Consider the following 244407-nt stretch of genomic DNA (forward strand, 5'->3'; position numbering starts at 1 on the left):
GAAGTGTATTGCAACTTTAACTGTATTATTATTATTGACACTTTCCCTATATTGAAGTATTTTAACTGCATTATTATTCTTACTTTTTCTATAGCAATGAGATCTAAATTAACAATAATAGACTCAAATATACTACCAACATATTCTTGGCTTTATTTATATATAAAGTGTTTTTCCTCTTTGCCCATAAATGAGATTTTGAGTACAACAGAAGATATGCTTGCAGGCTTCCTCAAACCCAACTCCCAGCATGGGGGCAAAAGACACCCTGTAACATCACTCAGACTCGTTCCAAGTGTGTTATTGTGCTGCTTGCTGCAAGTTGCATTAGCAGGAAGTTTCACTGTTAGGTTTTATGTCTTTATTTTCACATCCCTGTGAGGGCACAGAGCTGAGGTCTGTTCCAGCAGTGAGGCTGCTTTGCTGCTTCACCTTGTTGCGTATTCCCCTTGGAATGGGATGGTAGAGGGTAGTTTTTAGCTGGGAAGCTAGGCAAGTGATGCCTCTCTCCATGTTCCTCCTTTCTTTACCAGACTTGCTGCAGGGTTGTAGTCTTTGTGTGTATCACTCCCTTCACAGCTGATCCATGTTTAGCACATAAGAAAGAATGATTTTAAATAGAGGTGAGAACATGTACTGGTTATGCTCAGCAGATTAATCACTGGTTATCCAGATCTTCTCAAAAAGATCCTCCTATTCAGCTGATATGGAAGTACTCCACAGGTGTGATGTGCTCTCTCCTTCACACCAGCAAGCCTTGCTCTCTTTCTGTCTTCCCTCTAAAAAATCTGTATTAACCTCGTCTTCATGCACACAAGCTTTTCTTACATAACCCAGGTGCTGGCTGTGTGGGAGCACCACTAGAGCAGGTGGCCACTGCTTCAGGAGACCATTCGTGACCCTACCTTGCACAGTGCAGTAGATACTTACATGTCTTGTGTGGGAGGAAACCGAGAGGCTCACATTGAGTGGAGACACCATCCTGAGGGCACATGTTGGAGAACACACCTGGCATGGGAATGCAGAGAGGTAGGCACACCAACCTGCAGAAATGGCAGTAGGATCCCCAATGCTTTTCTAGTTCCATAGGCCAAGTAATAATGTGTTATGGACCCTCCTTAGTCTCAAGACCTTCTCCACTAGTCAAGTCTTAATTTCACTCCTTAGCAAAGCTCCATCTGATTATAGAAATGTGGCATCTGACACGTGCAGTCAGGGCTGATGCAATAGGGAAGAAGTGCCCAATAACCCTGCTTCTTAAACTTACTCACTTAGGCCCCAACCATTTTGACTAGCTGAAGATCTCACTCCTTGTCTCTGCATCTCCATTAGGAGCACTAATATTGATCAAGACCCTGCTCCTATATAAACCACCAGCAAGAACTAGAAAGCAGTCCTTTACACAGTTTTAAGTCTAGGATGCTGGCACATGCCAGCATATAAGTATCTTTAAAACAGATTTTCTGCCTGAAGATGTTCTTTTTAAAAACAAAGCAACCAAATTGTCTCAAATCAATCTATCCTGCTGAAAAATGTATTTCATCCGTATGAACAAGCAACCAGACTACAAACACTGCTGTGTCTCTGATATACTGTTCCTGCATTTCAGGACAGATAACAATTACAAGAATTTTTTAACATTATCTACCCAGAAATTGCATAATCTGGCATGTTCATTATCTACAGGAAGAAGTCACTATCTCCTGATGGACAAAACCTCACAAGTCTTTGTACAGTCATATGATCCGGATGTTACCCAGGATGACTTTTTTGATGATGCCAACCAAAAAATAAAATTAAGTTAAAAAAAATCCACCAATAAAACACAACCCCCACAGTTACAACAAAAATTGAATGTTTCTCAGAATACTACAGAAATAATGCAAATTCTATACTAATTAGCATACTACTGCAAATATCGTGTACACTCAAGTAAAAGTGCATTTGGCTCACCACTGGCTGCCTCTGCCAAGAAGAGGGGATGCAGTGCTATGCTGCAATCCATGCTGTGTTACTCCCTGCAGCTTTCTTGAGCTCACAGGGCTCTGCTGAGCAGCATTGTCATTGTGTGGTCCAGCTCATCCTCCGACAGAGTTTGGTGTTGCTCCCTCCCTGACCTGACGCAGGTGGGAGCAGAGTCCTGAGGCTACTTCTGCTGCTTCCAGCAATGTTTTAACACGAATGTCAAGTAAACATTCTTATCTGCACTATCACCTCAGTGCTTTCAGTGCTTGTCTGCCTATAAAGAACCAAACAGATAAAAGAAAAAGATGGGGCCCTGGACCCTTGGAAAATTTGGAGCTCCCAGCTTTTGTGGGAGGATTTGTGACTGCATGGCACTAATCAATGTCTGTTTCTTAGTTACGGACAAAAAGGGTAAATTGCACAAGGGCTTACCCCTGCCAGGGGATCATTGTGAGAGGTTTGGTTCCTGACATCCAGCTGTTCTGTCATTGTCAGAGCTTGGATCCAAATCAGAATAAACAGTGAACTCCTTGCCTCACTGCTGTGCAAAAGCAAGTGCTACTCATTCCTCAGTCTGACTTATTTTTGAAGGAAAGGTAAATTTAGGCTCTGGAGAGTCTAAAGAAAAAGGAAATGAAGACGAGTTACAGGCAGTATGTTAAAACTGTCCTCCCTTAAAAAAAAAAAAAAATTGCAAATATCATATGGATGAAAATAGAGTAGACATTCCCTACCAAGGTAAAAAGTACTCTGGTTGCCAGGACTACACTAATGAATATTTAAAATAGGATTAGCCAGCCACAGAGACAGGTTTGCAGAGGACAGGTACACATTCCCAGCGATTTCTGTGTCCAGATCCTTAAGCAGCTTGAATTATCTGCAAAGCCCACCAGCTTTCCTCATGGTCCCAAATAGTGTCTTCAATACTAGGCTTTAAATAACAGTAAATCTGCAAAAGCCAGTCAGTGGAAGTTCTCTTTCTCTTCCCCATGCAAATACCATTCTTTACCACATTATTCCCAGGCAAAGCTAATGCTGCATGATAAAAGGGGATTTAGATAAACAGCTGCTTAGAATTAAGTCCTGCAGCCACTCATTTCAAGCTTAGGGATTTCCCCAGTGGACCTTGTTCTTGGAATAATATACAAAACATTTCCAGGCATGACACTGAGGAGAGTCAGTGTAGTTCTCAATTCATGACCAATGCTTCAGTGTAGAACTAAGACCCAAAATCAGTAATGTGGAAACAAAAGGAAGCACAAAATGCAATTCCTCTCTTATTTAGGTGGTGTGACACTTTCTCTCCTTGAAGTTTTGGCTTTTTGTTGGAAGATTCCTGGTCATCAGTGTCAGAAATCTTCTGTGGCTGGTGTGGGTAAGGCATCAGTCACCCACCTTAATGATCAACTGAGAAGTCAGTACACTGGGGAAACTCGTGGAGGATATGAGGCTTCCTTTGCAAAGTTTACAACACTTAAATTCATCAATTTTAAAGCCTTGCCTGGGGACTTTTCCAGTATGGAAATTTCCTGGAAAGAGACGCTGTGTTGAGTCAGGGGTTCCTGACATTTGGCTGTTCTCTGGCTGTTGAGAGTTGGATCCAAACTAAAACAAACACAAAACCCTTTCTTCCCAATGCTAAGAGCTCAATCCAGTCCCTCGCTATTGCGAGGTAAAGGAGAGCAGAAATCCTCTTGATGAATTCTGCTCCATCATCACCAAAGCCTGAGTCAGCCTGAGACCTGGGAACAGGCTCTCCAGTTGCTGAGGAAGATGAAAGGATTGTTACACTGAGTTCAGGGATCTGACGAGTTTAGAGCTATGATAAACAAGCTTCTCATTAAGTGCTTTGGCAGCTGTAGATAGATTGATAAATACTTAAATAGATTTTACCTACCAGCATAATCTGTTCTCTAGAACTTTTGAAGACTGCCAGTGATTTCAGGGGAGGCAGAACTTTGCCTACCTTGAATGATGAGGCTATTTCAGGCACTGCGATGCTTATCTTATCTCTGGTCTCTTAAAAAGCAACACATGATTTCCTGTCAACACTGAGCAAAGCTGTAAGCAGTCCAGAAGAGTTTGCAGTGGTGCAGGATGGAAGTACCAGCTTTTAAGTGGGCCAGTCAAACAGATCACTGACAAGGAGGCTACTGAAACAGGGTACATTCTCCTTCTACTTAAGGATATGCTGAAAGTAAGCCAGTCTTACAAGTATGAATTTCAGTGATAATAAACACAAATTATTTTTAATCCAGAAGAATTAGTGATTTTTTTAATGTTATAATAGTTTATGATATTTTTTCCATAGCATTCATTGAGAAGTTATCCACATTTGCTAACTTCCAAAACATTAAAATTTATAGAATTCATAATTGATATATTTCATAAAGAAGTAGCAATTAAAATGCTTATGAACAGCACCCAGCTAAACAGTCTTGCTTTTCCTCCCACTCAAACAGATGTTCAATCTTTCCCAGTTTTATGGATTGACTGGCACACCAATATCATACTCAAAGATCTCAACTTCTTGAAAGAGAAAATTGGTGTTACACAGCTCATGCTTTTAATCCTTCCTGCCCTTCTATAGAAAAACGAAGCCTTGGCTCCATAGCAGAATTCCCTACTGCTAGCAGGTCACAAGCTGGAATGTCCTATGTCCCACTATTTCACTGTCACTTTGCTGTGGGCTTCTGGAGCCATGTAAAGTTTTCTACCTTTCTGATCACTGGCAGCAGAAAGCCACGAACAGACCAAATCCGAAAAGATCAACAAATAAGAAAAAGTAAAATCCAATGAAAATCTGACTTTCTACACAGACTTCTCTAAAAAGACTTTAACGATTCTCTAGATCCAACTAGGGTGACTGTCCTTCTTAATAGTGTGGCAAAAGTCAAAGTGGCAGCTACTCGAGATTCGGGGGATTCTCAATTTCAGAGTAATAGAGATATGAAAAAATATCCCAAGAGTGTAAGCATCCAAGGAAATGACAACTGCTTGAATGTGTTGGTAGTTTTAGAACTCAAGAATCATTTCACTGACTGCCATGGCTCATTATTCTCTGAAACTGCTGAAAGACTGCAGCAAAAATGAACAGCCTGTTTTTGTTGGTTTTGGTTTTAATTGTAACATTGGGCCACTTACTCTCAGCCTTATTGCTGCACATACTGTTCTGGAAGCATCATATCTTTGCCTATCTACCCCAAAGTATCTGGAAGTGTCACTTGTCCTTACAGCTGATGAGCTCAAATTGCCACATGTTGAAATTTACAGCTTGCATCCCTCAGTATGATCACAGGATCACAGAATAGTGGAGGTTGGAAGGGACCTCTGGAGGTCACCGAGTTCAATGCTCTTACAGACGTGTACAGACAGCTGGAACAGGTTGTGCAGGATTGGCATGCTAAGGAACACCACATCTAGACTATATAGCTAATCTAAAGGTTGGTTTAATATTACCCCTTTGTTCAAATACATTGATGTCTTCAGACAATCTCTGTAGCAGTTCCCAAAGAAATACCCATGTCAGATGTGGACTGATACTACTAGTGATGAAGGACCTGTTCATTTTGATGAGAGCTGAATCAAGCTCATCGGGATCAGCAGTAAATGTTGTTCCTGATAAACTGTGCAGGGGTAAACTCTTAACATCAGACCATGAGCTATGCTTAGAGTAGATGCCTGAGGTAACAGAATGAAAATCTTCAGTGCATTACTGAGCCCGGTATGGGCCTTCACAGCTGCTCTGCAGTCACAGAACTAAGTATCCTAAAACCTCTAGGGCCAGCTGTCAGCATGTTGCTATCAGACATCATATTGAGCATTTTAGGTGAGGCTGTGAGCAGCAAAAGGCGTAAGCTTAGCCCAGGACTAGGTAGAGCTCACACTTTCCTCTTTGCCATCCTTTGACTCTCCCACGCCTCGCTGTGCCTCTCAACCCGCTTCCTCTGTCACATCTCTCTGCCCATGGTTCGCCTCACCTCGTTCCTTTCCACGTGCTGTCTGACACAACAGCTGCCTGCTCAGAGGGGGGTCATGCTGTGGCACACTGGCTGCCCCATCTGCTAGCCTCCTGCAGTAGACTTACTGGTTATCTGTGAAACCTGGGCTTGAAAGCTGCTGCTTGCTGAAACTTGGAGGAGCAATACTCTGCTTTTCTATCTTCTTCCTGATTCCTATAGATTAAAAAAAAAAAAAAACAAAAAAAAACAAACAAACAAACAAAAAAAAAAAAACAAAAAAAAAAACACAATACTCCAAAATTAAAAGCTTCATGTTTTTACCAGAGTACCAGTGATTATGGAAGGAATGTCTCTAAATGACATGAGAATATGCAGGTATCCATGAAGGATTTTTAGGCATTACACCTCAGTTTTGCTTTAGTGTAGTCTGACTAAGCTACTTAAGCACACACCTCTAACCAGAATAGCTGTTTCTGTGGAAGGAACCCAAGAGCTTTTCTCATTGTTTGAGCCTAACTTGCATTCATACAACTGCTCCAGTGTCTGACCTCTGGGTTTGAGCTGAATTTTTCTCTGCAGGTCAGGTCACATTTTCTGAGAAAAGAAAAAAAATGTGTCTCCTTTTAGAGTCTGGCCCTGACCAACTCAATAAAGCTCTCAGAAAAAAACCCTGATGGCAACTGTGTCTATTGAACCAAAGCATGAGAAGACGATGCAAAAGATAAGACGTTTATGAAGAGGAAGGGATAAGATCTTGATCACAGTATGTGGAGCAGACTGGGACAAACAAGTACCAGGCTGCGGTAGGCACACCACGGCACTTTGCAGACAGGGGAAGGGAGAAGGGCAGAGTGAGGTTAATTCGCAACCCAGACAATTCACAGCCAAACGCTGTATCAAAAGACTTAACATTTGCTAAGAATGTGAGATAGTGGCATTAGCAACCACTGAGAACTACAAAACAGAATCAATATAGCACTCTAAGCAAGTAAAAATCTGGCAATGAATAACAAAGTTAATATTCCATGCAGAGTGAATGCCCCCCTTTGAACTACAGGGTTAAGCTCACAATAGCTACCTTATGACAGCAAGTTTGGAGGAAGTGTGTGGCAGATTAACTATGCTAAGAGCAACTCAATTCAACATCCAAACTGTCTGTGGAAAATGGAAAAAAGCATATACAGACCATCATTCTACCACTCTTGTCTTGTCTCCTGTCAACAGAGGAATGACATCCCCTTGAATGTGATAAATGAGATGACTCCATTTGGTCCACTGAGCTTTGTCAGTGACCTTTCATAACATCTACATGTGTCATTCATTTACAACATTATCCTGAGTGCACAAATACATAAAATGATAAACAAAAAGATCTAGAAGAGACATTTGGTAGCACAGTAACAAGGAGGGAGAATGGGTGACATTCTAGAAATGGTGTGACAGGAGGAGTCCCTCCAAACAGTTCTGGGTCATTCCTACTGCAGCAATGGCAGACACTGCTCTTGAGAGGACAAAATGTTTCCCACAACTTACTTTAAACAACAGTTCCAGACCAAATATGATACAAATCAAAGGCAGCAGTCACACCAATCTCAGTTGTTGCCAAATGATCTGATGTGCTAATACAATGAATTATTACTTGCTCCAGGGTATGACTTTTCAATTTACTACATCCAGAAGATAATCCTGTACCTCTCAAGGGAAATAATGCTTCATTCAGCAGAATGAAAAAGGAAGCCTAAAAATATGTACAGCCACTGCATCTGTAAAGACAATAAAACTTTTTAATAATTGCATTATTAAAGAAAACCTCTCTACTCATCTTTGTCCCTTTTTTTTTTTTTTTTTGGGGGGGGGGGGGTAAAACCAATAAACAAACAAGTAGTAAAAGAAAAGAGTTAACTCTTTCTTCACATTCACTTGTTTTTCTTCTCAGTATCAGCTGAAAGAATTCTGTTCCAGCTGGATGGAGGAAAAGGAAGTAGGGATGTAGGAGCCGTACCCTCTGCCCCACCTCTTGCCCCCCAAAAGTACAAGGGGTCCAGTCAGCCCCAGAAACACAGAGGCTCCTTACAGGATCCCTTCAGGCACTGTGGGAAGCTTACAGCTTAGCCTCCCTGTGTTCACAGAAGCCTGGGCAACCTGTCAGGAATGGGACTGGACCTAAAGTGCCATGTCTCAGCCGTGGGCTCTGACAATGGTATGTCCAGCTACGCAGGCTTTTTTCCTCTTAAGTCTTCCATTCTTTTCCCATTTAAATCTGCTTTAAAGAAGATACAAAAAAAGTGACAAAACCATGATTGTCTTCTAAAGTAAACTTAATTTCTAGCTGGAAGGAAGGAACAGGCTGAAATTCTCTGAGAGATCACTTATCAGAAAACATTACAGAGAAGTCTGAATATCTAAAATACACCAGGGAAAAACGTATTGCAGAAATGATTTATTTCATGCCAACTTAACTCTTTGACATACAATTCAAAAATATATCCAGTACATCAATAATTTAATACACAAAAAAAATTATAACTCAGTGAATTCCAAAACAAGGTTTTATCCACACATACTTGCATCATAAGGCAAAAGCTAGTCTATCCATAAGCAGCACTCCTACAGCCTATTCTCGAAATACATTGGAGAATAAATGTCTTCTACTACTATAGCTATACTTAAAAATAATTTCCCTTGTCTTCCAGATACTTCCATAGAAACATAAGATATTTCTACAGAAAATAATTTCTACAGCGATAGCTAAGCTATCAAACTATTGTAATTCATAGAAATGTCAAATATAACATTATCCTGAAGAAATAACTGAATTTGCATATTATTATTGCCTGCCAATTACAACTAAAACACACACACACAAAATTAAACATGCTGAGGAATACATTCCAGTGCACTTTAATAGAAACAAAGAACGAACCTGATGGTGGTTACCATATGACTGAAACAGAAGATACCAAATTTAATGCAACAATCAATGACAGCAATCAATATACTAGAAAGGGATCCAGTTCAAGGTGCTATTCTGCTAGGAATGCTGGGTTTCTATTAACATAAATGGTGTAGGAGTGTCTCAGCTTCAGTCTAGACTACTTAATTAGAGGCACAGATAGTATTAATAGAACTGCCATGAAGCAGCACATATTCCTGCAGAGCCCGTTAGGGAAAAGGAATGTAAAAATTTCAAAAGGTTTACAAGATTCACCAGTAAGTTGCTCTGTAAAAATCAATCATTTTCTGATTTTTAAACAAAAGTTAAAAGCTAGGAGAGAATATATTGTTTCAGATTCAAACACTGCTCTGTTATGAATAGGCCAGATTTGCTTAAGCCTCATAAAAAGTCTTCCTTCATAAAGTGATCTGTTTGGTACCATAAATGCCCTTCAGATTGCAAGTAATTAACAACAATAATGAAATTTGTAACAAAATAATGTATTTTTCATATAACACAGTATTCCAAGATAAATTTAATAAAATTATAACTACAGAAAATCAGAGTAACCATTATTAATACTTCATATCTAAAACTCATCGTGCTTGTGATTTAAAATAACAATAGTATTGAAAAGTTAGCAGCTTTCTACTACTCCCATTAATACTGTTAAAGACAATTTATTTTACAGGTGCTTGATTGCAAAACAAAGACATATTATATATACTGTGATTTTTCCAGTAGTGTAAGTTACAGTAGTATAGTTTGTTATCGTACCTAAGTGATAAAATATATCATAGTTTGCCCTATGCCCTTTACATAGTTCGCTAAATGTCTCCTTTATGTTCCCTCATAGTGATGTGAAGTAAGAAATCTTTCTAAGAGCTGCACCTTACTTCAAGTGCAGAGGACTCACTTCTTAATGTAGTTATGAGAATGTGTGTATTTCTAGATGTTTGAAAACAGAAATACAGATCTAGCAGGAACAGGAAGTTTGACTAGAGCTTTTTGCTCTCCATACTTTTAAAGAAATCCAGAAATCCAGCACTGACAGAGTATTAAAGTGGCTACTGTCTTCATTCCCACATCTCAACGTTCATGTCAATTTATGTGAATTCTTTTCACTGGTTTACATATCTGACTTGAAAATATTCAAACATCTGTATTTAGCTTGAGTGTTTTTGTTTTTTGATGTGTTTGTTGTTCTGTTGTTTTTTTTTGTTTTTTGTGTGTGTGGTGGTGGTGGTGTCCATAGCTTGAGGAAAGTGTGATAATGACAATAAAATCAAAGTATACCCTGGCTGCTCAGTAATTAAAAAAGCAAGACTGTAAAGAAAGATATAATTGAAATAAATGACTGTATACTGACAAAATTAATAAGCTAACATTCAGTTTCCAAAAAGCACATTTTGCAAGGCAGTTTTATTTTAAATCATCTAATCCAGAGCATCAAATGTACTGCAAAAAGAACCATTAGCATATATTACAATCACTGCTTAGACATACCAAAGTTGATTTTAATTTATTTTATATAAATATTTTAGGGTACTAATAGGAGTAGAATTCAAGGAACTCGGCAAGAGTTTGGTTGGGGAGGGAGGAGAGGGGTGTTTAAAACCTCAGGCACTTATCTTCCAAGCAAAACTTTTGCATTGTTTTTATTAGCAGTAACCAAATTAGTCTAAAATTAGCTCAGGTATGCAGCAAGTGTCATGCAGGCATACAGCTTATAACACTTTTTTTATAATTGTACCCTGTATTTTTTGTTGAAAGTTTTCCAGATTTAGTCATATGCTCTAACAATTACTTTTTGAAACACTTTAATCAGCCTATCAATTGCACTTAGAGCAAGAGTAACTGTTGGTCAGTAATGAACACATGGATAAAATAACGCCTTCACTTGTCAACTCAAATCTAAGCTCCCAACATCCAGGGGCTACATGATGTGACACTGGGGATGTCCAAGCACAAACCAGGGAAGAACCCTTGAGATATTTGATGAGCTCTGATTTCTGGGCTTTCAAAAAGCAGCTGCTGGTTACTCCGTTACTGCACTTCAACATCCAAAAACAGGTCAGTGGATTCCCACCTCAATGAGCTCAGAATTTCTGTATTAGCAACTGAAACCCCACTGCCATGAATTTATAAAGGCAGATCCTCAAATCACTATATCCCCATAAAAACTGCTCAGAGGGCTTAAACCAGGGACAAGTTAGCTTTTGTATATTAAATCCTGACCATGCTTCAATAGGAAATTCTGCTAGCAACTGTTCCACTGATTTCTGAGAGGGGAAAAAAAATCGAGCCCTGAGAAGGCTTAAACCATTGCTCTGAAGTAAACTGCATCTAGATAAGAATAATTCACAAATGTTCAGATAAGCAAATGTCCCTTCTGTGACTTTTCCACTAGCACTGAATTAGATCCCTTTGTAGTAACATTTCAAGAGTTAAATTAAGATCTTGCACCTTTATTTCATTCACAGATTTTCACAAAAACTGTTGGGCAATTAAATGAAATACATGTTATAAAAATAGAAATATAAAGTCTTGGAACATTCATGTTGATGGATGTCCAAAACATACATCCCCTTTCAGATAAGGCTGAATACAAGATAGTGTTTCTAAATGTAGCTACTATAAATTAAATAGGTGCTATTATAAAGTTCCTATTATAAAGTTCCTAAAGAACAGCCTGAATTAAAAAAGTGTCTCTTTCTCAACTTACAGTTCCTGATACAGCCATAAGATTTTGATCAAGCTTTTACAATACACAAAATGCACAAACTAAAAAAGTGCCCTCTTACAGGTAAAGTGGAAATTGCATGAGTTTGGACACATGCGGGCATAGCCGTCATTCAGCGTATTCACCTAAGAACAAAACTGACAGTTATTTTATGCCTGCCCATTTATTTACATAATTATTTCTACACAAGTAGAGTATTTCTCCTCCTTCATAATAACAATACAGTGTTTTAAAACAGGCAGATTGATATATTACAAATACCACTACTGTTAGAACATATAATGTACTAAATCACAGGAGGTAGTTAGATTTCCATTAACGGTTACTTCAGAAAACAAAGACTACTTTTAAGAATTAGTAGAACACCTCATTCATGAAAATTTACTTTTCATAATAACTCAGTCCCAGATGCTTTAAGGGTTGCCTGTCTTTTTAAGCATGGTGATAATTTATGATAGAAGCATGTTCTCTTTCAGTATTCAACATCGTTTTGCAATAAGCACTTAAGAAAACTCTAAGTGGTAAAGATATAAGACAAATTCCAATAAAGCAACATTTTAAGTTAATCAAATTTCACAAGATGTCATGAGTATGACCATATCTTCAACCTTATATTTCAAACTTCATTCAACTAACTACAATTCAAAAATATATGTACACCAATGAAATTAATGAGAAGCATTTTTTACACTGTTATTAACATTAATTGGCATTTTTGAATGGCATTTAAATGAGTAAGCATTTATTCTTTTTGCAACAACTTACTGCAAAATACAGGCACCTTAAAAACAGATACATAATGCAACCAGGGCATTTGGGACATAAAGTGATTATTATTATCTAGTCATGCTACGTATTTCCCTTCTTCTAAAGAAATACCCTAAATTTGTAAGTTGTGCCTGAATCATATGCAAATTATAATGTTTCAGAATTTAACTCAGCTTTCTTATTAGATTTCTTTTACACTTAAAAAGCCATCAGTATGCCAAGATTTTCAACAGTTACAGCTATAAAAATCTTACACAGACATATCTTTATGAATGTATTCTTGCTATTGCACATGTTCATACGATGGTGAAACCCTCATCCATATTCAACTATTTACACATGCTACTTATCTTTATATAGCATTAGAAAAGGAAAAAAAAAAAACAGTTACCTTTCTTGATCAATATATACTTCTCCAAAATTTATGCCAGTGAGATTTATGAGCACAACCTGCCATTAAATTTTCTGCCTATGCAGGGTCTGATTCAAAGACCACTGAAACCAAAAGAAGCCTTAATTTAAAATCAGCAGATTTTGGACTAGGCATAAAAATTCAAAAAGGAAAAAAAGTTAGAAAATGCTTATTTTAATAACTGATATAGCTGCACTTTGGATGCATCAAGATACTTTCATAGCATCTGCTCAAATACAGAAAAATAAATCCTTCTAAAAACGCTCTTTTTAAAACTTAAATGTTACTGTTCAAGTTGAGCCCTAGATATAGATATATTTAGGAAGTTTATTCTCTATTAACTTAATTATTAGTTTTCTCCTTTTGGTCATTACACAAAATCCCACACGGACATACAATTACATCTACAATAGAAGAATCACAGAACTGAAGGGGTTGGAAGGGACCTCAAAAGATCATCGGGTCCAACCCCCCTGCCAAAGCAGGCTGCTCAGGTAGGCGTCCATACGGGCCTTGAATATCTCCAGAGAAGGAGACTGCACAACCTCCCTGGGCAGCCTGTTCCAGTGCTCCGTCACCTTCACTGTGAAGAAGTTCTTTCGCATGTTGGTGTGGAACCGCCTGTGCTCAATCTTGTGGCCAATACTTCTTGTCCTATCCCCACAAACCACTGAAAAGAGGTTGGCCAAATCCCTCTGTCCCCCACACCTCAGGTATTTATACACATGGATGAGATCCCCTCTCAGTCTTCTCTTCTCCAGGCTGAACAGACTCAGCTCTCTCAGCCTTTCCTCATAAGGAAGATGCTCCAGGCCCTGTATCATCTTTGTGGCCCTCTGCTGGACTCTTTTGAGGAGATCCCTGTCTTTCTTGTACCGGGGAGCCCAGAACTGGACACAGTACTCCAGGTGAGGCCTGACCAGGGCAGAGTAGAGGGGGAGGATCACCTCCCTTGACCTGCTAGCCACACTCCTCTTAATGCAGCCAGCATTAATGTTCCCATTGGCCTTCTTGGCCAACAGGGCACAGTGCTGGCTCATGGTCAACCTGTCATCCACCAGGTCCTTCTCCTCACAGCTGCTCTCCAGCAGGTCATCCCCCAGCCTGTACTGATGCATGTGGTTGTTCCTTCCCAGGTGCAGGACTCCACACTTGCTCTTCTTAAGAAGTTTATTCTTGTCGTAGGTGGTAAAGTTCTAATACATGTGCATTTCCAAAATATAGTTGTTCCTTCATTATTATTTTAAAAACAAAAATGGTCTTCTCTATTTCTGTGATATATCATAAATACAGTATTTTCCAAGCAACGATTAGGAAATACATGTCCACTGAATTTTCCTTAGCTTTGAGTTTAGACATCATCAAATATTACGCTTCGAGACATTGACAGGTATCTTCCACCAGGCTGGTACCTGCAGAATGAATTTTAAGTATGAAAAAGTATCACAGGAAAAAGAAGAATAAAGACCCAAGAATATATATAACCCTCACTGCACACTTTGCTTCTTTAGTCTCAATGATTGTTAGAAGACCTGAAGTTCTACTGGACTACTTTTTCCATGAGAATGTTTTATGCAGTCATTAAATTAAATCTCATGTGATCAAAAAAGCATATGGTTTGCAATATGAATATAGAGAGTCTTAAAGAACTTTGCTTCCTGTTACAAAGGAAAGAAGTTGAATGCTTTTGTTAAATAGTACAAACTTTTTAAAAAACAGCATCAAAAGTTTCTTGTTTGGGCGTTTAACAGAACATATTGCATTCCTAGGAAGCATATAAAGATTAATTAAAACAAACAGCTGCATACTTACCAGGAAAAAGAGGAATCTTCACAAATTATTGGTCATATATATTTCAAAAGGATTTAGAAGGCACAAGTAAAATCTGATACAAGCATGATGTACTTCCTGTCTGCAGTACTTAGCAAAACCCAGACACAAAACCAGAACTTAGCCTCCCTAGTGCTGTTACAATGTCCTAAAACATTTATAACTATTGCAGAAGCTATCATTTAAAAATAAATAAATAAATCAATGTCATACAAACTATCTTTAAGTGAATTGAAATTTTAAATGGAATTACTCTTGATTTATCGATTCTATGAAATGAAGGTTATAGAAGAAGGCTCAATTAAACTCTCTGGTTCCAGGTTTCCTTCTTAAAGCAAAAGATCAGAGTGCTCTGCAAAATCGCGTAACTGCCAGAAGACTTCAGATATATACTTGAAAAGTATTTGCCTCAAAATAATTATAAAAAAGCCTATGTACATTTTTGTAGGTTATTACCCCTTCCACGCACTGTTTAGAAAGTCAACAATGCTTAGAACTGCAAGGTAGTTTCTCTTTAAACTCTCGTACTTGAACAAAGCCAACAACCCCAAGCTTCTGAAATGTTGTGACACTAGATAATACAAGTTAGTCGCTGTTATAATCTAACACTGCTGAATCAATCCACAGAATCTGGTAGGGTACTTTAACAGCATTCTTTACATACGTTTGAACTGGCATTTATTTGCTGACATTACAGATGTAACTCAACAGAAACCACTTTGGAATTTTTATTGGATTTGATATGCTAATTTAAGCTGAAAAATAACACAAAGTGTAACGCCCTTATAAGAAATTTAAAATGATTTATCATTAAAAGGTTCTAAATCATAATAGGCTAGGTAAAAAAAAGCATCCATTACATGTGTTACTTCTTTCCTCAATATGAAGCAGAGCCTAGCAGCTAGTAAGATACCCGTTTCTAAGAACATTTGGTGTTGCAAAGACATTCAGAGAATCACAGAATACTCTATTATACACAGAGCTACACCATACAGTCCAAGAGTTTTTGTTCAATAGGTTCAGATTTTCATTTACTTCACTAGTCTCCAGATCCAATCCCCAGCTGCATTCCTGTAACTACTGGCCTGCAATACTCTGTTTTGTTTCCTGCCTTTCCATCCTTTATGATGTTTGCATATAGGGAAATCAAGTTAAGCTTTCTGAAGTACTGTAAGACTGAGGTCCTGTAGGAAAACCTTATATAGGACATATGTAGGTCTTTCTTCTGGTCTTTCACTTCTGTATTTATAAGCAGTGTTTTTCACATTACACCAGCATACAAATTTAATGTTCAACTCAAACATTTCTAATAATAATAATAAAAATGAAAAAGCCTTCATATTTTGACTGGTTTTAAAACATTTTTCATATCTTTGTGGAGAAGGAAGAAAAAGAAAGGAGCTAATGAGAGTCAAATAGTTTTAAAAAGCTATTATTACAAAATCATCCAATATAACTGTTACAGATCAGGAGATATGAGCCAATACCTTTTAATTTTTAATTCTAAATAAAACAGAGATTCCTCACCTTCCAGAGTCTGATTCAAGAGGGTCATCATTAATTGAGTCTGCATTAAAATCCAAAGGTTCTGCATCCTGGAGAAGTTCTATTCTATCTCTCTCAGTCCTACCATTTGATCGGGTGTACTTTGACAGTGCTGAATATGTAAAAGAAAGGAAAGATACTTGTTTGGTCTATGTACACCTTAGAGTGTGTGGAAACATCAAACTTAAAAAAACACAATAGAAAACAGTGTAATAATTTGCTAGTATCTCAGATAAAGCATAAGAGTGATTACCTAGAGTAAGTTCAATATTAAGCCAAATCTGGCTATGTTCTCAAATCTGTAGGTAATTTGGATTTTATTTTTAATTTCCAGAGCTATGTGACTACAACTTTTCATTTTCGTCTCAACCAGGATGAGATCTAGTTTTTCATTTTCTTTTCACTCTTTGCAAAAGTTATAAACAAATATTACTTAGAAGTAAATAACTAAAGCATCCATTCTTCTTCCTACTTTCCATTTTTAATTAAACTAGCTGTGAAAGAGATATGTATAAAATTTACCTGGAGGTTTTTCTCTTCTTTTTCTGTGGATTTATCCACTTCAAAACAAATTAGTGAAATAACCAGTTGTTTTGCAATTCACTGCCTCCTTCACTAGGCCAGTGCCTACAGCTGTTGTTGTGTAGGCACAGTGCCTACAGAATGCTCCACAATCATATGGTTAATATTAAAATATAATTTCAAATAATTTCAGTTTGCCTACCACTGAAAATTTGGGTTTCCAACTGTTGTAATGTGTGGGGGGAAAAAAATCTGCCAGCTGTCTCTGAATTATGTTCAAAGCTTCCCCACCTCCCACTTTTTCTTACCTTTTTTTTTTTTTTGAATGTTTTCCCATTTATTGAGTAAACTTTTATCAGCTTTGCTTAATTTAACCTGTCATACTTAGTTGTTCAGTTACATTTCTCACCTGTTGTTAGCTTACAAGAGCACATAAAATATATTTAAAAACATTAATACAAATAATGACACAAGGACAAGTCAACCTTTGGAAAGTTAAAGCAGACAATGAAAGTTTGTTTGTTTTCAAAGCTTTTTGTCTCAACATTATTATTCTTCAACAAGAAAAATAATACTGCACATATAAGAATCTAAGCCATCAATATTTTAATATGTGTTATTAAATGAACATGCATGTGCTCATATATGTTGTTGCCTTTACATTTGTTGGTCATTTATCTGGTTATTCCAGTTTGAATTAATTCATTTGCAACTAGAAAAGGTAAATTTAAAGACTTAAATCTTCCAATTTCAAAACATGTCCTAAATAAAGTATTTTTGTTACAAACTGCAATGCTGACTGCAATCAATGTATGTCTCATAAGAAAACCATGTAACTGAGACCAGCCAGAATCTCCAACTACAGCTGGTCAAAAGACAGGAAGAAACACAGCACTCTTTTCAGGTGTCTTTAACGGACAAGGCAGCACTATGCCACGGAAGGAAATGTATCAGCACATCATCTAAGACAAAAGGAAGCTATTTAGTCTTTCTTATACAGCCAGCAATTGTGCAGACAAGATATTAAAAACCTAAAAACAAACAAACAAAAATGCACACACTCAAAACAACAACAGAAAAAAAAACACACAAAACTTACGTCTATTGGTATTGGTCTCTGAGAAACTGGATTCTTTCTGTTCTGTGTGGACAACCCTGTTTCTAGTAGAATCCTCTCTATTTCCATACCGCTCTTTCCATTCCTAGAAAAAGACAAAAAAGAAAAACATTAGCTGTGAGTAAAGAGCAATGCAACTACAGCATACCTAGCATCAAGAGATATTCCACAATTCAAAGCTAACTGGTCAATTACAACATACTATGAAAGTAATACTTCAAAAAGAGTTACTCTTTGATATCTTTATACAGCAAAAACTCTTGTTTTGTTTTAAACTCAAAGTAAGTCCTTCACAAAACCAGTTTCAATAAATGTTCTCTAGAAGAGAACATCTCAGAGGAAACAAGCTACATATTAAATCTACAAAGTTCTTCAAATGCTCTAAGTTATGGTGAGAAGATAAACATTCTTGTTTTCTGGTTTCTCCTTCCATCTAGTGGTAGAATTGTAAAATACCCAGACAACAAAAAAAAATCTGAAAGGCTATTTTTACTAAGCTTATTCTTTTTGTTCCATTCCATCATCTAACTTTGTAGCATTTAATCTTTCTAATATGGAAAAGTATGAAGTACTAGAAAAAAAAAATATCACCCACTCTTTTTAGGAGAGAACTTCATGTATCAATAGAAATTTTTCCAATTGTTCCACTAACTCCGATGTATTTCAGATTCATATATGGATCCCTGCTATATTCAAAAGTTGCTGTACTGTTTTACACCATCAAATCTTATAGTTCAAAGCTGTAGATCAAACATTTAATCGTAATCCAGTAAGAAGTAATACTCTCAAAAGCCCCAAAAGGTTCAAAAATGGATGTGCTACAGTAGTTAGTACAAACTCAAAAAACAGGTAATATCTCAAATTGGGCTTGTAGTTGAAACTAAAATTGTTGCTTTATACCAGATCATTTCAGTGTATACTAAATACATCATGCATTTACTACTACATCACTTTGTATAGAGGGCAAGTCCTAAAATTATGGGATGTAGGGAGCTGAGGGGACCATCAGAAGAAAGGTCTTTGCAGTACTGGCCGCTATCAAAAATTGAAGGCATGTTTCCCTGAGCCTGAAGAACCCAGAGGTTTTAGTCCCAGAATTATCTTGCCTTTCTGTAAACAGTATTTCCCCCCTTAGTCATTTCACTTTTCACATGTATCCTCTGGATTCCTCTCTTTGATTGTGACGGTCTCTATGAAATTCCAAATGCTGCAAGTCAATTACTAAAGCTGCAGTTAACTGAAGGTGCTTAAATGAAGCTGCCTGAATTATACTCTGGTTACAACAGACATGAGGAAGGCTGAGGTACTCAACAACTTCTTCGCCTCAGCCTTCACTGGCAGTCAGACTTCCCATGTCTCTCAAGCCCCTGAACGCCTAGGCAAGGGCTTGGAGAGCAAAGTCCCCCCTACTGCAAGTGAAAAGCAGCCTCATTGAAAAGTCAAAGGGGCCTGATGGCATGGATCCCAGGGTCCTGGGAACTGGCTGATGGAGTTGCCAAACCTCTCTCCACCATAGCTGAAAATTCATGACAGTCAGGTGAAGTCCCTGGTGACTGGAAAAAGGGAAACATCTCTTCCATTTTTAAAAAGGGTAGACAGGAGGACCTGGAGAACTACAGGCTGCTGAGCCTCACCTCTATGACTGGTAAGATCCTCCTGGAAGTAATGTCAAGGCACATGCAGGACAAGGAGGTGATCCAAGACAGCCAGCATGGCTTCACAAAGAGTAAATTATGCCTGATCAATCTGTTTGCTTTTTGTGATGGAGTAACTGCATCAGTCAACAAGAGAGACTGACCAATATCATCTACCTGAACTTCTGTAAGGCCTTTGACATGGTCCCATACGACATCCTGAGCTCCAAATTGGAGAGAGATGGATTTGAAGGGTGGACCCTCCAGCCGGTAAGGAATTGATTTGATGGCCACACTCAAGAGAGCGGTGGTCAATGGCTCTGTGTTCAGGTGAAGACCAGTGACAAGTGGTGTCCCTGAGGGGTCTGTCTTGGGACTGGGGCCGTTTAATGTCTTTATCAATGACACAGACAGTGGAATCGAGTGCACACTCAGCAAATTTGCAGATGACACCAAGCTGAGTGGTGCAGTTGATGCATCAGAAGGAAAGGATGCCATACAGAGGGACCTGAACAAGCTTGAGAAGTGGGTCCATGTGAACTTAATGATGTTCAATAAGATTAAGTGTAAGGTGCTGCACCTGGGTTGGGGCAATCCCAGACATGAGCACAGACTGGGAGAAGAACCCCCTGGGCGCAGTCCTGCCGAGAAAGCCTTGGGGGTTGGACAAGAAGCTTGACATAAACCAGTAGTGTATGCCTGCAGCCCAGAAGGCCAACAGGGCTGCACGAAAAGAGGTATGGCCAGCAGGTTGAGGGAGATGATTGTTGCCTTCTACTCTGCCCTTGTGAAGCCCCACTTGCATCCAGGTCTGGGGACCCCGGACAAGAATGATGTGGGTCTGTTAGAGCAGGTCCAGAGGAGGACTACAAAGATGACCAGATGGCTGGAGCACCTCTTCTAGGAAGGAAGTCTGGGAGCAGGAGATGTTCAGCCTGAAGAAGAAATCACCTGGGGAGACCTTACTGTAGCCTTTCTGTACTTACATGTAATGCAGGGCTTATAAAAAAGATGGAGAGAAACTATTTACTCAGGCAGATAATGGTAGTAACAAGAGGGAATGGTTTTAAACTGAAAGAAGGGAGATTTAGATTAGATGTTAGGATAAAATTATTTCCTCAAAGGGTGGTAAGGCACTGAACAGATTGCCCAGAGAAGCTGTGCATGCCCCATCCCTGCAGGTGTTCAAAGCCAGGTTGGATGGGGCCCTAGGCAACTGTATCTTCTAGTGGGTAGCATCTGTCCCTGTAGCACAGGGATTGGAACTAGATAATCTTTAAAGATCCCTTCTAACCCAAGCCATTATATGGTTTTACAATCTTTCAACTCAATAAGCATTGGAAAAGATTTGAATCAAGTATTTTGTTTGCTACCCAGTGGCAACAGCACTTATTCTGTCTTAATATAATTCCCTCCTCTGAAAAAAAACTAACCCGTGCCAATTACCAACAAGCAAACAAAACAACAGGTAAGTTTAGGAGAGCACACAGTACCCATTTCAAGCGAATATTCCAACACTGCCTTTCCACAGTTATTTCATTATTTCAAGCAGAACAGTATCAACAGAAGGGTTTGAGAGCAAGCCATTCAAGATCATTTTGAAACCAACAGATTGGGATCCCGCTTAACAGGAACTACATTTGTTACACCAATAGGCATAGGTCTTTCTAACCGCACACTGAGTAACAAGAGCGTCCAAGTAGTATGACCACAATCACCCTCTTATCTTTTAAAATGATCATGTACATTATCTTTTTCCCCCAGTCATGACTATTCTGCAAGATTAAACTGATTCCATCAGTTATTGGAGGATATACATTTTTTGTCAAATAGTTCAAGATGAATTAAATAGCAATAGCAAATCCTACCAAATATTGTACTACACTATAATTATGATTAGAGAAAACATGCTCATACCCTTCTTCTGTTTTCACCTTCTTCCTGTCTTTGTCGTTTTCTTTTCTCTAAGAATAAAAAAAAAGTCCAGCTATGTAACAGAAAAATAGTTATTCACAGACTTTTCTCAAACAAAGGGAATGAAAACCCAGTGTTAACTACCAGGGTTCTCATTGAATAGATGACTCATACAATTAAATAAAGCCAAAGACAAAGCTGCTTCTCTATCATTATGGAGTTTCCCATTAAAATCAATTCATCATGTTGATATCTTCTGTCAAGACATAACAATTGGATACCAGTTGGCAAAGCAAGAATAAACTTGAAGAAACGACCGGAAAAAGTACAACATTAAGAAGAAACTTGGGTGTTATTAAGTAAAAACCTTTTTGAAGTTCTGGGAAGCCTAAAGCATGACCAATATAGTTTGTGTCATTATCTGCTATTCAGTTGGAAGTGTAACATTACAATGCCAAAGAAATAGTAATCTGTTGTTGAGTGGAGTGACACCCTTCCTGCTAAAAAAACAAAGCCAAAACAAAACAACCTCTAAATTAATCTAGCTGGTTTTGTTTCTAATAAGGTATGAAAGGAGAAGTAAAAGTATTGCATAATATAACATTTTATCTACAGATTTTAGTTTCTGAATCTTTACTTAGGACTACAAACAGCTTTAAACAAGAACTCTTTCAATAAAAAAAATAAAAAAATAACAAAAATAAAAAACAAAAAAAAAAAACCAAACCAAAACAAAACAAAAAAAAAAAAACAAAGAGCTCTCCAAAACAGCTATTAACTACAGCTCTACAGAATATGCTTACTGTGATAAAACACAATAGTTAACAGAAATGGCAAAAATATCCTAAAGGGAACGATGGAATTTAGACAGGTCAGTGAACGCACACACAAAGACTAAAATGATAAAGACAATTTAAGTGGTAACTATGCTTTATGACAGATTAAACAGGATCTCTGCACCTGCTCAGGTATTATTATATCACTAATGACTTCAAAGGAACACCACCTAACTGAATTGTAAAAATTACAGACACTGTACAAGTAAAGCTGGTATTTTACTTCAAATGTCAATGAAGTCCAACAGTGTTTACACAGGAACCTGTATTGTGAATCTGTTGCATTGTGTGCAGTAAGTAGACTGCCTCAGTACCATTCATAACACTGAAAAGCTATATGTTCTTTTTCTCCCAACATTTCAGACATGGAAACATGTAATATACTTTCTATGAAGAATAGGATAGAGAATCTAACGTACCTCTTCTGATTAGCTCCTTTCCTTCATCAATCAAATCAGAGGTCATTTCACTGTCCCCCATGAATTGCTGAAATCCCAAAAGATTCAAACAACGAGTTCCTAAACTGGTAAAAGCGAAAAAATAAGAAATTCCCTTTGTTAATTCACGGTAGAAATTTCCTTCCTTTCCACAGTAGAAATTTCCTCACAGTAGTTTGGATACCTCAAAATGTAAAACATTATTCAGAAACATTCTGGACAATTCAAAGAAAAAAACACCACTGAATTAAAAAAAAGATTACCTCAGAGATAAGAAAATTCAAAATAGTGACAGGTTCCTAAAGGTAGTTGAAAGTAATGGAATATTCCTATGCAAGTAGTGAGATAAAAATGCTTATGGTCTGAGAGTAGTGCAAATGATTTAAGACAATTAAGTGAAAACTTCTCAGATATAATAGAATTCATGCTTACCATATCCAATTCGCTCTCCTCAGCCAGAGGAAAATTACCATCAATGTTACACACATTATGATTTCTGTGTTGTTTTTTGTTTGTTTATTTGTTTTTAAACAGCAATAACATGAGATCTGCTTTCACTGCAGTTGTTATTTAGAAGAAATGCCTGGCATTCTTTTCAGCTGTAGGCCATCATTTTGGATGCCCATCAGGTGGCAGTCAGAGTAAGCTTGGTCCATCTTTTGTCTAGTTCCGGAACTGTATCCAGAAACTTTTTCAACTTCTCACCAGAGCATCCATGTTTTTTTTGTTAACTTCTGTACAAACTGTAACATCAACATCATGTTCAAAAATCGCTTCATTGTATACTCATTAGAAGATTTTTCCTGTACTATCTCAGCCTTAAAATAGTTAGATTAAATAAAAGAGACAGCCTTACTTGATGTATTTTAATTAAACATTCAGTTCCACATATATGTGAATTCCTTAGAAACCATTGGAGTTCATGCAAATCAAATTCTTCTACTTTCTTTTATTCTATTACACTGTATCAGCAAAGACCCAGGATCATCATGGACAGGTCACACAAAGCATTTTCTTGTCCTTTTTCATTTCTTTTGGGGATTCTTTCACCCCAACCTAACTTGAAGATAGGCTGGGAAAAGCTAGGACTGGATTCTTGTTGCCTTATTTCATGTGAATGTACATAGGCTACTAAAGAACATTCAAGGCAAACTATATTCCAGATGACTCTTAACACATACATAGCTTCTGACTGAAAAACACTGCAAGACTGAAGGAGTGAACATAAACACAGGCAAGCTGGGTCAGATGAAAAAGTGTTTCATCTCTTACAGTGGTCAGAAGCAGACATTCCGAAGCCAATTTAAGGACCAAGCAAGCATATGACTTTCTGTAATTACCCTTCCAGACTCCTGCAATTTGTGGCTTAGGGAGGCAAGATTTAATGATTTATAACACTGTGTTTTCAAGCTAGTCTGGTAACTGAGAAAAAATTTGTTATTAGTCTGTTAGAAAGTTCATTAGATTAGTAGAAACTCTTATGATTCTTTGTTTATTGGAAAATCTTGCTGAAAGCATAGGTTCCTCACCATAATTTTAATTTCAAATAGCATAATCTAATTTTTTGTGGGCTCTGAAGGTTGAACAGAATAGACCCCACAATCCGATTAATGAATGTTTAATGGGAAATTAAATTAATTTAAATGTAAAAACAAATGGTTTAAAAAAAGGATATTCTTAAAACGTATACATTTCACATAAAACAACCGATCCCTATTTATTTATCTTTTGCATTTTTATTAATATGTCACAGATCCATTAATATGTTCCAGGTTTACTGCTGGAAAAGAAGTAAATTGCTGAAGAAGTGAAATTGCTTCAATTACTGAAATTGAAGTTACCAATATTAAAAGAAGTGGAGGATCAGTCTTGCAAACTGCTTACCTAAAGTAGGTTGCAATACAGAGAATGACAACCAGCATTGGATAATATATATAGAATCCATCTGCAATGAAGGACAGCACTCTCATTGATCCCATTATCTGGAAAACAAATTCACAAGAGCAAGCTCTAATGATGTATTTGCACATACAAGTAGATGGCACAACCTTTCTGGGTGTTTTCAGTCTATAATACATGGTACGTATTATCACAGATCCGATTCAGACAATTGACTGACAGTGTCCAGAAAAAAAAAAAAGAAAAAACACTTAAAAACGTTTAAGATGCTAGTTCTTTTTATCTCACCTAATCCAGAATCAGTTAAAAAATAGTGGATATTTTCATCTGCTATAAAAGGACTACATTAGGACACTACTTGCAAACAAAGGTAGATGCAACTTGCTGTCAGAAATCAATTGCTCAGTAAAATCAAACTCAGTACTTTTCAGTGGCCAGTTAGGTTTGGTATTAATCCATAAAGATGGAAAAATTATGCTAAAGCCAGTGGAACCTACTAAAGCTGTCAGGAAGGAAAAAACAACTTGCGCTCTCCAGCATAATGCTGTACTTTCTTAGGACAGAGACCAAAACAAAAAAAGTGGAGTTTTCAACAACTCCTGTCTAACTAGCAGTCATTACCAAACTCTTGTTATGTTACTGTCTCATATTAGTGAGAAAATAAATGAATAGTTGAATCTCACTACAAAAAATATTACAAAGTATTTTTCCTATTCTCTGAACCATACATAGCCTCAATACTATATTTTCTGTACTTACCGATGTGTAAGCAGTTGGCTGAGCATCTCTGTGAGAGATTGTTGCATCCATATGGGTCAAGCCCAAGAAGTTCAAGCATAATGGTGGAGTAAGACGGCAAAATAACCTGCACAAGTGTAAGAGACAATAGCATCTAAATCAATCTCTTGCATTAAAAATATTAAGAAATCATAACAAGATGTATGGCCTTCAAGGCCAGGTTGGATGGGGCTTTGGGCAACCTGGTCTAGTGGAAGGCACCCCTGCCCACGGGAATGGGCTTGGAACTAGATGATTTTAAGGTCCCTCTCAATCTAAACTGTTCTGTGATTCTATTATCACAGAATAATGATGAACAGCTCAGGAGGTTTTAGACCCATATGATTATAAATGAAAGAATATAAGTGAGAGTTTAACTGATACTCTGATTAACTGATACAATTCTGATTAACTGATACAATTGACTACTCAGCAGAAAATCTGCAAACTATGTGCCACATACTCACATGCCACTGAAAAGGAGACTGTATGCATCTGTCTGATGATGTGAAGCTAAATAGTAATAGTTAAATACACGGATCCTGAAGACAGTGGAATAAACACAAATACTTAGGAAGAAGATGGTAAGAAAACAGGCCATCTGGAAAGGAAAAAAGTGAGATTTTAATGTAGAACCATCCTGGTTTCAGATGGAATAAAATTCATTTTCTTCCTAGTAGCTGGTATGATTCTGTGCTTTGGATTTCAGATGAGAACAGTATCAATAACACACCAGTGTTCTAGTTGTTGCAGAGCAGTGTTTACACTAAGTCAAGGACTTTTCAGGTTCTCGTGCAGTACTGCCAGCAAGAAGGCTGGGGGTGCACAAGAAGCTGAGGGGGGATACAACCAGCACAGCTGTCCCAAACTGGCCAAAGGGATATCCCAAACCATATAGCATCATGCTTAGCAATAAAAATGGGGGAGTTGGTTGGGAGAGCTGACACTGCTTGGGGACTGGCTGGAGAACAGCCAGCAGGTGGCAAGCAACCAACATTGTGCATCACTTGCTTCACTTCTTTTTTCTGTTTGTCATGTTTTGTTGTTGTTTGTTTGTTTATAATTAAATGGTTCTAATCTCAACCCGCAAGTTCTTGAACCTTCCATTTCAATTTTCTCCTCCACCCCACTGCAGGCCAGGAATGAGACAACAGCTGTGTGGTGTTCAGCTGCTGTCCAGGTTAAAACCACAAGAACTCTACCAATGTGTTAGCACATAGTCTGAGTATGCAACAGGTTGACTGCAGTGTTATTTTTCATTTTGAGATAGGACAGTAACAGCAACTCTGACATGAGTTTCAGGTGGTTTTTTTTCCTAGTTTAAATTTTGAATGAAACTTGAGATGTTCCATGCTTCATATAAGCATAACACAACTGATGTTGGAAACATTTGTTCCACTACTTTTTATTATGTAACTGGCCTTAATACAAGTGATTTATAATTACTATGACTGATTTCGCATTTTCTTCCCATAAACAGTATTAAAAACAGGTATTTTAAGTTCAACCTATTTTATTAGTATATTGAAATATTTCATCTCATCTCCTTTCCTGATACATTTGTGCACTCATATGCTAGCCACACCTCCCAGAACTGGATTTGTGGTTGGCAGCACATTCCAATTTAGCAGGAGGGCCACACACAGTCAATCAGACGCAAAGTCAAATATTTAAGTTCCAAGCTAATGTTGCACATATTATTCTACACCTGGTATTCATGACAATGGGGTTACTACTTCACCCTGTAATAGACAAATATAACAAGTGGCAAGAGGCAGACCTCCTTCACAAAAACAAAATTTCATATTTTGTGTTTTACAGAGCTTCTAAAAGCTGACATTATTTACAGAGACTTATTTTTAAGTTAGTTTGGTCTACTGTTATTGTAATAACACTCTAGCTCTAAAGGTTTTTATTGAGTGATCAAACTTACCTCTATGTATATATAATTATACGTCTTTTCTGCCAGTTGTATGAAAACTGCAAATAGCGATAAAACCGGATTTGTGCTGAAAAATGTGCACTCTGACCACACGACAATTACAGAGAATGTGGCCAAAACGACTGCAAGAACCCTGTAAAACCATGGTCGTAGAAGACATTCCCAGTACCACTCTGAAAAACAAATACACATGCATCCCTAATGGGTTAACACAACCAGAAAAAGAACTCTCTCAAAACACTGTTATAAACTTCATGCATGCGCACCCTTCAAATCAAGGCTTGAATATGTGACTCCACAAATTCCAATTCAGAACTTTTCTGATGCCTAGGGATTTGGCTCAGCCCTAAGGAATTGTATGCACAGTTGTGGAAAACAAGAGTGGGATTTGGGGGTTAAATTTTGCAAAAAATGATTAAGGGCAGCAAAACAAGACTCCTTACTTTCAGCCCAAATACTATGGGTGACCCACTTTTTATTTGTTTGTACATCCGTTACTCTATCATAAACAAAGCTTAGGCTTAAATTATCCTACCCCACCAATAACTCACTGCTAATACACAACAAATTAGAAGTTAATATATGATGAGAAGACACTTTCTAAGAAGATACACCAAAAACCATATCTCCTAACGTTCAATTCATGACAGATGAAGAGTCCTTTTCCCTTCAATTTACAATGGCTTACACCCCAAAAATATCCTACAAATATAGAAGGTAGTCATGATTTATTAATTTGAAGTTTCTATTTTTCTTTCTTCTAAAGATTCAAAAGCTTTCAATGACTATTGCAACAGGCTACAGCTATTAGCTTGTAAAAAGTTCAAATTTATGGCCAAGTGAAAAAAATTAATACGTGATGGCTATTCCATTAAATAAATGCATCAAAATACACATTTGCTTCCTTCTACTGTAACTGAACATTTTCATATGAAACAATCTGTTCTTCTCACAAAACATTACCAATTAATCCAGTAAATTTAACTGTAAATATAAAACTGTAATTGGTTTACAAATCTGCCTAACAGCACTTACCAACAGTTGGTGTGTAGAAATATTGAACAATTTTATTCTCTGGTTCCTGGGACTGAAACGTATGAACAAATTGTCGAGTTGCACTAGTTTCATTTTTTGCCACATCTTCTAAGTAAAAGGCTTGTTCTAAAAGAATTTGCCACTGGACCTGTGTACGACGATGCCTCTGTACTGAATAAATTACCTATCATAAATTCCAAGAAATTATGGTTACAACATATTCATTTCAAAAAATGAGAGAAAAGCCTTGCAAAAATCTGTTAAAAATTCTACATTACAGAAGTGCAAAGATTAATTCTGTATGCTCACAAAAGCAGACAGTTAATCTTAGTAGAAAAGTCCTAAGAGAACTACACAACTTCAGGGTTTTGCAGTTCTTTTATCACAATTGATCTGTAGCTTTAACAGCCTCCTTTTTCCAAAATACTACTTTATTTTTGAGTCTCTGTGAATGCCACTCTTTCACTAGTTACTTTTTAAGAATTCACTGCCAACCAGTCATTACAAGGCCATCAAATCATCAAATCATCACAGCCAATTAAAATACTTTCAAGTTGTCTAGTGACAACAGTTTTCACATATCTAGAAAACAGATCTGGATCATTTGTGATATTAAACTTTATATTTTCTTTTGCTGAGAAAAGTTAAGCAGCATTCACCCGAAAATAAAGAAAGCTATTCAGGTAAAATCTGAAAATTTTAGCTCGATTTGCATTTATTCTCATTACATTAGCATAAATTGGGCACTGTGATTTATTAGTGAGAGAATATGTAATTATATATACATATTATATATTATTACCTGCTTGTGAAGTTTGACCAAACTTTTTTCACTTGGATAACTGTTCTGTCGTTCTTCAAAATCTTCATAATCATCCATGTTCCTACCCATTCTTTCCTGGTACTCAGTAGGACACTGGTAAGAAAAAGAAATTTGACTGAAAGATGCAGGAAAACCAAGTGGCTTCTGTTAATTATTTTTAAGATGTTTTAAGCATTTCATATAACAGAAAAGCTCAGTCTAAATATAGATGCCAGTATCAAAAGGAAAAAAAAAATGTCTTCTACAAGTTGAAGAAATGTCCGTATTTTCCTGTTCAAGAAAGATCAGCATGACATTCTTAAATAATTCAAAGGGCCATATCTGTTTATCAAAAACGCACTTCATGTTCTGAATGAATTCAGAATAAGGCACAGAGCAAAAAACAGATTGCATTTTCTACATACCTCAGACTTCAGTAATCAACTGCTACTACTTCTAATATACTATGCATCTCAGAAGACATCAGAAAATGACATTCATCTTAAGAAATCCTTCTATAAAGAATTTCAACTCCAAGTCTGGTCAGAAAGCCACAAGATGCCAATTAGAGACTTTATGTTAAACGGAAAAGAAAACAACATACAAGCAGTAGGTGCAGGATATGCTCCCACCTCCTTGAACAGTTACTGCAAAAGATGTGCAATTCTTTATTTATTTATTTAACTATTCTTATTGTTACTTGCCTTTTTCAGTATTGTATCAACACACTTTCTCAAGGGGTGATTATACTTGATACTCTCGCTTACTTTACGGACTTCCTGTTGAAGGAAAAAAAAAAAAGTTGTTTCAATATGTTAACTAGATACAACTTTACAGGGTCAGATAAGAGCCCCATCCCTGCCAATGGGAACAGTAACTACCAGAGTCTCTAACTAGGAAAGCTTGCCCATGGCAGGGGGTTTGGAATTAGATGGTCTTTAACATACCTTCCAACCCAACCCATTCTATGATTATTAGACATCTTAGAAAAAAGACAACTGAAGGCTTATTTATAAAGAAGTTGTGTATTTAAAAAATGTACCACATAGTCAGTGTCCAACTATTACTCTGCAATTGTCTAGAGGATTGGTTTCTATGCATGAATGTTAAAACGGAGCATATCTTACTGTTTTAGTTGTACGTAATGGGAAGGAGTCTCCATCTTGCCTTGTTTAGTTTCACTTTGTTACTTCAAGTAGCTAAATGAATATCTTTTTACACTATCTACCTTGCTCACATTTATCTCTACATAGCTGACTTCTAAGACTATTTGACATTCATGAGAAATAAAACAGCTACATTATTTGTTAGAAACAATTCTAGCAGTTTATCAGGCTTAGTGAGAACTAGGTTTTATTTTTCATCCTATCAGCAATGCAGAGACAATCTTTTGATGGTGTTTTTATTGTTACAAACTGTACTTTAAAAAAAAAAAATACAAGTTGTAGAGTCTAGACAACAGAAGTAATTGTGAAAGTTTAGAAATCACATCCAACACGATGGTTAAGCAGACAGAAGAACTTCATTTGTTTAGTGTGACAAGGAAGGCTAAGCAGATACAGACAGTTCTGTATCTAGTTACAGTGATGTTTAAAAGGCTGTTCTAACAGGCGGATTTCAGTAATTCAGAATTCCCTCTGAATCTATTGAGCTAAAAATTTTCATTATATAGTACGTACAATAGTATGATATGGAAAGCCAAACAAAACCCTGAGAGAATGTCTGTAAAGGTCAATCCTAACATTCAGCACTGTCAAATGCAGCACCAGAATAATAATAAAAAAATAAAACCAAACAATTTTGTCAAGTGTCCTTTAGTACTATGATTACTAGAGTTTTAGTAATGTCTTCCTCTGATAAATCAGAAGCATAAGCTTAAGAGGGTGAGAGCTAAAATTTGGTGATTTATTTGCCACAGCAGCAATGTATAACTTACAATCAAGTTCTCAGAGTCAGCACTGAATTCTTAAGAATTTTTGCTTATCATCAAGTATTTCACTGTTCTTATGAAGGTTAGAAAGCAGAGAAAATATACTGGCCAAGAATTCTAAAAGGAATAGCGCAATTGTTTATAGATTGAAAGAAAGAGTATAGTACCAGATCTTAATTCTTGAAACAAGATTTTATGCATTATGTTGTTAATGCATATTAATATGTTGGGTAAGACAATATCAAAACCTGTCATTCTACTAAAGAACAGTCCAGTACAAAACAGCAAGTGCTACTAGCATGGTAAGCAAAGTTTTTGATGCTCTTTTTCGAGTAAATTTTGTAATAAGCTTTATCTTTGAAATACCCTTATTGAAGGAGTGAAGATTCTACTATTATTTTCTTTGGTGACAGGTCAAAACAAGTTACCACCCTACCCTACAAATCTTCTGAAATATTACTTCTAAGCCATGGTATTACAGCGGTACAGCAAGCAAGAGCAATTCAATGGGTTGGATTTCCATTCTGGTTTTGACCTACATAAAAGACAATTGCTTATGCACACAAGCAATAATAATAGTGTCTCTTTCAAGAGAAACTCTTTGAAAAACCAGTGATCTATCTATTCTGTTCGCAAAAGGCACACACTGTAGTCTTGCAAATTCAACTTAAAAATTCTCCAAGATTGCAGAAACACACTGGAAGCAGAACACACAAGCAAGACATACATGTTTTGCTAGTGTTCCTGCAAATTATTTGTATATTAGATTTTCAAGCATCACTCTGGAATGTTATTAGTCACCAATATTACTCCAGAAGGGACAGTAAAAGAAAAAAAAAACAAATTATGACCATCAAGTTGCCATGAGATACAGGTTCTTCTATTTCTCTTTTGATTTTTATCAAAGTGTCATCTAGTTTCATCAAGTGGCACACTATGATGATTTTCTTAATTTACAGATACTTCAAACTTCATGCTACTTGTGCTTCTTGCCAAGAAGTACATAACACCAGGAAATTCAGAGATGAACAACAGCAGCCTTCACTTATTTCACAGCAAAATCTGGTTACTTACCTCCATAACATCCTCTAAATTTTCCTCTGCATCTGCTTTTTCAGTCATCAGTTTGGCAGCTTTGAAATAGGTCTTCATAAGAAGGTAACCCCTCTTAGCCCCATTCCAGTGAGAACGAGGAATTTCCACCAAACCATAGCCCAAAAGCAGCACGAGAAGAAAGAGACCCCATGTGTTTGCAGCAGCTATCCCAATAGTCTGAAGTTGGTTCCTTCAAAACAAATGGCAAACGAAAAACAAATTACAACCTGCTTCCCACCTGCAATAAAGTAACTTTAAGGTATCTGTGCTCCACCAGGACTTTCAAATTTACAGGAACAAACTCAGTTTCATCTGTAATTCTTGTCTAGGCCCAGTCTGCTGTTTTGGTGCATTTAAAGCTCCCATGATTTTTCTTTTAAGTGTACCCTCTCTGGAGGGAGACATAAGCATTTGTTCTCAAAATACGTTCCTTTAGGAAAGGAAATGAACTTGGCAAATGTAATTAAAATGAGATCAAAACACCATAATTGGAATCTCTCTAAGAAACAGCCTCAGAACCCAGGATTAGTATTTCAGAAACAGAAGTTGAAAGCAACTAGGCAGTTCAAAACAGCATAACAGAATTTACTACTCTATCTATCATGGAAGAATATCAGCAGTGTTATAACTATCAATTATTTTAAAATTATCTTATGAGCTTTAAGTAGAATCTACAGTAGACACAAGTATTACCCAGGAAACACTGTCAAAGATGTTTTGAAAGCACTAAGAAAAAGTTTCAGCACTAAAGACACAAATGCATTTTCAGTGAGGGAAAAAAATATCACTGCAAACAGAAAAACAATCCCCTGCCTTACCAAAAAAAAAAAAAAAAACAGAAAGCTACAAGACAAAATTCCTACAAAGTCAAATTATCTCTTTCCATTCAAAAAAAATAACAAAATTCTGCCTAGCAAAAATCAGATCAACTGTTTGTTTTAAAGACATATTTTATCCTCAGAACATGCTTACACTGGACTTTTTTTCTTTTACATTTTTTATTATATATATATTTTTTAAGAATTCATGCAAGTACTTACAACATTACTCTTACCATTGCAAATTGAACTTTGGGTTTACAGCGACATATATTAAAAATGCTCCAAAAATCAGCAAGTAAGTGCCATAGTAGATTGCATTCTCAATCAATGCAGTTTTAATCTTTCCAGTAATGGAGAACCCTCCTGACCTAGCATAGGACTGCATGAAAGGTAGCAGAATCCTAGGAAGAAAGCAAACAATACCAAAAAGTAGCTTATCGGTGGCAAGATACTGAGACAGAAGTGTTTAAGTTAAAGGCTCTCATGCTTCTAACAAAATGAGCTAACTATGTTTTTATCCTAGGTGTACCAGTCTGAGGGTAAACCTTAAAAAAAAAAGTTATAGATAAAAGCAAATACGGTTAGCTTTACTATTAAAAAAAAAAAAACAAAAAACTCTTAATCAAGAGCTCACTACCAATCTTCTTGACTGAGCTACAAAAATAATACAAGGATGGGCTGATCACAGACCATACATCAATCTAAACCAAAAGCACAATCTGTTTGCTGTAACTGTATCTATAGCTTTATATAGTATGATCCAAAAAAACCAAATACTTTACAATATTATTCAGAAATTACGCAAATTATTCATAGCATTATTTTGATGTCCTGTAGTCTAGAATACAATCTTTTCCACACAATCTCCCCATGAAAATGTTTGCGTAAACTGCTCAACTTCAATTACAGAAGTGAACTAAGGGTAAATAATTGTGACCTGAAGAGGAGCACCAAAAAAAAAAAAAAAAAACCACCAAAAAAAAAGAAACACCAAAAGAAAAAACCACCAGAAACTCTACACTATGTTCAATTAAATAATTGTTAGATAAATTTCATCTCTAACAAATTATATAATATATTATATATATATTATATACATATATATATATATATAACATATACTGCTCAGATGTTAGACATAATTTATACTTTTATCAGTCCAACTGTTGTTCCTTTGTCTTACTTACCATGTTAAAAACTGTGATGTCCAGTACACAACACGCCAGAAAATTGGCATAATTCCATCAGGAATATAACTCCATGGTTTGAAACATTTTTGCTTGCTGTAAAAACATAAGAAAACTTATTATTAGTTGTAAGGTCAATAGTGTAGATTTTTTTTATAGATTTTTTTAATATATTTTTTTTCTATAAATTCCCCTACCAAGGATGGACTTTGAAAAAAGCAAAAAAGTAATACACTACTATTTAAGTAGGTAATCATCAACCACTTCAGCAAAGAATAAACTGTATTTCCATGTAAAAAGTATTTAGCATTCTCCCCATTAAAATTAAGGTATCTGGACAGGATGGCTTTTAAAAAAAAATATATAGAGAGGAGTGACTGTTTTTAGGACTAATAAATAAATGTTGTTTAAAAGTCAGCTTGAAGACTAAAGAGAATGGAACAATTTTAATAAGCAATTTACTGGTTCAATTTTTCTTTCTGTGCAGGGAGTACTTAATGCAAAGAAAAAAATCTTTCTGTAGACAGAAGACCATTCAGCTTTAGCTAGTGCAGGAGATTATTCAGGAGTATCTAGGGAGTCCATCACCTAGACATACTACCTATGCCACTTAGAGGTAACAAAGTATATTAGTTGTTCTGTTACCCAGTTGGCTTTAGTCAGACTTTCATGAACTAATATGTTGAGACAATATTTTTCTGACAGGTAGCACTTACTTCAGGAAACCTAAAAAAGTCCTCAGAGCCTTTTAGAAAGAAGAGAGCAAGTGACAAAGTGGCCACCTACACTAAAACTTTTTTTTTTTTTTTTTTACCCCCTCCACCTATCTGGGTAATGAAATATTGGTGAGTCAAGGGGTAATATCACCAATTTAATAGGAGTATCTATTGAGAAATAATTGATGTTTTCCAGAGTCAAACTAGTTAAGCCTGTGTTGTGAGTTTTTATGTGCATAGCCTAAATATTTTCAGAACTATCAAATTACCATCGTATGACAGGCTGCGTGACTAAACATTTCAAAGTTTTAAGAGCTGATTTGCACTAACAGTATCTATGCAATTAGGTTAATATCCCTATTTGATAAGTCATATACTATAGTACAACACCCATCAGCATACTCTGGAATTACAGGTAAATTAAAAGGCTATTAAGTCTTCAAATCATGTATTTACCTATGTTTAATTAACACACACTGAGTAGTCTTAAATAGAAGGTTAAAAGTTGTATCACTCAATCTGGCATTTTACAGTTCTACCACTGACATACGCCTTTCAGGTAGTCTCCACTTTGGTGTAACAAACCTGGTAATACATGACACATAACCAAAACTTTGCATGTTCTAAACATCTTACAGGTCCTACACTGCATGTATCTACATAGTGTAGAAATAGCTAACGGAGATGGAAGAGCCACATGCAAAAGGAGCCGACATTCACCTACATTCCCCACGCTTTAGGGATGATCTCCTTCCTGCCTGAGAAGAGCAAGCAGGCCATTGTTACTTTGGTAGTATACAATCAATTTAGTTAACTGCGAAATTTCTAGCCAGGGAGGTTCAGACTGGACATTAGGAAAATGTTATTTACCTTGAGGGTGGCCAAACACTGAAAGAGGCTTTTTAGGGAGGTGGCTGACGCCCCATGCTTGACAGTGCTCAAGAGGCAATTGGATAATGCCCTCAGTAACATGCTTTATTTCTGGTTAGCCCCAAGGTGGTCTGTAGTTGGACTCAATCTCTGAAGATCATCTGAACTATTCCAGGATACAATATCCAAATGAACTATTCTATTCTAACTCCAATTATTATATGTGCCATTATAATAATAAGTAGATATGTTGCTTGCATATAAGTCTACTAATCTCCACATTCATGACATGTAAAATTATCTTTCCTTCATAATCTTAAAGGCTTCTGATCTGAAAATATAAGCTTTCACCAAGGCATCTCCTGACAGATGAGCAAAGTTAGAAGGAAGCTCTTTGAACAATCTTATATCACTTTAACAATAGAATAAATGATGATGACAGGAAAAAAAAAAAAGCAATTAGAACTACTGTTATTACAAATAAATGCCTATCAACAGATGCGCTTTTCTTCACCTTCTCTTCCCTCACCCCCTTACTATTCTTACTTTCTTCAGACATCACATCACACAAATAACATTTATTTATTAGTCCTAAAAACACAGTACACTCCTATAATTTTAAAAAAGAAAACCATAAAATACTTATTTAAGAACACTCTAACAAAGAAAACATACAACTCATACCTTGGAGCAAGAGTAACATAAGAGCCATTACTTTCCGCCGGGCTGGAGTTAACAGCAAGTTTGCATCGATTATAAATTGTCTAAAAAGACAAAAAAAAAAAATTTTAATCAGTGATGAGCAAAAAATACATTGTTAATCTAAAAATAACAAGTCCCATTTTTAATGATAATTCCTGTCCTCTGAATTTACATTTGGGAGCAATTTATCTAATGCTGAAAACAACACTTAATCGGCAGGACAATTAAGTAAACAATTAAAAGTGTTTTTGTGCTGTTCAAACAGATTAAAAAAATGCTGTAAAAATTCTGAAACATTTCAAAGATTCATTTACTGATTAAATTAACAAAATTAACAAAATTAACTGTAAACAGAGAAATAGTCATGCAAAAGTGATATGTTTAGTTTAAAAAGATACTATTTGAAAACATTATTTGCTTTTTAAGATATTATCTTCTGTAATTAAGAGTTTAAAAAAAAAATACACATTTTACACAACAGAATGGAAAACCTTATCATTTCTTACCGTACTAACATCCAGAGGCAGTATAAACACAATAAGAAAGCAGAGATACCAAGCCAGTAATGTTGCTATGATCACCAGTCTATGCTGTTTCTTGAAGTCTCCATACCGATGAAGGAGGAATAAGGCCAGAAAAAAGACAAATACTATCTCAAGTCCCAAAGCTGCACCACTCATTATTGAAGGTTCACTCCAGCCACGCAGTGCAGCTCACTGAAAGTGGATCAGAACTGTAACACAAGAAAACATTTCATTACATTAAGATATCTATATGTATGCAGAAAAGAGCTGTTTGTCAGTCATTTTTAAACATACTAATAGACTTCACACAAGATTTCACACAAGGACACTGATCAGATGAACTAGATTTTCAGCAAGGTGCTTTGAAGTCCTTTGCAGAAATCAAAATATGATGACATTCCAATTTGTCATTTCTAGCAACACAGCAGAACAACTCTAATTTGTGGTCCAGAAGATCCAGAAGTCAATTCTTCTGTCTGTTAATAAGACTATAGTCCTAATTTTTAGTATTAGTATGAATTCCAAAAGAAAAGTTATTCCTTTGTTTTTGTTCCCTTCTGGATGCTATCAACTGTTTTGGACAAAATAAAGGTTAAAAAGTGAATGTTTCCAGAAAGCTACCAAGCAGCTTTTTTAAGATGAACCGTTTCTCAACCATGCATTTAAAATTTTCTACTCGGAGTTAACAGAGCATAAAAATGCAGTGACATATACATTAGTGTACTTGTGATATGGCTCCTTTTAGATTTGAAATTTCATGTAACAGCTAATTAATTCACCTTCCTACTTCTCTTCTGCTCTTCTTCAGAAGAGCACAGGTCTCAGTTCTTTCACATTAGACCTGCTATATTTTTCTTTCCTCTGCATCTATTCACTCTGTTACAGTCAGGACTGCTGTAAATACTTAGCCCATATTCATACAGGCATATCATTAAGTAAAGGGCCAGTGAGCAGCACAAATCTGTTAAGAGAAAATTTTATCAACTTGTTACATGGTTAAATTGCTTATGGATTGATTTTTTTTTTTACATGTACCATTTTAATCACAGATACTTCATATATTAAAAAATAATAACAATTGTTTATTTCTCTGGTCAGACTCCGGCCTTTCCATCAAGGTTACCATTTTAGCTGGTTTCATTCAACTGAAATACTTTTTTAGCGTGGCTTCCTCACTGTTGTATTTTTAATTGCTTTCACTTTTCACTGAATTTCAAAGATTTAAAAGAATGGATACGACTAAAATTCCCTCAATTTACTTTTCAATTCCTTCAGAACTTGTTAAAATAAACCACTTATTTATTAAGCTCTCAGTATACTGCTTAAGCAGATATGTATGAAAGCACAACTGAAAGTTGTATTATTTCCAGTAAAGAAAATGGTTATTCTGTGTTTTTTTCCCCTAAGGATTTGTTTCCCTCATTTGCTTCTTTTGCATTTCATTTCCAAACAGTGAAAGTAGTCTTTTAAATCCATTAGCTGTTGTCCACTGAGCATCCCACATGCTGAAAACAGACTGAGTTACGTTCTTGTATCTTATAAGAAATGCATACCTGCACCTTTTATCTTTTATTTATCTTTGTATGTTTATTGTATAATTAGTATTTCTAATTATTTAATTATTCTGATAATTTTAATTAGAATCATTCTAGTTATTAATTATTTCTAATGTGAGGTCAAAGCATCCCCTTACTATCTGCCTGTACTACATTTTGGACAGACAATTTGTAAACCGTGAATCCAGGATACCTAACTAATTTCCCCATAACTTATTCTGAGGAAGTCCTTGTGCTTTCTATAGTGTTATTCTTGTTTCCTCAGAAAACAGAATTATCTTTCCCAATTCTAGTATAATAGTGAATTCCACCAAAAACCATTTCTTCTCCATTCATATTGACTTCATTAAGACAGTGCTATCTGACATACATAGCTTTGGGTGCCTATTATAGCCACACCTTGTGCTATGTAAATAAAATTATACAGCATATGCTCCGTGAGTCACAGCTATACAATGTTTTACTAGTCATACCTAAAGAGCTGCAACCAAGACAGAAGGTAAATTTTTTTGTGCAAGATGCTGCACTCAGTTTCTACCATGATAGGATCCAAAAAAGATTATAAACATGCACCAAATATACTAAAATAAAGAGAGAATTGAGTTGTACCATAATTTCAACCATTTTCAAAGACAAAAGCAACTTCGTTAGTTATCAAACTAAACAACATCTTTTCTGTTCTTCACCTGGCTCCTATTTTAATCTCAAAACACAAAATGAAAGGCATTGTTTTTAAAGGCATACCCTCAGTAAGTTTGCAGATGACACCAAGTTAGGTGTGAGTGTTTATCTCCATGAGAGCAGGAGAGCTCTGAAGAGGGATCTGTGTGGGCTGGACCCATGGGCAGAGGCTAACTGTAAGAGGTTCAACAAGGCTCAGGGCCAGGTCCTGCACCTGGGGCACAACCCCCAATGCAAGGCTGGGGAAAGAGTGGCTGAAAAGTTCCCTTGGAAAGAGACCTGGGGGTATTGGTTGTGAGTTGGCTGAACATGAGCCATCAGCATGCTCAGGTGGCCAACAGCATCCTGGCTTGGATCAGGAATAGCGTGGCCAGTGATTGTCTGGGGAAGTGATTGTCTCCCTGTACTTGGCCCTGGTGATGCCGCACCTCGAGTACTGTGTTCAGTTTTGTGTCCCTCATTACAAGAAGGACATTGAGGTGCTGGAGTGTGTCCAGAGAAGGGCAACGAAACTGGTGAAGTGCCTAGAGAATGAGAATGATTCTTATAAGAAGCAGCTGAGAGAGATGGACTTCAATAGCCTGCAGAAGAGGCTCAGGGAAGGCCTCATTGTACTTTACAATTACCTTAAAGGAGGCTGTAGTGAGGTGGGGATTTGGCTCTTCTGAGCACCAAGTGGCAAGACGAGGGGAAATGGCCTCAAGTTGCATCAAGGAAGGTTTAGGTTGGATGTTAGGAGAAATTTCTTTATCAAAAAAGTTGTACAGCAGTTGTGGAGAGGAATAGGCTGCTCAGGGAAGTGGCTGAGTCACTGTGCCTGGAGGTCTTCAAGAAACGTGTAGAGGTAGAACTTAATAGCATGGTTTAGGGGTGGACTAGGTTAAAGGTTGGACTAGATGATCTTAGAGGTCTTTTCCAACCTGAATGACTATGATTTTACCAGACTACAACTAATGAAAAATTGTTTTGAAACAATGTATACACATTTTCAAAATTTCAGTTTAAAAATTTTTACAGAAAAAGATTAGAACTAGTTCCTAACACTAACTGCCTAATGCAAGGTAAGAAACACAATGCTAGGGAGGAGCTCTTATTGCAAACAAAATTCTGCCCAATAGGACAGCCGTATTGCCATTATCATAGCACTAGAATTACTTGTATCAGGACTTAAAATGTATTACTTCAGGGCATGCCTCTCTGTGGCAAGCAGCATTCGCCTCTGAACCTGGTCATTACCTCAAAGGTAAACTGCTTTCCCATAACCCCATTTCTTTGTTTTGACAGGCTTCTCACTATTAGCACACGACTCCACGTTACCAGCTGGCTGAAATTCCTCATCCTGTAAAGAATTTTCTCCTGAAATCAATGCTCCTGTTTATGCTTAGGATTTTCTTGTTTTGTTTCAGACACAGGCAAAAATAGTACATTTTTAATCTAATGAATGGAAGAGTTTGGTTACCCCCACACAGGACACAAGTTTCAAAATTCGGACATGAAATTTTGTGCGGTCTAAACCCAGCTAAAAACTCTTCGCAAGCACCATCAAGAGTTCGGTTCACACTTAAATTATCTTGGAAACTGCCTACCATCAAGTCTTAAATTACCTTGCCAACCTCAAGACTAACCAAGCTCATGACCATCTACATTACAAATGAACTAACTACTCAGCCTGGTGCAGAAATACTCAGGTTACTACATGAAACAGCAGAAACAAAAACTACAATTTCTTTGAGGTTTTATATAACATTGTACTTAGTAACAGAGATACACTGACATTATATCATTAAAGAAGGCTTGAAAAGAGCAATGCATATTTGTGAAGAAAGGCCATTGGTCTCACTAAAGTGGACTCCCAATTCCTCTTTAATCAGAAATTCCAGATTAGACTACACTATAGGTTTATTATTTTCAAAATTTGTAGGTTATTTTACTAGCAGATTGTTCATTTTGCAGACTAATGTAATTGCTGCTTTTGCCCATCCCAGGGGCAAAAAGCCTGTTTTTGTTGCTTTTCTTGAAATACTATGGGGTAAAGATCATCAAACCAAATTAAAAAAAATACATTTTAAGAAATCTTGGATATTTCAGTTAAAACACCTGAAGAAGAAGCAAGTAGATAGAGATTTCCTTGCCTTATTCTGTATTTTAAACTTTAATGCCAAAATTACATCAGAAAAAAAAAAAAAACTGTCATCAAAGAAGCTACCAAACTATGAAAGAGCTACCAAAGACAGTAATGGACAATACTGACCGAGAGCCACAGCATACCGAAAAAAGCATCCGTGCAACAGCATCTCCTAACTCGAAATGAATTCACAACTTTGGGGCAAGTATAAACCCAAAGCTGCCATCTCCAGCAAATACCAGTGGCCAGTTCCACAGTCACCTCTGGAGCAATGATCTCCAAGTTTCCACTGAATATCTTCCAGCACATTTACCTTTGCAAAAGACAAGTACGATCTGCCACATCACCTGTGACATGCTTCTGAAGCCTGCCCTACTCTGCAAAACTATGCTGTTAAGAATCCATAAGTAAGACTTTACAGACATGCTTAAATTTTTTGGACTGACAGAATTGCCCAACACTAAGATTTTGACGTTACCATCTTTAAAGAATAAAATGGGCTAACCTCGTATTTTAGAAATCATAAAAAGGGAAGAACAAGAGGTCAAGCCACATTTAAAAATAATTCCTTCAGACATCTTCACGCTCAAGTTTGCTTAGCATGTTGCTTTTTGTTTTTTTTTGTGTTGTTTTCCTCCAACTTCCATATTCTACAGTAACCTTTGCAGCATAGGGAATTTATAAGCAGTCAGAGAGATGAAGAAAGTACTTCTAAATCTTAGCACAAAGAGAAAACTCTAAAAATTTAGATGAAAATCTAAAGAAAAATTTTAGAAAAGAAAGAAAATTTTAGATGAAAATCTAAAGAAATAAACTATCCATGAGCTGCCAAAGAGAACTGACCAGATGTCGTGGTTTAACCTGGCTGGCAGCTAAACACCACACAACCGTTCGCTCACCCTCCTCCCTCCCTCTCTGGGACTGGGGAGAGAAACGGGAAAGTGAAGCCTGTAAGTTAAGATAAAGACAGCTTATTAAGACAGGAAAATACTAATAACAACAACAATAATAACAACAATGATGATAATAGTACTACTAATAATAATGTGTACGAAACAAGCGATGCACAATGCAATTGCTCACCACCCGCTGACCGATGCCCTGCCTAACCCTGAGCAGCCAGCCCCACTCCCCCGGCTAGCCACCCCTATATACTGTTCAGCATGACCCCAGATGGTATGGAATACCCCTTGGGCTAGTTTGGGTCACCTGTCCTGGGTCTGTCCCCTCCCAGCTCCTGCTGCACCCCCAGACAGCCCGTTGGCAGGACAGAGCAAGAAGCTGAGACGTCCTTGGTGTAAGCACTGCTCTGCAACAATTAAAACATCGGGGTGTTATCAGCACTCTTCTCAGCCTAAGCCAAAGCATAGCATTCTACCAGCTACTAGGAATAAAACTAACTCTGTCCTAACTGAAACCAGGACAGCAGAGCAGTTATTTGCTTGCACGATTTGAGAGAAACAACATCTGAGGTGAATCAAGAAAAGATATTCTGCATAGCTTTGTTCTTCTAAGAAACTCTAGTCAGACTATGTACTGACTGGTATTTAATTAGTATTACCATAGTAATAATATACCACTAGTATATTGAAATGTAAAAAATAAATGAAAATGATTAAACATTTAATTGTTGCTTTTAAACACTGTGGGGGAAAAAAAGTTTTGTAACAGCTAATGACAATAAAATATAATACTGCACTGAGTCCGTTCAAAGTGGCAGTATTCTCTGATTTGTTGGGAAACCAGGTGGTATACGAAAAATGCTCTATTAGGGAAGATAAAGATTTTTGTAGTCAATAGCAAGCAAGGACCAGGAACACAAATACAGGGGAAGTTTATTCACTTACTTGGCACTGTCTCACACTAATAAAAAATATTAAGTACCACAAGGGCTGATACTTTCATAGAGTTGAGGGGAACACTCTGGAAAAAAAGATATTGAAGAAGACAACCTGCATGGAGGAACTAAAATTGAAGAAGAAATGGAAGCTGTACAGTTGCAATATGAATACAAAAAAGGAAAGAAAAACAGAAATTGCTACCCGGAGTGCCAGACGACTGCTCTCACACAAAACAGGTGTCCATCAGCAGGAGGTCAGTCACATGATTACAACCCTAATGTTGCCGTAAGACAAACACACTATTTGGAAATCCAGAACTTTAAAAAAATAATAATTGAACTTTACCCCTTTCAGCAAATTCCTCTTCTTTCAATTTCCCGTGAAATTAAAAGGACTGACAAATGGCAGAGATGCTGCTGAACAGAGGATTAAATACAACCAGCTTCTTTTTTTTTTTTTTTTAAACTGAAAAAACCCACTCTCCTTCATTTGATTACCTACTTGAGCAAGCAGTAAATCACCGTTCCGTAGCTTTAGTTAAAAACAGCACTGGTTGCCACTCGTTCTGTTCAAAGACTACGTGACTGCCCATTTGAGTCGCCCCACTGACGACACCGACCGAGCAGCTGTGCACGATTTGCCACGCGTTTCACTCCCACCCCTGCCTTTGCAGGCACCTCTCCCCGCCACCACCGACTGCACAACGGGTGGCTGACTTGACAAGCGGGCTGCTGACTCAGCGCCCAGAATTTGGGCCTCCGTCCCCCAAAATTTCAGAATATGCTGTTTGTTCATAAATCCTAAGGACAGCGTCAGGAATGGCCTTGCTACAGGAAGGGCAGCCTGCCGGGAGCGTGCGCTCACTGACCTGCAGGGCACGGCCCTGAGACGCTTCGCAAACACTCCGATGCGTGCTCATAACACAGGTGCTCGGGGGCCCTGAAAAAAGGGGAGAAAAGGAGAATAATTGGTAAAAATGGAGATGCTGATTGCAGTGCCTGTTCCCTTCCCCTCCCCTCCCTTCCAATGCCTCTTCCCTTCCCCTCGCCTCCCTCTTCCCCTTCCTTTCCTCTTTCCTCTTCCCTCTCCCTTCCTCTTCTTTTCCTCTTCCCTTCTCCTCTCCCTTCTTTTCCCTTCCCCTCTCTTCCCCTCTCCCCATCCCCTCACCGCCTCAGCCGCCGCCCTCCTCACAGGAGACGCCTCAGGGCCGCTGTGGGCAGCGAGCCGGCCGACATTCCCCCCTCACCAACCCCCCGGCCCTGCTGCTGCTGCTGCTGCTGCCGCCACCATCCCTCCTCTTCCTCCTCCTCCTCCTGGTCGCTGTCGTCGTTTCGGCCTTGTCGTCATCGGCCCCCGCCCCGCGGGGAGGGAGGCGGGCGCAAGAGAGGCGCCGCCGGACTACAACTCCCGAGAGGCTTTGCGGCGGGGCGCCGCGCGCGCCTGTGGCGGGAGCAACATTGTCCTGCCGCGGCTCCCGCCGCCGCCGCTGCTGCTCCCGCTGCTGCTGCTGCTGCTGGTGCCGCTCCCGCTCCCGCCGCTCCCGCCGCCGCCATGCACAGGTGCGGGCGGGCGCCGCGTGCTCGCGGGGCGCGGGCGGCGCGCGCGGGGCTGAGGGAGGCGGCGGGAACCGCGCTGAGGCGGACACCCGCGGCGGGCTGGCGGTGCGGCTCCCTTTCTTTTTTTTGTTCTTTATTTTCTCTTTTTATTTTTTTATTTTTTTATTTTTTTTTTCTCTCCCCTCAGGAAACATCTTCAGGAGATCCCCAGCTCCGGCAGCAACGTCTCGTCCGGCTTCGCCTGGGACTGGGAGTCGGGCAGGACGGCGGAGCTGCTGTCCGGCATGGGGGTGTCGGTGCTGAGGAAGGAGCGGCTGGGCAGCGAGAACACCCCGCAGGAGCTGCTGGTGGCCGCCTGCTCCCCGCACAAGAAGCAGAAGGTGAAGGAGAAGGAGAAGGAGAAGGACTTCGTCATCGTGCGCAGGCCTCGGCTGCTGCGAGAGGCAGAGCCAGGTAACCCGCACGGCTGGCACCGCCGCCTACAAAGCCCGTGCTACCACCTCTGCTCTGATCCTGAAGCCAGGGGCTCGATATTTTCGCATAAACATCTCAGAAACGAGAGGCTGAGCCCTGGAGAGTGAAGGATGTGGGTTTGTACATCTGCACCCGTGAAGGGAGGCGGAGGGGCAGCAGCTGTACCTGTCCTGTTGGAGCTGAGCCATGGGCGCTGCTTGGGACCCTGCCAGAGGGCTGCAGGCACGGGGTGTGAGGCTCCTGGGCCTCCCTCTGGTATCAAAATGGGTTTTCATCCTGTCACCACTACCTAATGCAAGCTAGAGAGCTCCCTGCAGACACAAGGCTGCTGTGTGAATGGCGGGAGTGTCCTCAGGTGGCCCCTTTTTGAAGTGAGGGCGAGTGGTGGGTCACAGGAAGCTGTTCGTGAGCTCCACCATCCAGAAAGCTTTCCGAGGTGAACAGCAGCACCTTCTGGAGCTCTGCATCAGCTCCTTACAAGTCAGAATTGCACCACAGCCTTGCATACAGTTCATGGGGGGTGGCAGTCCGTGTGGGTGTTTCAAAGAGCACTTTGTGCTGCCTGCCCGCTTTGTGTACCGTGCAAATGTACACCTCACCTTGGGCCCCCTTCTGGGAGCCTGGTGTGTGTAGTGAGGGTGGGTGTTTCAGTAGGGGAAATAAAGGAGACGAGTTCAGTTCTTTATTTCTGAGGTGACCTTGTAGACTTGTCGTACCTCTCCTGCAGTTGAGAAAGCGTATAGGCCTTAGAATACAAAGGAAGTGGTCGAGATGCTCTTGTTTCCTAAAGGATCCTTCTTCAATGAAGAGCTGAAAGGGTTATGAGTAGTGATGTATGTACAGCCCAGAGACAGACAGACAGCAGTGCTGCATCTGACAACCAAGCCAAAGGAGGCATCTGATTAGCAGGCAAAAATAAGCCAGCCTTAATTAGAATGTGTTCACTCTTTCCCTAAAGGTGTTTCTTGGGATGCACTTCCAGATGAACTGCTATTGGCAATCTTTGCATATTTGCCTCTAAACGACCTGCTGAAAGTTTCCATGATTTGCAAGAGATGGCATTGTCTCTCGTAAGTATTACTTATCATCATGCAGCGCTAAGAACTTTGTTTGCTTCCACGTATTGATAAATTATTTGGTTTTAATCTTGCTTATTCAGATGTAATTCAATTTATTCTGTATGTGGATTAGAAGTATATGTAATCAAAACCAACTCAAATAGTTTAGTCGTATTAAATTTTATCAAATGACTTTCCCTCCTCTCAGTCTTTCGTGGCAGTGAAGACTTTGTATGGTTCTACTCACAGTTCTGACCCTTCCTTGCTAACTAATGAGTAAAACTCTGCTCCTTAGGTTTGATGAATTTCTCTGGCAGACCCTTGATCTGACTTGTAGAAATCTGCTGCCAGGAGTAATTGGACAGTTGCTACCTGCAGGTGTTACTGTTTTCCGCTGCCCAAGATCATCTATTGGGAATCCGCAGTTTAAAACCATGAAGTAAGGCTTTTCTTTGTGTACCGGATCCTGAAACTGTCTCATATATTCATATTTTCTCTGTGTATACTTAGTTAAAACATCTCCACCAGTAGTAGCATTTGTCATGTATCTGAAGAGTGACAGAGCTGATCAGTGGGTGGGAATGGGTTGAAATAAGGTTTGCATTCATCAGTCAGTTATTTAAAACCAAGCTAGTCTGATTTTTGAAGGTATATTTCAAGTACAGGCATACACTTGCAAGTTATTTCTTGTCAAACCAAAAATTGTCAGTCTTTTCAGCATTTTTGTGTGTGAGCCCAAAAAAAAACTTTAAATCCAACAGGATAGACTTGCAGTGGTTGCAGTGAATCCTGTAAATACCTCAAAGATAAAATCATAGAATGTCCTACGTTGGAAGGGACCCACAAGTTGGAGCATCAAGTCCAAATCCTGGCTCCCTGAAGGACCACCCAAAAATCAAACTGTTGAGAGATTTGTCGAAAGGCTTTTTTAACTCCAGCAGCTGGGTGCTGTGACCACATCCCTGGGGAGCCTGTCCCAGTGCTCGACCACCCTCTGGGTGCAGAACCTTTCCCTAACCCCCAGCCTGACCCTCCCCTGTCCCAGCTCCATGCCATTCCCTCGGGTCCTGTCGCTGTGCCCAGAGAGCAGAGCTCAGCGCCTGCCCCTCCGCTCCCCTCGTGAGGGAGCTGCAGGCCGCCATGAGGCCTCCCCTCAGCCTGCTCAGCTCTGGGCTGAACAAACCAAGGGACCTCAGCTGCTCCTCATACATCTTGCAGTGTGATAAAGTTTCAGTAGTTCTGGCTGGTAGCTTAGCAGTAGGGCCAGTAAGCTTAGTAATATGAGCAGTCTGTAGCTAAAGTACAGAAGCATAGTAATTTTCTACATGCTTTTAGAATATTGGGTATTTTATGATAAGTGGGATTTGTGGAGCTGGATTTTAATGCAATTTTAGTAACCCGCCTTTCTCCTCTTCCAGACCTCTTCGAGTTCAACACATGGATTTGTCGAACTGCACAGTGTCTGTTCCAGATCTCCAGAGTATTCTTTGTCGGTGCGAAAGACTGGAGAATCTCAGCTTGGAGGGACTAGTGCTTTCTGATGACATCCTCAGGTGAGTAATACGTTTGGCAATACTTAGTAAATAACTTCTGTTTGGTGACACTATTTTGTGCAGGCAAGTGAGAGAATGCAGTTAGAGTTGCCCTGTGTGGGGCATGTCTTTTGAAATGACCAATTGTAGGCACCAGAGTTACCTGATGGGTTAGGTAAGCATCATCTTTCCTGTCTATCCAAGAGATCAGGTCGGGAGGAAACCCCGCTCCAAAAGAGTGAGTGAATTTATGGTGTGTTTTTTTTTTTCTGTTCTGCAGGATAGGGGGAACCTAGAGAAACTTCTTATCTCTGTAGGTCTTGTGTGTCTTTTCGCTATTGCTGCAGTGAGGCTGCACAGCAGAGCTACTTTTATTTTCTAGTTTTTGTGCTCACAAGATAGCTTGGTGTTTAGTGTACATATTCTTTCATATTTTAAGGGGTTCCAGCAAGTCTCCTACCAGATTCTTTGTATGCTTTTGCACCATTTTTCACTACTTTGTTGACCCTGACAATGAGTATCTCAAAAACTGCAGACTCTTCAAGGCAGATGAGCTGTTTTTTAGTTAAATGGGAAAGGCACTGCGGGTGTGCAGTCAGCCTCCTGTTCAGTCTCTTCAGGTGATTGCAGAGGTGCCAGGGCCCATCTCAGATGGCTGAGGCTCTGGGTGTCCCGCTTTCTGCTTTTGAGCTTTCTGGTACTTTACTCGCACCCAGAAAAATACCAGAATGCAAATAAACCAGTATTGCTTGGTTTGTGATGCTGGATAAAAAGCATCTGAAAATCATGTACTAATTAGGCACTGATTACTGAAGTTTATTGTCTTGTGTGCAAATACAGGTACAGGGGTGTAAGGTTTTTTCGTGGTGTCACCAACTGCATGTCTGCCATAGTCTTGCAAACAAGTGCATTCATGAGGACTGTTTGGAAACGTGTTGTTTTTGTTTTGTTTGTTTTTGTTTGTTTTCTGGAATAACCTCTATTCTGCAGAGAGGTAACTTCCGAAATGAGTTTATTGTTTCATCTTTTTTAGAGGTGCAATCATCTCAAATAAGCTGTGGTGTTTGTTTAATGAGATACCACAGGAAATGGTGGAAAATAATTGTTTCTTTTTCAACATTGTTTATAAATATATACATGTGTCCTTCTCCAAGCTGTGCTGTGATGCAGCAGGTACGGCGTTGAGATCCCTAGTGATTCTTAAATAGGTCAGTTTACAAAAAATGCAGTGCTGTGTGTTTACCAAATAATTATGTGCCTGGAGTCTTCGCTCTTAAACGTTACCACGTATCCTAACAATGTTCCAACGTTTGAGTTTTATCAAGACTTTTTTTTTTTCTTCTACAGAAGCATTGCTAAGAATACCAATTTGATACGACTAAACCTCTGTGGGTGCTCAGGGTTTTCTGCAGAAGCCCTGGAGTTGATGTTGAGCAGCTGTTCTATGTAAGACAAATATAGCTTTTGGTATTCCTGCTTACTGTTAGTCCTGAGAAAAATTACCCTTTTTTATCTTCCCATCATCATTCCAACTGTACTTATCTCTTACTACCTTTTTTATGAGCCTGTTTATATTCTCAAATGCCTAACAGTTGATGATTTGCTGAATAGATAGATCGTTTCCTTCCATCCAGTTATTTTCTTCTTTAATAGCAAAGATGTACATCAGTAGTTATGTATGTTTCCTTAATCATTCTTATAGGATGTCTTGTTGGATGTCTTAAATGAAGTCTTGTTGGTTTTGAAAACCCACTTACATCCATTTGATTATCAAGTAAATTTGATTTTCTCTGTGAAAGCAATACGTCATCCTCACAAAATGTGAAAGTGTGTGTTTTCAGAAAAGCGTAGTCTGAGAGCTGCCTTTGCAATCAGAGTACAGCATAAATGGCAGAAAACATTGTGCCCTTCCATCCGTGGTAGAATAATCCTTCAGTTTATGAAGTTGCAGAGACTAAACCATCTGCTCGCAGGAAGTTGCTGAATTGTGCTCCCGTAGGCCTGGGTTTTACGCCCTGATCTTCACTGACTTCCTGTGAGATGTTGGACAATCTACTTCATTTTTGCTTCTGCAAAACCATGGTTTTAATCAAATTGCAGCAAGATAGTGGACAGACAAAACCTTAATCATTCTCTGCCTCTCATGGGTAGACAATGCTTCTGTTGCTTGGTCTGATTGCATGGATCACGAACTCCTTAGATAAAGGCAGTCTCTGTACAGTGCACAGCAGATGGCAAACCTGATCAGGGCTAGGAACGCTGGGACAACCTAGGATCATTTCTTTTATGACAGTACCGCGTTTGTTGGCTTTGTCACTGTGTGTTCTCCAGTGATATTTTGGGGGAGGGAAGGCTTTTAATTTCTTTTAACATTTTTTTTTTTCATTACATAACAGTTAACAGGCTCTGGCTGTGCATTTGTCATTGGGTTACATCCACAGCAGCTAAACACAAAACAAATACTTTGTCGCTGAGTGGTGATGGGCTATAGGTAATCAAGCATGTAGTCGAGTTAAGGTCAGAACCTGGCCCGTGCTAATATAAAATTATAAAGTATTTTATGCTAATTAAAAGTAATTGGTCACCTGACCAATGCTAATAGTGAATAGCAAAAGGCTTTTTCTCCTCTCAATGTGAACATCTGTTCAGTGGGAATAGATTCAGGTCAGCAACCAAAAGCAAGATGAAAAGAGTGTCTCACTTCCTACAATATTAGAGAATCATTCTGTCTGGAAGTGGGCTTGGGAGATCACTTCAGCTCTTTGCCCAGAGCAGGGTCTAAATTCATCAGTGGCCCTGCTGATGAGGAATTTCTCTAGCTGGGTCTCGAAAACCTCCAAACACAGAATTCAGAGCCTCTTTGGGCAACCTACTCCAGTGTTTAATTATTGCCATGGTGAAATTTGTATTCATTAATATAGTAGCTTTGGGTGTAGGTGTATTACAGTTTGAGTTTTGGTATTTATACATAAGTATATAATGTCTTACAAGTATCCAGGTAATACTTGTAAGACAAAAAAACTTGTATTTCAGTTGTTCCAAACAGCTCTTTATTCATTTTTTGTATAGGTTGGAGGAGCTAAACTTGTCCTGGTGTGACTTTACAGCCACCCATGTCAAAGCAGCAGTCAATCACGTTACTTCAAAAGTAACCCAACTAAATTTAAGTGGATACAGACAGAATCTACAAATATCAGGTAAATAGCAGCATGACAAACCTTTATCCCACTAAGGGATAAAGCAGCAGACTTAATATCTTCTTCTGATTGGCTTCTATCGTAGGTACTGGAAATATTCACCAAGACTGATTTTTTGCTCTGTGTAGCTTGATGTTCTCATTGTCAGAGACTCTTACTCGTGTCACTGGCTTAACCATGAGGAGCGAGATAATTTGTCTTCTGAATTTAAAAATGGTTAAATGGAAGCTCAACTGAAAGGTGTAGCTTGAAATCTGAAGTCCTATAGGCAGGAGACAGTGGATCTGATGTTCTCCTGTGAATCAGCCTTTCAGATATTGTGGGAGGAAACTTAATTTTTGGAGTCTTCTTAAATTAAGGCTTCTGCTGTTGTGGCTGCTGAAGGCGTCATCCAGAAAAGTACAGATATAATTACTTAAGTTTCACCATGACATAATGTCCTACAAATCAATATCAATTGATTTAGAAGGCAAATAATCTCAACAATCAACATTAACTATTTACTTGCTAATAGCTGCATAAATGGAAATGTGTATGCTTTATAAAGCATGTGTGTCTTATTACTGAAACATGAGCTGACTGTGTGACCTCTTTTCAGATGTTAAAACGTTGGTGGAAAGATGTCCTTCTCTTGTCCATTTAGATCTAAGGTAAGAAGTCCCGTGCAGCTAGTCCTTATGTCTGTAGGGTTCGGGGGATTGCTAATGGTATTGCTGTGCAGTAACTGTATAGCAATAATGCGTAGTTGAGTAGGGTTGCACATACAAAAATGCTTTCTAGGCTAAACCTACAAAAGATCTACTACCTGCTTAAACTGGAGCAGGTAACTAACTTAAATATTTTGTTCCCTTAGTGTAAAAGTTACATATTTAAAGGATTTGTTAGCTAACAAGTGAAGCAGTCAATAGGTAGAACAGAAGGAAGCATTTAGGCATACAAAGCTTATGAGCTTGGTACCCTAGTGAGTATTTCATTCAGCTCTGACATGGCCAAAGAACCGTTTAATAAAAGTTATATTTTGACCTAGTCAGTTACAATCTTTGAAATCTTGATGTGTAAAGTGCCTTTTCATGGTGTGACTTCTGCTGCAGAACGTGTACCTGCAGAGCAGCTGCTGCTTCACTTGCACTTCAGTGAAGGGCAGAATCCAACACACACTTTAGAAATAAGCTACTTTGTTTTAAGGAAAAAATATCTCAGTGGTAGAAAAACAACTTGATATTCATTAAATTTCTCAGCCTGAATTCTAGAGATAGCAAATTTACTGCTGCTTTATACTTAAAGGACAATTTCTAATTCATGTGTTCTCATGTACAGTGACAGCGTGATGTTGAAGCCTGAGTGCTTCCAGTATTTTCATCAACTCATATTTCTACAACATCTGTGTCTTAGCCGATGCTACCAAATATCACCTGCTGCCTTAGTGTAAGTAATCTCTTAATGGCTTTGGTTTGCTCTTCAGAGAGGATAAATTAATTTAAACTTGCTTTTTTTTCAGCCTAGGAATTGCAAGTATTGTTTGAAAAGCTTGCTGGTAGGATTAATTAAATTCGAAATAAGGAACTGAAAAAAAAAAAAAAAAGAACCTGACTACTAGATCATGTACATTTGAGAATACAGACTGGAACCAAAGGTATCTGAGATAATCTTTCCATGGTGTCAGACTGTACTACTGGAACTTGCTGCTCAGCACGTGCATCGTGTCTCCCCTTATACTGCTGGAACTTCTTGTGAGGTTCCAGTCCTGACAATGACCAGTGTTAGTGTCAATATTAGGCTTTATGCAGCTGTGCATAACTTTCCTTTACAAGACTTAACACAGTGCAGAGTACTTGCTGACCAGTGTCAGAATCTGTGTATTCCTTTGCTTTTGCGTGCACCTACCAGTTATTGGTTGCCACTGAAACACAGCTTGGAGTTGTGTCCTTGTGTCTTTTTTTTTTTTCTTTTTTCCTGCGTTTTGTTATTATATCTATCCATCTTTATCCTGTTTTGGGTCTTAAGGAATACACCCTCAAGTACAAGACTATCTTTTCACCTAAGAGTCTTGTAGGATGCAGTTTTCTCACTCTTAGACTGGGCAATAATCCACAGCCTCTTATTGCCCAGCTTTTCTTGGTGCACAAGCCTGTGGTTCTTTCCTTTTGGGATTTTGTGACAAACAGGGCACTTCAGAACCAGGCTCAGTCCTTAATAATAATGGATGTGTAGGAACACAGCATTTTACTGCTTTAAAATGGTTTGCACTGCTTCTCCTCACTCCCTTCTCTAACTGTCTTGTGAAGAATACCCTGTGCTTGAGCAGAAGAAAGAGGTTGTGAGGGAAACAAGACTCAGAATCTGAAGAACTTTTTCTGTCCTGCTGGTAGCTGTCATAGAATCATAGAATATCTGAGTTAGAAAGGACCCACGAGAATCATAGAGTTCAACTCTAGAGTCCCCAAAAGACAACCCAAACATCAGGCCATATGTCTGAGAGCGTTGTCCAAATGCTTCCTGAACTCCAGCAGCTCGGTGCTGTGCCCACTGCCTTCAGGAGCCTGTCCCTGTGCCTGACCACCCTTTGGGTGCAGAACCTTTCCCTAACCCCCAGCCTGACCCTCCCCTGTCCCAGCTCCATGCCATTCCCTCGGGTCCTGTCGCTGTCCCCAGAGAGCAGAGCTCAGCGCCTGCCCCTCCGCTCCCCTCGTGAGGGAGCTGCAGGCTGCCATGAGGCCTCCCCTCAGCCTGCTCTGCTCTGGGCTGAACAAACCAAGGGACCTCAGCTTTTCCCATACTCTGGACCCTTCACCATCCCTGTAGCCCTCCTTTGGACACTCTCTAACAGTTTTATGTCATTCTTATACTGTGACACCCAAACCACATGCAATACTGGAGGTGAGGCCACACCAGTGCTTTTAATAATCAATTTCTTACTGCTCTCTTTCTAGAGAACTTGGTGAAATTCCAACATTAAAGACTCTTCAGGTATTTGGAATAGTGACTGATAGCTCCCTACAGCTCCTCAGAGAAACGCTTCCTGACATGAAGATCAATTGTTCACATTTTACAACTATTGCAAGGCCAACTGTTGGCACTAAAAAGAACCATGAGATTTGGGGCATCAAATGCAGATTGACACTGAGAACCCCTAGTAGCTTATGATCGTGCATGGTGGACGTGATGGACACACTGCGTGTAGTGAAGATCATGAGAAGCAGAGTGATGGAGCACCTCTAATCATAGGACTGTTTTTATAAAATGTTCTAACTTGGTCTTATGCCTTAATGTAGTTTTATAAGTATTTTTATACTTATTACACAAGTAATAAGTGGTATAAAGGAGCTATTGTGAAGTTTTTTACATGCCACGAAGGTTACTTCTGTTTTTTGCATTGATCTAGGAAAATATGAAAAATAGGAAAATATGAAAAATAGCAAAGTATGGGCTGGAAAGTCCATTCAGAATAATCATCTGTAAAAGTGGCTAACAGTTGGTCCATGTTGTGTTGCCAGGTTTTCCTTAGCGTGTTAGAGAACTTTTGTGTACTTTTCCTTGCTTTTATGAACTTTAAGTAGGAATGTAATATCAAAACTTCTTATGAAAGTTCTGTTCTTTCAAAGAATAATGTCGTTTGGCTGCACTTAGTACAGTCGCAGAAATCTTGCAGGAAGAAGAATCACAGAATCATCGACTATCCCGTGTTGGAAGGGACCCATGAGGATCATCAAGTCCAACTCCTAGCACCGCACAGGTCTACACAGAAGTTTAGACCATGTGACTAAGTGCACAGTCCCATCACTTCTTAAATTCAGACAGGCTCGGTGCAGTGACTGCTTCCCTGGGGAGTCTGTTCCAGTGTGCAACCACCCTCTTGGTGAAGAAACCCTTCCCAGTGTCCAGCCTAAACTTCCCCTGTCTCAGCTTGACGCCATTCCCGTGGGTCCTATCGCTGGTGTTTACAGAGAATAGGTCACCTGCCTCCCCACTCTCCCTCACGAGGAAGTTGTAGACTGCAATGAGGTACCCCCTCAGCCTCCTCTTCTCTAGGCTGAACAGGCCCAGTGACCTCAGCCGCTCCTCATACATCTTTCCCTCTAGGCCCTTCACCATCTTCGTCACCCCCCTCTGGACACTCTCCGACAGTTTAATGTCCTTCTTTACTGTGGTGCCCAGCACTGCATGCAGTACTCGAGGTGAGGCCGCACCAGCAGAGTAGAGCGGGATGATCACCTCCCTCAAGCGACTAGCAAGGCCGTGCTTGACGCACCCCAGGATACGGTTGGCCCTCCTGGCTGCCAGGGCACACTGCTGGCTCATATTCAATTTGCTGTCTACCACAACCCCCAGATCCCTCTGCGGGGCTGCTCTCCAGCGTCTCATTCCCCCAGTCTCTACATATAGCCAGGGCTGCCCCGTCCCAGGTGCAGGCCCCGGCACTTGCTCTTGTTAAACTACACGCAGTTGGTGATTGCCCAGCTCTCCAATCTGTCCAGAAGGACTTAAAGGGTTCTAGCGCTCAGACCAGCAGGAGAACTGCACTGTAGTAATTATGAAAGGAAGAACTTCACTGGGTGCTATTAAGAGATATCCGTTTCTCTTTCATATTAGCTTGTTTTCAGTATCATTTAACTTCCAGCATCTTCAACACTATCTGCTGGTCTTACTAATTTTTTGTGACAGGAAAAGCTGAATAACTGGTGAAAAAAATAAATAGGAAAAAGCAATTACTTTACATAAAACTTTGATCTCTATTATCAGTGTCCTCCTGCATGAGCCTGGAATGTTCTAGGCATAAGGCTAAGCATTATTTGAAGTACTAGAGCAAAAATTTGCACCCTGTGAGCAAAAGTAGGGCATGAATATGCCATTGCTGTTCCCATGAACACAATAAGGAAGTGGTAAAGTTATTCATAGATGCTTGAAGTTAGTAATAAGTTAGTGCTGAAGTAACATCACTGTGGGGCTGTTGCATAGGTATAGTATCTTCCCATCTGAATCCAAAGATAAAAAGTTCAGGTGTGTCTATGTACTAGTGCAGACCAGATTGTGTGGAAGATTGTACTTTTTCGGTTTGCAGTTTAAGATTTGTGTCTTAAACTACTTCAAGAGAAAAATTAAATCTATTGTAATGCTTCTCTCTATATACAATGTAAACCTATACAACTTGTCATGCATTTAATAAGGAGCTAAAGAATTGTGATACTGTACAAAATGACTAATGATTTGCCACCAAATCACATGGTATGAATAAAAAAAGCAGAACATTGGATATTCATTGGATAAATGTAGTTTGAAGGACATTGTATCACCACCTATACACATAGAATTTAATAGAGTACAGTGCTTTAAAAACCCTGAACAGAACAAGGACAGTAGTATGGCTTTAACTAGGAGGAATAGTCCAGAACGTGTTTTCTGAAGTACTAGCTAGGTTCAGTGGTAGAAGACAAGTGTCTCTACTGCAGGTTTATTGGTTGTGATGGCAGCTGCAGCAGACACAATTCATGTCCTCTGGGTAAGGTGCAGCACTGACCTTTACCTGACTGAAAAAGTTGTTTGTTAACCCCAAGAAATCAATACCAACAATTCCCACATAGATAATCCTCTCTATTTTATCTATTGAAATAAAGCATGAGGACATAGGAACCAGTATAAAAAAAAAGAAACAACCCTGCTCTTAGTAAATGAAAGAAAGCTGAGCACATTAAACATTTCAAAAAAAAAATGGGACAGCTTCAAGCATCTATTAAATTTTTAATTTTATTACATAATGTATAAACAAAAGGCAAAGAATGACAGGTTTAGTTTAGCAGAACACAGAATTGTGGACTGGCACTAAATGAAACCACCGTGGATTTGATTCAGTGGGTAGGAGGTGCAGAGTTCAGTGCCAGTCCAGGCAGATTAAGTCAGTGTTACACCAATACTCGGTCCTGTCACAGAACACTGTCTACCAGGTAAGTTGTCTGTACTGCATTCCTTCATAATAAAGGATTTTACAGTTCTTTAATTAAAAAAGGTAGCTGCTTACTGATTATCTATTATAGATCTCTGACCCTTCCCAGTTATTTAAATCAAGCATTCACCAGTAAATGCTTCAACAGATACACAATTAATTACAGACAAAACCAGTAGAGGCCACTCATGAGTAGGTCAGGTTTCCATTTTGCTAAGTAACGGTTAGGAACTTAACTGTGAAATTTAAGCTCTGAACCAGGTTGTACTTCGGGTCTGCAGGACTTGAACACATTGCCTTTTTAGTATTAGCATTCAGAAAACGGAATGGCAGTTATCTTTATGAGCATCGTAACCAACTCAGGCTAATAAGTCTCCTTTAAAACATTACAGAACAAATGTCTGAATAAGTAGGGGCAGGATCTCTGCTGTAAATTTTTCTGTACAGGTATTCAGGGACTCTCTGAATACCTAAATTCTTAACACCAAATAAATCTCGGACCTAACAGTTATTGGTAAAGTCCAAGGAAGTCATAAATTAACATTACTGGCATTATTTTTTGAGTCTTAACAGCAAATTGACTAGCATACTAGACCAGATACACGTACGCCATCCTCAACTAGCTATAGAGGGATCAGGAATAACTACAACACCTTAGTCTCTGTGCAGCCAACATTATAAAGAATATTTTGCATCTTCACATTTGGGCAAATTTTGCAGACTATTTCAGACATTTTGAGTTTTACTCTGATAGTTCCTGAACTTGACAAGTTTTCAAAGAATATTTGGTTACTTTACTTTTCCCCTTCTGGTCTGCAGTCCTGATAACGCACATAGATATTACAAATAAATCAATCTATGGCACACTTAAACGGTGAAATGTGCACAAAACAGTGATAGCTTATTTTTTAAAAGTTTCAGCAGAATCAGATTTCTCCTAGAACTGAATGGAATGGTCAAACCCATTTCTTCTAAGTTCTGCTTCTGAGTGAATACAAAAAATTAAGTAGCGTAAGGGAAAAATCCTTTATCCACTTTTTACATTCATAGAGCTAAGTTTACTTGTTGTGAGTGGCAATAAATACACTGATTGGCCACATCCCCATTGAACCTGAGAACATCTGTTACAGAAGTCTCCGCATTCAGAAGTAGTTTGAAGAAAACTCACTTTTGGAAATAGTTTTTTCCTAGTAGACAGGAAGAAAAACATCTGTTTCAAGTCATGTACCAGAAGAGGTACTACATCCCCACTGTAGGAATCTTCATTTTGTCAAATTCTGCCCTCATCTACGCGTTAATCAGCACAGACTTCCAAGGGCAAAGTTCACAGTTTCTCTAAAACAGTATCTAAAAAAGTCACTTCCTCTTCTACAATCAGTTGCTTATATAACAAACATAATCAGAGGCATATAAAATCAAGTTGCCAATTAAGTATCAGTAAAATTCAGCATAGGATTGGAAAATTAAACTTTCTGGGGAAGTTAATGAGGAACCACATAGGTATTAATTTGTGCTCCAGCTACTAGCACCCAGCACATCTCATTTTTCTGTAGTTACAAAGGAACTCGGAAGCTAAAATTCCAAATCATTTAACTTTAAGCCCTCATCTTTCTTCGTGATAGCTACCTACATAACACTGCTGAGACTGAACACCTGCCAGCCAGCTTGTCCATTCAGGGAAGGAGTATGTCTTAACTTCAACACATTTTCTGTGTTTTTTTATATTTATTAAAGGGCTAAAGAAAAGCCTTCAGTTTCAAGTCCCTCTCTACCCAAAAGTTAAGAGCAAAGGTAAGAGCTACCTCACTGAATTTGTGAAAAGAGCTTCTAGAAATTAAACCGGACTTTTACCTTTGATGTAAATCTACAAAGTAGAAAAAAATACTGGAAGAGCCAAAAAATTTGTCATGAGTTGTATGAAACTACAAAGTTGTAAAATTTTTGAAAAGCATACAAAAGGTTTGCATTTCCATTTCTAATGCCAACATCAGGAATTACCAAAATCTATATATCCTTGCATCAAATCACTACATTTTGACAGTCAGCTTTTCTACAAAAGTAGATGTGTGAAGGTGTTTAGTTTTTTAATCTCCCACACTTATTAAAAAAACTGTACATCTGAATATTTAATGCTACCGACAATATTTGAACCCATCCTACCTATATTTAAAAAGATGTTCTCTCATGTTTGTCTTACAGGTTAAAAAATGTCAATTTTCACTGAAGTTAGAGGTAAGACCTCAGATACATTTCTTTTATACCAGATGCAAAAAGAGCTTAAATGTCAGGCTTTTAAGATTTCCCCAACCCAAGGAATGAAAAGCATCCCAAGCTTCCTCCAAATGCTCTTGCATCCAAAAAAAGCCAACTTCCAACTTAATGCAGCATTATGATGTGCTGTCTATCTCCAGGGGTTCTCTCTGGATCCAGAGTTGCTTCAGCAGAAGACACTAGGGTCCTTCATTCTTCCAGCAGAACAGTACACAGTGCGTCCTCCGTATCGATCAATATGGAAGCTATCGCCCCATCATTGAACTCAAACGATGTTCCTCCATCTACAACCATACATGCATCCCAACAACGGGAACGAACGCAGACTCTGCCAAAATAATCACAAAATAGCCTGTAAGCAAGGTGTGTCACACAATAACTTAGCTGAACAAAGAGACTGGTTCTTGAATGCTTCTTTGCATGGATCAGTAAATGCTTAATCACATAGAAGCATACTTAAGAATTTAGCGTTTAGAATTTAGTACTAGGATCCCTGAACCTGACAGTGCTTTGTATAGACAGAGCAGAGCCCAGAGAGGACCAAAGGAACTGTTCAAATGCAGCCTGTTACTACAGGAGTCAGAGGACAGCTTATATGCATAGTAATGAAAACTGAAATTTAGCTACATTTTTAAACACAGCTCCCGGTGATACCGCTTAGTGATTTGCTTGGAAACAGTTTTACATTAATCTAGCATGATTCTAATGCATGGCCTTCGTGTTAAGAAGAACATGCAGTTTCAACCAGCAAGCTGAAATTCAAGTAATTTGGATATTACTGTGTACTATTTTGCTGTATGAATCATTCAGAGAAGAGAAAGTAATTTCAAACACAAAGCTGATGGCCAGAATGCTTGCTGCACAACATTGTAATTAGGTAGGGCAGCAATTTCCTGTCAATATTAGAGTGTAATTAGTGTGTGTTTAGCCTAATGGAAAAATCCTGCATATAATTTTAAGGCAGCTATTCTATGACTGGTCAAGACAGAATAAAGCTACTAGCGATCTTCCTCTTCACTCATTAAAAGTGAAATTAACTCAACTGTCAGAACTTATCCTTTCAAATACGTAGGAAGTGAGAACAGTAGTAAATATGGAGTTCTCCAAACAATTTATTTATTTATTTATTTATTTAACTTTGCTAGATGGGAACTCACAGATTTCAGAAAAGCTGCGGACTGCAATCTCACGTGAATGTGCTTGACTGTTCAGGACTTAGGCCTTGGTCTAGATAATCTCCTGATCTCTAAGATATAATCATCAATTACTCCAGTGACTTAAATTTTCATTAAGACACATTTTTCACAAAGATTAAAAACTTGGAAGCATGGCCACAGCGTCAGAGCTTAATGGGTCTGTGCATCAGTACAACACAGCCAAGTCTGAACAATGCAGAAGAACCTGGAGGCACATTTTACTCCTCCATTTCACTGTGCAACTAAAGAAAGAACAAAAAAGGCAAGATCTCTAGCACCAAGAGCTAAAGGCCAGCTGTGACCAAAAGCAAAAACTACTTCAAGAAGAAAAAACGGGCAGATACCCCTCTTTGGTACACAGACATTTGTTGCTCCAATACAGTTTTTATAGTATATCCTATGCTGATGACTATTTTAAATAAAGACGGGGCTTAAACTGTAGCATCCCCAGATGATAATCCAGTTCTTTGTTCCTATTCTAACCTCTCTTCTTACAGTCTCTTAAGATTTACTCAACCTGGAGATCTCCCAGATCAAAATGACTAAGAAGCAGTAAACACTTAAAGACATGACTTGCACAGAGTGAGCCTCAAATATAGTAATAATTAGTCCCAGTAGACAGATTTCTTTTATTACTGGGTCATAAAGTGTTGCAACACTGATGTGGCTCAAATAGGAGGCGTCTCCAAGTCAAGGCTCCTTTAAACATTTGTTTTGACATAAAAGGTTGAATTAGCATTTTGTTAATACTGAGACACTGTATTGTTCTCAACACAGTTGATCTGAACATACAGTTAACAGTTGCATGTGTTTGTATTTACTTAATTGTGGTGAGCTCCACAAAAAGAGTCCCAAATTAAAATGACTGAATTAGAGAACAGTTTAGTTTGGAAGTACATCTAATCCTTCAACTCAAAGCAGGCCTTACTTCAAAGGCAGATTAGGTTGTGTAGGGCCTTGCCCAGTCAGGTTTTGACCATCTCCAAGGACAGCAACCTATTCTACTGCCTGACCTCTGATTCTCACCGAAAAATATTTGCTGATGTTCTATGGGACTGTTATATCCTACTGATCATGGCTGTTGCCACCTTCTCTTTTGCTCTGAAGAGAGTCTGTCTCCTCTGTAACCTGAAGACAACAGCTGGATCTCCCATGCTTAGTCTTGTCTTTTCCAGGCTAAACAAAAATACATTTTGACTCTCTCCCTCATATACCATGTGTTTCAGCCCCCCAGAAATCTCAGGGGCCTCTTCCTGAATTCACTCCAGTTTGTCAATGTCTGTCTCATAGTAGGGGAAATGGCATACACCCAAAGCTGGGCACAGTGTGATTCTTTTACTCTCTAAGTTTGTGCATGGATCAAATGTTGCAAAAGTATAACCCAGCTTGGAAACATTTTCTTCCTGTTCTTACAAGAATACTCAAGCCCCTCAAAACACAAACTGGTAGTTGAAACATTTCAAGTGAAACTCCTGTGTTACTTCAACAAATTATACAATGAAAAAAATCTTCTGACTCCTACAGCCACCACTTACTTTGAAGAGAAGCCACGCTGCCGACTGCTTGAGAAAACTCTGTTTACAATAGGTTCTCGAATACTGAAAAACATCTTTGGTTCTTCTGGACTATACAGCAGGGAGTCATTGTAATCATTTGTTACTGTAAATAGAAATCAGACATTAAGGGTTTTTTTTTAGAGAAAGTTCGTTATTTTCAGAAACACATTTCTCCAGGAAAGGGCAGCTTTCCTACCTAGAGATAGTATTTAGTCTTGCCAAATGCTTAATAGCCTTCATCTCTGAGATGATACAATTTTACCAAAGGTTGCTTTCAGCTCTATTGCATGACTAACATTCACCAACTCTCTTCGGGTGACTAAATGCTAACTGTTTAAAATCTTAGGAGAATTGAAATTCTCTTGAAGATCTACACATGGAAGTCTAAATTAGTGCTTTAATATCAAAGGTGAGAAGCGTTTCAACAAATGTTCCTAAATAATGTTTGTAAGACTAATATTGCAAGAGCACTAAAATAGTGGACACATTATTGAGTAGTAGAGTACAATCAAAAATGAACTAGTCAGAGTTAGGATACCTTAAAGAAGTATAGAGTTTTTCACTAACCTTTCTGTATTAGTTCTGTGTTCAGTGGTGTATTCAAGCTTCCATGCTTTTTAGCTGTTGAGCCAAGAGAAAGAAAGAGCCCCCATTAGATAGGAGTATCTTTCTGTAAACTTAGCCAGTAATGACACGTGTTCACTCACCGATATTAAGGATCTCTTCAACAGCTTGATTTGCTACCTTGTTAATATTATAGGACCTAGACAGAGAAGTAGAAGTCTTGTTTGCTAAGCAATACAATTGAGGGGGGGGGAACAAAAAACCTACCTTGCATACAGATAAAGGACTAAGTTCCAGACATAAAGAAAAAAAAAAAAAAGAACGCTGTTAAGTCTGAGTAGACAGCAGTCTCCCTCCTGGGCCCAGGTTCAGAAGGGATTTGGGTTCTAACTGCAGCCCCTGTGCAGTAGTACTGTGAATGTCTCGGTTGCACAGTTCTCAGTGGAGCTTACAATCCTCAGTCAGCACTTCTGTTGTGGTAGTAGAACACCTCAGACTGCAACAGACATCCACTATACACATAACAGACTATAGAAGTGCCAAGGATGTTTGTCCAGGGCTATTCCCCTTACACTTACTGCCTACTTGCAAACCTGAATAAAGAAAGGCACAGGAGAAACTGAGATGCAGTCTGAAGTTATTCTCTCCCCTAACTAGTTAACAACCTTTTGTGCAAGTTTTGGCAGCTGAAGAAGGACTTGGACATTTAAATGCCTCTCAGGGTGAGGAGGACTGAAATCCCAGCAGGGCCCCTAAACCACAGACTAAAGATCACCCAGCAATCTTGGCGTTTAGAGAGGTTCAGGAGCAGACACCAATTGCAGCAATAAAAATAGGCAATCCTGGAATTTGGTCTCTGGTTCTGAGACTGCTCAGTATAGAACATACAATAAGATAATGAAATTCCTAAGAACAGCTTTGAACCAAGGCTGTACATTTCCAAGGTACTGAACACTAAGAAAGTTCTCCTAGCAATCTGACAGTTTCATCCTTGGCAGCCTCCAAGACCAAGTTATGCCCACTGAATACAAGATTCTGAATTACAATGAAAAGTAAAGTCCAGTAACCATGGCTACAGCATGAATATTCACTTTTGAATTTCATTAAAAGCTTCAGTTTTAGTCCATCTTAGCCTGCCACATAAATCCAGGACCTGTTATACAACTTTTAAATGATAAGGATAGCCAGATTTCCAAATGGAAGAGGCTCCCACTTCCCACACATCTGAGAAAACTAAGTTGATTAGACTTGTCCGTAGTATTGAAGCTTGTTTAAACTGCAGTTAAGAAAATCTACCCCTTTGATTAAGCTAGTACAGCTCTGGTTAGATATACTCTTCTGCACTTAAGGGCAATATTTTGGCAAAGAGACTCCCTTTTCATTTAAGTTTGAAAGAGAAGCTTGGAAGAAGAATGGAAAATAGATGTGCCAGAGAACACTTAATACTATTTCCAAGTATGTTTTCCAATTTTCATTAAAACTTAGATTTTTATAATGGCTTTTTGAGCTGTTTCATCTAAACATTTTAACCAACAAGACTAGTTCAGAGAACCCCTGGACATGCCCTGCCAACCAGTCAGAGCAGGTCTTTCCATCACCACTCACTCCCAAGCCCTCATCTCACATGCACACATGAGGTGTGCAAGCTCTTTCACCAAAGTTACAGTTAAGGTGAAAGAGAAACTCAGTTTGGACAAAATGTTTCAGCAAAATAGGTGCATCTAGCTTATCTAAAACAGCATTTTGTATCAAAGCAGCATCATGTACTTACCATGCTTTTGATCCTGTTCCAGTGCACACATTGAGCCCTGAACTCTTCTGTTTTTCCCAAGGACCATCATCAACTGATATTTCATAATAGGAGGCCCTATGAAGCGAGAATTTAAAACTGGGTTTGCAGGACTTAAAGTTCTCCCTGAATAAGACAGAACACACAGCCTTATCAGGCACATGAAAATTTAGAGGGGGGTAGTTTCAAATCTGGATGGCAATTTCACAGGCATTGTACAGTGTTTCTGATTTGGCAGCCACTTTTGATACGCTGTTTTACAGTGGTTTTTATAATGGACAAAAAAAAGTGATTTGTAGCATGAAGTTTTAGGCATTTTTTTTCAGCTACTTTTCATATTAAGTTCTGTGTGAAGAACTCTGTGGTTCATCTGGGAATAACTTTGCATACAAGCAGGGTTTGCTGGACTTACAAATGAAACTACAAAATACATTACCTTCCTTGCATAATTGTTGAACTACTGCATAAACTGTGCTTATGCTGTGACTGGGTCTCAAAATTACATCAGGGAACACTAAGATGTAAGAAATTCCAGCATCAGTAAGTAATAGCATGGCTTCAAGCTGAATTCTTGATCACTTCAATAATTAAAAATCCACTGTGATTCTTCAGGAACAGTTTTAGTTTTACAACAGTCAGCAGGCTTACGTTTCCTTCCAAGGTAAATCCTTCCTAAAACTCAGATGTAGTAAGTCTTGGGGCACAATCATCATTGTGCATGGTATTATTTATCAGGGGATTGCTAATCTTAGGCTTGTTGCAACCAGAACGCCTCTCTCCCATAAGCTTCAGAACATCCAGACATATAAACTACAGTTGTTGATGTTTATAGTGCCTAATACAAACAGTATATAGTCCTCAGATAAATGGATACCCTCTTAGAAACACATGTTCACTGTGTTCAGCATGACTGAATTTCACCCTTCTTAATAAAAGGAGCTTAGTGAATTCTCCTTTGGTGATGAACATTTTTGGTCTGGACAGACTAAGAATACAATAGTGTTAAACAGTGATTTAATACTCTTGGTGATAAAGAGCATTGTGTGCACCCTTGAGAAGATGGGAAGATGAGAGAACTGAAAGCAAATTAAGGACACAGATGCACACCTTGATTCAATTTAAGACGTTCTTTTTAAACAAGCTAGGTGGTGTTTTTTGTTCCCTTTGCTTTCCCTGATTTCTTAACTGGCATGAAGAATAAGCCCTTGGAAGATGCACCTAGAGTTATTTTGTTTCTTTATACAGTATACGTGTATTTGAGCCTTAAAAACATGATCCATCTGCGTGACACCATTATTGAAGTCTTCAAGTTCTATTACCACAAAATGTGTTACTAGAGATTTGTTCCTACTCACATTGTGTTCCACATAGCTTCTAAAATATACAGGAACTAAAGAGCGCAATGTATTTGTGGCATTCAGAAGCAGAGGACTACTGTAAAGTGTTGGAAAGGAGCTTTGTGTTCCTCTATCACTGCATGTTAAATAAATCTTTTAGAATCGTAAAAAACTATATTTGAGTTAGAAGAGAGCAAAATTTGTATCTGTTTGAGACTAATTCCTTCTGCCAGTCTGAGGCTGCAGTCCAGATGGAAGATAAAGCACTCATGGAACATTTATACTGTTTCCAGCAGCAATCACAGTGTCCCAGGCACTGTACAAACACAAGAAGATGTTACACACTAAAGTTTAAAAAAAAAGACAGACAGTGTAAAGGGAAAGGGAATATAAAATACAAGTAAAAGTTTGGCCAAATCCTGATCAAAAATCATGTCTTAATTCCTTTCCCACAGCCCCAGTCACATTTCCCACATTCTTCTTGCTATCGTTTGGCTAACAGAAATGCATTCATCTTCAGGACAGAAAGGACAGTCATAAAGGTATCTTGCATAATGCAGTACCATTATATGATACAAACTGTTTTCTTTAAATAAGGAAGTGTCAGACATTTTCCTGAAACAACACAGTTTCAGACAAAAGTAGGCTTATACCTTTGCCTCTAATGACAGAGAGGCAGGGAAAGGAGAAGTTGTTAGTATTTCAGTTTGGTCATGCTAGACTTACAGAGAGAAGAGATGCAGAATTTTGAAGATTTTGAAATCTTCAGTCCATGGTAAAGATAGTAATTGAAGGTATTTGATGAGATAAGAACTAGTCAGGTAAGGAGTAAAACAACAGAGAAAATAACAGCCAGGAATAATGAAGGATGAAATGGCCAGACCGGAAAACAGAGTAACAAAAATAAACATTACTGCACTTAATCTCTGAACACATACTTTGTAACCAGCAACAATCCCATCAGTCTTATTCATGGTCTAGAACAGCAAAGACGTCTCAACAGTTATTGCCCATTGCAGTGCCGTAAAAAGAAATGAAGTTAATTGTGTCCTGCTGCAACAAAAAATAATTACACATACCTGGATGAAAGAGATTCCCCAATGAAGACTTCATTGAGTGCTCTCACAGGTAAAAGATGTGGACCAGAAATGTCAGATCCTACAGATATTGAATAGAGCAGTGTTAAATCAAAGCTCAAAAACGCAAATTTTCAAAACCAACTCATCACTCACTGGGGGACACACTTTGCTGCCTCGTTTTGCAATCTAGATGTTGGTTCTCAGTGTTCAGTTTTCTTCAGTGACCCACGTTTTCAACTGAAAAGTCTGTATCCAGTTACAGTTCTTTACTGGAGACTACAAGTATTTGAACCAAAGTCATTTTCAGATATTGCTTTCCCTGAAAACTCATGGGCAACTAGACGGATGTCTCTTCTAGAACTCACTCACAGTGACTTAACAGATGTTCTGAATCAAGTTCAAAGAGCTAGACTTTATATTGCAGGTAATTAAAGGGGGCCAACAAATTGTTCATGTTGATCAGGACCTCTCAGTGAGGAAATGCAGGGCCAGACAAGTTAGGCACAGACTCTTGCATCTTCAGTACACCATAAAGAAAACAACTGAAAGTGTTTAATGACTTAGGAATTACCCACTGACAGATTCTTATTTCTCTTTTCTCATTTGCTTGCAGGCAGAGTGACAGTTTTTCAATTGTGAGCTAATCTACCTCAAATTCACCAGATACTAAGAATCCTCATATGCAACCTCCCCCCCACACATGCATTTATTGTGGACCAGTTGGATACACGGTAAATTGTTCCTGTGGTAACCCCAAGTGTCTAAGGTAACCCCAAGAGACCATTTAATAACAAGCTCAGGTATTCTGCCAACAGGTAATATTGTTTCAAGATAGTTATATAAGTTGTTTATATTGAAAACTAGTTCTAAATTTATAGTCCAGAATAAACGTATAGAAACAGACAATATTTCCTTCTGAAAAAAAAAAATCTACCTCCTATTCAAAGTTATCATAGCAAAGTGATTATATTCTTGTGATGGACTTGAACCTACTTTGATCCTGGAATCTTTCATTTATGTGAGCTCTGCTGTGTTGCTCTTGGCTTAGCTGCTGTTCATGTAGATCTACAGGCACAGGGTTAATACCAGTTCCTTCAAGATACAGTCGGATTCTTTGTCGCCACTGCCACCTAAGAGAGGAGAAAAGTTTGTGTCAGTATTCAAAATATTTACTATAGAATTAGCTAGGATCAGATTGTCTTGAAGACATAAGAGTTTCACTGGTTCATTTTCAAAGCAGAGCATCTTAAGATTAAAGGTTAAATATATTCAAGGACATATTTCAAGTTTTATAGCTTCCACTATCACTTCTATATTTATAAAGTTAATCATCCCCAAAAATAAATACACTTATTTGTTAGCTGATGTTTTTTGTGTGTAAAATAAGATGACATTGACCAAAAGATGTCTGCAACTGTTACATTATACATAATAACATTTATTTTTTTAGAAATGTGATTCTGTCTTATGAATTCATGACTGATACAATGCATTTGAGAGCAACAAGCTCACAGGAATTTATATTCATATAAATACCTTATAATGAATATATTTGTATTAATACTTGCTCTACTTTCTCTAACACTTTGCTTATATTCATAGATGTCCAGAAAAGCAGCTCTATCCATCCCTTTATTCATAAGCCCCATAATCACCCTCTAATTTTAATGATCTCTCCTGGCTTGGGAGCTTTAGGGTGCTTAAGAGTACTTAAGATGGAGAAAGGATATAAAAGGCATGCTGTTACATCACATCATTCAGATTTTTATATTTTTTTCCTAGAAATCAATTCCTTTTTCCTCTTATAATTTAAATATTACATAAAACAAGATAGAAATAGTAGTTTTGATTCAGAAAGCAAATCACAAGGAAGCAAATCACATCTTTTCCAGTTCATGCTGTTGGTATTTGAATGACAGTAGCCCGCTTACATGTTTCCTGAAAATTACACCAAGGAAGACTCAGACTTTATAAAAATATACTAGTTTTTCCTCATTGTCATTAAGACAACATCGCAACTTTGCAGTAACTTTAGCCTTCAAACCTATACAATAAGTTCCTTCAACCTTTTCTGAATTAACACAACTCTTTTTCATGCACCTACAAGTGCAAAATTTTCTAGAAATTCTGGGGTCATTTTCCCATCAGCTTTAAGTTGTTCTTCCCCTTCTGAAATAACAATAATGAAATCTACATATAGTGCACCATCTGAAGCATTACCACTGTTGGATAAAGAGGAAAAACTATTCTGTACATCTTTCTTATGACTTGTGTCTATACAATCTTGCATAACATTTGATTTTTCTGCAACATTGACATTAATTTGTATTCAGTTTGCAATCAGTACAATATGAGATGTTTTCCTGAGAAACAGTGGCCTGTCACTGTCCATCCTATGTTCATGCACCTGATTTGCTAATCAGTAACTGCAATACTCTGTGCTTGGCTTCAGTGTGTCTGCACTGAACAGCAAACCATTTATTACAATATGTGTCAAAATTTGTTTGGATTCTAATCCTCTCTTCCAGTGTTTTTACAGTTCATGCCAATCTGACCTTTAATATATGTATATATATTAAAGTCTCTTTACTTTCTTCATCCCAAGAAGGGATGAAAGGATGACCTCAAACCCAGAGGTCATCATTCTAGAGCCTCGCCAAACACATCCTTAGAAAAATTATCTATCTACCCTTAACTTTTAAGTATGGTTTTAGGTAGTCAGGCAAACAGCTTGCAGTGGGTATCATTACTTCCTCAGAATATTCATGCTAGAACAAGCCAGAAATCCTATAAAATTATAAAAAGGTAGCCTACTATTGCATCTCTATTCTGAGATCCTGTTACACTGCTTACCATCATAAAAAGAAACAAGGGCCGTTTGACATTGCATGTTCTTCATAAATCAGTGAGGTTAGTTGTTACATGGAACAACAAGGTAAGTGCTTACACAGATTCTTCCACTAAAGTGACTTCCACAAAGGTCATGGATAAGGACAAGGAAAGAAGAAAAATGCTCATTTCCCGTCTTGAGCACCTCACCATCCTAATGGTACTCTGAGCCAACAGAAATTCTTTCAGACAAGTCGATCCAGTTATCCTCCTATTAAAAAGATTCCTTAGGCCCAAATAAATCTGAGAACTGCGAAGTCAAACACCTACTCAGGTCTTTGCTTAAGAACATCAGTTTCAAGTCACACTTATTCTGAAAAAATAACCGGAAAGATCCTTTCTGTTTCACTCTGGTGAGGCTTAAGCTCCCTAACAGCAGTAAGAGGAGCATCAGCAACAAAAATTTAACATGGCATCCAACAAAATATTACAAGTGGTTAGAGTATCAAGAGAGTTTACCTGTGTTAGCACTACTAGCTTTAACCAAACTACTTAGCAAGATTGCAAGTTAAACCTGCTGTTTTCTAAGCCCGGGAATATTTGATTTCAAACTACCTTCTCATTTAGTAAAGCTACCGAAACCCACTGAGTTAGTTATAATCGATCCTGCTGACTGTATTCACCTCGTTCTATAATTATTTTATGTGGCACAAATACAACAACAAACTACAAATCAAATATGCTGTACGTATGAACAATAACAACAACAAAATAAACAACTGCAATGTATTTTAATGTGAATAACTTACTTCTGTTGATTGTTTGCCATCACAGAAGTATCCTAGAGTGTTAATACAACACAGAACAATGGTTTGTTTTTAAATAGGAGTTTATGAAAAACTGTACTCTAGGTTGTCCTTTAAAATTCAGGCTTGCTTCCTCCTTAGTTTAAGTAAGATCATTATTTTGAGAGTATCTAGTATTGAAAGCATCAAGCTACCTTTATCATAAAGAAAAGCTTTCCCTAACACTACTCTGGTAATAAAATTTAAGCCATTCTGGCTTAATCACTACAACCATCTGCATCAAACTGACCACTTCCTAATAGTACAGACTTCATTAGCTTCTATTGGTATGGCCCATCACTGTACTACAAACAGTTAAGAGTGTTAAAATCTGTAAACCAATACATCCTTTACAAGACTACAGTTCCTCATTTATGCATATGCTAATTCATAAAATAAATCAATTATTGAAGGTCACACCAAAAGCAGTTTTTCCAGGAACTTGTTATCAGCTTTATCCTTTGTGGTCCCAGCCCCTCTCTCAACCACAAATGCATTTCTCAACATAGTAAACATCTAAAGACAATTACTCGAGGCAATAAGATTTTACTAAGCATCATCTGCTTCTTATGGATTACACATTATTATGCATTTTCCAATCAACATGTTTTGTAAAACCAAAGATCACTAAATCGTACCTGAACTCACCACGATAAAGCTTCTGTAGTGCTTCAGGAAATGAGTGTGTGTATCTTACAGGCAAACACAGGTGACCCTCCGATCTGGAAGCAAACAGGAGTAATGATGATGAAAAAGTACAGTTTTTTGGTCCCCCCCCAAAAAACAACATAAAAAACAAGCAAGCTCTTTCAGTTACCCAAAGCAAAGCTAGGCTTTTGACCTTTATGATCCCATACTATTTCTACATGGTAGAAACATATACATGTTTATACATGGTACATTAGCAGCAATACCCATCTTTCAGCTCCTGTGATGTACATGTGAGACATCAGGATCTTTCTTCCACTTTTCCCCTAAGAAATAGTTGTTCAGCAGGTAAACCCACAAGAATACACAGGTACTAATATAGCACCTGTCACCATAGTTCTAGGCAAGGAATTCAAGCTTAATAAACCTTGCAAGTTAGAAAGAGTATTTTCCATTTACATATAAGTTGGTGATACCGAGACAGGTAGGTGACATGCCTAAGATCAAAAGAATCTCATGTCAAAGCCAGAAGACTAAACACTGCTCCCCTTTCATGAGTGATATTTGATAACTTGAAGGCACTTGTTATTTGAACCCTGTTATTCAGGCTTGATACTGTTGAATATCTATTCACAGCATTTGAAAAGTTTTGGAAGAGGAACATGGCATGCAAAGAAAAACTTTTTGGCCACTGCTTTCTTATCTGCTAAGATTTGATTAACTGGAAATATCAGATGCAAAAATCTAAATCTGGAAATCTCGTCAGACAGAGCCTTGGTGAATTTTGAGTTTTTACTTGCCATCCATTTGAAGGTTATACCAACCAGGCAGTACTAATACACTGTATCCACCTGCCCAAATCAATCTTATCACTAGGTGAATGGGAGTTTATAAGAGGACAACTAAATGCCATTAAGTGGCTGAGGATACGGCGTCCTCTGAGTTCTGGAACGGTTTACCCAACAAAACCAGAACAAATTTAATTTGTTCATACCCTAACAGATTTCCAGTAGGGTTCATCTTCATAAAGAAATTAAGTTTCTGAATGTTCAGATAGCACATTTAGTTGCTTATGTTAAGAAAGTCCCTTTTCCAGTCACTAGTCTGTACTACCATCTCCAGCCACAAGCTACTGCTCAGTAATAAACCTAGCTCCAAGTACAGCTGCATTAATGTGAAAACAGCTGTGGCAGTTGAACACATCAGTGCTTATCCAATGCTTCCTAATGTCCTCACAGATGAGGGGGGACAACTCGTGGAAACTTTTGTAATAAAACAACAGGTTCACTTGGTATCTACAATCTACTAAGACAGGCATTTGTGACCAGATGCCACAGGCATGCCACATGCATCATGAAAACAGATTCATATTATGCCTGACATTAAACATAGTATCTCTTTCCCAAACAGTTTTTACCTTTCAGGATCAGTATTTACTCCAATAACTGGTTTAAATTTATCAAAGACCTTACTGGCTGCCAACAACATTGTGCCATCACCTACACAAAAAGCAAAACAAAGAATATTAGTTTCTCTTCTCATTCTAATATTCCAAACAAAATAGTTTCACATATATTTCAGTACAACCGTTAACACGCTTTTGTGTCAACAACTGAACAGGTAAGTGGCACAAAAATAAAATGGGACCAGAAAACTGCTGACACCTTTTAAAGCAGAGTAATGACAACTGAATTCAAGATAATAAATGTGCCTGGAAAAAGTATTACTTATTTGACATCTATACTTGCCCTGGCAACTGAATTTGGCAGAAGCAAGTTTGGAAAGACATTTATGGAGCTTTCTGTTATGTTTATCAGCTGGTAAGAGAAATTATACATTCACACCTCACTTTAGTCTCTAACCTTGAGGATTTCATTGAAATCTGTAACAGTATTATTGGATGCCTCAGGCATGAACACATCCCCTTTGACCTGTTCTGAGTAGTACCCAATAGCTGAGGGAAAAGTGGACCAGTAGGGAGAAGACAATGGCAGTGCAGCATTCAAGTCTACTGCCACAAATGACTGAACATTAAGTGAGAACACAGCAACGCACTGTAGTATTTGCAGCAAGTCACAAAAATAAAACTGAATGAAGTGCTGCAATCTGATGTTAAAAGGAATCAATCAGGTTAGCTGCTCTGTTGGTTTGTCTAATAAGCTCTAAGGAGTGGCACAGGATGCGAAGAAGTTGCATATTTCTACCTGTGCCACCAATTCCAGATATACTGCAATGAAAGCGAGCAAAAAAGTTTGGGAAGGGGGACGAAAAGGAAGTATGTTAGTCTCCAACTCATGTTCCTAACAGAGTAGGGTTTAGGCCTACTCATAATCATATAAAAGCAAATATTTTATCCTATTTAGGTGAAAATTACAGTAAATTCCACAATTTCCACCATTTTGCACAAGATAATAGCAAACTTTTCCTAAGTGGCCATACATTGCCATTCACTTCCTAGTGCTACAAATTTCAGATATGAGAGGAAGAAAGGATGGCCACAACCACTGAATTTTGTCATGTTTTCTGACAATTATATCAGCCATTTACTTTCAAGATGTGCACATCTCCAGATGCTTTACAGCCTGCAAAATTTATTTGAAAAACATATCTATGAAAACATACTGAAATGTATACCTCCTTTCCATAAAGTCATACCTCCTGCTGATATAACAGCATCTGCCCACCGAACTGTCTCTTCATTATATTCTCGACGTTTAACAAGACGGACTTCTATCCTCTCGTTCCTATAAAGTGCAGGAAAAAGCCTGAAAGTGTCCTATATTGTTCCTTGTCACATCCTTCTGAAAAACTAACATGTAATTAAGGACTAAGTACAATTGTATTTGGTTTCTAAGCATTTGATGCTCACACAAACCCTTTAAACCTTTTCCATTTGTTTTCAAGACAGCAATGAAATGTGTTAGCTGAACTGTGCAAGTTCACATTTGTTTCAGGAATAACTGTCCATCTGCATCACCCTGTTTTAAGTATTCCATTTTATTAGGGCTTGTAACACAAAGCTTTCTTCCATTATTTTATACAATCCATGGATATTTGCACTGTTTCTGAAATCTTAACATCTGTATATTCTTACCGTAAACTGTCTACAACATGCTCCACATTTTTTGTATGAATGCGGTGCCGCTCCAATAGACCAGCGTAATTAGATCCCTTCAAGGCAAGCTGTAAGACAGAAAGCGAAATAGTTAATCATTACATTAAGTACTCTTGGTTGATACATACAGACGCTATTTAAAAAACTATGTATTTTATCTCAACATAAAGATGTCTGGTTTTATAAGCATCCCATTAGTTACATCTCTGTATACATACTAGTCAGCTTACATTCACTTGTTGGAGTAGTTACACAGCCACAGCATCAACCTCTTGAGGGCTCTACACAAACATACAAACAAATATACCACACTGACTTCTATGCCACAGCAGACACTTTGCTTTCCCTGAATTCACTAAGTAAATTTAAACTCTAAGTAAATCTACATCAAACAGCTTAACTAACTACATTCCTCCACCACGTGATGAAAATACTCAAATAGTTTGCTAGTTACCTGAAGAGTTCTAAACTTTGTGCTATAGAGAAAGAGAACAGAAAAAGCAACATGAATGATGATTAAAACATGCATCTTTGAATACTTAGAGCATTAACCTTCAAATTGTATTTGAGCTTAAGTGGAAGCTTGCCAAGTGGTGACAAAGGTAACAGTCCCCTTGCATCAAAATGAAACAAAACAAAAAAGACCCCCAAAACTTAAGGTCAAGTGACGTACTGCCTGCAGTATCACTCCCTGGATGATAGACCACATTTTTCAGATCTGTACCAATAATTTAGCAGTTGCATTCTGGCACCATTTTTCTTGTTCTTCTTGGAAACAAAATAATTTAAATACAGGACACTCTTTAGACACCTGTCAGTTCGTATGGGTAAGGCTTAAAGGAGCAGGCAGGTAGGTAAGATTTCCACCTGATTATTAGACTTTTTGCAACAGGCTTCTGTCCAAGTCTCAGTCACCAACTTTATATATCCATTCTTCTCCTCACTTATTTAGTCTGTTCATGTGGTGCTGGTACTGCCAAATACATGTCAGTGTGCAGATTAACCCCAATTTGGAAGCAGAAGAAAGAACAAAAAAGGATGATATTAAGTGCAAGGAGTTGATAAATACATTCCTAATGAAGGAGATCCTGTTTGGAGCAGTAGGCTAGGCTAGATCACCTCCTGAGACTCCTTGTAACCTGAATTATTCTAAGATTATACTGTCATTGGTTCTTTTTCCCATTCAGTTAAAAACCAATCTACCAGTGTAGAAACAAAAGTTCTCCTAGAGTAAAGAAATTTGTCAGTGCCAGAAGCTTTGAATGGGCACTTCCAGCAATGTATTCATGTGCCTTTATGCAAGGCTGCACATCCTTACAGGACTAAGTGGTGCCAGACAGCCGCATCTAATCCTATTTCCATACAGATTCCCACACCACAGAACCCTGCAGTGAAGGGGAGAGGACTGGCACGACACGACAACACCAGTTAACTGCAATCCAATACCCAACAAATGCTGTCTTTCTTCATCTGACACCTATCAATGTCAAGAAATCCAACCACAAGCTAAGCACAAATATCAGTGCAGAAAAAATTATAGAGAAGAATGGAATTGGCTGTTCTGGAACTGCATCTCCACTGGTCTCACAGCTGGGATCAAGAAACCTCCAACAGAAAGAGCTCCCAGACTTTGCCTGGACACCATCAACAGCACTACAGGCAGGCAGCAGGAGTAGCTGCCAGTTGTGCTTGGTCACAAGCAAAGATAAAGCCTGTGGGTAACCAGTAAACATCTCCACTGAGCTCTCAAGTCATCCCAGCGAAGCTCATTAGCAATGGTTTGCTGGGATGCAGGGTGTTCTGTCCTGCTGATTGTCTCACACATTGACCTCTCCTTTCTACTCCCCAGCTGCAATACTGGCACGCTCCCGCATACCTCTTTCAACGGCTCGGTGCTGCACTGGGAAGCCGAATGGTGCCACGGTGGGGAGGGAAAGAGTACGTAAGGCTACGGCCAGTCGCAGCGCTGCCCACTGCTGGGCTGGTTCTCAACCTCATGCTAACCAGTGAGTCTGGAAAGAAGGCAGGAAGTAAGAGTATTTGCCACCCACAGACAACACCTGCCCCTGAGCACCACAGGTCTCGTTTGCTAGAACTGGGACTTTCAGTTGCCTTCCTGGAGAACAAATTGACCTTGCTTTACTACCAGAAAGGATGAGAAATCCACAGCAAATAACCACTGCCCTCAAAAAACCAACAGGGTTACTAAATCAGGGCTCTCGTTCATGCCTCCTCTGGAAATATCTGCTGTGAATAAAACACTGCCACCAACAAGCACCTGACGTGCAGACTGTTGCTGCAGCACTCGTTTTTTCAGGCTGCTATTTCCACGAGCTATTACTTCCCCACACAAAGCACAGCCTCCATCTTGCAATTTTATTTACCCCATTTAGTTGCCAAATTTGTCTGCAAGCTACTTTTCAGCTTAGTCCAAGAGAGCTTTTATCTCAGAACAATGACAAAGCAGCAAATCTTTGCATGACCATTTGTAGGCATTTTTTCTCCCAACATCAGTGCCGAGTCATCAGATCGCACTTCTCTGTTATTACTAACAAGGAGAGAGTTGAGTAATTTCATTGCTGAGGAACAAAGTCTCTTCTCTAATTTACATTTGTCTTAGATGTAATAAATTATTATTTCATCAACAGCTTCAGGATGCAGAAGGAATGCTCATCAAGTAAGATACTGGTATCCTGATGACTGGCTGAAAATTTCCAGGATAAAGAACAGATATCAGATGTGTGAAGGTCTCCTCTTTGAATCCAACTCGAACAAGTAAGCAAGTATCACTAAGCTACAAGACAAATGGAAAGTTAAAGCCTTTAAATGGCTAAGCTACATCTGTGGGGCTGATGAATCCTCCTAATTTGCAAAAGACCCTAGAGATTACAGGTCTGCCTGTCTAGCTTCATCCCTCTAGCTCAGAGATCAGTAACTCAGAAGTTCATTCACCTGAGATGTCACAGTCACAGCCTGCCTGAGCCTAACCACAGTGAAGTACATCAAACATGTGTTAGAAATCATCTGCTTTTCAGGTAATGACTCCAAATAAGCCCTGTGGTCTGAGGTCAGAGAATCACAGAACAGCCGAGGCTGGACAGGACCTCTGGAGGCCATCTGGTGCTGCCTCCCTGCTCAAGCAGGGCCACCTGCAGCCAGTGCCTAGATGCCCTTAGCACATCTCCACCCACCTCTGGTGCAACTGCGCCCAGGCTCAGTCGCACCTCCAGGGAAGGAGCGTTCTTCAGCATTCAGACAGAGCCTCCTGTGCCCATCCACACCCACAGCCTCTTGCTCTAACTCACACCAGGATCCCAGTGCCACACTAAGCGATCACCAATGTACGTTACTTCTTAGAAGATCTCTGTGATGCTGAGGAAGCTCTGATTTACAGCTGCCACAGCACTCCTTCCACAAGAAAGGACTCTGGCAGATCACTCAGCTTTCAAAATCCAGCAGCAAGTGTCACGGCCTCCCTACTTACATGGAAGTAACCAGACATGGGTGAAGGGAATTCACTGTCTCCCTCAAAGCCTCCTCTGTGATAGCTAACCCTGCAACTACAGCCCAAAAGAGCAAATCTTCAAATTGCTGTCACTAGGAAAAACAATTTGAAAGCATTTGAGCATTATCTGCCTCCACAACCACCTTGCAAGCAAGGCAAAAAGGTGGCTGCAGTGATTGAGAACAGTGCACAAACACTCACCTGACTTTTAAGGGGAAAAAGCATGTATTAATCTTTACTATTTACATTGTTAAATGTTCAGATAGCTGAGTACATAGAAGACAAGGCAATGACAACTGCAGCTGTAATTTTAGGATCTGAGGGCACAGAATGTCTAACAGATAGCTTTATACTAAATATTGACATTCTTGGCTAAAACATGAGAAAACATAAAACTATTATCACAGCCCAGTGTTGAGTGTGTTAGGTATTGCAAGCTGTGTGGAAGAGCAATCTGATAAAAGCATCAAGTCTAAGCGAAGAAAAATTGAGCTATACCAAACGCCTAATAACACCTACAAAAGCGACTTTGTAAAAGGATGTTTCTTCAGGTTTATTTAAAAAATCCTCATTAATACTCAAATGAAGAGAAACAACAGAGCTCTGACATTTTACAGAAAAATGTTCTCATCCAAAGTAATCGTTGTATCTCATTTTACCACTACCTTCTTTGCACGGAATAAGTTGGTTTGATTCATGAAACTGAAGAAAATTAAACAAAAAAACTAAGTATCACAAAGTCATAGTATATACTCCTGCAAAAAAAAAAAAAAAAAAGGCAAAATAAAAAACATTACGAAGAACGTTAAGACATACCTACCAGTATAAGAAGTATGTCACAAAACATTTAAATTTCCAGATACAAACTTCCAGTGATACACTTTCAGAAACTGCCAAACTGAAGACTGACTTTCCGGATTTCTGGACAGGCTGGAAAATAAAATGCTAGTCCTACAGAGCTCAGGATCTTCATGCTGGGACGGGCTTGGAATTTATGTTGAAAATGTAAAAACCTGCATGAGGGGGTCACACACAGGCCTGCAGTCCTGTGCAGCAGGTTAAATAATTTTGCCAGTAATGGCAAAAGAAACTGAAAGTACCAATGAAAAGAAGTTATGGACAATAACACAGGAAATGCAATGCTCACCTAGTCTTACTTGCTAAGGCTACCAAACAGGAACAAGATGTTCCTTATTCCTGTGAGGAGAGCAAGGGCAAAACACACAAGAAACATGGCTTAGAGCATAAGGATATTCAGCTAAGGGCGGTATCATCAGAAGTACAAAAAAAAACGTAAGTATTCATGGAGTGAGACGAAGAAAGTACAACTATACACCTGTTAATCTGACTTCTACAGCATGCAAAATTGAAAAATAAAATGCTAGAATAAAAACATGAGAGCTAGTCTAAATGAAAGCGCACTAGCTTATGAAAACAGGGACAAAATAGCCAAAAATACCTTCAGGCCTAATGTTAGTAGTGTTCTTAAACACCACAGCAGAGATGCAGTGCAGAGCACGCTTCCAAAAGACCTTGCATTGGAGAACACACTATGATGAGCAGAATGTGGTTTGATGGAGCTCTGCTCCCTCAGGAGCCATAAGTAAGAAAGGCCTGCACTGAGTGTCTCGAGAAAGCTTTTACCACAGCCATGGTTTTGCCTGGGATAAGGTTATTTTCCTCACAGAGGCTGGTATAACGCTGTGGTTTGGATTTTTGATGAAAGCACACTGATGGGTTGGTTGCTGTTGAGCAGTGCTCACACAGAGCCCAGGACATTTCAGCTTCTTGATGAGGGGCTGGGGCTGCACCAGGAGCTGGAGGGGACAGGGACAGGACAACAGGCCCAGGCTGGCCCAGGGGGCGTCCCACACCGTGTGCTGCTGTGCTGAATGATAAAACTGGAGTAAAAACAGAGGAAGGGGAGGGGAACAGCTCCCTCAAGTTATCTCAGCCTGCGAGTTCTCATATTTTTACCTTTCTGCTTCTCTCCCCCATCCCACTAGGGGAGAGCAGGCGAGCCAGAGGCCATGTGGTGCTGAGCTGCCTGCCAGGGCTAAGCCACCAGCCCTCTCTGGTGCCCAGCATGGGGCTCCAAGGGTTCAAAGCAATGACAGATGTGATTGGAGCATGCTAGACCGAATTTAGACTTCTGCTTAGCTGCCAATTGGCAGGCTCCCATGCTTGCCACGGGGCTTGCTTGCCTTACTGTATATTATAGTCCAGTGCTTGCCAGTGACTGCTTTTGCTTCAGCTGTTGGCCATACTCCTTGTCATCTTTCCTTGCTGTGCCTGGGAACGTCCTGATAACAGCCACAGCCACACTCTAGGGCTGGCCCATGGCCAGGGCATCAATGCTGTCCCCGTGCTGCTCTACTGGACAGGCTGGAGCTCCAGAGTGAACTCACATCAGAGGGACCACGACCTGTGGACGAGCCCACGCAGGAGCATGTACACCCCTGAGTGTCTGTGGCCACAGAGAAGTCCAAGATGCAGCAGGAACACCCTGCAGTGGCTGTGGATAAGGCCATGCTGTAACACCTTGAAGTGTCTGTGGCCATGAGGAGGACTACAACACAGGAAAAGGGCACAGCAGAGCAGGGACACCTCACAGCGACTGTGGATAAGTCCACATTATAGTAGGCAGACCTCTAAAGGGACTGTGACTCCTGTATAAGGCCATACAGGAGCAGGTACACCTCTAAGGGACAAGCCCAGGCTGGAGCAGGGGTGAGGGGAGGAGTTCATTGCAATGTTACACCTTAAGGCCTGGCCCAAAAGGACAAGAGGTGAAGATTGTAATGGATACACCTTTAAACTGTTGTTAACCCATCCCATGATTTGAGTAGCATGTTATACGAGGGAACCCATAGGAGAAACTACAGCAGGAATCCCTGCCACTAGCGAGGCCAGGAGCAAGGGCCAGAGTTCATGGCAATGTCAAACTCTGCAGCCTGGTCCAAAGGGACCAGGGTGGAGATTGTAACGCATATACCTTTGGGTTGGTGTAACCCATGATCCGAGTTGCATGTTATAGTAAGTTCCATCACAGGAACTACTCAAACCAAGAGAGGATGAGCCTCACAAGAAGCAGTGCAAGTGCAGCAAGTGACCAGACCCGAGGTGGCTTTGGCATCCAGTAACTCCACACAACACACCGCACCTCCTGTCCTGGGAGAGCACACAGAGAGTAACCTGGTCACATACAGAGACCTCAGTGCACGTTGTACAGACATTTGGGGGACCACAGGGTGGTCCCCAAAATAAGGGGATGATATCTGTGTATTAATCAAAGGGTGGTGATCAACAAACACGTACCAGAAAGTGTGGGACCTGTGCATAATGTCAATGGTATGGAATAACAGGAGGATTCAACCTGGTTTCAGCTGTGATAGAGTTAATTTTCTTCAGAGAGCCTCATCTGATGCTGTTTCAGATCTTTGATGAAAACAGAGCTGATAACACACTGATTGATAGCTTAGCTGTTGCAGAGCAGTGCTTGCCAGTGCAGTACAAAGCCAAGGATTTCCTTTCTTCTTGTGCTGCCCTTCTACATGAAGATAACTGGCAAGCTGCACCCTTTGGAGGAAGCTCTGATTTACAATTGTCGCAATACTCCTTCCAAAAGAAGGCAGTTTGAGAGGCCACTCAGCTTTCAAATCGTTTCTTCTTTTTCCAGAACTAGAAACAGCTTTGAATATAGCATGCAATTCAAGCAATACACTCAGTTTCCCTGACAAATAAGAAACACTGATTCAACATTTGCTTAAAGGACCAGGGCCTAAGACTGGCAATCTATAATTACATGCAAGTAGTTTTCCTATGCTCTGGTGTTATCTCCTACATATATTAAATCTTCATTTCTCATGTTAAAAACAAGCACAGTTTTCCTCACAAGTCAAGCAAACGTTGAGCTTTCTCATTTCTCCTCACCTGTATTTAAAAGTTCAATCACACATTAAGCTTCCCTATTTCATACCACAAAAACAACCTGCATACTAATGTGTTGGGATTAAAGCATGGCTCAGTTTCTGGATTTTAGAGAATGATGTACAAAGGCAAAGGCAAAATACACCGAGCAGTTGGTCACAGTAGAACCTGCCCAGTGGAAACCTGCACCTTGGAGGCATGTTTCAAGCACGCCAGAGAGAAGGGCCTGCAAGAGGCACAACCACAACCCTGGATTTTCAGGAAGTTTTCCAGCATCAGCTGGAACTGATAGGAGATTCAAACTTCTAGGTTCATAGAACAGATAACCTCATTTGGGAACCGTACCAGCCTTCATGGTAAGTGTAGGACAGCATGCCCACCTCAACTTCTTGTAAATACATTCGAATTATCCAGACAACAAACACCGACCATTTGCAAGCCTCAGTTGCTGTATTTATACTAATTTATGGCCTTCATGGGAGTCACCCAAACTTCTTAAACTTCTCAAAAGTGTACTATGTTCTCCTACATGCTTTTGCACTACAAATACTAAATGCAACAAGTCTGATCTTCCATGGTTGGTAGAGGTGAAAAAACAAAAAACAAAAAACCACGGACTCTGTGATCATCAAATTTGGAAAATAAATTCATCAAATTTAAGCCTTTACTGAAAGACTCAGGCGCAGTGAATTGATGCTTTGTTTGATAAGCCCATGGCTGAAACTTTTGCTAACAAAAATACAGGCTTCAGCACAATCATGTCTGCAGTGCAAGTGGGTTAACCCATTCTGGGATACTCAGATCTTCCAGGGACATTCAGTCCAGGTAACCTCAAATAGCAGGAATGCTCTGAAGCCCTCTCTGAAGCAAACCTAAGAAACAGTTTCACTGAGAAGAGGCAGGTCCTGAGTAAACTTAGGATGCATTGATTTCAGACGATTTAATAGCTAAAAAGCACAATTCACAAACTCAACATCTTGTTTACAGGACAGATTTAATAATGATCAATTGCCTTAGCTAAGGTAGCAAAGAAAGACACAACTTTCCAAAACAAAGTCCTATTGAGGACAACCTAGGCTCAACGTTCAATTTCTCTGCAAAGCTTTCAACGTGATTTGAGTCTTCGATTTCAAAGTACTGCTGAGTTGCAGCCTGTAGGCATTAAGCCCAGTTCCTCTCTTCCTTCCCAGTCTGGGTCATGAGTTACTATACAAACTGTTCCCAGCAGTCTGGCCTTCCTGTACACTGTTTCTAACAGTGCTGTATGTCACCTCTCCTTCTGTAGTATACCAGTGAGCTGCTTTAGCTAGGAAACATTTTGCTTACACTTCTCTTGCGTTTTTTTCTTCCCAACAACTTAGACCTCACTCTTTCATTATACAGTGACAACCTTTCAAATGCTGCCTCATTCCCACTACAGAGTAATGCTTATGAGGTGTTTTGTGTATCGTAGCATTTTGTAATCCATTACTTCTGTAGTAGCTGACTTTCACGATCTCTGCACTTGGTAAGTGAAGCTGGCAACACTATTTCCCTGGTGCTTTTAAAGATGCTGCCTTGGGGTAAGTGTTTTATCTACAGGTGAACAAAAGTAATAATGCCATGGTCTGTTTAAGAGTTCTTCATCTACTAAATTGAAGCATTGCCCTTTTAACCACAACTGAAGAATCCACATAATGGTTTGTAATTTGAAGGCTAATACAGAACATGTTGTGTTAGTTATAAACACATCAGTAGCTACTTTCTGCATTAACGGCTTTCTAGCAGTCCAGGCAATTTAATCTTTCAGTATGATACTAACATAACTAGTTGTGATTTATGACATTAATTATTTGAAAACAATATCAAAGACTTTAAAAAAAAAAAAAAGCCTTTTTGCCTTTTTGGCTGTATAAATTATTAGATCCTTGATGAGATAGGTGAAGTTAAGTTTAATTTAGGCACAACAGAATGCCCTACTTTCACATCTATTTACTATATATGACTAAGTGTATTTGAATGGGGTGTTGGAAAAACAAACACTGCGGGAAAAGGAATTATGTTTTAGTCATTTTCCAGACACCTCTCATGACAGAATGACAACCTAAAAGGTTGTGTTCATTGTTTTTAAATAAAGCAGCAACCCAACCTACTGAGCACCGAGGCATGTATACCAAGTTTCAAAACCAAAACCACTCTGGAATTGCATAACATGAACTACATGTTACCCACCTCAATGTTTTCAGCAAAGTAGCTCCAACTTTTTATTTATGAAATAGCATCTCTAGCTTTATGTAATTGCAATATACTGTAATCTGCCTTGACTTCTTCATGCTTTAAATTCAGTAGACAGGTTTTATTTTATTATTATTTTTTTTTTAGCTTTTCAGGGTGAGGTGGAGTCAACTATAGTTCTGCCAGTTTTTAAACACTCTTTATGCACTCCACAGAGGATAATCTGCTGGTATAGTTCACATTACAGAGCAAGCAACCAGAGATAGCTAGTCTGAATTCATCAGAATGATAAAAAGCTTCAGGTCACCACCTCATTTGTTAATTAAGTCTCTGTTAAAAATACTACCTTCTTATACAATTGAATCCACAGGTCAATATGTACCCTAAAGCATACTACTTTTTCAAATAGCTCAAGTTTTAAGAAGAAAATACAAAGGCTTTACATTTTTGAAAAAATGGGTTACCTGACTTCATTTAAAAATTCCAATTTGGTTAACTCTTCATTTTGCATATTACTTTACATTTCTATTCCCTTCCTTCTGTTTATAAAAATCCTACTGTTTTAAAAATACCTGAGTAACATTTTCTGAAGAGCATCATAGTGGATCAAGGGCATTTGGACTGAAATGCAGATCTCAAACAGAAATCTAGAGAGCAAAAAGCCTGCCTAGCTGCTGAAAAGAGTACCTTGGTATAGCAGTATGAAACTCAGAAACCTGAAACTCTACTAGTTAGGAAAGGTAATTTAGAAGTGATACCAAAAAATGCTATCTTTTTGCCATCTAATGTGAAAGAAGGTAAAGAACTTTCCGTAATTTAAAAAAAATCACTTATCTAGTTGGAGATACAATAGTTTATTTTCCTAAAGAGAGTTCTCTCTAGATATGAAAATTTTAGTGCATAGATCAGTAACAGCTGGTGCTGGAAGCATCTAAATAAAGGAGGACTGAGTGCACACACACATGCGTGCACACCTTTAATGGATTTTGTATTTTGGTGCACAAGAACTCACCAGCTCAAGCCAAGCCTTTCCCATCTGCTTGGAGGAACAGACAACACCTCCCTTCCTGGCCAGTTCTGCTTACTATGTTTTCGGTGCCTTATATTAATGATGAGCTCACATCGTGCCTCTTTCAGAGGCAGCAACACATTGCAACAGAGTGCCCTTTCTCTATCCAATTACCAGTTTTCAAGAAAGCTGTAAAAACTTCATATTTTCGGGATGACCATCCCTGCCAGTTTGTTGCAGTAGTCTGAAAGAGCCAAAACTTGTTCCAAAGCTTCAATTCCTTGCTTTCCCTTGCCATTTCAAAGACACATAAAACAGTCAAAACAGCCTACCAACTGCAGTCCACATTAAAATATCTTCCTCTAATTAAGAAAAAAAAAAAAAAAAAGGCAACATTTCACTTGACAAGATGTTTCAAAGGTAGTTAAAACTGCATATGAAGCATGTTTGGACAGCTAACTGATCTTTCCTAAATACCTTCCAGCAGTGACAAGTCAGCAACTACACGTCAATTGCTCTGTCAAGCTGGAAAGAACAGGACTCGGAGGAAATTAGCTTTACCTATTAATGGGACAGTGATTCCTCTGAGAATTATATAAGGAATACAGCTTTGCCTGCTCTGTATGAGTTTTCTGAGAGTGAAATAAAGGGATGTGTATGGCAGTGAAATTCTTGCAGCACATACAGTAGCTTTCAGTATTAACAGACTGGATTGTTCATTTTTTGTGATGGGCTGTATTTAGATGTTTATCCCACCATCCAGGTCAGACAAAATTCAAACTGCTGTCAATTACAGTAAGCAAACTATTTGTAGCGACTTCAGAAAGCAAGTAATATTTTTATTTAACTTTTACCTAATAACTGCAAGTGTCTCCTCCATACAATACAATAGTCTCCTCAAATATCAACATAGTAAATAAAAGAGCTCCTGCATGATATGATGCAAGATACTTTAAAAAATATTGCATCATTAAGTGTTGGGTTATTTGGGGGTATTTTTCATCCCAGGTATTAGAAGAGAAATACTGTTACACATTTCTAATTTCCTTTCAAAACTAAAGATACTGAAAACATCTCCTGTGTAAGTTACATTCAAAGCATTTAATCACTCTTTCCAGAATAGTTCACAATTAGAATACTCATGAAAAAAGTCAGACATGTCTAGGTGTGGTTATCAGCAGCTTCAAGACTTATTTTTAAAGTGTGCAAGAGCATCTACCAGAAGACCCATGAAAACATCCACTTGGGGTAAAGCATGCATGACACGTACGTAGAGACGCAATGAAAGATTTAATCTTTTACAGATCTCCTAAATACTCTCAGTGTTTACTCTCTCTCATCATCTCTCCCCCATCTGTTCTGCTTTTCTGCTGTCTGGGTTGTTTCTTCACCTCTCCTGTCTATTTGCACTGAGAAAGAATCCAGGAATTCTGACCTTGTTGCTTTGACTTGCAACCTTTAGCAGTGTTTGTGAAGTACAAATTACTTGGTGTGTCCAAAAAAAGGCCACAGAAGAAGTCAGGCCACAGCTCCTAAGGGCCTGCATTTCCTATTAGAAGTGTCAGAGTCAGCTTCTATACCAAGAGAGTCTGCTTCATGGAGTATGCTACAATTTATACAGCATAATACACATGATATATGCTGTGATTTAGATTTTTTCCATATACAATGGAGTGTGCCAGTGATTTATATTTAGATTCTTTGAACATAAAAGAAGTTCTATTTAATTTGAGGCTCAAAGGCATATATGCAGTGTCACTTCTGCATTAAGTGGCTTACTGTGTTTTCTGCCTTCATGCATAAACACACTGACTGCAACACCTAAATTTCCTGTCTCAGCAATCAGACAAAACTGCTTAAGCCCACAACCATCATAATTTGTCCTACACTGAAGTCTGATGCTTGCAAGTAGGCATGTCAGCTACCTTCCAGAGAACTGCAAGTATCTCTCCTGCTCACAACCAGCAGGCAAATGACCCCAGGTAACACGTCCTAAATCTAAGCCACCAACACTACAGAGGTATTAAATTGGACTTCCTTATTAAAGATTTCCAGTGTCTGGACACCTGAAGATCTGTGTCAGACCATGTACTCCTCTGCTGGTATGGCATCCCTCATGCTGCAACACTGCCACACACAAATGAGCTCCAGAGTCACCTGAGCCCCTGCAAAAATAACACAGTCCTCACCACCACCCCTCCTGGGTTGCTAGCAGCTTACACCACCAGGTGAGCCACATTTCTCCTGTATACTTCCACTTCCACTCTTTGCCACCACCTCATCATCTACAGCCTTCCATGTGACCCTCGATTCCCACCTTGTTCCCCATTTCACCTTTCTACGTGACTAACCTCCCATGCCAGATTCACGTCTGCTTTGTGGCCTTCGGTTAAACTGAGAGTCACCCTGGGTGGCGACAGCAGGGACACCCTGCACTTCTGTGCTCACTGGCCTCAGCTTCAGGGACACCAGCAGCCTTGGGAGCAGCTTCTGCAGTCTTCAGCAGAGAAGCAAGGACAAAGGGAGCAGAGTGCAACTAACCTCAGGAAACAAAAAACATCATGTTCCAAGGCTGCCCTTAACAAATGTGGCACAGATAAGGAAGTACATTTTGCAGAGATTGCTGTCCACCTGAGACAGAGTAAGAACCTTCTGAGTTTTCACCTAATGTGTTTGCTGAGACTGCTGTTAGCTCAGAGACCAAGGGAAAAAAATCTGAGACCCAAGTCGCAGCAGACTAAATACCGGCCAGCTAAAGAACATGAGAAAGGGCAATTCTCCTTGCTGTCTTCATTCCAGTATTTCTTGTCATATTTCAAAGATATAATTCTGGAAAAATCTTCAGTGTTCTTGCACAAATCTTTGTATTCCACCACCCCGCCTCAAAGAACCTAAATAAATACTGGTAAACACATACTTAAGCAAGTTAGACTTTGGCTACCTGAAGACACTCAGTTTTACTGCTGCAGTTCCTCATGTGGAAGTACTGAGGGGGAAGCTAGATTTTTTAAAAAGGCACCGATTCTAGAAAAAGAACACCCCCCACATGGAGAATTCTTATACCTGCAATTATCCCCAAAAGGACACACTCTAAGATGCCTCCACAACCACTGCAATGGGGCAGCGTGCATTCAGTGCTACTTTTTTGTTTTTAATGCATCTTCAGCTGCTACAGGTCACCCACCCAGCAGAACATGTTGTTTCTGAGAGAAGAGAACTGAAGCTGGCTGTAGTTATATATTATTTTATATATATATATATATATATATATATATATATTCAGGCAAGAGCACCTTCCAGGACATTCAGCGCTTACTAACAACATTGCTCAGTAACTGATTCACTGCTCCAGCCTTGCCTGTTCACAAGTAGGTATGGTGAAGAACAAGCAGATTTTATTCTTTTTGGGTTTCAGTGTGCAATGAGGGATCAAGCTGATTCCCTACATGCTTCACTGCAAGACATGCCTCCTCAAGAGATGCTGAAACATAGAAGAGCAGCCTCATGGATGAGGCACTGCTTTTCTACAGCACGAAGGCAGGTACAGGGACACTTCACCCACATGCGCTGACAGTAAGAACACAGGCTGGTACATTTCCATGTTAAATGTGGTAACGTGTCCAGTTTGACTACTTAGGAGAGCTCTATGGAGCAATAGAAATTCAAGCGTGAGGAATTCCACAGCAGACGGACGGCCACCTGAAGTGCACAGGGAGAGATAGAAAACGTGAAGAATCCTCTTACTGTAGGTACACACTCCTTAACCCTCGATCTTCACAGAGCAAGGCAAACCTGCCGCCCGTTCCTCCTACCGAAAATTAAAACCCGTTTGCAGATTTCAACCCACCGTGGGCTGTAACGGACCCAGGCTAACGGCTAACGGCTCTCACATACACACACACCACACACCCCCCCCCCGCCTCACCAGCTGCCGGAGGTCGTCCTCGGAGAGCCCTGCGTAGCGGTACCGCTGCTGCTCGAACTCGTACCGCGTCGTCTTGGCCACCACCGCCACCCGCGACGGGCGGAACCCGCCAGCCCCAGCCCGGACACCTCCGCCGTTACCGGAGCACGGCCCCGTCCCGGTGCCGGTGCCAGTCCCGGTCCCGGTCCCGGTCCCTGCCCGCTGCCGGAGCAGCGCGGAGCGGCGAGCGGCCGCCCGGCCGCCGAGGCAGAGGGAGCCGCAGCGGGAGCCCCGCCAGGCGGACATCGCCGCCGCCGCCCCCCGCCCGGCTCCCCTCAGGGCAGCGCTGCCCGCCGCCGGCTCGCGCCACGGCTCTGCGGCGGCCCCCGCGGGGGCGGGGCGGCGGGGCCCAGGCGCATGCGCCGCCACCGCCCACAGCCAGGGCATGCGCGCCTCGCCTGCCCGCCGGGAGGGGCGGGGCGCGAGGGGAGCGCGGGCGGCCGTTGGGGCGGGGTCCCCGTCCCAGTCCCCGTTTCTGTCACCTCAGCCCCGTGGCGCTGAGGGGTGTCCCCTGTTCCCCCACTTTTCTGTGCTGGTTGCTCATAAAGAAATAAAGGCGGCGGTGCCCTCTGATTTAGCTCGTGGAGATAGGAGCTGGGGGTTAACCTCGGCTCTGGGAAGCCCGAGGCGGGGCGGTTGTGGCAGGCGGTTAAACCGGCCTCTGTGAGGAGGAGGAGAGCTGGGAAGGGTTCCGTGTGTGGGAAGGGGGAAGCGCCGAGCCCGAGGGGGCTCTGATAGTGGGAAAAGTCCGGCTTCTGGTCGTGGTTGTTCTGGTCTTTCGTGGGTTTATGGCAGGGTTGGTGGAAAGCAGCAGGGCTGGGGAAAGACCTGTGGGGAGCACTGCCTCATGAACTAACGTAAACAAAGTTTACCTTTGGCAAATGCAGGAAACAAAACAAAAAGAAGGGAAAATAATCGATCCTGGGCTACTTTCTATTACTGTAAGTGAGCTACTTGGAAACATCGCTTTTTTTTTTTTTTTTTTTCTCTTTTTCTTTTTTTTTTTTTTTAACCGTTTCAAAAAACTGCCTTACTCGGTATTCTTTTTCGCACGTAGCACATCTACACTGAAGGCTGCATTCACGCACGTTTCTCTAATTACTCATCTTGTGCCTGGTTTTCCCCGAGGGGAAGTCACGTCTCTCTCCATGCAGGCAGGCTGAAGCTGCAGCTTTTTACCTGTAAGTGCAGGTTTTTTTTTTCCATGGGACTGTTAAGCAGGAGAGTCCTCGGAAATCCGACTAGCTAAAGGCATTCTGCCATTCCCTGCTATTGTATAATAACAATACACGAGCTCCATCCAGTCTCTACTGATGACAGGTAGTAGGATTTTCTATCTACTGATTAGCTTAGCCTTGAAGGGTGCTACTACAAACCAGATTACCAGAGGGTAATTAACCATAACTAATTCCCTTGCTGACCAGAAAATACCTCATTCTGTATAACCATTAACTTCTAGAGTGTACGAAGCAGTAGATAATATGATATCTGGAGAACAAATGGAAATAAGAGGTTTTGCAAATTTATGGCTCTGTTCTGCATCATATCTACTTTATAGCTTACAACGTGACAATTGGACTGCTCTAGGGATCTGCACTTCATGCATTACCTATTTATATTGAACTGTTTTGATTACTGATCACAAATCAGCTTCAACCGCTTTGTCAAGCTTGGATAGGGAGCAGCATTTTATCCTGAAGACACACATGCCTCAGAGTAAAGGCCATGATAGGATCTTTTGAATTAATGCCCACAGCAAACATTATAGGCATGCAACCTTAAAATATGTACTTTAAAGTGTAAATTCAAAATGCCGTAAGATATCCTAATTTTCTGGAAGCAGAGCTGAAGGACAGAGTATAAAGTGACTCATCCAAGAAGATGACTGCCAAAAGGGAGTCTCAGACAAACTATCTGAGAGGTACAGAGATCTTAACGACACCCCCTTCTACATTTGGAAAAAGGTTTAAACTTTCCATAACACATAAAATAGAGTTTGTATAGTGTTACAATTTGCATCGTACTTTATAGATGGGCCTACTTCCAAAACATTCAATAAGACTGCTTAACCTCACCCTCACTACAGCTTCTCATGCAACATACACTTGGATACATCAGAATAAGATGCAAGAATCTGTAAAATGACACATTACTCGTTTTGAATTATATTCACGTTTGTCACTTACGAGATGAAGTATGTCCCATCTTCAATGGCTTCAGAGCAATACATCCGGTGCATTAAAAGACAGATAGGCTCACGCAAAATTAAATCAACAAGCATGGGAATTTAAGCATGGTATTCTTATAAGAAACGACTATGCAGCAGGGATGCATTTGCACTGTAAAAATTTTCTATCTTGTGGCTGACCACAACCAAAGTTATATATCCCATGTGATAAAGGACACCTCAGTACTGCCTGCAGCAAGGAAAATGCTTCAAAATAACATTAATTTTAGACATCAAGGAGTTATAGTACAGGTCAATTTCATGACAAAAATCCATAGAAGACCAGGCTGGACTTCAAAAAACAAAACAAAACAAAACAAAACAAACAATGGTATATAAGAAACATAAAAGTATTAATTCTGTGTGACAAAACAATATACCTGGAATAATTTCTAAGTCACAACTAATTTATTCCTGTCATTACACTAGCTGGAAAACTGTCAGTGCATGACTGTGCCAGCAGTTTTATATGGTTGTCCAAATGTAGCCATTTTTCATCCAAAATAATTTACTACTAGTTCTACTGAAATTATGGTCTAGGGCCATAACTTCTTCATTTCTACTCCTTATTAAATCTGGGGAATGACTTCTTGTGATTACTTAATTAATAAACAGTTATATAGTTAACTTATACGACTTTCTTCATATGCCGGTAACTACCACTGATATCTGAAAATGATAATGCTATCAGTGTTTAGTTGCACTCACGGAGGAGGAGGTAAACAGACCATCAAGGTAATATTTTACAAAACGCAGTCCTCAGACTGTGAACTCAGCTGACCACAGCTGTTAATTCTGACTATTCAGAGGAAAAGTCCAGACTAATGCTCAGAGAACGTGTCACTTGTTCAGCCCATCAGAATCTTACAAGGCAGGTAGATGAATTCATTAGTAGTTATTGAATTTCTCATCCCAGATTCCATCCATGTGTGCTAGAATTTACTTGCAATGTTTGTATCTGCATCAGTGATTGCATAGCTTGACTATATAATTTGCTTCATAAATTCCAAACTAAAGGATGCTTCAGAACAAGAAAAATAAATGCAGTTATTATTGTGAATGCAAATTATTAAAAATCTTTACACAAAAACAACAAGAAGGAGCAACCTTTATTGTCCACACTTTCATCAGAATGTCTTAAGAGAAATTTACATTTCTGCTTTTCTTCTCAGCCTTTGTGCAAGGCCATCTACATCATCCTTGAAGTGGGCTAACAACTGATTTCAACATTTCAGAAGCAATGTGAATATGCTTGAACATGCAGACACATTGTTTTATAAGAATGAATTGCGAAAAATGACCCTGGAATCTAAACTCCACTTTTTAGATAGACAGCTGCTGTAGAACAGGGAATGTGTTTTTTCCCTATTTTTCCTGCCAGCATGCTCCAGTGCTAGGTCCTCTAAAACCATGTAGAGAAAAGAGGATGCTCTTTCCCTCCCTGTCTCTGTTGTACAGACTGTCAGCAGCACTGAAAGCAGTAGCAAATGTGCTGCTAAACTCTTCACTTCATACAGTTTACCAAATGATGTAAAAAAAAAAAAAAAAAAGAGAGACAAAGGAAGAGACACAAAGATTTTTGATAAGACATTTTCTTTTTCCTTTTTTTTTTCTTTATGTGAAGAGTATGGAATAAGTCATTTAGGCCATCCTGTCCAAGTACATTTTGCCAGAATGTCATCATCTAAATGTCAGGTATCTGCATATACATGTATATCCTTTTATTAGGAATTGCTAGTTTTCCCTCTTTTTGCTTATTATTCCAGCACTAACACCTAAGAATTTCCAGCTCTGCATCCTCTCTATATACTAATTAATCACTGGGATTTGTTAGAAATTTTGTATGAAGAAGTTATGTTCAGTAAATAATTAATTAAATAAAAACATTCATCTGGAAAAGCATGCAACAAGTTGCTCCATGAACAGCAACATTAGTGATGTCCAGTTTCATATGGATTTGGTCCCTATTAAATGTCTCTGTTCTACTCTTCAGACCACAGTAAACCCAGGTAGCCACCCCTCCACGGTTTTCCTCTATCGTTCCTCCCTGTTCAGAACCAGGAATGCCATGCTCAGCCCCACAAGCCTCACAGAAAATAAAACCAAGCTTACCCTAAGACTGTTTCCTGAAAGGATACCGCTATTTGAGTTGCATCACCCCAAAACTGCCAATTTTCATGAAGAACTTAAATTGATTCGGAGCTTTGTACCTCCTGGCAATTTTTTCCAAAACTCTGCTGGGCTCAAAGTAGGTCTGAGAGCCAGATGTGTAGGGCATGCAGTTGTTTAAATCTTTCCTTAGGAAAACAGGCTAGAAATAGTGGGTAAGAACAGTCTGTAGGAAGCTCTGATTTGGACACACAATAAGACACCTTGTTAGATGGAAGATAAAGCTGTAAGAAAATTGTTTATTATCTAGACATAGAAATCGTTGCTCCAGCAGTCAAAAAGTGGCATACTTTACATTTACAAAACCAAGATTATATATTACATATTAGCATACCTTCAGTCTTGGGAAACAATGGAACTTAGTGCAATGAGACAAAACAGAATAAATAATGGATTAGGATATAAAGAGTAAAAATTCATACCATAAATATGTCTGCACATATATTCATTTGTCTTCTATTACCACAGTATCCAAACTCCTCACAATATTTAAATATCTCTTTTCCTCCTCAGCTTGTAGGAGATATAGCTTCATTTTTAAATGTGTGTGTGTGTGATTGTGTGTGTGTGTGCATTCTTGTGTACATATAATAAGATCTTGAGAAAAGGCAGCTGAGAAGAGAGTTTATTTGTGACTGATTGTAAGCTTTGTTCCTTACACTGTGAGAGCAACTTATAAAGTTTTAAAGTCCTTTGTCTGCAAAAATTCTGTTGCACCTACTCTGGAACGCTCCTTATTTCCCAATAATTTTATAGCAGTAGTAGAATTTAGATGTTGTGGGATATCATGGCGCTCTGGTGCCTACACTCGATTTCATGGAACACTTTGATTACCCAGGCAGATTTTGAAATCAATCTCTACTTTCAGTGCACAACCAGCTGAACTCCAGGACAAAGTTCTCACCGTGACCTGTTGCTAAATACATGGAACTGCTGTTTTTAACAACTGCTGGTTTTTATAACATGGAGCTTAGCTCCTGCGTATGAGTTGCAGCAATGAAATATGAAGGTCAGTGATGGAAATATTGTTATGGTCAGCAGTGAGTCTGATAGAAAGGGACACACTGTACGGCTAGTCATGGAAAAAACATTTTTGTTATCAGCAAACTGAAGAGTTGAAGAGTTCCAGTGCTTCACTATTTGAGACAAATGTTCTGTAGTGAAGGACTTTCCTTTTTCTGAAGGCAAAAGTCCAGTCCCACTCAAGCTTTCCGTCATCCAGATGTCAGACAAGTGCTAATTTTGGCCAGCTATTTAAGATTCAGCGTAATCCAGATGCTAGTTCAGCTTCATCTAGAAGCTGATCTTGACACGGCAATGAGAGTTCAGGAAGCTGAAATTCTTCCAACTTCATACTTGTATGTTCAGATTGCAAGACTAAATTAAAACTTGAGTCTTCAGGTATGATGCAGCTTTTAAGGCTGAGAAATCATTACAGCTTTATTAATTAAAAGGACTTCAGATATTTCAGAACTTCTTTTTAAGCTCTGAGAATGACCAGGAAATAATATTAGTTAACCAACAAGATACAAGGCAGCGTTGCAGCAGAATTATTACAGACACCTTCTTTATCTGTTGACAGAAAGAATAGAAAGCACATGGCTTTAAATGGTGCCTGCACTGTCATAGGCTTACGAAGGATCTGGAAAGTCTTAATTCACAGGTGGCTTTACAGAGAATTGATTTTTCTAACTCTTCTTGAGAATGGTTGGGTAGTGAGCAGCAGTTTGTGGAATCACTTTTACAGAGTGATTGGGTCTTTGGCACTGTTTGGATTATTGCACATAATTTGACTGTGTAAAATATTCATCTCAATACAAGATGCTGTTTAGGGATATCTTCAGCTAATAATAAAGCATAAATAATCTTAGATATGCATATAAAAGATTTTATGCAGATCTCTAGTTATACTGTCCAGGCATTTATTTGTGTATATCAAATGGACTGTTAACAGTGCTTGTTCTGAGCAAGCAAAAAGGTGTTCGTAAGTGTAAACAGATACACTTATAGATTTAAAGCTCACATGCCCCCCGGAACTTGTGTTTACTGTTCTTCGTGTTCAGTCCTCCTGGTGCTCTTGGGTGTAAAAGCAGATATTGGTTCTTTGTCCTTTAGTAAAATTCTATAACCAGTCTACAACTCCACATATTTAAAACAAACAAAAAAACCCCACTTGCTTAGTTATGAATTTTGATTTCTGTTGGCCTTTGTCATGCTGAACTGCCAGTCATAATTCTGCTTGAATGTAATTACAAACGAGATGCTGACTATTACCAGACAATTTTAAATAAATGTTTTCAGTGATGCCCAATTTAAAGTCTTCAAAATGTATCTTTTAAATAAAAGACAAAAAAAAATCTTTCAGGTATTTTATTATTTAATGGTTATATGTTTTTATCCATCAATATGATGAATAAAAATTGATTCTCTATAAAATTCCTTATTTTAATAATGAATCTAAGTATATTTAATTATAAAATCTGAAGCCTTTTTAACAATTCTTGAATACTGGATGCCATCATGTCATTCTTATCTCAGTGCAAAGCAGGCTGACTGGAATCCTCAAAAGTGCCTCTCAAGTTCTTTCCCAATTTATTGAACTTAAGCTGTCTCTAAAATTAATCTGTGCTTAAAAATTACAAAGCAAAATTCATCTGATTTCATTCCTCCGCGTTCTGATGAGACATCTTAGGCATTTAGGGAAGATCAGTTCCCAGTGGTGCTGTTGTTGCTGTGTGGTAGATGTCATGAGCAGACTACGGGCTGCCTGCGGTTCCATCTAGAGTGATCTGAAATAGAATTTTTAATAACCTTGCTTATTTGAGTGTATTCACATTTTGAAACAAACTGGTGTTTCATAATACCAAAGCAGTAGGTTAAAGTTTGGATACAATCAGTTCCTGGTTTAGGTAAATATCTAACAAGATAACACAGTATTATTCACAAATATTTGAGCATGTGAATAGTGAATGAATCCTGTGACTCCCCATGCCAATAAAGATGAGCACACAAGCACTAAAGATTCAGGTGTTTTGATAGGACAGTGAATCTGGGATGCAAAATAACTTGCCCTGTAAGGGGAATACTGTCTTAAGTAATTTGATGTTTTTAAGACTTTGTACTAGGTGCTCAGTAAACTGAAAACTCTGGCATACCTTCAAGTAACTCACTGGTCATGATAAAGTACCCAAGGGTGTCTGTGGTGGGTAATTTACATTACCCACCTATCTGTGGGGACTATCACTAATCTGCAAAAAGTCTTCATAGCTGATGTCAGATGCATATAACTATCTTACTAGTTTTCATAGTAAGATGTGGCCAGATGAAAGCAATTTCATCTGGGCACCTCTAAACAATTACTAAAAGTTTTAAACTTCTTAGAGGTGATCTGAAAGGACTTCAATTTGTCACATTGCATTTGATTTCTTCTTCCCCTATGTCATCATTTAAAGCCAATCAGAGAGTTGCCTCTTCCACTATTTTTTTAGGTATTACTGATATCCACTTCAAAGAATAAAGAAACTTGAACTCCAAAAAATAAGTTAAGAATTAACTTCTCCTCCGCTTTTTTAATCACTATCTATTGTGTGTGTGTGTGTGTTAGATTAATGATTTGGAATCTTAACTTTAGCACAAGGTAAGAATTCAAATTGACAAAAAATATCAAACAGAGGTAGGTTTTTAAGGAGTTCCTATGATGGTGCTGAACAGTAGTTTCTTTAGAGAGTATTTTAATTTTTGTTGTTGTTGTTGTTTTTAATAAAAAAGCTCTGTTAACAGTTTTAATCTTTATAAACACCAGGAGATGCCAGAGTCATAGTGAGGCCGATATAAGAGGTATGTGTATAGTAGACTAGAAAACTTCTATATAATAAAACAAAGGTTGCACTTCTGTGACATGATACTGTTCTGCGCTCAACACCACTAGTCTTCAAAATCCATGCAATTCTTGCTGGATCCACACAGGACACACTATGTCTCCATACACTTTGGCTTTCTCGCAAGGCTATGTACAGGTAGACTTCTTGGAACCTACCTAGTCATAGACCCCAGCATCTTTGAATTCCACCTAAGAAACTCTAAAAGAAAATTCTATGCCAGGAAAGAGAAGACAACTCAATAGAGAGGATCCTACAATCAGAATGAATTTAGGAGAAATTTTAAGTGAGTTAATGGTTAAGGTACAGTGTAAGACCTAACTCATAGAGCATTTCTGTGCCTAGTGATAATTCTCATCCTTATCCCTCACATACGCTTTTCCAGCCTCTCTGTTTTCCCTCAGGGATGCAAATCCTCATAAATTAATTCCTGCAACATCATAAAAGAGAAGAGGATAGAAGTGCTATCCCATGTATAGCCCCACGTTGTACTAGTACTACTGACATTTTGTACACCTCTGTGAAAGAAACTCATTACACCTCCCAAAGAGTAACAGTTCTTTCTAAATCCTAATACAGTTACAACACTTAAAGGGCCTTCCACTGTTTCTGATGACCATGATGGAATCAACGCCTGTTTATAAATGTAACCAAAGTGCGTCTTTCTGGAGCAAGGATGGAATCTCCTTGACAGCAATGAAAAAAACACAGAAAAATCTCTTAGAAGTATCAGAAGCAAGAAGTAATATTTTCAAAGACATTTTAGTGACTATGGGGTCTAAGTAATGACTTCAGATCACCTGCTACCAATGGCAGGCTGAGAAGTTGTGGTTCTAAATAACAGATGCATGTGCTGGCTGGCTGACTTGTTGAACCTGACATTGGTACCTTGTTAGTGCCCAGTGGAAAGAGGTAGGCAACCTGCAAAAGATACGGTACCTAAGTTAGAGAATCATCTATCCAGTAACTATGTGGGGCATTTACGCATATCAGCAGAGTGACTCAATATTCCCACGTGCTGAAACTGTAACAGCCTGTAGTCAATGGGCTTAGAAAGCAGCTGTCGTAAGACTGTATCTGCACAGATACCTGACACAGGTCTGCCAACACACAGAAAAATCCCAAACAGGTGTTTGAGATCTATTAGCGAAGACAGAGGAGGAATTGGCAACAGTTTGCACATTCACTCACTCATTGCAGAACAGCTACTGGGTGCTAGGTCCTCCATATCTACAGGGCTCATGTTGTTGCCTACAAGGAGACCATTCTCCTTGAATAGCCTCACTAGGCTATTTTGTATGCAATGGTTAAGTGGCATTCCCCATTCTGTTTGCTGAGGATTCTCCAAACAGCAAATAATGTAAAGTTTCAAATCCCAGGAGAAGAAAAAAAAAAAAAAAGAGAGTCAAGCAGTAGCATTTCCCTCATAACAGAGTACTCTAGTTCCAATTATTCATGCCTTTCATACCAGTATTTTGCATCATTTTATCTGTTAAATTATTTGGTGAGATTTCTTTTTTTTCATATGTATAATGAAGAATTCTGCTGGGTTTTCTTCAGCTAGTTATTACAAAGATAGCTTGAAGCAAATGCAGTGACAACATTTAGTGGAGAAATAAGTTTGTAGTGAAAGAAATGGAAAAAGAGATTTGCCTGACTTTGGTTAGCCTAGAAATTTGCTGTCTAGTCTAAATTCATCTCCTCAACTCATTTTGTAGTTAGTGGGAAAAGATAAATAATTCCCAGAGAGTGATTGATCCCAACCACTCTAAAAATCCATTTAAAGATAGATGAATTGTCTGTTTCTCTCCATTTAGATTTAAAAAGCAATTTGCTGGTGAAAGTATCCAAGCTGTGACTAGTGAAATACAAGCTGATAAAAATACTAGGTAAATAAACTTACTATTTATGGACCTTATGAAAACAATATCCCTACTTGAAAGTAAGGCAATTCAATTAAGAATTTTGAATATATTGGAATAGATGTCAATAGTGAATCTGTAAAATGGTAGAAATACCTTTCCTACAATATAGAGTCCTTGTACAGCATTAATGTCCCGTGAATGGTATAGTGAATAATTCCGTATGTAAAAAAAATATTGCATACATATAGAACCATTTTCATGTTCACAAGTGCTTCACTTACATATACCATGCCTGTTTTTTCTTCAGTCTTTTTCACTAAATATAGTTTTGATCTATTTATTCATGTCTTCCATAGTGTCAAGAAACATATGGCATAATCTGGGAAACTATGCTACTTCCATTTAACAAGAAGGAAATTGCTTATGTTAAGGAAAAGGGAGAACCGTTGTTACTTCCTCAGACAAAACAGGTAGAATACAATGAAATGAAGTCCAGGTATACTTTCTACCCTTATTTCTTTAAATGAAACAGTCATTATTTCTTAACCTTTATAGCAGTCTAAAGGAGAGGCAATCTCTGAAAATGAAAATAAGGAGACATTTGCATGCATATACTACAATGAAAATGAAAGCATGCAGGATCTTAATCAAATGTTATTAAATATGCAGGATCTGATCTGTTGCATCCAAATTCATGTTTCTATGCTGGTATTTAAAACTGACCATGCCCTGCTCAAAAAGCCATGATGCGTATTTTTTTCCTCTTTTGGACATGGGAGTTCCAGGGACAGGTGTGTGTAAGATCTGAATGTCTGCATGTAAAGTGTGACCAGTAACTGAAATTTACGCAAAAAACCTCATGGCTCTGAAAATAATAGAAGAGATAAGGAGAAGAGAATGACAGAAGTCATGCAGAAGGTACTTGAAACTGATTGTTAGAACTGCTGTGAGTAATTGTTTGGACATACTTCAAAGATAAAAGCTTAAACTAAAGGGTTTGACACTCATGAGCACCTGACACTCATATCTCAGAATCTGTTTGCTGGCTGCCATCTGAATATTTGTATCAAAAGACTCTGCAAGTCAAAATAAATATTTAACTTGTAAATCTGTGCTCCTAAACTGCTTTGACATTCCCTTTCACCTCTTTTTTTTTTTTTTCCCTAAAAGAACAAAGAGTTCTTATCAGAGTAATTCTGGAAAGGAATTAAGTTCCATCCAGAGTTTTCAAGTTACCAGACTCTTTGTAAAGTCAATAGAGACTATTTAGGAATAACTGAGGGAATGTTTGATTATCTGGGAGCAATCCAGGGAGTTCTCAAAGCCAACAATTTTACATTTCCTAAAAAGAATGAAGGTATTTGTGAGAAAATGTTGTGTAAGAGAATCATGCTTTGTTTAGATCACTGAATACTGCTGAAATGTAGTTAAATAACAATTGACCATGGGAACAAGCACTGTAAACTGCATTTGCCAAAAGGGAAAAAAGGCTTATTTGTTTCCTTAAGCAAATGGTCACTCATAGCTGTTACTTGTGCATGATTTGATTTTTGTTGAATAGTTTTAAACGGAGTAGTTTATAATATAAGGACAGTATGTTACTTAGTTAAAGAAGGAAACTAATGATATGAGCAACAACTCAAATATGCCTGCTGTAGTCCTATGAGAAGACAACACAATTGGTAGCTTGTGCATCAATAGCAGTTTGGCACAAGTGAGTGAATTTGCGACAGAGATTTGTTTTGTGTTCTGCTAAGATAGAAGAGCTTCTAAGTCTGAGAGCTGTTTCTGCCTTGCTTTCTGCAAATGCAACCCCAGCCTTGCAGTGGGCTGTACTAAGTTTCTAGAGTAGCACTAAGTCAGCTTGCCCCTTATGTCCTGTTTTTAACTGTACTCTTCACTTTGAAAAGCCTACATTCTTCTTATGTTGAAAAAAGCTGCCAAAACTGGTATGTAAATCTTGACCCACAAGTTTCACAGACAAGTAGTTGTTACAGGCAATTAATAAGTTCCTCAGAATCTCTAGTCATTTATATTGAAATGTACTGAAAAAGCCTTTAGATAAAGCTTGACAATATTAAAATTTCTTAACTCTCAAACTCTTATCAAAAGAGTATTCCACTGCTATAAAGCAAAGTAGATACTGGCAGATGGTCACTGGTGGTGTTTGCCAGAGCTCAATTCTAGGGCCAGTCCTGCTCCACATTTTTATCAATGATCTGGATGCAGAAGTGGAATGCATCAACACCAAGTTTGCCACTGATACTAAACTGGGAGGTGCTGCTGACTTCCTGGAGGGACAAGAGGCCTTGCAGAGGGATCTAGATAGATTTTGGGTGATAATTAATGGCATGAAATTCAACAAAGGAAAACGCTGAGTTCTGCACCTGGGACAGAGCGATGGGACACAGGTACAGCCTGAGACACGAGTGGCTGGGGAGCAGCTCAGCAGGATGGGATCTGGGGGTGCTGGTCCACATCAGGCTCAATGTGAGCCAGCAGTATGCCCGGGCAGCCAAGAGGGCAAAGAGCATTTTGGGGTGCATTTAACACAGCATGGCCAGCCAGCAAAAAGAGGTGATTCTCCCACTATACTTAGCATTGGTGCGGCCTCACCTTGAATATCAGGTGCATTTCTGGGCTTCACAATATAAAGAGGATGTTAAGGTCCTTGAAAGTGTTCAGAGGAGAACAAGGCTAGTATCAGGGCTGGAAGACATGTCCTGTGCGGAGAGTCTAAAGACACTTGGGTTGTCCAGTCTGGAGAAAAGGAGGCTCTGAGGTGGCCTCATTGCTCTCCGCAGCTTCCTGATCAGGGGAAGTGAAGAGGGAGGTGCCAGTCTCTGCTCCCTGGGAACTGATCACAGGATGTGCGGGGAATGGCACAAAGCTCCACCAGAGGAGGTTCACACTGAACATCAGGAACAATTCCGTTGCCATGAGGGTGGCCAACCACTGGAAGGGACTTCCTAGAGAGGTGGTTGATGCCCCATGCCTGTCAGTGTTCAAGTGATGTTTAGACAATGCCCACTATAACATGCTTTAACTTTTGTTTAGCTCTGAAGTGGTCAAGCAGTTGGGCTCAATGATCTCCACAGGTCCCTTCTAACTGAATTATTTTATTCTATTTATACTTGATCTAGCAAAACCTAGTATTGTAACAGCAATAAGCTACAAGGAATTACCCTCATCTACCTGGAAAGGGGTATTTATAACGGAAACTTTGATGAAAGCTGTATTCAGAAAAAAAAGTACAATTTTATTACTTAAAATTAAAAAAAAAAAAAAGAAAGAAAAAAAGAAGAATTACAACATTTCTAGGAAAAATTCTACTTACCAGATCCACTGCTGCTCACTTGAGTTATTTTTTCATCATCTTCATCACTGTCACAGTTTAATGGCTGAAAAGCTATTTCTGACTCTATGTCTATTTGGTTAGCTTCTGGTTCTTGCTCAGCAAAGCTTCGCAATGCCACAAGGCGGTGATGTATTGCTGCATACAGATATCCGGCATCTTTTGAGCTTGCCTGCAGAAAACAAAATCCATACAGTCAAAACTAACTAAGAAGAAACCGTATTTTTTACACAAAATAAGAGAAATTTTCAGAAGTAGTAAAAGATCTTTATTTTTTTCCTTTTTATTCAAAATCATGTAAGATTCACAGTAATTAATTTCAGAAAATAACTTTAAATACAAAGGTCATATTTCTCTATGTAGCCAGAGTTTTATAATATGGAGTTGTTGATCATTTTATCTATAATCACAAGAAACTTAAGAATGATCCCCCACAACGAATGGTTCCATTTGTACTGAATGTTTGATATTCCAGACAATTCCTGAATATAGTTCTAGAAGTAACAGAGCACTGAAATATTAATACATGTATTTGCATTTTGGTTTACGGAATAAATAAGACTTTTAAAACTTAAATATAAAAAAAAATATTCCTGATTATATGATTTAAAGACACCATGAACTGTGCTCCTACTGTTGAACAGAAGTTGTGCATCATCAAGAAGGGTATTGAGAACTAGACACAGCAACATGTCCTGAGTACTGTATTTTGTTCCAGTCACCACAATTCAAGGGTATAGTAGAATTAAAGAAGGTACAGAGAAGGACACCAAAAATGATCACGGGAGTGGTCCATCTGAAGAGCTGAAACTCTTCAGTCTAAAGAGAAATATGAGAGGAAATATAACTAAAGTTTAAAAAATTACAAATTTTTTTATAAAAATTATAAAAAAAAGGTACAGCTGTTCATCAGTTTACACAATAAATACACTATGGTACACTTAATGAAAGCAGTAGGACATCAGTATAAAACATAAAAGCAGGTGCTTATTTTCAGAGTAATGACATTCTAAAATTTACTACCTCAGGGAACAGTGGGGGCAGACAGTATGAACTGAAAACAGCCCAAAAATACAGTACTAAAAGATTAAAAAAATGAATGAGAAAAAATATGGGACAGCCATTTCATAAATAGATACCAAAGGAAAGATGTAGGCATGCATGCTCTCACACGCAGCATTACAATTTTGGATGCTGGGGGACTATGAGGTAAACAGACTACATAAAATGGCTTTGCTCCCCATTTTGGTACTGTCAGAAGTACCAGTAGATTCCCTCATGCATTCTTGTAAAGCAAATAATCTACCAGAGGGTAAGTGAATGCACGTTGTCTTTTGTAGCCCAAATTTCCACCACTGTGCATCATGTGGAGTAATTTCTATCTGTATCACTTCACAATAGGAAGAAATATGTTTCATTTGTATTGGAATGACAACTTTCAATGGGCACAGGTAGAAAAGCTATGCAAATTGTGAAGCAGCAGCTGATCAGGGTCTCTGTGCTACCCAGACTTGCAGCAGAGAACAGTTTTCTCCATGCAGCGAGGCAAAGAAGAAACCAGTTCAGAATTGTTCAGGTTTCCCAACATCAAATGACATTCTCAATGGCCAAACCTGAGCTCTCAAGACAACATGGCTTTTTAGGAAATGCAGGGTCATAAATACGAAAAGGCAGCTTTTTCAGTCTGATCGTTTCTATCTGTAGCTTTCAAATTAATCACAGAATCACAGAATCTCTAGGTTGGAAGAGACCTCAAGATCATCGAGTCCAACCTCTAACCTAACACTAACAGTCCCCACTAAACCATATCCCTAAGCTCTACATCTAAACGTCTTTTGAAGACTTCCAGGGATGGTGACTCCACCACCTCCCTGGGCAGCCCGTTCCAGTGCCTAACAACCCTTTCAGTAAAGAAATTCCTCCTAACATCTAACCTAAAACTCCCCTGGCGAATCATTCAAAAGTCAGAGTTTCTCTGTCACTTTAACCTAAGGTAAACTCAGGCTTCTGCTAACAGGGATGGACTTGCCTCCAAACCTACTCTGACTCATTTCTGTGACCACCATTGTGCCAGTACTGCAATTCGAATGAATAAAATAAAGCTAAAAAAATAACAAGCAAATAACAACAATGTCAAAAAAAAAGATTAGTTCTCTGATCCACCACACTTAGGAGGATTTAAGCATGACTTCCCCTTGGTGAATCCATTCTGACTACTCATGATCTCCTTCTTGTCCTCTGCATGCTTGGAGATGACCTCCAGGATGAGCTGCTCCTTTCCAGGGATGGAGGTGAGGCTGAGTGGCCTGTTGTTACCTGGGTCCTCCTTCTTGCCCTTCTTGAAGACTGGCATGACACTCGCTTTCTTCCAGTCCTCAGGCACCTCTCCTGTTCTCCACAATCCTTCAAAGATGACAGAGAGTGGCAATAACATCAGCCAGCCCCCTCAGCACCTGCTGTGGGTGCATTCCATCAGGGACAATGGATTTGTGGATGTCAGGTTTGCTTAAATGATCTCTGACCTTATCCTCTTCGACCAAGGGAAAGTCTTCCTTTCTCTAGGCTTCCTCTCTTGTCTCCAGGGTTTGAGATTCCTGAGGGCTGAACTTAGCAGTAAAGACTGAAGCAAAAAAGGCATTCAGCAACTCCGCCTTCTCTGTATCCTTTGTCACCTGGGCACCTGCCCCATTCAACAGTGGGTTGACATCTTCCCATCTTCTTTTTTTCTACTGATGCATTTGAAGAAGCCCTTCTTGTTGTCCTTGACATCCCTTGCCAGATTTAATTCCAACTGGGCCTTGGCCTTCCTTATCACATTCCTGCATACTCTGATTGCGTCCTGTCCTGGTTTCAGTTAGCACAGAATTAATTTTCTTCCTAGTAGCTGGTGGAATGCTGTGTTTTGGCTTAGGATGAGAAGAGTGCTGATAACACCCCGATGCTTTAATTGTTGCAGAGCAGTGCTTATACTAAGCCAAGGACATCTCAGCCTTTTGCTCTGTCCTGCCAACGGGCAGGCTGGAGGTGCAGTAAGAGCTGGGAGGGGACAGACCCAGGACAGGTGACCCAAACTAGCCAAAGGGGTATTCCATACCATCTGACGTCATGCTAAACAATATATAGGGGTGGCTAGCTGGGGGGAGGGGGCCGGACTGCTCGGGGCCAAAAAGGCTGTCGTGGTTTAACCTCAGAAAGTTTCTCCACAGCTGAGACGCAGGCCTGTAAGGAAGAGGAGAGACTTTCTTCGTACTGCCGGAGTTGTTTAGCCGCTTCATCCACTGTGGGTTCCTCATCCTCTTTCCAGGCCATTACTGCCAATGAGCTGGCATATGATGATGGTGCACTCCGTACAAACTTCCGCCACATGGGTCGTGTACACTTGACTGCATCTGGATCTTTGGATGTTTGTGTCTGGTCTGGATCCTCATAAATCACTTCCCGTACGGCTAATTCCCTCAGGTACTGGATTCCCTTCTCCATAGTGGTCCACTTGCCTGGTACACATAAAATATCTTCCTTGAAGGGATACCTTTCCCTCACAGCTGAGAGGAGACGCCTCCAGAGGCTGGTGGGTCGTGCTCCATCTGCAATTGCTTTGTCAATGCCGGCGTCTCGAGCAAGGGATCCCAACCGTCTGGCTTCCCTGCCGTCTAATTCCACACAATTGGCTCCAGAGTCCCAGCACCGGAGCAGCCAGGTGACAAGCTGCTCACCTATACAGCGACCAAAATCTTTTCGCACATCTCGTAGCTCGCGCTCGTTTAGGCTTCGGGTAGTTACTGTTGCTCTTTCGGCATCCTCATCTTCCTCCTCCTGAATCCTTGATGGCCCAGCGTCGTCATCATCTTCGTCATCTCTATACTTAGTTTTGGCAGAAGCCTTACCTGGATTGGCAGAAGACTCTCTGCGTTCTAAACGACTTGAATTTCTGTACCATATTTTCACCTTCTCTACAGGGGCAGCTTGCACTGCTACTGCTCGTTTCTCTGACTTTGTTACAGGGTCTGCCACAGGGGTTGGAATGCCCTCTGCAGGGGCAGCTTGCACTGCTACAGCTCGTTTCTCTGACCCCGTTACAGGGGTTGGAATGCCCTCTGCAGGGGCAGCTTGCACTGCTACAGCTCGTTTCTCTGACCCCGTTACAGGGATTGGAATACCCTCTGCAGGGTCAACTTGCACTGCTACAGCTCGTTTCTCTGACACGGCCACAGGAGCTGGAGCGGCTGCCGGAGCTGGAGCAGTTGCAGGAGCTGGGACTGGAGCAGCAGTAGGAGCTGGAGCTGGAGCGGCTGCAGGAGCTGGAGCTGGAGCGGCTGCAGGAGCTGGAGCTGGAGTGGCTGCAGGAGCTGGGACTGGAGCAGCTTCAGGAGCTGGGACTGGAGAAGTTGCAGGAACTGGGACTGGAGCGGCTGCAGGAGCTGGAGCTGGAGCGGCTGCAGGAGCTGGAACTGGGGCGGCTGCAGGAGCTGGAGCTGGGGCGGCTGCAGGAGCTGGAACTGGAGCGGCTGCAGGAGCTGGAACTGGAGCGGCTGCAGGAGCTGGGACTGGAGCGGCTGCAGGAGCTGGGACTGGAGCGGCTGCAGGAGCTGGGACTGGAGCGGCTGCAGGAGCTGGGACTGGAGCGGCTGCAGGAGCTGGGACTGGAGCGGCTGCAGGAGCTGGGACTGGAGCGGCTGCAGGAGCTGGGACTGGAGCGGCTGCAGGAGCTGGGACTGGAGCGGCTGCAGGAACCGGAGCTGGAGCGGCTGCAGGAACCGGAGCTGGAGCGGCTGCAGGAACCGGAGCTGGAGCGGCTGCCGAGTCCACCGTAGGGGTCACAGTGGCCGTTGGATCTGTCACAGGGCTTGGAGTGGCCGCAGGGTCTGTCACTAAGTTGATAGCAGTATCAATGGCAGCTCGATAGGCATGAGCCAGGCCCCAGCACGTTACAATGATTTGTGTTACTTTAGAACTGCCAGAATCATGACACCTTTTTTTCAAGCATTCTGCCAGTTTTTGAGGATTTTGCCATTGTTCAGGGGTGAATTTCCAACACACTGGGGGTGCCAACTGCTCTAGATGCCTGCCCATATCCGCCCATACTCCCTGCCACCCACAACTATCCTGCCTCCGGGCACATCTCCGGAAGAGCTTCCCAAGTAGTTGTTTAACTATAAGCAGAATCTGAAGTGCATTCATGAGGCAGAACAACAAGACTATGGTACTCTGAGTATTCCAGAAATATTCAATATCTTGGAGAGCTATTGTGACAAGCTCAGGGGATAAGAGGGTGGTGAAGGAGGAAGGCAGAGTGACCCAGGAGGATACAGGGGTGGTGAAGGAGAAAGGGAGAGTAAGCAAGTAAGGAAAAATATCCTCCCCTTTCCCCTCCACAGATTGACTCCCTAATGGAAAAAAACAATAGGTATAATTGCTAACAGTTTCCAAGATACTGTTTCCAAAGTACAGAGTCGACGATGTTACTGAATACAAATAACAAGTTAGAGTCATGACCAGGTACCTTATCGTCTCATAAGCCATTGCTACAACACACAGCACCATAATGATCTGAAACCAGGGCCCGGAGAGGATAAACAACACGACAGAGAGCAAATACGGAAAATAATATACTATAATACTCAATTTGGAAAACAGGCGCAGCAGAGTTGAGATTAAAGCAATCAGCATCATGACAAGTGACTATTAAGCAGGTCTAATCCTTACACCAATTTTAGTTTAACACACTCTGGTCAGATCTGCCGTTATCTCAACCTTTCGGGCCCCACGTTGGGCGCCAAAAAGGCTGTCGTGGTTTAACCCGGCTGGCAGCTAAACACCACGCAGCCGTTCGCTCACCCTCCCCCCTCCCTCTCTGGGACGGGGGAGAGAAATGGAAAGTGAAGCCCGTGAGTTGAGATAAAGACAGTTTAATAAGACAGGAGAATAATAATAACAAAATAATAATAAAAATAATAACAATAATAATACAATGGTGATAATAGGAAAGTAATAATAGTATGTACAAACAAGTGATGCACAATGCAATTGCTCACCACTCGCTGACCGATGCCCAGCCTAACCCCGAGCAGTCCGGCCCCCTCCCCCCAGCTAGCCACCCCTATATATTGTTTAGCATGACGTCAGATGGTATGGAATACCCCTTTGGCTAGTTTGGGTCACCTGTCCTGGGTCTGTCCCCTCCCAGCTCTTACTGCACCTCCAGCCTGCCCGTTGGCAGGACAGAGCAAAAGGCTGAGATGTCCTTGGCTTAGTATAAGCACTGCTCTGCAACAATTAAAGCATCGGGGTGTTATCAGCACTCTTCTCATCCTAAGCCAAAACACAGCATTCCACCAGCTACTAGGAAGAAAATTAATTCTGTGCTAACTGAAACCAGGACACGTCCCTATATTCCTCCCAAGTGGCATGTCCCTTTTTCCACATGCTGTAAACTTCCTTCTTCTGTTTGAGCTTTGCTAGGCTCTCCCTGCTCCTCCATGCAGGTCTCCTGCCTCCTTTGCTTGCCTTCTTGCTCGTAGGAATGCATTAATCTTGAGCCTGGAGGAGGTGATGCTTGAATACTGACCAGCTGTCTTGGACCCCCCCTTCATCTCAGGGCCCTAACCCATGGAATTGTTCCAAGTAGATCCCTGAAGAGGCCAAAGTTTTCTCCCCTGAAGTCCAGGGTCTTAATCCTACTTTTTGCCCTGCTTCCTCCTCACAAGATCCTGAACTGCACCATATCATGGTCACTGCAGCCAAGGCTGCCCCTGACCCTCACATCTCCAACTAGTCCTTTCTCATTCATCAGTACAAGGTCCAGCAGCACATCTCTCCTTGTTGCCTTCTCCACCATCTGTGTCAAAAAGTTGTTATCAGTGCACTCCAGAAACCTCCTGGGCTGTTTGTGCCTAGCTGTGTGGCCTACCCAACAGATAATCAGGGTAGTTGAAGTCCCCCATGAGAACCAGGACTTGTGACTGAGAGGCTGCTTGGAGGTGTCTGAGAAATGCTTAATCTACCTGATCAGGTGGACAAACACCCATAACAGTATCAGCCACAGTAGCCTGCCCTTTAGTCCTTACTCATAAGCTCTCAACCTGCTCTACATCCACCCCTAGGCAGAGCTCCACACATTCCAGTTGCTCTCTCACATATAAAGAGCAATGCCACCACCTTGCCTTCCTGGCCGGTCATTTCTAAAAACCACGTAGCCTTCCATGACAGCATTCCAGTCATGTGAGCTATTCCACCATGTCTCCATGACTGCAGTGAGATCACAGCCTTGTGACTGCATACAAATCTCCAGTTCTTCTTGTTTGTTTCCCATACTACATGCATTAGTAAACAAGCACTTCAGGGAGCTGAAATACTCGTTTCTCACGCTGCATGTGTTTGTATAGAAACATCTCAGATGTCCTTCATTCAACTCATCCCCTTGTGGAGCAGACAGAAGGGCCTCACTAGCATGAAGTTCCTCAAATACTGGCATGCTACATGTCCTGTAGCTTATCACTGGTGGGTCTGGTTTTGTCCCTTTCCTTCTTAAAACCTAGTTTAAAGTCCTATAAACCAATCTTGCTAACTCCTGGGCAAAAATCTTTTCCCCCCTCAGAGAAAGGTGTTCAACATCAGGATTCAGTAGGCCTGGTGTCACGTAGACCTTCCCATGATCAAGAAACCTGAAACTGAACCCCATTTAGTAGAACCGTGTGAGTCTGTCAGCCAACTGTTCTCCCATTACATTATGTATTTGTCTAGCTGTATGCCAGACATTTTGTCCAGAAGGATATTGTCAGAAAGAGTATTGAAAGCTTTGCTGAAATCCAAAAAGATTACATCAACTGGCTTCCCTTGGTCAAGTAGGCGGGTGACCTCATCATAAAAGGAAATTAAGTTCATAAGACAGGACTTTCCCCTTGTGAACCCATGTTGGCTGTGACCAATGTCTGCATTATCTTTTGCGTGTTTTTCAATAATTCTCAGAATAACCTTCTCCATATTTTTTGTACTGCAGCGAGACTGACAGGCCTGTAATTACCAGGGTCTTCTTTCTTGCCCTTCTTGAAAAGTGGGACAACCTTTGCCAGGTTCCAGTCAACTGGGACCTCTGCAGATTCCCAGGACCATTGAAAAATAATTGAGAGATGTCTTGCAAGGATATCAGCCAGCTCTCTGAGTACCCTGGAATGAATCCCATTGGGTCCCAGAGGCTTATATGCATCCAGTTAGAGCAATAAAGAGCCTGACTCTGTCTGCTTTGCTGTGTTGGGTCTGTCTGAGCTGGAGTCACCTTTTCCCTGCAACAGCCCGCACAGTGCTGTGCTCTGCACTCATAGCTGGAACAGCACTGATATCACTCCAGTGTTGTGTCTATTGCTGCGTAGTGCTGGCACAGCATCAGGACTCCTAAGCCCCCAAGAGCCAGCAGGCTGGGGGTGGGCAAGTGATGGGGAGGGGACATTGCCGGGGCAGCTGACCTAAACCAACCAAAGGGATATTCCATAACACCTGATGTCACACTCAGCAATAAAAGGGGGGGCTCTCGTGGGGGAGGGGGCTGTTCCTCCTGAACAACCACTACGTGTTTGAGGCCCTGCTTCCCAGGACGTGGCCGAACACCGCTCGCTGATGGGAAGTAGAGAATAATTTTTCTCTCTCTCTGTGCTTCCGCGCGGACTGATTGTTTCTTTTGTATCTGTTTTTTCCTTCCCATTCCCTTTCCCTTTAATTAAACCTTTCTCATCTCAAACCTCGAGTTCTCTGTGTTGTATTTTCTCCCCCTTCCTTCTGAGGAGAGGGGGAGTGAGAGAGTGGTTGTGGTGGAGCTTGGCTGCCCACCTGAGTAAAACCACCACATTTGCATCCTCCCTTAAGGTATTTATAGATATATTGATCAGATCCTCTCCCAAACCTCCCCTTCTCCAAGTTGAACAGCCCCAGCTCCCTCAGCCTTTCCTCACAGGAGAGGTGCTCCAGTTCCTTAATCATCCTGGTGATCCTCCATTGGACTCTTACTAATATGCCCATCTCTCTCTTGTACCAGAGGGCCCATAAGTGGACACAGTACACCAAGATGTGGCCTCACCAGTGCTGAGCAGAGGGGAAGGATCGCCTCTCTTGACCTGCTGGAGATACTTGGTCTAATGCAGCCAAGAATACAATGAACCTTCTTAACAGCATGTTGCTGACTCATGTTCAACTTCATGTCCACCAGGACTCCTAGATCCTTTTCTGCAGAGATGCTTTCCAGCTGGGTAGCTCTCAGCACATACTGGTGCCTTGTGTTGTTCCTCCCCAGATGCAGGGCTCTCCTCTTCTCCTTGTTGGACTCCATGAGACAGGTGTCAGGCCACCTCTCCAGCCTGTTGAGGTCCCTCTGGGTGACTTACTCTGGTGAGTAAGCCACTCCCCCTGCTTAGTGTGTTTACTGTGGGTGCATTCTATTGCATCATCCAGATCATTTACAAAGATGTTAAACATGGCTGGACACAGTATTGATCCCTGAGGTACTCCACTCATTATTGGACTCCAACTAGACTTTGCGACAATGACTACTACCCTCTGGGTCTGGCTGTTCAGCCTGTTTTTGATCCACCTGTCTGCTCCTCCAGCCCATATAGCAACAGCTTCTCTTTGAGTTTCTTATGGGGAACAGAGTCAAAGTTCACAAAGGATAGAGTCAAAGGTCACATGGATAGAGTCAAAGGTCACACCCACTGCTCTCCCCTCATCCATCAGGCTCCTCATTTCATTATAGAAGCTTATCAGGTTGGTCAAGCATAAGAGTTGCAAGTACTGTGTCTAGAACCACATCAGAAAGCTGCAGCCTTGTACCTAAGTGACTTACAAATGTTTTTGTAAAGAACAGGAAGTGCTGCATAACACTGTGGAATAATATTGATTCCATCAGTGGTATGTGTACCAGAGTTTGGAAGTGGCTGTCCTAAGGCAATAATCACGTCTTCAAACCCTTTTTTAAGTACCAACAGATAGCAGTGATAACTCATTTTGTAATAAAAGCTATGCAAAAGCTAAGCTAAGCACAGCCTGACAGAGTATAAAATACTACTTGCTAAAACCAAAGCCTCGGCAAATTTTCAGAATCTTAGATGACATGAGAATTTGGGTGGGTTTTTATCTTTTGATTACCTGAATTAGAAATACTTGAACAGAGTGGTCCTCTTGGTCTGTTGCAGTGAAGCACACACTTTTTCTGTTTGCTCTTTTTATTACCATTTGATCCCAGAGTCTGGTGTTGAGAATCAGTCTCAAGCTGCCTTGATTTCGCATAACTAAAATAAGAAGATTCATATAAGTAATCGGAATTATCTTCCTTTTTATAGCATTTTTTCCAGCACTTCTATACAACTAAATACTTTCATGAATTATTCCTTTTAATTTGGTCTAAAAGCTGATGTTGTTAGATATTATTTTAAAATTCTTTTAAAATACCAAAATATATTAGTTTCTTTAATACATTTGGAATGCAGAGCAAATAATCTGCTGAAACTGTGCAATGCAATACAAAAATGACAGCACGGTAAAAACAACATTCTTGAAGTGACTTGAAACAGTGCTCCTGGAAAAGAAGAATCAACAAAGAGCAAACTGTCACACTGGTGACTGAGCTAAAGATACATTGCAGTAGAAACACACAGAACCTAACAACAGTAATATGCCTGACTGCAAAAACTGAGTGAAAAATGCCCAGGCAAGGCAATGCCTCAGTCTTTAGTGACAAAAAGACTCTCAGCAAGTTCACTTAAATAAAACTAGCTACTGAGTTTTAAATGTCCTGAGATAAATTGATTCTGGGCAGCAACAGTGTAAGTTATTTAGTATTTTATGCATGTGTTACTTTGTTATTCAATTCTTACTTAGCCTTGATTGCAACATTCCACATTTATTGCTAGAAGTGTCATTAAGCCTGAGAGATCCTCTGCCTCTTTCAATCCAGGTTAAAGAAAGCTTATTAAATATGAAGAGCTTGCAGTTAATCTGAAAGAGAAAGACATGATGGAAATTGCCAGCCAATGTTAACTTTACTGGTTCTAAAAGTTTATGTTTTTAAACCTTCTAATACAGCTTTAAATATGTTAGTATGTCTGTATACAGGACAGTTTTATAGATACATCAACATTATTACTTAAAATGAAATGAGTCCCTGACATGTTAGTCTTTGAAAACAGTCAGCATGTCAGTTTACTTTTTCAATTATTTCATCTTCATTAACTCTTCAACTGCGATATCCACTAACATACCTGAATTTGTTGCAACTATTTCAACCTATTACCTCTCTCATTGAAAACATTATGTAGCCCAGTATAGGAGGATACCAGTACTACTAAGAGAATACTACCCCACAAAGAGTAAGACTTCCATGTTCTGACAAAAGATTTCAGCAATGCTAAAACTATGTAACTCTCAATTTTAAGATTTTTTAAACCCTATACGTCTTTGCTATTGTCTGAGAAAATACCAGTTTGAAGATGAAGAACAGCAAAATGCATACTGCTAGACGAGAAAGATAATTGGTATTTTAGATGAATTATAAAACTAATTATTTTGATAACATTTTTTTTCTGTAAGTTTTATCATTAAAAAAATCTTAATTTACTTTCAGTTTTGATGTTTCAATTACTGCTGGCATGCTGTGAAGATGCTTGTAATATACAACCATAGAATGAAATTTTGAAGGGGACTACAGAATGAACAGACACAATACAAAAATTTTCAGCCTATGGAGAAATAAATTAGCATAGCTATATCTTAAAAAAAAATCTAAAATATAAACTGATGTTCTGATTTCTGCGATCTATAATAGATCTAGATGTTCTTTTCAACAACAAAACTGCTCATCACCAGGGCTTGATGAAATACACACCTGTAATACATTGTGTTCTGCTTCTTCTCCCGTTATAACTTCAACTTTATCTAATAGAACTTTCTCCACTGTCTTGGAAATACAAGCAGATGTTGATTCAATTAGTGTTGTATTCCTTAACAAAGCTGTTTCTGTAGGGGAAAAAAAAAAAAGGAAATCCTTTCTGTAAAAGGAATATTTATAGCACATATAACAGCCCGTGACTTCCGTATTCCCTGTGTCTGTTATCATTAAATGCTATTAATAAGCTTTTGGCCAAAGCAGCAGATAGAAGAGAAAAAGGCTGGAATACAGCAAAATGTCACATCTATTTAGGCTTATTTTTAATTGAATAGGGCTCTCTGCAGGGGAGAGGCCCAAGGGACAAGTTGCAGGAACAAACCCTAAATGATTAGAAGTTGATTTTCCAGATTAAACTGGTCTGTCATACTGCTGTGCAGTTTAATAATAATGAAAGGCATATGTCCCAATATTCAGAATAGTAATACATATACAATGACTATTTGACAGGAACATGAAAGGACAAAATTTGAAAAGAACATACGCTACAAAAAATGAGTGTTTGCATAATCTGTTTTCCACGTCCTTTCTCTTTTTTTTTTGGCTTGGAAGAATGCTACTACAAAACAAGATGACCCAATACATACATTACCAGAAAGAGATGTAAAATTTCAGGAGGGAGCTAAAGATAGGGACCTATTTGGAATTCCCTCAAACAGTCAATGTTTACGTGGCTTGCCTAGCAGAAAAGCTGCCCATCAGAATCACAAACAATCCCTGAAGTCTGCCTGCATAGAATTTTTAGTTCTACTATAAGGGTATAAATAATGAAAAGTATTTTATATGAGAGAAGTATTTTACATTTACATTTTACTGCAGATAGTTTGAAATTGTAGTTCAAAAATACAGTCTGAAAGATGTTCACTAAGTTCACTGCACTTTTTCAAATAACAAATATTTCTGGAAAACTCTACCCTTTCATGTATAACTTTGATTATTCATTTTGAAGTTAGTCTGGTTTAAATATCATAAAACAAACTGCTGCTGCTTTCTAAGTGCAGACTACACATACTGCAATAGTGTACTAGTGACTGGACACCTTGGTAATAGATGAAAATTACTGAGCACCATTCCTCTGACAACCTCTAAGACACCCTCAAACATAAAATACAAAAGTTAACTGTACTTGTTTGCTGAGTATGCTTACTTGTTTGTGGACTAACTTGAAAAGATTCTATGTATAGGGATGTTGTTTCTCCTTTACATGAATCAACTTCATTACATGGCTTGGGATGCTTTTCAGGGCTCTAAAAAACAAAGAAAGATAGAAAGAAACAATACAAAAAAAAAAAAAAAAGAGGAGAAGTAAGAATTCCTATTTAAATGAAAGGGCTATGTTACTTGTTATCAAACAGACCACTGAATGTTTGAATTCACACTAAGGAGATGATTAAGAATTGTAATATATTAAGAACAAACACCAACACAGATGATGCAATTTCAACGTTATTTTATTGTCATAAAATCAATACACAATCCTCCCAGGAAGAATGGCTTCTTTGTAAGGACCCTGGACTAAGCTGTAAATCTACTGAAGGACTTAGATTTTTAAGTAACAGCTAATTTCCAGTTTAAGCATTTAAACCCCAGAATAACTTAAAACTCCCAGTCACCACAAACTTAACCTCAGAGGAATTAAAACTTTCCATCCTTCTATTTTGCAGAATATGTCCTAAGTCTAAGAAAGTGCTCCTGACAATAACTGTGGCTCAATTCCCATGCTATACATATATCCTTGTCACAAGCTGTAGCCCACCCCTACAGTTCTGAAGCTTTTTCACTGACAGATATGTAAATTGCTTTCACTGAACTTCTAATAGAAACTGAATTTCAATACCACTTTAAGCGTTACAGTCTTCAGCTTGGGAACCACCTTGTTGTCATAAGTTTTTTTTCAGGACTTGATCCATTAAGCTGTTTCACAGCTGCACAATGTATCTTAACATGGACACTATCTAGGATTTGTTTTCAATTTTCCTCTCTGCCCAACAGAATTCATACTAATTTCTCCTATCTCTTAACAACTATGATCAAAAATGTTAGAATGGTGGGAAATACATTCTTTCCTCTCCTATTGTGGCTATTCTGCTTTATGTGGAGTATTTAAACAAGCCTTTTACAGGTAAAAAATGAGCAAAAGAAAGGAAATGCATACTGGTATGGGTTTATAGTTATGGTAGTTATTTAGGATGGGAAAATAAGGATGCCTACCTCTCCTGAAGAAAATAAATATTATCTCTTCAACAGCCGTTAGAATCTATCTACTCACATCTTAAAATGAAAGGAGGAGCTACAAAAGTATTAATCTCTGAAAAAATATAAACTCCTAAGTATGTTAATCTTGATAAAAAGCCTGCAAGCATTCACAGATCTTACCAAAACTCTCTCATCCATGTTTTCTCCAAACACAAAACTAGAATTGCTGTTGCATAATACACTTCTGTTTTCTGTTCTGTGGGAACAAAATAAGGCTGTGATTTAGAACTATTTAAATAATATAATTTCTTTTACAAATATAAATATAGAACTAAGAGTAGAAATATGTTCATGCATTTACTTTGCCACACCTTACATTATTAAAGACAAACAAAAAATGACCTCTTAAGCAATCAGATAGACATAATCTTTAAGAGAATCTGAAACTGTTCTCTACGTAACATTTGAGAAAAGGAACATATAGGATTACACTGCATTTCATGAAGATTACCAAGGATGTTCCTTGAAAGCAAAGGACAACAAGCAAAAGAACATGCCCTCTCTTCCTCCTCTGGGAAGTGTTCTACTCTAAAGCTTCTTATTCCAGAAGCTTTAATGAGTCACATTTGTTTCCCTATTTTTTGCACCATGAAAATGTTGTGCCATTGATAAACAACTATTCCTCCATGTTGATGCAGCTCTGGTGCCCTACAGAATAACCTACTTCCCAGTGCCTCACAGGCCCTCCTTGGTCATCCACCAAACAACTTAGAAAAGCAGACAGGCAGTGCGTTCTAATACACTTTTAATTCAGATAAATACTGCAAAAATATGTAAAGGTATTGTAGCATCAGAGAATTGTAGTATCATTTAATAAAAGAATGACTTGGTTTGGAAGGGACCTTTAAAGATCATCTAACTCCAACCTCCCCACCATGGGCAGGGACACCTCCCACCAGCCCAGGCTGCCCAAAGCCCCATCCAGCCTGGCCTTGAGCACTGCCAGGGATGGTGCAGCCACAGCTTCTCTGGGCACCCTGTGCCAGGGCCTCACCACCGTCTGAGTGAATAATTTCTTCCTTATATCTAATCTAAACCTACATTATTTTACTTTAAGACCATTACTCCTTGTCCAATCATTACACACCCTGGTAAGAAGTCTCTCCTTGTCTTTCCTGTCTGCCCCCTTTAAGTATTGAAAGTCTGCAGAAAGGCCTTTCTGGAGCCTTCTCTTCTCCAGCCTGAACAACCCCAACACCCTCAGCCTGTTTTCATAGCAGAGGTGCTCCAGTCCTCTGATCTTCCTTGAGGCCCTCGTCTGGATTCCTTCTAACAGGTCCATGTCTTTCTTGTGCTCGGGGCCCCAGAGCTGGGTACAGAAATCCAGGTGGGGCCTCACAAGAGTGGGGTAGAGGGGGAGAATCACCTCTATCCACCTGCTGGCCATGCTTCTTTTGATGCATCCCACGATATGGTTGGCTTTCTGAGCCGCAAGTGCACATTGCCAGCTCATGAGATGATATCGTATGATAGCACATGGCTTATGATGAGATATAACAAAAACAGGAAACAAAGATCTTTACGTTCTTCAGTGACCTATTCTCCAGATATATTTAAGATGAGAAGTGAAGAAAAGTAAGTATTTACAGTCCTGTGACACTGACTAAATAATAGTTTTGGGGGATACAGATTTGGGAGAAAATTTCCCACTGTAGATAAATTATGTTACAACTAGGATCTGGAGTTTCTTAAGTGTGACTAGTTTTGGCAGAAGCTACACTAAAACAACACTTTTTCTTTTCCCTTTCCCCTTCTTACCATCTTAGGTTTTCTAGGTAAAAAACATTAAGTATTTTTATTGAATTGCCTCCCCGAGCTTCGCAGCTCTCAATTAGCTTCTTGCTTCTCAGGAGGTTTTAAGAGAATGCTTTTTGCAATAGTGATACAGTCACAACTTATAAAAAGCATATTACTTGTATATCACAATCAAGAATATTTTAGTATAAATTGAGTTGTGATTATTAATTGTGATTCCTGCTGACTCGATTGCCATTTTAAATTAACAAGATCCATTTTTTATAAAATTCACCAAAAAAGTCCTTATAAACTTCTTTGTTTGGAAATTGTTCCTGCTGGCATTTTTTGACAATAGGCCTACAGGTTGTTCATGCTTTCTGTAGAACTTATCACTGTATATCTCTTGCTGTCAAAGTCAAAACCATTCTTGGCTCCTTCTGTTTCAGAAGGAAGATTTGTCAGGAAGACAATCTGATGCTCTGACACAAAGTACATACCTCAGCACCACTTATCAATTCTCTTCTAGAGCACTTATCATCCTTGGGAGGGCTTAGTGGCACTTACGTCATGCAGAGGATATTCCTGTTAATAAGCTGGGTTTGCTTCTAAAACTTTGATGATATGTGTCTACAACTAAGTCTTTGTGTTCACAGTGACAATGTGCTTGAAATCTCTTCATGTAGTATGAAGGAATTCAGTAGTTAATTCAGTACCTTACACTCACAGAAATAATACTCCTTAACTTTTCTTCATCCATGTTTGATGTGTTACAAACACAAAGAGGAAATAAAATATAAAAAGCAGAAAATCAGTCTCTTTTCAGCCTTGAAGTCTTCCCTACAGATTTTATGCCATGAACAGGAAATCTGAAGTGTGTTTAAACTAATTACTTTCTTAGCCTTTAGTAAAGACAATTTTCCATTAAAATTCACTGAATTGTAATCAATTTCCATTCTGAGATTTCATTTGCTACATCCAGGCTACTCTACTAGCAAAAGCATAAGGATAGTATTCTAGAAGAGCTAAAAATCAAAAACTAGAACCTTGTCTCAAATAAATAATGCAGGAAACAGATTTTGATTATTTTGAGAAATTTAAGAAAAAAACAATCTGTCAGGATCTTTCTTTTTGCAGACAATTAAATTGTATGTGCCAGCCTGAGAGTCTCATTAAAACCTCAATACCCTTATGTTGCTGCAGGGCAAGAACAGAATGTGCCAGGATGATACTGACATGGAGATGCAAATCAGAGACACTGAATTCAGGAAACTAACACTAACAAGGAAGAATCAGAGAAGGAGCAATGTCTATAGGACACTGGAAAGATACTATGGAGAGGGAGTAGATTCAGATACTCCGCTGCTCCTTCTCAGAGTGTCCAGAGGGTTCTGAGAGGCTGCCACTTCTAGTGCTGGCCCTGACGCACTGCAAGGTTTTCAGGCAAATTATTGTGCAAAGATGAATACATGATCAGAAGTCTGCATTTTCCCAACATTGTATTTCTGTCACTTAGAAAAAAATGTTGTCTTTAAAATGTTAATAAATTTATTTATAATTGTTATTATTATCCATAATATTTTAATAATTTCAAATTTACTAATTATTTTCTTAATAAGACTCAAGAAAATCAGTAAATTTCTCCTCTTTAGTTTATTGCTGTAAGCTAGTAAGTTCAGAAAATGGAACTGTTGGTGGTTTCCTGTGATATCAACAGCTGCAGCAACTGCAGAGGACTAACAAATTATTTTCATTCATCTCTTGACAGAACTGTATCACAGAGAAGAACATGAGAAAGATGGGGGAAAGAAAGGGACATTTGCAGGCAGCAGGAATCTATGTTATTGATTCACAATGCTTTTTTTTTTTTTTTTTTTTTGGTACACAAATGCCAATCATTTCACCTTGACTGATAATTAAAAAAAAAACTCACTTTTTTTTTTTTTTCTTAGTGATCAGCAGGCCTGGCTGCAATGGTTGCTACTTTTTAGCATGTATATGGAGTTTAATACAGCTGTTTGAATACCTGTCGAGTTACCTATGAGAAAACAGCTACTCCAGAAAGATTTTTATGACACGTTTTTGAGCAACAGACACTCAGAAGAATGGCACTAGCCCTCTCCTATAATCTTGGAAGACCAGAAAGCACCTGGTCATATTTAAATTAGTATTCAGCTTGGCAATTAAGTCTACGTTTACCACAATTCTGATATACAAAATTAATCAGGCACAGAATACAAGATTTGTAATCCCTTTTTTGAAAAAAGAAAAGGAAACAAAACACTCTAAGAACTTTTAAGTCCTGTAGCTTGTCAGTACTGAAACACTGCATAGCATTTCTCTATTCATCTACTTCAGAAAACAAAGCCACTCAAGTCTTTGTTCCCAGATGTTGTACAGGTGACAGAAAGTAAATGGACTTGGAATATTGGTTTAAATTTTGGCTTAAAATCAACTGATTTTAAGGCAGGAGCATCTTCCTTTAGCTTTTCTAATATGTACATTACCATCATTCTTAATCTGCTAAAAACACAGCATGTACTCATAGGATATCATCACAACATTAATTGTGATAGAACAGGGCAGGCTGGCTCTTCCAAGAACAATAATTGAGCCCTCTAACAATGCTCCTCTTGTTGATAAGTATTGAGAATCTAAGTTGCCTGTGCATATAAAATTTCTCATCTCTTCGGAAGCCTGGCATTCTGCATCCCAAATGTGTGTGCAAGACTCTTTACCTGTGGTCCATCAGGTTCTGAAGAAGACTTGAACAGATTCCTTTGCAGTCAACATGCTCTTTGCTCTCATTGGGTGGGAGGGGGAAAGGATGCAACATCACAGATATACTGGTTGTGGTCCTAGCAATTTTGAAGTACTGTTCTTTAATCAGTATCTTAAGGTATACTCCAGATGATCACAATTTCCAGGTAAAAAACTTTAATCAACCACCATGAAGCAGTTTTAATACTCATGGGATAACCTGTCTGCACTAAACTGTTTAGCTGACAGACCTATAGCATTCTCATGATTCTCCAGAGAGAAGTGAGCTCTCAAGTGCACTCTTTTGCACTAGTATGAGTTCCTTCAGTTATATACAGAGGCAGTGGTGAGAGAAAGTGTCCCAGTCCAAAGAAATTAGCTTCCTCGTGCAGAAATTCAAAAGTCCATCCTGGAGAACCTGTGCATAAAGATGCCACCCTATCACAGTCACTGCAGCTAGTTGTTCATGCCAGAAATTCCGGCATGTACATGGAAGTAGCATATCAGCTGCAGCATTCACCACGTCTTCCAAAGCAGTCCTGCATGGTCTTCTTCATGCATTCTGTGTCCAATATGTTTACATATGTTGATAATTAACGATTTTCTCTCCATCTGCTTATGAAATGGGCAGCTATGCAATCAGAATAGAGTTCTCCGAAGAGAAAACGTGATTGTAAACATTCAAAACCAAGACATATTTTGAATTGACAAAGCTGCATGAAATGGCAAACCAAAATAGTTTCTGGCTTGGGAGTTGCTAACGAGAAATGAACTGTTTCCTGGCAGCAGTCCATTCCTTATGGTGTACAGAACTCATGTCAGCACCCACAAATCTTGGCACCACACACAAATACCAGTGAGCGCTGTGTGGATGTAGATAGATTTAGTACCATCTTAGACATGTAATACAAAAGGGCAGGCCATAGGCAGAGTGACAAAATAGTGTAAAAATATAATAAGCTTACCGTGTTGCTTTAGAGCTAGAAGGATTCATGGTAATAGATGACCTTGCTGCTGTTTTGGAACTTACTGAATTCTCAGATAAGGAATAAGAGCTGTCTTCAGGTAACTAGGAATAACAGAACCAGATGAATTAATCAGTCCAAGTTTACTTTCTGCTCTAAACAGGTCTGCTAGAAATCCAGAGTCACTGAGGTTTATATATGTGGTAGTTAGCAAATCGTCCTCCAACTACGTATTAAGCCAGTACCCTTAATCAAAGCATAAAAATGTTACTTTCTAAATAAATAAAATATAGATCCCCAAACTTGATTCACCCACAGAAACCTGGTATCTGAAAATTGAGACAGACTGCAAAGAAGACATGTTTTTCTAAACAGGGTTAGCACTAGTTTAACAGTTCCCACTGTAATCAGTGATCCATCGATTCCACTCAAACAGATACAGATTCCTTGAAAATCATGCAGTGGAATAATTAACCACTTTTAAACAGCACTGATTTTTCATTTGTTTTTTGTTCTTTAATTTGATTGAGCTCCAAACATAAATTAGTCAGTAAAATTACTCTTCCTTTTACCTGAATATGTGCTTCTTGCTTAGTCATTAGAGATACTACAGGATTTTCAGGACAGGTCAGGGCTTGTGGGGGTTGTAAAATGGCAGGTCTAATAACATTCCGCAATTGACTTTGTGACAAGGATCCTTGCAAAACACAAAGACAAAATATTTAAACAGAGACTTTTTCTCCACATCTAATTCATACCAATGTGTCTTGCCTCTTTAACTGAAAACTTCAAAGCATACTAAATAACATTTATTGTTATTGTTTCTGTGGTATATATTCTAAAATAAATAATACCTCTAAAACACATACAACTCTGCTGTGACACCAACTTATCAGGATAACAGGGTGATGCATTATATAATATATACATATATATGTCTAAATAAAATATATATTTATATTTAGAACCTAAATATATATTTGGACCTAAATATAAATACTAACCTATTCATATTTAGGTTCAAACAAATCAGTAGTGTTTTGTGTTAGACATGTCTTCCAGTATTTCAGATTTAATCCTGCACCTGCAGATGCCAAGGGTCTCTTCATTGACTTCTGAAACAGTAGAGTTTTATCCTTATTCAGTCATTTATTAGAAATGTGGGATTTCACTATGCAAGGCCATATTCATTCCACTCAGGAATTAAGTAGTCTGAGCAGAGGCTCAGACCAGAGCTCACAAGATATTTACACTGTTAAAAAAGTAACTGATGAACCTCACAAAGACACTTGGCATATTACTCAGTTTACAGGAGAACTGTCATTTTTATCTCTTCTGTATCCATTAAGAACATCTTTGTGGAGCTATAGTGAATAAATAATGCAATGGTAATTACCTTCTTTTGTAGTTTTGACTTCAGTGTTTCTTCGAAAGAGAGCTGAGGTCATGAATATGTTGTTCTTCTTTACTAAAGAACATGGAATTAAAACTTAATCAAAAATGAAAAAGTTTAAATTATTAATTAATGATTTTGTAAGTGCTCTCCCTCTCTGACCTCCCCCCCCCCCCCCCCCCCCCCCGGCTTCTTTTGGTATTACCCAAGCAATATCTTAACCTTAAGTATCATGGGTCTTAAGTGCCATAGGTTTTCTGGCTATGTCAGAGATACAAGTCTTTTGGATATGAACAGATGCTTTAATCTCAAATCTTTCTTCAGCTTTCAAAACCAAGAAACCATGCACTTTTGCTGTTGGTTTGCGAAAGCCACTGAAATAGCAATACAACCTGGTCCCATCTCATACTTTTTTAAAATGAGTAAATGAGACCTAAGAACATGGAAATAAATTGATGTACCCTGCCCTGTTCTAGTCAAAAGGCTTTCATAACTTGCTGCAGTGATGGCATTGCACTCCTGATACTTTCACTGTTTTTACAAAGATACAACATGCCAGCCAGAAACATGCAAGTAATAGCAAACATGTACCATGTCCTATAAAATTACACACAACTGATACTCTACACATGATCACTGCTTTTTCATTGCAGGAAGAATATCATTTGTTGCTGTAACAAAGCCCCGTAAGATCCCTTTAGAAATCCCTTACATGAAAGTCTGTCAAGGACCTGATCCTGACAAGAGACAGACTAGGATTTCAGACCACGCTGTCTTCCCCATTCTTAGTAAGTGGGAGAATGCTCACAGGGTCACTGGTGAGATGGAAGACAGGTTCCTGGGATAAAAATGACACTCCTATAGGAACAACTACTAATAAATTGCAAGCAAACTAAATCATGTAATTACTTTAACTTCATTCTGTGTTTTTTCAATTGCTATTTGTACCTCATGCAGTAAAATGCCTACTTGCAACTTATTTAAAGATTCATCCCCAGAACTGCATGATTCCCTAAAAACAAATTCAAATAACATCATGCTACCAATCCTCCTAAAATATTCCTTTCTCCTCTTCACTACCTGCCCAGCCCAATCCTGTCCAGATCTGTCCTACAGAAAAAAGAACTTCTGCAGATCTCTTTAAAAGCAGATCTCTATCTGCTTTTCTACACAAATATTTTATATTTTAATATATTTATTTATATTATATATATTTATATTATATATATTTTATTAGATTTTATATTTTATATGTTGTTTTTTGTTGGTTTGGGTTTTGTGTTTGTTTGTTGGTTTTTTTTTTAATTACCTGGCTGGGAGGGAGGGAAGGTAGGAAGGATGGTAAAGGAAGATGATCTCCCTCTTTTCTGAGCAAGTTTTGTATCTGAAAAGACAAGAAACTGACATTATTCTTTTTATTTGGAGCAAAGAGATTAATTTTAAGGCTAGCTAATTTCATGTCATGTCTTAACTGGCAGCAGAACAAATTACTACCTGCTATCTACCAGCTTTCTGAAGTAGACCACTAGATTATGTTTATACTGCTGAATCAGAGAGGTCTCTGAGGCCAAGTGCTATAGCCTGGTTCAGGCACACTGCTTACAGCCACTCTACAGTGACTCTGTCTTGAAGACTGCCTGTTAGAGAGGTTCAAAACAAAACCAGGGAGTAAGCTACTGGTTAATAGTGCAAACAGTTAAGACAACTAACACTCATACTTGCTCTAGTACCCTGATTTATTTTTTGATGTAGGCATACTCTAAAATTTCTACCATATGTGTGATTTTTTGTACTTTATTTTGATGTACTTTTCAGGGTAAATCCAACATAGATTATCTTAAATCCTTTTAGCTATGTTTAGGTGTGTCACAGAACTAAATAAAAATAAAAGCAAAAATTAAAATAAATATTAAAAATGAAAACTATAAATAAAAATATAATTTACACAACTAATGCCTAAATCCTGGAGAAACTTCCCAGTTCATATGCTAAATAAATACAGTAAAAAAGAGATTAGTCCTACTGCTTAGTAGCCTTCAGTGACTTGTCTGCGTTTCCCCTGAATATCATGGAATCAACACACAATCCTTAAAGGGACTTTGAGGACACCTGTCAGCTGGATAGAAAGAGGGTCCCTTCGGAAAACTGCTTTACAGTTTCAGGGATTGCCAAAGGAACATTGATCTCTTCCACAAACCAAGACATCTCATTCTTTTCCAGCCCTCCTCCTCCACTGACTGTGTGAGCAACTCAAAGAAACTGTATGAAATCTACACATTTTTCAGTATTTTATACAATACTACGTAAATATGGGAAAATAATTTATTTTTACTTTAAGACCTTCTTATTAGAAATTACCATCCAAGTTTATATCAGTATTTAAGTCTTCATTTCTACAAAGCAGAAACACTTATTAAATAGGAAAATACCTTCCCTTCTTTACCAGGTGAGAATGCAGAACTATGGTAATTAAAACATGATTGGATCTAAATGGCATACCTGTATTAGACAGTGAGTTAGACTTCTGAAAAGTAAAAGATGATGATCTTGCACGTTTTCTGGAACAACAGATGAAATCTAAAGGAAGTTAAATATAATGTTCTGCGAGTACAGATAGGCAGGTGATTTCAGCACAATGTTATTATACAGAATTAAAACCTGAACACAATAAATTCTAGGAATGACTTACAGGAACAGCCTTAAGGCAGTACCTAAAAGCAAAAGAAGGTCTTAGAATCTCAATCAACACCTGGCAGAAAGCCCTAGGGAATCTTCTTTCTTTCTATTAAGTTCAGGGGACCTAAAATCAAGCACTTAGAATCAGATTACAACAGCCCATAGGCTCAGAGGATTTTAAATATGAGAAATAACATTATGCTGTGGCCAAAAAAAATAGGAAAGGGCAGATAGGAGCAAATGTAGCTGATGAATATACTTGGCTCCTTTTCAGGGCTTCTGGAGTTCAGCTTTTTGGTAAATATGAGAGGTAAGAAGCCAAGAATTCTTGAAATAAGACAGGGGAATTTACATTAGGACATAATAGGTGGCTCTACAACCTATGTAGTCTAAGTCTACTAACAGGAAATTTGTCCTGGCTCATACAAAATAAAGGTCCAAACACTATTTTCACAGGCAACAGTCAGATCCTATGAATAACTCAATGTATTATTATACTGCTTCAGTGAGATGGTTATTACCATTTTCAGCTTTGCAAACTGGTTCCTCTGCCGGCCGCTGGAAAAAAATATAAGTGTGGAAAGGTCAAGGAGAATAGAACAGCCATTTTCTAGAGCAGGACACAAGGTATATCAATCCAATATATATGTATTAAAAACAGTCTTGTATTTGCTTTCCACTATTCGTTGTTCTATTTTGATCCCAATTATTACAAGTCTTAATCTGAGCTAAAAATTTGATTACTGTAAGAATCATTGTTTATAGAATCCTTGTGTCTCATCATTTTTGATCAACTGTGCAAAACAAAAGTTTAACTTTTTACCTTCAAAGGACGGTCCTTCTTTTCAAACACAAACGTTGGATGGGCAAGCACTGATCTCTCTGGAAAAGAGATCATTTTTAATAACAATTCCATAATAGTTCTCAACTAATTATTAATTCCATAATAATTCTCAACTGTAGTTCTAAAAGTGCTATGCAGCAACAAGCAAGACTTTATCTCTTTGTTACAAATGAAAAAAACAAAAATTTGCAGCGATGCACAACACAGTCCATAAATAAAATGCTAGTCCACAAATCCCAGTGCAGGTTTGGCATAACTAGAGTCCACACAGTCTGGTCTTATTTTTTTTTAATGCTTCTTTTAGCTAAAAATAAAAAAGTTCCTTTAGTCTTTTCAAACAACATGTCTGATTATGTAGTCTAAGCAAACTTCAAACTTGCAGTGGATTTCCATCAGGATAACAGAAATGATTTATGGCACAACATAATTGTAATAACTGCTTGGTTTTTAGACCCCATTAAGCAGTAAATTTGGAAATCATATTTTCTTCCCCTCATGTTCTGTATGGTGTTCATGCTTATGCCCCTAAGAAATCAGAAATAATACTGCATTTAATTTTGATGGATGTAAATTTGGACCATTGCTACCATTACTGTAATGCTGCAACTATGTCCAAAGAGCCTGACAGCTTCTACCCATTTTTTTATAACATTCACTTGCTATTGTACAGGATCCTGGTTGTGCTAAGCCTCTTGTTCTCCTAGCCAGCATCATTTCTCTCTTCCAAATTCTTCCCTCAACTTTATTTCTTATGATATCACAGTATCTATTTTGAAATCAAAGAACAGAGATGGTCCTCAGGACAAACCCTGTTTCTCAGACACATCAGCTATACCTGTGCCATTCCTGTCAAGGGCTTGTCTAAGATCTAACATGTTCCTGAACCCTTATCACAAAGGATAATTCACAACCTTCCAGTCAATGTTCAGTTACATTCCCTGAACAAGGACAGTGATTCATTCCAAAATTGTCATCAGATTTTTTTTTCCTAAGATCAAGTCTGACACCCCTCTCCCCTTCCTGCAATTTAAGTATGTTCCCAGTGGACTTGGGAAACAATGCATTCCCTTCTTCAAAGCACTTGTAGATGTTCAAAGACTTAAAAGTCTCGCCTAGTTTTTTTCTATCTCCTGAACAATTATATCACTCTGTCTTTACAGGCATAAGTTCTAAATATGATTCTGGTTGTTCTTCTCTGGACTTACTCCAATGTCACATGTGAAGTGAATCACCCAAGACTGCACAAGAAATGCAACTAAAACCTCACCAGTGCTGAGTAAAGTGGAAAGATTATTAATCATTTTACATATGCCATTATTACTACTGGTTTCCCATCTCTCATGTCAGTTCTCCCCCAGTATCTCAAAAGCATGATTTTGTTGATTCATAATGCATGCATTAGCCACAAAAACCTGTGGATACAAAAAAAAATGTTTGATGTGATTTGCTCTTGACAAAGCTGTTACTTTACACTTGATTATCACTTACATGCTTACATCAGAGTGAAATATTAAATACAGACTTTATGTATTTATTTATTGATTTATAATATTTATTTATTTATAAGAGAAAAAAGAAAGGAAGTGTGACTAACTTTTGGAAACACAAAATCTAGTATATTGAGTCATTGAATGCTTATATACGTGTTTAAGCATTACCATGCTTAAATTAAGTGCATAAGAAGTATAAGACATATAAGAAAACTGTATAAAGTGAATGTCTAATGTCAGTTTTAATGCATGTGTACAATATATAAACATATGAAATTCTAGAGATCTAAATCTACTCTCATGCATAGCTCTGCATTCATTAGATATGACTGAAAATAACTTTGGATACTTGTTCTTTTTTTTTAATGAAACATTTTTAAAAATACATACATGCTCCGCATCAAATTTAGTGTTGATTTTAGAGTTCATTATTTTTACATCTTCCTTACATGACTTCTTCAGGCTACTCATTTTACAAAGAATGAGACCTTCATAGCTTGTGCAAGTCTAACAGACTACCTGGTTGTCAGAGTGAAAGAAACTTCTTTTCACCACTACCACCATTTAATCACCCATTTATTGTGCCAAAAAAAAAAAAAAAAAAAAAAAAAAACACTAAAGAGCAAAGAATCAGATACAAGTATTTTCTTAGACCACCACATACACAAGTCTTAATAGTTTGAGATGTCTGTAATTGGAAGTCAAAAGAAACAACCCAGTTCTAGGCATGAGATATCTGACCTGCTCCACTTGTGTATGTTAGATTAATGGTGCCCTAAATGCATGTATGGGTAATGAAGACAGACTAACATGATTACTGAATTATATGGCTGGCCTTTTGCCAGAGAAATCCTACACTTGAGATCACGTTGGCTGACATGTTACAGAATGCATACCATACCCTATTTTTTCGGCCAGGGAAGTGGTTGAGTCACCATCCCTGGAGGTCTTTAAAAGACGTTTAGATGTAGAGCTTAGGGATATGGTTCAGTGGAGAACTTGTTAGTGTTAGGTCAGAGGTTGGACTGGGTGATCTTGGAGGTCTCTTCCACCTAGATGATTCTGTGATTCTGTGATTATACCAAAATATCTGTGTGAAAATACACAGATTGTTATTTTTACCTTGGCTTGCCCACCTATCTGTGACCAAACCATGCCAGCATTGGTATCAGTTACTTAAAGGTTTAATAAAGCAAACATTAACATAGAGGAATTAAAAATCACTATATATATGTGCGTGTGTGTGTACATATGTTCAAATACTGACAACAATTAAGAAAAAAGTAAACATTGTTAAAATAAATGCTGCATGTATATAAGCTGGGGCAAAAAGCAAGACACTATTACATAAATCCAGTAATCTACAGACACAGCAGTAATAGCTCATAGCTTTGTCATTGTCCCTGCAGTTAATTCTGTACTTACATGGGCATTATATGCACAAAAAGGACTGAATTTAGCAAACTTGGTATGCTTAACAATGAAGATCTGGTTTGTCCTTAATAGGGAAAGCACAAAAAAGCTCACATTGTTCAACTCCAAAAAAAGATTATTCTCTGTCACTGAAAGTTAAAGAAAATTTCTTTCTGTTTGCAGCTGGTGGTCCATGACATGGCATGAGATGGAGCAATTCCACTTCTATTCACTAGAGGGGAGTGGCACACATAAACAAAAAGTATTTCATTGAAATATAATTACTCAATGTAATAGGCTTTTTTCCTGTCTCCTTAAAAAAAATAAAATAATAATAATAAAAAAAAAAAAAACGCAAGGAGTACTTCTATTCCTATTGAATGAAGGAAAAACTCAAAAATTAAAGCACCCTCATATTCTCCACAGTCTTATCAAAGCCTACATGCTAGCAATATTTTTAAAGGTACATTTGCTACTCTAAAGCATGGAATTAGCAAAGAGTCAACTGCTGTGAAAAAAGAACTGAGTTTCTATCACAGAGTTATTTTTTGCTGGAGTTAAAAGGCTGTAAGGAGTTTGCAGGAATTAGGAAAGTTCACTGCAAATTAAACAACAAGTAACAGTTTTAAACCCAGAAGTCACTAAAGAAAAAATCACAACTGCTTGATTTCAAAAGAAAAATGTGTATCTAGAATATAATGGTATCCCATAAAGACAAACATGCATATTTTGATCTTGCAGTAAATATAAAAAAGATATATCCCATCAACTGCTTTAGAACCAAAGGGTAAATTTTCTTGCCCTAAGAATACTTAATCAGAGATTGCTGACGCTGCCACAGTTACTTAACATTTTCACTGTGTTGCATCTATCCAAGAAAAATGAGAAAATATTTTTGTAATTCCTGGAAAGTATTCCACGTAGCTCATCAGTAATATCCTCACTCCTCAATGAGGCCATTCATAACAGAGCTTTAAAAATGTATTTGTATTAGCTATGCATATAACCTTTGGATCAATTTCCAATTATGTTTTAAACTTTTCAGATATCTAAACACAAAATATTTGCAGCTAACCCCCAAGGAAAAAGCAAAGCAGAATTACTTGTGGATCTAATACAACAGCATCAAGGAGTTACCACAATCATGTCAACATGCTAATTTTAACACTGGCGAGCAACTCTGTGTTTTTCTCCTTGTTTTTCTGACTTAAGATTGCTGCTGCCAGGGTGGACAGCTGTGTGCTGGGAGAAGGAGGAGAACCGCTTTTGCAACCTCCTCTCCTGGCAGAGGCAGGGGGCACCCAGCCAGACAAAGCCTGAGTCTGTCCCGGGGACCAGGCAGTAGCAGCCAAGGCTGGGTGCAAGCAGACACCAGGGAAATGGGGTGGGCTGGAGCCACCCCTCCTCTTTGTCACCAGCAGGACACAGACAGACAGAGGCTGGCTAATGCCTGGTTAAGACTGGGCCGCTCCAGTCCTCAGCAGCTTGGTACTTCTGGACAAAAAAGGCTGTTGGAAAAGTTACCAGAAAAACCTGCCAAATGGGCTGCCTCTGGCTGCTGGGACTGGAATAAACCACCAGCCTCAGCCAAGAGTCCAGACGCAGGACCTGTCTGCCTGCCCATGAATAATCACCACGGATTGGGCTCTCTTTTCCTCGCTACAGTTCCCCTGAAGCTGCTGAGTTACAAAGGTCTTGGCCTAATGTTTTCTGCATCTGAAGTTCAAAATAAGCCTGTGCCTAGAAGATACATTAGAAACGCCTAGTTCCCTTGGCTGAGATCTTATCTGTGTGACCTCCTGGCTCTGGCCTCCTGTCCTGCGCAGAAGCACTAGCAAAAGTGCTCTGGTCTGAACACCCCTACACAGAAGGTGCCTGGCTCTTAGGGCTGGTGCTTGCTCTGCTCTGCTCACCAAGTGCTGGGGTCCCTGCCCCACCAGTCTGCTCAGCGCCCTGCATTAGCACTGTCCCCGCAGGTGACTGGTAAATTACACTGGTCCATATGCTCAGAGTGAGAATGCATTTCTTAAGTGGAGTTTGAAAGAAAATGCAAAGATGCATTTTGGGAGAGATAATTCTGCTGCCCAAGTCTAGGAAGCACTGGTCAGAATGATGTGCCAGAAATCATGTAAAACCGCTTTCAACAGCTTCGCAGGTATCCCAAGAGCCAGCACTGCCCATGAGGTGTATGTGTGTAGCTAGAATATAATGGTATACCCATATAATGGGTATATACGCCCATGAGGTGTATGAGGCCTTTGCTGTGATGTTCCACTCTTCCCTTCTATTGCTTTTACTTTAGAAACTTCAGAAAATATATGTTAATATATATATATATAAAAAGGCAGGACACTGATGGTTTTCGCTATTTTAGAGTTATTATTTCTCCATCTTGCACAGAGAACAGATAAATGGTATCTAACCTTCGAGAACTAGGTACAGCATGGATACAATCCAAACCAAACTCTACAGTTTTCAGGCAGAAGGAAAACCTATGTCAGTGCTGTGTCTCTATTCCTTCCAGAGCAAAGCAAAAAAAAGCCAAAACAAAACAAGAGTTTAAGAGGGTAAAATACGGCATAAGGCATTTGTAATCTCAATAGAATGTTTTTATTTCTAACTTTAAAAGAGTTATTTTTCCATGTTGAGATTCAAAAGGAAATAAACGGCTGCATCTTCATCATCTAACTTGCATGTTTGCTGCAGTTTGAAAATGTAATTCATATCCATACCAAATATTTTTGTATTTAAAGTTAGAAACCTATTATAAAAATAACAGAAAAAAAAGTTACTTTCTCCTTCAAATTTGTGTTCTGTTCAAATTTATTTCATTGACTAGTGCTCCTCTCCAGCTAATTACAAAACTGAGTAGCTATATTTAAGGAATTAGGATTTCTGTGGTGTCACAGGTATGCAACATATCCCAGATTTTTGAATTCCTGCCCAGTGACTAGCCAATACCTACTTCAGGGACTAGTTAGCGTTAAGAAAGCTGTAACCAATTTTCCAGTAAATTAACCAAGTACTTTTCAAAATATGGGAGTGTCCACACCTTACATTGTGTTCTGCATTTCTGCTTTCTATTAGGCTTTAAAATCAGGCTTAACTGAAAGCCATACGAGAAACTGTACTTTAAAGATTTCACCGCAAAACTAGCAATAGTTTTTTTTTAATGCTATTTGTCATTTGAGTGCCATTTGACTAGTTAGGTGGCAGGATTCTCATGTCTATATTGTTTCTTCCCGCAGTTTCATACCAAGAATTTCTTTAAATCCCTAATGTCAATCCAGTGTGCCTGAGCTTTTATTGTTCCCAGAACTGTATGTATTATTTGTATAACTCTTTACAAACAACCAATCCTGACATCAGATATTTCAGGTTAGGTTAGCTACAAAACTGAATCATTTACACCTTTTTCAGTTTTTTTCTAAACCTGAAAAAAAAAAAAAAAAAAGTTGTTCATAATTTCCCATAAAGATGTAACACTGATGACAAAAGCTAACCCATAAAAAATTCTATTTCTTCCTAATTCCTTGAATGAAAATAATAGCTTATACCTCTTTGGGCTTTGTAACCATTTCATGTGGACCTCATAGGAAAACTTCCGTTCTAAAACAGAAACTATAATTTTAACTTTGCACAGTAAAAAATGACAAATAAATTAATAAATAAATACTTAAAGATCATTTTCTTGATTTATCTCCGAATAATCTTACTACCAATATCTGTCCGACAAAACCTTCAACTGTGTCCAAAACTGTTTCACTCACATCGTAGTAAGTGTTACACAACACACAAAAACTACTGCATTCAAATGTAAAATCAGAAAATCAAGTTACTATATTGAGAGATCTATATGATATATGTGATATAGCATTAGCAAGTTTCTGCACCGATACACTGTATCATGAATTTCATTAGCTTTGTATATTTCTACTGTAATTTGCAAACTAAAAGTGCAGATCCTTCTTCATTTTGATGTTACAGCTTAGATTGATAGTTCGCGACTCACAGAACCCAAACCAAATGAAGTTAAGCAGTAATAGCATATTCTTTCATAGAAACTGTGTGTAACGTTGTTTTATTTGTTTCACAAATAACTAAGCAGAGATATGCAATCAGGCAAGAAGTTTAAAGGAAAAATAGGTTTCCTGTATTTTGAGTTGTTACATTGCCAAAGGTAATTTTACATTACTGAAATACTAAGGAAAAAAAAAAAAAGGGGGCTTCTGACATTTATGAATATAAGTTGTTCACAGCAATTACTTGAAAAAAAATAAAAATAAATAATATGCCTGTTATTTTGTGGGAATATATATGAAGAAAAAGAGAAATATAAAATAAAATAGCATATAAGTGGAAGGCATGGATCCAGAAATCACAGTTTCTTCCAAGAAAACGGAAATATTTTGACTACACCAATTGATGATCCGTCCATTGCCACTTTGCCTCAAGGACCATCAGACTTAAACTGTATACTATTATGACCAATTTTTCTCCAATAAGCTTTAAAAACACAGAAAACTACCTGTACTTCAGATAATAAAACTGCAGTGTTGGGCAGAAGAGAAATATATACAGTCAAAGTATGGGGTAGAATGAATTAACAAAATACTTCGCTATCCAAGCTTAGATTCATGTTTAAATATTGTTTCCATTTTTTAATATATACATAGAAAAAGACATCTGTCTATTTCCAGAGTTGGACCGTTTTCATCTATCTATTTTTTGGTGAAAAAATAGTAAACGTTCTGACTAAGATCAGGATTTTCCAAACTTGCAGAAGAACTGTGGTTCCAGTTTTATAAATACTCACTGAACTTTGCAAGATAAAGCAGAGTCCATTCACAGCCAAGTGAGAGTGCAACAAGGCTGGCAGCCAAGATCTCAGTGACCTCACTATATAATCCAGGCTACCCTGTGCCAAAACTTAAATAAGGAAGATGACATAAGGCAAAATAGAGATGTCTTAGAACACTACGTTAGGCACAAGCCTAATAAAATTCATCAATTTTAGGAGGTACAGAAAAAGCTTTTAAAAATTTCACTTCTCTGATCCTGAATAGCATGTCTGTTTGTGGAAGCGCTGAGCAGCTGAGAACTGTTGTGGAATGCACGTGCACGACTGGCTGCTCAGCACCTTTGAAAAATCAGGTCACCTTTTTTAAGAATCTAAATACAGACCTGGAAACCTATTTTTAGATTTCCACTTATTATTACCCTTCACACTTTTGATTTCTGTATACGAAGTACATTCACTACTGTATAGGACAACTCTCTCAAAAATCAAGATATTTTTTCTACCAATTCATAAAATTATTTTTAGTGCCAAGATGACAGGACTTTCCAAGCAACTTTGCATTAGATTTTATTTTTTTGCTAAGATATTTTGAGACATGATTGATTAATTTATTTACATCTAAATCCCTTCTACCTGCACGCTGTTTATTTTTGTTGTTGTTGTTGTTGTTTCTGTTGTTTTTTAATCAGGAACCACAAAATAAATAAATAAATAAATAAATAAATAAATAAATAAATAAATAAATAAATAAATAAATAAATAAATAAATCTGATCCCGTCAAACCTTCAGTACTAATCAGAAGAGTTTTCCACTGGCAGAGATATAAAAGACCTTATTCTACTGACATTCAATACATATTTAACCTTTTATTTTTATATAGTCAATAGGTTTTCAGGTTCAGCATCTTAGTAATATTGCCAAAGTTGTAAGCTAACTGAAAATTTACATTTAGAACACTCTTCTAGTGAAGAATGTCAGCGAATCAATATATTTGCAACAAGTACTCGTGAATTCTGAATTTGCAAAAATGTTCAACAGAATATGTTCTCAGTGACTGGTCCAAAACCATGCCAGACTGCTTTATCTGAAGAAACAGCTTCAGCACTAGTGAAGCATATAAAGCACTTCAAACAAATGGAGATGAAACTTTTGTTAAACCTTTAAATGTATACTATATATATTTCAGTGCTTGCTACAGAAGCGACTGTATTTCAGTGGTAAATGCTGAACACAGCACTGCACACTGTTCAGACTCCTTGTATTAAATATATTACCAAGCACATTGCTTTCCTGGGGCTCACACAGACTCCTGCAAATCACAGCTTGGGGAAGTGATAGATTACCTCACACATTCCTGTTTGGATCAACAGTGAGTACATTGTCAAATAAGTGTTTCATCATACGCAGGATGCGGAAAGGAAAAGTTCATCCAACTGACTATTGCAAAATAAAACTTCTGGAAGAATTTGTGCAAGGGCAGCTTTACTGTATGGTTAAGACTCTTGCACATTCTTTGTCATACAAATAGCTCATAACCCACATAAATAATTTCATTGTCATCAGTGAGAGGAACTATGATTGCAAGGATTCTTCATCCAGGCAAAGTTGTGCAAAATCAGGCCCTAACATTTTTAGGCATCTTCAGCCTCTCTTCAGTCAGTCTCCTAAATGCTGCAGAATCTAAATACAATTTTCTTGTTCAGTGTCAAAAGGGTTCTTCTACCCAAACAATTCCACTTATGACTCCTAACTTCACTATGGGTATATAGCATACGATATGAAATTTAAAAAATAAAATAATTCTTCTCTTGAGCCATGGACACTCAGCTGACAGCCTGCAAAAGGGTTTATAAACACAGTATAGCACATCACACACATTCATCTCTGTAGAGCACAGTCCTTACCTTTATACAGGCAAAATGTAAACAGGCATTAAAACAACCAAAAAAATATCCTCTCCCAGCAATACTTCAACAGAATTTTTAAAGAAAAATGAAACCTTAACTGGCTTTATTTCAAACACCCGAGTGAAGAAAATATTTTGGGGAGTGTTGTCACTAAAATGTAATTCTAGCAGTGATACAAAGCCAGAAGTAACGGTATCACTAGACCAGCAGGACTGTGCCAAGGTACATAACCAAAAATTGTTTTATAAACACTGACATTTCCAACACCCTCGTACTCAGAATTTTTTAATAAATCATAAAAGCCTGTAAAATACGAATTGCAAGGGCTATAAAATCCATTGCCATATAAAGGTTTACCAATTTCAGGGCACTGTACCAATATTAAATTTCATAAATCCTTACAAAGTAGCATAGAAATAACACTCACGTTGTTTGTGCAGATAGTAAGGCTGTGACCCAACAACACTCACACATCCTTTAATTTGGGGCATATAAATAAATGGGAGTATGCGTGCTCAAACCTAAGCACAAACTAAAAGGGCTGGTTGATTGATTAATTAACTTAAACATGCTAAATTAGTTGTAGCATCACATAGACCTTGAAAGTGTACACTTCCCCCTGCTGTTTTTATTTCATTCATTAACCTGTTAGGTAGAAAATGATTGGTGGCATCACGTGCAGAGCGTGCTGAATATAAGCACTTCTTTCTTTAAGCATCCCCTTAAAAATGTGATCGTTACAATTTCATTTGAGTCATTCTCAAATCTTGATCCTGCTCACCATGTAGATGACAGAGGATTTGATGTCCACCTCTGCAGTCCTGCACCTCTCGGATGAGCGAGGCTGGACCAGTTCTGCCCCCAGCGCCCCAGTGCTCAGAGCAGGGTAGGGGTGGGGATGTGGGCACTTTTCCTATCCGCTGTCAGGTCCAGCGTTTTGGGAAGGTACAGGAAGTTCAGGTGACCTGGGATTCAAGACTACTAAAAGCAAGGAGAAACCGCTTTGGGGTGCTGTATTCATAAATCCCCAAACATGCATTACCTGGTACTGTCTTTTGCTCAACTGAAACGCAACTTGGAGATTTCTGTCAGACCACCACCAGGAACTTACAATAACGACACTACCACCAGACAAGCTGTGTTTGGCATTGCCAATACCACTTGTCACACAAAACACTTCTTGTTAGCACTATCCCGTTCCCCATAAATGCCCTTCCGGGGGGGCACACAGCAGACATGCAAGAGCCCAGCCAACAAAACCTACCTGCGCAGCATCGTTCCGTGGGACTTAAGGGGTCACCGGGCCAGCCTCTTCGCTTGGCGAGGTCAGGTTTTGCCTTCCCGACGTGCCCAGGTCTGACTGAAACATCACAGCCCGCACAGACGTGCTGCCTGCCTGCGTATGAAAAACCCCTTTCGCACGCCGGAATGGGTTGGTTTCTCATGATGATGAAGAAGCACCTTTATACACACATATATATAATCGTATAAATGGGAACAGGGACTAGAGCTTTGGATTTGGTCTCATCAGCTCTCCCCTCGCCGACCCCCCGCACTGAGGCGGGCAGAGAGGCCCCGCCGCCAGCAGCCCTCACGTCCACCCCCACGGCCAACGGCCGCAGCGGCGCCTCCTGCCGGGGTGTGCGGCCGGCGGGGCCGTGAGGCGGCAGCCCGCGGAGCGCCGCTCTCGGGGCCGGCCTCTGGGAGGGGACACGCAGAGCCCGGCGGCTCGGTGCCTCCGGGAGGGCGGAGCGGCTGCCCGCGGTGGTTATCGCCAACGGGGGGGCTCTCGGTGGCGGGGCGGGGAGCGTCGGTTCGAGGCCGCCCTCCCCGGGGGCCGCCGTCTCCTCCGCCCCTCAGCGGGGGCCGCCATCTCCTCAGCCCTTCAGCAAGGGGCCGCCGGGAGCCTCGGGCAGAGCCGGCGGGCGCGGCTCCTGTGCGCGGAGGACACAAAAAGACGGGGAAATTAAATGCTAAGCGAAGCGAGCACCGTGTGTAATTACTCCCACGCTGGCACAAAGCAAATGCAGGGGAGGTATCGCGGTCCCCACCTTGCAGATGCACTCTGCAGCACGTTTATGAAGTCTAACGTGAGTCCCCCGCTGGTCACTTAAGTGGTAACAGCCCCAAATTCTGCAGCTCCAGCGGCACCAACCTCAGGCCATCGTGCTGCAAGACTAGCGTTAAACTGCCTCTAATCCTAGAAGTTCAAGACATGAAGGTAGGAATTTGCTAAAGGTTTATGGGAACCATATGGCCAGTCTAGTTTCTCAGAGCAGCTGGAGCAGATGCTTTGCAGAAGAATATGCAAGAAGTCCAAGAGCAGGCAGACACTGAGTCATTCATCTTCATCACAACCTCAGTGTGCATTGGCGTGAATCCTGAAGTGTGCCATTTTACCCCAACTGCAGAATCCTCAGCCTGAACTGTTAGTACCGTGTAGTTTTGTGAACTTCGGTTTGTTGTTCAGTCTCTGTCTAAACATTGCTAAATCCTTAGCCTCACAGGTACATGTCAGTAAGTGCCAGAGTCATCTTCATTTTGCACAAAGATCTGTTACAATTTTTTAGTTTGCCAATATTCCGTTTAAGTTGCTTTATTACTTTATTATTGCTTTATTACTGTTATGTGAAACAGTCCTGTTCTAGCTTCTGAACAATGTTTCATTGTTACACTTTTATCACATAGTCTATTCATCTTCTAAGACAGACAGTTCCAAAGTTTTCAATTTTTATTCCAGTGAGAGTTGCTCCTGTTTCTGTTGCAGCTCTCAAGCCTCTAATTCCGGAATATCCTTCTCTGGACATGGTGTTGTGGAAAAAGGCCATGGCACGGAGCTAAGTTTGATGTATTCTGAATTATTTTTCATTCTTTCCCAAACATTTCCTAACATTTCATTTATTTTTCTATCAGACTGTAGACCGAACAGCACTGTTAACGCACTGTTCATGGTAATGGCCAGTTATATTTTCTTGAAATTATCGATAGTTAGTTTCAAATCCCATAACATGTATTTTAAAAGGACTTTTTATTTCATCCACCTAGTGATTTGTCACTTGTATTATGTCATTAATCATACTAGTTGCCATTTTAGTGACTATTCACTTAACAGTGTGGAAGAATTCAACATCATTTCGCAGACTGACTGATTTAAGTAACCCATCTGCAATTGCTACTGCTGTATTGTTGGCTCCTTTCTCTTCATCTACACTACAGGATTACTCAATATTAATTCTGATTTTTAGGTCAATAAACCAAGTGATTTATTTCTACTTCCTCTCCCTATTTCTTAGATAGCTTTTAACTCACGTTAATAGTTGTTCATGTCCCAAGAATTGGGACAAGTTATGAGTTAACTTGAGACTTACGATGTCTAAATAAAAAATAAAATAAAATAAAATAAAATAAAATAAAATAAAATAAAATAAAATAAAATAAAATAAAATAAAATAAAATAAAATAAAATAAAATAAAATAAAATAAAATAAAATAAAATAAACACTTGCTTCTCTTTGTACACTACATATTGATTTCTGCCACACAATTAATTACTAGAAATTGCATGCTAATAAATTGGTGATTATGGCGAAAAGAGGACCGGCCCCAGCACCGAGGCCTGGGGGACGCCACTAGTGACTGGCCTCCAACTGGACTTGACTCCATTTACCACGACTCTTTGGGCCCGGCTATCCAGCCAGTTTCTAACCCAACGAAGCGTGCGCCAGTCCAAGCCAAGAGCAGCCAGTTTCTTGAGGAGAATGCTGTGGGAGACGGTGTCAAAAGCCTTACTGAAGTCAAGGTAGACCACATCCACAGCCTTTCCCTCGTCCACCCAGTGCGTCACTTTGTCATAGAAGGAGATCAGGTTCGTCAAGCAGGATCTGCCTTCCATAAACCCATGCTGACTGGGCCTGATCGCCTGCTTGCCCTGCAAGTGCTGCATGATGACTCTCAAGAGGATCTGCTCCATGAGCTTCCCTGGTACTGGGGTCAAACTGACAGGCCTGTAGTTTCCCGGGTCTGCCCTCCGGCCCTTCTTGTAGATAGGCGTCACGTTTGCTAGCCGCCAGTCAACTGGGACCTCCCCCGATAGCCAGGACTGCTGATAAATGATGGATAGGGGCTTGGCCAGCTCCTCTGCCAGTTCTCTCAGTACCCTTGGGTGGATCCCATCCGGCCCCATTGATTTGTGCACATCCAAGTGCCGTAGCAGGTCACCAACCAGTTCTTCGTGGATAGTGAGGGCCACATCCTGCTCCCCATCCCTTCCACCAGCTCAGGGTGCTGGGTATCCAGAGAACAACCAGTATTGCCGCTAAAGACTGAGGCAAAGAAGGCATTGAGCACCTCCGCCTTTTCCTCATCTCTTGTAACTAAGTTTCCCCCCGCATCCAGTAAAGGATGGAGATTCTCCTTAGTCCTCCTTTTTGTGTTGATGTATTTATAAAAACGTTTTTTGTTATCTTTAATGGCAGTAGCCAGATTGAGCTCCAGATGAGCTTTGGCCTTCCTAATTTTGTCCCTGCATAGCCTCGCTACATCCTTATAGTCCTCCCTAGTGGCCTGACCACTTTTCCAAAGATTATAAACCCTCTTTTTTCTCCTAAGCTCAAGCCACAGTTCTCTGTTGAGCCAGGCTGGTCTTCTTCCCCACTGGCTCGTCTTTGGGCACATGGGAACAGACCACCATTAAGATTTCCCTCTTGAAGAGCGCCCAGCCTTCCTGGACCCCTCTGCCCTTCAGAACCGCCTCCCAAGGGACTCCACCAACTAGTGTCCTGAGCAGCCCAAAGTCAGCCCTCCGAAAGTCCAATACAGCGGTTTTACTGGTCCCCTTCCTGGCCTCGCCAATAATAGTGAACTCCACCATTTCGTGGTCACTCTGCCCAAGACAGCTCCCGACAATCACATCCTCCACCGGTCCTTTTCTGTTTGTGAATAGGTCGTAAAGAACATCTAATTTTTAATGCCAAACTCTGCATACCTAGAAACACTGCACACAACTGTCTTGTATATGGAATTACTACTATGTAGAGACACGTTTGCAGTAAAATATATAAAGAATGGTCATGTTGGCCACATGATTGGTGAGCACGTTGAGGTCAGCCAGCACAAAACACCAGTTCTGACAGCAACAGAAAGTCTCCAGTGAAACCAGCCATATTGGCTGACAATCAACAGATACAGATGTTCAAAATGAATCCTTATGACTCCACACAACAGATTTTATAGGATCTTTTTGGGATCATTGTACTTCCCTAACAGTGAACTGCTGGAGAATCCGAAGGTGTTCTGGGGAAGAACCCTATCAGCTTGTCCTGTTCTCAAGCTCATCATCCACTGCCGGTCACTGCTGAAGACAAGATATTGTGGTCCAGCCCTGCATCACGTTTTTTGTATCCCTGTGTTAAGAATGTGTTCGTTTTCCTTGTAGAATTCCTTCAGGTAATAAAATCATTAATAAATTGCCTGTTGAGTGTAGAACACCACATGAAACTGTAAATGAAAAAAAGCAAAATAATTTGTCTGAAAATCAGAAAGCACAGATAATCCTGTTGTTTTGACATTTCATCTATGAAAATGTAAATTCGATTAGATTATCCCTATATATTTTTTCATCATAACATTATGAAATTTATTTTGGATTAATTAAAAATAAACATTAATCAGGTTTGAATTAATCATGACATCTCATTGATGGACTGAATGTATTTTACTCTACATAAGAGAAGTTTACCAAAAGAGAATGACATATCTTGTAGATAGCTGTCATGTACATTTAAACCTTTATGCTCCTTCTTTTTCTTCATTTTTGCTTTGCAACTGTGTTGCCCATTAATACTTTTGGTCAAATTAGCAGTCATATCTGTAAAGCCTTCCTTATAATAAAGAGCATTATGCATTTGTAACTAGAGGAAGGATTTAGCTCAGATGCTTAAAGAAAGAATAGAGTGCAGTGGAATGAGCTCAAGACGACATCATGCCTGTGTAAAACTAAGTATATTTAGTCAGTATTTTTTACGTATTGTATAGTTGTACATAAACAACTTTTGTTGTTAATTTTAATGAACTCACCTAACAACAGAAATAGGTTTTGGAATTTTGCACTGGACCTAAATTGTTACTGTTATTTCTGGTTTTATTATCTTAATAGTAAACCATCAGACTTTAAATAACATCAGGACATCTTTATGTGACAAAGGATCAAAAAGTTTTTTGATGAGTACAAGTTTTTTCATGGGCCACCTTTAAGAAGAGGATGTATGTGTTTTTTTATGTATCAGTGTATAGCTGATGTTATGTTGCTTAACCACTAAAATGGAATATGGGGACATTTGTTAGTCTGTGAAATTCACTCATAAAGAAGTACATTAAAAAGTGTCATGAGCTGGATCTTGAGTACCAGAAAGGACCTCAGTTTATATCTGTAGTGTTTTAGCATTATCTAGCACTCAAAGGGAAGTGCTGTGGGAAAGGCCCTTACAAAAGCAATGTACTGCTTAAGGCATGTGTAACTTTGCCTGAAAAAACAATGTGCTCATTACTTTACATAGGTCACTTTTACCTTGAGTGATCAGCCGCAAAAGAAAGGAGGAATATCTTCACTGATCTACTTCAATGAAAACTGTGGTGGTTTTACTTTGCTAGGCAGCTAGGCAGCTGAACTCCACCGCAACTGCTCTCTCACTCCCCCTCCTCAGAAAAGGAGAGGAAGAAAAGGAAAGAAACAACTCACGGGTAGAGATAAGGATAATTTAATTAAAGGAAAAATAATTAGTAAGGGAAAATTATTAATAATTAAGTAATTTAACTAAAGGGAAAGGGGAAAAATACAAAAACAACAACAACAAAAAGCAAAGGCCATGTAGAAGTGCAGAGGAAAGAAATTACTCTTTACTTCCCACCAATGACCACGTCCTGGAAGCAGAACATGTAGCTGTTGTTCAGGAGGACAGACCCGAAGAGTCTGTCCTCAAGAGCCCACCCCTCCCCTCTCCTTCCTTTTTCCACCTTTTATTGTTGAGTGTGACGTCATACATGTATGGCAAGGAATATCCCTTTGGTTGGTTTTAAACTATGAAGCAGGGAATATAGCCGTGCAGTTGGCTTAGCTGTGTCACAAGTTAATGTCGTTATTTCTGCAGCCTCCAAATGGTGCAAGGTTTTGTTACAGAGAAAATAACTATGAACATGAGACCAAAGACATTATAATCTAATTTGAGTCTAACAGTTTTGTGAACACTCAATTATAACAAACAAACCCAAGTGTTTGCAATTAGTGTTCAATCAAAGTCCTTAAAATGCCTGTATGTGTCCTGCTGTCATTGGCATGGTCGGCACTCTCCCCTGCAGATCTGTTTCTCTCATTAAACAGAACCCTTGAGAATAGTGCAGATTTTGTGTTTGTCAGCATGATGCACTCACATGACTCCTACTTCTTCAAAGATAAACTCTGAAAATCCTTTTTTTTGACACGAACAAAGCTAGCACAATGCATTCATTTTAATTTTCAGATATATTCATCACTCAACCAAAAGGCACCAATTGCATGCTTCTAACCACTCTCCAATTTTTTACATTTGAGCAGGGAATACCATTCATATCACCGTATCTGACAGCTTGCCCTTCCTTCCCTCCTCCCCCCGAAAAGTACAGTCTATACTGTTACCCTGCAGCTGCGATAACATTCCTGTTTCCCACATCTAAACAACAAAAGGATGGACATGAGATTTTTGTAACGGTCGTTATCTAGTTTCAAGGAGTAAAAACTTTAAAAGTAGTTTTCTTAGCACTTTACTCTTTTAATGACTTCTGTAACACAAGGTTTACACTCTTCTCAGTTTAGTCTATGAGGTGATTGTCCCCTTGTACTCAGCTCTGGTGAGGCTGCACCTCAATTACTGTGTTCAGTTTTGGGCCTGTCACTACCAGAAAGACATTGAGGCTCCGGAGGGCATCCAGAGAAGCTGGTGAAGGGCCTAGAACACAAGTCCTGTGAGGAGCTGCTGAGGGAACTGGGGCTGTTTAGTCTGGAGAAGAGGAGGCTCAGGAGAGACCTCATTGCTCTCTAGAACTACCTGAAAGGAAGGTGTGGGGAGCTGGGGGTTGGCCTCTTCTTGCAGGTGATTAGTGATAGGACTAGAGGGAATGGTCTCAAGTCGTGCTAGGGGAGGTTCAGGTTGGAAATGAGGAAACATTTCTTCTCTGAAAGAGCAGTTAGGCACTGGTACGGGTTGCCGAGGGAGGTGGTGGAGTCACTGTCTCTGGGTGTGTTCAAGGAAAGATCATGGTGCTTAGGGACATGGTTTAGTGGGTGACATTGGTGGTTGGGGGGCAGTTGGACCAGATGACTTTGTAGGACTATTCCAACTGACATGCCGAAAACAGACTCCACAATCAGTAAGATTTTAAAGTAGGTATGTTTATTCAGCACTAGGCAGCACAGGGGGTAGTCCCACCAAAGTTGTGTGTGCCACAATGCGGCAACTTACCTTGGTTATATGCAGTAAGGGGTTACATATGCATCAAGTTTCACAATGTGCCTATACATATGCATGACTTATCCCCACTTCACATTAAAATTAGTTCCACAAACTCATTTCCACAAACTCCTCCCATCTGCACGTGCACAGTGCCTCCTGATGGTGGTCGCCGGGGGTTGTGGGGATGAAGGCTGATAACTCTCCTTCATCACTGCTAGTTGACTCAGTTGCTTCTTGGTTCTTGTCCAGACTGCAGGGTTGGTTTCAGCTGGTTCTTAAGACAGGTTCCCCCTTTTTATCAGAAACTATCCTTTGTGAGGGACCCCAAGATTTCTTGTTTCAGATAATTTGCACAGTAGTAAGCAAAGACATTAAGCAACATATACTAACTAGTTAGATACAACTATCTAGGTATTCATTAATCAGCATCCTATTTCCTAAGATTCTCTTAACTCCCTCTCTCACAACCTTATTGATTCTATAATTCTGTGATTTTATTGATTTTTAACACTTTCCCTCATTTCTTTTCTCAAACCAGTTCCAGCACTGTTTTTGAGGGGGGTCTGTGTGCCAGAATTTCAGGCCTGCCTGTCTGTTCAGCTGAATGACAAAACACCTGAGCAGAGGGGAGCTCAGTGAGGTAACTGAGTATGTGCCTATTACTCCTTTTGCCAGTCCCACAGACAAGGACAAACAGACCTAGGGTTGCAACATGCTTGGCCTCTGAATGGGAAGCAGGCATGAAGGTGGTGAGAAAACGCATGTTGCTGCCAGATCCAGTTACTGCTTACGCATGTGGAGAGAGCTACTGACTAGATGTTTACAGCAGCTTCAGGCCTGGTAAATGAGATCTAGCTCCTAAATTAGGCAGAGTCACGCAGAAGGGAAAAAAAAAGAAAAAAAAAAAAAAAAAAAAAAAAAAGCCCTACTGGGTCACTTAGCACAGCTGCCTGACAAAGGATTAGGAGGAGGTACAAAGCCTGGTTGGTGAGGACTGTTGAAACTGGAGAGGGATATGTTTGGCAGTAAATTGCTACTTAAATTTCCACTATAGTATTCCAGAACAAACATGCAATGCAAAACAAGAGTATTTTTAACAGTTCAGGGACATGTGGTGTTCTGCTAAGCAAAAGCTCAGGAAAATAAGCTGACTGAGCCCTTATGACTTTCACTAACTCTGTTTCCCAGGCATGTTGCTCATTCAGGACATGTGCATTCATTTTCTTATTCCAGAGCTGCCAAATCAAACTTATTAAAGACTGAAAGACACCATACAGTTCAGAATTAACTCTATCTTTGTTATTATCATCTTCTAAATACTTTGAAGTCCAAAAAAAAAAAAAAAAAAAGGACATTATAAAAATGCAATGAATTTTTGCTGATAGTTCCATGCACTTATTTGTGAAAACAAGTATTATATGCACTACTGAACCTATTTATGGTATGTACTTTGCACTAAAGAACTCTCCATATGTGAATATAAATAATTATTTTTTAAGTTTTTAAATCATTGGCTTCTTGGGTTTTGTTTGTTTGCTTGTTTTCTGTTCAGTTTAACCACATCAAAAATTATGTATCAAAAGCATGGAATAACAGACTAATTCAGTTTAGATGGAGCTCAGGAGATCATCTAGTTCAAACGCCTATTCAAAGCAGAGTGGACACTGAAATCAAACCATATTGCTCAGGGCTTTATCCAGTCAAGTGTTTAAAACCTCCATCTGGATACCTGCTCTTTATATATATATATATATATATATATACATATACATATATATATATACATGTATATAATATATATTATGTATAGTATATACATATATTATATATGGTAAGTTCCTCCTCCATTTCAATTTATGACTACTCTGTCTTGTTCTGCTGTGCACCTCAGTGAAGAGTCTGGCTTGGTTGTCTTAATAAGATCCTCCCGTGCTTTGGGAGGCAGCTACAAGATCCCCCTGAAGCTGTCTCTCCAGGCTCAATCAGCCCAGCTCCTTCAGCCCCTCTTCACAGGGCAAGCGCAACAGGCCCCTCACCACTTCCATGGCCCTGTGTTGAAATTGCTCCAGTTTATCCATCTTTCTTTTACTGGGGGGTCTCAAACTGAGCACAGTATTCCTGGTGCATTCTAATAGGTACCAAATAAAGGGGAACAATCACCCACACTGATTACTGCTAATCACCTACTTTTCCTTCGCATGCCATGGATTTACAAAATAATGCATTATGAAATAATACATACTATCCAGTAACTGGTCATCCATATTCTATTAAACAACAATAACAAAACTATCTCTTTAGCCCCTAACACCCATTAGCTTGTTTTACAATGTCTGGTAAAACACCCTGCAAGCTTACAGACCATTTCCTGAGCAGTCCTGTTATATTTATATTGTGGTACCAAGAGCATATCCCAGCTCTTGAGCTGTGTGTGCTCTGCTTGCATGCTGATTTCCTGTCTTGGTAAAACCTGGAAAAGCACTGTTTTCCTTACTTTGTTCTTCTTGTTGTTCTTCGTCGTCTTCCCTCATTCTTCCCACTCCCTTCCCTCAATCTGCTTTGCTTTCATACTGAGGAAATCTAAGCAAACTCAGACCAATAGCTCCTGCCAGCACTTCCTCTGAACATGCAGGGCCAGGGAGCAGGCCTGCTTCAACACCAAATTACAACTGCACTTTTGAGGACCTCTGGTATGTCCAGAGTTAGAGTTGTCCATGAGACATTTCCCCACTCTAGGTGTATGCACATATTCTTTACTGCTGGACTTCATACTTAGCCACATTAAAACATTCTTTGTTTGAATAGGCCTGAATTACAAAGCCATCTAGACTACCCCCTCCAAAATCGTCATGCCATCACTGTTGATGTAAATGCAGAACAGCTGCAGGCTTCCAGTCTCTGGAAACCCGCACGTGTACACTGGCTATTCCCCAAAGACACCTACTTTTTGAGCAACACCAGCCAATTTTTAATCCATTCTACATGTGCTCTACTTATATTGCAGAGTACAACTTTTTAATCAGTACATTATGTACTACTAAGTCAAAAGTCTTTCAAAACTTTACCTCAAAATGTATACGAGTACCACCATTAATCTAAGCACAGATGTAGTAATTAACTTTTAGATGTACTAAGTAACTTTTACTCCACAGCCTAATTTTTTTGATTAAAGTCTAAATGTTTGGACGTTTATTTTAAATCACTCATGACAGTTTGCAAGATAACAATACTTACTTCGATCTAACATTTTAGACAATGTCATGAATATGTATCCAACAAATAATTCAGTACAGTAGAAAACCTAGCACAAAACTCCATTTTGGGCTTCAAGCAGGAATCAATTGGTAACCATTATTGTGAGAGTTGTTGATGCCTTGTAGTTACTCATGAAAAACACTGTTCTCTGTATCCAAGGCATTATTGGCCTGAACTTACCCCCATCTAATTTTAGGCACTGAAGTAAGGCATCTAAATGAAAATCCTCATTGCTTTACTTCTACATTGTGCTTCATGGATGTTTTCCCTCCAGTGACTGTGGAAGGAGCACAAACTGTCAGGGTTCATTCCTTTAGACAATTCTTTTAGGTTTCCAAAGTGAGATGGATGAAGTCACATCCATGAAAAGACAGAACATAAGATGAAGCTTAGCTAAATGCAGTTCAGTAGGTAGCGTATAGCCTTTAAAGTGGGGAAAAGGAAGCTTTGTTTCCTTTCTGTCTCTTTATTCTCTTCCTCCCCACCAAACCATCTGTGGGAAGTCTCCTGTCAGCTTCTCTCCTGTAAGCCAAATTTTAGATATTGAAAGCAGAGCATTTGCAAGGCTTCTGGGAGAAAGTATTTTATTCTTGTACATAATAACAATAGAGGTAAAGGAAATGCCATTTGTCCTAAGAGTGGACATTACTGAGCTGCAAACTGCTTTCCTAGCTAGGGCTTATACTCACATTTTGAAGTGAGTATACTCACTTTCCTGTGGCAGTTTTAGGTTCTGTCACCTCCCAGTTGCTCACTCATCAGAGTTTACTGTCTTGTAATAGAGGGAAAATTGTACCTGCATGCCAGCCTACAAGCTAGTATGTGTTGGCTTAAGTGTCCAGTGCTAGTTTAATACCAGACTCTGAACTGTGATGAATGAAAACACAGGTGTACTTGCAGGGTTATTAACACTACAGGGAGCTGTGCATTCTTAAGACATAAGATCAAGCCTCACCAAAGCCCTGATGTGGTAGTTCTCACTCCAAAAATAAGGAAAGAAGGCACTGTATGCGTAGTCATTTAAAGACAGAGGTTTGAAGAAAGTCAGATGACTCATGCCCCAAAGATGTAAATTTGTCTGCAGCAACTGAAAGAAATGAAGGTCACTGACCCAGATTTAGATGCATACTAACTGCAGTTAAGAAGAATGCATCCCACTGTCAGCATGAAAATTTCACTATGTGGAACACATTTCAAAGTCAGTTTATGAAAAGATTACCATCACTATCTCCAGGGCTTCTTATTGAAACAGACCAACATTATTCTTTTTTTCCCAAATTTCAGAAAGCTTCATTGTAATGTCACAAAAACAATCAGCTCAACTGGAAATTATTGTAATACAGATACAATAAGAATATGTGAATCAGGTGTCTTTAAAAAAAATTCTGAAGCTAACAGGATGAGTCTCTCTGTAAAGATTGTCTACTTTGTGTCTTCTTCAGCTGATATTTATTAAATTAAGCAAATGCTGGGAATCTTTGCTATTTTTATTAGTCCACACTTAGGGATTTGTTCCTCTGAAGTCTGCAGAACTTTTTACTATAGTTTGTGCATAAGCATATATTGATGAAAAGCCAAGAGTTTTAAGCTTTTTTAGAACTATACCTATTTTTTTATATGCACTAAAACGCCTAGGACCACTTCTCAATGTAAAATGAGGTAGATTATGACAGACAGGCATTCTTCTGAAGGTTTTATTTGATTTGTTAGTTACTTACACTGGAGTATTTTTGAATGAAAAGTTATAAAGATTCATTTCATGCCTTTGATTACCTATCTCATTTAATGGATATATTTTTCTGTATGTTAACATCACCAAGACATTACAGAGTGTGACATCAGGCTGTCCGACACTGTGCTGTGTTGTCACTATTACAATACTGTACATTCTGTTCTAGGTCACATGACAAAATTAGCTCCATTCAATTCCCTGGCAGCTTTCCACTATTTCTGTAACAGATATTCTAGGACATTGTTACATTACTTAATGCTGTGTATAACAGGCTTGGTTTTAATTAACCTGCCTCCAGTAATTATTGAAAGAAAATTATAAGAGAAATGGAAGAGAATAATTTCCTGCTGTGCTCAGTGGGGACAGGATCAGAACATGGTCTGTCTTGTTTGCTCTACCAGGGAAAAAGAGGACTTGAAAAGCTCCCCTGTCTACTCCATTAGCCTTCCTCAAACTACATGAACAGACACCTCAAAGATTTCTGCAGGAACTAGTCAAGAGTCAGAATTAAATAAAAGCAAAGCAATGCAGAAGAAATACTTATAATAACAGAAGAAAACTGATTAAAAATAAATTAATGAGCATGTCTTACGTCTAGTAGTGGACAGAAGGTCAAGTCCTTGAAATTGATTATAAAAGACTGCTTTCAGTTAGGAATATCTGGATTCTGCCTTGCTGTCAATAAGCATGGTGCTCTCTTAGTGGCTGAGAGTCTGCATAATAAACACTTCTCTCACTGAGTTTTCATTCTCTCTCCTCCTTGGATAGGAAATAGGCTCATTACCATCAGACCTATAACCCAATACAGGTGCACAATGAGGAACAAGACCCACATGAAGGTCTCGTTTCTATGCTGCAATTTACATAATATTCAAGATCTTCAGGAAGATCTGAATTTCATGTGAAGTTGCTTTTTTGAGGCACTGAAATTTCAAAAATTAAACAGTCTGCTTCTGTTTAATAATGAATGTTATGAAGAATGTGTTTTAAAGTGAAACCATGCAATGTTTGCAGTTGGTTTGTACCTTCTCTTCTTGTCCAAATAAAAATTTGGAGGTTCTTGAAGATGACTTACAAATGATATAAGACTAAATGCCAGAAGTGGAACCCTGAAGTCTTTGGAAATGCTATGCTATTTTTTTATTATTTTTGTATAAAGTAAATTTTGCCCTGTGAAAACTAAATTAATTCTGTTCCCTTATTCTATCTGAGAAAATCTGAACAATTGCTTCAGAGTGAAAAATCCCATAGCTTCTCCCACTCTGCTCTTAATATTTCTTAATACTAATATTGCTTCTCCTATACTGCTCTTAATAAGCTGTCACACTTACCTACATCATTTCAAACCCTTTTCCCTAAACAGCCTTTACTTATAAAATTATGTATATTGAATGTAGTAAAAGTAGAAGACATCTTACCATAATCTTAATGTTTTACAGTTTACATTAGAAAAATATCAACTTCAGTATTTGATCGGCAAGTAAGGGTGGCTATTATTAATTATTATTTTATCGTGTGTGACATTTATTAAATAAAGTATCCCAAGATAGTAATCTATGTACTTAACCAGGGAAACAGGAACATTAAGTTCAGTTCCAGTTGTAGTGTTATTAGAAACATGATGTTTTCACTTCCTGACTTCTATGATTTGAACTCTGCAACCTTTGTCTTGAGTGAATGTTGTTTTATTATGTTTCTCAACTAAACCCCAGAAATGCTTCCACTCCGCAAGTTTTTGTCTCCCAGAACATCTCCAGAACACTTAAACTGCATCACCGCTTCGCAGTCCGCACACTCTGTCAATATTCCAGGACACGCTTCCAAAGCTGACATGTATACAATGGCGGTTCCACTAGTTGATGAGCAACAGTGGTAATGAGATAGATATTGATACCTAAAAATGAGCAGACAAAACAAAGAGTGTCTGTTGCTATCAAAGAGCTCCTATATGCAGGTATATATCTAGTTCAGCTACCTACCTTTTTAATGCCAAAAACGCCTCAAGAAACTGTGTTGTGAAACAAAGCCGTCACCCCAGGTTATCCACCTCCCCTAGGCACACTGGAAAACAGAAATGAGAAGCTCAGCAAAAGACCCTTTTAGTTTTATTAACTGCGAAACTTTCCATCTTCAAAGAACTGTATTAGTCCCACCTTTCTCTGCAAATGAAAAGTTTTAGTTAATCCATACCTAACAATACCACTTCTCAAAATCAGTTACAAATGTTGTCTCTTATTTGTACGAACTGCAAAATACAGTATGATCAACTTTATTGCAGAAATTTTATACTGAGGATGAGTATTGCATGCATTGTATGCTGTAGTATACTGTAAAACAACAGAACTAGCTCTTAATAGCTCAGGTGTAGGAAAATGTTATAGTTGCATATTTATTTCTACATACACTAGTATAATCTACTCTTCTGTAGGCTAAAGCTACCTTGGTATTTCTGTACACTTCACGATAGTGGAAGATGTTTTCTTAAAGCTTTGCTGAGTAGTTGTAGTGCTATTTGCATAACCTAACTCTAGGGCAAAAAAAATACATTTCCAGAGCTGATTTAATTTAGGAGGAAACTGGAAGGCAGCTGCATGCCTGACTGTCATTAGTGTCTTAGAACTTTACTTGCCCATTTCAGTAAATGACTTATATTTCAGTTATGACTTAAGACTAATTCAGCTTCAACTAAAATAATGCTGACTAATATCAGATATATTATTACTATCATAATGCCTTGAAAAGTAAGACACTTTAAGAACAAGAATATATGAAGTAGAAGCCCTATTACCTCACTTACCTTTCGGGTCAAGAGGAAATGGAGGAAGCGATAGAAAAAATGAATTATTTTTCACCATTTTTTATGTCAGAGGAGCAACTTCCCAGGAGTTGCTCCATCAAACTGAAAGACAATGACACCTATCAATTGAAAGGCAATTACACCTGTTGTATTTTCTGAAAAATGAAAGTCAAGAGCCCTCTGTGGTCCTCAAAGGGTTTCCATACGGCAACTCTGCTACCAAATGCCTTTAGCAGATTATCAGCCAGTGGAACAGAGATTTTGATGATTACTTCAAACTTCAGGTGAAACTAGGTTTTATTATCAATAGGTTTCTCTTTCAAAATTTTTCAAATTAAATGACTGAATTATAAGAATTATTCAGTTGTTTCATGGTGCTATGGTACTGCATTTTTATGCACTTCTGGTTCTTTGCAAGTACAAAGTAACTTTCTGGATCACAGGGCAGGAATAACTTAAATTCTTTGCCTTCACTGTACAGGAAGTCAAGAAATGTTCAGAAAGGATTCCTGTTAGCAATATCACCTATTAGCCTGTAAATCAATGTATAGCACAAGCTGCTCCAGCTGTCAGAGCTCTTTAGGTTTTAGCAGATGTAGAACAATCCCTTCTTACTTCTTTTACTTCTAGAATCATTCAGAGCAAAAATCCTTAGCTCTTTTCTAAGCACAAAAGTTGTATTGCTTTAGCTATTCAAATATGCTAAAAGTAGTACTGCTGATCTGGTGGGAGGGCAGCATTCTTCAACTGAGTTCTTATTTTCTCATGTATGGGAAAAAAGACTAAGCCATAAGGTCCATTTATATCGGTGCAGCCAAGTCAAACTTATATATGATTAAACACATAAGTAGTGCCCTTGAACAAACTTAATGCTATGTTTCAAAATCTGAGTATAAAAAAGACTTTATTTCTATGGTACTACAAATTGTAAAAGAAATAGTATTTCTCTAGGGCGAAGGTAAAACATTTTCCTCTTCAAAGACATTTCTTTAGTTATTTTTCAAAATAACAGGAATCCTCTATCAGCAGCACAGCACATGAAAACAGTTTAGGTAGCCATGGTCAACATTGGATGCTTTACAGAGATTTAGACTCAGACCTGAGTGTAAGAGTCAGAACTGTATCAGCTCTGCTAAAGTCAGGGAAATATTTTTGACTTCAATGAGACCTAGTTCAAACCCTTATTAAACTCTGTTAAACTTATTAAACTCTACTTCCTTAGAGCAGGTAACCAGACTGCTTCATGATGTGAAACATGAGGTTTTATTTATATCCTTTTTACCTTGCTTAACCAAACTCTAATTGCCTAGTCTTTTAAAAATAAAACACACATACACAATCTGGGCACTGTTTTTTGTTACTTCCTTTTGCAGTTAATTCCCCAGGCTTATCCCATGGACTAGATTTCCTTATTTGGAATTCAAATTTCCTTATCTTTAGTAGTCTGAACCTTTTGGGTTTCACTTGAATATGATATTTGAACCAACACATGGGCTACTTCAAGTGCAATTTTAAAAAGAGCCTGAACAAGCCGTGTGGAATCTGTCATATTTCACACATCTCTGATTAGTACTGAAATCACTCCCCTCCCCCCCCCCCCCCCCTCCCCCCCCCATCTTCCAACACATGTGTTTTATGTTAAGAATGTGTTTATGTTAAGGCAGCATGTACAGTGCAGGTTCCTGGAACAGGGAAACTGAGTTCTAGCTAGTGCTGACCACATTGGCAGGCACTAAACATTAGATGGTTTTCTTCCTGTACAGACCCCATCATGCAAGGAGATGCAAGTTTTAAGCCCAGCTTCTCTTCCTGTCTGTGAAGGGTTTCTTAACGTTCAACACGAAGGAGAGAAAAGAGGTGGCTTCCTACTTCTCACAGAGGCTGGTGGACCTTGCTGACATGGAGACATGTTAAGGCTGCATTTTGCTGCCCTGAACTTCTTCCTAATAAAGTTTTTAATGGACAGGGAAACTTCATCAAACTCCACAGAAGCTACTGTTCTAACATTATCTCCCAGCCAATAAGTAATATGATTAGTTCTTCACCTTCATTTTTACTACTGCAAAGATGATCAAGTAGTTAATCACACAATTGCCAGTTCTTGTGTTTTGTAGTAAACATGACCCTAAAAGAAGTAGCTCTGCATGTATATATTTTTGTGTGATAGCTTGTCATACATTATTTTAAAATTATCATACATCATTAACAGTGCTACAGTGAAAACTGTTAACTTAATTGGCTTATTTTTCAGTATAGAAAACACAAACAGGAATCAAGTTATAATGTGTATTTATTATCATTTATTTCAGGAAAATCAGAGGGCCAGGCAGCCTAATACGAAAGCAAAGGCTGGAAACAAAAGACGCTGCTCAAGGTTACAGTAAGTGCAAATTTAGGAAGCCTAAAGTGAGTCACTGGGACTGATGGCAAATTCAGGGATGAGATACTGTTTGCTAGTTGTGCAAGACATCAGCAAGTAAAAGAAAATCAGGGAGAAAAAGAGAAGAATTTGTGTTCTTCCAAAAAGAAACAAGGCAGAACAAGTTGGACATGGAAAGGCAAGTAGTTTTCTGTGATCCACTAATCACAGATGTTTTATCAGTTTCCTTTTTTTTTTTTGTTAAATGAAAATAAGAATAGTGGATAATGAGAGACTTGACTATGGTCCAGAAAGTCTTAATTCATTAATAAAGATTGCAGAGCTACTCAGTATGACTGGACAGAAGTTGCCAGAGAAATGCAAACAATAAAAAGCAGAGTTACTGAGGAATTGCTAAATATGTAACTGTGTTCCCCAACCCTCCTCCTCATCCCTCCCCCCCCCCCCACCGGAAATGTAATGACAGACATCTCTCTTTGTGTTTGACCTATAAAAAAATCTGTTCTCATACTGTCAAAACATGTCATTTACATGCTTTTGGTACTCAGTACATAACTTCATTGAAAACAATGATGGAAAAAAATTATTTGTGTAAAACTAATAAGAAATGAGATCTGGACAGTGTTACAGCCTATTGTGCAACTACATTAAAGCTGTTCAATCAGTAAACTACTCAACCAAATGAGAAAATTTCCTGAGTTAAATAAATAGCTACCTCTCTGTGTAGTACAGAGAGTATAACTGAGAGATCCTGCACCAAAACCCAGTGTAGGTAATAACCGCTCATTCTGAACCCGCACAATAAAAAGTTTAAAACTGAGAAAAATGATATACACACAATGGAGACATAGAACACAGAACTCTCTGCCACAAGACAATTTTAGCAAGATCATAGAATCACAGAATCATAGAATATCCTGAGTTGGAAAAGACCCATGAGGATCATTGAGTCCAACTCCTCAGTCCCCAGAGGACCACCCAAACATCAGGCCATATGTCTGAGAGCGTTGTCCAAATGCTTCCTGAACTCCAGCAGCTCGGTGCTGTGCCCACTGCCTTGGGGAGCCTGTCCCAGTGCCCGGCTACGCACTGGGTGCAGACCCTTTCCCTAACCCCCAGCCTGACCCTCCCCTGTCCCAGCTCCATGCCGTTCCCTCGGGTCCTGTGGCTGTCCCCAGAGAGCAGAGCTCAGCGCCTGCCCCTCCGCGCCCCTCGTGAGGGAGCTGCAGGCCGCCATGAGGCCTCCCCTCAGCCTGCTCTGCTCTGGGCTGAACAAACCAAGGGACCTCAGCTTTTCTCATACTCTGGACCCTTCACGCTCTCTGTAGCCCTCCTTTGGACACTCTCTAACAGTTTTATGTCATTCTTATGCTGTGACACCCAAATCTCCACACAGTACTGGAGGTGAGGCCACACCAGTGCTGAGCAGAGCAGGACAATCCCTTCCCTTGACCAGCTAGCAATGCCATGCCTGATGCACCCCAGGGTAAAGTTGGCCCTCCTGGGGGGGCACACTGCTGGCTCATGTTCAACTTGATGTTGATCAGAACCCCCAGATCCCTTTCTGCAGGGCTGATCTCCAGCATTTCATCCCCCAGACTGTACCTATAACCAGGGTTTCCCCTTCCCAGGTGTAGAATCTGGCACTTGGTTTTGTCAAACTGCATATTGTTGGTGTTTGCCCAGCTTTCTGATTTGTCCAGATCTCTCTGCAGGGCCTCCCCACGCTCAACACAGTCAACAGCTCCACCCAGTTTGGTATCATATGCAAACTTGCTCTAAAAGCCTTCAAGTCCTACATCCAAATAATTTATGAAAGCATTGAAGAGGACTGGTCCTAAAATGAAGCCCTTAGGAACTTCATTAGGTCACAATCCCAATGTAACCCCATTTACATTAACCCTTTGGGCCCAACCCAACAGCCAATTGATCACCCATCTTCTGCTTTTATCTGTGTTTATCGAGCTGTCATTTTGTCCACAGGGTTACATAGAGAGACAGTATTGGAAACTTCACTGAAACCCAGAAAGATTACCTCGACAGGTTTCCTTTGGTAAACTAGCTGGGTGATCTTGTCATAAAATTAAATTAAGTTTGTTAAACATGTCTTTCCCCTTGTGAACCTGTGTTGGCTGTTATCAATGACTGTGTTGTCCTTTGGGCATTTTTCAATAACTCACAGAATAAAATTCCCCATAATTTTACCAGACACTGAAGTCAGACTGACAAGCCTGTAGTTGCCAGGATCTTTCTTGAAAATTGGAACCCCAATTGCCAGCTTTCAGCCAATTGGGGTCTCTCCAGATTCCCAAGACCACTGAAAAATAAGTGAGAGAGGTCCTGTAATGATATCAGCCAGCTGTCTGAACACCCTGGGATGAACCCCATTAGGCCCCATAGTCTTGTATGCATCCAGGTGAACAGCAAATCCCACATGAGTTCAGAGTTAACTGGGTTTATTTTGAAGTTTAACACAAAGCAAAACAAGCCAGGACTGGCTACTTACCTAAACATCACAAGTCAGATATTGCTAGTACTTAGAGAATTGTGTCCTCTGACCCACATCCTAAAACGTCACGTTGACTGAGAGTTTATCTTTCCCACAGTCACAGTCCTCCAACTCAGGGCAGATGGGGTCCCAGAGCCCATCTCTTGTGTTGAAGACAGAGGCAAAAAATACATTAAACATCTCTGCTTTGTCCATGTCCCTATTTGTGAGGTGACTGTCCTTATCAAGTATCAAACCACTGTTTGCTTTGGTCCTCCTTCTCCTGTTACCATACTTTAAAAAAATTGTCCCTAACACTGCTGGTCATCTTCAACTCTAATTGAGCCTCAGCCACAGAAATTGTCTCCCCACAGAGGAAAGCAGCATCCATGTAGTCCTCCCATGTTGCTTGCCGTGCTTCCAGAGGCTTTTCTTTTCTAATGAAGTTCTTGAAGAAGATCCTTGCTCAGCCATGCCAGGTTTCTGCTCCTCCTTCTTGACTTCTGACATTTTGGAATTGCCTATTCCTGTGCTCTTAGGAGGTGGTACTCAAAATCTGACCAGCACTGTTGGACCCCAACGTCGTTAGAAGCTGTTTCCCAGGGGACCTCACTAACTAGGTCCCTGAGCAGTCACAATTCTGCTTTTCCCAAATCCAGTGTTGAATTTTTGGTGGCAGTTTTCCTCCTATCACCAAAGACTTTAAACACGACTACTTCATGGTGTCTATGGCCAAGGTGGCCACCACTATGGCCAAGAATTTAGTATCAAGGTGCTTCAGGTATCTCCTGAGCTTGTTTGTCTCAGCTCTGAGATAGATAGAGTAAGATTTTCTAAAGGTACAAAATACAGGAGGAACCCACCATATAGACTGATAAATTAGTAAGGGATAAGTTCTTATGACCCAAGGCATTACACCACCAAGTCATGACCCAAGGCATTTACAAAATGTGGGAAGAAACTTCACATTGAGATATTATGGGACTCTACCTTCCTCTGAAGTTCACTCAAGCTACTTTCATAGACAGAGTAACAAACAATAGATCTCATATGTGTCTAAATTAAAAGTCTTAAAACAGGATCTGTTTTCTTTAAAGTCCTGCATTTTGACTTGTGTAAAACAACATTTTATGAAACACTGGGCTGCATTTATTTATTTATTTATTATTTTTTAAAATTTGAAAACTCTGTAACTTTCCCTACAGGATGTAAAGAACTGTAACATGTTAGTCACACATCTTTCAACATATGGTATTTCTGTTTGCTATCAAAACACAGATTCTCTGATCCTATGATTTTGCCATTATTTTGGTTTCTATTTTCATTAATCAGGTGACTTTTAATACAGACCTGAGTGCACTCTGACAATACTTAGATCAAATGAAAAGGAGGTCTTGGGAACAGGTGGGAGAAAAAAAAAAAAAAAACAAACAAACAAAAAAAAAAAACAAAAAAACAAAAAAACAAAAAAACTGACAAAACCATCTGCACAAACATTTCTCCTCAAAAGGGATTCAGCTATAAGGAAAAGGGAAATGCAAGGTGTTGAAATAAATGAAGGATTTGGAGGAAGAAAGAGAAATAATTCAAGACATGACAAATGAATGCAAAGGAGATGTTTACCAGAAAAGCAGACAGGTCAAGGGTAGGCATGGAAATCCGACTATTAGGGGCCACTGCTTCATTCTACTTTCAGTCCAATGGAAAGCAGTGTTACATAATGTAAAAGCCCTGATTTTGCTTTCCATCAGCTGGCAAGACTCCCACAGAAACAAATGAGACTTCAGGATTCCCAGAGATTTATCTGGCTGTCACATATCGCCTGTTGAGAAGATGTAGAATATCAGGAAGAACATAGGCAGGTATTTTTGCATCTCTCTGTTATATATAAATTGTAGTCTTTCCTTATGTCTCTTCAGGTGTACATCCTACTCCTCTTTTGTGGCTAACAGCTGTGGTTTCTCACGGAGAGTAGAGTATCCTGCTCTGTCCTTTTTCACCTCTCCTGCTGAGACATTGAAGTGGATATGTACTCCTGCAAACTCAAGGGCTGAAATCCCTCAAAACAAGTAAGCCTGAGTAATTCATTTCACATCTGGAGACAACATTTTACAAGCCCAAGCTAGTAAAGATCTTGATCTGGGAGTGTGCACCTGCTATATGCACGTCATCTGTTCACAGCTTCATTATAACAACAGTCAAAACTGTTAGTCTATAAGACCATACAAAACTGTTAGTCTATAAGACCATACAGAACTAATATCACACATTCCACACAGCAGTATGTTGCACAAGGGTGAGCCTATGAAAATATTTATCAGCAGAACACTGTAATGAATGACAGAAAGAGAGTGATTCAGTATCTCACAATCTGTCATAATATTAATCAAAAGCTGGAAAATACCTGAAGGCATTCAAAGGAAATACTAACCAAAAGCAACAGGAGTGAAGTAACAGTACCTGAAGCAGAAATAGATATATGATAGAATGTACAATAGTTTATAGTGCTGAGACATGTAATAAACCAAACCACCTTCTTCAGCATATTAAAAACCTAAATTATATTCACTTTCCAATTAGCTGTGAAACATTGGTATTTCAAAAGTACTATTCTTTGTATGACTCTTCATGCCACACCTATATGACTGCTTTCACAGCTATAGAAGGAGGATCTTTTTTTCCTTCTACTAACTGACTACATTTTCAACATCCTATTTTGTGTTAAGGATTTCTTAGGTAACAAAAATTAATTTTTTTTGCTGTTTTAGTAGTCTTTATTTACCTTTGACATTCAGTGCAAGATTCATCTTTTTCAAGACAACCACTGTCTTTGCAAACGTTTTTTCAGAGTGTCTACCCTGAGCGTTTCAGTGTAATGCCAATATGTCGATAAATTGCAGTAAGATGGCAACAACAACAAAGATCTATGATATAGCTGAATTGTTTTTTTTTGTTTGTTTTGTGTTTTTTTTTTTTTTTTTAAGCATCCTTGCTTAAAATTTGCTTGGATATCTCTAGAGAGTGCTAGTTCATATAAATAAAACTTACATTCTCTATTTCCTTTCCTATCTGTGCTAATGATCCAAAACATTTCCATGGCAAGAGAAGCATTCTCTTTCAGAAGCATTCCCTTTCAAATGCATTCTAATTTAAAATTGCCTATTTCACTTATGATGTAATTTCATCAACCACTATCCTCTTGCCATTGAGTTGGAACTGCCTATGAATATAAATGATACGATTTTTGACCCTAACCACATAACCAGATAGTCAGGAGCACAAGAAAAAGAACAGGCAATTTCATGGCCAGACAATAAACTAGGACAGTCCATATCATTCTTCAAAGAGGTGTGAGCTAGGGAAGTCAAATTATATTACCAGCTTCCACTGGCTAAAAAAGTGACTGCTCATATATTCTGAGATTTTAACTAGTATTCTCAGGATACTTTCTCTTTAACATCTGATTTTTGCTTTTAAAGACATTTTCATGCCTCTGTAGATCAAAAGAAGAAGGAAAGGAGTAAATCCAGAAAGATGGTCTTCATTATGGCGTAGTAGAAGTGTATTGCTGAATGCCAGAAGTTTGCAGAGTGTTTTTAAGGCAATAGTCAGCACTACAGCCACATGCCATTCACATGAGACCAGGAATTATGCCATAAGCCAAAGCAGAATTTCAGAACAAGGGATAAAAGGCTTGAAAAGTCTATCCAATCTTTCCTTTAAAATTGTGTTTGTCTGTTTCCTGAATTGCCTTTTTTTTTTTTTTTTTTTTTTTCAAATTCAAATTCAGGAGCATTGATAAGGACTGAAAAAAATATATATTTGTGCAGGTTTTTTTCCATATGTTATAATTTCTCTTGGCCTTGCTGCTGAAAGGCCAGGAAGGATTTATTTGATTATTGTGTAGTTTTGTGAATTTTATTTTGACTTAGATATTCCTAAGAGTACCCAGGAGAACTCTTTGTTGTCTTCAGGTGATTTCTTAGCTCCCCAGTAAAATATTGAAAGCATTAAATTCATTACTCTTGCAATTTTAACATGAAACTGCTGATGTGCTATAAATATTTTGTGTTTGTAAATTTGCTTGGATCCAGACCATTATTTCTACTGCAACAAAGGGGCCTATTGTTTCTACTTTTCAGGAGGTACTCATGTTCCTTTAAGGAATCTTGAAGGGATTTAAGGAGCTTTGAAATCCAACAGGTCATGAGCACTTAGCTCTGCTGGACTCCTTTGAAATCCTAGCCTTACTCTCTGAGACATTGATTAGAACTGCTCTTTGCAGAAGTATTTAGCCACTGTATCTAGTATTAAGTCTTGTTGTTTACACTGAGTTGTTATGCAAAAGCTTAAGGTAGGCCTATCAGGAAAATATATTTATTGGTAATTTAAACTCAAAAGTTTAAGTCTTCTCAGGAATTCCATAGTATTGAATTCAGACACACTTACTTGATTCTACAATGATTTGTTTTGTATTTGGCTTGTATTTCACTTTTAGGAATTGGAATGAAATTATGCTTATCCCAATCAAGTATTCACATGTATAAGAAATATAAGACGGATCTTTTTATAGCAATTGGTAATCTGTACTCCTTATATGCTACAGAAAGCTGTTCCTTTTCATTTAAACTTCATAAAGTAAATCTAAAAGACATTCCTTGAAGGTGCAGTCTTAAATCAAGATCTAATACCTAAATAAACGACATGAACTTCTGTTGAACATCCAGATTTGTATTGGGAGTTTACCTCAAATAAGGTTAAAGATGAGTATATTTGGACAAAGGCTTCAGAAATTTGAAAAGGATTTGTTTATCTAGATGATAGACTGATGGACCCAGTAAAAGAAAACCAGCTAATAGGTTAGGCATATAGAAATAGCTCTTTAAAAAAAAATCTTAGTGATCCAGAGCTGAATGTGTTATATATCCTCTAAAAACTGAAAAAAATCTGTTTGTATCCTTTTCTATTTATATAAATAAATTAAATGAACTATATGCACTCATGATAATGCACAATCTATATCCATACCGTTTATAATATCCATCACATGAATTCTTAATATGCACCAAATTCTTCTATGTGAAAGACCAACCACACTTACAAAAAAAAGAGTCTAACTATCTGTCCTTATTTAAGGTTATGTTGAAAGAAAGAATAATGTAGGGAAAGCAGTTAAAAAGGATAAATACCAGGAGAAATAAGAAAATTTTAAAGGAATAAAATAATAAAGGGATGAGGTAATGAGAAGCTGGCAGTCAGTAGGAGTTTAAGTCCTCTTACACATTTATTCAAACACCTTGAGGTGAAAATATCCCTATTTTTTAGGCTGCATCTCAGAGATTTCTCTACAGTATCCAGTATGATCCATGGTGACCCACCTGGCTAATTTACATGTCATGTCTCCACTGGCAACAAGTTCCCCAGTAGATTTTCTACTAGGTGAATCCTAAATGTCCCACCTGGGCAGAAGCACGGCTCAGAGCACTCTGTTAAGAAGACACCAGATCCCAGTATGGCCCTTCCTGCAGCCCCTGCAACCTGGCTTCCATTTGCTGCTCTCCATGACAGGTGGACAGTGGCAAAAGAAGGATGCTAATATCACCGTGCATCCACTGCCTGGGGGGTGCTTTCTGGCTGCCATTAATAAACAGTATGTTCTCACAGTGGCATCTTAGAGCCCTCATACTCTGGGGTTTGGCAAAACATTGCATTTTTTTTTTGTTTTGTTTTGTTTTGGTTTTTCAGTTTTTCTTAGAGAATGGTTGCATTATGTTTTTCCCTGACTGAGCTGCTTACCAACATCCTTTTATCTTGTTCTGAGGCCAACTTCAAGGGAGAGAATAGGTAATATTCATCTTTGGAACCTGTTCTACATGCTTTAGGGTTCTGTCCCGCTCTTGCAGTAACCAGTGATGGGAAGAAAACAAAGATCCTTTGTCCCTTATGACAGTAACACTTTTAGAGTCTCACCAACAAAGTGTGTGATCTTGGTGACACAGGTTTTCTATCCTGATGCTGTGTCCTAACCTATTTAGGTTGCCAGGACAGACAAGGTTGGGATGGCAGCAGAATGTGGAAGACTGATTTCCTGGATGAGCCAGACCTTCTGCCTTTAGCAGTCTATCAGTCTGGCAGGTAACAGAGTAACCATCCTCTACATACTATAGCAAGGTGGATCACCTTTCCAATGGTACACATGAAGTAGGATCAATATGAGTATGACTAGTGCCTTGCTGAGATGGTGCAATAGCTTTTGGATGAAAGATGTCACCCAAGGGCATTCAAGGGTGTGTGTTGTGTGGATGGGACTAAGGCAATTGGAAGAGCCTTAATCCTTTGGGACAGTCCTTGGAAGTAATCTAATATATCAGTTTAGATGTAGCCAAAGATATCCCAATTATTTTACAATAGAGTTGAGGAGCTTCAACCGTTGTGGGTTGAGTGCTTGCCAGGATGTGACTCTTAAACGACAATCTGAAACTGCAGAATCATGTTTTGAATCATCCATACCATTTTCCTTGCCAGAAATTAGTTGACTTCTTTTGCCCCTTCACAGTATTTCCAAGTGCTGTTTCAAATTCACTGTACCCAGAGTGGTGCATTGTTGTCTTAAATGATGAGGAATTAAATCATGACCTTGTTTCTACACAATGGTACTAGCAGTTTTAGGCAATGTTTCTCTTCACACAGCTTTTCAATACTGAAAAAGGACCTTCCTGGGTGATGTAAAATGGCTTCCCAAATTCTCCTGTGAAGAATGTGCAATAAAGCTGAATGGAAGCTGTTTGTACAGCACAGCAAGTAAGATGTAGTCCTTCTGGCAGCTACATTATGTTGTAGAGCCACAGCTTGCCCTTATAACTGAGTCTCTGTATAGTCTATGTTCTTATTTAACCCAACAGTTATTTTTTCTGGGTAAAAGTTATGGGAAGTAGAGAGTAATTTCTTTCCTCTGCACTTCCATATAGCCTTCATTTATTTTGTTTGTTTGTTTTCCTCCCTTCTTTTTATTTTTCCCTTTTCCCCTCCCTTTTCCCCTTTCCCTTTTTATTTCCCCTTAGTTAAATTGTTTAGTTCATGGTAGTATTTATTTAATTGTTATTATTATTTCCCTTTAATTAAATTATCCTTATCTCAACCCGTGAGTTGTTCTTTGCTTTACTTCTCCCCCTCCTCATCTAAAGGAGGGGGAGTGAGAGAGCGGTTGTGGGGTTTAGCTGCCCAGCACGGTAAAACCACCACACTGATGCCAATGAAAAATCTCTGACTTCAACAGGCACTACAATTTATCATTTAACTGGAAAATATCACTATTTAGATTCTCTGATAAAATTCCACAGTCCAGGTTTTTAAATATATTTTAAAAATCTCAGTCATTAAAGAATTCCCTCCATTTTTTACTTTTATTATTCTTATGTAGAAGATGAGAACACATTTAATATACACCTATTCTACTATCACTGTTTTACCAGGTTTACATTTGTGGTGCCTTTACCGTATTCATGATCTATTTTGATCTACTGTATTTTCTGATCTATTCAATTGTTTCTCTATCATATACATTTAATTGGATATATCAGGTTCTACATGTTTTCACCCCGTTTTGTTTCTTCAGTAGAACCTACCAGAGACATGCCCAATTGCTTTAAGATACTTTTTTCTTTTTCTTTCTTTCTGTGAATATTGCCCAAGTTTAGCTAGAAGGCTGATTGTACATCCTAATTGCCAATCATAAATTTATCAGCAATGTTTCACATTTTTCCAGTATGAAACTGACTTTCATTCTGGAGCTCATAATGAATGTGAATATCTATTACTTATTCAAATCAGTATTTTCAGTCTCTTTGTATATTCCAGAAGATTCCAGTCATAAAGAGAGCCATGATGAATTCTTCAGTATTTTCCTGTCTCGTTCTGGGCTACTGCTCATTTTTCAAATACAAATGCCTAAATGACAGAGGGTAACTGATGCCAGATTTACATTCTTCTGCTTATTTTAAGTCTTGTTTGAGTTCAGGATGATCCACTGTTTCACAATAAGCAGATGATTATTGCATAACTTTAAGTACACGATCTCCCTACACATTTAACTCAAAACCCATCTTTTTCAACAAAATTCTTGTTGCTAATTTTCTGTGGCTAAGAACCAGGAATTTGCAGTCTCAGTTCTCTTTCTAGCTGCTACTGACTTAAAGAATTGATATGTGAGCCTCTACTGCCTTGGAACCCACATATCTGTAACTCCATGTTTTCATTTTATAATTTATTTGTGTTTTAAAATGAAAAACAGAGAAGTAAAGAAATACATGACAGTTGATAGGATTATACTGTGGCAGAATACAGAATACTAAGGACAATAAATTATTTCTATTGCCTCAAATACTGAAAAACAAAAATAGATTAATGTGGTTAATAGCTAGAAGACACAACATAAATTACACAGCAGATTCATTCTAAGTCCTATGACAGTTTTTCTTGTTCAAACACATAAACAAATTTGTTGACAAAGAGCTAACAAACAAAACCTGTTTTGCAATGGATCAATGGATTGTCTCAATGAACTGAAGTGTACCCCCATTTACCCTAGCTGTTTTAGCGGTCAAACCTGTGAAAGCAGAGTATTTTTTCCAGCCAGGAAATTTAGGCAACAAATCTTTTGGAGCATATTAACACTATTAAATCAAGTGGTTTTTAAATGGTGCAAGGTGTTTCTTCCTGAAGCTGGTGAGAAAGTCTATTTTATTTCCTGTACAATAAATCTATACTAAGCTGGGAAGCTTGAAGGATCACCCTCATATAAAGGAAAAAATATTTCATTGAAATGACACTATGCTGAAGGATCTGACACTCCAAAACATTAAGATCCCTATCTGCAAATCCCAGATGGAATTCTGCAACATGAAAGACAATTTTTCTTAAAATAAATGTTATATAAATATTTCAATTTTTAGAGTCATTTCACCACAGAGACTCTAAGTTGATTAGCTGATTGCTTTTCTTCCTGCAGAGGTCAAAAGGTGCTAACTATTACTTGATTCAAATTCACTGGTAAAGTCAATTTGAATATCAAATGGCCAGAATGTAGAGAGTCTGAATAAATAGTCAACTTCATGAATTCACAGTTGCAGTTCAGGAGTTTGACCTACTTGCTATTATTCCTAAATCTACTATTAAAGTTTAAGCAACTACACTAGTTTTACCTAACTTGACCTATTTTGTGCAATTCTAATGTGCTTACCCCAGTGTTACCTGTATAGCATGATGAAAAAGACACTGCAAGTTATGTGTGCTTGGCACTCCCATGTGTAATCCTAGCATCTTAAACTGTTCAATGTCCTGATCAAATTTTAAGGACTTTTTCCTCATTTCAAGTATTTGGAAAAATATTATCTGCTTTAGCACTTCATTCTTCCTACTGAAGTCTTCATGTATCTCTGGAACTACAAGAACAAGGGCCAGGGCTAAGTAGAAACAGTCTGATAATGCTATTCACAATTACAAACAATATTTTCATGGAGGTTTCTGCAAAGAAGAAATAAACTGAGGGAATGTATATCATGTAAATGCAGAAGAATCTACCACGCATATATTTAAAATATCTAGCTTAAAATGCAATCTTTACTTATGTACCTCTAGGTAATTTCACAGTCAAGCTGCCACGTTAAGGAAGGGTGGAAAGTGTTTGTTAGTTCACAGAACCATAATACTTATAATATAATTATAATAATATAGTTAGCCATGCTGTATTATAGCCATTAAATTATGGTAGCTGCTAATTTCTACATCAAAGTTTTAACTTTTGCTTAAACTATAGAAGTGCATTTGAAAAGTACCCAGTTCTGACTAAATGTTAAAAGCTAAAGAATATCTATCATTAATTCTGTTAAAGTTTTATTATTTTTGTGCTCAAGCTTCTCAAGTACAGTGGTTCTAATATTTTTCAACCTGCCTTAACACATTTCCCATAACAGCATCAAAGCAATTACTTGTGAATAATACAGAAAGCACTAAGAGTTCCAAAACTAATTCAAATGTATGCGACTCTATTGTGTACAGTTAACATGACAAAGGATTTGTAAAACCTGTCTTCTTTAAAATATGACCTCTAGAATGTTTCTTTTTTCTGTATGATTTCCCCATATTTTGTGCCTGAGAAACTTGGGAAACACTTGGTACAAAGTAACGGGCTTCATTGACTGACTACAGCATCTACCATATGAAGTATATCAGGAGAAAGTGAACAGTGCAAATCCCCTCAGACTCATTTATTTATACTCCACCATTACATAATTAAGCATCAGTAAGGCTAAATGGCTTTATCTAAGAAGTGCTCCAGATAACCTCAGGTGAATTTACCTGCAGTGGCTAACACCACCTTATACCTGCTCAGATTTTGGAAGACACCGTTTAGTAATTGAAGGCAGCAGCCACTGCCTAGAACTCATCATTAATGCAGATTTGAGATAATGATAGTATGTGTTAATATAGTGGCCTGTGGACTGATTCAGCTAAGAAACAAATAAAACAATTTCACTCAGCAACACGTAACAGCCCTGACACTAAGGCAGTGATTCCTGCTGGCCCAGCCATGCAGAAGACTGATGGCCCCCATCACTTCAGCTGCCAGATCTCATTTTGGCTGCAACTGTTGTTGGAAGCCACAAGCCGCTCTGTTTGTGCTGTTGCTACCTTGCCTTGTATACAAATTACCCTTCCAGAAACAAATCACCACGTTCTCAATGCCACAGCTGACTGAAACACTCAACACAATTGTCACCAATAAACAGTGGAAGATTTGATGTGCTATTTACTGATGAAGGCCTAGCAGCAGGAAATGAAATAAATCAGTAACTTTCCCACAAAATGGGGAAATTATATTATTAGTATATTAGTATTAGTATATATAATTAGTATATTAGCTGCTGTTAAGTAAATATATATTAGTATATTATCTGCAGGTGAGCTGTACTGATTTGAACTCCTAGCCAGTTCACCCTGCAGTCAACCATCAACTTGAGCTGACAGAAGAGTTAGGATTTGTGGGTGAATGGATTTAAGGAAGGGACAACACTGACAACCTCTGCAGTGAAGGGACAACACCAACAACCTCTGCAGTGAAGATAAACCCAGTGAAGCTAGATGGCATTCAAGAAAAGAGGTCTTAGGCTTGAAATCACAGAGCAGAATGTAAGGTGAACACAGTAACCTCACCATTGCCCTCTTTGCAGAAAAATTAGCAAAAGCTTGTTTATTCATGGCTATTATGTGGTAGTGCTCTGGATATTAGATTTTATGAAAAACAGTCTAATTTCTAACCTGCTATTTCTGATCCTTTTCCAGACTTGATTTTTTTTTAACAGGGAGCTGATGTATGTGGAAAGCAGGTGCTGGTTACAGGCACACATGGTGACAGGTAAATGATTACTTTTTCTCTATCCCCACCTCTAAGCTGGGGATTTTCCACTACAGTATCTTTGCTTAGGGAAAATTTTAAAATGGCAGCAGAGTCTCAAGCTGTCTGATTTTAGTGCTGATAGAATGGCACTTGATTTGCTTGACTAAGGAAGCTGCTGGCAAAAAATGTTACAATTGGCAATTTACTTGTCTCCATGAATATTTTGGCTCCATATCAACTTTCTGAAGTTTTTTTCCAGACAGGTGCAGAATAATCTGCACATCTACCATCTAGCAAAACCTAAACTAGATGAAAATATTTTATTTATATAGTCTAAAATGTAGTCTGATATGTTATAAATGTCAATGCTAATGCTACTAATTAAAAGTATGAATTCAGTGTGGAATGAACAGATTTTTCTCATTTACTGCTATTCTATTATTTTCTTTAATTTAGGTTTAAGGTTTGTGATATCAGAAACCTTTCTTACGTGAGTAACACCAGCACAGATACCTTACAGGACTAAATATTTGAGGCTTACTCCCCTCATTTAATGCTTACTCCCCCATTTTCACCTTTAAATATATTACTTCACATGATCTATTAACATTATAAAAAATAATAATTCTGAACAAAATTTGTCAATGTCCTCATGAAATACCTTCTAAACAGAGATCACAGAAATGAAAGATCAAAGTAGGCTATGTTACTAAATTCAGATGCCATACTCAGTTCAGATGCCATAAATTTTACACTCCTGTGGACATTCTCATTTTATTTCTAATATAGCAAATAAAATTTATGTTCACTCTATATGCAACAGGTTTGTATTGTATATTGTTTTGTATGTATAATAGTGTTTTTTGAAACACAAACAGAATGCATTCGGATAAATATACAGCACTCTTAAATCACAATAATTATTTCTAGGTGCACCTTTTGTTTTATATTTCTAATATATAAATTAGATAACATAGAAAAATACTATCCATTGCAAGTAAAGGGATCAGATTCTAAGCCTTACTGTTAGGAGACTGCTATAGAAACTATCTCATCATAAAGTAACTTGCAAAATGTAAGTCAGAAAAATATCATTTAAAAGCAAACATGGAAAACTCTTTTATAAACATTAGGAAGGAATGCTGATTTAGTTCTCATTCAACAAATTATCCCTATGTGACAAGACTTTTAAATACATATTTACGCATGAGCTGTGTGTATATATATATATATATATATAATTTACTTGAATAACAGCTAAAATGATTCTTAAGTTCTTTGTTGAAATACAGCCCTTTATAGCTGGTTTGTAAAGCCAAAATCTAGGGTGATATAAAGTAATTGACATTATAACACCAGCTTTTTTTTGAATATTAGAGCTTCTAAACTATTGGAGCTTCCAAAGTTCATCTTGAAAGGTGGTTCACGAATCTAATTTCCTGCTGCCATTTGTGACTAAGCTGCAAAAGGGTTTATTGCCAATATGCAGTATAAAGCATAATGACATAAAAAAAAAAATATATTAACATCTCTAATTGATTTAAAAGCTTCTTAAAATGACAAACCCTGAGATCCTGAGTCACTGGACATAAATCAGTTTCTGTCAAATACCCACTACTAGTTGAGAATTTTAATCCATGCTTTCATTGTGTATTGCTTATTTTCTGGACATTGTGCAAGAAAGACAGAAATGTTTGGGTTTTTTTGTTTGTTTGTTTTTTGTTTGTTTTTTTTTTTTTTTGTTTGTTTGTTTGTTTTGTTTTTGTTTTTTTTCAAGCAAAGTTTTCAAATTTTCATACCTTCTTTATGCTGTATCTTGCTAAGAGAATTCCCCTGGAAACTTGCGAAGTCACATCTGTTATCCAGCTAGAAACTGAGCTTCTTCTTTATTATAATACCAAACTAAATTCACATATGTAGGAAGTTAAGGATAATAACGTACATTAATAATTATTTACTAAACATCTTCTTACTTGTACCTCTGATATACACATTTTTTCTACTTTGGCTTTCCGGGATTCTGTTTTTCTTCAACACTTTCTGAAAGCTTTTTATTCTACTGCTTTAATTCACCCCAATTCTTTCATGAGGATATTTGAAAATAAAGGATACAGAGCAAGAACAGCTACATCTTCATAAGCAGGAAAGAATCTGAAATAAAAGTAAATTTGCATCATCACATTCACATAGGAAATTTAAGGAAAGAATTTCCAAAAACGTAATGGCTGGTGATACAATGCAGTCAAGTTGTTTATTTTTATCTTCTACAATCTGCAATATTACATATTTAAAATTCAAAGTTGAAGTTGTCTTTGTTAGCATGGATATTTCCTGTCTGCTCTTTAATTAGATTCATTTTTACATAAAATTTTAATAATGACATAAACATTCAGTAGTACTGTGAAGTATTCATCTTGAAGTATGTGTTTGTGCCTTAACAATGCTTCCTGTTTTTCAATCCAGGTTGGCAGAACCATCTCTCAAAATCACAATTGCTGTGCTAAAACCTGCCTGGGAGTATCAGCCCCAACTGGATTCCCATCACAAGGGCTTACTTCCAGAAAATGATATTCCTTGGACAGTATAAATGTAAGCCTACCTTACGACAGTAAGCCTCCCTTTATATATGATGTAGTCAAGCAAGTAATGCTTACTAGCTTTAGAGATGACAACAGTTTTAAGAAATTCAGTTTAACACTTTGTTGTTTCATTCACATTTTAATCATTTTGCTTTAGTTTGCTTGAATCAGTTTGAAGTTCATTTTATGTCTAATGTTTTAACGTCAAAAGCTGCAACCCATTACCCCCAAGGAAACCTGGTTACTGAAAGCACTACTATATATCAATAAGTGTTAGTACATATAGAAAAAGATTAACTGCCTAGGTTTTCTTTAGTGATGAATTCTTTCCTTGTAATGTATTCATAAAAGGCATCTAGATAAGCAGGTAGTCTTCAATCTTTCAGTCCTTAACTAGATTTCTTCAGTTATGTCAGTACACAATACACATATGTCAGAGAAGTCTCACCTTCAGCTCATAATCAATGCTGCCAGCTGTCATAAGTATGTTCAGTTTTCATTTTGTACACTGTGTCCTTGGCACAAATATCAAAAAACATTATTGGGTCCTACGATAGCTGTGATGTATTTTTCTTTGTCTACACCATATGAATATCAGCTGTATATTTAGCTGTTTTTAAACGAAAGGATTACAAGTCCTGTTCAAGCAATATTTGAACAGTTTCATCTCAGCTTAAAGGAAAGTTTTGTTTGTTTGTTTTTCTTCTTTCCTAGCCCTACATGAAGATCACTCACCTTAACTGCTTGTACTGGTATAATTTTACTTGCCTACATACACAAATGAACAGAAAGATGTCACCTGGGGTTTGAAAACAGCTTAAATCAACTGCAGTAGTATGGAAAATGAACCACTCACTAAAGTCAGAAAATGACAGGAGAAGGGACTTAAACAGGTGGAGGAAAGGTTGATTTCAGGTAGACTGAAGGAGTAGAAGAGAGAAGAGTATTCAGGCAGCCATTAGAGCATAGAGAATGAAACAGAGAGGACTAGGGCAGTGTAAAGCAGTCTCTGACTACAGTAAGTCCAAGGTCACTGAATAGCAAACAAAAGAATTACAATAGGTGAAACAAAGGACTTCAGGACACAAAAATGGTTGCTAGAACAACTGCTGAACTGCTGGTTGCACTGAGGGTACAACCGAGCACAAAACCGCCATGAAGAACAGATGTAATTGGGAGAAGCTGATAAAAGCAAGATCAAGAATGCGATGAAAATCAGCTGCACACTTATGGAGATGAGAAGGGAGAGCGTTTCTAGAGTAATTATTAAAACACAGTAATCTCAACATGGTTTTGTGAAAAAGTTCTTCACTGCCCTTGTACTTCAGAGCTCACAAAGGAGAAAAGCAGATAATAAAAGGTCATATTTACAAGAAAGTCAGCATTTGGTATGTGTAACAATAGTTTATAATAAATTTAAGAGGCATCAAAACTAAGGGTTTAAGCAAACTGCATCAGAATCACAGCTTCTTAGTACGTGCCTCCTAAATGAGCACCTCCAGATGAACTTGCACTTCTTGAATTTTGGCACAATGCATATTCTAAACTGCTTCTGGTTCACTAGCTTTCCAAAATGACATTTAATTTGTAATTGCATGACTTAGAAATTATTCTTATGTTTCTGTCATTTTTCATTTTTTCCCCTCTTTACTAATAGACCAAATGTCAATAAAATCATGCTGATATAATGTAATGAATTATATATAATTTTAATATGTACACTTAAATTAGCAACATCCATGCCTAATTACAATTTTTGTTTTTAAAATCTTTAAAAATAGACTCTAGTAAACATCATGGGATTTATAACAGCCTCTGTAATTATTTTCTCTGAATTATTTTTATTGTTCATCTGACCATAATCTTGTCTCTTAAAATTATATATATTCGACAATCAAAACAAGCTGCTAAATAGCTCTGAACTTTGATCTATACCCATAAATAAATAAATAAATTCCAAGTGTTCTTCTAAGCAGGTATTATTCCATATGTATCTTTTAAAATTTTGAGAGAAATTCAAGATTAGTTGGAGAATGTTAGAGGTTGGACTTGATGATCTTGAGGTCTCTTCCAACCTAGACAATTCTGTGATTCTGTGGTGTAAGCTGGGTTAAAAAAGTCATGGGTGAAGTGAGGAGCTGACTGTATGTTTAACTGTTTAGACAGGACCTGGTTTAATGTTAACAGTTTTCAGGAAGAATTAAGTGGGCTTCACTAAAATATATTATATATTTTTTTAATTGATGGCTTTCCCATTCAGTTTTCCTTCGGGAAGTTGAGGATGATGTTGCTCATAAATGGAACACTGTTTTAGCCTTTATTCCTAAAGGAATAATTTACTTGAAAACTTTATTTAATAATCACCAATTTATCTGCTGTACTGCAAGGGGCATTTTGCAACCATATTTCTACATGGCAGCTTTTCTAATCAGCCTTTAAAACAACTTCATCACAAAACCTAAGAGATATTGACATCCTTCCCAGCACTTAGAGACCTCCAAACTGAACAAACTGAAAAAAGGCATCACAGCTACTCCTTTAAAAGTTTCCTCCTGGTAAGAGGGAGAAGTAAACATTTAGATCTATATGCACAGGATTTTGTATCTGACTGCTCAAAATGAATGGACAGGATCGTGTTATAAAAAATCTGAGCAGGGGAAAGTTGGGTTGAAAGATGGCAAGATAATGCCTATACTTAACTGTTTAGTTTAAAGATGTCTCATGGTCCCACTTATGTCAGTGGTAGTTTTGAAAGTAACATCTACCGAAGCTTGTAGGGTTGGTATTCTGTGTTACTCCTACATCTGTCATTATGAAGGTGATAATTATTACTCTCACATTCTGAAACACATCACTTTTATAAAACTTCGGTTTATTGAACCCAAAGAAGCTTCACTCGTAATAATGTGTTTTAGTGTATGTAGAAAGAAGCTGTATGCAACATATGTCTCCAAATTCCCCCAAGTTTCATTGCCAGCAGATGCCAATTTGTACCTGAGAATGCAAGAAAGAACATGACAAAGATTCTCCAAGCACTGTCAAAATGCTGAAATTAATTTTATTTCTCTTTGGATTTCCTATATTTTTTATCCCATTTATGAATTATTTCTTTGCATTCCCTCTGTTGTTCATGGATCAGCTTGAAATGAGAGTTTCTACCATCCAGAAGATTGCTGAATTCTGGGATTTTTTAATTTTACTTATTTATTATTTTTTTTTATATGCCATGTTTACTGTAATAAATGAAAGTCTTTGGTCTGAAATCTAAAGACACATACCTAGCATATTCTCCATTTCAAAGCTGTTGTACTGAGGAATTAAAGAAAGTTGGCATTCCTTTCTCTAGTCTTTTGCACAGGCAAATGAATTTATGCTTAGAACAACTTAGTACTGTAATTCTGTTCTTTCAGATAAAGCTGAGAGCTGATATGGGGTCAAGGAATCTCCACAATGGTACCATGACGGTGAACGGAAAATACCAATTTTCAAAAGAAAAAGAATACTTTCAGAGTTGCTAGAGTTTTCTAAATTAATGCAATTCAGTAGGATTCATTTGTTTTCCTTATAACTTAAATTTTGTTCTTACACTTCTTAAAGAGAAAACACAACTCTAAACAAACTGGGACCAAGTTGTGAATACGTTTTATGCTAAAATTGAATTTTTAGTGAATGTCATCAAGAATATTTGCTTTGAGGTTTCTATCAAAACCACAATCATTTAGCTGAGTTTCCTCTTACATTTCTGTTTGAATTCTCAGTGGATGCAAACCTTATGCAAACTTTAGCCAGAACAAAGTTGGAACTCTTGCCAACAAAAACTGCTGAGTTTCACACAGCTTTAAATATTTTACAAGGTCTGAAACTTTGTTTGCTCTCATTTGAAAGAACTGTTAGGATACTGCTCACAGTTTGCCTGACCTCAGCCAGTAATTTGGAAGGTTTACTCCCAAGCATACCTGTAACTTTCCACTTCACACAGTCTCAACCATTTAGGAAGAATCGAGTGGGCAAAAAACAGGAGTCTCAGTCTAAGCCAAAAACCCTATTATCTGTTTCCCAGTCACTGAAAAGTCATAAAAAAAGGTTCCTCAATGCTTAAAAATCAACATCCTAAAGGATAAACAAAATATAATAGCTTTTATATTAACATAACACACTAGTGAACATAGTGGTCATCACTGCAAAAAACAGTCTGTAACACGTAGGCTAGAAAATTAATGCCATTAATGGTAATGCAGTTACAGTTAAATGCAGTGAATGGAGTATACCCATTCCTATTGTGAACTGAAGTTATTTATATTTATTTTTCCAACTTTTTCCATATCCAAGTATCACTAATGAAATAGTGATGATAAGAATAATTATCCATAACAGTAATTAGAAGTCTCAGTTGTGCAACTCTAAAGATGCTGTACAGATAAAGAAGACCTGGACACAGAAAAGTCAGCAGTAGTGAAGTGCTGAAGAACTCTGATTTGAGCATATTTTTATATGCAAGCAGAAGAAAACTCAAGCTACTAATACACATCCATGTATTTATATATCAAGATTTTTAAGAGGGACAACTGTATGTTGCTAAATATCAGTGAAACAAAAAACTGTCTAGGAGTAAAATATAGATGCTACTAGAAAACATTTTAAGGGTATCTTACTTGAAGTAGAAGAAAGAAACAATCAAGAAAAAATTGAGAAACAAAATTTTTGGAAAACTGTGACTGCAGCAAGGATGTATGTATATATATTTGTCTGTATCTATATTTAAAAGTCTACATGTGAAAGAAAAAAACTGTTGGCACGATTTTTTTTTATTTTTATTTTTTTAAGTGGAAATTGTAGGAAACTAGCAAATAAATCAACAGCTCTAATGAAAAATACATAGTCAATATCAACAAGGAAAATAATGAGATTTTCCATGTGGTACAAACAGTTAATAGGTTCTCAGTATTATATTTAGATCAAAACCACTCAGACAAAGTAGAATTTTAGCAAAAGGCAGCAGTGTGCTAAGATGTCATGTAAATCACTTATTTAAATGAAAAAATACGCAATAAACATAGTAAAGTATACAGTTATTATTTCTGGTCTCTACCTAGGAAAAAAACAGGTGATATACCTATCCCAGGAAGATAATTACACAATTTCCATTCCACAACAAAGCAAGTAATTAAAAAACATATAAAACTACAAATATATTTTTAGGTCAGCAGGTCAATGTAATTTGCATTAGAAGTTTTAATATGCTAGAGTTCAGAGTTATCTGAACCATAACTGATGATTTTCAGTAACTGCTGGAACACTGTAAAACTGCCTGAAAACTGGAAAAAAGCTGTTGCTGAACATGTATTTAAAAGGTGAACAGACAAGATAATTGCATATTTATCAACTTGGGAGAGATTACAAAAAAAATCAGTCACTGATACAGACCTTAATTTCATAAAAGGTACCAAAATACAGCAAATCAATATGAACTGAATGAAAACAAAGACTCATAACCCACCCAAAACCTTTTTTTCTCAGACTCCTAGATTAGAGTATTGCTTCTGACACTTCAGTAAGGCTGACTCTGCACTGCTCAGGTGTTTTGACTAACACAATACTAGGAGAATTGCAATGATTAAGAACTGGTTAATTTGAACAATGTGATATGCAATACATAGAAGACCATTTGTTTTCCTAATGAATGTTCACTCCTTTTATCAATTATCTAGAAGAAAAGATAAAATCACCATTGATAAAATTTGTAGATGATAGTCTGGAGGACTGGTAAACACTAAAAAAGATGGGTCACTGCTGCAGAATGGGGTCACTTTATAAAATGGATCTACACAAACAATATGCTATTTAAGACAGCCAAACATGAAGATCAAACTACATTACTACAAAGGACTCTTTCTCATCTTACATCCTACAAATCAAACCATCTAGTGAAAAGCATCGCTTCAACTGCTGAGCATGGGAAAACTAATCAGAAAGAGTCAGGTTCCAGCCACAGCATCAGATTCCAGTTTTGGTATTACGCCATCTGGCATTTAATGAAAAAAGCTGCAAATAGCAACAGAGACTTTCAATTCTGTTGCAACTTGATAGTAACAAAGCCACATAGATAGCCTGCTTATCCCAAATATCCCCAAAAGGAAAGAACAATGTACTTTGGTTGATAGTCTTTGCAAGGTTTGAGAGGGAAATACATGCATGGGTCGTGCTATTCCTCATGTGTGAAGGTTGTTCCAGACATGGGGAAACCTCTCCATGCTGGAAAAAAATGATGAATTGTTAGAAGATGTGAAGGCCAAGAAGCTTGACTCTAATGAGATGGCAGATGGAAAGTTTATAATGATGATCATGATCATGATCAAATAGGTGGACTGGAACACGGCTTTCAGTGGCCACATTTTTGAGGAATCAGTTCAAGAAAAAGATGTTGAAGTAGTTAACTGCAAAGCATTACTAAGGCTTGCTCTAAAGAACAACTGAATGTGGTAAGAAAAAGGGATGTTAGAGGAGTAGAAGCCACAGCAAATGACTTACGTATGTGAGATAAGGAGGAAAGAATAAAATTTCCCAGTCTACACAAAATTAGAAAAGCTAAAGTGTAATTGCAGGATTAGAAAGGTCAATCAAAATTTAGATCATATTTCCTGCAAAACTACAGATGTTTTCAAAAACTAAGCACTGAATACATAACACCATGCAGACACATAATGCTCAGTAATGTTCAGATGAAAGGAAGGCAAATTGGCTACGTATGAGGAGCATGCAGCTTCCAAATCTTTGTTATGCTTTCATACATCAGATCTGCACTGTTACTGTTGCTATCAAAGACTGAAAGGAAAAATACTCGTCTGGGAACAGTAAGGCATTGCATTGACATCCTTGCCACCTTCTCCCTTTTTCCTTGCCATGCTTTCTGCTCATACACCACAGTAAAGGAAGGCAGCAAAAAAAGTGACAGTGCAGATACAGATCACACCATGAAGATCACCTTCATATTGTTCTGGGAGGTGAGCCTAACCAGCCCAGGTAATTTTGTTAGCAAAACAATTGAGAAAAAGATGAATAAAAGTGAAAGAATAACAGGAGGTTTTATCACCTGTTCATTGTATCTTGAAAACACATATTCCTTCCTTTTCCTTGTCTCACACACCCATCATATATTGTTTTTTACTCTTCTTAGCAACTCCAATACACTCTGATTTTCCTTACCAGTCTCATTTCCAGTTCTTATGAACTCTTCTTTCTCAAAATCCTGCCTTAAAAAACATTTTCCTACAAATGCTTTCTGCTCTTTTTTTTTTTTTTTTTTTTTTTCACCTCTTCTTTGTCTTCCTTTAATGCTCTTTTTAGTGATGAGAATGCTCACATACATAAATGATTTAAAACATACATTCATGATTTTGGTAAAAACATTCCTCAGGATTCAGCTTATTGTATCTATGTATTTCTCACTAAAGTTGTAAAAAAACAAAAACAAAAACAACTTTTTTTAGATTAAACAAGAAAGGTTAGATTAGGTTAGATTTAAAAAGATTAGTTATCTTTAGTAAAGTAAAGGTTATACATATCAATCACCATAAAGAATTGCAAAACTTCAGTATGTGTAGGGTTAAAGGGTGGAAATGTGCTGTAACTTGCAGTGGAAATTTCCACTGCGTGCTTTATTGGCAGAAGAATGAGCCATACCCATGGTAAGGGGTGTGTGTGTGTGGTCTCTTCATAAGCACACTGGAATGCTGTGTCACATTATTTTTCCTCCCAGCCTTCTGACCAGTTTTTGTTTTTGGTCTTCCTGAGTGGGGGTCACAATACATGCAAATCCATTAAAACCTGTGGGACATTTGCCTAAGAACAAACTCATATTTTTCTGCTCTACTTCTCTGTCATACTGAAATGTTGTACTGTCATTATTATTCTCCAGTCTCTGTAATCCATTCAGTCACTCACCCTTTTTTGTGACTTAATATAACTGCCTTTTTATTTTTTATTTTTTAAGTTCTGTACAGCCAGACATTGATTATGGATATAGGAAAAGCTGTAAGGCTTTTGACACAGGTATTGTACTTCTGTTCATAAAACAGCGCTTCCTGTCCTTCCAAAATGATACTTGAATCTTAAGTGTCCCTTCCAACTCGAGATATTCTATGATTCTATGATTCAGATTAGTAATTAGTTCCTATGCTTCTAAAACTAGCAATTGGTTAAAAGATACAAGCAAAAATTTAGGATTACTTGTAGAAAAGCTGCCTAGGATGTCCCACAGATCGTGGTATAGGAACCTCAAATACTCACATATTGCATTTTTTTATTTGTCAATGTTTTGGGAAAGGAATTACATAGTGGAGTAACAAAGCATTATTATTCACAACAGGCAAAAGTAAGTCTGTCTGGCTGCAAAGGATCTGCAAAAATACAGAATACATATCTGGGTGATGAAAGGACAAACAAAAGATAGGAAAAGCTTAACAATGACAACAACAACAAAAAGTCTCTATAGATACATACAAATACTGTCTTTAAAAGAGTTTTTTGCATTCAGGGAAAAAAAAATCTTAGAACATACAGATAGTTTACTGAAAGCATTAATTCAGTGAAAATCAGAACACAAAACAATGCTCTAAATTATGAGGAAAAGAAAAGGAAAACACAAATTGTTATACTTCTTTATAAGACTATTTTGTGAATGAATCCTGAATACTGCTCACAGTCCATGTCTCACTGATGAAGAGAATATACTGAAAACAGAAAAAGTATAACCAAGTAGGTGACAAGGATGGTGGAAGATATGGTTTCCACATGAAGGGAGTCTGAATAGAGCAGTACTTTTCCTCTTAAAAAAGAAACAGCCTGGAGACTGCATGAAGTAATGATTTGAATGAACGTACACAAAAAAATATTTCTTAAATACTTTTTCCATTTAAACACTAGAGGGCACCAATGAAATGACCAATCAGCAGATTTGGTCATCTCAAGCAAAAGTACTTTTTCAGCACAACACCTAATTTGCCAAGTAATTTGTTGATGCAAAGTGTTATGGCAGACAATATTGAAGTGATTCGAAAGAGGAGTGACAAAATTCAGTGAAATCTTAGGAGGAAAGCAAGTGAAGCACTGCAGCTTCTGTCTGAAGAAACATGCAGATGACAAATGCCCAATGCATTGTCTCACTGAGGCAGAGTGCCATGAGACAAAGCTATGGGATCTTTCAGCATGACAAATTAATGTTCCCAACACTAAGCATACAACACTTACTTTAATGAGAACCAGATAACAGCACTGAGAATCTGTGAAGCTAAGACATTTGTCACATATTGAGAATTCACAAAGAAATGGTAATTGTGCAAAATATGCAAAAAGAGAGACATTTTCAAAATATTTAACATTAATCTAGCTCTGCTCATCTTGCAACAAAAAGCTTTTAATAAATGTCTTGGTTAAAAGCAGAGTTAAATGAATGCTGAAATTTTAAAACACCTATTTAATCTGCCTGCATAACTTTATGGTTACTAATGGTTAATAATTACCTCTTTGTGGATTTCTATGTCTAAGCAGAACGACAGAAGTGTATGAAAAGCCACTTTTCTGTATTTTGAAGAGAAACATGAATGAAAGTAGGATTACAGGTCAAGTGTAAATGATAAAGTGCTTAAACTCAGATGATACGCAAGTTAAATGTAATACAGTTTTTTGTTTGTTTGTTTGTTTGTTTCTTCTCTCTTTACACTATTTCATTTACACTATTTCATTTCACTTATTTTTCTGGGACAATGGTTTAATAAAATCATTTTACAAGATTGAGAATGTGAAAAGTTACGGTAATAGGGTCACAACCAGAGCATGGGGTTTAAAAAAACAGTTCGTCTAGTACTGTGCATTATCTCTAGGTGTCGCTGGTGGTTTCAAAAGCACCACTTTGAAACTGAACCTGTTGCACCTACAAAATAAGCAAACAAACAAACAGATTTACACTGATTTTGAGACCACTTTGAGGCCAAGTAGCAAAGAGCTTGTAAAACAAAATTATAAAATTTATGAATATAGTAGTTGTTAGGTAAAGTTATTTTTTTGAAGTTCCTTGGAAATGACATACACAATTCTGGCACATCCAACGCAGAAGATCAGCTATCTTCCACAGAATTGAGAGATTAAATAGTCAAAGAAACTTGGAAAAGTGACAGCTAGCATAAGAATTATGATTAAGGGCTATGAAATCATGAATACTCTATGACAGGTGAACATGGAACAACTATTCAAAATTTCTTCTATTACAAAGAAAAAACCAACAAGGGATCACGTAAAGTATCAGGCAGAGGTCTTGAGGTCTTTTAAACAGAGAAAATATTTTGTCATACCATGAGAAATTATATTGTGGAACTGATTGTCAGATATTTTCTTGACATACACTACAAATTAAATTTAAAAAGCAATTAGACTAAGTAAGGGAAGAAAATAATAAATAAAAGCCCATAAACACAAAGAAACATTTGTAACTTCCATTCAAAAACCACATATTTCCTGAAGCTAGAAGGGTACACCAAAGGAAATACCACTGTATTCCTGTTTTGCTTGTGAAGTCTTCCCCTAAACTTCTGGTTTTGGCCTCAGTCAAAGACAGGATTCTGGGCTAGGCAGACTTTTGACCTGACCTAGGATAATATGAAGATCCTGTTTTCAGATTTTCATAAAAGATTTGGTCATGTAGTTTATAGAATAGGGATCAACTGAACAGGACTAAGGTTGACTTTGAAGATGAAAGAGGACAAACAAAAAAATAATTAACAATACATGCATCTCAGGATACGTATTAACAAATTTGAAGAATTTTAAGCAAAATAAATTGCCAAATTTAGAAGAGACAAATGGTTTGCTTTAATAATATATACATATATTATGAAGATATTCAGTACTCTTTAAAAGCAAGGCTTAATGTGTCCCACTGAAAACTACATTTTTGCTTCCTTAAGGAAACAAAGTCAAGAACAATACAATAATCCACATAATATTTTCTTGTGATTTCTCCTTCATAGTCAGAATTTCTTGCATGTTTGGTAATTCTGGAGAGAAAAAAAGTGGCTCCCACTCATTAATTATGATTTTTGTGGTGTCTCATGTCTTGTGGAATATTTTGAACACAAATTGTTCTGACATTAGAGGAAGTGTTTACACGAGTTTGCTGACATTTTGTAGAAAGCCTTCTGTGAATTAATCACAGAATCATTAGGGTTGGAAAAGACCTCCAAGATCATCTGATCCAACCATCCTGCTACCACCAATGTCACCCACTAAACCATGCCCCTAAGCACTACATCCAACTTTTCCTTAAGTCACCCTGGGAAGGTGACTTCACCAAATCCCTGGGCAACCTATTGCAATGTCTAACTACTCTTTCTGAGAAGAAATGTCTCCTCATTTCCAACCTAAAGCTCCATGGGACAACTTGAGGCCATTTCCTCTTGTCCTAGAAGGACATCGGTTCCAAGTCATCATCAGTCCCAAAGATAGTTGCATCTTTTGTTGGGAATGATCACTAATCAGCAACTATGATCATTTGTAAAAATATTTTCTGTCATCGATTTAAAAAGCTTATGTGTCACAGCTATCTTTTAGAAAGAAAAGTGGTTGGTATCTGTTCCTTCAGACTGGATGTAGCTGCTGAAATTTTCAGCTTTAATGAACTGTGCACTGTATACTTTACAATGCATTGTATGAATTACTCACTTCTTTCTATGTTATCAGGTATTCTCAGGTAAAGATATAAAGAATCAAGTTTGGTCAGCATCTGTTTTAGCCTGTTTCTACTTTGATTCAGTTTGCTGCTTGGCAAAGTCTTAATCATTACAAAATACAGAGGTAGTTTAACAGAAAAAACTTAAAAACATAAAAAAGCTCAGAAATTCCATCTCATGAAATTATGAAATTTTGAATTTGGTCTTTTTTTTTTTTCCTTTTTTTTTTTTCTTTTTTTTTTTTTTCTTTTTAATACTGACAATCCTAAATGCATTGCCAATGTTTTTATATCTATCTTTAAAAAAAATGATTAGGAAAAAATATTCTGAACAAAGTTTAAAAAAGAAATCATCTTGCAACTTCAAACATAGCTGAAATAAATTGACACACTTATTGTTAAATTATTTCTGTGTATTACTGGAAATCAGGCCAGGAATATCAAAACTTCCAAACACCTTTCTAATAGAAAAATCAACTACAGCTATAGTCATGCTTCCTGACAGCTGGATTACAATACTTGAGACAGGATTCAAGGTTTTAAATCAACTTTGGCACAGAGCTTTCACCCTGCAGCACAAACCTTTCACTTGGCCTAGAGGGAGGTGTGGAGCACAGGTCTAACAACTACTACTCTTGCAAAACTAGAGAGAATCTATTATTCTGCAAAACTACAGAAAGGCAAAGTCTACAGCTAGATGGCATCCTTCTGATAAAAATCCCTTCCAGTCAGTCATAGAAGCAACATGGATTGTAGTAGCTAAAGCAATAACTCTCATCCATCTTATCCATTGTTAAATGAAGGACTGTACAAATTAAGCCTGTTTTGTCAAATTTCAATTTAAACAAAGGCTAAGAAACAGAAGGCTCACTATGGTCAAAGCAGGGAACAAAAAGAAAAATGTGTAAAATCCCAACACAACATGGGATCACAAAGCTGTCATTGCTGAATGACCAGAAGAACATATGCTTCTGGAGCAGAAATTTAGATGGTCACAAAAAGTGGCATTCCTCATGTGGCGTCAGTGTGTCCCCAATATGACTTGTCATCCCAAACAACATACATCTGTACATGAAGATAAGGCAAGTAAGACATAAGGTTCCTATAACTTGGCTCACGAGAAGGTAAAATTATGCAGCAATGACTCCCAAGGCACACAGGATATAATATGACCAAACAAACACTCTCTTCACTGGAACAAAATTTCGAAGGAAATTGGCCAGGTAGCAATCAAATGATAAAAAAAAAAAAAAAAAGTGTAAATCTTGTGCTTCACTTTAGTTCTGGGAATAGAAAGAGATATGGGAGCATATTTCCTTCCTCTGGGAAGTCAGATGGGTTAGCCACATGGTAAAGTATAAATTGTCCTAACAAAGAAAAGCAGCAGGTAAGGAGGAGCTCTAACTGCTGGAGCTCCATGACTCATTTAAGTCATTCGCATTGGAAATTCTGCACCGTATCGCACCACAATACTGCTTTTGCAAACAGAATTATCCAGGCACAATAAGATTTCTGCTGAGAGACAGCAATACCACCATTGTATTTCTTAAGAAAATTGTACCTTTGACTAACAGAGAGTTCAACAAACATTTTCTAAAATAACACACCAAGACTTCCACTTCCACCCCTCTTCATATAACTTAAAATTCCGTTATATCTGGAAAATTAAAGCAGAAATGTAACAAGAAATAATAAATCTGTTTTAATGATGAAGTCTACTACTAAAACAATTCTAAACTGTTGAAAACAGAGGTCAGAAGACAATACTATCTGTGGTAATCATTTACATAACAAATTAGTCTGAACAAATAGTTTCTTATAGAAAACACGGATAATTTACATTACTAGCAGTATCAACTTGAATGAAAAGACGTTTGTTCAAAAGACGTTTAGATGTAGAGCTTAGGGATATGGTTTAGTGGGGACTGTTAGTGTTAGGTTAGAGGTTGGACTCGATGATCTTGAGGTCTCTTCCAGCCTAGAAATTCTGTGATTCTGTGATTCTGTGAAAGTAGTGATATAATAACACTTAGGAAGTTTTATGTATATACTCTACTGAATCACTGGTAAACAAAACAATATCATGGTTTTATCTTTTAAACAGAGATAAATTAAAAATACTGTCTTAATGAACAGTAATTTATGATTAGCCATTTTTCTGGAGCCTGACTGAAGAACACATTTTCAAGAAAACAGGTAGGTTCTTTCCTTCCATTTAAATTGAGACTTTTTTTTTCTTTTTTTTTTTTTTCCATGAAATGTTTTCACTAATTATAGGTAGCCAGCATTACAGGTCTCACACCCAGTTACTGTATCCGAGTTACTGTATTGCTCAAATGTTGACTTCATATCACATTTCTGATGTCAGATGAAGAGATTAGAATTTATTCTGAAAGTAACCTTGTTGATATAATCAATTATATTTACCTAAAACTGACACTTCAATGGCTTGAAAATTGAGACAAGAAACAAAGAGTTATTTATGAGTTGCTGGAATCTGGGGGCTTTAAGCAAGCTGCATATTTCACTATGAATGTGAAGCCTTTGGTCCTTTACAGTATCATTTTATAAACTGGTAAGGTTTTTTTTTGAAAACAGTTCCCATTATAATAAATATAACTAAGACTGTTGCAAATGTTTTTAAGGAAAGATCCAATCAGAAAAACAAACAAACAAACAAACAAACAACAACCACAAAACTTCCTCAGAAAAAAAAAAAAGTTTCTAATTAATTCTAAAAATTCAGGTCTAACAGCTGTACAGTGACAGATTCTAATTAAAGCCGACTCTTTCTTATCAAAATAGCAGAGGCAGAAAGAAAATCTGTCTGAGTAGAGTCAGAGTGGAGTAAACTACTTGTGTTGAGGAGAAAAAGTTACTTCTCCTGGGTAAACCTGGACATGACAAACATGGCTACCTGGATTTAATTTTCTGAAACTTGTAGACAAGTGAAATAAGGTATTAAAAAATGTATAAAAACGATGACACTTGACACTCTTTTTTTTTTTAAGCATACAAGCATCTGATTTTCAAGAAAGAGTTACAAAAGATGCCTAAGTACCCTAGAATCTGAGCCTGTCTTCACTGCAGTGATTGTTCAAGGTCTCTACCAGTAGCATTGATACCATTTCTCATCCGCTCGCACATTCTCAAATCAAACACATGCTAACCCTATAACAGACAGATAGTCAGACAACATCATCATTTTGGTAATCCAAAACATGCCAGGACTGTAATCATCTCACGGATTAGTCACTTTGTATGTTTGATTGTTTACTACTCGGTGGGACTTGTGTAGGAGGGGAGAGCAGTGGGTGTTGTTTACCTCAGTTTCAGTAAGGTTTTTGACACAGTCTCTGTAAACATCCTCATAGACAAATTGATGAAGTACAGACTAGACAAGTAGACAGAGAGATGGACTAAAAATTGGCTGAACTGCCAGACTCAGAGTGATGTCATCAGTGGCCCAAAGTCTAGCTGGAAACAAGTCATTTCGGAGGAGCAGAGTCTGGCTGGAGGCCTGTGACTAGCGGTGTTCCCCAGGGGTCAGTGCTGGGTCCGGTCTTGTTCAACATCTTCATCGACAACCTTGATGAGCGAATAGTGTCTGTCCTCAGCAAGTACGCCGATGGCACAAAGCTGGGAGGAGTGGCTGACACACCAGAACGCTGTGCTGCCATTCAGTGAGACCTGGACAAGCTGGAGAGATGGGCAGGAAGAAACCAAATGAGGTTTAACAAGAGCAAGTGTAGAGTCCTGCACCCGGGAAGGAACAACCACGTGTATCAGTACAGGCTGGGGGACGACCTGCCGGAGACGAGCTCTGAGGAGAAGGACCTGGGGGTCCTGGTGGACGACAGGCTGACCATGAGCCAGCACTGTGCCCTGTTGGCCAAGAGGGCCAATGGGATCCTGGCTGCATTAAAAGAAGTGTGGCCAGTAGGTCAAGGGAGGTGATCCTCCCCCTCTACTCTGCCCTGGTCAGGCCTCACCTGGAGTAATGTGTCCAGTTCTGGGCTCCCTGGTACAAGAAAGACAGAGATCTCCTCGAAAGAGTCCAGCGGAGGACCACAAAGATGATACGGGGCCTGGAGCATCTTCCCTATGAGGAAAGGCTGAGACCTGGCTCTGTTCAGCCTGGAGAAGAGAAGACTGAGAGGGGATCTCCTCAGTGTATATAAATATCTGAGGGGCGGGGAACAGAAGGATGTAGCCAATCTGTTCTCAGTGGTTTGTGGGGATAGGACAAGGGGCAATGGCTGCAAGTTAGAACACAGGCAGTTCCGCACTGACATGCGAAAGAACTTCTTCACGTTGAAGGTGACAGAGCATTGGAACAGGCTGCTTAGGGAGATTGTGGAGTCTCCTTCTCTGGAGATATTCAAGGTCCTTCTGGACGCCTACCTGGGTAGCCTGCTCTAGGGAACCTGCTTTGGCAGGGGGGTTGGACCCGATGATCTTTCGAGATCCCTTCCAACCCCTACAGTTCTGTGATTCTGTGACCCTAGTGATCCTGCTGGTCAATACGTGACCCTGTTCATCAATACTGGGACGAATACTGGAGCAAGTCCAACAAATTGCCACAAAGATGATTAAGGGATTGGAATGGCTGAATACAAGGAGAAGCTGAGGGAGCTGGGACTGTTCAGCCTAGAGGAGAGTAAGCTTAGGAGGTGCATAAATACCTGAGGGGGAGGGGAAAAAAGAAGATGGAGCCATATTCTTCTCATTAGGTGTCCCATGACAGAGCAACAGGCAGTAAGCATAAACTGAAATGGAGGAAACACTGCTTATACAGAAGAAAAAACTTTTTTACTGTAAGTGTGATCAAACACCAAAACAAGTTGCCCAGAGTGGCTGTGGAACCTCTGTCCTTTGTGACACTCAAAACTTGAATGGACACACTGCTGGGCAACCATAGCTGACCCTGATCTAAACAGGGAGGGTGCACGAGACAATCTCTAGAGGGCCCTTCCAACCTCAGCTATTCAATAATTCCGTGCTTTAATTCGGGTCATAAAGTCTTCTCAACAGGCACCTCACTGTCTTGAAGTATTTATAAAGCACAATGTGGCAAACTACAGAAAATTCTGGTGACTGATTCACTTACAAAAAGAACTAAGCTAGAAGCTTTCTGGTATGTTTCCCTAGTGGGACACTTGGAAAAAGAGGGTCTTCTACTTCCTCTATTTATTTATTTATTTTAAGCTGAAGAGTTATTACGGCCTGCAAAACATTAACTGAACAAACACCCAATACTTTAAAACATCTGCTTTTTGTGAGCAAATCTGAAAAAAAAAAAAAAAAAAAGCGGGGGGGGGGGGGAGTTTTCTAATAAAAATGCTATCTATCAGCACAATCTTGAAGCAGTCTGACAATTTGCCCAATTCTTTCATGGCTGGTGCCTTTTAAAACTACTCCCTGTTGTGCAGCTGTTTGCTGAAGTTCCTAAAGTCTGTTTTGTCTTGCCAGCGTTACTCTTCTTGCTCACAGTTCAAAGACATGCCATGCAGAGCACAGCATTTTTAAGACATTAATAATAACTACAATTATTTTATCTTGTCCTGAGTGTGCCAGATACTTCTCAGAAAATGCATCACAGAAACACACGGGCCTGCCTTTATCTCATTTGTAGTCTCCTTGCCTAACCTGGCACATTTTCTTTTTGCCATGAGGGATATTTGGCAGTACAGAAACAGTAGCTTCTAGTGCTCGTGAAATTACTTCCCATATCATCCAGAAATCTCAGGACTAGTACAGCCTTCTCCTGTGAGCAATTACCATCTGCGAGCAGAGCTATAGGATGAAGCAACATAACAAACATTCGGTTTACCCCTCTACTGGGATGCACCAAGAGAAGAGATTGCAAACCTCATCCATCCTTCCCTCCCTAGGTGCTGGCAAGCTGCAAATGCAGTATACCTGGCTTACACAGTTTACACAAACTGGGCATTCCCTTGTTGAGGGAGGTTCCAGTCTTACACTGAGGCTATACTAGATTGCCATCGATTTTATTTTTATTTCTATTTTTTCTGAAAAGCAGAGTTCCCCATTCACTTGCACAGCAAAACACTTTAAGTTTTCTTTTATTTCTGTTTGGGTGTTTTTGCCTTTGGGTGTGTTGGCCTGGTCACAATGCATGAAGATGAAGAAAAAAAGCAATTTGTTATTTTGATCACAATACCATCTTCTGAACAATTTTTCACTGACTTTTTTCCTCTTCTCACAAAAATTCAAGTTACCATCTTCTTTCCCTATCTTCAGGGCCCACCAACCTGACCTAATATTTCCCTTTTTTACTGAGATACTGATTTCAGTTCTCCATTAACTACTTTCTCCTGAAATGTTCCTAATGATTGTAAGCAACACTTTACAACAGTATATATTAGGCTGCCTTCAAAAACACGGTTATTTGGTTTGTGGTTTTTCATGTTTACTGTGTCCCAATGTTCCCTTGTACTCAGCAGCTATCTTATGTCTCTTATTTTATATTGTTAGATTTCTTTCAATCACCTTTGGGGCCTGAATTTATACAATATACGGTGGACTCCTGGTTTGTACATGTAAGTGAGCATTACTGGTATTAAGGTAGTGCTGTTATTAATTTGTAACATAATAAGTATAATTGGGTAATAATGGCTATTATTATTATTATTATTATTAATGTCAAGTAATGTCTTGAAGATGTTTGCCTTGCTACAGCGCAAAAACTGATAATATCACAGAGCAATAAATCCAAACCGACTTAAAACGAGATCTCTCTTCCTGTAACCCGTGAGCAATGCTATCTTTTACCAAAAGGCGGTGCTCATGCACTAGTAAAGAAAAGTGACACACCGATTTCATCGAAGTTCCCACGTAGTAGAACAGAACGTAGAAAAATAATTTACAATTCCTGCCCTTCTTTTTGAAAAAACTGTATTGAACTGTGAAGATAAGGAAGAAATATCTTTCTTCCACAGGATATGGCTTTTCCAAGTTTTTAAAACTGTGTTTTCTTCTCATTTTGCATGCAGACTGATAAGTGACGTAGGCTCGGGGCACTGTCAAGTATTAGTACTTGCACAAAGGCAGGAGCCATATAACTAATTCAATTAATTAAATTTATTAATTATTTGTTAATTAAAATTAATTATTTGCAATTGTAATTAATTTTTTAGAAGAAAAGAACAAGTAAGATGTTGTGCCTGCAGATTATTTAAGCTTGCATTACTAAATACCCAACTAGCAGCTGCAGTATCAATGACTGATTTTTACTTTTTTGGATTAAGAAAATATATATATATATTTAATTCAAAGAAGAGAAGATAAAAATATATCCTCCAAATTAGTTAAAAAGAACTACCTCAAACTAAAACATGAGGAATCTGGACCTAACAAGCTTCTATAAAGTTACCAATTTCTGTTAAATAGCAGTATTTTCATTTATGCAGTATCTTTTATCCCACAAACACACATTATTTTAGAGGCCTCTGTAATTAATATTTAGAGTTTCAGAAATTCAAAAACAGAACTGGTTTGGAGAGTTGGGGTTTGTGTCCCCCTCTCTTGTTATCAGTTTCTTGTAAATTCTTGAAAACTACATGTCTTGATGTGAAAGCCTTAGTATGCTTTAAATAAATGGTCTCATTCGGTGATCAAATACAGGACTGGAGGCACAAGAGACCAGAAGTTGCTTTTCTGAAATGCCTGTGCCTCCACATAATTGCTGCTAGTGTAGCGCACAGCATCCTCAAAGTTATCCAAAGTCAAAAACTGTTCTGGTGTCAAGACAGTAGGAAGCATAGCAGTCATCCCATTTTTTTTTTCTGCCACATGCCTTAGTTCTTGCACTGCAAGCATGTAGCGTTCACTACAGACCACCGTGTCTTGCTCAAGTTCTCTACTGGGTAAGCACATTTAGCAGTTTACAGATGCAACTGCGACTCAGTGATAAATCAGGCAGATACCTCTCCAGTCTTGTCGGGTAGAGTCTGTAACTATCTTTTGTTCCAGGATGTGAACAGTGTGATTCTGTGAACCTGAATTATTCAAAGGCATTAAAAAAACAACTCAGAATTAAAGGGAAATAGGCAATCCATTATGGCTAAATAATTTCAGTGTTCAAATTTGGATGTTAATTGAACTATCTCTTTTTTTGACAGAACCTTCAGACAACTATGTCTTGTCACACTACAGGACTAGTTAGTTAGCCAAAATTCAGGGCCCTGCCAGGTTGTTTCTATAATGATCGAGAACAAGGAATATGAGGTAGTGTACTAACCTATTTACAGAAAAACAAGGTTGAGGTTCTCTTTTCCTGAACATACTAAACACAGCAATAGGCACACTCTTCAGTCAGAAGCCCAATCCATCAATCTGGCAAATTTTGTGTTCCAGAACTTGTATCCCTCTTTTCCAGTTCACGTTCACAATTATTTTGCATCCAATTTAGGCACATGCTATGACTTTTCTAAATGTTTTTACCATTAGAAGCTACTTGGACTTGGTGCTAAAGGTGAAAATCTGTCAGAAACAGTAAGTCCTGCCCTAGGCCAGAAGAAAAGTGGGAAATCACCTGTATTTCCTATATCTGCCTCACCATGCACCTCCAATGGGTGTGGATATAGTACAGACATAGAATGCTGGCAGCTGGACAGTGTGTGGTCTTCTACAGGGAAAAAATAAAAATAAATAAAATATCCTTAAACAACTTAAATGTCCTATCTCAGTCAGTGGTGGGACAGCAGAATAGTATAGAGAATGACAGCACTTGCTTTGCTCTATGTTGCCACTGCTTGGTTACAAACTACCATTGGTAGTAGATATAGCAATTCAGCCTTAATTATGTGCCAGAGGACTTGGATGTCTGATTTGCAAAAGGAGTGCATGTCTGCAAAACAAACAGCAAATACAGTCTTGTATTACTTGCTGTATATGCATAAGGAAGGGAGTCATTTTCAAGCTTGGTCTCATGGAAGGACAAAGGATAAAAGGAACATGCTTCATGAGAAAGAAAAAATTCATTTATCAGAGCTGTCTTCATGTTGCTCACTTTAGTTTGTTTCCTGGAACTAGGTCTACCTCTCTTGAAGTCTATTTTTAATAGTTTAAATAACTTAAAGACTGAATGAAATCCATGTAGACCTTGACCCCTTCCTCCTTGCAAGGGCTTTTTTTTTTTCTCTTTCACCTCTTCTCTAAGAAGCTCAGAAACAAGGTATCTTGCACAGCAGCAACTGTGCAGTGTTTGCTCCACTGGAAAGAATGATACGAGGTTCCCTACAGAAACAGCCACTCTCAGCAACTGCTCCAGGTTTTTTAGCCTCATTTCTTGAGGAAACAAGGCTTATAAGAGACCACATAGTCCTCACACAAGCCTCTTTGTGAGCCAAGGATTTCCCTCTGTTTAGACTCTCAGTATCTCAGCATCTCACACAATGCAAATTTCAGTCAAACCTTTTCTCACACCGCAGACATTCCTACTATTTTTCTTTCATTTTCTGATGTCTAATAAGGGCTGAGCTAAAAGCATAACCTCAGCATGATTCACTTAAACGGTTAGTAAGCCAGTGCATACGGGAAACCAGGCTTTATTCATTCCACTGCTCACTGAAACACTTCCTTTTCCACTGAACAACTGTTCCAGTATCTCTGGCAGGGATTTGGCACTGCCTTCACGCCACCCTCGGACATGGTACCTGAATGTCCATCACAAACTGACTGTAGGTATTTCTTTCCTTGTATTTCCCAGGAAATATGACGTGCATGATCACTACCCTTTTTGCACAACTCTTTGATCCACCAGCATAGCTGGATAGCAGCACTTGTTCCTCTTTAAGCACTTGGGCTGGCAGAAAATGCAGTTTTTATTCAAGGCCTCTAAGGGGAACTTCTGGTCAGCCACACCTCAGCCAGCAGAGCTTGAAGAGTGTGCCCTAGAGGCTGTCATTAGGCATTGTGGGGCTATTATTGCAGAATTGTTAAAAGCATTAAAGGTGAAGGCATGTCTGTACTGGATATGGAGTTACTTTGCCCACAAAGTACTGAGGACTTGTTACCTTATATATAGAAGCATACTGGGGTCCTTTCTATGGAAAAAAAAAACAATCACAGATTCTGAATTGTGGGAGAGTACACAAAAACTGCTGGCCAAACCTTAAATAAAATATATTTTTTTACAAAATGAGGGTTTTCCATCCTAATGCAGCCTACACAGACAAGTATACATGTGCTTTATTTAACTATAAATTTTTGGCTAGATTCTTTCATCAGTAGTTCTAAGAGGCCTGGCAGTGATATGCACCCATACAGCAGCAGCTTGAAGATTAGAAGACTGCCCCGCATTAGACAGCTCTAGATTCCTGTTTGCCAGACACCTATTTCATATGTTTACATTTCTGACCAACTTCTAACTTCTGGTAGCAATACATTTGCCTAGTACTTTTATGGTTCTTTTTCATCTTCAATCACTCTGCATACATTAATGAATGTAATCCCCTTAATCCTATTAATTAATCACTTCAGTACCTCTTGTTATTTCTGCTCCTCCCCTTACCCCCAAAATGTTAAGAAGAGTGACTGCTGCAGCATTAAGTCCACTAACAGAAATCAGCACGGACCTTATGGGCATGTGTGTAAAGCACTTGATTCTACTGCAGAAACATCAGGGTTTTGCAGAAAAGCAGTGGAAATTTACAGTACACTGAAAAGAAATTTGATAAGACTTTCCTACTGTACAGAAAATAATGGAAGTTTTTCAGAAAAGATCAACACTACAAAGGAGTTACAAGTTTAAAAAAGATCACTAAGAAAAACAGTGATAATAGTAAGTCGTAGTTCTAAAATGCTGGTGATGATTAAAATTCAAATCCATGTGTATGTTCAAGAATTTCTTTAAAAAGACCACTATTGTATGTGCATCACCTTTTATACAAGAGTACGGTATGGAAAAACATTGCACTTTGAAGAAATAGATTAATTCTCTAACTTAAAATATGAAAAGTTTTCTTCAGAAATAATAAAGAAAATGTAGTTAAAAGAGATAAATAATTAGTTAATCAGGACAGGAAAAGTTCCACGTTTTTCTGAAATTCTAACTCAGTCAAAATGGATTGACCTGTTAAAAAGAAACAGAAGGTTTGATGTGGGAGACTTCTTTGAGGAGAAAAGGATTTTCAGAGAAGTCATGTGCTTGTGGAGAAAATGAAACAAAGCTAACTCTAAAAAAAGTTTGAAAGCTGAGAAAAGAAACCTGACTATTCTAATAACATAAGTGCTGTTAGTGGGAATGTTAATTTTCTTTTGGTTATAAAATTTGTGTTTGGCTGGAAAAGGAAGCGGTTTAATTTTAAGGGCTGAATCCGTCAAGAATATTTTCTGCAACCACACTCTCCCTGTAATTCTTTCTTGAACTCTCTCCCAAGTAATCTTCAGATGTGTGCATTGCATTCTAAGTCATTAAGGTTTTTTTTCCATCTTGTTTTGAATGGATCAAGGACCTGCTCCAATAGGCTACTGCAGTACTCCAAATCAGTGGTTCTCAAACTATTGTTTGCAGTCATCCACAGAGAGCTGGCTTGTCACATGGTGCTGGCTGTAACCTTGTAAACACAAATAAAAGAAACCAAAAAGATGTATTAAACATTTTCCCATGACACAGCCTCAGCAAATAAAACTGAAGTGACCATGCAGTACTATAAGAGAATTGGGAGTGTTCTTTGACAAATCTTGGATGCTGGATGTCATACTGTGCACTTCTAAAAATGTAGAAGCCTACCACTGCTTCTCTGGAATATCAGAGCTATTTACCATAGCCAAAACTGTTAATAGAATAAGAGTAAAGAGCAGTGAAACCAAAGAGAGGAAAACAAAATAAAAACAATAAACTTCAGGAAGGTTGGTTCCAGTAAACTCAGAGAAATGTCAGTTAAGAATTTATGGAAGGCAAGTTCATGGGGAAAAGAAGTTTAAAAGACCTGGCAATTCCTCAAAGAAATGGTATTAAGGCACAAGTACAAACTGGCCCAATGCAGAGGAAGGATGGAAAACGTAGAAAGAGACCAATCTGGCTAAGTCATGAGCTTGCTATTAGTCCCAAACACAGGAAGAGAGCATAGAGAAAGTGGAAATTAGGTTGGACTGCTAGGGACAAGTACTTTTAAGACAATACAAAAATCAGAAAGGCCAAGGTACAAACAGCTGTAATTAGCAAAGAAGACCAACAGTAAAATGAAAAAGAAAAAAACAACAACAACAACAACAAAACATATAAGTAGTAATTACTTTAGTATTAATAAGAGGGGGAAGAACAGCAAACTTTGTTCCAAAGCAGATATGAAAAGTTACATGGCATCAGAATTCCCTAAAAAGATTATTTGTAAACAGGAAGCTAACACAAGTGAGAAACCATATGATACAAGCTTGAAATAAGGAAAGAAAAAGCTATATAATTTTTAAATATGATACAAATGAGACTAGTTTAAATAATTTTCCTACCAGTGTGATATTACAACTGATTTAGGAAAACGTCTGATATAATCTCAGAGCATAAGCAGTACTCTGAGTACCTGTGAAAGAAAATGGATACAAGACCCTACAAATTAAAAAAGCAATATGCAATTTTAAGAGGGGAGGAAGAAGAAAAGAATTGAATTTTCAATCACTGTAAAAATCACTTTGACAAATAAATGACTTTGTCAAGGCTAAATTATGTCTTCTATGGTAAAGTAACATAACTAGTAACTGAGGCAACAACACACATCATGTTTCCAGACACTAAGGCTTTTGACAACTGTCCCATATGACACCCTCACAAACTGCTTAGGGAAGCTTTGTCATTGCTTTACTAATACAGAGTGGGTGTATAATTTGTTGGAAAATCATACCCAGCAAGCTCTTATTTTGATTTAGCTTCCAAAATGCAAAGAGTGCTATGATGTGAATGAAGCTCAACAACCATGCATAGAAGTACTGTATATAAGCTAGAGTAATGAACTAACTAAAATACTGAACTCGGAACTGCTGATTAAGGAGGGGTTGGGGTAAATCACAAGCTGATCGTGACCCAGAAATGGCTTGCTGTTACAGAAAAGCAAAGATCAGGTTAAGTCTTCACGGAATACAGATCATGAGATGAGTAAAGTAATCAGTCTAGTTTAATCGCCACTGATAAAACCACAGGGTATGCAGAACAGGGTACCCAGCTTGAGGCGCTGCCCTTCAAGAAAGACATACACCCACTGGGCAGACTCTAATAGAGCAACGGGATTATCAGATGTTTAGCCTTACATGACCCAAATAATAAAAATATAAGTCAAGAATATAGAAGATACTATGAGGAGAAGGATAATGTTCTTCGTGCTATAGAATATTACGTGCTGTAGCATGTTCTTCATGCTACAGCCATCAGATTGAGCAGTAGCATCTGATGTTGGGTGGACTCATTTTCCTATGTACCTATGCACTATAAATCCCAAATCTTAGAGACATGCCTATTATTACTATCAGGCATTAAAAAAATAGATAAAATTAAATGAAAAGAAGTGTTGATGTGTTGCAGAAAAAAATATGAAGCTGTGTTTATGTTTTCATTTTTGTAACAAAAATATACTGTACATCATTTATAACTCCATATTCAGCTCCAACTCAAAACTGTCATGTTACAGAGCCCAAACAAAATATAACACATATACAAATATTACTCAAAAAGCTTCATCTTCATATCCATCTAATACTTCTTGACTTTCCTTCTAAGGCACGCATCATGCAAAACTTTATAACGCTCCTCTTCTGTTTTCCCTTCCCATTCCTCTACACCACACTGCACCCACCAAAAATGCCAGGTAGGTACCTGAAATAACTACCCTTGTGTTTCCCCACATACTTGGAAAGCTCTCTTGCAATATCTTTAAAGGAAACAAGTTTTCTTGGTGTCATTTTCTGGTGCTCTGCAAGATTCATTTTCATAATTAAACTTGTACAACTATAACAAAACTGAAAAACAGAAAAAATTCACAGCAGATCAACTATGAAAATCCTCTGGCTTAAATTTCACAGTGGATGGTAAATGTCTGTGATATAGAATCTTTGTGGTGATCTCAATTTACAGTTTTTTAGGTTTATCCACTGGCCCAAAACACTGAATACTCAGGTTTCATACAAATATAAAGCACTTTACAATACGAGCTGCTTTTAAAACCTAATTTTCTTCAGTGCTTCTCAAGTTGTTTTATAAGGCACTAAAATTAATCCAAAAAACACCTAGTAAATTACATGATCTATGTAAAACAAAACATAGTTTCCAGGAAACTATAGGGCTGTCTGGGAAACTATGGACCTTTTAGTTTGACCTCAGTACCAGGGAAGCTCATGGAGCAGATTATCTTGAGCGTCATCATGCAGCACTTGCAGGGCAACCAGGCCCAGTTAGCACAGGTTAATGAAAAGCAGGTCCTACTTGATGAACCCGATCTTCTTCTGTGACAAAGTGACATGCTGGGTGGATGAGGGAAAGGCTGTGGATGTGGTCTACCTTGTCCTCAGTAAGGCTTTTGACACCATTTTCCCACAGCATTCTCCTCAAGAAACTGGCTGCTCATGGCTTGGACTGGCGAATGCTTCGTTGGGTTAGAAACTGGCTGGGTAGTCAGGCTCAGAGAGTCGTGGTGAATGGAGTCAAATCCAGTTGGAGGCTGGTCACTAGTGGTGTCCCCCAGGCATCAGTACTGAGGCCAGTCCTCTTTAATATCTTTATTGATGATCTGGATGAGGGGATTGAGTGCATCCTCACCAAGTTAGGTGCGTGTGTCGATCTGCTCGAGGGTAGGAAGGCTCTGCAGGAGGATCTGGATAGGCTGCACCGATGGCTGAGGCCAACTGCATGAAGTTCAACAAGGCCAAGTGCCGGGTCCTGCACCTGGGGCACAACAACCCCAAGCAGAGCTACAGGCTGATACAGGAGATGAGTGGTTGGAGAGCTGCCAGGCAGAGAAGGACCTGGGAGTATTGGTGGATAGTCAGCTGAATATGAGCCAGCAGTGTGCTCAGGTGGCCAAGAAGGCCAACAGCATCCTGGCTTGTATAAGAAACAGTGTGGCCAGCAGGTCTAGAGAAATGATTGTCCCCCTGTACTCGGCTCTGGTGAGGCCGCACCTCAAGTACTTTGTTCAGTTTTGGGCCCTTCACTGCAAGAAGGACATCGAGGTGCTCAAGAGAGTCCAGAGAAGGCCAACAAAGCCAGTGAGGGGTCTGGAGAACAAGTCTTATGAGGAGCAGCTGAGGGAGCTGGGATTGTTCATCCTGGAGAAGAGGATGCTCAGGGGTGACCTTATTGCTCTCTACAGGTGCATTAAAGGAGGCTGTGGCGAGGTGGGGGTTGGTCCATTCTGACACATGGCTGGTGACAGGATGAGGGGGAATGGGCTAAAGTTGCACCAGGGGAGGTTTAGGTTGGGTATTAGGAAGAACTTCTTTACCCAAAGGCTTGTGAGGCATTGGAATGGGTTGACCAGGGAAGTGGTTGAGTCACCATCCCTGGAGGTCTTTCAAAGATGTTTAGATGTGGAGCTTAGCGATATGGTTTAGTGGAGGACTGGTTAGTGTTAGGTCAGAGGTTGGACTTGGTGATCTTGGAGGTTTCTTCCAACCTAGATGATTCTGTGATTCACATCTTAATGTTGAAGGCCGAATGCCCTTCCCTATCTCACTGTGCAAATTCCATTGAATCCAGTGTTAGGAATAATGGTTTCTTCTGTTTTGTTTTGTTTTATTATTTTATTTTATTTTATTTTATTTTATTTTATTTTATTTTATTTTATTTTATTTTATTTTATTTTATTTTATTTTATTTTATTTTATTTTATTTTATTTTATTTTATTTTATTTTATTTTATTTTATTTATTTTTCCCTATGAGACTGAAAAACAAATCCAGGTCCAAGAGACTACACAGTTCCAACCATGGGAGCTCAATTACTTCTTTAGTTTTCAAAATAGCTATTCTGATGAAGATATAGTCATTGATATACACTGAATGCACAGAAAGAATTTTAAGAAACTGAGATTCATTACTGCTTCAATTACTATTGTAATAAATGTTTCATATTTCATTATGGCACCAAGAAATTTAATTTAGAATAACTCATATTGTGTTTTACCTGCTCAGACTAAAAACTCCTTTAAATGCCAGTCCTAGAATCTGAAACTGATTTGGAAACTGGTCAGAAGAGATCACTTTCTAAAAGTTACTCATTTGTTGTCTTTCTGAAAACTGTTATTCTCAGATCTCTTCTGCTACTACGTTTTGAAGGATTACTTAAAAGACATTAGGGATTTGAAATATTATATCAACTATTACTTTTTCTTCTGACACTAGTGGGTAGTCAAAATTTAGCGCCTCGTACTAGGAGTGCAAGAGCACACATAGAGGTCCAGGAGTATGAAAAGAGGTCTGTTAATTTCATGAGTGTGTATTCTTGTGTTCTTGTCGAGGACAAGGGTCCTTAAATACTTGCAGACAATGCCTAAATGACAAGTAAATAGTTTATGCAGTAATTCTGTATTCAGAAATCAATCATGAGATCCTCTTTAACATTGTGAGATCAAACATGGAAGAATAAGGAAATTTCCTCTGCAATCTTAGCTTTTACAAGTTCACAGTATTTTCATGCAGGATGTCCTTGCAGATATCTTGCTGTAACAAATGGCATGTTCCTAAAACAGAACAGCTGTGTTTTTGAGTTTTTCTGATATGATGTGAGGAAAAGGTATTTACTTCTAGTGTCATTTTGGAAACATGTAAGCTGACACTCCCACAAGAAACTCTGGCCCAAGACACTTAAAACTGAGGAAAAGAAGATGTTACAAAGTTTTAACAGAAATGTGAGAAGCCTTTGTTGATAACAATTGTATAACATACACAAAGAGGCAGGCATATATATATAAACATACACAACTTTCCAGATTGGCAATAACTGTAGAGAAAGTCCATGCCGACAGTTACAACAGTGGTAAAATAAACAGAAGTATAATTTGTATTTTTAAAAAATATTTGTAAAGTATCCTTAACGTAAACTTATTCTGTAGATAACATTCAGACAACTTGATTTTTGTGGTGATGTTTACATTCTGGTTGGATATGATATAATCTATTTTTTTTTTCTAATTTAGAGCAGTGGTACATTTATGATGCAGCAATCTGCTTAATACAGAGTTGAGTTTTTTTTGTTTGTTTGTTTGTTTTTTGTTTGTTTTTCTTTTTTTTTTTTGTGAGGGGTTGTGTATGCTTTTCTTCCTCATTTCCTTTCCTTGTGTATTTCCTTTCTCACACAGAGTGATGTTCTCTTATGGTAAAATGTTTACAAGTACCCTCAAAATGCTGCATCTTTCATCTAATTTGAAAGTTTATACTCTCTCCCTTGTTTTGGGCGTCTCTAATTTGCACATGACAGTTACTGTATATGCTCAATTGTTTATTTAAGAACTGCATTCTCCAGTTGCCTAAGAAAATGGGAAAATCACATACCTGCTACTAAGCAGATCCTAATAAAATATGATCTTGTTCTCCTCCAGACATGAGAAAAGGCTGTAGCCACTTCTAGTCAACAGTAATTGAAGAGAATAGCAGTGCTCATTTGAAGTTTAATCTAGGAGGATCACTGTAACAGCACCAGTTGCAGTGTGTTGGTAGTGTTTCTGTCCTCAGAGTGACCCTGTCTCCCTATTCCTTGTCTCGGCATCAATGCAAGCAGTCCCCTGAGGAATGACACTCCCTGAGCCACCTTCAGGAGGCTAGAAGGATTAAATAATAGATGTAAGATTTATTTACAGGTAACTGGGATGCTATAATATTACCTTTCTGTGCTACATGGTTCAAAAGGTCTTACAAAATGCCAGACAACAAGGCTGGCAATGAAAGGAGGTAATTTAAGTAATTTATCTAAAAAGGAAAGAAATAGCTTTTGATTATTTTTTTTTTCTTTAGAAGTTGAATTACAGTTCCTGTGAAGTCAACTGCTTTAATGAGACTAGCTATTCATTCTGTTAAGGTAACTGCTTGCTTATAAAAGTAGATCTGGTGTGCATTTACAGATTTAACAAGTACAATATAAGTTCATATTCTACTAGTTAGAACTTCCCCGCTTCTTTTGGTGAATGAATACACACACTTTTAGATCATAAGGGTGACTTTACTCACTAAGCACATTTCTGAGGAAAAGAAACACTTTATCAACAGAATTCTTGTATAGTGTATATTGCTTCAACTGTACTCGGAATGCTGCAACAGGCAGGGCAAGTATGAGCTGAAAAGAACCTATTGCCGGCAGCAGGCACATCTTCCTGTTCTTCCCATCTTCCTGGCTTTCTTTTATGACCACAGCTGGAGACAAGAGTCTGGCATTTGATCAACACCTTTGTTGTGACCCAGAATAGTCACTCATGCTCTGATGTGGTGATTGATACTGTTCAGGAACAAAGAATGGTCGAAATGATTGGGTGCAGTTTGGCGGACATGAAACTGCACTGTGGTGTGTTGGCCTTGATTCAGATCAGATGCTGGATGCTGCGTTACCGCTGTAACTTACACTAATTCCCACTCTTGGTCTGTAAAAACATAGGATATATTTGGGAGGTTTATGTCAATTCATGACACCAACACAGGAACAATCAGGGGTCCAGACAATGGTTGCCTCCTCTGTAAGTCCAAGTGTCAAATATAACTTGCTATGGGAATGAAGCCTGTCAGCACAACTCAGAAATAAAAAGTCTGTGTTGACTGGTCATATCTGCTGCTTGCTTTGTCAATTTTTGCAACATACTTTTGCTACACAACTGAACAAGGCAGAAGAGCTATAATTAAAGAAGGGAGAATTAAAAATCAATCCTAAGTAAGAAGATGTGGAAAGCTCTCACATACATAGCTGACATGCCCACCTTTTTCTAAAGAGACTTTCTTGATCCATCCACCTACATACTTAATGGAATGAAATTGAGATGCGTGTTTATAAACACAAAGTTATCTGAAACAACATCCTAAGCAGTGTCTGCATCAAAGGTGTTCAACAGAGATAAATTAATGAGCACAACACTGGAAACAGAAGACTGTGAGGCTTTAGAAAGATAAGTATTGTAGAAGGAATACAGACACATTGCCTGGATTACTGTTTAGGAGAATATTTTCTAGTGCAAAGAGAGCATAGTGCTCCATCTCCTGATTAAAATGCCTAAAACTTCCAGTCTGCATGCAGTAAGAGGAAATATCTGAAGGGCCCTACAGAAGCACAGATCCCCGGTCTTTCTTTGTCTTGCATCATTAGTGTGAGACTTTCATCATTTGTCTGAATGATGTTTTGAATTGCTTTTATTGCAAGCATTTGCTGCCTCCAAGAGTCGTCAGCTCAGTTCCCATGGTGCTGTGTACTTTCTTAAAAGATGTTTCATACATACAGTATCACATGCTTCTCTGGTTGCTATGGTAATGAGAGTACTTGTCTTTTACAAAACTGTAGAGTGAAAAACAGAGATATAAAACATAGCTAAACAGCATAGTTTTAAGTTTATTTCTGAGGGGGTTTTGGCTAATTCAGTAACTTATATTTCAGCTGATTTCCTTTCTGTTTAATCACATGAAACTAAAGTAACATAATGAAAATAATGCCTGTACCTGGACAACAGAAGTTCTGCATATTCAATTTGTGCCAATGAAAAATGCATCAGCAACAGTACAATATACTAATCCCATTACTTTCTCTATGAATGTTTTCACAATGAACAATGGCAATGTGGCTACTTTGCACCCAAAGACAGAACAGAAAGCTCTGTTCTGAAAGCACTGAAATACTATATTGAAAACCAAATGCCTGATCCAGTCTCATGTAAACACAGACCTACCATGGCTCTTACCAAATGTTAATAATTTACAGAGAGAACCAACTAGGATATTTTTGGAAAAATGCAAGTATGAAAGGCAGCAAAGGAAACAATGGTCCTGGACAGTAACAAAACAAATGTATGAACTGAAATTAACAATCCAAGATCTACTTAGGGAAACAAAAACTAATCTCCTGTGGAAGTGATTCAGCACATCACACACATTCATTATTATAGATCTCATATGAAATCACATTGAAACACATGTAAGCATAATTTGATATACACGAAGTAGAGCAGCACATATGTAGGGAAGACAAGAATGAGAAAAAGTGTCAAAACAGTCAAATTTGGTAAAAGATAGGAAATAAGTTATGACTGTACAAGGAGAGATATGGCTAAAAAAGGCTATCAGCCACATTTGTCTAAACAGCACAATAAACCCTTTCTCCTCTGTTGGAAACATTTTTTTTCATCTCTTAAATTTCTAGAAATGTTTTTAATTATCTGGAAATATACGGCCTTATACTTCGCACTGTCACAATCCTATTACTCAGGTCTCAAAGTCATTCAAAAGTTTCTGTAGGATTTTCATTAACATCCCATGCCTCCCAAACTCTCACAGTGAATATAGGCATTATAGAGAATCTTGCCTTTAGTTTATGGTCTTAAATTATTATTTAAAGGAGAAAAGAAACCGTATGAGAAACTAGATGAAAACTAAGACCACAGAGTCTATATGAGCTAACTGGTGTCATACAGCAAGTCTGTGAGTGAGCCATGATCTCAGATCACCAGTGTGTCATGACAATACCTAAATTGCGGGGCAGTGCTTTATAATTGAGAGTAATGCTAAATCATCTAGACACTAACACCATAATATTAATGACAATGACAAACTTTGTATTTATTTTTTCTACCTTCTACCTCAATTACACCACTGGTCACAATTTTCTTTCTAATAAGCTAACATAAAATAACGTATAATGGGCCCATGTGAACTGCATGAGGTTCAACAAGTCAAAGTGCAAGGTGCTGCACCTGGGTTGGGACGACCCCAGACATGAGCATAGCCTGGGAGAAGAACCCACTGAGAGCAGCCCTGAAGAGAAGGACTTGGGGGCTCTGGTGGACAAAAAGCTTGACACGAGCCAGCAGTGTGTGCCTGCAGCCCAGAAGGCCAACTGCATCCTGGGCTGCAGCAACAGAGGGGTGGGCAGCAGGTGGAGGGAGGGGATTGTGCCCCTCTGCTCTGCCCTTGTGAGGCCCCACCTGGAGTGCTGCGTCCTGGCCTGGGGCCCCCAGCACAAGAAGGATGTGGGGCTGTTAGAGCGGGTCCAGAGGAGGGACATGGAGATGCTCAGAGGGCTGGAGCACCTCTCGTGTGAAGACAGGCTGAGAGAGCTGGGGATGTTCAGCCTATGGAAGAGAAGGCTCCAGGGAGACCTCATTGTGGGCTTTCAATACTTAAAGGGGTCTTATAAAAAGGATGGAGAAGGACTCTTTACTCAGATAGGTAATGATAGGACAAGGGTGAAAGGTCATAAATAAAATAGGGGAGATTTTGACTAGATATTAGGAGGAAATTCTTCACTGTAAAAATAGTGAGGTACTGACACAGGCTGCCTAGAGAGGCAGTGGATGTCCCATTCCTTGAGGTGCTCAAGACCAGGTTGGATGGGGCCTTTGCCAACATGATCTAGTGGGTGGCATCCCTGCCTATGGCAGGAGGGTTGGAGTTAAACAATCTCTAAAGTCCTGTCCAACCTGTGCCATTCTATGTCTCTACAATAATAAACATGTAAGTTTTCTCTCTCATTCTTTAGGTATCACAAAATATTTTTTCTGCTTATTCAATGAATAACGGGAATGTTTCTCATTTAGTAGTAGTCCTGGAACTTAGTACATGTTATTTAAATCCTGTTTGGCAACAAATAATACAACTTCCTTGTGAGACTTTTGCTGGTATTTATGTGTACATTATCTGAGTTGTTCATGTATGTTAACAAGATCTTAAAACATTTGTGAAACAAAGGGGGAGGTATGCTTAACAATGCCATGAGGGACCAAGACCAAGTTACCAGACATTGTTGAGAGAAGAATGGTCAAACACAGAAAACCTGGACATGAACATTCCTCAGTGCAGTATTTTCCCCTTCTGTACTCTCCATACTGCATTATGGTAAAGGATGGTAATTAGATGTTACTCTTTTTGCCTACTCAAACTACCACAAATTGAATGGGGTAATCTTTTGTTCTCCCCTCTTATTTTTCTCTGTGTTTTGACTTACTGTTGCTAAGAATGCAGAATAAAAGCAAGAAGGAAGTAAATTCACCCTTTTTAACGCCCACTTTATCATTACCAGAAAAATTCCTCACTATATACCAGTGAAATCCCATTGCCTTTTCAGGCCTTATCATGTCTTTTTGTTCAAGGCAAATACATCCTGCTTTCATACTAAACCTTGTCAGATTTCCCTCCTCTGGCCTGCAGCCTGTGCTGCCATCCTTACCCGTACCTTTGATCAGCCATATTTAGACACGCACCTACTCACTCCCACACAGAGTGCAGTCCGTGAAATGCACTGAACTGCCACCAAATGGGAGACTTCCACAATGCCTGCCCTTTATGCTCATCCTGGGCTACATCTTCCTTCCATTTACTTCACATTGGAATTGGCACTTGGATCGCTTGAACGGTCTCTTTAGTCTGCTAATGTTAAGACACACTCAGTAGAAAAAGCTGGTTAGGTTTGTGCTGAATGCGGAGCATTAAGGCAGCTAAGGCAGTGTCAAGGCAAGGGATAGGATGTGTCTAATGCAAGAGGGGGAGGGTGGAGAGGCAGGAAGGGAGTGGGGACTATAGGGTGTTATAGAGACAATTTCTATCTCAGATTGCTCATTTTCCTAAGGAATTGCAGCCTAAATCTTGCTTGTACCTGTTTACTTCAGCAATTTTTCAGTCTCAGTTCTAATCAGTTCCCTGCCCATAATGCTTCCCCCCCTCCAAATTCACTGTTCTGCACCCCTTGGCCGTCTGCCCTGGCACGCTAACGCTCAGCTGCCCTTACTGCCCCTATTTTAACTCATTTTAACCTCTGCATGCCAGCCAGGTGTCCTCTGCCCTTGCGCCGCCTGCACATCTAAGTGCAGGAGAGGCCCTGCTGCTCCGGGCGTTTGCAGGCCTGCCACTGAGCTGGCCCACTAGCAGCTGGAAGTAACTATGCCAAAGAGAGGTTTTGTGCCTGGGCTGTGCAGCATGCACAGCTGTGTTTTCAGAGTGACGTGCACAGGCTGGCCAGGATGAAGAACTGAGAGAAGCTGTCTCCATCAATCTTCAGATTAAGGTGCTGAACTCCTAACAAGTCTTGGAACATGTTCCAAGTGAGATAATTCAAAGTGCAACTTGGCTATGTGTGGGTGGAACTCCACAGGAATAGCTATAAGCACACTCTGCCAAACTGCAAATACCATAGTAAAGAGCTGGTATGGCTTTTCAAAGAGAAGGTTGATAGATATCTTTTTTTTTTTTTTTTTTTTTTTTTTAATTTGAAAGTGAAAAGGCTTCTTACATCTGCATGGAAACATTACACCCAAAGAACATTCCTCCAAGTATCCAGTTTATGACAGACATTCCATCTGAAAAAATAAGTAAAAGCTTAATAAAGTTATAAACAATTGAAGATAAATTCTTATTAAAAATGCCAGCCAGCATTCATAGAAGAAAGTGCTAACAGCCCTACCTGTAATTATTGTTACATTACTACTACAGGGTTGTGTGTTTTCCTACAAGTTTATACAAGTTACAACCTATGTCCTGCAAATTCAAGGAAATGTGTCTCAGAATTATCTCATAGGAGAAAAGTAACCCCACATTAATTCCTTTAGGCTGAGCATTTAGAAGCACACACAAAAAAAAAAAAAAAAAAAAAAAAAAAAAAAAAACAGTAATGTTTTATGAAAAAGTCAAATTTACAGAAGTCAGAATTATCAGCCTTCACAATGGGACAATATAAGTCAATGTGGACAAACAGGGAGATGTAAATTTTACATGCCTGAAATGCAAGGACAAGAACCTTAGAGAATGGACATGTAAACTGATGACATTATTCCTAAAGGAAAGTGAACTAGAAATACCATATTAATTGCTTTGACTGATGTAGTGGGCTGTAGTGTATATACTCAAAATCCTTGTTTGACTGCAGAAGAAAACTAGCTTAAAAAAGTTTACATAGCATACTGAGACAGCAATAATTTTACATTTAGACTTCCTTAAAAGCAGACCTTTCTCCAATTTTCCTCCAATAGCTGACCTTCCATATGATATGGAAAACCAGTCTAGCTATGTGAGAGGTTACCTTTCCTTTTCTTTGTCATTAATAAAATTTGTTCATCCCTATATATTGAGTTTACAGAAGCTAAGAGTGGCATGGAGTCTAGATATCAATGACAATATTTTTTGTACGTGCATAAACAGAGGATTCCACAGACTGATCTGTAATACTTTCAATTACAACACTGGAAGCAAAGTAAGGTAAGGATAATATTGACTGATTTTGAAAATCTTAGCCAAATTGTTTTTATTCATGATTTTTTTTTTTTTTTCCTTCACTAGCTTCACTTTCTTTACACCAGCACGGCAAAGGTAAATCTGTGGAACAGGGAAGACAACTTCTGTTCACTGGACAAAGAGAAAAGAGACCATTTTGGACAGATCAAAATGATTTTTTGACAAAAATAAAATGTTACTCCTTGCTTTCAGTTTTTTGTTTTGTTTTGTTTTGTTTTGTTTTTTGTTTGGTTGGTTTTTGTTTGGTTGGTTGGTTGGTTGTTTTTTTTCCCCCTAAGTTTAGAAGGGTGAGTGTTTAAAAACAATAAAAGAAATATGGAATATGCTCCTAGAAATCAGTATATACATATTATTTTTTTTCAATAAACCTGAAATTCTTTGCTGAGCTGGACACACCTCACCTGAAATTACTTTTTCAGATAACTACCTATTTTCTGTTTTTTTTTTTTTTTTTTTTTTTTTTTTTATCCCCCCAACTATCAATTTGTTTACTTACATTTTAAGTCTCATTTAAACTGGTTGATTGTGATTATTTGGCAATTTACAGACTTAGACAAATTATATTTGGAAAAATGTTAGAGTAATTTTGTTTTTCACAGCTTTGAGCACTTTTTCCACCTCTAAAAAGTGATAAATGCAGTAGATAAAGTTTAAAAGCACTAAACAAAAGAAGAAAATCTGTTAGAACTTCCGTTACTTTCATTACCATGGTTCTGCGTATCTCTAAGAAATTAATGTTAAAGGAAGATAAAAAAGATCGTAGAATCACAGAATGGCTTGGGTTGGAAGGGACATTTAAGACCAACTTGTTGCAAGCCCCCTGACACAGGCAGGGATGCCACCATCAGGTTGCCCAGGGCCTCATCCAACCTGGTCTTGAGCACCTCCAGGGATGGGGCACCCACAGCTTCTTTGGGCAGCCAGTGCCAGTGCCTCGCTATTTTTACAGTGAAGAATTTCCTCCTAATATCTAGTCAAAATCTCCCCTATTTTAGTTTATGACCTTTCACCCTTGTCCTATCATTATCTACCCGAGTAAAGAGTCCTTCTCCATCCTTTTTATAAGACCCCTTTAAGTATTGAAAGCCCACAATGAGGTCTCCCTGGAGCCTTCTCTTCCATAGGCTGAACATCCCCAGCTCTCTTAGCCTGTCTTCATCAGAGAAGTGCTCCAGCCCTCTGAGCATCTCCATGTCGCTCCTCTGGACCCACCACATCCTTCTTGTGCTGGGAGCCCCAGCCCAGGATGCAGCACTCCCGGTGGGGCCTCACAAGGGCAGAGCAGAGGGGCACAATCCCGTCCCTCCACCTGCTGCCCACCCCTCTGTTGCTGCAGCCCAGGACACAGTTGGCCTTCTGGGCTGCAGGCACACACTGCTGGCTCGTATCGAGCTTCCTGTCCACCAGAGCCCCCACGTCCTTCTCTTCAGGGCTGCTCTCAGTGGGTTCTTCTCCCAGGCTATGCTCATGTCTGGGGTCACCCCAACCCAGGTGCAATAGTAAAAGTATCAATTATTTTTTTTTCCTTTCTTGTGAAACTGAGAGAAGTATTCCTGTGCACTACACATTCTCTATTAAAAGAGAAAATATTATTATCTACTGTGGTCAGAATAAACACTGTACAGTTTCTTTTGAATTCCTATTGAAAATAAAAACCATGATGGAATGAGATACTTCTCCTAGTTATCTTTTCTCTCTCTCTCTTTTTTTTTTTGTTTTCTTTAAACAGAACTTATTAAAAGTCTGCAAGTATTTGAGTACAATAAGATCAAACTGTGACAACCAATTTCTTGCTCACAATTCTCTCTTTCTAGGTAGCATACGGAAAACAAGCTCTTACACTTTCTGCTTGCTTTTATCACCCTATGTGTATGCATGTCCTTGTTTTCCATTTCTATCATCACTCTGCTCTTCGGATGCTTTCAATACACACACACCCTTGCTCCCACCTGTTCTCTTGGGTCTTTTGAGCTTGCTCACATCACTGCTCTGAGAAGGCCTGTGGCCTGCAGCACCTTCACTGCAGGAACCAGTCTCCTGAGGTCACCGTCACTGCCAATCTGGGTCTTCTGAGCTTGATTTCAGCTAGCCAGGTCTGCACCTTTAGAAGCAAGGAGCCCAACTAGTTTTCAGTCACGTGCTGCTCCCTGCATGCAAGAATTTAAATAAATAAATAACAAAACAAAACAAAAAACACAACCTGACAGATCTAGTAAGAAATAAACAAGCAGATAACAGAGCCACTGTTACTTGTAGAAAGATGGTTATGTTACCAGCTTTTATTATTCAAAACTTTCTGGCAAACTTTCCTAATTGGGGTAGGTAGTTATTCACAGATGAAGCCAAATCATTTCCAAGTTTGTATTTGGATGATGTCTCACTGTTTCAGCTATCAGTCAGATAACAATAAATTTGTTTCCATACTTAGCCTGAGAGGGTGGTTGCTAGCATACCTATCAATTTGAGGGAAGCCTGAAGCTTCCTAGATCAAAGATAAGAGTTGTTAACAACTACTGGGCATCTAGTATACCTTTTTAAATCTATTTATCTTTTTTTTTTTCACTAATGAATTAGATGCAAATTTCCACCTTCATATATGACTGTGTTGGACAGGACAGGAATCACATGAAATACCCAACAGAGACGCAAAGCCACGCTGATCTAAGTAACTAAGTTGTTTTCCTGGCAAAAGAACTTGCTGTCAGAGAAGGTAACGTAGCTGGACATAGAGCACTTTGATAGAAAGTTAACGACCACTGAAACAAAAGCATTAGTTGGTTTAATCTGTTTGAGCCCAAACTGTCGTTTGTGACTACTGGCATCATGGACACGAAGCGGGCTCAGATACTACAGCGCATTTATTTAGTCACAGGCGTGCTGAACGTTAACAACTGCCACAAATTGCCCATTCTGCAGCTGCCATGGCACAGCCTGGGAGTGAAGGTGGGCAGGTCAGCATAATGGTTTCTTGCATCTCATCCCTGTCCTTCAGCAGGGCACAGGCGATCCAGCAGAGAAGTCCAGAAAGGCCACCACAGCCATCCTAGCCAGCTGGGCACGGAGCTACAGGACCCCCTGCCGCCATTTCACTCCTCAGGTGCTAAGGAAGCTTTTCGGAGCCTAATCAAGTTCCCCAGCAACTGCATGGTGCAGGAAGAATGCCCGGTTCTGATTAGATCAAATTCCCGTGGTGACTCTTGATTGGCTGCTGTCACGCCCAGCGCCTGCCCATCTGGAAGGTTCCTGGCATGGTGGCGACGTCGTGGCCATGGACAATGTAGTTAACGCAGGAGGGATTTGAGGGCAACAGACAAAAAACAAACAAACAAACAAAAAACACTTTATACAACCCCAAACCATTCCAAAATTCCACGTGGATCTGTAGGAAGGGTTCCTCCAATGTGAGGGGACAGGTCTCCATGAGGCTTGTAGGAAGATTAGCAAAGTGCTACCACAAGCCTCCTGATCCGCTTCCAAGCTGCTCTTTGTGGAGACAGTTTTCTTCTTGACAAACTGCTAACGGAAGATCACTTCTCTAGAGAAAAATGTGTTAGTGCAAATACATTGATGCCAATTAAGCTCCTGTTATAATACCTTAAAATTAGACATGACACAAATTGGAGAACCCTTTGCTTAAGTTTTCCATGTTTAATGCAGAACTGTTCTTGCAGTCTGGATGATTCCTTTAAGAGCAAGAAAAGATAACAAGTATATTTTATATACCTTTATTTTATCTTTTACAGAGAAAGCAGGGTTTTCCAGTCTAGGCTAATCTGCCTGCTTCTGGATTTCTTAGCAATATCTCCAAAAGCAAATCACATGCCTGACACCTATCTTGGCACCAAAATCAATGTGGTGTCCCACATCTGGCTAGCAGCACATTTTTGTTCACAGACTCCATTCAGGAGTGCAGACCTGCTCTGGCAAGGAGGATTTCTGTTACCGTAGCAAATTACTGCCTCAGGTTGGACTCACAGCAACTGCCAGCAGAGTTTCAAGGTGTTTTGCAAGTAGTTCAGTGATACTCATCACAATTTTAAAAACAGAATAAATATATTAAGGCCTGCAGCATATCATTGATGAGATGGCCTGAGATGTTGATGCTGTTACACTTGTGAAATAATCAATATTTGGCATTTAATATACATTACTAAGTCTTACTTTCAGCTTAGAATATATACAAACTGTATGAATGCTTTTAGATTGCTATATTGTTGTGTAATTTATGAAAACCTCACACAGAAAGCTACAAAATCAAGGGTAATAAATGGCGATTCCTTCCTTAGGAAGGTTAACAGAAAACTCTAAGACTAAGATTCAAAGCCAGACACTGTACTTCCTGTCTTTTAGATCTTCTAACATGTAAATGGACCATTACAAAGAGGATTAACTATTAGAATTGTGTGACTGAAGTCCAACATTCAACCCTGTTCTTTATTCACCGCCAGAGTAGACCAGGTGTCCAGAATCCTAATGCTCATCTTTTCAGTTTAGGTTTGTATGATCTGCATACTAAGCACAAGTCACCATTGTTTTCTGGCTTTAATTTATTGGTGGCCTTAACAACTGGCTATTTTGCTGCTAATTGTACTTTAAATTGCTGGTGCAAAATCAAACAGCAATTGGGACTCTAAGCACGCACTTTCATGAAGTACAGTTATTTTTAAAAATAAACTATTTAGTTTAGTTCCCAACTGCTTATTTTTACAGAGAATTAGATTTATACTCAGAACATTTGGGCTTTCTCACAGAAATTTTTCTTTTGGTGTTTTTATTATGTTAATGGCTTAAGCTTATTTTCTCTAAGGTTTAGAAGACATACTAGAAATGGGATGGTGGGATGATAGTGCAAGAAAGTGGTTTCAAAAGTTGCAATAAGTGAATCAAAGGCATATCGATGATGTCTTTAAAATAGGAATCCCATGGCTTTTGAGAATCTGCCCTCTTATCATTTCTTACAAAAACATGCTGAAATATTCTGACAAATTCCATTCTGAAAAATCTGTCTTACCTCCCAAAAGTCACCACATGGCTTCAATTTGTAGTTTAAAATATATCTGTCTTAATGGCTGTGGGTCGCAGCTGAGGGCTGGCAGTGAATGAAGAGTCCACTATAACTGACTGGATCTGGATGTTACTCTGGTATAGTCTAGCATTTATCTTCTAATTAATTGTCACTTGTAAGAAGTGAATTTAATGTATGTAGCTCACCAAATGTTTTGGGATCTGTCTTTCTGAATGTCACCATGGAATAATAATACCTACCTTGTCTCTATGGAGCACAGAAAATTAGACAGATCTAGAAAGAAATGTCTCTTATTAGCTTGTTTATTGTAGATTAAAAAAAAAAAAAAAAACCCTCTCAGAGTGTAAATGACATATCATGGGTTACATTTGGTACCTCTTGCAGAGCTGGAGACAGCTTCTCAGCCTCTCATCTATCCTGTGCTTCAATAACAAGACCATCATTCTTCAGTAAGAATTTCTCTGGGTGTGCAGTTGCCCGTGACAAAAGTATCGTTTCTTATGTTACAGGACTGAAAGGTCAGAAAAAAATGCAAGAACTGTGGCAGCCATACAGTTAACTCTTGTTTATGTGTGAGTAGTTATCTGGGATGCTGAACATTCAACCATGCACAGCAAGTTTAAGTTCTTCTCCTCTCAGAACATCAAACAATTGTGTTTCCATCCTGTGAAATACAGTCCTAAAACTCTTCATGTTGCCAGCCACAGAATAGCCTCTGATGCTCCTAAAAGCACTTAGGTTCATTAAAGCTTCTTATCTATATCCATATATAGATAAACATAAAATTTAATTCTGAGAAAAATAATGCTGAAGCAAAATTGTATCTCAAGTTAACATTGTAAAAGTTAAATTCCAGTTGTAAATGTAACTTTTAAATGTCACAAAATACCTTAGAATAATATTTTCATGGAATTCTTAAAAGAATTAAACTTGGCTTGAAGTCTGTAAAAATTTGACATGATAGGCAGTAAATTTTCAGTTCTGTGGGTAATATGTAAGCTCAAGAACACCCAGATTTTTAACTTCAAAATCTTCCCCAAACGCATTGGAATCTGTGTAATTTATCTGAAACAACTCACCCACTGCTGAAATTAAGACCCTGCTCCTTAGCTCCCAGCCCCTTGAAGAGGCTGGGAGTAGTTATTTCATAATATGCAGCAACAAAATGAAGGGTGGGATAAAATTTTAGGGTTACCTCAAGAGATAGTACCAGGATGATTTATTTATTTATTTATTTATTTATTTATTTATTTATTTATTTATTTATTTATTTTTGTACTTTTTTTTTATCCTTGACAAAGACAAAATAGGTAATAAGCCTAATGTTAACAGTGCTTTAAATAGTTTCATGATTCAGATGCACACAATGGCTTGATTTCATATTGCAGTCCAGTACCAGCAGCTGCTATTGTGCAGTGAGACATCAGTAAGACATCAGAGACATCAGTGAGATATCAGAAACATTAGTGAGACAACATGTAAGATAACACTTTGCACAGAGAAAATATTACAAGCTGAAATACTGGTGTAGCAACAGCAGCAACAATCTTTTTCAAGCAATGGCACACAAAATTGAACCTACCATAATAATTTGAGAGATCTGCTTAAAGACTGAGAGGGTTTAGTTAGTCTGTGTAACACTTAAAGCGTTTTCTCCAGTGACGAAGGGCTGAGCAGCTGTAAAGTGATACTTTAACCTGTGTTATCAGATAATCCGTGTTGTCCTTTAAAGAAAAAAAAAAAAGTTATTGTTCTTGCTGGTAATTCACTTTCAAAGCAAGAGGAATAAAGCATTAGTATTTACAAACTGACAAAAAAAAAAAAAAAGCAAATATTGAAACTTTATTGAGCTTTCAGATTTTAAGATTCTTGGTTATTTGATACTGTCATGTGATAGAGGCTTGGCACAGCTCTAGTTTGTGCACGGTTATTCTTTTGTTGTTATCTACAGCTGAATTTAATTGTATTTGAAACACCAATCTGTATTTCTTTCCCATATGTTTGAAGTGTATTGTGTGTAAATAGATGTGAGAGAAAAAAAAAAAGAAAGAAAGAAAAAAAGAAAAAAAGCCTGGAACAGGGATACAGTCATTCAACCAGCTAAGACTGAAAGACATATTTATTATATGTGTGCTTCATTGTAAGGTCATATCCATATATCATATGTATACAAAGTCTGTCAAGAATTGTGCGTTTTGTTAGTCTGTTCAACAGATTTGTAAGAAAATGTTACATTGTTACTCAGTCTGCAAATATACATATTTGTATTTAGACAGTGTTTACCACTTTCTCTGTTCTGTGTTCCTTACTTTCACTCTGAAAAACTTAAGAGGTACCTCAGCTGAAGTTTGGCTTACTTGTTAATAATTCATGTGCATAAACTATGTGGAAGAGATTTCTGCCTCTGTAATCTGAAATAATCCACATTTATGTGTCCCTTCTTATAAGAACAGAACTAAATACTTTTCAGAGATTTGTGAGCTGAGATGAGAAGACTTTTCCTTTTTGTTTAACAGAAGAATAAGACACAGAAGGACCGTTTTCAAAACTGTCCCAAGCCACTGTCAATGGCTCATTTTTCAGAAAACTCACTTGAAATATTTATAGTGAGAACATGTTGCTGAGCCTATGCCACACTGCTTTGTTTGAAGGGCAACTGTAGACATGCAGTCCTTTTGAAAATCAAAAACCAAGTGTCTTAAATGATGGGTATTGCATATTGACAAATGTATACAAGGGATGGTACTTTTGAAAATTTTGAGCTGTATCATGTCTCAAAAAATACACAAGAGTTCTGTGAAATATTCAGAATCAGAACATAGCTCATAGATTATGATTCCTGCCCCCAGAATTATCTTAAACTTTCTGTCTCATTGCTCTCAAAGAGCTTTTAAATTTGCTCTACATAAAGTGCAATAGACCTGACATATACTGCCTAGCTACATTAGCAGAACGAGTCATTCCTTTCCACTATGACTTCGGCTGCTGACCAGGGTGAAAGGGTTTTTTGTGAAAAACTATTTAGTTTAACAAGTCATGCAAAAGAACAGGAAGTATGTATTTCTGAATCTGTAAACCCAGTTTAAAAGTTCTAGTTCTCATCAGTCATTTATTAAAGAATAATCTTTCTCATCCTCTTTTTCAAACCCAGCAATAAAGCCAAATCTATGAATGTAGCAAGATAACAGGACATTGGAAAGTGTTCTGACATACTTTTATGGGAAAGTGTCTCAGTCCTATTTATGGGAGATCCATATGCAAGCAACTTAGGTCATAATATGCCCTAAGTGATTTAAGTAGTTGGGGTTGGTCCACATGTCATAGAAAGAGGTGAAAAAATTCTCAGCAGTTAAGAGAATTTTACTCTGTTTCAACCAACACTGGTAAATTTAAACGGGAATCCTGCATTCATCTATACACAGAAGAATGAGAAATAGAGAAGACAGATCAGCAAAATAAACACTACCTTTATTGTCTCTGTCTATCAGAGTATAAGGAGTCATGTTGGTGCTAATCTAAATAAGACACTCAAGCAAGGTGCAACTTCTTGTTATGCAATTGCTGAACAAATGAAAAATAAATACAATTTATGCTTCAGACATAAAGTCTAAACGTATTAGGGTCCTCTTGGCTATTATGCTTTATTCATACTTCTGTTATAACCACAGCTTCTATTTCAGAACTAAACTCCTAGATGTGCAAAACCTTACAGTGTGTAAGCTACAAAACACTGTCTAAACACCATTAGAACTCTGAAATGCTGTCAGGGTGTCCTTCCTCATGAGGAACAACTCAAGAAGATTCGTTCAAAGAATCTGTTAAGTTCTGTGTTACAATAACTGTATGTACTAAAAATGCCACATACATCTGGTCCCTTCTGTATCTGGGTAGTTCTCTGACTATTTTGGTGAAATGGCTACAATTCAGGCAAAGCAAAACTTAACAGAATTTATTTAAATTATATATTTCTTTTAGTTAGACTGTATATTCAAAATCTTTGCATGAGATCTAACTTTCGTTCATTATGAGTCCAGAGATTCCCAAAATGTTTGCAGTGTAACTCAGATAAATGCACTTGAAAAGGTAAAAAACAGAAAGCTAAGCTGTCTGCCAGTGTCATATTTTGATCCTGCTCATTCTTGACCCTACCTATACATTTAACTTTTTACCTAATTTAACACCAAAGAGGATTTACCAGCATTGTAAGTTTATAACTCCTGTTACGCTCTATTTTTGCTGAAGTTATCACTTTAAAAGGGGAACACCTCATTTCCATAACTATTTTCTCAGTGTAAATACCATTTATGATATGTTATTTGCTAAGTTGAAGTTTGTTCTTCAGTTTACACAACAAAAACAGTTTAAGTGACATAAAATAAATCAAGCCACCTATGTTAAAGTACATAAAATGCTAAGAAATAATCAGCCCCAAGACTTTTCTCTCCCCTTTTGTACTGTACAGTTTGTCCATCTATAAAATGAATAAGATAATGAGTTACTTTGTGAAGTGCTTTCAGATCTACAGATGGAAAGCACTACATGAGAACTTGGTATTCTTTTTTATTATTGCTAATTGTTAGTAATGTTGAGTAAAATCTACATTCTGGGGCAATAGCTTACACACAGAAGTTTTGCTAAGTTAGACATGTTACTGTGTCTAGTTTTTGGCCCCTCACCACAAAAAGAATATTGAGTTGCCCATGCCTGTGTAGGGAAGAGCAATAAAACTGGTGAAGGAAAACATGACTTTTGAGGAGTGGCTGAGGGAGCTGGAGCTGGTTAGTCTGGAGGAAGATGAAGGAAGACCTCATGGTTCTTTGCAACTATGTGAAAGGAGGTTGCACTGAGGTGGGTGCTGGTGTCTTTTCTCAGCTGACAAGTGACAGGATGTGAGGAAATGGTCACAGTTTGTCCTAGGGGATGTTTAGGTTGGATATCAGGAAGAACTTCACCATGGAAAGGGTGGTTAGTCACTGGAACAAGCTGACTGGGGAGGTGGTAGAGTCTCCATCCCTGGAGGTATTTAAGAAACTTGTGAACATGGAGCTTAGGGATGTGGTTTAGTGATGGGGTTTGGTAGGTGTCCTGGTTTCAGTTAGGAAAGAGTTAATTTTCTTCCTAGTAGCTGGTAGGGTGCTGTGTTTTGGATTAGGATGAGAAGAGTGCTGATAACATGCCGGTGTTTCAATTGTTGCAGAGCAGTGCTTACACCGACCCAAGGATGTCTCAGCTTCTCACTCTGTCCTGCCAGCGGGCAGGCTGCAGGTGCAGCAGGAGCTGGGAGAGGACAGACCCAGGACAGCTGACCCAAACTGGCCAAAGGGGTATTCCATACCATCTGGGGTCATGCTGAACAATGTATAGAGGTGGCTAGCCAGGGTGGGGGTCCGGCTGCTCGGGGTTAGGTTGGGCATCATTCAGCGGCTGATGAGCAATTGCATTGTGCATCACTTGTTTCGTACACATTATTAGTAGTAGTACTATTATCATTATTATAGTTATTATTATTATTGTTATTATTATTTTCCTGTCTTAATAAATTGTCTTTATGTCAACTCACAGGCTTCACTTTCCCATTTCTCTCCCCCATCCCAGAGAGGGAGGGAGGAGGGTGAGCATACGATTGTGTGGTGTTTAGCTGCCGGCCGGGTTAAACCACAACAGTAGGTCAAATTAATGGTTGGATTTGATCTTGAAGGTCTTCTCCTACCTAGATGTCTCTATGGTTCTACAGAGATGCAGATAGATGTACATACGTATTTAATTTAATATCTCTTTTTACATCATAATCATTCCAAGTGGCATTACAGTAAGTGAGTATTTGACAAACTTAGCTTATGGCAGCACTCTTTCAAACTCTGGTAGGAGACAGGATTCCAGATGTGTAATGAAAGACATTAGCCAGTCTGAAAATACATGCCTGAAAATGTAAAATCTTAGGAAAACATTTGCAATAATCTGGATGATTCTTTTAATACTCATACATTTTTATGGTACATGTCTATATTATTCTTTGCCTTAAGGACTGGAAATGAAAGCCTCACAAAGTTGCTGGATTTTCATAGAAACTGTTGCCTTCGAGTAGATGTGGGTTTAACAGTCCTCACAACATTCCGTTAAAACTCTTTTATGTCTTTTTCCTTGTTCAGACATCAAAATTCTTTATTCAGTCCAACTTACCTTTTACCAGAAGCAATTTGTTTGCGTTCTCATGTCTGACCTACAGAACAAAATGCTACATGCTCTAACCAAGAAATGAGTCATACTGATCTGTACAGCACAGCTTAGAGGAATACTGTAGTCCCTTCCCTTCCCTTCCCTTCCCTTCCCTTCCCTTCCTTCCCTTCCCTTCCCTTCCCTTCCCTTCCCTTCCCTTCCCTTCCCTTCCCTTCCCTTCCCTTCCCTTCCCTTCCCTTCCCTTCCCTTCCCTTCCCTTCCCTTCCCTTCCCTTCCCTTCCCTTCCCTTCCCTTCCCTTCCCTTCCCTTCCCTTCCCTTCCCTTCCCTTCCCTTCCCTTCCCTTCCCTTCCCTTCCCTTCCCTTCCCTTCCCTTCCCTTCCCTTCCCTTCCCTTCCCTTCCCTTCCCTTCCCTTCCCTTCCCTTCCCTTCCCTTCCCTTCCCTTCCCCTTCCCCTTCCCCTTCCCCTTCCCCTTCCCCTTCCCCTTCCCCTTCCCCTTCCCCTTCCCCTTCCCCTTCCCCTTCCCCTTCCCCTTCCCCTTCCCCTTCCCCTTCCCCTTCCCCTTCCCCTTCCCCTTCCCCTTCCCCTTCCCCTTCCCCTTCCCCTTCCCCTTCCCCTTCCCCTTCCCCTTCCCCTTCCCCTTCCATTCCATTCCTTTTCATTGGTGTCTTGCTTTTACATGTTTGGACAAAAGAAATGAAGTAATCATTTGGTTCATAAATATTTTTTGCCCAGTTCTCTCCACCAGAACTATACTAATCCACATGAAAATGCCTATGAAGGGATTAGTGAATAGAGCAGAAACCAACCCATACTCTTTACTAGAACTGGAAGCTATAAATTTTGTTGAGGACTACACTGCGACTTTGTTACAAGTTACAAGCAGTTGGCTACTGTGCAGGTATGCTGCCTCAGGATCACACCTGAAACCAAAATATAAATCAAAATTTTGTAATTCGATTACTAGGTTTCCTCCATACCAGGTCTTCAAACCACTAACCTTGCCTTAAGCACTTTTTGTACCATTCCATACATTTGCTGAACATACCTCTGCCTAAATGCGCACAAACTGTTCTCTCTAAATTCAGTGAGAAACTATAAATAACATACACCCCTTGAAAGATTCAAATTTAATTGCAGATTCAGATTGCAAGTATTGATTTACATAATAGTTCATGCTTTGTTCTTTCTAAAGATCACAAAAGTGATCTTTCTAAAAAGTTCAACCAGTGACATGCTGGGTGGGTGAGGGAAAGGCAGTGGATATGGTCTACCTTAACTTCAGTAAGGCCTTTGACTCCGTTCCCCACAGCATTCTCCTCAAGAAACTGGCTGCTCATGGCTTGGACTGGCGAATGCTTCATTGGGTTAAAAAATGGCTGGATAGCCAGGCCCGAGGAGTTGTGGTGAATGGAGTCAAATCCAGTTGGAGGCCAGTTACCAGTGGCGTCACCCAGGGCTCAGTACTAGGGCCAGTTCTCTTTAACATCCTCATCGATGATCTGGACGAGGGGATCGAGTGCACCCTCAGTAAGTGTGCAGACAACACCAAGTTAGGTGCGTGTGTTGATCTGCTCGAGGGTAGGAAGGCTCTGCAAGAGGATCTGGATAGGCTGCACCGATGGGCTGAGGTCAACTGCATGAAGTTCAACAAGGCCAAGTGCCGGGTCCTGCACCTGGGGCGCAATAACCCCAAGCAGAGCTACAGGCTGGGAGATGAGTGGTTGGAGAGCTGCCAGGCAGAAGGACCTGGGAGTGATGGTTGATAGTCGGCTGAATATGAGCCAGCAGTGTGCTCAGGTGGCCAAGAAGGCCAACGGCATCCTGGCTTGTATAAGAAGCAATGTGACCAGCAGGGCTAGGGAAGTGATTGTCCCCCTGTACTCGGCTCTGGTGAGGCCGCACCTCGAGTACTGTGTTCAGTTTTGGGCCCCTTGCTACAAGATGGACATGGAGGTGCTTGAGAGAGTCCAGAGAAGGGTGACGAAGCTGGCGAGAGGTCTGGAGAACAAGTCTTATGAGGAGAGGCTGAGGGAGCCAGGCTTGTTCAGCCTGGAGAAGAGGATGCTCAGGGGCGACCTTATCGCTCTCTACAGGTACCTTAAAGGAGGCTGTAGCGAGGTGGGGGTTGGTCCATTCTGACACATGGCTGGTGACAGATGAGGGGGAATGGGCTAACGTTGCACCAGGGGAGCTTTAGGTAGGATATGAGGAAGAAGTTTTTTACTGAAAGGGTTGTTAGGCATTGGAACGGGCTGCCCAGGGAAGTGGTTGTGTCACCATCCCTGGAGGTCTTTAAAAGACGTTTAGATGTAGAGCTTAGGGATATGGTTTAGTGGAGGACTTGTTAGTGTTAGGTCAGAGGTTGGACTTGGTGATCTTGGAGGTTTCTTCCAACCTAGATGATTCTGTGATTCTGTGAAATATTTTTCTCCATTTGAGAAGGCAGTATTTCTGACTAGGCAGGTGAACAACCTACAGCAGTAAAGATAGTAAGTGCAATTCAAGAGGTATCTGTGAATGATAAGATATTAACTGATTTGTTTTGTTTCTGATATTAACTGCTCAATTATTCATAAAATCTTTAAACCCACAGATCTCAAACAGTGATTCTCTTCATACTTTTCTAATTTCTTCACTAGAATGGTTTTTATTACTTTCTGATATGGAAACTCACAGTGTATAATTACTTGGTGGCTAGCTTTTGTAAAGAACTACTTTTAACATGCTTCATGAAAGTCTGGTATATATACTTGTGAAAAATTAAATTGACAATTATCTCTTTACTGTCTAGTTTCAGAATTTTTCTGGTGAACAGAGTAAAAATACATATCATGTGCCCATCCATGTAAACAATACTTCCTGACAGTTGCCAAAAACTACCTTCAATATTTTACCTACTGCATATTTTGTGATAATTGATTCATGCTAGGCTTCATCGGAATGTACCACTTCCTTGTCATATAGTTTTCTAGTATATTGTACTAGTAAAGGATGGAAACAAACCTATTAAATACAGTACAGCAAGCTCCCCTGTGGGCAAACCAACACATATTACACAAAGCTACTGCAGGTATTCAGCCAGTGAAGCTTGGTTGCCTGCAGCTTCTTAACATGACTGAAAACCCATAAAAGGTAGGCAGAATTAAAGAGGAAAATGAGACAGGTATGTAACTTCCTTCTGTGCTCTGAGGTGCAACACATACCAACAGAAGGGTGGGGATGACCTCCAGTAAACCTTGCTCCACTAGCGTTTTAGAAAAGGCAAAATACTGACAGAAGTGTTAGCAGAATTCTTATCCTCCAGCAATACAGAATCAATGATTTACATCTACTGCCTATTAGTTATTCAAATAGAGATTACATTTTTATGCATTATCTTAAGTGTAAGTCACACGTGGGCTTTGGGCTCCTCTCTGACGGAACAGTATAATAGAATTTGATATTCTTGCAGGAGGCCTTAGAAGCATGGATATAAATGGATGAAGGAATGGACAAATAAGGTGTGTAGGAAGAGGAAATTTATCTTTATTGGACCAACTGATAAAGTTGGAAAAAAAAACAGATAAGTTTCATCCTTTTTACTTTGTGTTTACTTTTATGGACCTACATGTATATCTGTTTCACCCTACTAAATCTGATGATTTTTCCTTTATGATATCTCTTTTAAATAACTGGGCTTTTTCCTTAGGTCTTAGTTTCAAAATTAAATTCAGGAAGGTTGGAACTAAGGTTCTAACAGTCTCCCAGATAAAATAAGGCTAATGGAAAGTTTCGCCCTTGTTTGAATCTTCCAGATTTCTCTTTGTAGAACCATAACTATTAACAAGTCAGAGCACGTCTTCTGTTTATGTTCTGACTTCTTCAATTTTAATTTCATTCCTGTACTATGCAGATTCCCTGCAAGGACAGCCTTGTGATTAATTTCCTTAATAATCTTCTACATAAGGTTTTAATTCCAGCAACACAGGGGAAAAAAAAAAAAAAAAAAAAAAAAAAAAAAAAAAAAAAAAAAAAAAGATATTTGTATTAGTATTTAGAATAGTGGAACAGATAAAGTTCTCTTTTTTTTTGGTGGAGTTAAATCTGAGAGTGGCAGTTCTTATTCCTGGCATACTGTAATCACTTGTTGCTCCTTTTGAAATGCACTTCCATGCAGTCTGCATTTTACTGGTAAAGGAAGCACAAAAATACACATGGTAGAAATATGCCTGGTTCACAGATCTCTTCAATTCTGCAGTCGCTTTCCAAACTGACCAGCTATGGAGCTGACTTCTTGCCCCAGCAAACCAAGAAGCTGAGGGAGGATGCATGGTGTCTGAATGTTTTTAGGTGTCATTATGATCCCTAGTAACTGATATTTTTTTTATTTCAGATTTAACTGAGCACTGATTGATTCATACTGAGGGCTATTATACCATACCACATCTCTATTATAGTAAAAACCTGAGCATGAAATTCAACTACATTACTGAGAAAATGCTAGACCTTTTTTTCCTTTTTTAATGTTGATAAAATAGCTTCTGAGTGCAAACTTCAAAATCCCTAGGACAAGCAAAAAATGGAAGAACATTCATGAAAATGTATGTGTCTATACTACTCTGTCACTCAGCAGAAATGAGAACAAAGTAATGAAGCAGATTCTCAATACCGTTATTTTTCATTGTGCATTGGAATACTTCAAAAGGGCCTGTACAGTAAATCCAGTAAATCACAATAGGAGAAAGTGTGTTTTGCTGCTTTTTTTTTTTTGTTAGTTTATTGTTTTTGTTTTGTGCACAGTGACTACTGTTTTAATTGTACTACATTTAAAGTAAGACCCATCACCTGTAAATGAATCCCATTATTTTTAATGCCCAAGGAAATTTCTGTTCATTATAATGTGCCATTTAAGGATGGTGAGTACTCATTTATTTTAAGAAAAGCTTCCTTCACACTCCCATAGTGACAGGAACTGCCCACAGGGCTGCTGTTTGTGTGCTCTACCACTTCCAACTTTTGGTCACATCGTTCATTTGTTTACAATTACTATGGCAACGATGACTGCTATGGTAACTATTAATAAACTGCCACTAGTTCAGAAAAGAAAAGAAAAGGAAAGAAAAGAAAGGAGAAAAAAATCAAAGAAAACAAATTCTGCACTAAACTGCAGGAAGATAAAACATTTTAATCATCAGCTCATTCGCTGCAGGGCCAGATTCCATTCCCCTTTCTCACTCAGTGAGTAAAGGCAAAGGACTGATCAAGGAGAAAAAGCTAGCAGAGAGAATCAGAACTTTACCCTATAAGCTTAAGTTTCACACTTCTGCAGAGCTCTTTTCAAAGCTTACAATACTGTTGACTGAAAAACTTTCCAGATCTTATTTTAAGGCCAGTCACTATAACTGTTTTTACAGGTTATATGGATCATACAAGTACATAAGTACTGACAATTCTTAGTGTATTAGTTTCACAAAACTCCGGTACAGTCTGGTCAGCTGGACAAGTATTTTGCAGAGGGGAAATTCATATACAGAAACAGTATAGCACCAGACTCATGGATGACTATTCAGTGTAATGAGTTGCAAAGACATGACAACATTTTCAGGCATGCTCCTAGACATGGGAAACATGCCTGAAATGCATTTTATTCTACTTCTGAAATGTTATATGAGAGACATCATGCTGTCTTAAAGCCTAATTTAAAAGTAATGGAACCCAAATCAATTACAGGAATGATTCGTAACTACTGTGTTCAGTCTTAGAAGAACAAATTGTGTATACTATTTTAATTCCTTTAATAATCAGTTAGCAGTGTACCCATATTTATAAAAGTTCTAAGTTTGAATTTAAACATTTTTAATTCAACTCAAGGTCATGAATCAGTAAAGATTGTTTTCCTCATTAATAAAATAAATAATAGTTATTATTATAAAAATAATAGTAATTAAAAAACCCTAGTAAATGGTGACTGTTGCTTAGACAGAAAGCATTTCAACCTAAATAGACCCCACTGGTTTTGTTTTTTTTATAAATTAGGTAGAAATGATAAACCCTCCAAAGAAGTCTCAATATCCTTATTAAGCTATGTTCACAGAAATCCTGAAAGAAGAAGAGGGTGAAGATTAAATTTGGGTAAGAATGCAGCTTGAGACCATGGCACCACATAACTACAACCTTTGAAAACCAGAAGACAGGACCCTTCTGAGAACACTCAGAAACTCAGTGAAAGTCTCAGGGTGTTCAAGCTGTAACAGGACACTTCAGCTGCCCACATGGGCAAGTGTAGAGAATGGAATACAAAAAAGAGAATTCTTTAGGGGAGTACAGTAGAAGTGCTTTGGCACCTGCCTGGCAGTGGAGAAAGCATTCAAACTCCAAATGTCCTTCAGAGAGTTTTCAATTTGTTATCTCTTGGATGTGAAAAGAGTGGAGTATTTTAATCTGCCCAACAGAAAAACAAGATATGGCAACTACTTTTCTTCTCATAACCATTTTCAAGAAATCTTCACAGACTTGCAGAAGTGGCAGCACAGAAGCACACAAAGATACTTCTAGAAGTATCTTATACATCTATTAAGAATATCCATCTTGTTCGTGTATTATTCAGTAGGTCTCATTCATCAGTCTTTGAAATAAATTGAAATTATAAGCTAATGAAGGAAAGGAATCTAGTTAAAAGAGACCAGCAGAGGAATAAAAATGTTAGTGTGGGAGCAGGGATGAAATCTACAGCCTAATGTAAAATGGCTAAGTAATGCCAGATGATGATAAGGGAGAGACTTAAGGCACGGAATTATGAAGGAGAAGCATTCATGTATGGTGGTGAAAGGATAGCGTAGTGCAAAAAAAAAAATCTGAGAAGTAACTTTACTACAGTCACAGTCTCTTGAAGGAAACATTTGAAAGTAGCTAAAACAAAATATTAAGCAATTTGCTACAGGAAACTTGGCTAGGTCCTTCCACCTGCCTGCTCAGTATATGGAAATATATGAAACATATATTAATAAGCAGCAAGAAGAGGTCAGACTAAAGAGCAATAAATGAAATCCACATAATCTTTTCCCATGTTGTAGAGAATATCTCAATCCATAAAAATGGGGATCCTTTGTGGAGCAGACCTTGCAGCCAGCATGAATTGTGCTCTCTGTAGCTCAGCTGAAGACATGGGGGACAGTCTCATCTTTTAGAATTATTCCTTGCTGTTCTCCCTAGCTTGCACCTGGTGCCTCATTTATAGCTGCCCTTATCAAAATCTTTAAATGCTTTATGTCCATCACTTTCTTAAACAAAAACATATTAGCACTAGTAGGACAGCTGCAACCACAAATACTCACACTTCATTGTTCTCAAAGAAAAGTTTGTGTCTTTCCAGCATGTTAGGTACTTTCTGCCTTTAAGATGCTCTCATACAAAGACATGTAAGGTAACACTTCACATTACTCCATGAAGAAAGCACTTTAGAGGGCAAAACAGTAACACCGAGTGGGAAAGTACCTGTGGATGAATTAATTCCAAACACTGCAAGAGGCAGACATAAGACAGTTGTTACTCTACAACGTCTGTCTCTGTATAGTGCCTATGTCATTTCATATCAATAACTAGCAGTGACAAAAACAGCAGCAAAACTTTCATCTGTACATCAAAAAGAGATCTTTCCAAGGGGAAAGTACAGCGTGCCGATATGAGAGGGAAACCTCAACTTTTTATATCTAGGTTTTCAGAATGCTTAATTTCAATGTAATGCAGATGCAAGTTAATTAACTACATAAAATTAACAACAACAACAAAATTCAAAGCAATCACTAAGATTGTAAATTTTATATTAGTGTCTCTGTAAACAAGAGGCTAAACTCAGGATTTATCCATAAAATTCAGGGAAACCATTTATTTCACAAATAGTTAAAATATGCCTTGAAAAAAAAAAATGAAAAAGTAATACATTCAGTAAGGAAAAACAAATAATATTATATTTTGTATAAATTTATGTATATTACTGATATATCAGATAATGCCACTTAATGGCATCAGCATTCCTCCAGACCATAGACATACTTCAAGATCTATTCTCTGATAACATCTTTAAGTAATGTCAGGTCTGAGCTGGCATGGCACAAATTACCTGAACTTCTTTACAGAGAAAAGCAGTGACACAGAACTATTCCATTCTGTCTCCCCTCACTGAAACAAGACACTAAAGCTTTGGACTACTTTCTGGAATCTTTCCTGAGCTGTATTCTAGCCTTGGTCATTGGGTGACAGCCAAAAAAAAAAAAAAAAAGTTTGAATTTGAGCTGCGTAATGCTTCACTGCCTAAAAACTAAAATCCAGGGTTCAGATAAATTTCTTATTTCATGATTAGGAGGGAGCTTTATACCTAGAGGCAGTTGGTGTGAGGAGGAGTCGACACCCAATCCAGACGACAGCAGATGCAAAGGAAAAAGCAGACGAGTGCTGTCTCTTGCCAGTCTGGAAGCTGCATCCAGTTACCTTTGTGAAACCTCAGTTCAGAACTCATGGTCCTTGGACACATGTTAATTCTGGCATGAACACATTGGCCTGAGGAGCCAATTCCGACTCAATAAAGTGGCTGAGCTGAAAACTTGTAATTTTGTTGTTGATGCCACAAACTTAATTCTCAGCCAGATCAGTCCCCAGAACTGGCCAACTGTTTAGCTTGGCCAAAGTTCATATTGGCAACTGAGACTTTTGGCAGCAGCTTTGAGCAATGGCTTGGAGAAATCAAGAAACTTCAGCTTAAGGATATGGTGTAATGTTATATCTAAGTGTGTCTAGTAGCTGCACGCTGCTCATGGGAAGAGCAGTTCTCCCCATGGTCTCTGCTGATCCATATCTACTTCCTACCTTACTACAGCAATGAGGTAGATTTTTGACACATCAGCAATCTTTGCCAAGAAGTTGGAGTGACTTAAAACTAAAATTATGGAGGCGAAAAAAGTTGCTTCCCTATCTGATCTCAGAACAATCTCTCCATCTAGTCAGGTATTATGGAAAAAACTGAGGAGTACAATGCGGGTCAGAGGCACGGACTGGACACATGAGGAGTAAGGGGACACAGGCTGAACTAACTGCTAGAGCAGTTAAAACTCTGGGATCTAGATGCTAGGTCACTCACAGGTCTTAACACCAAAACACAAAGTTTACTCACACATTTGAGCACTGGCACACAGACCATTGTTTTCTCCTATCAGCATAAAAGGTTAAGTAGGGATCTGTAGTTTTACCTTACCGTGGTAATTTAGTGTTTGGAGCACTTTCCTAGTCATTAGAAAATGTTAGGTTGTGTTCAGTCTCCACATGTAAAATTTTCAGTGAATGCATTTGTTATTTTATTTTGGTCTTACATCACACATGAAAGACAAATGTGAAAAAATAACACATCAAATGTTTACTTTGGTGTATTTTGAAGTCGGTAAAGATATCTGAGTAAAACATTCTACTGTAAACAAGCATTCTAAGTAAACAAGGCAACTGCAGAATCCTGTAAGAATCAGAAAGGAAATATTTTAAATGTGTATACAGGTAATTTTGTAAAGTTAATATCTCCCTCTATAAAATAAATTCACATTGTTTTGTATTTTCTATGATATTTTAATGTTTGTTCTGTCTAGAAGTACGTTCTGTCCCAGGGCAAGAACAGAGACCTTTAAGCAGATTTTTTTTTTTTTTATTGTATCCGCTCCATATGTACAGCTATGACCTTACCATCTTGTTCTTTGGGCTCTTGCTTTATTTTGGATACCGAAATGCCTGACTAGTGAGTACAAAATAGTGTCCCTTTCTTCAATTTACTCAGATTTTGCAACTTAATATGCAACATTAGTTAGCTCTAAAAACATTTCTCCAGATTTTAAGGCATTTATCCGATTGCCTACTTATTCTTAGGAGTCTTTATAGGCATCCAAGTGCTAACAAATGCAAAATAAAAGAACCTGTTTTTCATGTTGCTGGAGGAAAACTTCAGACCAAAGGAAAAGCAGAATAATTATTTGTTCAGGATTTTCTAAACTTCTTTGAGAATGTGATTTCTAGTAATTGAATTCTAGTGATGGTATTTCCTTCATTCTCACACACATTCCTTGACTGAAACAATTAATATGTAAGTAAAATTATAGCACATAATTATTGCTAATGGTTTAATTATGTTATGCAGATACCAAAGTCACAGCTTCTATTGTTTCTCATTTCACCCTTTTCAGAAAAAAGTAGAGTTGGAATGTTTCAAATAATAATCAAATAAGCCCTATTTTTTTGCTTTGGTTTGTTTTGGTTTTTGCTTTTCCTGTGACTTGAAGTGTGTTTATAGGAAAAAACCTCTAGCCTTACAAATATTAGCAAGGGCTAGTCAAATGTATTTAAACCTCTTCCCTTCATAGTCCTCATCTTTGGCAAGATCAAAAAGAAACTTTAGGCACTCAAACTGTAATTCATGCAGAATTTTAAAGCTTATGGCTGTGACAAGCAACATCTGCAATATCAAATGTTTTGAGCCAAAACTTCTTTACCTGTCCAAACTCAATGTACCCTGTATTCCAGATGTATTCTGGATCAGCTATCCAACTCCCACGTTAGGCTACCTGGAACACTAAGGCAAACATCCTTGTGCCTAAATCCTCAGGAAAAAAAAAAAATAAATAATATATATATATGTATGTATACACATATTAATAATATTAGTAATAGTAAATTAGATACATATATATGTAGTAGTGTCTTGAGCTCAGTTAATTTTATGTTCTTATCAACGGCTGCACATGGCAAGATGTGTAAGCAACTGAGAGAGCAGAGAACTCAGGAAAGCAACATGGAGAAAATGGAAAATCTGTGACTGGCCTGGCAGGAGGTTTGACAGAGAAATCAATGAGAGATAATCCTAAGGCAATAGTTACTGTGATGAAAATTTCAAGAGGGTGCTGAAGCAGTTAAATTAGGGACAATGCTTTCTTAGAAAATGATGTGTGCATTGCAATAGAGAGAATGAGTTTAATACTTGCCCTGAGCTAGAAACTCAGAGTGAATGGAAGAATTTCTCCTGAGGGTTTATGCAGCACAGAAGTAGGTGTAAATTATCTCATTCTTATCTTCTCCAAATTTGGCCCAGTAATTTGAATTCCTTCTAGACCAGTGAACTAGGATATTTGAGCACTAGAATATTCCTGTAACTGGCATGATTTTTTTTCTCTGGCTCTTTTACTCACAAGTTCAGGCTTTTCCTAATCTGTCCCATGATAAAATATAACTTTACAAAAATGCAAAGACAAAGAAAAAAAAAAAGTCTCTAATTCCATATCCTGAAAACTAATATTCTCCAAGTACCTCAAAGGAAACACAGTAGCAAAAGTTTTCTAATTAAATCCTGTTGAAACATGATTGTGCAGAGCATCAGTTTTGTATATATTTAGAGCTGTCTCTATACATTTTTTTAACATTATTTTCTATAAATTAAATACATTTTATAAATTTATATATTACGCAAGCTCCATACAGATTTTTATGAATTATATGTGTTATTCCAACCTACATGCATAAATGGCTGAAAAAGACCCAGGCATCTAACACACTGAAAGAAGTTACCAACAAACCAAAGGAGTTGCTATCATTTCACAGTTTTTATCTGACAGATATGCCTAAGGTGGAAGAACAGAGCAAAGAATCAAGATTGTCATAGTAGCTTTAAAAGTGGAAATTTGGACAAAAATAGAAATCCAAATTTGGGGGTGATGTTCCTAGCATCTAAAGACTACATTTTTGTTATATTGACTCCATGTAACAATGTTGAAATCTTGTTACCACATCACTTACATTCATGGAAGGAGACACTGAGTGTATTTTATGGTAATGTACATCTCAGGTCAAGTTTAAATAACATTGCATTTACTTCTGCAAAATATAAATAAATTCAGTAGCTCAAGAGAATTTAGATCCCTGTTACTCTGGAGCTGGTTTATAATCTTTATCTGTAGTATGCTGCTGCCCAAAACATACAACTATTTTTTTCATAGTAACATCCTCAAGACACAATGACACTATTCAATGTCAACACTACATTAAAAGATTCACAGAAGTGTGTGTGGTTTAGGGCTTTGCTGCTCAAGGCCTTTTCCAGTTATGTTTTGAATACCTCTACTGATGGAGAGTCCACCACTTCCCTGGTTCCCTGTGCCAAAGTCTAATCAACTTTGAGGTACAAAAGAATATCTCATATGATATGAGTGATATAGTTTAGTGGAGGACTTGTTGGTGTTAGGTCAGATGTTGGACTCAATGATCTTGAGGTCTCTTCCAACCTAGACAATTCTGTGATTCTGTGATATCAAGTCAAAAATTTCCCTTCTTTCAGTTTATGTCCATTGCACTCTTGTCCTTCTGCTGTGCACCTCTGAGAAGAGTCTGTACCCATTTTTTCTACACCCTCCCATTGGGTATTTGGAGACAATAAAATCTCCCCACTTTGTATTTTCTTCTAAAAGCAGAACAACCCCTGTCCTCTCCATATATGTCATGTGCTCCAGCATACTTAATATCTTCTTAGCTCTCTGCTGAACTCACAGTATGTCCATGTCTTTCTTGTACTGGGAAGCCCAATACTTAATGCTTTCAACCAAATAAGGTCTCACAAGTGCAACATAGGGGAAAATTAACTTCCCTTGGGCTATCAGCTGCACTCTTGTTGATGAAAGACATTTTCTGAATGTGATTGTCGTTCTGCAAGGACACACTAAAATATCTTTGAAAATATGCTACTACTAACAGAGATTAAGATACATATGTGTGCTAAACACTGCAGTACCAGGCAAAGAAAAAAAAAGATTCTGTTTTAATGGTATGCTTAAATGTATCATCAGGATTTTTTTAATGAAAATGCAAGCAAAATAGTTTGGCTTGTCTTCTGTTTTACTGTCCAGCTTGGGAGACATTCTCCAATCAATGGCAACTTACTACTCTTCAGCCCCTAATGGAAAAATAATACAAAAAGTATCTGATTCCTATGACTAGAGAGTAGCACAGAAAGAAACACTTCAAGGGGAGAGAAGTAAGGAGGAGTGAGGTGAAGCAATGTCATGGGAAGTAAGTAAGAGGGCAAAAGGGCAAAATGAGAAATGAAAAGGGAATTTGCAAGATGAGTATTAGAGGTGAAAGGTAGGGAAGAAACAGTCTAAAGTCTTTATAATGTTTGGAAAAACAGGCAATACTAGCAAAAGCATCTTCTCAAGCTCTAGAGCCTACTGCAAAGCCAGACCTTGCTGACCTCCTCTTTAAAACCCTTTTAGAGTTCTAAAGGCTATGAAATTTATCCTAGTGTTTTAAGTAAACTCAATGACTGCTTGCAGTGCGTGAATCCTTGATCAGTCTTTTGGCTTCACATAATCAACTTTCCACAGCGCACTGAGACTCTGGCATTACTTCTCAGTGGCCAGTGCCAGCAGCAACCTGAATTTCAACCATTTTAAATTTGGAAGGATTAAGAATTTAAATGTAAATCCAGTGGCTTGTTTTGTATAAAGGAACATTTTATGCTTCAATCTTTTTTTTCAACCAAATCATTCAACAAGTTGACCAGTTGTCCCTAAACTGGCTGGCTTCCTGTTAATTTCACTTTTCAACTTTCAAACTGTTCTAACTACCCCTCCTATTTTTTAGCCATTTGCCCCAACAGGATCAAACAGGGCATTTTTGTGTAATGAACTGCTTTCTCCATGACCACAGCTTTCACTGTGGACAGCAAATAGGGCTTTATTTATTTATTGTATTTGTTATATAACACCCATCCCCATGTATCTGGCTGCCCTACAAAAGTTAAATACAAGAATAAATAAAATAAGGCCATAGCCAGTGGCCAGAGAGAAGCAGCTGTTCTGCCAAGAGAAGAGCCAAGAAAAAACAACTCTAACAAAAAGAGTTGTTGAGAAAAGCAAGATAAAATGATCAAAGATGCACTGTCCAAAAAGGTCAGTGGAGTTTATATACCAAGGCTTTTGCATGCCCTGCCTGCGTTATTGCCATATCTAAGCATTTTACAGTCAGTCCTAGAGGCTAATGCAGGTGGAGACAGTGTGTAAACCTACCAATGGAATCAAAAAATGCTCTGCAGCTGTCTGAAAGTCACTGTGGTGTGAAAGAAAAAAAAGAATTGTGACACTCAGCCATAATTACTTAGCAGCAATGAGGACAGTTTACATTCATTAAAGTCACCACCATCAAGTCATGCAAAAGTTACTGTGAGGGCATAGCAGGAACAAAAATAAAAATGAAACCAAATTATCTTTCCTACCAGTTACTGTAGAAAAGTGTAATTTTTTCACTGTCACAAGTGGAACACAGCACAAAAAATACAACAAAATTTCAGAGAATTAAAAAAAAACAACAAAAAAAAAATAATAACCACTCAATTTCTGTTCAGCCTTGTTGGGTCTCTTATACAGGCATTAATAAACTATTTGAAATACGTCACTCCACAAAAGAGGGGGGAGGAGTCATTATTCCATTTATTACTTGAATAATCCAGAAAAACAATTAATTTTGAGCTACAGCAGTATACTGCACAACCATGTGATCTTAAATTATCAGATAGCATAATACCAGACAGATTCTTCCCGCTCGCTAGTCAGTGTCAGAATATGAAGATGTTGAACCCTGCCTGGAAGACATACAGACAGGACTGATTTGCAGCTGAGCTGAATTATGCCATTTGTACTTCTGGGCAGGCTAGGAGATTGTTCTGCTCTTTTGCTGTTGCTTTTCCCTCTCATTTCCTGCAAGTTTCACTGGAGATATTTACTACACACAGCAGCAGAATGCAGGTATTTTAGTGCACACAGAAGGTAGGCATCTTTTCCAGCTGCAGCTGTACCAGCTCAAGCTGCTATGAGTCCTCTTCATACCCTGGCTGCATTCTGGTGCAACCCTAGCAGTGCTTACCCCTTGCAGTAGTCCTGTCTGCAGACATTCTGTGCAGGCACCTCCAAAACATTTCAGGCAATGGGAAATTCATAGGAATTAGTGGGAATATTACATATACATCAAGTTCCTAGCTAAGTCTTAGCAGTTTGAAGTGTTATGGGCCTGGGATAATTTAGAGAAAATGAAATATGCCAAATCATGACACTGTAAATATTACCTCTTGTTGTAAAAATCTTACACTCTCTTCTTTTTCCTTTCAGCACCAAAATCCTAAACACGATTACAATTCCTTTATGATGATACAGTGCTTTGGAAAACTTTCCTCTTAAAATTCCTGTAACTAATCGGAAGATACTTTTATCTTCAACCAAATGCCTCCATAAGGCCCCACACTCTTGGCAAATTTCCAGCTATAAGATTTTGTGTCTGTTTCCCATCCATGCATTCCTTTTAATACTCCTTCCTTCCCAGTCTCCAGGCTCAGAACTATAACAGAAATGAGTATGTTTCATAGGACTCTGACAGCAGGACCAATTCTCCAACAAATTGATATGTTTGGTACAACCTGCTCATTCTTTGTACTCAGATAGAAAGCCCCTCAGGGCACCGACTGTCTGTTTTCTGTGCTTAATCAACACAAAAGGCCCAGCCCTCTCTGGGAATGCTGGATGCTATCTGGATTCTTACAGATGCTTTGATCTCCCTACATTATCAGACCATCCCTTTGAGATTCAAACTGCTGAGGTTCTTCTACATTTGTCATCATACATTAAACCCATATGCAGAAGAATATACATTTCTTTCTCTTTTAAAAACACCCTCTTCTTCTCTCTGCACATCTGCTTAAGCACAAGAAAAGTTCCCTTAAAATTGCTGACTCTGTGCTCTCACACTGATTGTGATGCACACTGCACACAGGACCCTATAACTGCAGGCTGCATAATGTGAGCTGGCCAATTGGAAACCAAATATATCAATATACACATCCAAATTCATATTCTATGAAACACGGATTTTTGAACACATGAAATTGCAGATAAATTAGTCTTAGTGGTAAGCACGTGGACCAGAAATTCCTGCAAGGGTTACTCCAATAACCATATGGAGTCACCAAATCATCAGGAAAATAGAAAAGGTGTTTTCTAAACTGTTCATCACCCTCAGCCCAAACTGAATAAGCGCAGAGATTGAATTACCTCTTGCCCATGGAGAAAATAATTGCTTTTGATCACAGGGTTCCGTGTTTTGGCAGGGTACCAGGGCGCTCCCAGCATGGCTGCCTGTATCACAGGACTGTATATGGCCAGAGGGCAAACATACGATTCCCACTGTGCCAACATATCAACCTTTGTAAACACAAACATGGAATGAAAAATAAGAAGAGTCAAGAATGTATCATGCCAGCAGTACATGCTGTATTTATTATTCTAGTGCATATGCTCTGAATAAAAAGATCGTTGCAGGGGTTCCATTGGCATTCTTCCTCAAAATTAGGCATTTCCAAATGTACAACAGCTGATTAGAGTACTTTTTAAGTTAAAAAAAAAAGATCATATGGAAAAAAAAACCACACACCCAAAAAAAAAAAAAAAAGAAAAACTAGATTAAGAATATATATTTTTTTTCTTAATGTCTTTCCATTTTTCATTTTCTCACTATGGTGTATCTTGAATCACTGTCAGTCATTGAATTGTATCAAAAAGAGACTTTTGTATTCTGATGGTTACGGAAAACAGCTGTCCCAGCTTCTTCAGGCATCAATTTCCTGCTGCTGAGTGAGTTGCAGAGAAGGTGCATACTATAGGAATTGAATTTCACATAAACCATCTATGAAAAAGGAATTCTAATTATTTGAATTTTTTATTTTCCCAATTATAACTTAATTAAAACCTTAGTTTGAAACAGATTTGAGAAAAAGAAAAAAAAAAAAAGTTTTCTAAAGTAGTTTTCATTGTTCTAGTTTTGAATTTTGGTAAAAGCTATCATGATGATTGGGGAAAAATGGCATAGTCAGTTTGATCTACTCTTTCAGTTACATTATATCTAAGTTTCATATGAAATTTCTTCACAGTTACCCTGTGAAGGAATTCATAACTGTTACTGCCAGCTACATGAAATGTCATTTTTTTCTCTGAGTTTGCCCAGAGATTGAAGATTTTTTTCTGAAAACAAAATAACTTGTTTTTTTTTTAATAATTCATCTGAATCCGAACTCTCAGATCCTCATATGCTTTGACACTCTGCTTTTCACTCTTCATTCACACAGAATCCACAGGAACCACCGGAATGAAAATTGTGCCAGGAGGAAAGTGGCTTCAAGATCAAAGTGCAGATTTATCAAGAAAACAATAAAGAATAGGAAAACAAAACCACTTTAACTAGACAAAGCCACTGTATACTCATACCCAGAAGATTTCACTCATTAGCATATTTGTGAACAAAAGGGAGAGGCAAGCATAAAGAGGAAAAGCAGACTGACATTAATGAGGTTGCAAAAATGTAGCTGAGAGATTTGTCCCTCAAGTTTCCTATGTCTATAATACAGTCAGCAGTGGATTAACATGCTACAAGAGAGAGGTCTGGAAGCTGTTCTGAACCCAGAAGAAAGTTTGGTTTAAAATGGGTGCTGTAGTTAATCAGAACAGTTTCCCCAAAAAAATTTCCTGAGAGTACCTCTGGCAAAAGATTGCTATATCCAACTTTTCTAATAACATTTCCATTTTAATCTTGGTAGAACTTACAATGAGAAAATGCAGGATTCCTCGATTCCTAAACCAAGAAGGAAGTTAATGTTTTCCTGTCTGCAAGACTTATCCAAATACTGGTGACCCATAAATGATGTAAAAATATTTTCCAAATAACATGATTTAGTAAGTTTAACAGAATAATTTATAATTTATAACTAGAGAAATAATATGCAATAGTAGTCTTTTTTTTTTTTTGGATCTCCTTTAAGCCTTTTCTGTCCCAACATCTTCAATAAAAAGCTTTTTTCTCTGCATATTTTCTAATAAATTGCACTGTTTACACTGTGTTGTAAAAGTCAGTGAATGTACTGACTTTCACATTTACAAGTACAGAAGAAATCCATGGAATTTTCTGACACGTTAGATTGTTGGAGAAGAAAGCATAATTTGTATAGGGGAGGCTCTTTTTGCTTGTTGGTTTGGGAAAGGCCATTCTGTGTACGACCAGGTTAAGACATTATTGTGGTAGCAAGGTAGGTAGAATGCAAACTGCTCTGGCCTGTCTGCTTTCATTATTTCCAAGTAAAACTGTCTGCTTTCTCTGCTGTGTGGTAGAACTTATACATTACTGTCCAGAGAAAGACTTCAAAGATCTTAGCATGAAAAGAATAGTTTTAAGATTAACACATACAGCTCATTTAAATATCAAAGCCTAGTGTTTAGAATCACTACATCTGTACTGCCTCTATAACAGCATCCAGATTTTACTGAGTATTTCTCTCACTCAAGAGATATATGATATGTTGTTAACGGCAAAGGGACATTTAAAGATTAAGAGTCCTCTTGGCGTAAGCGTTTAGCCAGTTTATGGAGCAGAGGCAGACTGGTGACTAGAAAGATGATAGCTAGGTATTTCTTCTTCCTTCTCAAAAATGTACTGCAGATCCTATTTCACTGAGTACTGAGTGTATGAGATAACAGTTCATTTCCAAGTTCAGGAAAGCATGCATTCTCAGTGACAACCCTTTTCCAAAGAAGGTCTGACTCTCAGCTGCCTACCAGGATTGTGCTCATCCATGCTGCTCCTGCTTTCTCTTTTTCTCTGCTTCCGATAGACACATGCACCACCAGCAATGACCTGTTTGTTGTGCACCAGCCAATTTGCCATAGCCACTCATCAGCTCCTTTTACCTTTGGACTGCTGTTGCGATTATTTCACAGAGGAGAATATGACTCTTCTTCCATTTACTGTATTTTTAAAACCAAAATCTATGACATTAAAACTTACTATAATCATTATAAGAAAAGTATACATTATCTTCACTATGGAAAAACAAAACAAAACAGAACAACAAACAACAACAACAAAAAACAGCACTTGGCATTTAGAAATATTGTAGTTATATCTCTAATGATAAAAACCTGTATGTATGTAATGAATGGGCTTAGACATCTAATGAACTGTTTATGCCTTTCTGAAATATATATTGAAATTGCTTTGTGCAAGATATCAAAGCTGTTCCCAAAATGATGTTCATCCAAAAGTCATTCCTAAAATTACATGAGTGACATTTGAGAACTGTTAAGACTAAGTCTTTGAAAGCCTTTAGTATTGTAGTCAAGGATTGACACACAAATAAACAATGAATAAACAATGGGAAAATAGTGCTATGTTTGTCATTAACTATAGCATATGCTTAAGAATGCTCCTTTGCATCCCTGGGAATATTTTACAACCTATGCCACTTTATTTTGTAAGATGAGTGGGATCATCAAAAACCTCACCAATTCCAAAGTGCCCTCTTCTCTTGACTCTGCCCACCTTGCAATGCCCTCACTACACCATCCTGACTTTTATTCTTACCTGGCTCAGTTGGATCATTTTGGGAGTTGATTGAAGTTACACAGGAACAAGGAGTTTTCAAATAGGAAAGTTCCTTAATGATTTGTATATATAGCTATAACTCAGATTGTAGTCCAGTAGTCTCACTTGCTGGTCTAGGATTCGTTCCAAAGCCACATATAGCTCTTGATACAAAACTGCAGATTGTGTTGGCTCATAAATGGCCAATACAGGAGTCAGAAAAGTCTTCAGTTCTGTGGAATGTTCCGAGTAAGTAATGTGATTGAATGTCTGTGAAACAGGCTTTTTAAAAAATCTTGTAAAAGATCTTTTTTTTTTTTTTTAGAAATGTCTAAGTCAGTTGGTGGATATCCTAACATGTTATCTCAGATTGAATTATATCTTCTGAACAAGGTAAAAATCAATGACTAAACTGAAGTTGCAAAGGATTCTCTACTATGACACCTTTGGAAAACATCCAACTTCAACACAGTCAGATACTGACTTATGTTAATACTAACTAAAATCTTAAGTCTGTATGTACACGTGATTACAGTATAGGAACAAGTTTGTTCATCTGACTTGGAAGAACAGATAGTTTCCACAACTTTTATGATACTTTAAAATTATTTCAGAAACTTCTAACTCTCACAATTAATTTGGCATCTGGTTAAAGCTACTAGAATAATTTCTAGAATTACTAGAATAAAAAGGAAACGTTTGTACCATATAAGTGTTGACTAATATCTGGTCAGACAGTTTCAATAGTTAGACCCTCAGCTGGATATGTTTCATGTCTTCTTGTTCAGAAACTTTTCAAAATACCGGCACATATAGACAATGTGTTGAATTTTCAGGTTGAGTGTGATTATCCAGACAGAATGACACCTGTGTGGTTGGTTCATACATTTACAATGTGAAGAAGGTAAGTTATATCATATATAAAGTATCATTTTCAATATTACACAGTAAATTGAGATTTCATACTACTATTTGATTCTAATGAGCTCATGCAGAAGCTTTATGCTGCATTACTGTTTTTTATTGTAAGAGTCATTATTTTATTCTACTCAAAACATCTCAGCCTGCTACACGCTTAAGTTTAAAATCCAAAAAAAAAAAGAGAACTTCAAGAATTATTTTAATGTAATTTTCACAGTTATTTCCACAAATAATCAAAACTAAACTAAACTAAGCCAAACTAAACACATTTGCCTGTGTTCAGCTCCTTTTGTGGCAATAGTATTTAATATGTTACAAGACCTGAAATATATTGTTTGTTGCTCTTTTTTTCAAGGAAAATCTGCTATGGAAAAATGTTCTTGACTCTTTTGCAGAAAACTTTACTATGGATGGATGTGAAGGGTGGACACTTTTTTGCTAATAAATACTCTGAAGTGTCATATATAGCAATTTATATTATTTTATTTATTTATTTTTTTTTATCTTAATTTTAGAAATACCTCAGTAAAATATTATTACTACTATTTATAATGTCTAAAGCAACTGGTTAGCCCTGTAGTGGTCAGGCAGTTAGACAACTAGATGATCTTTGAAGATCCCTTCCAACTGAACTATTCTATTGTAAAGACAAAAAATCATTTAAAATAACTGAAAATTTATACCCATTTTTCTATACTCTGTTGTACAGTAATATGGAACAACATTTGTATGCTGTTGCAAACAGTATTTTCAAAATAGCTGCTGGGGTTCTACTTTACACATATACTATGTGCATTTGTACTATTACTTACAAACAAGTTTTATGTATGTGTAACATATGTTTATTTTTAAGGAGCATAAGGATACAAAGGAAACCAGAAAGATAGAGTGCCCTGAAAACTGCTTAGAGCTTTCAATCGAAGGATGAAAATGCATGAATATTCTATATGAATACACTATCTAAAAATAATCCTATACAAGAGTATGATGACAGAAGGGTTGAAACTAGGTGATCTTTAAATGTCCCTTCCAATACAAACCACTCTGTGATTCTGTGATTCTATATCATGCCTAATGAGAAAAAGGGAAGAACCAGGATCCCAGTGAAATCAAAATTCATCTGATAAATGCACAATGTGTTTCATGACCCTAAACTTTCCTGGGGCACGCGTCAGAGATGTTAGGAAGGCTCTGTCATGACTCATTAAACCAGAGGACTACTATCCTCTCATAGTCATTCAGGTTGGATCCCAGGAAGCCACTATCAGAAAAATGAAGAATATTAAAAAGGACTTTGCATCCCTGGGAAGGTTGCTGAGGGGGTTGGGAGTGCAGGTAGTGTTCTCCTCTGTCCTCCCGCTGGGTGACTGGAATGCAGATAGAAGGAGCAGAACAGGACAGGTAAATGGTTGAGGGGGTGGTGTCTGGACCAGGGATTTGGGTATTTTGATCTTGGGCCATCCTTTGAGAGGCCGGGTATGTGGGCTATGGACAGACATCAACTGAGCAAGTGGGGCACAAGTGTGTTGGGGAGCAAGCTCTCTGGGCTGATTACCAGGGCTTTAAACTAGGTTTGATGGGGGAATGGAGGGGAGCTAAAGGTAACAGAGAAGGGCTGGGGGAAGTTGTCACTGCTGTCACTGTTGAAGATAGGGAAAAACTTCTGAGCTCTGCCATAGGATTGTCTGAGGGCTCCTCAGAGAAGGTAGCCTTCCCGATCCCCTGTCCAGTATCTTCTTCTTGCATCCCCCCAAATGGTTCCTACAATGCGTTGAGGACAATTTTCTGACACAGGTGGTGGAGGAGCTGATGAGGCATGAGGTGCTCCTGGACCTCTTTCTTACCAACAGGGATGGCCTTGTTAGGGATGTGAAGGTTGGGGGCAGCTTGGGATGCAGCAACCATGAGATGGTGGAGTTCCAGATGGAATTAGGCAAAGGAAGTAAGGCCTACATTTAAGCAGCATTTCTTCCATGCTCAGGATCGGCGCATCCCGAGGAACAGGAAACTGGGGAAGGGGGGCAGGAAACCTTCATGGATGAGCAAGGAGCTCATCAATAAGATCAAAAGGAAGAGGATGAAATGTGGAAAAAGGGCCTGTCCTGTTGGGAGGAGTATAGAAGTGTTGTCAGGGCCTGCAGGGACATGCCCACCTAGAGGTGAGGCTTGTGGAAGAGATAAAGGATAATAAGAAGGGTTTTTTCAAGTATCTAAACAGCAAGAGGAAGACTAGGGATAACGTGGGTCCCTTGCTGAATGAGGGAGGTGTCCTGGTCACGGGAGACGCTGAGAAGGCAGAGATACTGAATGCTTTCTTTGCTTCAGTCTTTGCTCCAAGGACACTCCCCCAGGACTCCTCACCCCCAACAATAGGACAAAGGGTCTGGGAAATGGAGGGCTCCCTCCTGGTGGACGTTGGAGTGGTTTGGGTGCGTCTGAGTGGGCTCAATGCACACAAATCCATGGGTCGTGATGGGATGCATCCGCGTGTGCTAAGGGAGCTGGCAGATGTGATTGCCGAACTGCTCTCTATCATCTTTGAAAGGTCCTGGAGAATGGGTGAGGTGCCTGAAGACTGGAGGATAGCCAATGTCACTCCGGTCTTCAAGAAGGACAGGAAGGAGGATCCAGAAAACTACAGGCCAGTCAGTCTCACCTCTGTCCCTGGAAAGGTATTGGAGCAGATTGTTCTGGATGCCATCTCCAAGCAATTGGAAGAGAAGAAGGTTATGAGGAGTAGTCAGCATGGATTCACCAAGGGGAAGTCGTGCTCAACCAACCTCATTGCCTCCTATGATGGCATCACCAGCTGGGTAGATGGGGGGAGAGCGGTGGATGTCATCTACCTTGACTTTAGCAAGGCTTTTGATACTGCCTCCTATGACATCCTACTAGCTAAGCTGAGAAAGTGTGGGATAGAGGAGTGGAAGGCAAGGTGGGTTGAGAACTGGCTGACTGGCCGAGCTCAGAGGGTGGTGATCAGAGGAGCAGAGTCTGGCTGGAGGTCTGTGACTGGCAGTGTTCCCCAGGGGTCGGTGCTGGGTCTGGTCTTGTTCAACATCTTCATCAACGACCTTGATGAGGGAATAGTGTCCACCCTCAGCAAGTACGCCGATGACACATAGCTGGGAGGAGTGGCTGACATGCCAGAAGGCTGTGCTGCCATTCGGCGAGACCTGGACAGGATGGAGAGATGGGCAGGAAGAAACCAAATGAGGTTTAACAAGAGCAAGTGTAGAGTCCTGCACCTGGGAAGGAACAACCACATGTATCAGTACAGGCTGGGGGACGACCTGCTGGAGAGGAGCTCTGAGGAGAAGGACCTGGAGGTCCTGGTGGACGACAGGCTGACCATGAGCCAGCACTGTGCCCTTGTGGCCAGTTCTGGGCTCCCCACTACAAAAAAGACAGGGATCTCCTGGAAAGAGTTCAGCAGAAGGCCACAAAGATGATACGGGGCCTGGAGCATCTTCCTTATGAGGAAAGGCTGAGACCTGGGTCTGTTCAGCCTGGAGAAGAGAAGACTGAGAGGGGATCTCCTCAGTGTATATAAATATCTGAGGGGTGGGGGACAGAAGAATGTAGCCAACCTCTTCTCAGTGGTTTGTGGGGATAGGACAAGGGGCAATGGCTGCAAGTTAGAACACAGGCAGTCCTTTTTGCATTCAGTCTGTAGGCAGAAGAGACATCCCTGTTTAGAGCAGAAGAACTGACCTCCTTGCAGCTGCAAATGGAAATCTCTTCTACTGTGCAGACCCTCTATGATTATTTAGTTGGAGGAGGGAGAGATTTCTGTCTAACCAATTCTCAGCATGCTGCTGTTTGATGCTGAGATGCTGTTTGCGTGCATCTTCACTGATCTACCAACCCCAGATGTACATTTGGGAAAGAGAATATGAGTGACTAAGGAGAAAAGAGAATTACTGTCTACACACAAAAGGAGCACAAAATAGGCAATGACTTGGAATAGGTGTTGAGGAAACAAATAGGCCAAGATCCAAGCTTCCTTCAAAACTTGAATTCACTGAATCAAATTAAAAGAAGACCTATCCTTAATTACCTTTCTCTGACTCAAAGAGAAGTGCTGGTAGACCAAGGAGTAAGAGGGGAGAGAGTCTTAATGGAAATAGAAAGGATCAGAGCGCTGAACATGCATAAACATGGAGAACAGTTGCTCTACCAAAGAGGACAAGAGAGAACGCAGCCCTCAGCTGGGGCTGAAATTCAGAAAGGAGCATAGGGATGGACTGAGTGACTGCATGAAAAAGCAAAGTTACATGTTGTATAGCAAATCTATGTAACATCCCTGTTCACCCTGCCATCTAACATCTTCATAGGCTTATTTCTTCAATAGATCTTATGACAGTCACTTGGTAATATTTCAAGAAGAACAATGAGTAATAAATATTAAAGGACTGCTCCTGATTTATTTCAAGTAAATCACAGATAACCAATGAGTTCTGTATGCCTTGGATCACAGCAGAGATTGATATTTCAGAATGAGAAACACAGCAAGAAAATAAATGCTGACTACTGCACAGCCTGAATATCTGGATGCTGGATGCCAGGGGTACCATGAAACAGATATTGTAAGATCTTTCATGGTATAAGAAACAAAGATTGTCCAGAAGAAATTAATGACTTTACATCATCTCAACCAGTGTGGACTGATTATACAGCAAGATAGAAGCAAAGAAGACTTTCTCCCATTCGGTTTTCCAAACCTGGTGCTGCTTTTTCCCTGCTGAAAATTTGCATGTTTTCTCAGAGCCTGTTTCTTTCTCACAATAAACAATGCAAGGCCCTCCTGCCAAAAAAATGTCCAAATGCTAAGCAGTTGCTATTATAGTCATTATTATAACAGCAACTTTGAGCTGTGTGCTTTTAAATTATAATTATTTTTACAAAAGATTTTTATGTGTCTTGATTGCAGTAATTATGATCCTACAGTAGTAAATGTGTATTTTAAAAGTCATGTTAGCTTACTGCTCCAAATAAATGAGTTTCCTTAACTGAACTTCACACAAATGAGTGGTTTTCTTTGTATTTATCATACTTGCTATTCTAGCAACACACTAGCACATATTAAATAACTGATAAACCACTGTTTCATTATAAAAATAATGATGGGCAAAGATATAAGAAAACAGACAAATAATGTTTCATACAATATGTGTTTCATGTAGATAATACTATAT

The 244407-nt window shown here is 38.7% G+C and overlaps 4 protein-coding genes and 1 long non-coding RNA gene across 11 annotated transcripts; 2 read left to right on the forward strand and 3 right to left on the reverse strand.

The window, feature by feature from the left end:
* Positions 1-8352: 8352 nt before the first annotated feature.
* Positions 8353-44425, reverse strand: LMBRD2 (LMBR1 domain containing 2). Of its 2 annotated transcripts, XM_068666347.1 has the most exons (19): positions 44291-44423; positions 43992-44062; positions 36903-37129; positions 36379-36458; positions 34109-34204; positions 33155-33322; positions 32080-32290; positions 29780-29854; positions 29076-29189; positions 28274-28457; positions 27230-27411; positions 25764-25897; positions 25279-25384; positions 24505-24602; positions 22603-22706; positions 21351-21397; positions 17782-17884; positions 16143-16272; positions 8353-14197 (listed from the first exon to the last, which is right to left on the reverse strand). In XM_068666347.1, the coding sequence occupies exons 3-19, from the start codon at positions 37074-37076 to the stop codon at positions 14137-14139; spliced, it is 2067 nt and encodes a 688-aa protein (XP_068522448.1). In that variant the 5' UTR covers positions 37077-37129; positions 43992-44062; positions 44291-44423; the 3' UTR covers positions 8353-14136. The 2 variants fall into 2 exon arrangements, 1 of the variants encoding a protein (XP_068522448.1); XR_011091081.1 differs by lacking the exons at positions 8353-14197; positions 21351-21397 and having other exon boundaries at positions 44291-44425.
* A 102-nt stretch (positions 44426-44527) lies between these two features.
* Positions 44528-56206, forward strand: SKP2 (S-phase kinase associated protein 2). Its single transcript, XM_068666355.1, has 10 exons — positions 44528-44682; positions 44867-45132; positions 46112-46223; positions 46507-46650; positions 47630-47764; positions 49091-49189; positions 50813-50940; positions 51539-51590; positions 52258-52365; positions 53871-56206. Exons 1-10 carry the CDS (start codon positions 44675-44677, stop codon positions 54082-54084), a joined length of 1266 nt encoding a protein of 421 aa, XP_068522456.1. The 5' UTR covers positions 44528-44674; the 3' UTR covers positions 54085-56206.
* A 458-nt stretch (positions 56207-56664) lies between these two features.
* Positions 56665-89071, reverse strand: NADK2 (NAD kinase 2, mitochondrial). Of its 3 annotated transcripts, none has more exons than XM_068666354.1 (12): positions 88691-89071; positions 74087-74175; positions 73648-73736; positions 72410-72491; positions 70983-71066; positions 67664-67800; positions 66667-66749; positions 64237-64403; positions 62609-62664; positions 62469-62522; positions 61881-62004; positions 56665-59477 (listed from the first exon to the last, which is right to left on the reverse strand). In XM_068666354.1, the coding sequence occupies exons 1-12, from the start codon at positions 88973-88975 to the stop codon at positions 59339-59341; spliced, it is 1389 nt and encodes a 462-aa protein (XP_068522455.1). In that variant the 5' UTR covers positions 88976-89071; the 3' UTR covers positions 56665-59338. The 3 variants fall into 3 exon arrangements, with proteins under 3 accessions (XP_068522455.1, XP_068522454.1, XP_068522453.1); XM_068666353.1 differs by having other exon boundaries at positions 64237-64332; positions 66671-66749; positions 88691-89070; XM_068666352.1 differs by having other exon boundaries at positions 64237-64380; positions 66671-66749; positions 88691-89070.
* A 4258-nt stretch (positions 89072-93329) lies between these two features.
* On the reverse strand, positions 93330-138078 carry RANBP3L (RAN binding protein 3 like). Of its 4 annotated transcripts, XR_011091082.1 has the most exons (16): positions 137654-138078; positions 126757-126815; positions 126455-126491; positions 125757-125834; positions 124567-124641; positions 123261-123332; positions 122437-122561; positions 121865-121968; positions 116526-116601; positions 115297-115396; positions 114090-114220; positions 113083-113203; positions 112355-112497; positions 102206-102395; positions 98195-98345; positions 93330-95914 (listed from the first exon to the last, which is right to left on the reverse strand). XR_011091082.1 is itself a non-coding variant. In XM_068666348.1 (15 exons), exons 1-15 carry the CDS (start codon positions 137832-137834, stop codon positions 95871-95873), a joined length of 1536 nt encoding a protein of 511 aa, XP_068522449.1. In that variant the 5' UTR covers positions 137835-138071; the 3' UTR covers positions 93330-95870. The 4 variants fall into 4 exon arrangements, 3 of the variants coding, with proteins under 3 accessions (XP_068522449.1, XP_068522450.1, XP_068522451.1); XM_068666348.1 differs by lacking the exon at positions 98195-98345 and having other exon boundaries at positions 137654-138071; XM_068666349.1 differs by lacking the exons at positions 98195-98345; positions 124567-124641 and having other exon boundaries at positions 137654-138075.
* Positions 138079-171374: 33296 nt separating this feature from the next.
* On the forward strand, positions 171375-173470 carry LOC137848331 (uncharacterized). Its single transcript, XR_011091294.1, has 2 exons — positions 171375-171508; positions 172213-173470. It is a non-coding gene; the product is annotated as an uncharacterized lncRNA (long non-coding RNA).
* The last annotated feature ends 70937 nt before the right edge of the window (positions 173471-244407 follow it).

The sequence above is a fragment of the Anas acuta genome, chromosome Z (assembly GCF_963932015.1).
Source record: "Anas acuta chromosome Z, bAnaAcu1.1, whole genome shotgun sequence".
In the NCBI taxonomy this organism is placed as follows: Eukaryota; Metazoa; Chordata; class Aves; order Anseriformes; family Anatidae; genus Anas; species Anas acuta.

What these genes read in the sequence shown, in the direction of transcription:
- NADK2 (XM_068666354.1), bottom strand. Translation starts at nt 88,975, where the DNA reads ATGTCCGCCTGGCGGGGCTCCCGCTGCGGCTCCCTCTGCCTCGGCGGC. An exon ending in AGGACGACCTCCGGCAGCTG is followed by an intron (nt 74,176 to 88,690) that starts GTGAGGCGGGGG and finishes TCTGTCTTACAG; the next exon opens with CTTGCCTTGAAGGGATCTAA. An exon ending in TGAAGAGATCCTTAATATCG is followed by an intron (nt 62,523 to 62,608) that starts GTGAGTGAACAC and finishes TTGGCTCAACAG; the next exon opens with CTAAAAAGCATGGAAGCTTG.
- LMBRD2 (XM_068666347.1), bottom strand. Translation starts at nt 37,076, where the DNA reads ATGAGTGGTGCAGCTTTGGGACTTGAGATAGTATTTGTCTTTTTTCTG. An exon ending in ACATCACAGTTTTTAACATG is followed by an intron (nt 33,323 to 34,108) that starts GTAAGTAAGACA and finishes CTTTCTTCCTAG; the next exon opens with GATTCTGCTACCTTTCATGC. An exon ending in AGTCTCCTTTTCAGTGGCAT is followed by an intron (nt 25,385 to 25,763) that starts GTGAGTATGTGG and finishes ACACTTGTGCAG; the next exon opens with GTTATTTTGCCGTCTTACTC.
- SKP2 (XM_068666355.1), top strand. An exon ending in CCGCAGTTTAAAACCATGAA is followed by an intron (nt 46,651 to 47,629) that starts GTAAGGCTTTTC and finishes CTCCTCTTCCAG; the next exon opens with ACCTCTTCGAGTTCAACACA. An exon ending in CTTGTCCATTTAGATCTAAG is followed by an intron (nt 51,591 to 52,257) that starts GTAAGAAGTCCC and finishes TCTCATGTACAG; the next exon opens with TGACAGCGTGATGTTGAAGC.
- RANBP3L (XM_068666348.1), bottom strand. Translation starts at nt 137,834, where the DNA reads ATGAGAAACCAACCCATTCCGGCGTGCGAAAGGGGTTTTTCATACGCA. An exon ending in TAACTCACTGTCTAATACAG is followed by an intron (nt 124,642 to 125,756) that starts GTATGCCATTTA and finishes TTGTCTTTTCAG; the next exon opens with ATACAAAACTTGCTCAGAAA. An exon ending in AGCAAGAAGCACATATTCAG is followed by an intron (nt 121,969 to 122,436) that starts GTAAAAGGAAGA and finishes TGTTATTCCTAG; the next exon opens with TTACCTGAAGACAGCTCTTA.